General features: G+C 47.6%; 8 protein-coding genes, 2 long non-coding RNA genes and 1 other non-coding gene across 24 annotated transcripts; 8 read left to right on the forward strand and 3 right to left on the reverse strand.

Annotated features, from left to right (window-relative positions):
• The first annotated feature begins 28,317 nt into the window (after nt 1-28,317).
• BLM (BLM RecQ like helicase) lies at nt 28,318-111,087 on the forward strand. Of its 3 annotated transcripts, XM_045561654.1 has the most exons (22): nt 28,318-28,399; nt 51,502-51,603; nt 52,679-53,379; nt 55,252-55,414; nt 59,025-59,152; nt 62,475-62,607; nt 62,918-63,579; nt 65,249-65,440; nt 68,062-68,180; nt 69,082-69,195; nt 70,233-70,331; nt 70,544-70,692; nt 80,994-81,100; nt 82,730-82,890; nt 89,419-89,614; nt 92,275-92,465; nt 95,738-95,885; nt 100,674-100,873; nt 101,300-101,492; nt 104,585-104,707; nt 107,198-107,399; nt 110,726-111,087. In XM_045561654.1, the coding sequence occupies exons 2-22, from the start codon at nt 51,506-51,508 to the stop codon at nt 110,901-110,903; spliced, it is 4,257 nt and encodes a 1,418-aa protein (XP_045417610.1). In that variant the 5' UTR covers nt 28,318-28,399; nt 51,502-51,505; the 3' UTR covers nt 110,904-111,087. The 3 variants fall into 3 exon arrangements, with proteins under 3 accessions (XP_045417610.1, XP_045417611.1, XP_045417612.1); XM_045561655.1 differs by lacking the exons at nt 104,585-104,707; nt 107,198-107,399; nt 110,726-111,087 and having other exon boundaries at nt 101,304-101,424; XM_045561656.1 differs by lacking the exons at nt 28,318-28,399; nt 51,502-51,603; nt 52,679-53,379; nt 55,252-55,414 and having other exon boundaries at nt 59,101-59,152; nt 62,479-62,607.
• LOC123645297 lies at nt 53,744-53,850 on the forward strand. The gene has a single exon (XR_006737490.1). It is a non-coding gene; the product is annotated as a U6 spliceosomal RNA (small nuclear RNA).
• Nucleotides 111,088-113,137: 2,050 nt separating the features above from the next.
• Nucleotides 113,138-119,957, reverse strand: LOC123644368. Its single transcript, XM_045560453.1, has 3 exons — nt 119,865-119,957; nt 119,066-119,319; nt 113,138-113,533 (listed from the first exon to the last, which is right to left on the reverse strand). The coding sequence occupies exons 1-3, from the start codon at nt 119,955-119,957 to the stop codon at nt 113,242-113,244; spliced, it is 639 nt and encodes a 212-aa protein (XP_045416409.1). The 3' UTR covers nt 113,138-113,241.
• A 7,951-nt stretch (nt 119,958-127,908) lies between these two features.
• Nucleotides 127,909-140,629, forward strand: LOC123645108. Of its 2 annotated transcripts, none has more exons than XR_006737409.1 (3): nt 127,909-127,986; nt 128,194-128,346; nt 140,271-140,629. It is a non-coding gene; the product is annotated as an uncharacterized LOC123645108 (long non-coding RNA). The 2 variants fall into 2 exon arrangements; XR_006737410.1 differs by having other exon boundaries at nt 127,923-127,986; nt 128,212-128,346.
• A 4,431-nt stretch (nt 140,630-145,060) lies between these two features.
• Nucleotides 145,061-148,499, reverse strand: LOC123645110. Its single transcript, XR_006737411.1, has 2 exons — nt 148,404-148,499; nt 145,061-145,798 (listed from the first exon to the last, which is right to left on the reverse strand). It is a non-coding gene; the product is annotated as an uncharacterized LOC123645110 (long non-coding RNA).
• A 225-nt stretch (nt 148,500-148,724) lies between these two features.
• FURIN (furin, paired basic amino acid cleaving enzyme) lies at nt 148,725-160,066 on the forward strand. 2 transcript variants are annotated; one of them, XM_045561657.1, is made up of 16 exons: nt 148,725-148,929; nt 152,454-152,789; nt 153,194-153,292; nt 153,388-153,483; nt 153,775-153,903; nt 154,013-154,089; nt 154,373-154,461; nt 154,931-155,103; nt 155,511-155,723; nt 156,153-156,253; nt 156,374-156,477; nt 156,568-156,685; nt 156,765-156,944; nt 157,319-157,443; nt 157,557-157,667; nt 157,901-160,066. In XM_045561657.1, exons 2-16 carry the CDS (start codon nt 152,613-152,615, stop codon nt 158,491-158,493), a joined length of 2,385 nt encoding a protein of 794 aa, XP_045417613.1. In that variant the 5' UTR covers nt 148,725-148,929; nt 152,454-152,612; the 3' UTR covers nt 158,494-160,066. The 2 variants fall into 2 exon arrangements, with proteins under 2 accessions (XP_045417613.1, XP_045417614.1); XM_045561658.1 differs by lacking the exon at nt 148,725-148,929 and adding an exon at nt 149,571-150,381.
• Nucleotides 160,067-161,010: 944 nt separating this feature from the next.
• On the forward strand, nt 161,011-170,684 carry FES (FES proto-oncogene, tyrosine kinase). 3 transcript variants are annotated; one of them, XM_045561659.1, is made up of 19 exons: nt 161,011-161,142; nt 161,621-161,839; nt 161,995-162,168; nt 163,482-163,578; nt 163,666-163,849; nt 165,258-165,395; nt 165,469-165,588; nt 165,762-165,884; nt 165,992-166,178; nt 166,300-166,383; nt 166,946-167,155; nt 167,513-167,635; nt 168,009-168,062; nt 168,645-168,763; nt 169,041-169,135; nt 169,222-169,345; nt 169,565-169,722; nt 169,820-169,942; nt 170,339-170,684. In XM_045561659.1, exons 2-19 carry the CDS (start codon nt 161,630-161,632, stop codon nt 170,479-170,481), a joined length of 2,466 nt encoding a protein of 821 aa, XP_045417615.1. In that variant the 5' UTR covers nt 161,011-161,142; nt 161,621-161,629; the 3' UTR covers nt 170,482-170,684. The 3 variants fall into 3 exon arrangements, with proteins under 3 accessions (XP_045417615.1, XP_045417618.1, XP_045417616.1); XM_045561660.1 differs by having other exon boundaries at nt 161,030-161,138; XM_045561662.1 differs by lacking the exon at nt 166,946-167,155.
• Nucleotides 170,685-182,071: 11,387 nt separating this feature from the next.
• On the forward strand, nt 182,072-198,377 carry MAN2A2 (mannosidase alpha class 2A member 2). Of its 3 annotated transcripts, none has more exons than XM_045561665.1 (24): nt 182,072-182,158; nt 182,429-182,625; nt 183,452-183,601; nt 184,129-184,386; nt 184,457-184,601; nt 184,725-184,896; nt 185,318-185,445; nt 185,623-185,796; nt 186,212-186,398; nt 188,488-188,665; nt 188,932-189,134; nt 189,333-189,515; nt 189,646-189,760; nt 189,971-190,038; nt 190,204-190,369; nt 191,272-191,508; nt 191,738-191,860; nt 192,110-192,224; nt 192,521-192,654; nt 192,860-193,001; nt 194,535-194,668; nt 195,662-195,856; nt 195,979-196,089; nt 196,731-198,377. In XM_045561665.1, exons 3-24 carry the CDS (start codon nt 183,470-183,472, stop codon nt 196,881-196,883), a joined length of 3,453 nt encoding a protein of 1,150 aa, XP_045417621.1. In that variant the 5' UTR covers nt 182,072-182,158; nt 182,429-182,625; nt 183,452-183,469; the 3' UTR covers nt 196,884-198,377. The 3 variants fall into 3 exon arrangements, with proteins under 3 accessions (XP_045417621.1, XP_045417619.1, XP_045417620.1); XM_045561663.1 differs by having other exon boundaries at nt 195,979-196,084; XM_045561664.1 differs by lacking the exon at nt 182,429-182,625 and having other exon boundaries at nt 195,979-196,084.
• Nucleotides 198,378-200,625: 2,248 nt separating this feature from the next.
• Nucleotides 200,626-202,274, reverse strand: HDDC3 (HD domain containing 3). 2 transcript variants are annotated; one of them, XM_045561667.1, is made up of 4 exons: nt 202,099-202,268; nt 201,740-201,795; nt 201,390-201,630; nt 200,626-201,088 (listed from the first exon to the last, which is right to left on the reverse strand). In XM_045561667.1, exons 1-4 carry the CDS (start codon nt 202,238-202,240, stop codon nt 200,958-200,960), a joined length of 570 nt encoding a protein of 189 aa, XP_045417623.1. In that variant the 5' UTR covers nt 202,241-202,268; the 3' UTR covers nt 200,626-200,957. The 2 variants fall into 2 exon arrangements, with proteins under 2 accessions (XP_045417623.1, XP_045417622.1); XM_045561666.1 differs by having other exon boundaries at nt 200,995-201,244; nt 202,099-202,274.
• A 2,549-nt stretch (nt 202,275-204,823) lies between these two features.
• UNC45A (unc-45 myosin chaperone A) lies at nt 204,824-217,712 on the forward strand. 3 transcript variants are annotated; one of them, XM_045561669.1, is made up of 20 exons: nt 204,824-204,896; nt 205,106-205,267; nt 205,510-205,546; nt 205,843-206,018; nt 208,228-208,320; nt 208,801-208,968; nt 210,211-210,379; nt 210,666-210,836; nt 211,567-211,738; nt 212,371-212,671; nt 213,402-213,496; nt 213,765-213,906; nt 214,235-214,375; nt 214,584-214,711; nt 214,926-214,992; nt 215,396-215,509; nt 215,747-215,862; nt 216,538-216,655; nt 216,765-216,920; nt 217,075-217,712. In XM_045561669.1, exons 1-20 carry the CDS (start codon nt 204,891-204,893, stop codon nt 217,330-217,332), a joined length of 2,790 nt encoding a protein of 929 aa, XP_045417625.1. In that variant the 5' UTR covers nt 204,824-204,890; the 3' UTR covers nt 217,333-217,712. The 3 variants fall into 3 exon arrangements, with proteins under 3 accessions (XP_045417625.1, XP_045417624.1, XP_045417627.1); XM_045561668.1 differs by having other exon boundaries at nt 204,841-204,941; XM_045561671.1 differs by lacking the exons at nt 216,765-216,920; nt 217,075-217,712 and having other exon boundaries at nt 204,856-204,941; nt 216,435-216,561.
• Nucleotides 217,713-218,250: 538 nt separating this feature from the next.
• On the forward strand, nt 218,251-225,300 carry RCCD1 (RCC1 domain containing 1). Of its 3 annotated transcripts, XM_045561673.1 has the most exons (9): nt 218,251-218,557; nt 219,876-220,075; nt 220,309-220,705; nt 220,780-220,901; nt 222,106-222,204; nt 222,578-222,742; nt 223,270-223,299; nt 223,865-224,029; nt 224,120-225,300. In XM_045561673.1, the coding sequence occupies exons 2-8, from the start codon at nt 219,910-219,912 to the stop codon at nt 224,014-224,016; spliced, it is 1,131 nt and encodes a 376-aa protein (XP_045417629.1). In that variant the 5' UTR covers nt 218,251-218,557; nt 219,876-219,909; the 3' UTR covers nt 224,017-224,029; nt 224,120-225,300. The 3 variants fall into 3 exon arrangements, with proteins under 3 accessions (XP_045417629.1, XP_045417628.1, XP_045417630.1); XM_045561672.1 differs by having other exon boundaries at nt 223,865-225,299; XM_045561674.1 differs by having other exon boundaries at nt 222,578-222,619; nt 223,865-225,299.
• Nucleotides 225,301-236,476: the final 11,176 nt, after the last annotated feature.

Raw genomic sequence — 236,476 nt, forward strand, 5'->3', positions numbered from 1 at the left:
TGGCTTCCTTACATAGTCCAACATTTCTTGTAGGCTTTGTTCCTTCCTCTTATTTCTCTGTTCTTTCTGTTCAATTGACTTGTTTAGCTCAAAAGTATTATCTTCAAGCTCTGAGATTCTTTCTGAATCTGCCTCATCTAGCCTATTCTTAAGGCTTTCCACTGCGTTTTGTAAATCCTTGAATGAATTTTTCATTTCCAGAAGTTCTGTTTGGTTTTTCTTTAATAATTTGATTTCTTTGGAGAATTTTTCATTCACTTCCTGCATTGTTTTTGTGACTTCTTTGTGTTGGGTTTCAATTTTCTCTTGTATACATTGAGCTTCCCTACAATCCATATTCAAAATTCTTCAGCTGTCATTTTAATCTTTTTGTTTAGGTTGGTATCCATTGGTAAGGAGTTATTGTTTTCTTTTCGGGGTATCCTTTTGCTTTGATTTTTCGTATTTCTGGAGTTCTTTCACTCGTTCCTTCTCATCAGGCCTTTCAATCAAGAGCTGAGGGTGCTAGGGTTGACTTATGGACCTGTCCGCAAGTCCCCGAAGATTGGTCCTTGGCCATGCCAGGGAGAGGAGTGCTGGTCCTGGAGTTGCCTTTAGGGTATCTTAGCTGGTTTGATGAGTCTCTCAGGTTACACCGCTGCACTGCGGTGGCTCCTGGCTCCACTCTCAGTGGCAGGCTCGGTTGGGCACGTGCCCCCACCGCTGAGAAACAGGCTTCCCTGCACTAAGCTCTCTCCCAGTTACTATGGAGAAGAGGGGTGGCAGGCTCCCTGCACTGCTCTCGTGTCCTGGGGGCACTGGGTCCTGCCCCCCATCCAAGCTGCCAGTGGGCAATCCTGTTAAATGCCACTGCAGTGGCTCTGCTCTCAGTGGCCGGCTTGGCCGGGTATGTGTCCCCACTGCAAAGCAACAGGCTTTACGGCACAGGGCACTCTTGTGGTTGCTATGGCGGGGGGTGATCCATGGTTACAGGCTGGCTTGAGCCAAAAATTACTTTCTGTGGTGTCAGGAGTGGAAGAGGTGCAGAGCAGGAGGCATCTAGGTGTAAGAATGCTGGCTCTCTGGTCTCTCATGGTACTTCCCCGGGGGTGAGTGCTTTATGTCGTGCTGTTTGCTGGAGTCACCCACATTGGGGGAAGGAGAACCCTCTTAGCCTTTCATTGTGCTCCAGGCCTCTCTGGATATGGTCCACACTGCTGTCCTCTCTTCTCTCTTCCTCTTTCTCAGCTTCTCAGCCCTTCTCGGTGGGGTCCCCTGACACCTCTGCTGTCTCTCCCTGTGATCCACACCCGAGCCACAATTGTTCTCCACTCTTCTCAGTCCAGCCTTCTACCCTTCAGCCAGGACTGTCTGACAAGCCATGTCTCTAGTTAGCCATCTCGGCTCACTGTCCTCTCTTGTTTTCCAATATAAACATTCAGTGCTGTGAGAACACCGGACCCTGACAGCATTCCTGACCTCGGGTCAAGCCTCAGCTGAGGCCAGCATGAATCCAGATCACGGGTTCTCAACACTGGCTGCACATTAGAACCACCTGGCGAGCTTCTAAAAATAGCCGTGCTTTGGCCCCATGCTAGGCCAATGAACCAAAGACTTCTGGGAGTGAGCCCCCACACTGGGAGTTGTTAAAGCTTACCAGGTGATTCTGCTGAGTGGCCAGGGGAGAGAGTCTAGGCCAGTGTTTTTCAAACTGTATGTGATAACAGCAGTTTTATTTTTCATTTCCAGTTTTTTTTGTCCTGTTATTTTATTGACTGATACTTTTGTAACATACAATAAAAATGAATCGTATGGCTCCTAGAGGTTTCCCTTACAAAAAGCAGCACTATTGCCCCCTACTCCCAGGTGTTCTCATCATTCTCTAGCATTATCAACAACGGAGGAAAGGAATTTTGTAGAAACACAATCATGCACGTGAACATTTCAACGATGTAGTTACCTCATTATGGACCAATGAGAAACCAGTTTGTGGACTGCTGTAGTCCAAGGACCGTGCTTACAGAAAAACTATCTAGACTTCTTGACTATACGAGTCAATAACTTCTTTCTATTGTTTGAATTAATTTGAGTTGGGTTTTCAGTTATAAGAGGAAGATTCCGGTTGAGGCACCCTATCATAGACATACCCTTCTGTGCTGCAGTCGTCTATTCACATGATCTCTCTTTCTCACTCTCTTTCCCACACGAGATCTGCCACCGTCCCAGAGTCCGTGTTCAGTCATGGTTTGAGTGTGAGGTGACTGTGAGGCGCACCCTCATTCTGGCTCCTGTTCCAGAGCAGCGTTAATGTAGGCGCTCAGCTGAGGTGATACAAGCTTCCCTTCCTCCATCGTTGATAACACAGAAGAAAATGAGAGCATCTAGGTTTAAGAGCCAATTTTTTTTTTTTTTTTTTTTAAGACAGAGTCTCACTCTGTTGTCTGGGCTAGAGTGCCATGGCATCAGCCTAGCTCACAGCAACCTCAAACTCCTGGGCTCAAGCGACCCTCTTACCTCAGCCTCCTGAGTATCTGGGACTACAGGCATGAACCACCACACCCGGCTAATTTTTTTTCTAATTTTATGAGAGTCGGGGTCTTGCTCTTCCTGAGGCTGGTCTTGACCTCCTGACCTCAAGTGATCCTCCTACCTCAGCCTCCCAGAGTGCTAGGATTACAGGCGTGAGCCACCACGCCTGGCCTAAGAGGCAATTTAAGCACTTTTTTTTTTCCATAAAGGAAACATGTAGAAGCCACATGATTTGGAGGTAGCTTTTCATCGTTTGATCACAAGCTCCTCTTTTAACTTGAAGATATGGATTTTAACATATTTGCATTATTCTTTTTGCTACTCAAACCATCCCATATTTAGCCAGAGAGAGCCCCTTCACGTTGGCTCCTGTATCCTTTTAATCAGACCCTGTAGTCTCTGATACCTTCCTTGTTTGGCTGTCCCAGGCTTAGCCTGGCCATTTCTCAGGAGCCCTGGTTCCTTTTAGTGAAGAATGTTATTTAGAGACCAAGAGCTAGGCAAGATATATACTCTTTTTAAACACAGAAATTACATAATTTTCCAGACAATCTGTTTCACCATATCTAGAGGCCTTGTCATTAAGTCAGTTAGTGGCCTGACAACCATCACATCACTTGGGATTTGGAGTCAGTTTGGACTAGGATTTCTCAAACTTGGCACTGCTGCCATGTGGGCTGGATGATCCTGTCACGGGGTCTGGTCTGAGCGCTGCAGGGTGCTCAGCAGCAGCCCTGCCCTCTACACAACACAAGGTGCCAGCAGCACCTCCCAGTTGTGGCAAGCAGAAGTGTCTCCAGACGTTGCCCAATACCTCTTTGGGTGGCAAAATCATCCCCCATTAAGAACCACTGAATGTCCTCTGGGATTCTATGGAAAACTTCCTGGAACAAAGCGGAGAAAATATGACTTGTGATGTAACAACCATGACAGCTTCCTGCCTCTGTTTGCCGATTTGTCTAATTGGGCTTGTGGCTACAAGATAAAACCACACATTGTAGGAAGCAATTTACCTGCAAGGAGTCGCCAGGGTGAAAGTGAGGTGCAGACATCACGTCATGAGCAGCCCAGCCCTGCAGCCACTTGTCACTTTGCTAACTTTGCTGAGACAGTCCAGCATCCGATAGAACTGACTCAAGGCCTGGAGATTGCTCAAACTCTTGTATTCCCACCAGGCCTCTTTTTAATGTTATCCTTGTTTAAGATCTTTCATTTTACTGTCACCAAGAGAAAGTCCCATTTAATTCATACCAGATGCTGAGTGAGTCGCCATGAATCAATACAACATCATCCAAAACCACCAACATGAATCATAAGGACAAACAGGATTTTTTTTTTCTCCCTGCAAAACAGTGACTAAAATAGAGCCTTGCCCTTTTAGGGGAAAAAAAAAAAAAAAAGTATCAGGTTAAGAAGAGGCTTAGGCCCCTATTTGTGTAATCCATGTGTCCCTGAGCATGGTTTAACTGCTGGTCACAGGGAGACGGCGAATGAGGCCTGCAGCGGAGCCAGGAAGACACTGGCTAGAGATGTCCTGGAGAAGGGACGTGAGACTGAGGGTCTGGCCACCCCTGAAACTGTTACACAATCCTCTGTCTCCATCGGAGTCCCAAAGCTGTCTGAGTCTCCTCCACCGCGGAGGAAGAGGCTCCTGGGAAGTGTGGAGGGTCTTCGGGGGGAGAGTCCGGGAAGCCCCCTCCTGCGGGTGCGGGGGGGGCGATGTGTGAACCTCGCGTACATTTGTGTTCTCCGTCCTGCCTCTTTGCCTGGATTCTGGGAATGCCACTCTGATTATGGTGGGAGTCAGAAATGGCGTCTGTCCTCCCAGGGGCAGGGGGCGGGGGGTGGGGCGGCAGTGGGCCCACCTGGGCGCTGGGACTTTGACCCTTGAATGGAGGGAAGCAAAGCGTGGGGCTGACATACCTTCATCGTGTGGCCAGATGAGACTCAGTCGCTCCTGCTTCTAGGTGCTGAGGGCCTCGCGGTGCCTGTCCCCCAGACTCACAGACTTGTGCCCGGGTAGTCGGGACCATGCGGAGCTAGAACCATGCTCCATGACACCTGTGAGTGCCAGTCGGAAGGGCCCCTCCAGAAAGGCAGAAGTGGAGCAACGGAGGCTGAGAGCTCCCCACAGCCACTGCCATCACCAACAAAGGAGCCGATTCGCCTCGTGTGGGCCAGTGAGGAATGACCAGGTGGGACCTGTGACCGCCAAGACCCACAGCAACAAATAAGATGGAGCTGTTACTGGAGAGGCCTCAGTGCCCCTCCAGCCATCTGCCGAGGGTCTGAGCGATGGTGCACAGGCTCGGAGCTGCCCTGCCCGCAGCTGCCTCCAGGAATCTGTCCTGGCTCCTCTGGGCCCCTCTGTTCTCTCACATGTTGTCTGTGGCCATCTCTATGTTTGGCAACCCCACTATGTGTCCCCTAGCTCCCCCACGTCTAGAATGAATGCTTCGATTCTTCATTCTCTTAAACCTCTGAGCCCCCTTCCCATCCCCCTCACTCCAGCAGAAGATGAGCTTCTTATTCCACAGAAAAACTACAGACCTCCACACAGGAACGCCTTCAAGGTCCCCATACAAAACCCACACCCTCCTCCCCTCTGAGCCGCCCCATCCTGTGCTCTGTAGGCTGTTTAGCAGCATCCCTGGCCTCTGTCCATCAGTGGTCCCTGACGTTTTTGGCACCAGAGACCGGTTTCATGGAAGACAGTGTTTCCAGGGGTGGCGGGGAGTTGGGAGAAGGGCAGAGCTCAGGTATGATGCACGCGATGGGGAGTGGCTGCAAATGCAGACGAAGCTTTGCTCGCTCGCCAGCACCCTCACCTCCTGCTGTACGCCACCCCCCCATTCCTAAGTCTCATGTTTGCCACGGAGCGGGGCGGTGGTCGGCGGAGTTCTGCGGCCCGACCCCTGACAGGCCATGGACCAGTACCGGTCTGTGGCCCTGGGGTTGGGGACCGCAGCACTAGATGACACCTGCTAGGAGTACCCCTTAGTTGTGAAAATCAAAAATGTCTCCAGATATTGCCAAAGGTCCCGTTGGGTGTAAAACTGCCCTAGGTGAGAACCGCTGCTCTAGACCCACGGCCAGCCGCGCTGTCACACGTGTGACCCACATCCACTCCGCGGGAAGTGCATGCACGTGACCGACCTTCCCCTAGCTCAGATACGGCCCTTTCTCAAAGCCCAGTGGCCGACAGGCGGCCGCACCACACCTCCCTATGGATGGCTGGGTGTGAGTCAGAACGCCTGTGTCCCCCTGGCTCCAGGTGCCACCCTTCCTGTTCTCCAGGTGGCCCCTCCATCGATCGGAGGAAAGTAGGAGCGCCTCTCCCGGAGAACTCTGCCCCCTGATCGCTGGCTGCCCTTGCCTGGCCCGTCCAACCTCTTTGTACTCTGGGTGGTCAGTATAGTGACTCAGAACTGCTAGTTCTCAGCTCCCTGCCTGCCCCTGCACGGGTCTAGCATCCTCATGGGAACCGAGGAGGGGCTGCCCCACTGCCGGGCCGCAGCCAGATCTGAGGTGGGAGAGCCTCGGGGTAACCGGGTGCCCTTTAGAGCCACCCCCTCTCCTCCTCTGAGGATTCTTACTCTCTCCTGTTTATTCCACCTCTCCCTCCAGACTGGAACCTTCCCACTGACATTCAAACATGTTTAAATCTCTCCTGAAATTAAAAAACAAAAAAAACCCCAAAAACTGCTTTGACCCCAAATCTCCTTGCACTACCTCTGAATTCTCTCCTCCCCTTCACAGCCAAACTTGTGAAAAAGCTGTCTGCATCCCCGATCTCCCTTTCCTCACCTCCCACTCATTCCAGCCTGGCTTCCGCCCTCACCCATCCCCAGCAGCAGCTCTCCCTGAGGCGGTCAGCGGTGCCCAGAGAGCAGAGCTGAGGCTGGGCGCAGGGGGCTGGCCTGGCCCGAGCAGGACCCTGGCGTGGCTGCTGTTAGGCGGGGTTGTCAGCGGCAACTGCAGACGATAAAATGAAACTTCTGAGCAGTGCCAGAAGGAATATCCGGCCTCAAGTCCTGGGAATGTGCCAACATCTCCTTGCCTGCATTCATTCACTTCATTCATTCACTCAGCTTTTACTGAGCACAACTTGGACCAGACAGTGAGGCAGGCACCTGACATACATTTTATTTTTGTGAGACAGAGTTTCACTCTGTCACCCTGGGTAGAGTGCAGTGGCGTCACTGTAGCTCACTGCAGCCTCAAACTCCTGGGCTCAAGTGATCCTCCTGCCTCAGCCTCCCAAGTAGCTGGGACTACAGGCGCCATGACACCTGGCTAATTTTTCTGTTTTTAGTAGAGGCGGGGTCTCACTCTTGCTCAGGCTGGTCTTGAACTCCTGAGCTCAAGAAATCCTCCCACCTCGGCCTCCAGAGTGCTAGGATTATGGGCGTGAACCACTGTGCCCAGCCTACCTGACATACACTTTTGACAGACACAGACGTGGTCTCTGCCCTCATGGAGCTAATCTTCTAGGCATTAGTCAAAGAGTCATGGAAATACACAATGACAACCGAGACATCTGATGGAGAAATACAGTGTATAACAGGGGGATCTGATCTCGCCTGGAAAGTCAGAGAAGAGATTTTTAGGCTGAGATCTGACCAATGAGTAGGAATTAGCTAGTCCAGGAGGAGTGGAGAGGAAGGAGGTGAAAGAGGCTTGGGGGAAAGGATTTTCTTGGTCCCCAAGAGACCAGGGGTTCCAGGATTGGAAAGAACCAGCAGGGGGCAAGTGGGGAGGGGGAGGAGAGCTGAACAGAAACTGGAATTTTATCTCTGCTGCCATCTTTGTGCCAAGCCTCTCTCCTGCTTCATCCCGAGGGACTTCAGCACCCACTGTCCCTCTGTATGGCTGTGGGAAGCCCAGGACTCTGGCCTTCATGCCTCTCCCCCCATAACCTGCATGTGGTGTTTCACAGAGTTCTACCCAGGCCTCACTCTCCTTCCTCACTCTTCCTCAACATCATCTCCTACTTTTATGAACCATCGCTTCTGGCTCATCTCCAGCTCCCGAATTCTCCCCTGAGATCCAGGTATAGAAACCTGTCTGCCCAGCGATCATCTGCACGTAGAGATCCGGTTCACCATCACAAACACAGCAGGTTGTAGAGTTCCAAAATGTAAGACTCTGTTTTGTTGGAAAAAAAAATGTGGAAAATAATATAAAGCCTCTCTCTGTTTTCTTTTTTTTTTTTGAACCTTGATTAAAAATGAATCAATTAAGACAAAGAATCTTGAACAGAGCCTGAAGCCTTCCACCTGAACCTACCTCTAAACTTGGTGTAGATTGGGAGCTACGAATAGTCTTTATGCCGATAAGGAAACCAAAATTAAACAAAGAGCTTTGATTAGCTGATTAGTCAAGTTGAAGCAATGTCCCAGTAAAGCTAAATTTAACTGTGCCCTGCTCTAGATCCCAAACTGCAGACTTCCTTTTTTATGATTTTTTCCAACTCAGTGTAATTGTATTGTTGAGTCTGCGTGGTGGGTATGTGAAGGGTTCATTACACTATTCCTTTGTGCGCATTTGAAATTTTTAATAATAAAATTAATCAAAAAAGGAAACAAATGTCTCTCTTTTTCTTTTCTTCCCCCTTCCCACCCCCAGTGGCTAGCCTGTCTCGATTAGTCGATCAGCGCTTATCTGCAATGTAATCCTTAACTTCCTGCTTTGAGAGAATTGCCTGGACCCATGAAACATGCTTTTTGCGAGAAATTGGGTGATATGAGACACATATCTGTGCCCTGAAGTAGCAAATGACATCATCAATGAATTATTTTTCTTTTTGCTGCTTTTCTTTGTTCTTCTAACCATATGTGTATGTAAATGTGTGCGTGTGTGTATACTCTGAGAATTTCTGAGCAGGGAGGAAGTGGTTCAATCTGCTTGCCTCTGAGCAGCCGTTGGCTCTTAGAATAAAAAAGTGACTCTGCCTTGTTTCTGATTCAAACGCACCATGAGGCTTGCTTTCATCCACCACGTCTAAATTTAAACGCCTGTCTTCTCCCCCTGTAAAACTTAATCCTCTTTCCCCATAACATTGTAGAAAAAAACTTGGCTTTGCATGGTGTTTAGGTTAAATCTGCAAGAGGAGCTTAAGTATTGAGTAGAGGAAACATCAAGGAGAGAACACAAGCTGGCTTGGAAACCTGCTGCAGCTCAGAAAACTGTATGACAAAGATACCGTACAGCTAGTGTAGGCATCCCGGCCAGAAGAGCAGTGCACAGGAGCCTAATCAGTCAAGGCCATCGTCATGGTACGTCTAAGGACTCAGCGCTCCCATTCCTTCAACCACAACTTTTATTCCTTCCCACACTGCTGTCTTCATGTTAGCAGAAAAAGACAATCTCTCTTGACCAAAATATGAGGCCTACAATAGTATCATTTTGCACATTTCACCCACCTTGTTTAAATTTTTGTTTTGATATACAGTTGTCTCTGGATATCCGTAGTGGATTGGTTCCAGGCCCTCCCTCGGATACCAAAACTCTCGGCTGCTCAAGTCCCTGATGTAAAATGTAGTAGTATTTGCATATAACCTACGCACATCTTCCCATATACAGAACTGCAAATCATCCCTAGATTACTTACAATACTTAATGCAGTGTAGATGCCATCAAAATAGTTGTTCTCCTGTATTATTTAGGGAATAATGATGTGAAATAAAAAGTCTGCAGTACAGATGCAATTTTTTTTTAATATTTGTGATCTGAAGTTGATTGAACCACAATGTGGAACCCATGGATACGGAGGGCTGACTAACTTCAAACATACAGAAATCCTACAAGAACAGTATGCGGAACCACTACATAGATAGCCTTTACTCTGGCCCCACTTTTATTTTCTCTCCTCTTTCTTTCTAAGTCTTACTGGGGTTTATCAATTTCATTAATCTTTTCAAAAAATCAAATTTTGATTTTCTCTATTTTTGTTGGTTTCCCATGTCATTGATTTCAACTCTTGTTTTTATTATTTTCTTTCTTCCTATCATTTTGGATTTAATTTGTTCTTCTTTTTCTTGCTACTTAAGATGAAAAGTTAGATCATTGATATAAAACTTTTCTTCCTTTTAATACAAGTATTTAAAGCTATAGATTTCCTTCCACTGAGTGTGTGTGTGTAAAAAAATAATAAAGTTATAAATTTCACTCAAAACATAGCTTTACTTATACCCCATAAATTTTAATATATGTTATTATCTTTCAGTTAAGATATTTCAAAATTTTCCTTATGATTTCTTGTTTGACCCATGAGTTATTTAGTAGAGTGTTGTTTAATTTCAATTATTTGGGGCTTTTTTAGATTTTATTGTTTCTAATATAATTCCATTGCATCCAGAAAAACATACTCTATGTCGATCCTTTCATATTTATTGACTTCTTATGATCCAGCATATTATTTGTTGTGGGGAATATTTCATGTGCCCTGGAAAAAAAAGTGTATTCTGTAGTTATTGGACATAGTGTTTTATAAATGTCAATTAGGCCAGGTTGGCTAATTGTATCATTCGCATCTTCTATATCCTTACCGATTTTGGTTTTCTTGGTCTATCAGTTACTGACAGAGAAACATTAAAATCTCCATCCATGACTGTGGATTTTTCTAGTTATCACTTTAGTTCTGTTAGTTTTTGCCTCATGTATTTTGAAGCTCCATTTCTGTTGTGGACTGAATTGTGTTCTCCCCCAAAATTCATATGTTGAAGCCTCAATCTGAGTTCCTCAGAATGTTACTGAAATTAGAGATAGAACCTTTACAGACATAAGTTAAAATGAAGTAATTAGAGTGGGCCCTAATCCAATATGACTAGTGTCCTTATAAGACGAAGAAATTTAGACACAGACACAGACAGAGGAGAGATAATGTGAAGACACAGGGAGAAGACGGCCTTTGGAAGGAACCAACCTGCCAACACTATGGTCTTGGACATATAACCTCCAGAACTATGAGAAAATAAATTTTGGTTGTTGAAGCCATCAGTCTGTGGTGCGTACTTACAGCAGCCCTGAGCAAACTAATAACAGTTACTCAGTGTACCACATTTAGGATTAAGTCTTCTTGATGAATTGACCCTTTTATAAGTATGAAATTTCTCTCCTTATAACCTGTTTATCGTGAAGCCTACTTTGTCTGATACTAATATAACCATATCAGCTTTCTTGTTCTTATTTTTATTTGTATTTTTTCTTATTAGCTGTATTATATCTGCATATTATATATTTACCCATCCTTTTACTTTCACTTTCTTTTTCTCTATATATTTAAAGTGTGTTTCTTCTTTTCTTTTTTTCTTTTTTTTTGAGACACAGTCTCACTCTATTGCCCTGGCTAGAGTGCTGTGGCATCAGCCTAGCTCACAGCAACCTCAAACTCCTGGGCTCATGCGATTCTTCTGCCTCAGCCTCCCGAGTAGCTGGAACTACAGGCATACACCACCATGCCTGGATAATTTTTTCTATATATATTTTTAGTTGTCCAGCTAATTGCTTTCTATTTTTAGTAGAGAAGGGGTCTCGCTCTTGCTGAGGCTGGTCTCGACCTCCTGACCTCAAGCGATCCTCCTGCCTTGGCCTCCCAGAGTGCTAGTATTACAGGCATGAACCACCGTGCCCGGCCTAAAGTATGTTTCTTAAGACAGCATAGATTTGGGTCACTTTTCTCCAGTTTGATAATCTCTGCCTTTTAATTGAAGTCTTAGTCCATTTACATTTAGTGATTGATATGATTGAGTTTAAATCTACCATCTTGCTAACAAAGTCTTGTTCCACCTGTTTTGTTCTTCTGTTCCCCCTTGCCTACATTCAACTAATCAAATATTTTTAATAGTCCACATCATTTATTCTATTGGTTTTTTAGCTCTACCTTCTTATATAATATTATGAGTTTAGTTCTAGGTGATTACAATATGCATCCTTAATTTATCACATGCTGCTTAAAATTAATTTATACCAATTCCATAAAATTTATAACCTAAAAAGAGAATAATTCCATTTACTCTCCCTATCTTTATTCTATTATTGTCATATGTTTTACTTTGACATGTTTTAAACCCTATAATAAATGATTGTTGTTTTTTTGCTTGAAGTAGTCAGTTGTCTTCTAAAGGAATCATAAGAAAAAAACAAAAAATATAGTCTTTTATATTAACCCACATGCGACACTTTTCATTCCTTCCTGTAGATCAAAGTTTTTATCTGATATCCTTGCCCTTCAGCCTAATGAACAACCTTTAGCATTTGTTGTAGTGCAGGTCTGCTGAGGATGAATTCTCTCAGTTTTTGCTTTTCTGAAATTTTCTATATTTCATGTCATGGCTTCCAGTAACTGTGGGTTCCATGTGAGCATTGCCGACAAGAAAAGACGCACAAGTTCTCAGCATGTTGGTGTGTCAAAGAAAAGCACTATTTCCTTTTGCTGGTAGGGTGATGAGTGAGAAAATTATAGTTGTAGCCAAGTGAGTGCCCAATACTTCAGGAGGCAGTGGGTTTTACAAACTCGTTTGGATGGCAACGTATCTTTGTTTTGGGGTTGCCAACCCTCTTTAGCTGAATAGGAAGTTAAAACAGAGATCCAGGGCCATCCAATAGCAATCAGGAAGATCAAAATCACAACCAGCAGCCCCTGGTGACTGCTCCTCATGAAGCACAAATGACTGCGTTGGCTGTTTCCCTGGCAGCTCCTGTTTTGTCAAGGACAAAGCCGTAAGCACCGTTGCTCTGCCTCTGCATTCCCCTCCCTACCGACATTGTAGTAAGTCTTTTTGTAGTTGTGGACTCAAGGCCAAAATCCCTTTCAGCAAACTTTCAGGGACGATGTTTTTCTGGTGAACTTTCACAAGTTTAGGCTGTACGTGGCAGCATGGTTTGTCTGGGATGGTTGGCTTCTTAGGTTGGGTTCCCAAGAGCAAGTACTGAGACAGGAGCCATGTGCAGATGATTTATTAAGGAAGTACTCCCAGGAGAAACTAAAAGGGATGGGAAAAGAAGTAATGGAAGGAGACAAAGCCAAGCAAGAGTATGATATTGGCCAGGTCCCAACCTCAGTCTGATGCAGAGGTGAGTTCTGAAGGGCAAACTACTCTGATTCAGAGTTTGTCCCGCCTCAAGCAGGGGAGCTGGGCTTTCATCTTCCTGCACCAGTCGGTGGCTGTGGACACAGGGAAGAAGGGCACATGCACTCTCAAGCAGTTCTGGCTCCCTTTGTGTGCCGGTGTGCAAAGCAGCCCCACTAGACCAAGGGTGCTCCTCCCAACAAAGTCACAGGCACAAGCCATTGGAAACAAAGGTCACAGAAGATAAACGGTAAAAGGGACCCAATGATATAGGTGAAGTGCCCACAGTAGCTGCTATAGTAGGACTTGTGGACAGAAGGCCTTGACATACTTTTTAAAAAATACATTGTACTAATTTAGTAGGATGTATTTAACATATGATTTCTTTAAAGTGGGTTCCCCTGGGATTATAGTGGAAGTTTCACGGGCCAACCCATTCATATTTCAAGATGAGAAAGTCTTGCCTCTTTGATAGCTATGTGTCTTATGCTTGCAAGAACTCTGGGCAGGGTCTAGGCCATTTGAATCAGGTTTTGTAAATGGCAATAGAAATATCACCATATACAAAATATATTATCATCATCAAAGAGTTGTTAAAAGTTTGACTAATTTAGTTTTTGAAATCCTATTTTGTCATTTTACATCCCCTCTCCCCCTGTTGATTCTATAGTGGAAGCCAATACTGAAAACCTTATTGCATCTGAAAGTCTTCATAGACTTCCTTTACTGTTTGACCTATAAAGTGTATGTCCCATTATATTATATTAAAGGACAAGGATATTTCAAATCTGAGTATGGAAACTTTTAACTACTCTTTGATGATGATATTTCTATACATCTGTGAACATACATTTCTATTTATGTGATTAATAATTTCTCATCTGGATGAAATTAACCGGAATAATACTGTTGTGGATTGTGCCCTTGCTGTTATATGCTTAAAAAATGGCAGACATGACAGTACTGTGGTCCACGATGGAACACAGTGGAACACATCAGTAGCATCTAAGGACTTTTATCAAAAGTCCTTTATCCTACTATCCCTTTTACTCACGTGAGCCATTCCAGGAAATCATGTGAGCAAGGCAAAGAAGAAGACTCTTGGACGCCATCAAGTGGCCATCTGGAGAATACCTACAGTGATCTGGGTGTAAGAGGATCCGCCTCTACATTAATTTCCGCCTTAAATTTGGGGCCTGGTTTTGGAGCAGAGAAACAATAAAGGAAATTGTCAGAGGAGCATAAGTGGTGGTTAAAGATGAAACCAAATCCTTGGCCCTAGATGGGAGAAAATGGCTGCAGTAGCCAAACATTTTTTTTAAGACTTTATTTTTTGAGAATAGGTTTTTCCCCCCAATAAGCCCTTTGCACTCCTAATGAGAGCAGTTTTATGTTCACAACAGACAACATTATAGTATCCTACAGAGTATTTTCACTGCCCTAAAAATCCTCTGTTCTCTGCCTATTTATCCTTACTTCCCCCTCAACCCCTGGCAACTACTGATCTTTTTGCTGTCTCTATAGTTTTGCCTTTTCCAGAAGGTCATATGGTTGCAATCATATAGTATGTGGCCTTTTCAGATTGGCTTCTTTCACTTAGCAATATGCATTTAAGTTTTCTCCATGTCTTTTCCTGGCTTGGTAGCTCATTTCTTTTTAGTGCTGAATAATATTCCATTGTCTGGACGTATTGCAGTTTGTTTATCCATTCACCTATGGAAGAACATCTTTGTTGCTTCCAAGTTTTGGCAGTGATGAATAAAGCTGCTATAAGCATCTGTGTGCAGGTTTTTGTGTGGACATAAGTTTTCAACTTCTTTGGTTAAAAATCAAGGAGTGCCATCACTGGATCATATGATAAGAGTATGTTTAGTTTTGTAAGAAATTGCCAACTCTCTTTCAAAGTGGCTGTACCACTTTGTATTTCCATCAACAATGGATGAGAGTTCCTGTTGCTTCATCTCCTCACCAGCATTTGGTGTTGTCAGCGTTCTGGATTTGGCCATTCTGATAGATGTGTAGTGGCATCTCACGGTTGTATTAATTTGCATCTCCTGATGACAATATGATGTGGAGCATCTGCTCATATGCTTATTTGCCATCTGTGTATCTGCTTTGGTGAGGTGTCTACGAGGTCTTTGGCCCATGTTTTAATCAGGTTGTTTGTTTTCTTATTGTTAAATTTTAAGAATTCTTTGTATATTTTAGACAATAGTTCATTACCAGATACGTCTTTTGCAAACATTTTCTCCTAGTCTATGGCTTGTCTTTTCATTCTCTTGACAGTGTATTTTGCAGAGCAGAAAACTTTAATTTTAACGAAGTCCGGCTTATTCTTTCTATCATGGATCATGTCTTTGGTGTCACATCTAGAAAGTCATCACCAAATCCTAACCAAAGCATTTACAGCTAGAATATCTCATAAAGCTTCTTTAGAGGATACTCTTAAGGCATGTAAAAAGTCATTTTTCTGAAGACATTTTGAGACTTATTTCTCCTCATTGTTTTCTCATAAATATGAACAACCCAAAAGTTATAGCTGGAATTGATAAAAATATTGACAGATTTATTTAAAGGGTACATGTTTTGATGAAAACAATTCATCACCTGTTAAAATGTCAGATAAAAATCAAATAGGAACACAGAAAAACATCTAGTACGCCCAACTTCAATTTGGCTTTAAAAAGTTAGAGCATTTCATTATCTAATTAAACTAAATTTCCTGCAGCCGGGCAGCTCCACAGTTGGTGTATTCTGTGATGTCCTAGAGGACCCAGAGTCCTCTGCCTTTCTCGTCTTCCCTCTCCAGGCTAGATTCCATCCTGGTCGCAAGAAGGCTGCTATAGCTCCAGATGACACATTCAGGCCCAATAAGGACCAGCAAGAGAGAATGACTCTTCCTGGTCGTCTTTTTTTAAGGAAAAAGGAAACTTTTCTTGGAAGCCTCCCCACCAGATTTCTTCTCTGTCTCAATCACCAGAACTGTACCACATGTCTATGTTGGACCAAGCCCATCCAGGGACAAGGTGCCTGACTAATTAAGATTTGCCCCTGAGCTGGGGATAGAGTTGGTTAGGGGAGGTGAGCAGAGATTCAAGATTCTGTTAACAGACGAAGGGAGAAAGGTTGTGTGAAGGCAGGGATGCATGAGAAAAACTGCAAGACATTTATGAGGATTTGAGTATGCTGGAGTTAGAATAAACTAACTAAACTGCTGGGTTGATTGGAGGGTAATGCATGAGGGTATGATGTCCAGCACAGAGGAATAAAATGAAACATTCACATACTTGGACAGCAGATAGGAGTCACATTTTGGGTTTTAGGAGGAGAGCCATACCTGAGGAGGTAGAGCAGCCCCATTTGGACGGGAGCCAAGATGCAAATAAAAGTCTCCACCAAGACAGATGTTCTGGCCACAGAACACAGGTGAGGCATATCAGGTGCTACCGACTGCAGGGGGACATCTAAGAGGTAATAGGGCGTTGGCTCCATTAGTCTGTGTTTGTAGAACCAAGGTCAGTTTTTTTTAATGGTAGAGAAGAGTGAAGTGCTTACTGTAATCAGAGATGCCCAATGTTGCCTGGGACTGACAGGACTTGTTTAGGGGAAGAAAAAGCCTTTTAGGCTTTAAGAGCAAGGTAATCACGTAACATTGTTGACCTGAGTTAAACATGGTAGAGGTTTTGTATTTGAAGCATATTTGAATATTTACTGTCGGCAAAAGCCGACACGTCCAAGAAGATATGCATTTGTGAAACTGTGGTGAGCCCAGGTCCCTTGAGGATAGCTACTTCATTAGGAAAAAACGAGTGTCTCTCTTTTACTGACTTATCCTCTCCAAGTAATGGGCTCAGGACAGGCTTAATTATAAATTATTTTAGCAGCTTTGTGGCCCTTTAGGACACAAGAAGAAAGGGAGATTAAGAAATCTCTTTTGAGGCCTTTTAATGAGGGGGAGGCCAACAGAAGGCTGCTAACATATTGGATAAGAACACATCTCCCAGGAAATGTTATGTTATTTAAATCCCTCTTAAGAATTAGGGAGTACAGGAGCTCTGGGCTGAAACTGCAGATTAAACATGCACATCTAGATTCATTCCCTCCAAACACCTTCTAAACTATAGAGAAGTGATGATTTTTTTTTTAAACTACAATAAATCTACAAGGATGAGGAGAACAGAAGAGACAACAGCAATAAATTTTTGGAAGCTAGAAAGCAGAAGAGTGGCGACTGTCTTAGCAGATCCAAGAAGGGACAATTCTTGGGCCAGTGGCGGGCAGGGTTCTCCAGAGAATGAGATAAAATAAGGTGTGGTGTCTGTGTGTATGCGGGGAGAGAAAGAGAGAGAGAGAGAGAGAGAGAATAAGGAATCGGTTCACACAATTATTAGGCTGGTAAGTCCAGAATCTGTAGGGTGGCTGGTGGTGCAGGAGCCCCAGGGAGAGCCAATGTTCTAGTTCTGAGGCCATCAGGCAGGAAGAGGCAACGTGGCAGATGGAGTCCCACCCAGCCTGCTGTAAAATCCCTCTTGCTGGGGGTAAGGTCAGCCTTTTGTTCTGTTCAGGCCTCCAACTGATTGGATGAGGACCACTCACACCATGGAGGCTGCCATGAACTGACCATTTATGTCCTCCCACAGATCATGTGTTGAAGCCCTAACCCCAAGTACGATGGAAATAATTGTCACGAGGGAGCCCTCACCAGGGGGTTTGTGCCCTGTAAGAGACACAAGAGCTCTCTCTCCCACCATGTTGGGACACACAGAGAAAACAGCCATCTGCAAACCAGGAAGAGGGTCCTCACCAGGAACCTAATTATCTAGCACCTTGATCTTAGACCTTCCAGCCTCTAACACTAAGGAAAGTAAATTTCTGTTGTTGTAGCTACCCACTCTATGGTATTTTGTTTCTTTTTTTCTTTTTCTTTTCCTTCTTTTTTTCAGAGACAGGGTATCACTCTATTGTCCCCGCTGGAGTGCAGTGGTGCTCCCTTGAACTCCTGGGTTCAAGGAATCCTCCTGCCTCAGCCTCCCGAGGGGCTAGGACTGCATGCTCGAGCCACCGAGATATGGCTGGTACTTTGTTACAGCAGGCTGAGCAGACAAAGACAGAGGCAGTCTGCTTTACTCAAGTCTGCTGGTTTAAATGCTAATTTCATCCACAAACACCCTCACAGAAACTCCCAGAATAATGTTTGGCCAAATATCTGAGTACATGGCTCAGTCAAGCTGGCACATAAAATTAACCATCACAGTGTCCTAAAATGCACAGGAACTGACAGAATCAGGTAGCTCTGGGATTCGGAGTGAAGGGGATCAGAAACAAAGAGTTGGGGGAAAGCAGTCTGAGAAGCAGTGGGACCCCCAGATCCCTTCACCCGGGATACCTTTGAGCAGCTGCCCCTCTCTTTCCTCCAAGATGAGGCTTTAGTGCCTGGAGATTAAAATAGGAGGTCTGTGGACTGAGGACACCAGGCAGGTGTTGAGGTGTGAGTAGTGCCCCAAAAATAAGGGCTTAAGTGACTATCGTTACTGAGTGTCAGATGCTGAGACCACCCAGCCCTCTTCTCCCACTGGGCTCCCTGAAGGTGGCAGCCCCTTTACCAGGAGACTGGGACACTAGGAGAGTCTTCTCTGGGGAATCTGGGCAGCCCGACAGGAAAGACCTAAATAAACTGACCCTGGAGCTATCCCAACACACGGCCCACCCGGGCACACTGCAGTGATGCTCCAAGTTCTTAAGCGCCACCACCCCTTCCAATCAGCTTTCAGTTCCCCTCTTCAGAGGATGAGAAGACAAGCAAACAGATCCAGATATCTGATATCATCCCACAGATCCCGAGGCTTGGCTTATTTTTCCTCAGTTCTTTTTCTCTGTGCTTTTCAGATTGGATCATTTTTGTTGATGTGTCTTTAAGTTGACTATTTTTTTCTTCTGTCTTCTTTACAGGAAGTCAAGTCCATCTTGCACATCCTTCATTTCAGTTATTAAACTTCTCAGTTCTAGAATTTTGCTATGGTACTTCTGTATAATTGACACTTGTCTGCTTGGTTTTCTATTCGTTCTCTCATCAAGACTATATTTTCCTTTAATTCTTTCAACATATTTTCCTTTAGATTTTTGAACATATTTATAATACTTTCCCTAAAGCCTTTGCTAAATCCAACATCTGGACCATCTTGGGGTTAGTGTCTGTCAATTTTTTGTTGTTATTTTGAGTGTGGGTCGTATTTTCCTGTTTCCTCATATGTTTAGGAATTTTAGACTGTTTAATGGACACTGTGCATGATAAGTTGTAGAGGATCTGGATTCTGTTATCTGCTTGACCACTAGTATCTGTTTTGCTCTCAACTCTGTAGCAGCCTCTCTCCCTAAGCCCTCAGGCAGCCTTCCCCTCCACATGTGTATCCCAGTCCTCAGCCTACAACTCATGGGAAACCTCTTGCATGGATTTCTGCCTCCCACATATGCAGCTCCATCCTCTCTCCTACCATGACTTGTGAATTGCAGCTGCTTCCGCAGCCCTAAACTCTGATCTCTGACTCCTTAACACAGCAGGGCATCCCTGCCCTGCTAGGAGTCCAGCATGCTATGCTGTTATTGGAAAACTGTCCCTGGGCAGAGAGACAGAACATCTCATGAGTTGTTCTTCTCTCAGGGATCACTGTCATGCGCTGCCTGTTATCCATTGCCTGAAAATAGTTGTTCATATCTTTTGTCCAGTTTTATGGGTGTTTATGGTAGGAAGGCTAATCTGATACCAGCGTAGTTGGAACCAGAACCCTGATAGATTTTTATTTCCTGTTACTATCCTCCCTTCCCCTCCTCATCCATTTAAGCAACTTCCACACCTACTGGCACAGATGAGAAATTAAGCAGCAACAAAAGTGGAAAACAATAGTTTCCAAAAACTAAATCTATAAATAAGGTAGGGCTCCCTAGGAGACTGGATAAAAAGCCCCCACCCAGTAAGCAGGGGGAGAGGAAGTAAAGACTGGACGTGCGAGAACAGTGATGAGGTGGGTCCACGAAAGAACGGCCTGGGGCCCTGATTCCTGGGCAGCATCCCAGGGAACAGCGTGACCCCAGAGATGGCACTATGGTCTAGAGTGTGTGGGGCTGGCAGTGCCACAGGCAGCCTCTACAAGATGTCCATGCCTTTGTTTGGCGCTGATGCAACAGAAAGGCTCCCATGGCTCCCAGGCTGTGAACAGAAGGTGAGGGGAGATGCCCAGACCTTTCTTTTTTTTTTTTTTTTGAGACAGAATCTCGATCTGTTGCCCAGGCTAGCGTGAGTGCTGTGGCATCAGCCTAGCTCACAGCAACCTCAAACTCCTGGGCTCAAGCAATCCTCCTACCCTAGACTCCCGAGTAGCTGGGACTACAGGCATGCACCACCATGCCCGGCTAGTTTTTTCTATATATATTTTTAGTTGTCCAGCTAATTTCTTTCAATTTTTTTAGTAGAGATGGGATCTCGCTCTTGCTCAGGCTGGTCTCCAACTCCTGAGCTCAAATGATCCGCCCGCCTCGGCCTCCCAGAGTGCTAGGATTACAGGCGTGAGCCACCAGGCCTGGCCTCCCAGACCTGAAGAAGGCACATGCACAGGAACAGCACACTTCTTTGTGACCCACGAGGAAAGATGATTAAGGACCCACTGCCCTCCAACCTACACCTTGGCATAATGGGAGCTCCTAGGATTTATACACCGCCAGCAGAAAGGAAGGAAAACCTGACATTTCTGGGATAAATTTGCTGTTTCCCTGGCAGATTGGGAACTCAAAACACAAATGAAGTTGTTATATAAAATAAAGAAAACACTGTTTATTGCACACCTCAATTGGTGGACTGAGATGATGTCATGATAATAATAAAGGTCGCCATTTGTAAGGACTGTAGTGAGAGCTCTGCCTCCATTCTCTCATTGAATCTCATTTAAGGGGCGTCCACTTCCTCACACCCCCTTTGGAGAGTCCTATAACATGGCAGATATACATGCTTGAGGAGAAATTAATAAAAAATGTATACTTACCCTGTACTAGGCATTATGCTAAGACCTTATGTCACTTAATCTTCATACTAAACCTATGAGACATGTACTAGTATCTCTATTTTACAAATGTGGAAACAAATTCAGAATTGTAAAATAAGTGTAGTATTTATATTCAAATCTGGTGTAAGCTTTACTTTATGTTACTTGCAATCTGTGAGGAGGAAACTTGATCCAGGAGTCCAGCATGAGCTTCTATAATATGGTGTACAAAGTGAGTTTGTTTACAATTTAAATAAACAACAGATATTCTAAGAGTAAATAAATAATCGTCTTGGCTAAATATTGTATTCTAGGGAGACACTGAACAAGAACTTTGTAGTTAACATTGTTCTTTCTACTTTATCTTTCTGTAGTTTAGTTTGGATATTTTCTACTGGCCTGTCCTAGTTTGTTAACCTCTTGCCTCTGCTGTGTTCAGTCTGCTGCTCTGCCCGTCTGATTCTTTATTTCAGGTATTATATCTGTCAGTTCTAGAACGTATGTTACAATAATCCAGTTCGCTGTTGAAATGCCCCACATTTTCAGCACTTTTTCCATCGTCCCCATTCTTTTCTATGACATATTGAAACTTAAATTCCTTGACATCAGAGCAGATGTATGTCTGCTTCTATTGTGTTTTCCTCTTGTTTATCTGTCACACTGCCCTGCTGTATTAGTTTCCTATTATTGCTGTAACAAATTACCACAAATTCAGTGGCCTTTGACAACATACATTTATTATCTTACAGTTCTGGAGGTCAGAAGCGCAAATTCTGGGCTGGCTAAAGTCAAGGTGTTGGCAAGGCTGGTTCCTTTTGCAGGCTCTAGGGGAGACGCTGTTCTTGTCGTTGTCAGCTTCTAGATGCCACCTGCATTCCTTGTCTTGTGAACCCTTCCTCACATCTCCTGCCCGTGTCCTCACATGTCCTACTGCTCATCCCCATCCACCTGCCTTCCTTTCGTAAGGACCCTGCAATGATGCTGGGCTGCCCGGACAAACCAGGACGATCTCCCCATCTCAAGGCCCTTAATTCAATCACATCTCCAAAGCCCCCTTTACCACAGAAGGTAACACATTTACATGTGCCAGGGATTAGACAGTGGTCCCCAACCCTTCTGGCACCAGCGACCATTTTCATGGAAGACAATTTTTCTGGGGACAGGAGGTGGGGAAGGCGATTGTTTCAGGATGATTCAAGAGCATTACATTTGTTGTGTACTTTATTTATATTATTATTACATTATAATATATAATGAAATAATTATACAGCTCGCCATAGGTTCGGGACTCACGGATTAGAATGGAATGTATTTTAGGGAAGGAGGCCTTATTCAGCCTACTATACCTGCCTTTTTCTATGACTCGTAATTTTTTTATTATATGCCAAATATTGTGTATAAAAGACATTGAAGTTAATCATATTTTCCCCCAGGGAGTTTATCCTAGTCTCTGTTAGACAATGTAGCTTAAAGGGGTGATACATCAATCCAATCAGGAAATGAGCTAAGTCTGCGTGAGTGGCAGCCTTAGTTAGAGTCTGTCCACCTGTTTTAATTATCTTGAGAGTGAGACCTGCCTTGTGTTTGTTGCAGGCCCCTTCCTCCAGCGGACTTCACCTTCCAAATACCAAGAGATTGCAGGCAATCTTACTCTGCCTTTCCAGCCCAGGCCCCAGGCTCAGCCCTCACCCCCAGTCTAGCCGAGCACTCAGCAAATATCCCACGGGAAAAGAGCCTCACATCTAGGGCTCCTTTAGATTTTAGTCTGTAACGATAGCCTGAGTGACCATCAAAAACTCAGTGTAGGCCAGATACGGTGGCTCATGCCTGTAATCCCAGCACTTTGGGAGGCCAAGGAGGGAGGAGTTTGATACTACTTCAGGCCAGGAGTTTGACACCAACCTGGACAACATAGTGAGACCCCATCTCTGCAAACAAATTTACAAATTAGCCAGGTGTGGTGGTGCACGCCTGTAGTCCTAGCTGCTTGGGAGGCTGAGGTGGGACAATTTCTTGAACCCAGGAGTTCAAGCTTACAGTGAGCTATGATTGTGCCACTGTACTCCTGCCTGGGCAACACAGTGATACCCTGACTATAATAAAAAAAAATTCAGTATAAGCCAACCCAACCTTCAGTCTATGCCGACTTCACCAATGTACCCAGAGGAAAAAATGACCAACAATCCTAGCTCACCTAGAAGGAGCTCTTCTCTGCTTCCATTGCTCTCTGATGTCTTTAAAAATATGTTTTATAGGCCAGGCGTGGTAGCTCACACCTGTAATCCTAGCACTCTGGGAGGCAGAGGCGGGAGGATTGCTCGAGGTCAGGAGTTTGAGACCAGCCTGAGCAAGAGCGAGACCCTGTCTCTACTAAAAATAGAAAGAAATTATATAGACAGCTAAAAATATATATAGAAAAACTAGTCAGGCATGGTGGTGCATACCTGTAGTCCCAGGTACTCGGGAGGCTGAGGCAGGAGGATTGCTTAAGCCCAGGAGTTTGAGGTTGCTGTGAGCTAGGCTGATACCACGGCACTCTAGCCAGGGCAAAAGAGTGAGACTCTGTCTCCAAATATATATATATATATATATGATTTATATAATTTATCCTTTTTTTGTGTTTTTGTTTTTCTGGTTGTTGCAGCAAGAATGATGAGCTACTAATAGCCTACTACGTCCTACATGGAAGAAATTTCTTTTGAATAACATTGTATATTAAGGGAAGAACTTTGTAGTTACCACTGAATATCCCAGAAAACTTCTCTATCTTCTTAGCAAACATAACAAAAGACAGACTATGCATAACTTTAATTAAGATCTTTTTCCATCTACCTGGTCCCTTAACAGTGTTCATTTCCTTTGCTCCTGAGTGGTTAGGAATGTAAATATCTTACTAGCACAATACTTTGAAAATTCAATATATTAATATTTGATATAATAGGATGTTTTCCCCAAGGCTTGTAAAATGATTGCAACCATTAGTTTTTTCTATTTCTAAAAGTCTGTATTTCATATTATGAATAGGCAACATTCTCACATGTTTAAATGTCAAAAAAAGAGTACACGGTGAAGAAGCCTTCCTATGACTCTTTCCCCATCTACCCAGTTCCCACCTCCAACAGGTATCCAGGATTAATAGTTTCTTATTTATCGGAAAAGCTTAAATGCATAGGCAAGCTGATACATATCAGCATTATTTTTCCCCTTCTTTTCTACACAAATAGTAGCATACCGTGCCTATTGTTTTGCATATTGCTTTCTTTTTTAATATGAAAGAGAATTAATTAGCTCATGAAACTAAAAAGTCCAGGGCATAGCTGAGAGCATGCAGGATCCAGGGCCTCAGACAGCCGTATCAGAACCCAGTTTCTTTCCCCCTCTGGCCTGCACTCTCCTCTACGGCGGCCTTATTCAGGCAGGCGCCCCTCCCAGTCCCAGCTCCAGGATGACATCCTAACAGTTTGGCAACCCCACCAGAAGGGGCACATCCATTATTATACCACATTCCCAGTAAATTCTAGCAAAAGTCCTGGGGAGGGCTCTCATCGGACTGGCTGGAGTCACAGGCTCAACCCTGAACCAATCAATCACCAAGGCCAAGCTGGTGGGATATGCTGAGCAGCCAGGCTCAAGTCACATGACCACCTCTGGACTCCTAGGCTTGAGCAGTCAGTCCCACACTGCCATGAGGTTCATGGGCTGAGAGTAGGGAGGGTAGCTCTCCAAAGGGATAGCAGGGTGCTGTGAGCAGAAGATCCCAGGCAGACAAAAATGACAGCTATATACTACAAAAGGTGGTGTTTTATTTTCTTCATTTTTGGGGCTCGTTCATGCCTAAAAGCTGCTATTTTATGCCAAACACGTGTGGATGAAGCCACACATGGCCCCTGGAAATGGATGCTTGGAAGATACCCCAGGGTGGAGAGGGGCTGTTCTGTGTTTTCTTAGATTCTTTGTCTATTTGGCACTGACTAATCATAGAGCCAAACTAACAGCCAAAGTTGTTTACATCTCCCCTGCAAGCCCGCTTTTGAGAACACCTGAAAATCATATTACAAATCCCCCAACCAGTCCTGAGTTCATACTCCCCACCACCTCCTTTTTCTCACTCACACACCAAGCCAATAGTTCCCCTGCCTGAAATCAACCCAGGGCCAGGTACCAGACAACTAGAGACAGACCCTAGCCCGAAAGCCCACCAGAATTATTCAAACTAGCCAGTCCTAAACTCTTTCCCTGCCCTGTCTTGCCTTTCCTGCTGAAACCCCAGTAAAAGCTCTGGCTTAGGCATGCCCCTTGCTCCTTCTGCCTCCTGACCAAACCTCGTGCTTCTCCACGTGGCCCTGCCTAGTATGGTGTGCCCCCTCCTCTCCAGAAACACAGGTAATAAATTCTCCTTTCAGTGGTATTCGTCTCTCTGTCATCAGTCACCTCCACAAATTAAAATTCCCCACATCCAATTGAAACAGTAGCTGTACCACTGAGTTCTCAGTTCTGGAACACCAGACCTGGTTTTTTTTTGTTTGTTTTTGGTGGCAAAGTATATCTAACATAAAATTTATCATTTTAAGTGGCATTAAGTGGATTCACACCATTGTGAAACCATCACCACTATCCATCTCCAGAAATTTTTCATCATCCCAAATTGAAACACTCTACCTAGTAAACAATAACTCCCCATTACTCCCTCACCCCCAATCCCTGTAACCACTATTCTACTTTCTATGAATTCTAGGTACCTCATATCAATAGAACCATACAATATTTGTCCTTTTGTTACTGGCTTATTTCACTTAACATGTCTTCAAGGTTCATCCATGTTGGTTGAAGCATGTATCAAAATTTCTTTCACTTTCAGGCTGAATAATATTCAATTGTACACATATACCCCATTTTGTTTATCCATTCATCCATACCAATGGACATTTGGTTGTTTCTACCTTTTGGCTATTGTGAATAATGCTGCTACAAACTTTGGTGTATAAATATTCAATAACAGCCAGAAAAGAGCTTTCTAAAACATAAATCTGTTCAAGTTATTAATAATTCCCCCCTGAAAACCTATGGTAAATTAAAACCAAAATAAGATACCATTAAACACCCTAAAAAATAGCTAAAATGGAAAAGACTGACAATTCCAAGTGTTGGCAAGAATGCAGAAATGTGACTCTCCTACAGTGTTGGTGGGAGTGTAAAATGATACAGCCACTTTGGAAACACAACAGTTGCTATACTGTTAAATATACACTTACCCTATGACCCAGAAATCCCATTCCTAGATATTTACCCAAGAAAAATGAATGCACTTGTTCACAAAAAAGACTTATTATAGCAGTTTTATTCATAATAGCCAAAGAGAAACTCAAATGTCCATCAATAGATGAATGGATAAGTTGTGGTTTATTCACAAAACAGTATACTACTGTTAAAGAACAATTTTTAATACCAAATATAATCATGACTCTTATACAGATATAACAGATATAATATAAACACGTGTCAAACATTTTATTTAACTCATTAATTAATGAGATCCAGAAAGATTACAACTGATTGAAAGGAGAATTCAAAGTACCACACATACATGGTCAAATGAGGAATAATGAAGTAACTTTACAAACATGCAAAACTAGCAGAACTGATCACATTCACGATGCAATAACCAATTACATTCCACTGAACACACTATAACACAATTTGTTTTTCTATATACAAGAATCAATCTTGTAAAAACTTAGAGCTGTTCCATAGCTCAAAGACAAAAAAAGGTGTAAAGCCCTCTTACCCTCATAGAATCAGGTATGCTAGAAGGATATAGGAGGGTATGCTAGAAACCTTTTTTTTTTTCCCCAGAGACAGGGCCTTGCTCTGTCACCCAGGCTGAAGGGCAGTAGGTCAATCAAAGCTCACTACAACCTCAAACTCCTGGGGTCAAGCAATCCTCCCACCTCAGCCTCTCAAGTACACATAATCTTAAGGCCATTCCAAAGTTTTTCACAGTTTTTCACTGTATTACGCAGTAATAAAGAATGAACTACTGGTATACACAATATAGATGAAGCTCACAGATACTATGCTAAGCAAAAAGGGCAGACAAGAGTATATACTGTATGATATCAGGTTCCCTATGGAGGCAGAGACAGACTGAGAAGCTCAGCAAGGGAATCTTTTGGGGTGCTGGAAATTATATATATATGTGTGTTATATATATTTATATATAAAATCATTGAGGCATATATTTAAGATTAAGATTAGTACACAAGCCTCTCACCACCCCATCTTCACACCCACAAAATCCTTCCAACATTTACCTTCAGGGTGAAGTCCAAACTCTGATCTGGTCCCTCTTTCCTCTCATGTGTCATCTCTCCCTAATCCCCATTTCCCAGACATTTCCTCAAAGGTCCCTTAGAGTTTCCAATTTCATGGCCTTTGCCTCCAAATTATACCTTCTATTCATCTCTCAGATCTTGGGATACATTCTCTGGAAAGCCTTACCTGATCCTCCAAATCGTCATACATATCTCTCCCAGATGCTTTCATAACATTAGTCAGCATTATCATTGCTTGTACTGAAATTATTAGCTCACGTCTTCCTCCTCCATAGAATATGCCCTCCAAAAGGGAACTCTCCAGGCCTAGCACAATGGTTGGTCCTACAAAAGGGCACCGGATTAAAAAACAGTGAAACAAAAGCAATAGAAGAATTAAGGCAGTGAGACACAGGCAATTTCAGCTGAATGTCACTCTTACTGAGTTGTGAGTATCCCACTTAGCACTTTGGTTGATATCATTCAAACCCAATTGTTTGCGGTGTTATTCTTTTGGCAGATTGTTCATATCTTTTCGTTTCTATCCTGCCTCTTGCTTGACCATTTTGCTATTAAAAATCTGCTTAATTTACTCTGTTTTTGCTTTTTCCTGTGAAGAAAAGTAGCCTGGGGATTATTTTAACAACGATGTGTTTTGTTTGGCTGCAGCATTTTGTTTTTGCGACATTTAGAAATCACTGGATTTCACATACAAAATGATCTCCAAACAGAACAGAAACATATTTTCAGTTTTTCCTAAAAGAGAGGAAAGAAGGAAGAAAGGGAGGGAGAAGAATAAAGACAGAATGAGAAGAAAGATCTGGCATCGCAAGGCCCACATTCCTGAGTGGCAAACATCGGCTGGACCCGACGTATGGTTCTCACCCAGGCACTGCATTGTTTCCTTGCCCCCGTCCATGACAATCTGCAGTGGCTCGTGTACAGCAGTGCGGGTGGGACAGAGGCTGCCGTTATTAAAGGCGGAAAGGAGACCGGCAAAGCCTCACGGAGACAGGCGGTCCGAGCCAGGAGACAGGCGCAGAGGCCTGGCCTGGCCTGTGAAAACTGGCAAATCTCAGCTCCTCGCAAACTCCCGGGTTTTTCAATCCCGCCGCAGTCCGGATTCCAGCTGCCTATTAATGTAAAGCCTTCACCTACACGAACAAACACACCCAAAACAAAGAACCAACGAGCGCCGGAAGCCCGAGGTTTTACCGTGGTCACCTGACCCTCCGTTCCGGACTCTGGGCTCGGGGAGTACGCGCCCCGCCCCGCGCCGTACGGCGACCCCGCCCCAGCACCCGCCGGCGAGGACGGACGTCAGGGGCCGATGCTATTGGCCGGCTTCCTCAGGACGCAGCCAATCGGAATCTTCCGGATTCCGGCGCGAAGGGAACTGGCGCTGGGCGCGGGAGTCGCGGCTGTGGCGCGGGGACTTTGGATGCAGGTTGGGCCCGTCGGGAGTGCGTGAGAGGTGAGTGCAGCGCGCGTGGAACTACCGGTCGATCCGCCCTGGCTGGGAGCCGGAAGCCTCGCCAGTTCCTCTGTTGCCCGCTCCGGTCCGCCTCGGCCCGCTGAGTCCTCCGGTCTGGCGAGCAGCCTGGGAGGAGAGCAGGGACACAAATCCGTCCCCACCCGGGGAACAGAGCCCCGGGGGCGGGGTCGCCTGGGGCGCCAGTGGCAGAGCGGGCCCGCGGACCCCTTATGCTCTTGCCCACGTAGTCCGGTGCCTGACATGATGCCTGGCACAGAGTAGCCACTGGGCGATCAACAGCCCAGACCGCTGGCGCTACCTCCACTTGCTTCCCGAGGGGAGACCGAGACACTTCGTGCGTCCCCAGCGGCCGTCCCTAACGCTGAGGCGGCTACTGTGTGCGCCGCGTGGCGTGGGACCCGCGCCCGTTGTCCTACGATTACAGCTTCCCAGCGTTCCAGCAGGGCGAAATGGTCGAGAACACAGACGGCCTCATTGCCTGGGTCCGAATCCTGGCTGTTTCCAGTATTAGCTCTGTGATTATCCACACGTTAAACACTAAGTGTTTTGGTTTTCGTCTGTTCTTATGGGAGAAATGATCTATTTCCTGGAGTTTTTGTTAGGATTAAACGGTTTGATATATGCAATAAATGCTTCGAAGATTACCTGGAACGTTGTAAAGGTTCTGTTGTCGTTACCCTGAGAAGTGAGTAAAATTGTTCCCATTTTAGACATGGAGAATGTGAAGCACAAAGAGGTAGGAAGGGCATCTAGTGACTAAGTATTAGAGATAGGATTTGAACTAAGAGCTTCCTGACTCCAAAGCATCCCCCACATCAGGCTTTCTCCGGTACCCCTCATGTGCCCTTAGGTCACACAGAACTTTAGACACTTAATGGTGTGAGGGGGATCAGGCACCTGACAGCTCCCGGTGCCACCAATGTAAATAAATAGCCTGTGTGTGACACTGTCAAGATTAAGGGGCAGGAATGGGAGAGACTGGGTGAGAGATTAGAAGGTGGAGAATGGGGGGAAGCAGAAGTATTCTGTTTGGGGAATAGTAAATAGATTTAAATTGCATCAACATGTTGTTAGCTGGGCTGCTATACTGTCAGAAAGTAGCTTATAGTTTATTAGGAAGAAATGAAATTTCGGGGTCTTATGTCACTTTCAATCCAGTTACCATGATAGGCACCTTATACATATAATTTACAATCCTAGCAATAACCTGGAGAGGTTGCTATTGCCTTTATTCTACTGACGAGGAAACCAAGATTTAAAAAATTAGACAAAGACCAGTTTTTGTAGTAAAAGAATAATATTCAGGGAAATTCTAAACTTCCACTTTAGGATAGTTGGTATTACCTATGAGAGGGGAGAGAAGGGAAAGAGATAAGGGAGATGAGTGGCATTTTAAATATATCTGAAATGTGGCCAGGTGTGGTGGCTCATAGCTGTAATCCTAGCACTTTGGAAAGTCTAGGTGGGCGGATCACTTGATGCCAGGAGTTCAAGACCAGCCTGGGCAACATAGCTGGCTCTACAAAAATAGAAAAATTAGCCAGGTGTGGTGTTACGTATCTGTAGTCCCAGATACTTGGGAGGCTGAGGCAGGAGGATCGCTCAAGCCCAGGAGTTTGAGGTTGCAGTGAGCTATGGTGACATCACTGTACTCTAGTCCAGATAACAGAGCAAGACCCTGTCTCATATAAATAAATCTAAAATGTTTTATGCATTTGAAAGAGAGAGCAAAATAGGAACAAATTCAACTTCTTGAACTTGGATGGTGAGTACACGGATATCATTCTGTTTTCTGTACCTTTCTATATGTTTGAAATATTTTAAATTAAAAGATATATATATATAATTTATGTTTATATGTATTTCTTTTAAAGGAAGAAAAGATAGAACAAAGAGGTACAAGGTAATTGCAAAACAATCCTGGGAATTTAGTGCTGAAAGCTCCCAAGGGTCTCCATTACCTGTAGGATAAAATCTAAACTCCTTAGCATGATACCTGAGACTTTTGAGCAGTCTGTTTCTCTAACCACATACTATTCTACCTCAGCCTTTGTACAAATAGTGCATATACCACTCTTCTTTACAGCCTCAGTCCCATCTGAAAGGATCCACTTGTTCTTCAGGATCCAATTCAGTGTTCTTTGAAAAGCTCTATGATTTTCCTTTTTTCTCTTCATATGGAAAGCTATAGGCTCTTAAGAAAAGACTTTATTGTCAGACTTATTGCATTGTAATTGTTTGTTGACATGTCCATTTCCCACTAGTCTAGAAGCTTCTTGAAGATGGTAATTATGCCTTGCTCATCTCTGCACTTCTTTGCCTACCATAATGCCTGGCACAGAATAATCACTGGGTAAATATTAGCTGAATGAAAAATACAAGTTGAAGTCAGAGCAGAAGTTCTGGAGTTATGACATGGACTTTGTTCTCTAAAATGGCAAGAAACTATTGAGTTTACTTTGTTTAAAAATTCCTACATTGGGGCGGGGCGCGGTGGCTCACGCCTGTAATCCTAGCCCTCTGGGAGGCCGAGGTGGGTGGATCGCTCGAGGTCAGGAGTTCGAGACCAGCCTGAGTGAGACCCTGTCTCTACTAAAAATAGAAATAAAAATTATCTGGACAACTAAAAATATATATAGAAAAAATTAGCCGGGCGTGGTGGCGCATGCCTGTAGTCCCAGCTACTCAGGAGGCTGAGGCAGGAGGATTGCTCAAGCCCAGGAGTTTGAGGTTGCTGTGAGCTAGGCTGATGCCATGGCACTCACTCTAGCCCGGGCAACAAAGTGAGACTCTGTCTCAAAAAAAAAAAAAAAAAAAAATCCTACATTGGGCCGGGCGTGGTGGCTCACACCTGTAATCCTAGCACTCTGGGAGGCCGAGGCAGGAGAATTGCTTGAGGTCAGGAGTTTGAGACCAGCCTGAGCAAGAGCAAGACCCATCTCTACTAAAAATAGAAAAACTAGCTGGGCATAGTGGTGCCCTCCTCTAATCCCAGCTACTCAGAAGGCTGAAGCAGGAGAATGGCCTGAGGCCAAGCATTTGAGGTTGCTGTGAGCTAGGCTGACACCAAGGTACTCTGGCCCAGGTGACAGAGCGAGACTCCGCCTCAAAAAAAAAATTCCTACATTGCTGAGCACCTGTAGTCCCAGCTACTTGGGAGGCTGAGACAGGAGGATCACTTGAGCTCAGGCAACATAGTGGGACCTTGGCTCTTGAAACAAAAAAAATTCCTGTATCTTATTGAAACATATTCTCAATGTCAAGAAAATATTGCAGTCATGATCCTGTCTTTCAGTTACTTCAGCTATTTTTATTTTTCATGAGTCCTTTCCAAATTTTAGCTACAAAATTAGCAATACAGATTTAGTTATACAAATTTCATAGGTAGCTATAATCATAATATATTCATAACTTAGTGTTTTGCTTTATTCAATATTAAATTATTTCTTGTAGCTATTCAGTCTTCATGGGTGTCATTTATCTTGTAAGTTTTTACAATATTCCTCTCTCCTTAGTTTAATAGGTATGAAATGGTGTTCCGTGCTATTAATTATTAGAAAAGTTGGACAATTTTTTAAAAAAAACTGAGACAGAGTTTCGCTCTGTCACCCTAGGTAGAGTGTCATCATCACAGTTCACTGCAACCTCAAACTCCTGGGTGCCAGGAATCCTCTTGCCTCAGCCTCCCGAGTAGCTGGAACTACATGTGTACATCACAAGCCCCAGTTAATTTTTCTATTTTTAGTAGATATGGGGGTCTCATTCTTACTCAGGCTGGTCACAAGTTGGACAATTTTTCCATAAGTTTATGTAGTGTACATTCTGTTGAACTGTTTGTTTATACTCCTGAATGTTTGTTCATGGGAACTTGGATGTTCTTTTTATGTTTTTATTAATAATATTAATCCTTTATATGTTATTTGTTGCTAATTTTTCTTTAAAAATTCTTTATTGTGAGAAACAAAGTACATTTTTAAAATGTAAAAGTGCATTTTATATATATAAAGATAGTTATAAAGAAATTATAAAGTTTAATTGCACATTAAAATTATATTTTGTATATTGTAAATGTAAAGATTAATTATAAAATTATAATTACACATAACCATCATGGAGATTAAGGAATATAATAGAACATTACCAGTACCCCAGAAGTATACCTTCCTCATCATACCTTCTCCCCACACTAGAGAGAACTATTCTCCTGATTTTTACGATAATAATTTTGTCTTCCTGGTTTACCCCATCTGTGCTTCTATAGTTAATATTCAGTTCAGTTTTGTCTGGTTTTGAACTCTATAAATAGGTGATGCTATATGTATTCTACTGTGTCTTTATTCTTTATTGTTTGGCTCAACATTATTTTTGTGAGATTCATCCATATTGCAGATACAGGGTTTTTGATTTTTATAATTTTAAATTTTTTGGTTTTTATTATTTAAAATAATTTTTAATAAATGTATTGAGTGTTGTCTGTTATTGCAAGATTTCTTTCTTTTTAAAAGCTGAATAGTATTCCATCGTATCTGTACACACTGTTGTAAAGGAAATCTCATTTCCTTTCTACTCTATACCCATACGATACTTGTGTCACCAATTATGTGTGATTTTTTTTTCCCCCACAATAATTCAAATTCAGTTCTCTAGCAGATACCAATTGGGTGTCCTACAATTTAATTCAATTCTGACACTAACTGCCTGGAGTTAGTGCAGATCCGGTATGTCAAGGGCTCAGTCCTACAGGACTGCCCCCGACCTTCAGTCTCCAGTCACAAGTGGTGGATCCCCCCCATGTTACCCAAACCTGTCCAACTTGGCTACAAATCGGAGGTTCCCCTCCTTGGGTTTGATAATTTGCTAGAAGGAACCACAGAACTCAAGGAAAAGTTTACTTACTAGATTACTGGTTTATAATAAAAGGATACAACTCAAGAACAGCTAGATAGAAGAGATACATAGGGCAAGGTACGTGGGAAGGGACATGGAGCTCTGTGCCCTCTCCAGCCACAACACCCTCCCAGCATCTCCACGTGTTCTGGACCTGTTCTTTTGGGTTTTTATGTGGACCTCCTTACCTAGGTGTGATTGATGAAATGTTTGGCCACTAGTGATTTAGTCAGTCTCTAGCCCCTTTCCCCTCCCCAGAGGAAGTTTTTATTTAACTGTAATAAATACAACCTGTTGGGTCAAAGAATGTGTGTATGTTTTACTTTACTATATAATGCCAAATTGTTTTTAAAAGTGGTTGCACTCCCACCAATGTATTAGACTTTGCATTGTGTTCCATATCCTTGCTAATACTTGATATTATATTTTTAATTTTTTGCCAATCTGGCTGATATATGTATAGTAGTATTTCCTTCTGACTTTAGTTAGCCCAATTATTAATGAAGTTGAGTGCCTTGATGTGTTTATGGGCTGTTTCATCTTTTGAAAAGTGCTGGTTCAACTTTTCTGTCTTTCCTATTGAGTTGTCTTTATATTATACACACACACACATACATATAGCAAGTATCTTCTACTTTGGCTTTTTTAAATGGATTTAACATATTTTGGTCAGCTATTTTTTATTGTGAAATATTGTATGTTATATTTCATAAATATAACTTGTACAGGAATGAATTAACATAGTAAGCCTGAGACTGTTACATTTAGAAAGGCTTGCTTGGGAGACTGGCCCCTGTCTGGCATCTGGGAACTTGGCTTTTGAAATCTTTCTTATGCAGATAAGGTTGTTTTGTCCACATTGACCACTAACCCCTGTTTTCCTTCTGGGCGTCTGAAATTTTGGTAGCCAGAAGGTGCCTGTGTAACCAGCCCCCAGTAAAAGCCTCAAATTCTGAGTCTCTGACAGGCTTCCTTGGGCAGAAACAATGCACACATGCAGCCGCATTTTCACTGAGAGAGAGAGTGTGCTCTCTCAGGAGGTAGGAAGCACAGGAAGCCTGTACACAGATTCCACCTGATGTGTCTTTTTCCCTTACTGACCTGGCTGTGTATCCTTACAGTGTTGCTGTAACAAATCTTAGCTGTGAGTACAGCTATATGATGAGTCTCATGAGCAAATTGTTGAATTCAGCTATTATGTTCTTCCAGGAAAAAAAAAAAGCAGAATTTTGATTGCAATTGCATCAAGTTATAGATCAATTTGGGTAGAATTGGCATCTTGACAATACTGTCTTCCAGTGTGAATATGATTTAAATGATTATTTGTTTATTTCCTCCAATTAAGGAAATTAATCTCTTAGTGATTTACAATTTTCTGAATAGATATCATGGAGATAGTTTGTTAGGTTTATTTTTGGGTATTTAAATTTTTGATGTCATTGTAATTAAGTTTTCTGAAATTTTATTTTTGGTTTATTGGTGATATATAAAAATAGAATTTTTGTATCTTGACCTCATAACCAGTCATCTTCTTAAACTTACTGTATTAATTTTCAGTGCTGCTATACCAAATTACCACAAACTTAGTGACTTAACACAGATTTATTGTCTTATAATTCTATAGTTCAGAAGTCTGAATGGGTCTCACTGGGCTAAAATCAAGGTGTTGGCAGGGCTGAGTCCCTTTATGGAAGCTCTAGGGAAGAATCCATTCCCTTCCGTTTTCCACTTGTAAAGGCTATTCACTCAAATTCCTTGGCTCCTGGCGTTCATCCTCCATCATCAAAGCCAGCAACTTTGAGTCTTTCTCAAGTTGCCATCTCTCTGGTTCTGTCATCTTATTCTCTCTTCCACTTAAAAGGACACTAGTGATTACACTGGGCCCACCTGGATAGTCCAGGATAATCTTCCTATTTTAAGGTTAACGGCCTTAATTTTATCTGCAACAGTAATTTACCTTTGTCATGTAACCAAACATATTCACAGCTTCTAAGGATTAGGATGTAGACTGACATCTTTGGATGGGGGTAGGATAGGAGTATGGGGTGGCATTACTTTACCTACCACACTCACTTAAGAATTTTAATAATTTAATCTGAAGATTCTTTTAGATGTTCTGCATACACAGTCATGTTATTTGTGAATATTAATGATTTTGCTTCTTTTCAGTTACCATACCTTTTATTTGTTCTTGCTTTACTGCTCTGGTGTGGACTTTAGTGCACGTCATATAGAAGTAGTAATAGTGGGCATTCTTATATTGTTCCTGATCTAAAAGGAAAGGCCACCTAAATTTCACCTTATTGTAGGTTTGTTTATTTTTTTAAATGTGTATGCCCTTTGTCAGATTATGGAAGTTATCTTCTATTCCTTGTTTGATAAGAGTTTTCATCATAAATGGATTTCATTGTAAATGAATGTTTGATTTTACCATATGCTTTTTCTGCAGCTGTTGAGACATTATGATTTTTCAGCTTTAATATTGTAGTGAGTTATGTTAATTGATTTTCTAATGTTGGACCAATCTTGCATTCCTGAGACAATACAACTTGGTCACAGTATATTTTATACATGGCTAGATTTGGTTTGCTAACATTCGTTTGGGATTTTTGCATCTACATTTATGAATAAGAATTAGCCTGGAATTTTTCACTGTTGAGCTGTGGGATTCACTGTATTAGGCTAGAGTGAGTTGGGAAGTTGCTTCTTTCTACACTTTGGAATAGTTTGTGTAAAATTGGAATATTTTATTGCCATAAATGCTCAGAAGAATTCACCTGTAATACTTTCTGGTCTTGATGATGTCTTTATGGGGTTTTTTGTTTGTTTTTGAGACTAGGTCTTGATATGTTGCCCAGGTTGTGTCAAGCTCCTGGGATCAACCGATCCTCCCACCTTAGCCTCCCAAGTATCTGGGACTACAGGTGCTACCACTGTTCTTGGCTTTGTGGGTAGATTTTTTTTTTTTTACCTCAGATATTACTTCTTTAATGGTTATAAGGTTATTAGGTTTTCAGTTTCTTTTGAGTGAGTTTTGATGAATTAATTTTTAAAGAAGTTTGCTTTATTTAAATTTTAAAATTTATTGGCATGAAGTTGTTCATAACAGCCTATTATCTTTTAATGTCTGTAGCATATGTAGTTAAGTCTCTTCTTTCAATCCCGAAGTTGGTTATTTGTGCCTTTTCTCTTGCTTTTAATGAGTCTTTTTCACAGAACAAACTTTTAGTTTGTTGATCCTATTATATGTTTATTATTTTTTTATTCTTTATAACTTCCTTCTTTGTATTTTCATCATGCTTATTTTTTCATTTTCTAACTTCAATAGATGGATACTTTCAGCTTATTAGTTTTAACCCTTCTTTTCTAATAATTACGGTTGTATGTTTCCCTGTAACTACTTCTTTAGTTGCACATCACAAGTTTTTATGTATAGATTTCATTATTGTTCAGCTCAAAAGATATTGTAATACTTACAATGATATCTTATTTGATGGACCATTGTTTATTTACAAGTATATTTATTTCCTAACATATGAGGATTTTCTAGATCTCATCTTATTTACTTTGAAAAATTTAAAACCTACAGAAAAGTTGAAGGATTTGTACAGTGATAATGTATCTTCCCAAGTGAACAATTTACATTCATAAAAATAGTTCATATATTAGGTCATAAAAAACAATTTCATAAAGTAGAAATATTATAAATAATTATGATTACCATGCAACAAAGCTAGAAATTAAAAATGAAATTTTTTTTAAAAAAAGCAAAAAGGCCCTTTGATCTGGAAAATTAACAACCTTCTTTTAAACAACTATTGGATGTAAGGAAAATAGAAACTGAAATAACAGATTCCTGAAAATTATTAAAATTAATGAAATTAAGTGCAACCTATTAGATTCTACAAAAAAATATAAAGCACTGATTAGGGGAAAATTTATAATCTTCAATACATATTATAAATGAAGGAAGGAAAATAATGATGTGAATTCCAAACTTAGAAAGTTAGAAAAAGAAAAACAAACCAAAAGAAAGCACAAAAGAATGAATAATAAAGATAAAAACAGAAATTAATGAGATAGAGAATAGGAAAACATCTGATTAAAAATTTAAGATCTTACGTCTTACTCTGGGAGGCCGAGGTGGGGGGATTGCTCAAGGTCAGGAGTTCGAGACCAGCCTGAGCAAGAGTGAGACCCTGTCTCTACTAAAAATAGAAAGAAGTTATATGGACAGCTAAAAATATATATAGAAAAAAATTAGCCGGCCATGGTGGCGCATGCCTGTAGTCCCAGCTACTCGGGAGGCTGAGGCAGAAGGATCGCTTAAGCCCAGGAGTTTGAGGTTGCTGTGAGCTAGGCTGGTGCCATGGCACTCTAGCCTGGGCAACAGAGTGAGACTCTGTCTCAAAAAAAAAAAAAGATCTATGTCTTGAATTATTTAAGGAAGCAAACCAACTTAAGAGGGAGAAATCACGGTATACAAAATAACAAATGACAAGTGGTAAACAACACAGAGGATAGTTTTTATGACATCAGATTAATTTGCATACCTGTATGTAAACATTTTGAAAGCTCAAATGAAATGGATAATTATCTAGGAAAATACAATTAGGAATTGACCCTAATAGAGATTAAAAGATTTAAATAGCTCAATTTCCATAGAATACATTTTAAAAGTTATGAAAGAACTGTCATACTGAAAAATAAAAAACATGAGATCCAAATAGTTTTGCAGGGAAATTCTATCATACTTTTAGAGCCCAAATAATCCCAATACTAAATATATTGTTTCAGAACATAGAAATGAAGGAAAACTTCCAAATTCTTTTTTTCTTAATGACTTGTGTTGTAATTGCTGGTTTAGTCATCTCTCTCTAATTGTTGAAGGGCTAAGGTGAAATAAAATTTTTCAAACACTTTTTATCTTTTAAATGCTATTTTTAAAAGCAGTTTTATTGGTATAATTGACCTACAATAAACTGCACATATTTAAAGTATACAGTTTGCTCAGTTTGACATACACACACTTCAAAACCACAATCAAGTTAATGAACATATCCATCACTCCTGAAAGTTTCTTCATGCCCCTTTGTAATTTTGTCTTCTTGCTGCCTTTCCCCCAGTCAACCAGTTATCTGGTTTCTGTCACTATAGGTTAATTAGCATATTCTAGAGTTTTTAATTAGTGAAGCAATAGAGTATGTATTCTTTTTTTATCTCATTTCTTTTATGCCACATAATTATTTTTAGATCAGTTTTTATGGAGTAAGTATAACAAATATTTGATATACAAATTAGATAAAGGTAGCACAAGAAAAGGAAATTACAGAATGAATACTATTTGTAAATGTCCATGCAAAAGTTCTAAATAAAATACTACCAAACAGAATAGTGCATAATGTTACAAAAATATTAGCTCAAGACCAATATTTATTCTAGGAATGTAAGGATGGTTCAATATTAGTATCATTAATATCATTCACCATATTAATAAATCTAAGAAGAACACTCACATATTTGCCTTTATATATGTTGAAAAAGCCTTTGGCAAGATTTAACATCAATTCAAGTAAAAACAGTAAAGAAATTAAGTTATAATCAATACTTCCTAACCATGATGTCTCTCTCTCTCTCTCTGTCTCACACACAGAGAGAACTTAGTCCTAAAGCCAGCATTTTATTTGATAGAAAAACACTAGGGATATTTTCACTAAGATCAAGAAAAAGGCAAAGATACCCATCAACTCCACTCATTTTTTTCCCCACTCATATTTAACATTGTATTGGATGCTTAGCCAATGCAATTAGATAAGAGAAATCAATGAAGAGGTACAAGATTTGGAAAATAAAAAGTAATTCTGTCCTTATTTGGAGATGATACGGTAGATATGTTAGTGTATCTGGAATGCTGCAGAAAATCAATAATGAAATTAAACAAAAAGAATTTAGTAAGATAACAATATGTAATTAACATGCTAATATCAATAGTCTTCATATACACACATAACCAGTTTGAATATATAATGGCAGGAAAAATCCCATTTATACTAAAAACAAAAAGAGAGAAAATATTTAGGAATTTAAAAACATGCAAAACCCAAATGAAGAAATCTTTAAAACGTTCTGAATGACAAAAAGTAGCTTTGAACAAATGAAAAGAAATTCTTTGTTCTAGGACAGGACAATTCAACATCATAAAAGTATCCTTTCTGCCTAAATTAATTTATAAATTTGATGCAATCTCACTAAATATATCTACAAGGCTTTTTTCTGGTGCTAGACAAGTTGATTCTAAAGTTTATGTAGAAAAATAAACATGTAAGTATAGCTAGGAAAACACTGAGAAAGAAGAGCTACAGAGAAAGGCTACACCTCCAGATACTGAAACATATTACAAAGCCTCTGTTGTGAAAATATTGTGGTGCAGACGGGTGGAATAGAATAGAAAGTCAAGAAATAGTCTCCCAAGTACATATGGAAATTTAGCATATGATAAAGGTGGTGTCTCAAATTACTGGGGCACTGTTCTTAATAAATGATGTTGGGACAAGTCGGTATCCATTTGAAAAAAACAATTATATCTATACCTAATGTCACACATAGTAATAAACTCCAAATGAATGAGAGATATAAATTTTTTAAAAACTGACTACTAGAAGAACACATAGATGAATTTTCTATAACCTGGATGTGGACAAAGTCAATAAAAGAGAGAAAAATTTTGACTACATTAGAAAACAAATTTTTTATTACAGAAATGAAAGATATCATTAACAAATTAAAAGGATGAGAAACTAGGAGAAAATATTTGCAACATACATCTTAAAGACCTGCTATCCTCAATCTAAATTGAGATAAAACATACCAAAATTAGATAGAAAAGGGGCAGAATACATGAACAGATATAATTTTTTTAAAAGATTTTAAAATTATCCTTAAATATATGAAAAAATGTTCAGTTTTACTTAAAATAGGAAATGTAAATGAAAAACTGCACTGAAATACCATTTCTCACCCATCAGATTGGCAATAGTTAGAAAGCTTCCCAAGAAGCTCTATTGGTGAGGCTGTGAGGAATGTAAACTTGTAAAACCCCCTTTGAGAGGGGGAATTTGGCAATATCTAACAAACTACATATGCATTTGACCTTTGATCAAACAATCCCACTTGCAAGAATATTCCCTAAAGATACATTTTCAACACTAGGAAAATATGAATGCACAAGGTTATTTGTTGGAACATTATTTGTAATTGTAAAATATTAGAGAATACTTTAGTGTCCAAACAGGAAATTTGTTGACTAAACATCTACACAATGGAGTACTGTACAGCTGCAAAGAAGAATGAGGAAAATCTTTATAAGTGAGTGTGTAATGATTTCCAATACATGTTATAAGTAGAAAGAGTATATGCAGTATGCTACCTTTTACATAAGAAAGAAGGGGAAATAAGAGACTCTGTGTCTGCTCATTTTTGCAAAAAAAAATGCAGGAAGATAAATGAGAAATTAATGAAACTGATAACCCACAGGAGGTACATGGCAAGGGACAGTGTGGGAAGGACACTTCTCTGGGGGGGGGGGGAGTCTATTTAGATACTTTTGATTTTTGGAACTATATAAATATTTTGTATATCAAAAAATCAGATTAATTCCACAAGAATGATGCAAACACAAATTAATAAATCTATTTCAAATGATTAATCACACCGAAGGTAAGGTGGTGGGGACTAATCAAGTAACTGTTGAGTACAATACTTTGACTATAACTCTTAATCTAAAGAAAGAAATGCAATCGAATTTTGAACTCTTCTTAGTAGGTGTGTCTTTTACAGTCATAAGAATGTAGCAATTCCAAAACAACTGCCTGTAGTTTGGGATTGAGCAAATGAGTAAATATATGGTAGTTTTTCTATGAGTTTTAAGATAGATGGGTGGATCAATAGATGAATCGATGTAGATGTAGAAATAGATAGATGTGTTTATATTTTCTAGATCTTTCCACTGAAAGGGCCTAGGTCCACTGAAAGGGCCTAAGTCACAAGCAGCAATGACCATACCTCATGGCCAGATCTTAAAGAGCTTAAATACCTTTCCTCATTAAAAGAAACCAAGGCATTTTGGGGAAATACTTAATTCTATAGCTGAGGCAGTGAAAGTACACAAAGACCATGAACATCTTGTGCCAGAAAAAAAGGAAAGTGACCAGTAAATAATGGGAACATGTCAAAGGACAGAGGAACCAATGAGTCAAAGAAGAAATCACAAGGGAAATTAGAAAATATCTGAGACAAATGAAAATGAAAACACAACGTATGATATAGAGGAAAAGCAGTGCTAGGAAGGAAAAGTATAGCTATAAATGCTTATATTAGAAAAGAAGAAAGATCCGAAATCAACAACCTTACTTTATACTTAAAGGAACTAGAAAAAGAAGAACCAAAGAAACCCAAAGCTAGCAGAAGGAAGGAAATAATAGTGGTTCAAGCAGAGATAAACAAAATAGAGAATAGAAAAACAAAAGAGAAAATAAATGAAACTAAGAGTTGGTTTTTTGAAAAGATCAAAAAAATTGACAAACCTTTAGCTAGATAGACTAAGAAAAAAAGAGAAGATTCAAATAACTAAAATCAGAAGTGAAAGAGGGACAATAGAACTGATTTTATAGAAATAAAAAGATTTATAAGAGAAAATTAGAAGCAATTGTATGCCAACAAATTTGATAACATAGATAAAATGAATAAGTTCCTAGAAACACATAACCACCAAGACTGAATCATGAAGAAATAGAAAATCTGAACAGACCTGTAACTAGTAAGGAGATTGGATCAGTAATTAGGAACCTCCCAAAAAAGAAAAGCTCAGAACCAGATGGCTTCACTGGTGATTTCTTACAAACATTTAAAGAAGAATTAACCCCAGTTCTCCTCAAACTCTTCCAACAAATCACATATCTGATAAGGAGTTAATACCCAGAATATATAAAGAATATATATATGAGAATACAGCTCAACACATAAAAAGCAAATAACCAGATTAGAAAATGGAGAAAGGACTTGAACAGACATTTTTACCAAAGAAGACATACAAATGACCAATAAACACGTGAAAAGATGCTCATTATCACTAATCATAGAATTGCAAATCAAAACCAAGAGGTAGAACCTCACACCCTTTAGAATGGCTATTATAAAACAAAACAAAAGAATAACTGGAAAATAACAAATGTTGCTGAAGATGTGGAGAAATCGGGAGCCTTGTGGACTATTGGTAGCAATGTAAGATGGTGCAGCCACTGTGGAAAACAGTATGGTATTTTCTCAAAAAATTAAAAATAAAATTACCATATGATTCAGCAATTCTACTTCTGGATACATGCCTAGAATTGAAAAAGAATTGAAAGCAGAGTCTCAGATATTTATACACCCATGTTCATAACAGCATTGTTCACAATAGCTAAAAGGTGGAAGCAACCCAAATGTCCTTGTATGGATGAAAAGATGAACAAAATGTGGTATATACATACAATGAATATTAGTCAGCATTAAAAAGGAAGGAAATTCTGACACATGCTACTATATGCATAACCCTTGAGGACATTGTGCTAAGTGAAATAAGCCAGTCACAAAAAGACAACTACTGTACGATTCCACTTACAGGAGGAATCTAGAGAAGTCAAACCAGAAAGTAGAATGATGGTTGCTGGGGACTGCAGGGAAGGGGAAATGAGAAACTGTTGCTTAATTGGTGTATAGAGTTTCAGTGTTGCAAAATGAAAAAATCGTGGAGATAAGTTGTGCAACGATGTCAGTATACTTAACCCTACTGAAGTGAAGACTTAAAAATGATCATGGTGGCAAATTGTATGTTATGTATATTATACTATACTTAAAAATAAATAAGAACACAGGAGCCAACTTGAGGAAACTTCCCTCCCACTGGCCAAACATGAAACAATTTGAACATCAGAATAAAGGATGGTAATGGTTTACAACTCACTGAATAAATTAAACATCCTCACATAAAAACAACAAAAGCAAGTAAAGAAGAAAAGTTATTTACACTAGAATGCCATCTACTAAATGAGAAAGGATGGTGGGGTTAGAAAAACAATTTTACAATCATACTTTTATTTATTCAGGCATGAATCGTCAGTGTATACTAAAAGTTATTTTTTTCTAGTTATATTTATTATTGACTTCTGACACAATTATATTTGGTTAGAGAACATACTATTGAGATTTCAGTCCTTTGAAATTTGTTGAGACTCACTTTATGGCCCCTTCCCTGGCCAGCTTTGGTAAGTATCTGTTCTTGACAAGAATATGTACATTCTTTTCAGTTGTTTGTGCAGAGTTCTGTATATTAATATATCCATTAGGTCAAGTTTGTGTTGTTCAAATCTATTTTTTTAGTTACTTCCTCTATAAATTACTAAGAGAAGTATTTTAAAATCTAAATTACAGTTTTTTTCTCTTGTAATTCTATTAGTTTTGCTTCATGTATTTTGCAGCTATTTTATGGACCACATAATTTAAAGTTGTTATAATTTCCTGATAAATTGAAATCTCATTATACAGTGACCCTCTTCAGTAAGGCTAGGATTTCTGTCTTAAAATCTATTTTCTCTGATATTTACATAGCTATTGTAGCTTTTCTTTGGTAAGTTTTTGCATATTTTTCCCCATCGTCTTTTAACCTTTCTATATACCTAGTGTTTTAGATGTGTTTTTAATAAACAGCAAATGTAAAAGTTAGGTATCATTTTTTTCCACTTAGATCAATAACCTTTTTTAGCCAAGGGAATTAGTTCATTTACATTTATTGTAACTCATAAATATTTGGATTTAAATCTACTGCCTTTTTTTTTTTTTTTTTTTTTTTTTTTGAGACAGAGTCTCGCTTTGTTGCCCGGGCTAGAGTGAGTGCCGTGGCGTCAGCCTAGCTCACAGCAACCTCAAACTCCTGGGCTTAAGCGATCCTCCTGCCTCAGCCTCCTGAGTAGCTGGGACTACAGGCATGCGCCACCATGCCCGGCTAATTTTTTCTATATATATATTTTAGTTGGCCAAATAATTTCTCTCTATTTTTAGTAGAGACGGGGGTCTCGCTCTTGCTCAGGCTGGTCTCGAACTCCTGAGCTCAAATAATCCACCCGCCTCGGCCTCCCAGACTGCTAGGATTACAGGCATGAGCCACTGCGCCCAGCCCTAAATCTACTACCTTATTTTGTGCTTTATATTCTATTTTTTCTTTTCTTTCATTCTTTTGTATAGGTTTCTTTTAGGTGAGGGTGTTTCTTTTTTTTTTTTTTTTTTTTTGAGACAGACTCTCACTCTGTTGCGTGGGCTAGAGTGCTATGGCATCAACCTAGCTCACAGCAACCTCAAACTCCTGGGCTTAAGCAATCCTTCTGCCTCAGCCTCCCGAGTAGCTGGGACTACAGGCATGCGCCACCATGCCTGACTAATTTTTTGTATATATTTTTGGTTGTACAGCTAACTTCTTTCTTTTTTTTTTTTTTTTTTAGTAGAGACGGGGGTCTCACTCTTGCTCAGGCTGGTCTTGAACGCCTGACTTTGAGGGATCCTCCCGCCTCAGCCTCCCAGAGTGCTAGAATTACAGGCGTGAGCCACCACACCCGGCCTTTTTTTTAATCATTTTATTTTCCCCTTCTAACTAGATTTTAAGTTACATACTGTTTTTATTCTTTAGTAGTTGTTCTAGAATGTACAACATGAATTATTTGTTTTTTTCAAAGTCTAAAGTTAATCAGTACCTTTACACTCCTCCCAAGCAATGCAAAGGCCTTGGAATACATGAACTCTCTTTACCTCCCTCTTCACTTTTAAGTTACTATTGTTGGGTATTTTAACTATTTTTTAACCCCACAAGACATTTTTTTTAATACAGTCAAGGTTTGCACAGATTTAACCACATATTTACCACTTACTTTTTGCTTCAATCTGAGATCTTCCATCCAGGCTCACTTCTCTACCTTAAAGTACATGCTTTAGTAGTTCATTTAATAAGAATGTGCTGATGGCAAACTATTGGTTTTCTGACAACCTGAAAATATCTTTATTTCTCATTGCTTTTTAAATGACAGCTTATTGAGATATATTTCACATATTTTAAATTTACCCACTTAAACAGTATAATTCAATGGCTTTTAATATATTCGCAGGATTGTGCAAATATCACCACAACCAATGTCAGAGCATTTTCATCAGCCCAAAGAGAGACCTCTTACCCCTTGTTTGCCATCATCCTCAAATCCTCTCATCCCTCCCAACCCTAGGCAATCACTAATCTACTCTCTGTCTCTATAGGTTTGCCTATTCTTGTACATTTCATATAAATGGAATTGTATAATATATGATTCTTTGTGACTGGTTTCTTTCACTTAAAATAACATTTTCAAGATTCATCATTATTGTAGCATTTATCAGTACTACATTCCATTGTATGGCTGAATAATATTCAATTGAATGGGTATACACATTTTATTTATCCATTCTTTAGTTCATGGACATTTGGGTTCTTTCTACTTTTTGGCTATTATGAATACTCCTGTGAACATTTGTGTACAAGTATTTGTTTTGAATACCTATTTTCCATTCTTTTGAGTATATAACTAAAAGTGAAATTGCTAGGTTACATAGTACTGCCCAACGGTTTTCCAAAGTGGCTGCACCATTTCCAGTCCCACCAGCAGTGTATGAGGGTTCTAATTTCTCCACATCCTTGCCAGCATTTGCTATCTGTTGCTTTTATGATAGCCACTTAAAAAAAATAACAGCTTTATAGAGATATAATTCATATACCATGATATTTATCTTTTAAAATTTAGTGTACAATTCAGCATCCTTGGTTTTTGAAGGGTATTTTTGCTGGGAAAAGAATTCTAGGTTATTTGCATCAACACATTGAAGATATTACACTGTCTTCTGATTTCCATTTTTGCTGAAGAGAAATCAGTTTTTTGTCCAAGTGTTATACAGTGATATATTTTTGTGTGGATTTCTTTTTATCTCTCTGCATGGAATTTGTTGGCTTTCTTGAATCTGAGGATTAGTGTCTTTAATTACTTCTGGAAAAGCCCCAGCTGTCATCTTTTCAAATTCTGCCCTATTTTCTCTTCTTTCTGGAATTCTGGCTAGATTTATATTAGACTTTCATACTCTGTCTTCCATGTCTCTTAACTTCTCATATTTTCCATCTGTTTTCTTTATATCTCTGTGTATGTGTATATTAAATTAAACTATGATGGGTCTGAGATTTTACCCTACTTGTAAGCTATATTTATCTTTTAACCACTTTTCTGACGTTTTAATTATCTATTATTATGACTGATTTTCTTTGGATTGTGTTGGCATATAATAAAGTTGTCTGCACATAATGATAATCTCATCTAGTATTTTCTGTTTTGAATATTTTTGCATTGGCAAGAATGTTCCAATATGAGAGTAAAAGTGAGAGAACAGTCTTGTCATTGTTTTTAATGGAGTCACCCTTGGTGTAAAATACATTGTATTGGTTCTTGATTTTAAATACTTCTAATTTTGTGTTTTAATTTGTTTGTTAGAAGTGGTTTGAGTTTTATCAGATGCCTTTTCAAAAATGCATTGATAATACATACGTATTATTCTATATACATGAATTAAGAAGTTCAAGAATAGCAAAAAGCCGAGCGTGGTGGCTCACGCCTGTAATCCTAGCACTTTGGGAGGCTGAGGCGGGTGGATTGTTTGAGCTCAGGAGTTCGAGACCAGCCTGAGCAAGAGCGAGACCCCGCCTCTATTAAAAATAGAAAGAAATTATATGGGCAGCTAAAATATATGTAGAAAAATTAGCCAGGCATGGTGACACATGCCTATAGTCCCAGCTACGTGGGAGGCTGAGGCAGGAGGATCACTTGAGCCCAGGAGTTTGAGGTTGCTGTGAGCTAGGCTGACGCCACTGCAGTTTAGCCTGGGCAACAGAGTGAGACTCTGTCTCAAAAATAAAAAAAGAATAGCAAAACTATTAATAATCTTACTGGAAAGGGGCACAAAGAAGTATACTGTGGCTCTGTGAATGTTCTATACCTTGAGTTATTAATGCACTTTACTGCATGTATTTTATATCTCAATGGAAACATGTTTTTTAAATCTATTGATCTGATCATATTGGTTTTTATTAATTAAACTATTGAGATGATATATTAGTAGTTTCACTTAATGTTGTAACTATTCCAACTGTTACTGATACTCATTAATTAATACAGTTCTCTTTCTTATGGGAAATAATGGATTACAAATTTTGACAGCTCTATTTTTAAGTCACACACAGTTACATGCTGCTTCCCAGAAGATAAATTATACATATATAAAAAACAATGAAAGAAGAGAATATGACATTTATGAAATTCCTGTCAAAAATCTCTCTTTGTGTAGACATTGTGTATGTTTGATGTTTAATTTGATCAGAGAACAGCAAGTTGCTTGCCCCGAGTGCCCCAGTTGAGGTGAATTGAGGTTCATAAGGTTGTGATTGTTTTAGGTCAGGCTCACCCCTTTAGCCCCAGGGAAGGTGGTAACGTTTCCCCTTTGAACAGTCACCTAGGGAGGCTTATAGAGCTTGGCTGTGTTTTTCAGGCACTAAAAACCTTGGAAGACTGAAAACAGAAACATCTTTTTTTTTTTTTTTCTTTTAAAGACAGGGTCTCACTCTATTGCCTAGGCTAGAGTGCAGTGGCATCATCATAGCTCACAGCAACTTCAAACTCCTGAGCTCAAGCGATCCTTCTGCCTCAGCCTCCTGAGTAGTGGGACTACAGGTATGCGCCACCATGCCTGGCTATTTTTTTTCTATATTTAGAAAATATAGATCCTCCCACCTTGGCCTCTCAAGGTGCTAGGATTACAGGTGTGAGCCACCTTGCCCAGCTTGAAGCTTACATTTTCTGTGACTTCAAAATTCCATAAAGATATTTCTCTTTTTGTCATATGTGAATGAAAGTTGCCTGCGTCTTTTATCCTGAAAAATCTTATAAACGTTGTTCTCTGCTTCTCTTAGAAGTAGTCAGGGCCGGGTGCGGTGGCTCACATCTGTAATCCTAGCACTCTGGGAGGCCGAGATGGGCAGATCGTTTGAGCTCAGGAGTTTGAGACCAGACTGAGCAAGAGTGAGACCCCGTCTCTCCTAAAAATAGAAAGAAATTATATGGACAACTAAAAATATATATAGAAAAATTTAGCCAGGCGTGGTGGCACATGCCTGTAGTTCCAGCTACTCGGGAGGCTGATGCAGGAGGATTGCTTGAGCCCAGGAGTTTGAGGTTGCTGTGAGCTAGGCTGCACCACAGCACTCTAGCCTGGCCAACAGAGTGAGACTCTGTCTCAAAAAAAAAAAAAAAAAAAAAAGTAGTCAGAAGTAATTCTTATTTATTACTGTAAATGTGACATTTTTCTTGCTTAGTTACTTGTAGTATTCTAATTTTTCTTTTAGTTTAATTTCATAAGACTACTTTTCAATATCATAATCTGGTTGTTAAATATAGGTACTCTCAATTTCTGGTCTCAATTCTTTTTATTAGTTCAAGGCACTAATGTTCAGGTAGGATTCCTTTAATCATTCATTCTTTGCCATTGGTTTCTTTTACTATTTCAAGAAGTCTACTTTGCTGCATATATTCTTTGTATTCTAGCTCTAGATTGTCATTCTTTCATACCATCTTTTCACTGATTTATGTATTCTTTCTATGTATAGATATGGCTTTCTAGTTTATTTTTTTACTCATTATATTGTGTTGAATCAGCTTTTTGCTTATTTATATTCTTTTACAATAGCATAATAACTTCTTTCATATGTGTAAGAGAAAATTTCAATTGTTTTCCAAATTGAACTTGTGATTCTTGTGGTGATTCTAATTCAGAGGTTTATTTTTTTAGTTTCTGGGCTCTCATCGCCTTGTTTCCTTTTTTCTGTGTTGTGAAACTTCACTAGTCTCAATTTATTTATTTTCAGTTAATTTATTTCCTTTAATTTCATCACTGATCTTTGCTATTTTGGTGAACATTTTTTTTTTATATAGGGTGTTGTCTATAATGTTGCACAGTGGTTATTCACAGGCGTGACCATAGCACACAACAGCCTTGAACTCTCGGACTACAGGCACACTGGTGAACAATTTTTTGTGTATGTCAAGCAATTTTATTGATATTTAAATGGAATACATACAGAGGAGATACCCGTTTGCTTCTCAGTACTCACCAACTTCTTAAAAGCATTCCCACTGAAGGGTTTTGAGTAGGAGAATTGTGTACTTACTCACTACTGTGCTTCAGAATATGACTGGCTGGAGGGTGCTACCCTGAGAGGAATAACCAAAGAGTATGAGAAAGTCAACCTCAGAGTTAAGGTTGACTACATGCTAGCTATGAATCTATAATGTATCACTGCAGTTATGAAATAATCAAACAGTTGCACTGCCAGGATGGGTAAATATACGTATAAAATCATGTTGTGGATAACATGGGAAATCTCTGTTATTAGAATACCATAGCTGGTTTTGATCCAAAAATAAATGAGATGTGGAGGTAATGTGGGAAAAGGGTAAGTAAAGATGCCATGGACCATTTTGTTAGTGTCTTAAAACTGAAGGTCTGTGTACCTCTGCCTCCTTGTCAACAGTGTACATGCTTGAGGTTGAAATTCTGAGAGTGCAGTTAGTCTGACTTCACTCTTTATGAATTTTACTGGAAACGACTTCCACTTTGGATAGGACCTTGGAGAGAGCACACTTCAGTAAAAGGCCATTACTGTTTTGTTTTGTTTTGTTTTTTGAGACAGAGTCTCACTCTGTTGCCAGGGCTAGAGTGCTGTGGCATCAGCCTAGCTCACAGTAACCTCAAACTCCTGGGCTCAAGTGATCCTCCTGCTTCAGCCTCCCAAGTAGCTGGGACTATAGGCATGCGCCACCATGCCCAGTTAATTTTTTCTATATATATTTTTAGTTGTCCAGCTAATTTCTTTCTATTTTTAGTAGAGACGAGGTCTCACTCCTGCTCAGGCTAGTCTCAAACTCCTGACCTCGAGCAATCCTCCTGCCTTGGCCTCCCAGAGTGCTGGGATTACAGGCGTGAGCCACCGCGCCTGGCCTTACCTAAAGCATTTTAAAGAGGAAGAAGCAGCAGAAATAATTCTTTTTTTGGAGAAGATGGGATAAAAATTTATATCGTCATCATCCTTAAAATTTATAAAAATTTCTCTATTGAATATAATTCAGTTTCTTCCAAATTTTTCTTCTTTTCAGTATTATCTGAAGTAAAATAGTTGATAAATGTAAGTTATTTTAATAATTAATGAGTGTTACACGATTTATGTAAAACTTACTATTTCCACAAATATCATCTAATGTTGTTAACCTTCCTAAGATATATGGTATAAAATAAAAGTAGATGTCTGATAGATTAGGAAAGGTTATAATTATCAGCCAAAATGAGTTTTTTTGGGGGTTTTTTTTTTTTTTTTTTTTTTTTTTTGGCTATGCATAAATTACAGCTATCCTGTCTTCCTTTAGCCCCTGTAATTTTAAGGTGGCTTAAGCTATATGTTATTCTGGACAATAGCTCAGCAATACCACAGTTTGTTATACAGGGATAAAAATGTGCTTGGTAAAAGTATTCTTTTAGGTTGAAATTAGGTGATTATGAAGCATGGTATCTTTGCTCTCATTGGTGATGCTGTTCCTTCTTTCCTTGGTTTTGCCCTTGGACAGAGAATTTGGTTATTCATTTGTTCTTTGGGTTTTCAGTATGCTTTGATCATTTCCTCACACGTCACTCCCCGTCCAGCTTTCATTTATCCTTCAAGCCTAGGTCAGGTCCCATTTTTCTCCAAATCCTTTCCTAATAATCCTTCCCTAATGTCTTTTGTGCTTATTTGAGCATGTGTGGAAGAAGAGAGGGGAAACCAGGTCATTTTGTTATTCAAGAGAGCCTTTAGTTAGTTAAAGATTATATTTCAAATGTCACCAGTTGTAAATGTCAAAACAATCTATTGACCAAAAAAAAAAAAAAAAGAGTCTCATTACTCTGGGTACAGTTGGAACAATGCCTGTTTGAATCAAGTCCTTCCCCTGTCAGTAAGTATTGAGATTAATTCAAAGTATCTAACTCCACTATTTTTTTTTCCCCTCACTTTTTAGGATTATGGCTGCTGTTCCTCAAAACAATCTACAGGAGCAACTGGAGCGTCACTCAGCCAGAAAACTTAATAATAAATTAAGTCTTTCAAAACCAAAATCTTCGTAAGTATTTTGGTTGGTTTGCTGTCCTATAGGCACTAACTTATTGTATCGTACAAATGAGCTATCTTCTCTTTCAACTCTTCCGTTGTACAGATGAGGAAATTAGGCTGAGAGATTCAATAGTTTTCCCACTTTGCAAATTAATGGTTGAACATGTTTTAGTAGCACCTTTGCATGATTCCTGGCACATAATTAATATTTGTTCAATAAAGATTTGTTGAATAAATTGAATGATGAATATACATATAAATTTGGGCAAATAAATATTTTTAGAGCATTTTAATATAATTTTATATCCTTTCCAAAAACAGTTTTACAGCTCTCCAGTTCTGCCCTCTCCTCCAAGCTATATTTCAGACTCCTGATGATATCTAATAATAATTCATATTATGCGTGGTGCCCCTACTAGATTGCAGACGTGGTTATGGGTATTTGACTTTGAAGTCATCACTGACTTTCTTTGTTTTTTCTTTTTCATGATTTTTTATTTTATTTTATTTCAGCATATTACGGGGGTACAAATATTTAGGTTATGTATATTGCCTTTGACCCAACCGAGTCAGAACTTCAAGCGTGTCCATCCCCTAGACGGTGCACACTGCACCCATTAGGTGTGTACCACTGACTTTCATGTCATTAAATTCAGCAGATAGCCAGGGCTCATGCCTCCTTTACTTGTCCTTCAGATTTTAGCATAGCTAGCAGTTTTTAACTTTTTCCCCACTTAAAATTTTTATCAGAGTAGCAAAAAGTAGCCACATTTGAGTCTCTATGCTGTCACCTCCCTCTGGAGGTGCTATTAATTAAGGACTACCAGCCTGAGAAATAAAGTAGTCTGAATGGTCTATCAAAACCAAGTAATTAGTCTCTCAATGGGAAGGATCAGAGGCTATAAAATACAATTTAAGTTACCTGATAGATTTTAAATTCAGAGAGGTAGATGAATTCTTTGCTCATTTGTGATGCAATTAATGTAACTTGTATGAATTAATAAAAAAAAATCAGGGTTTTGTTTTGTAGTTGGTGGGTTTATTAAAATGAATTCATCTAATTGAATTTGTCTATTATTTTTCAGAGGTTTCACTTTTAAAAAGAAAACATCTTCAGATAGCAATGTTTCTGTAACTAACGTGTCAGTAGCCAAAACGCCTGTGTTAAGTAATAAAGATGTGAATGTTACTGAGGCCTTTTCCTTCAGTGAACCTCTATCCCACACCACAAATCAGCAGACAAGGATCAATGACTTTAAAAATGCTCCAGCAGGACAGCAGACCCAGAGAGCTGGATCAAAACCATTCTTGCCAGATTTGTTGCAGATTCCAAAGAAAGTTTTATGCACTACCCCAAACACGCCAATTATAGAGAAACCCCGTGATACTGCTTTCAAGAAGTTAGACTTTAGTTCTTCATCAGATTCTTTTATTACCATCAATGATTGGGATGATATGGATGACTTTGATACTTCCGGGACTTCAGAAGCATTTGTTACACCACCCAAAAATCACTTCATAAGAGTAAGCACTGCTCAGAAATCAAAAAGGGCTAAGAGAAACTTTTTAAAAGAACAGCTTTATAAAACAAATACAGTAAAGGCTGATTTGACTGCTTCCTCCTCTGAAAGCAAGCAAGTAGATTTGACTAAGGGTCAGAAGGATGACTCAGAATGGTTAAGTAGCGATGTGATTTGCATCGATGATGACCCTGTTTCTGAAGTACCTATAAATGAAGATACTCGGGAAAATCACTCTTCGAAAACACATTTGGGAGATGAAAGAGGTAAAAATTATGTTATCTTCATTTCAGTATGTTGACTGTATTATTTTATGCAAAGCTAGGCATTGGGAATAATAGTGAATATGATACAGCTTTTGTCCTTAAGGATCTCAGAATCTATAGCAGGACTTTTTGACTAATCTGATGGCCACATTTTTAAGGCAGGGCATATTGATGAAATGGAAGGTTTCCTAATTATCCTAATTTCAAAGATAGCTCTGTGATTTTATACATGAAGAAAATGCAGTAGTTCCCCACTTAGCCACAGTTTCAAGTTCTGAGGTTTCAGTTACCCACAGCTAACTGAGGTCTGAAAATATGACATCACTACTCTTGTGCTTTGGGACCATTATTAAGAAAAATAAAGGTGCTCGCTTCGGCAGCACGTATACTAAAATTGGAACGATACAGAGAAGATTAGCATGGCCCCTGCACAAGGATGACACGCAAATTCATGAAGCGTTCCATAAAAAAAAAAAAAAGGAAAGAAAAAGAAGGGTTACTTGAACACAAGCACTGCAGTATCGAGACAGTCGATCTGATAACTGAGACCATTACTAAGTGACTAACGGCAAATCTGGTGGACAAAGCCAGTTGGTGTGAGATTTTTATCATACTACTCAAAACAACGTGAAATTTAAAACTTAGGAATTATTTATTTCTGGAATTTTCCATTTATATCACAATGCTTACATTACGCACCTCACTTCATTTCATCATTTAGACATTTTATCATCTCACATCTTCACAAGAAGGATGAGTACAGTACAATAACATATTTTACGCAAGAGAGATATTACATTCACATAACTTTCATTACAGTGTATTGTTACAATTTGTTCTATTTTATTATTAGTTAATATCTTACTATGCCTAATTTATAAATTAAACTTTATCATAGGTATGTATAGATAGGAAAAAATATTCAGTACTGTCTGTGGTTTCAGATACTGACTAGAGGTGTTGGAGTGTCTTCCCCTTGGCTTAGGGGGGACTGCCATAAGAGCCATAAAGGTTAAAATGGCTGTTAGTGGTAGAATTGGAAAGCGGAACTAAGCCTTTCTACTGTAATTCCTTTAGGGCTTGTTGCCATCTAATGATGTATAATGTAGCCTAATTGTGCTATTAAAGTATTATACATTACATTCAGAATTTTTCCTGGATAGATCTTGTAGTTATTAAACATCCAAAACTTAATAACTGAGATTAGCCACTTGTGGAGGTAACCCATATGGTTAATGAACCCTTATGAAATAGTTGTGAACATGAGACTAAAATTTTTAAACATCTGAATCCTGTCAAGGTTACCATAGAGTGAGAGAGGACTGAAAAGTGATTGTTAATAAGCAAAACTATAGTTTAATCAGTGGTTTTGCTGTTTCTGAAGAGAAATTTTGTTGAAAGGTAAACTAGAGAGCAACAATTTGGCATTGTGTTTTTGCACATAGTCCAAAAGAGAGACTTAAACAACTAGGAAGCCTTTGTGGTAGAGATGGTTTTTCTGTATAAGCATCAGTGTTTGTGCTATTATCAAAATTATTTGTTGCACTTTACCCTTATTTAAATATGAGTGAAAAATTTTAAAATGACAATGTCGGTGTCAAGTATGGGTTTCATAATTTAACTGGAGATAGGCATGAAAACCCCTAAGCAAGTCTTTGGCCTCAATTCAGTATTCATTGGACTTACATCAGTTGACTTAATAATCATTTATGAAGAAATAAGCCAATATTAACATGCAAAAGGAGAGAACTGGTATACAAAGTGTTATGATTGTTTATGACTTGTCAGAAACACTCTCCCTTCAGTGCTCTTGCCCTGTTCTGTCTCGTTAATTATTAAAATAACCTATGTTTATCAACTGTTTTACTTTAGATAATAGTGAAAAGAAGAAAAATTTGGAAGAAGCTGAATTACATTCAACTGAGAAAGTTCCATGTATTGAATTTGAACATGATGATTACGATATAGATTTTGTTCCACCTTCTCCAGAAGAAGAAATTATTTCTGCTGCTTCTTCCTCTCTAAAATGCTTTAGGTAAAATAGCTAATTAATTAGTAAACATTATTTTTCTGGGATGCTTTAAATTTATTTAGTTACATAGTGTCATTTCTATATAAATGTATTTTGTACTTCTGCACAGTTTATTTTACATCCAAATGAAAGCCTCAAAAAATCCCTATTTATACATTTAATTTAATTGGTAGTATTCTAAAGATGTAAAGTCCCATTATGATTAATTACATGGAAACTGCAATTTTATGTAGTTGATTTTAACAGAAGGAATATATCTCTAAAAATATTATATTTCTAAATTCCTAGACTTGAACTGACACAAAACTACCCCATTATTTGGGAACTAAATTAGTACATAATATGTCCTTTTTTTTTTTTCTTTAATCCTACAGGATAGAATTGGCCATTGTATTTGTCATTCACTCAATTTTAGCAAATTAGTGACATGCTTATTGTTAATTGGTAGTATTATGAGAAAAATAGATATTCCACATGGCTCATCAGTAGCTTAAATTGCTAATTGTCATTGTTACCTCTGTCCTCACCCAGTCTAAATCTCAGTCCAGTGGAGTGGTAGAGTATATACTATGCTATTTAACTGGTATCTTGATGAGAAACATCCCTGCAGTATATCACCTTAATTAGGGAGGAAAGGAAGGCAGGGGAGGGGTAGGGGAAGGGTTTGTATGCATAACTAGTTTAGTTTCTTTTGGTTTGTGTTTTAATGGTGTGTTGGGATGTTTGAAAAGGTGGGAAAGGTTGCAGTATGATTACTATTTGTTAAGGAAATTAAAGAAATATAAGAGCTCCCTTTTTTTCCTTCTGATAGAAATTTAGCCAGAACTATAGAAAGTGAAAAACTGTGCAAGTTTCCATAGAGTCTAGATTCTAAATCATCATTCTCATTTAACAAGGGAAACAACTGAGGCCCAGGAAGGAGCAGGGAATTGCCAAGGATGATGTAATTAATGGCAAATGGACTAAGATCCAGTGTAGTACTTTCTCTTGTGTCATAGTGATTCCTTATTAAATACCTGGGTTTTGGGCCAGGCGCGGTGGCTCATGCCTGTAATCCTAGTATAGTACTCTGGGAGGCCGAGGCGGGAGGATCATTTGAGCTCAGGAGTTTGAGACCAGCCTGAGCAAGAGCGAGACCCTGTCTTTACTAAAAATAGACTAAAAATAGAAAGAAGTTAACTGGACGACTAACAATATGTACAAAAAATTAGCCGGGCATGGTGGCACATGCCTGTAGTCCCAGCTACTCAGGAGACTGAGGCAGAAGGATTGCTTAAGCCCAGGAGTTTGAGGTTGCTGTGAACTAGGCTGATACCACGGCACTCTAGCCCTGGCAACAGAGTGAGACTCTGTCTCAAAAAAAAATACCTGGGCACAGTGGCTCATGCCTGTAATGCTGGCACTCTGGGAGACTGAGGCGGGAGAATTGCTTGAGCTCAGGAATTTGAGACCAGTGTCAGCAAGAGCGAGACCCCGTCTCTACTAAAAATAGAAAAATTAGCCGGGCTTCCTGGTGTGCGCCTATAGTCCCAGCTACTTGGGAGACTGAAGCAGGAGGATCACTTGAGCCCAGGAGTTTGAGGTTGCTGTGAGCTATGAGTTTGAGTTTGAAGTTGATGTGAGCTATGAACACACCGCTGCATTGTAGCCGGGGCGACAGGGTGAGACTGTCTCAAAACAACAGTAAACCTGGGTTTTTTTCTTTGCTTATTAAAAAACGTGCATTGCACAAATAACATTGTAGTCATTTTAACAAGGATTCTAAATAAGAGAGAAGGATTTCTGCTGGGTGTGGTGGCATATGCCTGTAGTCTCAGCTACTCAGGAGGCTGAGACAGGAGGATTGCTTGAGGTCAGGAGTTTGAGGCTGCAGTACACTATGGTTGCACCTATGAATGGCCACTGTACTCCTGCCTAGGCAACATAGCAAGATTCCATCTCTAAAAAAAATAAAAATAAAAAAAGAGAAGGAATACTAGTAGTCCCACAATTCCAACATTTTCTTTATTCATGTTTGGTTTTGATCCTTCTCTACATGTGTGTTTGATTTTTGCGTTGTTGTAATCAACATGTAACTGATTTTATATTCTGCTTCTTTTAACATTGTTTCTAAAATGTTTTCCAATTGCTACCTATTTTTATTCCCTTTAAAGTCTACATAATTTATTGCATTGTCACACCATAAATAACTTTACCCAGATTTTTACAAATTGGAAAATGGTTACTTACAATGTTACTTCCAAGGTAGATTCTCTCTGTATATTTTCCATTGCAGCTTGGTATATATACTTATTTGTATAAAAAAAGTTGTATTCCATGGAACTGGCCCCTGGTGCCAGAAAGGCTGGGGACTGCTGGTTTAAGGTATCTGGTTCTGGAGCCAGAATGTGTTACAAAACTGAAATAGAATATTCACAAATCCCTTATGTGTGGTACACACAAATTTCATGCTACATTTATTTCATTTTTTATTAAATTCTGATTGTACCTTCTGAATTTCAGAGGTCAAATGGTCAGACACTGCATAACAGGAAAGAAAGACATGTTTTTGATTGCCTCTCTTCCAAAACCTTAGCTGGCCCTCAAAATTCTTTATCTTCAGGCCCCAACTTACCTTTTTCAGCTTTTTCTTCAATTTTGCCCTTGCAATAACCCTAGGCTCCAATGAGTCTAATGAGTCAAACCAACAATCTCGAAAGCATTATTAAAAATATGACCATTTTCTTTAATTATAACATGCTATTGTTTAAAAGACAATATAAAAATAGTTACTCATCACTGTTTTGATTTAGTTAGAAAATTGCATTCCAGAATTCTACTTTAGGAAAATATGGTTGATTCTTAGATATCAAGGAAATTGAATAAATAGTCTTTTCTTAAATCTTTCCTTCATAGTCTGTCACTTTCCCCATACCTGTCATTCAAGGTTTGCTCAGATCCCACCTCCTTGGTGAAGCCATCTTAAGTTCCAGAAAGCGTTATCTTTCTTGGATTTCCACAGTACCTTCTCTTTAACACACATTTAGTACTAATTTTGTTACTTTTTAAGTATTTTTTCTATCCAGTCAGACTAATCATGTTTATATGTTAATATATTTTTTGTGTAATCTGTATGAGTTAGTTATATATACAGATATACATATAGGCATAATAAGAGAAGTCCAGATAAAGTGCTTTGGAATCTCAGAAGAAAGAGATATTAATAGTCACTGGCTGGAGAACTAACTCTTGGGCTGGGCTTAGAAGAATAGGTGTGATTGGAGTAAAAAGAGATTGGCAGGTTTTCCAATTGAGAGAAGATCAGAGGCAAAATCCCTAAAATAGACAATACAGGGCTCATATGAAGAATGAGGGTGATGTGGTGTGATTGGAGCCTGGTGTTACTGAAAGAGCATGATTGGAGATAAGGTTGAAAAGGTCTCTTGGGACCAGAAGATGGAAGACTTTGAGGGTCACCTAAAGAGGTTTTGTAATAGAGGAGATATGCAAACCTGTTTATCCTTTCTGTTATGTATTATGTCTGACAAGTTGTAGAAAAATATTAGGGGGGAAATTATACATTTATTTGATCTAGTTTATAGTATGATTGGTTTAATGTTTTTTTTATTTGCAGTGTGTTAAAGGACCTTGACACCTCTGACAAAGAGAAGGATGGTCTTAGCACAACAAAAGATATTTTGTCAAAACCTGAGAAAATTACTGCACAGGAGCCTAATCTGGAAACCAGCACAGACTGTGACGGTACTAAAGTATTTTAGACATATCACATGTTTCAACGACTTACTTTTGAAAACAAAATAAGACTGTGTATTCAACCTATGGCTCTATATTATAAAATGGCAAACTTATAGTCCCTTTTCTTCTGATGTCATAGAATCATCCCTGTTCATGGTTTAGCCAGCATTCGCTTGAACGACTCATGGTCTCACAGGTAGTTCTTTCTCTATCTTGAAAACACTGCTTGTAACAAAATTATTTCTCATATTGAGCCAAAATTTACCTCCCTGTAACTTTAACACTTGTGAGGTAAATATAAAGCTCCTAGGAGTTTATTTTTCTCCCAGGCTAAATATTACTAAGTCTTTGAACTCTTCTTTGTAGAAATAGCTTTCTAGGCCTTTTATCCTCCTGGTTCTCCCTTGTATATACTCTGGGCCTGGGTCTTAATGTCCATTTAAAGTTTAATACTTTTTGCTGTATTTGTTGTATTTGTTTCTAATTCATTTTTTAATTTTCTACTAAATATATAGTATAAATAATCTGACAGCACTGGAAGACTTTGAAACAGCAGTCCCCTTTCCCAGCCTTGACTTCTGCTTTCAGTCACTTTCAGTCTAGAAATTGTGTTCTTTCTGGAAATTTTTCTGGTATTATTTTTTTTTTCTCTCTTGTTTTTCATTTTTCCTGGAACTTCCATTATTTGGATGTTAGACCTCCATTAATTATCTTTTCTATTTTCTATTTCTTGCTTTTGTGTTTTTTAGGATATTTCCCCAATTTTATCTTTAACTCTTCTGTGGAGTTTTGTATTTTTATCAAAGCAATTTCCAAGAGCTCTTTTTTGTTTTCTGAATATTTCTGTAATGCATTCTATTCTTATTTGGTAGAAGCCATACTTTTTTATGGTGTATGTGTGCGTGTGCCTGCATGTATGTAATGTTCTCTGTGTGTTGTTTTGTTTTCTATGAATTTTTTCTGTTTGTTTATTTTGACTCTGAAATTATTGTTAGAGACATTCCAAAAAATATCTGATGTGCTAGGTATTCTTCTAAGTGCCTTACAGTATTAACCAACTTAATCCTCACAGCAGACGTTTAAGGGAGTTTTTATTATCTCCATTTTACAAATAAGGAAACTGAGGTGCAGGAATATTAAATAATTACATGATCATAGAGTTAGACAGCAGCAGAGCTAGGATTTGAACCCAGCAGACTTGAGGTGCTTGAGTTTATATTGATACCAACTGTACTATACCGTCTCTGTTTCATTAAGTTTCACTGATAATATAGGTAGCTAAGACAAGGGCAAGGACAGAGTGCTACAGAATGTCATTAGAGGCCTCCCTCTCAACTGACATCAGTCCATTCATCACTTCTTATTCAACTAGTTACAAATCTACAGGCCATGTTTGCCTCCCTTAACCATGGGGATGCAAAAGTCTCAGTCACGTGACTAAAAAGTTCAAGGTCTGTTGCAGCAAGAGGGAATGGATGGGGCATTGGCTCTAGAGTGATGCAGACCTATGATAGAAACCTGTTTCCTCCTACTCCTGGCTGTATGACTACGGCAAACTTCTCTGGACCTCAGTTTTTTCTTCTATAAAATGAGGAGACTAATATCTACTTTGCTGGATAGTTGTCAGGATTTAAGATAAAGTACTTAGTACACTGTAGGCCTTTAATAAATGTAGCTATTGTTATCTGCCAGTCTAGTAATCCTTTCAAAGAAGGAAATACATTAAGATGACTGGTTTGTTTGTATGAACTCTTGCTAACTCTATAATTATTTCCTCTCCTTAGAGTCTGCAAAGAAGACATTTGATAACATGTTCTAGAATTTTGCCTTGAATTGACATCAAGATCACTAGCCTGTAGCTTTTGGCAATCACTTTCAAATTCTTTTGAAAATTAGAACATTATTTGTCTTCACTTTTCATCAACTCTCTTATTTACTAGGTGCCTCGCGTGTCAGCGACAGGGGCTCTAAGATCTTGTTTCCAGGTTTCCTTTGTATTCTAAGGTATAATCTGTCTAGACAAGGAGACTTAAGTTCGTTTCCAATAGCTAGGTACTCTTGTATCTCTCTCTGAGCCTGTCTTGGCTTTCATTTCCTTCAGACCATTGTGTGTCCTCTTTACAGTCTCATGCCTTGTTCTCCTTACAAAGGAAACAGAAGTGAAATAGAATTTAGCAGTTCCACTTTTACCATCCCATACCTCACGTCCCTGTTTCCTTCAGTCACCAATAGAAGTCCAGATTTCCCCGGTCATTCCCATGCAGATGCTTATCCCCACACTGCTCTGTACACCCTCCGTTCTGTCCTCTCTTCCTCTCCTTCCTGCCCTTTAAACCCTTCAACTGACTATTGTCAGTCAGCAGCGTCCCTGTAGCCTCATTCTCTTGTCTGCACGTTTTCTTCCCTTTGTTTCTCTCATTGTCTCCTAAGAATACTATTTCCCCTGCAGCCCACCTAAACCGGCTTTTTCTCCCTCACGCTTAAGGCCTTAGAGGTAGAACAGGCATCTGCCTTACTTCAGGTTGCCACCCTAAGCCATTTTTTTCTTTCCTTCATCTAAAACCTAAACTCCTTTGAGGTTCTGTTGATTAGTTGTATGGCTTAATAGAAAAAAAGTGGGAGCGGGCCGGCAGGACTCAGATGTCCCAACATTGTCATCAGGAATTTTTCTCACACTTCCCTTCTCTCTCCTCTCTTCCATCCATCTCAAACCCTCATTTCTTTTATCTGTTTTCTGCTTCCCCCTGTGTTGGTCTTGTTCACAAGCTGTCTTTGCTTGTGTGGTGGCAGAGAGCAGAGATGGCCACCAGCAGCGTGTCAAGTTTGGGAAGAGAGGTCCTCTCCCAGTCAGTCTAAAAACTGGGAAATTCTCACTGGGCTGCCTTATGCCAGATGCCCACTGAGGGAATGGGGGAGGGGAGGTCTCCAAAAAGACTATCTAGGTGCTATGCTGTTACCATTAAAGGGAAGCCTGGATTCCAGGCAGGCCGTAACAACAGGTGGGGCTGTTGCCTGTTTGACCTTTAACAATACCTCGTTTGTGTTGGTAAGGCGAGATTTACACATGAAGTTAGTAAAATGTCATAGTAAACCTTTGTGCTTTGGTTACTGCAAGAGAAATATTATTATCATGAAATTAAATGAAAACAGTTATGAGCTCTCATAACATACAACCTGATTCCAGGTTAATTCACAGGTAGATGATAGGACAATGTAAAGTTGTTTATGATCTTGTTTTTGTACTGCTTCACATTTTACATGCGTGACTTTGAAAATCTTGTCTTTTTTGTTTTCAAAGAAACATATTAACAACATAATTACCTTATAGCTAGACAGATAAATTTACAACAGCAGCTTATTCATGTGATGGACCACATCTGCAAATTAATTGATACTATTCCTGTTGAAAAACTGAAAGCTCTGGATTGTGGGAATGAACTACTTGAGCAGCGGAACATAAGGTATCTTGGTTTTTCTTCTTCTGGGACATATGTGATTGCATTTCTACTACTCTGAATCAAAAATGAACAGGGCAGATTGTCCAGGCTTTTTGGCCTGGAAATTGCAGGAGGATGATTGTTATGTCACTGTGTTTTAAGTCGATTTACTTTTCAAACTGTTCTTTAATATTTGTATTCAAATCTTTGAGATTGGGAAAAAGGACATATTTTGCTACAATTCCTGTTTGAGATGAAAACTGAAGATAGCCTTTCGTGGCCCACCAGAGTAAACTACTTAGATTTAATCTGTTGTTCTCCTTTCTCTCTTCAGAAGGAAACTCCTAGCTGAAGCAGATTTTAATAGAATTGATGCCAGTCTTCTTGGCTCAACGTGGAGATGCAGGCCTGATTCTCTTGGTAGTCCTATGGAGGGTGATTCTCCTGGGGAGAATTTTATGAAGGAGTTAAATTTTCCACACCTTCCCTCAAATTCAGTTTTCCCTGGCGAATGTTTACTGACTACCACCCCAGGAAAGACAGGATTCTCAGCCACTACAAAGAATCACTTTGAAAGGCCGTTATTCAATTCCCATTTACAGAAGTCCTTTGTAAGTAGCAACTGGGCTGAAACCCCAAAGCTAGAAAAAAGAAATGAAAGCTCTTATTTCCCAGGAAATGTTCTCACAAGCACTGCTGTGAAAGATCAGAATAAACACACTGCTTCAATAAATGACTTAGAAAGAGAAATGCAGGCTTCCTATGATATTGGTAATTTTGGCATAGATGACTTTGATGATGATGATGATGACTGGGAAAATATAATGCAAAATTTAGTAGCCAGCAAATCTTCCACAGCTGCCTATCAACCTATCAAGGAAGGTCGGCCAATTAAATCAGTATCAGAAGGAATTTCTTCAGCCAAGACAAACTGTCTTCCAGTGGCATCTACTGCTCAAAATATAAACTTCTCAGAGTCAATTCAGAATCACACTGGTAAGTTTAAAATAAATTGAATGCTTATACATTATATGAAAACAAAACTGTCCAAAATAGGAATTGTATGAGAAGAACCATAGCAAATTATCATTGCTTGAAAACCACATTGTTTCTGTGCAAATTTCTACTGATGATATGAATTACAAATCACAATTTCAAAAGCAAGTTGCTCTTTTGTCTCTGTAGCAGCTGTAGTTTTATAAAATGTGTAATTATAACCTATTGTAGAAAGGTTCTAAAGTCATTATAAATGTGCTTTGCCTTTAAATTAACATGTTTTAGTCCCTAAAACAATAAGGCTCATGAAGGCCAAGTTTTTAAAGGATTTGGGGATGGGCAAAAGCAAAGATGAATTTATATACTAAAAATGTGTGTGTTTGTAGAATTCTGGATTGATGAGAATTAATTTATAAAGAAGAAAAACATGTTTTATGTCTTAAAATATTAAAATGATAGGGCAGTCTAAGGATATAAAATGAGAAGTTTCTTAAATCAATCAAATTCGTTCTTTGGGCCTGCTGTTCACCATGTGCCATGTAGTGTGCTGTGTTCTGGTAACTTGAAGATGAATAACACAGTTTCTGCCGTCTTGGAGCTCACAGTTTAATGAGAGAGTTTTTGGAAGAGTGACATTAGCCACTGTAAAGGCTACAGAGAAAAGCCAAAAGTAATTTGAAAACCTTACATCAACCCTATAAAGTTATCAAAAGTATTTTTTAACTGAAATAAGTTTCTATGTGCAAGGTTTTGTAAGGTACAGCCCTCCCTATTTTTGCCATTGATGACTTAATACCACAGAGGTCGTTCTTACAGTTCACTGTTGACCTTTAAAATAACCATTAATGGATTTATTTTTGTATCATGTTAGAATGTGTCATACTTGATGTTTGCAATTATCTTGAGACAGTTGAGTGTTGGGGTTAGAGTGACTGCCAGAGCTGGCATGAGTACCTCTTGTTCTCTGTGCTGAACCGGAGTTGCGACAGCCAGGCTGCAGAGCAGGGGGCGAATGTGAGAGACGTTATGAAAGAAGAATCTGAGAAAGCTCCCAGACGTGGTGACTGGGAAAATTGTGACACCGTTAACAGAAATAGGGGAGTCAGAAGGCAGATTCGTATTTGGAGAAAACCTGAGGAGGGCTATTTTAAGACTTGTTACTTAAAGTGTTGGTAAGTCATTCAGGTAGAAATGTCTTGTAGACAATGGAGGTACATGCAGGACTGGAACTTAGGAGGGTGTCAGTCAGGTCTTAAAAGAAATCAAGGCACTCTCTGCACATAGGTGATGTTTAAGATGACAGGACCAGGAAAATTCCAAAAAAGAATGTATAAAGAGCCCAGTCCCAAATATCTAAAAGATTCCCAAATTTAAAGGACAGGTAAAAAACTGGAGGAAGGATTTACAGTGATTGTCCTGGAGGTCAAGGGAGGAGAGGAAGGAGGGAATAAATAGTAGAGGTGGATGCTGCAGAAAAAAGAAACACTTGATTTGGGCCCTTGAGAAGTCTGGTGGCTTTGAGACGTCGGAAGAAAACATGGTAAATGGTTAAAGAGGTGTGCTCTAGGGAAACATGTTCCTGTGATTCTGCAGGGTGAAGGGAAATGCTAAAGCTGTACTTTGAGTACATTCATGCACTGATTATTCTTAATGTTGATTATTTTCTTAGACAAGTCGGAACAAAATTTAGCACCCAGAAATCTGAAACATGAGCATTTCCAAAGTCTTAGTTTTCCTCATACAAAAGAAATGATGAAGATTTTTCATAAAAAATTTGGCCTGCATAATTTTAGAACTAATCAGCTAGAGGCGATCAATGCTGCACTGCTTGGTGAAGACTGTTTTATCCTTATGCCGACTGGTATGTATTTTTAGATATAAATTGGCAGGAATCCATTGGCAGATGTTGAATGAAAGCCCTTCTAATAGAAATAAAAAGACCTCTACACAGTATTTCTATCATTTAGGGACCTCTTAAACCTCCCATACCATAGTAAAAAAGTATATTACTTCATAACCTCTGTTCTAGTTGTTGACATGATAAAGTTTATAGCTTTAAGATTTTCAACTCAAAGTTCTTTGTATTAAACTCATCTAGAATTTTTCTTTTTTCTAGTCTAAATAAGTCTGGAAAGTAAACAGGAAAATCATTGTCAAGGACTATGACCATTTCTGGCAGTTTGCTTGATACACTGTAGTGTTGCATGGTGGTAAAAATCATCAGCTATAGCCCAAAGTCCTGGGATTAAAGCACAGCTCAGCTACTCACAAGCAGTGTGGCCATGAGTAAGGCGCTTCACGCCCCGGGCCTGTGTTCTCCTGTGTGCAGTGGGGATGATAAAGTACCTGCCTCACAGAGCTGCATGAGGATTAAATGAAAAACATTTAGCATAGTTCCTTCTTAGCCTCAGTTTTGAAGATTCTAGGACTTTTCATTGTGCTATTAAATCTTGTGCTAGCTGTTCAATGATTTATAGTCATCATGTAAGAATATTAAATAAACCGAACAGGAAGCATGGAGAATTTGCAATTTCAATACTTATGTGTAGTCTTCCCTCTGCATTTTACTTGACTTGTGACCTTTAGCAAGTTCATGCTGTCATTATTAGACAGTGTTGTCTGGGCATCTGAATTTTTTCAAACTGATTTTAAAATTTAAACAATGTTGGCTTAATAATCAACATTTTAAGTTTTATTAATTTGTTAATCATTCTGTGCCTTCCTTTGAACCCTAATTTGATACTCCAAAACTCTAACACTGGAAAGGACTATGGCAATGATCTAATCCAGTGATTTTCAGGACTTTCCATGGTCCTTTAGGGTTTCTAGGGGCATTTTTAAGGTCCCTTATGCCCCAATGTCAACCTCTTGATTTATATATATATGTAGAGAGAGAGAGATTCCAGATAAGGTTTCTGTTAGACAAAAAATTTTTAAACCACTGATCTAGTACATTTTGCAAGTGATGAAATTGAGGTATAATAAGGTTAAATGACATTTCTAAGTTAACATAGCTAATTAAGTGGTAGAGCAGAAAGTAGAACTCCGGTCTCTTTGTTCTCAGTGTCCTGCTCTTTCCTTAACATTACCACATATATACAACACAAAATTTACTTACTACACATGTGAAAAAGAAGGAATGTGATATACAGTTTAAAAAAACAAAGTTCTAAGAACACTAGCCATCAGCTTCTACCATTAGTAGATGGGTGAAATTGAAAATTAGGGAGTAATCACTTTAGTCATCATGAAATGTGTGCTGATTGTCTTGCCATTTTGAAATGGAGTTATGCAGAGAGGCTGAGCATGGTGGCTCACGACTGTAATAGGATTACATTCTGGGAGGCTGAGGCAGGAGGATCGCTTGAGCTCAGGAGTTCCGGTGCAGCCTGAACAAGAACGAGACCCTGTCTCCACTGAAAAGAGAAAAATTAGCCGGGTGCAGTTATGTGCACCTGTAGTCCCAGCTACTCGGGAAGCTGAGGCAAGAGGATGGCTTGAGCCCAGGAGTTTGAGGTTGCAGTGAGCTACAATGACACCACTGTATTCTACCTGGGGTGACAGAGTGAGACTCTGTCTAAAAAAAAAAAGTTACGCAGAGAGAATTTTTTGGTCTTTCACATTTCTTTCTCTTCATCTACTATTAGTACACACAAATGTAGTTCCACCCTTTTATTTCAAAGAAAGATTGGGAATTGGGAATATTACTTACCTTACTGAGAAGAGTACTGGCAGTTAAAGCTCTGATATTCAATGTCAAGAGACTCATACTACTAATTTAAAAAAACTGAGATCCTAAAAGTACCTTCTGGATCATCAAAGAAATAGCAAACCATTTTCTCTGTGGTTTTTAGTGTTATATTTTTTATTACATTCTAACTCTTAAAAAAAATAAATATTATCTAGAAAGTAATTATTTTAATCCAAGTATCATGCTTTTTAGAGACCCTTTGTACTAGCAGAAATAAAAAGTTTACTGTGGGGGTCCCCGTCTTCTCCACCACCCTCCCTCTCCCGAAAGGGAGTGGCGTGGGGGGGGCGGTCCCAGCCCCCGAAGAAATAAAAAAATATGTTAAACAAAAAGAAAAAGGAAAAAAAAGTTTACTGTATTTGGATTTCCCGGGTAGACTTAAGTCCCAGCTACTAGGGAAGCTGAGGCAGGAGGATTGCTTGAGCCCAAGAGTATGAGGTTGCAGTGAGCTATGATAATGCCAGTGCACTCTAGCCTGGGCAACAGAGTGAGACCTTGTCTCAAAAAGAAAAAGAAAAAAAAAAGATGTCCTAAAAGATCAATTTTACACATTGTTTAAATTGACTTAATAGTTGGGTAATTTGAGTATGGCAAATTGTTAGCACCATGGGCAGTATCCCTTGGTGTTCTATTATTAATTATTTTAAATATTATATGTGATTTCTTTTGTAATTTTTACCTTCATGCTCTCAATATAGAACCTGAATATATTTTCACCATTTGTCTTTCAGGAGGTGGTAAAAGTTTGTGTTACCAGCTACCCGCCTGTGTTTCTCCTGGGGTCACTATTGTCATTTCTCCCTTGAGATCACTAATTGTAGATCAAGTCCAAAAGCTGACTTCTTTGGATGTAAGTTATAACATAAAAATACTAATAGAAATATGCCTTAGAAATAATTATATTTCAGTGCTCTAGATAATTTTTTTATTAAATAGTTCATGAATTATAAAAATAAAGCATAGGGGTTTAATTAATAGAGTTAATGCAAGTCTTTGAAAATTCTGATATAGATAACCTCCTGTAGTTCAATCTGATTTTATTCTACAGGAATATATTTTAGTAAGAACTTGTAACCTATGCTATGTTTGCTGATGTAAATTTTTGTTACTAATAGAAAAGGATTTCTTTTTTACTACTTCCAGATCAGCATACACATTCTTTCCCTTATGTCGTAAAATGCATACACATTTCATGGGCCTGCACACATGTTATTTTCCACATGGCTGAATTTAAGGAAGTAGATTAATACGTTCTACAGAATTCTTCACATTGAGATGAAAACAGAACTATTTTCAGGATTATTAGTCACCACCCCTCAACAAGACCACTAGTTTGCTTTTCTTTTCCAAAGAATGTCTTAGTACAGTGATGGTAGCCGTTGTTGAACCGTTCATGATGTTAGGCTCTTTGTTTGTTGTTATGCATTAAAACCCTGAAGATCCATTTACCTAAAAAAATGTAGCCATACATTAGGACTGGAATCACTTGGATACTAAATTCGTATTTATCATATTTAGAAATATGAAAAGTAAAGCAAATAAAGAAAAGAAAGTAAACAGTGGGAAGACTATTTTGAGTTACGATTAATAAGGGTTTTTTCAGAAATATGTACTGATTATTATATTGAGAAATATATTTCCCTTGATAGGGTTGATATGTGACTTAAAATATTTATGAAACCTAAGGATAGATGTAATCTTAAGTCAGATTAATGTATAAAATTTAAATTATTTTCTACTTTTATGCTTAGATTCCAGCTACATATCTGACAGGTGATAAGACTGACTCAGAAGCTACAAGTATTTACCTCCAATTATCAAAGAAAGACCCAATTATAAAACTTCTGTATGTTACTCCAGAGAAGGTTTGTATTTAAATCATTATTTTAAAATATGATACACATATCCACTGGAATATGTATATTTAAATTTTTTTTCATAATTTTTAATGTACAGTATAGTGCAAAAAATTCCTGTACAACTTTCACCCAGAAACCCCAAATGGTAACATTTTACTATAATTGCTTTATCGTTCTCTCTACATATTTTTTCCTGAAACATTTGATTGAGAATATGTTGCGGACAGATATCCTTTAACCCTAAATATTCCACTGTGCATTTCCTAGAAACAAGGAATTCTGGCCGGGCGTGATGGCTCACACCTGTAATCCTAGCGCTCTGGGAGGCCATGGTACAAAGATTGCCTGAGCTCAGGAGTTCAAGACTGGCCTGAGCAACAGAGCAACACCCTGTCTGTACTCAAAATAGAATATGGCATTTTTACCATAAGGAAGAGTTTTCCCTTTTATCCCACATATTTATTGATACTAGTATGAATCTTGGATTCTTAATTTATTCAGTGGATTACAATCAGTTGTCATTATGTGTTTTGATATTCTAATTGTCCTGTATTTGACCAGTGGGAAAGCTCCATAAAGCTGGCTTCTGTGTCCTTTTGACGTGTCCCCGTCAAGATGTTAGTGCTAGATGTGCTGGATGCCACTGGGATGTCATTACTTCTAGGCCCTGTTACGAACAGAGCTATGAAATACATATATGTGTTATTTTCCCCCAAACAACATTCATGCACATAACACAGATCTGCAGCCCTATTACCAGTGAAAATGTGTGGTGGCCCCTCAGATGTACTGAGGCAGAAAAAAGTTTTAGAACCATTGACCTAATAAATAAGCTGCTTGCTGAATGTGGGTGAACATTCTAAAATATCTGATTTGCAATATTCTATTACTTCTAAATTAAAATAACCGATTTTACATAGATTTTTTTTTTTTTACATAGAAGTTTTAATATAGCTTAAGTTGTAATGGAACTCAAAGACAACAAAATCAATACAGTGATGTGTTTAAATGATTTTTAAATGTCTAACATATTTCTGGTCTAGGTCTGTGCAAGTAACAGACTGATTTCTACTCTGGAGAATCTGTATGAGAGGAAGCTCCTGGCACGTTTTGTTATTGATGAAGCACATTGTGTCAGTCAGGTAAATAGTGTTTTTTATGTCTTGAAATATCAATAAATATGTATTACCAACAGTATATGTATTTTCAGAAGTGAAGAAAAATCCACATTTGGTAAACTAGTCTGCTATTTTACTAAAGAGTAAGGTGGTTCTTAATATATTAACCAGTGTTGGCTTTTTCTAGAAGGAAGATCCAAATAGTCTGACAAACGGTATTTTTTTTTTCCAACTAGTGGGGACATGATTTTCGTCAAGACTACAAAAGAATGAATATGCTTCGTCAGAAGTTTCCTTCTGTCCCAATGATGGCTCTTACTGCCACAGCTAATCCCAGGGTGCAGAAAGACATCCTCACTCAGCTGAAGATCCCCAGACCTCAGGTGTAAGTTGTTGAAAGGCGTGTATTTAAGAAACCTAGGACAGTGGTTTCCAGGGTTGCTGGACGTTAGAATCACCTGTGGAGCTAAAAAATCCCAATGCCCAAGTTGTACCTGATGCCCGCTAAATTGGAATGTTTGGGGCTGAGAGCCAGTATGTTTTTTAAAAATGCCTGAGTTGTTCCAATGTACAGCAAAGTTTGGAAACTAAGGTTTTTGTTTACTTACTGAAATTAAAACTCTACGTCACCATCTACTTTGGAAGTAGGGAATAAATTGCATGCTGTTCCTATCGACCCTGGTATACTTGTGGTAATAAAGTAACTTCTATTTATCTCATTTTGGCTTCCATATATCCCAGAGTATACTATACTTCATGAAACAAACAGATTACCCTGCTTTGTCATTTTCCTATAAAGTCCCAGTTATATCCAGGATGTTGGGAACAGTCCAGAAACTATGTAGAGCAGCTTTTTTACTTTGTTTTCATCTCAACAACAAAATGCTGCTTGTTGCCACCTAATCCATAATTATTCAGTCACAAAAACTACCATAAAATTATCTCTACAGATATATCTAAGTTTTACTGGATTACTTCATACATCTACCTGAGTTTGTAGACACAGACGCATTTTTTGTTAGGTTCATTCACTCAGGAAATATTTATTTAAAGTCTGTTGTGTTCCACAGTTAAATTTTTTTTTTTTTTGAGACAGAGTCTTGCCTTGTCACCCTGGCTAGAGTGCCGTGGCGTCAGCCTAGCTCACAACAACCTCTAACTCTCGGGCTCAAGTGATCCTCCTGCCTCGGCCTCCCGAGTAGCTGGGCCTATAGGCTCATGCCACCACACCCGGCTAATTTTTTTCTATTTTTGGTAGAGACGGGGTCTCGCTCTTGCTCAGCCTAGTCTTGAACTCCTGACCTCCAGCCATCCTCCCGCCTCGGCCTCCAGAGTGCTAGTATTACAAACATAAGCCACCGCAACCAGCTGAAAAAAATATTTTTTCCTTCCGATTTATCAGTATGTGCTTTAAGTTTGAGGCATAAACATTAATTTGAGCAGGGTGCAGTGTCAACTCCTATAGTCCAAACTACTGGGGAGGCTGAGGCAGGAAGATTGCTTGAGCCCCTGAGTTCCAGACCAGCCTGGGAGATATAGTGAGACCCTGTCTCAAAAATAAATAAATACATACATACATTTATACAAACAATTAATGTGGAATGCCTGAAGGAGTAATGACTGGACAGGATATTGGGGTGAATTTTTAAAACACAGTTTTTGTTCATTTGAAAGTAAAGACAAGCTGGCTCTATAAATATTGTAAGCAGTGAAAACAGTAACATTATCTCTCAGGGTTATCAGAAGAACAGAAATTTCCATATGAAGGATATGAAGGGGACATGAGATTAAGATAGCTACAAAGACCTTTACAGATTAAGCTGGCAGCTTCTAAATTATCTGATCTAAAACAAGGAATTTAAGTACTTTGGGTTTCTTTCAGCCTTTAAGTTGTTTGGTTCAAGCCTAAAATATTTTGTTGCTAATAGCACTTTTATATAGCACTAATGATCACACTCAAGTGCAAGAATATTTAAAGTCCTCAGAATTTTGTGTGTGTAATCACAAAATTTGGTATGGAATATTTTAATTTAATCTCACAGAGGAGGAGTGTTTGTATAAAATTTGGGGAAAAAAGAAACTTAGCTTCCATAATTGAGATGCATTATAAGACTGTATTTAAGATGCCATATTATACTTTAGGTTCTAAGAAATAACCTATATGCAGAAATTTGCTTATACAAATACTACAGTGATCTACAAATTTTTTTTTTTCTAATAGGCACTGTTTTTAGCTTTCTTCCTTTAGCTTATGCCAGATGCAATCTACATTTCTTTTAGTTCGGTTATATGCTTTGGCAAATGCCCATAGCTAAATGATACAAGTTTTCTTCACCTTTTGAATGACTTTTTTATGAAAGTATAAGATTTGTGATCTATGTTTGAGTAAACAGTGCATATAGTTATTTAGAGGCTGACACCTTTAATCTCTTTCTAGTTCTGTAGGGAGGAGATCTGTGTGGGAAAGCAAGATTGTAGATTTTTAGACTCTAGCACATGGTGCCTTGTGCATAATTGGCATTCAGTAAGAATGAATAAATGAAACACATGGAGGAATTTTGGTAAATGTGCGTAAAATGTGAAAATTTGGGCAAGTCTATTGACTCCTTAATATATTTGGTACTTCTCTGCATTTGGAAGGGTGTAAATCCCTTAGTAAAGTAGAAGATTTTAAAGAATTATTTCTGGTACACTATTTTCTGATCTTTTCTACTAACAGGCTCCTGTTTGGATTAAATTTGCCCAATTGTTGCTGTGTCATAGCCCTGGTAAAGTCAGGTGTCCCTAGGGTTAGAGCCATGACCCCTGTTCTCCTCTCCTCCTGCCAGTCTGTGATAATGTTCTTTAGGAAATACAAGGATGGATAATAAAACATGGCTTTATTCCTTCCCTTAGGGCCCTAAAATACGAACTGGAAGACAGCAAGGAGACAGACATACACAGTTAACTATAACACAATGATAATAATAGCCGAAACTTACATATTTAGCCTATACAGTGTGCCAGGTACTATTGGTATTTTAAATGTATTAACTTACTTATCCACACAAAAGTCTTATGAAGTAGGTACTCCTATTTTCCCCATTCTACAGATGAGGAAACTGAGGCACAAAGAGATTAAGTAACTTGAACAAGGGCATACACCTAATAAAGGTTAGAGTAAGGACTTAAACCACAGATATCTGGTTTCAGAATCCTTTAAATACTACATCAAATAACACAAAGAAGAAAGTAGTGATTAGAAATTAAATTATGGCAGCAGGAACTCAGGAAGGCAAGATTCACTGGAAGTAATGAGGAGGGATCAGATGGAGTTTTATAAAGGAACTGGACATTATAGCATGAGTGGTTTTTAAAAATTTAAACAGCTGTATTGAGATGTAATTTACATACTATAAAATTCACCTATTTAAAGTATACATTTCTATGGGGTTATTTTTTAGTTTGTTTATAGGATTCTGTAGCCATCACCACTATCTAATTTTAGAACATTTTTGTCTCCCTTAAAAGAGATACTATACCAATTAGCAGTTAATTCCCACCTCCTCCCATCCTCCAGCCCTAGGTAACCACTCATCTACTTTCTGTCTCCATATATTTTTGCTTATTCTGGACATTTCATGTAAATAGAATCATACAGTATGTGGCCTTTTGTAACTGACTTCTTTCAATGAGCATAATGTTTTCAGGGTTTAGCCGTGTTGTAGCATGTATCAGTACTTCATTCCTGTTTATTTTTATTGTATAGATACTATTCTAATTTTATTTATCCATTCATCATTTGGTGGATATTTGAGCTGTTTCCTTTTTTTTTACTATTATGAATAATGCTGCTGTGAGCATTTGTGTATAAGTTGTCACGGTGGATGTATGTTTTTATTTCTCTTGGGTATATACCTAGGGGTGGAATTGCTGGGTTATGTGGTAACTGTATAACCTTTTGAAGAACTGCTAAACTGTTTTCCACAGTGCTTGCATCGTTTTGTATTACCTTCAGCAGTGTGTGAGGGTTGCAGATTTTCCACACTTGTTGCTGCCTGTTTGATTACAGCCATGCAAAGTGGTGGGTGAATGGCATCTTAACAGGCAAAGAGTAAGAATTCAGGGTTGAAGTTTCTGGCATAGATGTACAGGTCAGGCCCAAGGAATGGTCAGTAATCCACTGGGTAAGTGGAAAAACATAGAGAAAGGATGACCCTGGCAAGATGGCTTGAGGACAGATCCTGGAGGGTCTTGCATATGATGATGGTGAAGTGTTTGGACTTTATTCCATAGGCACTTTGACCTAGGAAGTGGCTTGATCTGAACTGTATGGTTGATTGATAACTCTGGCAAGGGAATAGAAGATGAAGTGAGGGAACAAGAGATTAGAGGCAGGGCAGCCCTTTAGAAACCTATTGGCCATAATCCAGGAGAGAGAAGATGGTGGTGGTAACAGCAGGAGGGGAAGGAGGAGAGGGAGTCAAGAGAGAGGGCATCATTGAATCAACAGGACTTGCAGCTGATTGGGATGAGAAAGGTGGATGCAGTTGAAGTTTATACTAGTTTCTGGGGCAGGTGACTAATACTATTAACCATAACTGGAAATGGAGGAGGGGAGAAGGTTGGGAGGAAGAATGGGTAATGAATTTGATTTTAGATGTGTGGTGTTGGGGATATTTAAGGGTTGAGTGGAGATGACCAAGACAGTGATCTACATACTTTCTTTGGTCATATGTACCTCCTAAAAAAGCTTGGAAAACTATGTACCACTTGTACATTTTTAACTTGACACCTAAAATTTTTCAATATCAGTTTAAATAAAGAGAATGTGGTCCCTTGTAAGTATCAACATTTTAAAACAAAGTTGTTACCTTTTTAAAATGTATCCAGTGGAATATAAATACAATAGCAATTTTGTGCCCACTATTATCCATTTACAAGACACATTAAAAAACTTAAAACTCTTTAATAGTTTACCTTTTCTGTTTTTTCTTTGAACTCATATTTTCCTTTTATTTCCTCCCACAGAATTTTATCCTAAGGTAATTTTTTATGCATTAAATCTTGTTGCTTACTATATCATACTTATCTGTAAGAAAAATATGTATGTAAATTAAAATTTGTTTTTTAATTTTCTATACCAAAATTCTCTGTATAGATGCTCCTTTTTTTTTGTTTGTTTGTTTTTTTGAGACAGAGTCTCGCTCTACCCGGGCTAGAGTGCCATGGCGTCAGCCTAGCTCACAGCAACCTCAAACTCCTGGGCTTAAGCGATCCTACTGCCTCAGCCTCCCGAGTAGCTGGGACTACAGGCATGCACCACCATGCCCAGCTAATTTTTTCTATATATATTTTTAGTTGGCCAGATAATTTCTTTCTATTTTTAGTAGACACGGGGGTCTCGCTCTTGCTCAGGCTGGTCTCGAACTCCTGACCTCGAGCGATCCTCCCGCCTCGGCCTCCCAGAGTGCTAGAATTACAGGTGTGAGCCATCGCACCCAGCCTGTATAGATGCTCCTTGACTATGGGGTTATGTCGCAATAAACTCATTGTAAGTTGAAAGTATCAGGTCAAAATTCATTTAATACGCCTAACCTACTGAGCATCATAGCTTAGCCTAGCCCACTTTAAACGTGCTCAGAACACTGGCATTAGCCTATAGTTGGGCAAAAATCATCCAACACAAAGCCTATTTTATAATACATTGTTGAATAGCTTATGTAATTTATGGAATACCGTACTGTGAAAGTGAAAAAACAGAATGGTTGTATGGGTACTCAAAGTACTATTTCTACTAAATGTACCATTCTAAAAACAAAAAATCATTAACTCAAACCATTGTACGTGGGGCATTGTCTATATTGAATTATTGCAATCATTAGTATTAATAGTACATAATTGATTTGAACAGCTTAAAAATATTTTGAAAATAATTCTTAAACATAAATTTTGATTGAGAATGTATCTTTTAATGAGATAGAACTTTTTGTTTTTAAGTTAGTTCACATATCTACGGACAAATTGAGTTAGCTCATATTTGTTATTTGTATAGTTGTAAACACTAAGAACGTTGCTCACATAAACAAATACATGGAAATGGAAGGCATTTTATATAGCAGTAACACTCAATTATTTGAATTTCTTCTGACATGTATGCCAAAATGACATAATGATCTGTCATCAAAAATTACTTTTAATGATCTGTTAACTGACAGCTCAATTAGGTCCTTCAAATTTAGTGGTAAATAAAGAATTGGAAACTTTCTGACTGGCAAAATAAGCAAGATCAATGGTTATTCACTTTATTTTTTCTGGAAAATATACCCTAAGCTTTGCAAGACTTATCTGGTGACTATTGAGTATTCTTATTATTCTTTCAACAAGAACCCAGCACGCTGTATCTAATATATTTGGTAGAGTTAGGGAAATCAAAATATTGTTAGTTTCAGTACACCTTTCCTAATACGGTGTTTTTTTCTTTCCTTTTTTTTTTTTTTTTTTTTTTTTTTTGAGACAGTCTCACTCTGTAGCCCAGGCTAGAGTGCCGTGGCATCAGCCTAGCTCACAGCAACCTCAAACTCCTGGGCTTAAGCAATCCTCCTGCCTCAGCCTCCCAAGTAGTTGGAACTACAGGCATGCGCCACCATGGCCAGCTAATTTTTTGTATATATATTTTTAGTTGTCCATGTAATTTCTTTGTATTTTTAGCAGAGACGGGGTCTCGCTCTTGCTCAGGCTGGTCTTAACTCCTGAGCTCAAGTGATCCGCCCGCCTCGGCTTCCCAGAGTGCTAGGATTATAGGCGTGAGCCACCGCCCCTGGCCCTAATACAATGTTTTTGAGAAAATGTTTTTATTGTGGGATATGGTTTTAAATATAGTTTTGTCAAAACTTTGTGGCTGCAGACTAGCTCTTTCCAATAATGGGAAATGACTACTATATAATCTAATTGACATAGCCAGTCTTTATTGCCAAATCAATCAGCCAAATTAGATTTCTTTTCTTTCCTTCTTTTTTTTTTTTAATAGAGGCAGGGTCTCACTCTGTCACCCACACTGGATTACAGTGGTATAATCATAGTTCTATGCAGCCTCCAACTCCTGGGCTCAAGCGATCCTCCCACTTCAGTCTCCGGAATAGCTGGGACTACAGGTGTGCACCACCACACCTGGCTAATTTTTAAATTTTTTATAGTGATGGGGTCTCACAGGTTGCCCAGGCTGGTCTTGAACTCCTGGGCTTAAGTGATCCCACCTTAGCTCCCAAGTAGCTGAGACTACAGGCACATGCCACTGAACCCTGCTGACTTCATTTTTCAATTCACATAAACAATTTAGTACACATCCCCATGACAACTATCTCAGTTGTGAAAACAACAAGAGCTGAGCACAAGTTGTCTCTGTTTCCTCACACAACACTTGCAAGTGACATGAATTTGACACCCAGGACCTGATAATATTTACCATCCAGTACAATATTTAACATTCAGTACACTCTTAGTTAAGAAACAGTAGAATCCAGTGTTGTGTTTTTTTCATATTTATTGAGATATGATTCCCACATCATAAAATCCATCTGTTTACAGGATATAATTCAGTAGGGCTTTTTGTATTTTCACAGAATTGTGCAACCATCCCCAATATCTAAGTTTAGAATTTACAGTTTTCCTCACCCCAATAAGAAACCTGACCCGTTAGCAATTGCTCCCCATACTCCCCCTCTTGTTTGTGCATGGCGTCCTTCACTGAGCGTAATGTTTTCAAGGGTCATCTGTGTTGTAGCCTTGGTCCATGTACTTCATTCATTTTTATGGCTGAGTAATATTCTACCTCTTATTTATCCATTCATCAATTGATGGGAACTGTCTCTAACTAGGTATTTGTTAATACCAAACATCCTATTTTCGTACAGACAGAGTAAGATTTGTTACATGTAATAAAAATCTAAGGGTCTATTAAATTTTTCATTATAACAAATTGTATGAATATTGCTTTTAGTTAAGCCGCAGTCCTTTTTCGGTAGAGATATTGTCTTGGTTTTAATTGGATTTGTGATTTACAACTTTATGTTCTAATCTCTTGTCATTTTGTTATTTGTAGTAAAAGTAATGTCAACAAACAGTTCCAAGTTTTTTTCAATTATGTCACAAATCAAAAATTTTAAATTATGTGCCAGGTGTTTTTAATAACAGCTTTGTTGGGATATAATCCACATACCATACAATTCACATTGTACAATTCAATGTTTTTAGTATATTCAGAGTTGTACAACCATCACCACAGTTTACAACATTTCATCACTCTCCAAAAACACCCATGTCCATTAGCAGTCCAGTCTCATTTTCCCTCACATCCCTCCTACCAGCCCTAGGCAACCATTAGACTAATTTCTGTATATAGATTCACCTAATCTGGATATCTCACAGTAATAGAATTGCCCCATATGCCATCTCTTGTGACTGGCTACTTTTGCTCAGCATGTTTTCAAGGTTTATTGGTGGATAATATTCCATTGTTACGTGTACCCCATTTTCTTTATCCATTCGTCAGTTGATGGATATTGGAGTTTCTATTTTTTGACTACTATGAGTAATGCTGCTAGAGATGATTTAAAGCATATGGGAGTGCATGGGTTATATGCAGACACTACACCATTTTACATCAGGGACTTGAGTGTTCTTGGATTTAGGTACCCAAGGGTGTCCTGGAACCAATCCCCTACAGATACCAAGGGACAACTATGCATGTAAAAATTGAGGATCTAGATTCCTTTAAAATTATGTTTGCTCATATACCCTTAGAACATCTTTGTGAACCCCCTAGGGGTATGCACACCCTGATTTTAGACCAGCGAAATATGGTTTGGAACTCTGAAAAGAGGTCTAACCTGAGGACAAAATTTGAGACTTACGGGAATGAAATATGGGTGCTGTTCAAAGCAATGAGAGTGCTGAAGGAGATAGAATATAGAAGAGGAGAGCCAGGTATTGGGGGGGACAGTAATTCTCAAGGAGTAAACAAAGGGAGAAGAGAAGGAGATGGAGAAATCAGAGACATAAGTGGAGAAGAGCCCACAGGAATATGAAGTTGCAAGAGCTGATAGAAGGTTTTGAGTAAGGATAACCAGCAGTGTGGAGTGTGGAGAGGTAGAGAGGATGAGGTCTGAGAGATCAGCCACTGCGCAGACCAAATGCAGGGGGAAGATTACTGCTGCCTATCGCATGGACCATCTAGCTTGGGTTTAGATACGAAAACAGAAAGCCACTGATTTTATTCCCCACCTTTTCTCTCTCTGATCCGTGCCCCTGTATACAGGCACCCACCCTACCATAGGTTATTGCAGTTTATGGTCTTTGTTTTTATCTATCACCCAAACATGGAGATGTCTTTGTGCTCTACTTTAACTTGTTCCACAGTGTTATCTCTCCTCCTGTGGATTGGATATAGTTGAAACTTGGAGCAGTGGAGGGTCCCTGGAGGGCAGAGACCCTGTAAAAATTTCCTACCCTTTCTTTAGTTTTAAAAGCTTTGAAAAAAATAATTGTGGTAAAATGGTAGTGACAAAAGTCAGAACAGAAGTGATAAGAATTGAAATTGGGTGTGTGGTTAGTTGGTTGGGGACATAAGTATTCTATATTTTGAGAAACTTGCCATTGGAGAGAAAGAGAGAAGTGGAGAGAAGATAGGGTCAAGAGAAGCTTTTGTTGTTTTTGGAATAAGTGTCCTAGAACATATTCAGAGACAGAAGGAAAGAATTCACAGAAGAGGCTGAAAATATGAGAGAGGAGATATTGCAGAGAACATGTCCCTAAGGAAATGGGAGGGAGGAAATGGGATGCCAAGAGCACTAGACCAGAGGAGGAGGAGGAGCACATCTGTCTCAGAGTCAGCCACATTCCCTTTAGGGAACAGAGCAAAAATAAAGTGATCCATGATCTGTAGGGCTTTCACTCCTTTTGCTGCCCTGCAATCAGCTTTTTATGTGCACAGTCAAAATTTGGGGATGTTTTTGGCCTAAAAATATGCATATATTTCCTTTGTGATTTTCTTAATCTTTTAAACAACGTTCTAGCCACCTCTGCTTTTAATCAGCCTCATGTTGGAGACTTACCTTGTCTTTCCTACATTTCTCTTCTGCAGTCCTAATTTTTTGTCATCTAGTCTCACAGACATTCTGTCTTTATCACCATTCTTTTCTTTAACCCTAACTTCCATTTCAGTGTAAGCTGCCAATGACAATGTTCAACTGAAGTCAACTTGATAATTAGGTTTGCACTCTGGAAAAATCAGTGCTTAATTTTCAAGATGGCTGTCTCAGTCAGTTTGGGCTGCTGTAACAGAACCCCATAGACAAGGTGCTTAAAATTTATTTCTCATGGTTCTGGAGGCTGGGAAGTCCAAGATTAAGGGTGCTGGTAGATCTCATTTCTAGTGAGATCCCTCTTCCTGGTTTGCAGATGGCAGTATTCACTTTGTAGCCTCACATATGGGAGAAGAGGAATCCAGCAAAATCTCTACTTATAAGAGTGCCAGTTTCATACATGACTCCACCCTCATGACCTAATTACCACCCACAGGCCCCAACTCCTAATATTATACCATTACATTGGGGGTTAGGATTTTAGGGGGATACATTTAGTCCATAACAATGGCTAACGCTGTATTTTCTCATGATGACTAAATTTTATGTTTGGGACCTCTTTTAGGTTTAGCATGAGCTTTAACAGACATAATCTGAAATACTATGTATTACCGAAAAAGCCTAAAAAGGTGGCATTTGATTGCTTAGAATGGATCAGAAAGCATCATCCACGTGAGTACAGCCATGTAATGAATTATGTCTAGAAGTAATAGATAAATGTCTTTTTATTACCACAACGGGATATGTAAAATTGCATATTAAACATGTCTTTTTGCATTATAACAGCACTAACTTGCTATTTATAGAGAATATTACGATTCTCTCACTTCTGGAAATTATAAAATCTCATTTGGTTTGATAACAATAAACCCTAACAAAAAATATATTAAGTACTCCCTCCTACATACTTATAATTCTTGAATTCAGTGTCTTTCCTCTGGCTTCTATAAGTATATGAATTATACAGCCTTTTGTTTTAGTGCCTTCTCCCAAGTGTGTCTACCTTTGAGTTATGTTAACTAAAATGAGATTCTGAAATTCATAGCAGTTTTCCACTTTTCTACTTTTCCATGCAGATTTTTTTTTGGTAAACTCTTCTATTAATATTTTATTTTTAAAAAATTAGTATACATGTTTGTGTGAACAAATCAAACAATACTGAGATATACCAAGAAAAAGCCAATGATCTCCGTTCTCAAGCCCACCTCCCCCAGGCAACTAATATAAATAGCTTAATGTATATTTCATGTCTTTTATTTTCTGGTTTTAAATATAACATACACAAAAAAATAAATATTATACATGCTCATTAAAGAAAATTTAGAAAGCAAAAAAAGAAGAAACAAAGGACAAACTTCACTCAATGAGCTAAGTTACTATTGTCATGTTGGCTTTTTAACTTCTAATATTTTTGTATGCATTTTTCTTTTCATTAGTTTACCATGTACACAGTGTTTCCACCCTTAACCTGCTTTACATCTTGAGCATTTTCCCATGTCTTTTAAAAAGTTAGAAAACACTATTGATAGTTACAGTATATTTTATTTCACAATTTCCTTTCTTAATTATTTCCCTAATGTTGCCCATTAAAATCTTTCTACTTTTTAAATTTAGAAACAGAACTTTTCGCTTAAGTTCTTGTAAGGCTGACAAGGGGTGCCTGCCTGCTTTCTAGCCAGCATGAAATAGAGCCCAGGGTTTGTCCAGGTCTATCTCACGAGTCATTATTAGAAGGAACAGGATTAAAGCCACATCTCATTTCCAGCGTATGTGGATTCCTTGCTTGAATTATTCTGCCTGTGTGATCTTTTAACACCGTAAGAACACTATGGAGATCTATTTATGGGTCATACGTTTCTAAGAACATAATGTAAATTGTGTTGTTATTTATGTTAAAAGTTCTCATTTCTCGGCCGGGCGTGGTGGCTCACGCCTGTAATCCCCTAGCACTCTGGGAGGCCGAGGCAGGTGGATCGCTTGAGCTCAGGAGTTCGAGACCAGCCTGAGCAAGAGCGAGACCCCATCTCTACTAAAAATGGAAAGAAATTATCTGGCCAACTAAAATATATATATAGAAAAAATTAGCCGGGCATGGTAGCGCATGCCTGTAGTCCCAGCTACTTGGGAGGCTGAGGCAGTAGGATCGTTTAAGCCCAGGAGTTTGAGGTTGCTGTGAGCTAGGCTGATGCCACGGCACTCACTCTAGCCCGGGCAACAAAGCAAGACTCTGTCTCAAAAAAAAAAAAATTAAAAAAAAAAAAAAAGTCCTCATTTCTCAATATTGTTTTGGTTTCTTGACAGATGACTCAGGGATAATTTACTGCCTCTCCAGGCGAGAATGTGACACAATGGCTGGTACATTACAGAAAGATGGTCTTGCTGCTCTGGCTTACCACGCCGGCCTCAGTGACTCTGACCGTGATGAGGTGCAGCACAAGTGGATTAATCAGGATGGCTGCCAGGTAACATTTTTTAAAATAAACAAATAATAGGCCAGGCGTGGTGGCTCACGCCTGTAATCCTAGCACTCTGGGAGGCCGAGGTGGGAGGATCTCTTGAGGTCAGGAGTTCGAGACCAGCCTGAGCAAGAGCGCCCTGTCCCTACTAAAAAATAGAAAGAAATTATCTGGACAACCAAATATATATAGAAAAAATTAGCCGGGCATGGTGGCGCATGCCTATGGTCCCAGCTACTCGGGAGGCTGAGGCAGTAGGATTGCTTAAGCCCAGGAGTTTGAGGTTGCTGTGAGCTAGGCTGACGCCACAGCACTCTAGCCAGGGCAAAAGAGCGAGACTCTGTCTCCAAAAAATATATATAAATAAATAAACAAATAATAGAGATAGTCATCTATGGTATATAAGCAAACATGTACACTTAGAATGCAAATTGTTTTTACCTTAATGGTAGTAAACATCAAAATTAAAGTTAAAAAAATTTTTTATTGAGATGTAATTCACATGCCATAAAATTTACTCTTTCAAAGTATACAAGTTAGTGGTTTTTAGTATATTTGCAAGATTATATAACCATCACCACTACTAATTCCAGAACATTTCAATACCCCAAAAAGAAACCTCACACCAGGTCACTTCCCTCAAATCCCAGTCCCTGACAACCACTAATCTACTAAGCACTATTAATCTGTCTCTATAGATTTTCCTATTGTATACATTTCATATAAATGAAATCATATAGATATATGGTCTTTGTGACTGTTTTCTTTTGCTTGGCATAATTTTTCAAGGTTTATCTATATTTTAAAATATATCAGTATTTCGTACCTTTTTATGGTCAAATAATATTACATTATATGGATATACTACAGTTTGTTTATCCACTCATCAACTGGTTAGGCATTTGAGTTGTTTCTACTTTTTGGCTACTATGAATAATGGTTCTGTGAACATTCATCCATAAGTTTTTGTGTGGACATAGGTTTTCAGTTCTCTTGGGTAGATACCTAGAAATGGAATTGCTGGGTCAAATGATAATTCTCTATTTAACTTTCTGAGGAACTGCCAAACTGTTTTCCAAAGTGGCTACATAGTTTTACATTTTCACTACCAGTAACGTATGAGCTTCCAATGTCTCCACTTCCTCACCAATACTTGTTATTTTCCATCTTTTTAAATATACCACCCACCTAGTGGATGAAAAGTGTTACATCTTTGTGATTTTAATTGCATTTCCCTAATAACTAATGATGTTGGGTGTCTCTTTTCAAGATGGCTGATTTGCCTGTACCGTGGTGGATCAGGAGGGAAGCTGAGATTGTACTTGAGACTGACTTTGTTAAAAAATATATATATAATTTGGCTGGGCGCGATGGCTCACACCTGTAATCCTAGCACTCTGGGAGGCCGAGGTGGGAGGATCGTTTGAGGTCAGGAGTTCGAGACCACCCTGAGCAAGAGCAAGACCCCATCTCTACTAAAAATAAAAAGAAATTATATGGACAGCTAAAAATATATATATAGGAAAATTAGCTGGGCATGGTGGTGCATGCCTGTAGTCCCAGCTACTCGGGAGGCTGAGGCAGAAGGATTGCTTAAGCCCAGGAGCTTGAGGTTGCTGTGAGCTAGGCTGATGCCGTGGCACTCTAGCCCGGGCGACAGAGCGAGACTCTGTCTCAAAAAATAAAATTAAATAAATAAATAAAATATATATATATATATATATAATAAAAAGAGGAAGAAGAAAGAAAAAGTGGAGGGAAACTGAGAACACTCTAGGCATCTGATATTGTAGCAGATGCCAGCCTTGGATAGATAAATGCAAGGATGAATTTGAGCAAACAACCAATAATTATTTGGAGCCTATGAAAGTTTTCAACTCAGCAAAAAAAACCCTATTTACCCTGAAGATTCAGAGGAAAAATATTTCTCAAAATTATTTTCTACTGGGAAAACAGAAGAAAAGTTTAGAGGTTATCAGCCTATTGTCCTCACAAAGATGGAAAAAGACTTGATTTATATGAATTAGAAACAATTTTCCATAAGATGGCAGGCTGAGATAAAGGGAAAAATGAAAATGCAGTTTATCCAAATAAGAAAAACAGAACTAATAGCAGAATTATATATGAAGACACAGATAGGATGACTCAGTACAGACAGTGAAATCAGTGCTGTAGTGAATAATCTGAGACTGTGAGGGGGGAAAAAATGGAAATGATATTTGTTGGCAACAAGAAGTAAGAATTGAGCCTAAAAATAGTACCTGTACCCAAGGAAGAACACAGGATAGTTGAAACAGGTAACAGTAGTCAAATGTATTATAAATAAATACATAACAAATATATAACAAAAATAGGAGAGGGCTGTCATCAGACAAGGGAAGACTGACATGGAAGAATTTCATAACCAGCTCATTTGTCATTTATATTGAAAACAACAGGCATTTTCAGATATGCAAAAAGTTCACAAAATATGTCACTGATTTATATTCACTGAAATAATTACAAATTTTAATCTTCCCATATTAGTTTATGTATTTAAACTAATCAAGATTGTAGTGTTTTTTTTTTTTCTTTGATAAACTTTTTCTAAAGTTTACTGGAAGAATAGTCAAGTGAAAATGAAGAATCAGGCAAAATCATAATAACATATGAACCCTAGTTTGCAGTATGTTATGGAACAGAACTCCAGAAATACACTGGAAAGCATATAAAAGCAATATATGATAAGGGAGGCATTAAAAATTAATGAAGAGGGAGCTGGGCATGATGACACATGGCCCTAGCTGCATGGGAGGTTGAGGCAGGAAGATTGCTCGAGCCCAGGAGTTCGAGGTTACAGTAAGCTGTGATGGTGCCACTGCACTCTAGCCTGGGCAAAACAGTGGAGACCCTGTCTCTAAACAAACGAACAAAAAAAAATTAGTGAGGAAGGGAAGATTATTCAGCTATTGTTAACCAGTTACCTGATGAGAGGAATTTTAGATTCTCACATCAAAATAAATTACAGATAAAGAAAAGTATTGATATTTTATGACGTATGAACTCTGAGTAGAGGAGAATCTAAGCTTGAAAATAGCCCAAAAGGAAGTAATTCCTAGAAATTATTTTAAAACTAAACATATCTACATTGATAAACAAAATTAAAAGGCAGACAACAAAATAGGAAATATATCTTCAGCAAATAAATCATAAAAGCTTGAAAAATTTGGTAAGAAAAACATGAGTCTCAAATAGTAAATGAGCCCAGGATAATAGACTATTGGAAAGGAGGAAATACAAGTGTTTTTTAAAAGCTCAACTTTCCTAACCGTAGGAATTCAAATTTTAAAACAATAAGAGACCATTTTTCACCTTTAATTAGCAAATTTTTATTTGATCGTTGGTAACAATGCTTTAAGAGGCACTTTTATGCAGTCCTCTGAGAACCTTTCTGGGAAACAATATGGCTGGCTACGTCAAGAGCCCCAGATCTGAAATGTGGGCATGGTATTCACATCAGTGTTTTTTATAATAATAAATAGCCTAATATTTAGTACTAAATAGCCTAATGGAAATAGCTTAAATGTCCTGAGAGAAAGATTGGGTACACTGTGGTACATTCCTGTATTAAAACTGGTTTATCGGCCAGGCGCGGTGGCTCACACCTATAATCCTAGCATTCTGGGAGTCCGAGGCGGGGCAGATCATTTGAGCTCAGGAGTTTGAGACCAGCCTGAGCAAGAGCGAGACCCCGTCTCTACTAAAAAAAAAAATAGAAAGAAATCAGCTGGACAACTAAAAATATATAGAAAAAATTAGCCAGGCATGGTGGCGCATGCCTGTAGTCCCAGCTACCCGGGAGGCTGAGGCAGTAGGATTGCTTGAACCCAGGAGTTTGAGGTTGCTGTGAGCTATGGTGATGCCACTGCACTCTAGCCCAGGCAACAGAAATGTATGAAGATGTTCAAATGCTAATGTTGGAGAAAGTAGGGGAAAATGGTATTCAAAAGTACATAATCTCGGCCGGGTGAAGTGGCCCACACCTGTAATCCTGGCACTTTGGGAGACCAAAATGAAAGGATGCCTTCAGCTCAGGGGTTTGAGACCAGCCTGAGCAAGAGTGAGACCCCGTCTCTACAACAAAATAGGAAAATTAGATGGGCATGGTGGCATGTGCCTGTAGTCCCAGCTACTCAGAAGGCTGAGGCAGGAGGCTTGCTTGAGCCCAGGAGCTTGAGATTGCAGTGAGCTTTGATGATGCCACTGCACTCTAGCCCAGGCAACAGAGCAAGACCTTGTCTTTAAAAAAAAAAAGAAGTATATAATCTCAACCATATAAAAAGAAAATTGGATACAAAAAGCAATAAGAACAAAAGAAGATAAACCTGGAAGGAAATAGTCCAGAATTTAAGAGTGATGACTTCTAATCATTTAACTAAGAGTGATTACTTTCCAAGTTCTTTAAATCTTTATATGTAGCATAATCGACAATGAAGATATATGTAGATATATATAGTAATTTGATCAAAAATGTGGTTTAAAATGTAGTGAGTTTTTTTTTTTTAATCTAATTGTTTCTGCTCTCAGACTTGCTAATCCTTGCAGTCAAGCGGTACGTTATCCTACACCAGCTGGACAGCCTTGATCTTCTTAGAGTTGTGAGACAGAATAAAACTTGGTTGTTTTTCTTCACAAAGAATGATTGTAGCCTGAAGTTTTAAAAACAACACAGAAGTAAAGAAGGAAGTTACAATTAAACAAAGCCAGTTTTCCTAGTTATACAAAATAAGAGCTTCCAGAAGGAGTTGGCATCCTTGTGGTGTCGGTCTGTGCTTGCAGACTGTGCCTCGCAGGCACATGCCCACCCCACTGCTGGGAGGTGCACCTGGGTCCATGAAGCCCTGCAGGCCTTGCTTGGGGACCTGGAGGCTGGCACGTCTCGCCTCACAGCCTTTCTGCTCCCCATCACCAGAGGCTGCAATAGACTTCCCCCTTCCAGGGAGACTTGCTTTTGATCAAAGCGCCATAAATTTAGATGGATGACTAACCTAGAGTGCAGTCGCTGCCATTCCCAGTGTTGATAAGTGTACTCCTTTGCTGTCCACATACTCCACAGCTTGCAGTTCCTTTCTTTGATACTCACAGTTACTGAAATCATGTCATTAGCCTCAGTCTGGCTGCCAGATATTTTGGTTGCTTTTGAAATACCATTCTTGCAGTAGCAATTCATTTTTTTAAGTGCTGCAAAAAGACTTGCAGCTTTATTTGTATAATGTAATTTTGCCTGGAGATATAACATTTTGGTCTGGGTTAAATAGGTCCTAAATTTGCAACTGAAATGGATATTCTTGAAAACTTATTTATCAGGCTCCTGAAAGTTAACTATTATATCAAATTGCTCCCACTAATTTGTATGGGCCAAAATCTACAGTCCTTTTTTTTTTTTAAGTGTAAGCAGCTCTCAGACTTTTACCCACATGTGTTTCCATTAAAATTTCACAAGCTTTGACTTTGAATCAGCTGATAAATAAAAGGAGTTGATGTGTGATCATCTGGTTCCACTGGGAAAACTGATGGTAAGCAGTGGGGCAGGTAAGAATGCCATTGTTCCTGAGTCATTGCAGGAGCTAATAGCAATTACCTCTGAGAGCTGGAGCCTAGGGAACACCCCAGAGCTCCTGAGCAACACGTTGCTTATGATTGCTGACCTGGATATCATGGCTGTGTGAGCAAAATCCCCCTACACATCAACATCAAAAAACAGAGAGGCAGGATATGGTGCCTCGTGTCTGTAATCCTAGCACTCTGGGAGGCCAAGGCAGGAAGATCGCTTGAGCTCAGGAGTTTGAGGTTGCAGTGAGCTATGATGATGCCACTGCACTCTAGCCGGGTTGACAGAGTAAGATTCTGTCTCCAAAAAAACACAGCAAACAGTGGGAACACATCATGGGCTGGCTGCAGTTGATTCTGCCTCCCTTATGTGGTAATACCGAATCATACAAGGAAGTGTCTGCTACCCTCAGCTTCTCTTTACCTTCACCTTCTCTCTCTCTCTTTTTTTTTTTAGGCAGAGTCTCACTCTGTTCCCTAAGCTAAAGTGCCGTGGCATCAGTGTAAGTCACAGCATCCTTAAACTCCTGTGCTCAAGTGATCCTCCTGCCTCAGCCTCCCCAGTAGCTGGGACCACAGGCACTTGACACCACGCCCAGCTCATTTTTTCTATTTTTAGTAGAGACGGGGTCTCACTCTCGCTCAGGCTGGTCTCGAACTCCTGAGCTCAAGCAATCCTCCTGCCTCGGCCTCCCAGAGTACTAGGATTACAGGCATGAGCCACCATACCCAGCCCCTCTTTACCTTCTTGGGTCTTAATAGAACTGCACATTATCAACATGAAAATCTCAGTTATGCTAAATAGTGGGACCAAGTTAAGATACTGAGTTGTTGTATAAAGTACCTTTTAAAGCAAAATAAGGAATAGAGCTTTTAAAGGCATCTTTTATTAAAATGTTCCTGTAAGTGCATTATGAGTCTAATAGGCTTTTGCTTCTACATCAGGTCATCTGTGCAACAATTGCGTTTGGAATGGGGATTGACAAACCTGACGTGCGATTTGTGATTCACGCATCTCTCCCTAAGTCCATGGAGGGTTATTACCAAGAATCTGGTAGAGCTGGAAGAGATGGGGAAACTTCTCACTGCCTGCTTTTCTATACCTATCATGATGTGACCAGACTGAAAAGACTTATACTGAGTAAGCCGAGCTCCATTGTAGAGACAGCCTATCATCTTCAGTCTCATGATAGTAATCTACTCCTGCTATTGTGGTACTTTTGGTACACTTTTCCTTAAATAGTCATAGAATAGTAGAGGTATTTTATAGATTGGAGATTTTATTTTAGTTCTTTATTGTTATAAAAGTGGTATGTACTTGTTATGTAAAACTCAAATGGTAAAGACATGTACAAGGCAGAAAATTTACAAACCATTCCTTGTAGTTTTATCCTGAGAAATAACTCCACTTACTGGTTTCCTCTGTATCCTTTCAGATCTGATTTCTACATGTATTCTTGCACATCACCCATGCTTCAAACATGCAGAATGATAAAAATGAGAAAATAATGAACTCTCATGTACCACCTTCCAGATTAAGAAATAAAACAACCAAGAGAGCTGAAACTCCCTGTTTATATCCCTCTCCTGTCTCATCCCTGTTCTCCCCGATTAGAGGCAGGCAATATCTTGTATTTGGTATTTACCTTTCCTAAATGGATATGTTTTAAAACATAACTAGTATTATATTACACATACTCTTTCATATGTATAGTGACCTGATTTTTTTAGTGAGCTCTAGGATGTAATTGTCACTTCATTTAATATGCATAGTTTGACTATATAGATTTCCATAATATTATCGTTCCATGTTTATTAAACTAATCCTCTCTTAATAGATCGTTAGATTGTTTATCTTCTTTCATTGTTGTCAACAATGCTGTTTGTTTTTTTTTTTTTTTTTTTTTGAGACAGAGTCTCATTCTGTTGCCCAGACTAGAGTGCCGTGGCGTCAGCCTAGCTCACAGCAACCTCAAACTCCTGGGCTCAAGCAATCCTCCTGCCTCAACCTCCCAAGTAGCTGGGACTACAGGCATGTACCACCATGCCCGGCTAATTTTTCTACATATATATTTTTTAGTTATCCATATAATTTCTTTCTATTTTTAGTAGAGATGGGGTCTCGCTCTTACTCAGGCTGGTTTTGAACTCCTGAGCTCAAACAATCCGCCTGCCTCGGCCTCCCAGAGTGCTAGGATTACAGGCGTGAGCCACCGCGCCCGGCCTAACAATGCTGTATTGAACATCTTTATATAGGTATCTTCGGGCATTTGGACAATTATTTATATAGGGTAAATTTCTAGACTTAAACTTGCTGCGTCAAAGTGAATACATATTTTAGAATTTTATTATATCCTTTGCCCATTTTTCTACAAAGTTGTGACAGTTAAATATATTTACTAAATGCATTTATTTATTTTGAGACCACTTTTGAATTAACTCTGGCAGAGATACTGAGCATGAGGAATGGCCCTTAGTAAGCATTATGGCAAACACTGCATATATCACCTTATTACCTTATTTGCTCAGAACAACTAGCTTTTAAGGTAGAACTACTCCAGTGAGGAAAGTGAGCTTCATAAAGGTTTTGTAACTTGTCCCCAAGATCACTGGTATTACAGCAACAGGAGCAGTAGGAATAGTGGTAGTAACACTGTAATAGTAATTATTATAGATAGAACAGCATATACTAAGTGCTAAAGAAAAACTAAATGCTTTACATACATCAACTTATTTCATCTTCACAGCAACCCTGAAAGATAGGACTGTTGCTTTCCTCCACTCAGAGAAGGAAAATGAGATACAGAACTAGTAAGTGGCAGAGCCCTGATGGAACCCAAGTTCATCTGACTCCAAAATCCATGTTCCTTGTACTATACCGAAATGGTTCTCAGTGAAAAAAAATGAAATTTTTACACTTTATTTGCCCATTTACAAAACCTACATCATGTTAGGTCCAAACAATTTAATAAGTATTTAAGTCCTAATAACTTTCAACCATTTGGGAAAAATAATACTCGTAAACTGGAAGAAAACTAATAATTTTGTTTTACTCTTAAGTAACCACAATTGCTTACTAATGGGAAATATGCACCTGTTGTTCTCAAAACATGGAATCAAATTGGATACTGCCACCCTCATTTCCTGTTTCACATTGATTTTCTTGATATACTTGTCTTTATCATAGCAGCTGCCAAAAATCCAGCTTTGCAAAGATATGATACTCCTGAAAGGAATGTAGCACAATCTGATGTTAAGACCATGAACTACCTCGGACTAGTAGTTTGTATGGTGTTCAACAGATGTCAAGTATTGCTGTGTTTCCCTTAAATTTAAAATATCCTGCCCCTGTGAGTTCACTACAGCACCCCAGGGCTTATTGGCGCAGTGTTGGAACCACTGGCATAACTACTTCGACCTCAGATACTCAGGGAGGTGTGCAGCCCACTCCACAATCCCATGCTCTGCTTACTTTGGATTTTCAGTTCACTACATGATTGTCTGCTAAATATAAGTCAAACCTTCATCATTGGGGAAAATGAAGATTTGAAAAATATTTTTTCAATTTGAAAAAAAAAATCTAACATTTATTCCTGTAAAACTAAAATCTTGAGGGATGAACATAAATTCCCAGTTAACTGTAATATAGGATGATACCGTATTGACATAATGCTGTTGATAGTAATTTTCTTATTTAATGTTTAAAGTTATATGAATCTATTCTAAATATTTCTCTGATATTCTGATATTCCCTATTTTTCTCTGACATAAGTATGTTTTACTATATTCTTTCTCTCGTAGTGGAAAAAGATGGAAATCATCATACAAGAGAGACTCACTTCAATAATTTGTATAGCATGGTACATTACTGTGAAAATATAACCGAATGCCGGAGAATACAGCTTTTGGCTTACTTTGGTGAAAATGGATTTAATTCTAATTTTTGCAAGAAATACCCAGATGTTTCTTGTGATAATTGCTGTAAAACAAAGGTAAAATAAGAAATTTTAAAATTCTTTATAATTAAGGGAATTGCCAAGATATTTTTTTCTTTTAAGTTAGAAATGTAGATACAAGTTAGATTACAATAGGCGGTTGTCCCCAAGGGACTAAACCAGGGAAAGATGGCTTCCTCCCTGTAGTAATTTGGAGTAGAAACATTTTTAAAAGGAATTTTATGGAATATCTTTTCTTTATAATTAGAAGCCTGCAGAAAAATATATATACTGGACATCCACATGTCCAAAATATTGAGGTTATTATGTGTACCGATAATTATAGGATATTTTAGAAATATCATTAATATGTATATAATATCCAAAAAGATCTAACATGGGCAGGTAGAATATTTTAAATTCAGCTGTAACCTATATTTAAATATCTCATTCTCAAAAGAGTAACAATAACTAGTGTACTGTGTGTTTGAATTCAAATCAATTAAATTACTCCATTGGTTTTTTTGTTTGCTTTTCAAACTATAAAGAATAATGGCAATGGCTTCTGGATGAATTCATTATCATCCTCATATAATCTTGGGAGGTTATTGAAGTTAATCATTAGGTACTTTTTGTACCTATCATGATAATTCTACATTTTAATGTCTACTGTACTTTACTAAGCATTTTCACATTTGGTGCATTATTTAAAATATCTTTGCAAGGTGCTAGAGACTGACAAGCGAACAAAGTATGGACCAGTTAATTCATGGACCAGAGGTGGGGCACACATATATGCGTTCATCTATTATAAGTTTAAACTGTCTGATACATATAGTTGCAGAGTTATGCTGCACTAGCCAGAACACAGGTGTAAATTCTGCAAATTTGTGGCCATCTCCTCCCTGTAAACATTGCTAATCAGTTCACTCATTCAACAGATATTTGTTGAGCTCTTTAACAGGCACTAACCTAGAAATTTGGAATGCATTGTTTAACAAAATAAATAAAAATCCCTGCCCTTGTAGAGTTTTCATTCTAGCAGAGGAAGGCCAATTACAAACAGTACACACAATAAGTATATGTTAAGGATAAGGACTGTTGTGAAAAATACAACAGAGTAAGGAGACACGAGTAATGGGTGTGATGCAAGATGCAGTATTAGATAAGGTGGCCCATAGAGGTCTTACTGAGAAGATGAGATCTGAGCAAACACTTGAAGGGATTGGCTGAGCAGTTCTGTGGATATGAGCATTCTTGGCAGAAGCATTTGCCAAAAAAAAAGGTCCTACTATGGGGAATGCCTGGTGTGTTTAAGGAACAGGAAGGAAGCCCATGTGCCTGAGTAGTAGGGTTAAGAGCCAGGGAGGGAGGAGAGAGGAAATGGAGGGGTAGAGTCCTGGAGTAACTGGAGGCCTGAGTAACTGGAAGAATGGAGTTATCCTTAGCCGAGATGTAGAAGGCTATTTGGCAGGGAAGATCAGAAGCTTGATTTGGGGCATATTGAGTTATGTAGGTCTATTAGATCAAGAACTCTGAAAAGAGGCTGTTGGTACATAGAAATTTGGGAGTGATTGGTACATAGATAATATTTAAAGCCATGAGATCAGATGAAATCTTCAGGGGCGTAAGTGGACATAAAAAAGTAGGAAAGAAGACCAAGAAAGAGAACTAGTAAGATAAGAGGAATACCAAGGAAACTAAGTACAGAAAGTGTTTCCAGGAGAAGGGAGTGCTAGATATATCACATGCTGCTGCTAAATGAAGTATGGTTAAGAGCTGAGAATTCACTATTGGATTTAGCACTGCAGAAATCATGGTGACCTTGACCATTTTCAGTAGAGTGGGGTAAAAAACAACCAATTTTTCATTAAATTAGAAAGGATCATTTGTTTTTGAAGCTTCTAATGAAAAATTGGTTGTTTTTTATTGTTTCTTATGCGTGAGTTATATGCAATTAAATTGTCAATATTAATTGTAACAATAAGAACATCAACAAGTAATTTTCATGAACCAACTAACTGCAGGGTTTTGCCCAGTGAGCTACCCATCACGTAACATGTATGCTACAGCATAGCAGAGTAAAGTTGCCTGTGCACCACTTGACTCCCAAGGTAAAGAGACATGTGAGTTACATATATGTCACAAGGCTCTGGGCTCAAAACTAGTATCCGCTAAATACAAGCCACATGGCAGTTAATGTATTAAGCTGAATTAAGAGTTCATCTGAGGTTGAGGATCAATGGATTGGCTGTCCCAGTGGATTGTTGGAGTCAGAATACTAGATGGCATGAATTAGAAAGGTGGGATCAGGTGATCTGAGAATGAAGGGGTTGCCGTTATTAGTAAGCCTAAGATGGGAAGTGTGACTGGGTGACGTATGTGGAGGATCGTTGGAGCAGAGGAGATGAAGACACCAAAGGGCAGAGTATTGGAAGATTATCTATATATACTCAAGTCGCCAAGAATTAAGTCAGGAATGAGTTGGAGTGACAGGGTACTCTTTCTTGATGATTCTAGATGGGGCCTCAAAATCACTACCAGTTGTTAGAATGAGACCAGAAGCCTGTTCATTTTCAGGTTGTTGGATTGGGGCAAATGAACAGGATTAGAAAGGTGGGGAGAACAGCATATACAGAGGCACAGAAGCATGATACAGCTTTTTAGAACTGCAAATGGAATTAGCCAGGTGTGTTGACGAGCACCTGTAGTCCCAGCTACTCGGGAGGCTGAGGCAGGAGGATTGCTTGAGCCCGGGAGTTTGAGGTTGCTGTGAGCTAGGCCTATGCCATGGCACTCACTCTAGCCCGGGCAACAGAGCCAGACTCAGTCTCAAAAAAAAAAAAAAGTGGGCACAGTTTGGGGACACTGAGGGACACAAGAAAGGGAACTGACAGGAAATAACAAAAAAGAATTGACTGTGGCACCAAAGAAGATTAGAACTCGTGAATTTGCATGGCAGAACAGTATTTTTCATCCAGAGGTCATCATTGCCATCCAGTAAGTGACAGAGCACAGAACACTGTTCTAGGAAGCATAAAAGATTTTGTTAAAAATACATGCACATACACTCGTATCCAGAGAGTGCTGCTATTAGGTAGTTGAAAAACGAGATGTATGACTATGAGACAGTAATAACACAGGTATAGCAGAGTGCTAATTGTTCTAGAACTTAGACAAGAATGAACATTTGAAACTTCCTTAGTTTTTAGTCTTGGTTTTGGTCTAGAAATGGGTTATGATGAATCTACCACAGTTAATATTAAGCCCTAGTAATGTAAGTATCATTTATCTTATGATAGTAGAAGGTAATCTCTTTTTATTCATAGGATTATAAAACAAAAGATGTGACTGATGATGTAAAAAATATTATAAGATTTGTTCAAGAACATAGCTCATCACAAGGAATGAGAAACATAAAACATTTTGGTCCTTCTGGAAGATTGACTATGAACATGCTGGTCGACATTTTCTTGGGTGAGTCATCTGTTTTGAGTTACATCAGTTGAAATTGAACATCTAAACAATTCATTATAAGTCTGTTGAAAAAAATAATTTCTGTCTTCTTTGTTACAAAACTTAAGAGTTTCTGAATAAACCCTTTGAGTAACAAATGAAAATCAGTTTTTATGAATTATGCCAATTATTTTATAGAATTTATGTAAGTCGCTAAAATGAGGTAGTTTCACGTACAAAAAAGAAAGTAATAAAACTTATGCAAGTTCATCTGAGAGAGCAGAATGTCCCTTGCTTAGAGAACTGCCAGGTCAAGATGGCAGCCTGAGCATAAGTACCGTCTTCTTTTTTGCTTTAGACTTTATTAAAATGATAGTAAGGAAATAAAATAGGGATTAAATCCATAACAGCATGGAGAACAGGAGAGAGACCATCATCAGATTAGAGGTTTTAAAAATCTTTTAGGAAATGGATGGAATCATGTTGACAAGTAGAACAAAATACAATAAAACCACAATCCAAAATATTAAATAAATGTAGGGAAGAGGCCAGGCACAGTGGCTCATGCCTGTAATTCTAGAACTCTGGGAGGCCGAGGCAGGATTGCTGGAGGTTAGGAGTTCGAGACTAGTCTGAGCAAGAGCAAGACCCCATCTCTACTAAAAATGGAAAGAAATTATATGGACAACTAAAAATATATATAGAAAAAATTAGCTGGGCATGGTGGCTCCTGCCTGTAGTCCCAGCTACTCGGGAGACTGAGGCAGAAGGATTGCTTGAGCCCGGGAATTTGAGGTTGCTGTGAGCTAGGCTGATGCCACAGCACTCTAGCCCGGGCAATAGAGCAAGACTCTGTCTCAAAAAATAAAAAATAAAAAAAAATAAAATAAAATCTGACAAATAAAAATGTTGGAAATAGAAAATAAAGGGAATTATCAAACAAATGATATAAGAAAATTTCTCAGAGTGGAAGAGATAAAAGCTTTTAGATTTAAAATGTCCACTGAATGCCAAGTAAGATGCCTGTAAAAGAGAGAGAGAGAGAAAGAGAGAGAGACATAGATAGTCCTGAGATTTGAGAATACGAAGAGTCAAGTCTTGTCAGAAAGGAAAAACTTTTCCTCTACCCTCTTATGTTCAGTGATGGGGCCTGTTAATTAAACTGACAAAAGACAGATTAGCAAGAGAAAAGGCAGATTTAGTTACAGATAAGAGTTCACACAGAAATGTGAATCAAAGGGGCAGTTAGAATTTGGGCCTTATTTACCATCTTAATAGGGGAAAGGTAGGGGCAAAAGGGCACTTATGGGAAAACAAATGACTTTAGGAAAGATAAATGGGCCCTTGGGAGACTGGAAGGGAGACACAGAGTTTTTATGACAATGTCTAAGTGTGCTGTGGAGACTTATCTGTGCTTAAGTCAACCTTCCCTAGTTTTTCCCGGGGAGGGAATTTATGACAACTGAGTTCTTTTGGGAGGCTCTGCTTTTTGGCAGATAAAAGATTAAAGGAACTCAAATGCCTTCTGTTCAAAATTTTTATGCCACAGTAGCATATTCTGGACCCCTTCAGAGACAGTCTTGAAAGCTTTGAAAAGAAAAAACAGGAACCAAAACCAGACTGACATCAGATTAATATCAGCAGTCCTGGAGACTAGAAGGCAAAGAAAGTGAGTTGTGCATAATGATACAGTAAACAGTGGAACTGACCGCTGGGCCCAGTGAGAAAAATCCCATAATCACAGCTGCGCAGCAAGGCCAGTAAACAAGCAGTACAGATTGTAGCAGAAAGGGAGAGAGGCACTTAGAAACTCCAGGGGAAAGATTATACAAGAGAGCCAAGATCAAACGTAAAACAAAGGAAGTTATAATATAACATGACTTTGAGTAATTGATCAAATGTACCAAAAAAAATAATCCCATTGACATGCATGCAGTAAACATTCTCCTCTGGGTTAACATAAACAACAATTCAGATCAACATGTAGACTTAAGCATGGTTACAAAACAGGATAGGATATAAGCGTCAATCTTGATGATGTAAAAGTACAATAAATAAAAATAAAAGAAGGGGTGTACAGGGAAGGCTGGGGTACTAATAACCTTGTATAGTAGGGAGGGATAGTGGTCAGATTTTTATCTAGAGTTACAAATATAATTGATAGATGAGCCAATAGTATCATATAACTAGCAAAATATGAGGAAGGGTAAAGTAAAAGGGATGGTATAAACGAGATAAAGCCTCATCTTTGACAGTGGGAAGGCAATAGATAAATGTCAGGCTAGTGGAAGGACTGCAAGATTCCAAGTTCTATGTGAAGGTAACCACCACAAGAACTGAAAACAAAAACTGTTTAAAAAGTGATTGCACTGGGGAAGAGAGTGAGACTCCAGAAGGAAAGGATGGGGCAGAGGAATGTTGTTTTTAATTATAAGCCTTTCTATACTATATTTTCTTTTTTCTCCATGTACATATATTATTCTAATTTAAAATACATAAAGCAATTTGAGGTGGGAGGATCGCTTGCGCTCAGGAGTTCAAGACCAGCCTGAGCAAGAGTGAGACCCCATCTCTACTAAAAATAGAAAAAAAATTAGCTGGACAACTAAAAATAGAAAAAAATTAGCCAGATGTGGTGGTGCACACCTGTAGTCCCAAGCACTCAGAAGGCTGAGGCAGGAGGATCGCTTGAGCCCAGGAGTTTGAGGTTGCTGTGAGCTAGGCTGAGACCACAGTATTCTAGCCTGGGCAACAAAGCGAGACTCCGTCTCAAAAAACAAACAAAAACAAACAAACAAACAAACAAACAAAAAATATATATATATATATAGCAATTAATAAGTTCATTCATTTAAAAAAATAGCCTGGATTGGAGTAGGAAGATGGTTTTCTCAGTTTCTACATGATCACTCTTCATGGCAGTGTGGGCTGCGCACAGTGGTGCCCAGAGCTCTGAGAGGCTGAGGCAGGAGGATCACGTGATCCCAGCAGTTGGAGGCTGCAGAGAGCTATGATCACCCCACTGCACTACAGCCTGGGTGACAGAGTGAGGCCCTATCCCAGATAGATAGGTAGGTAGATAAGTAGGTAGGTAGGTAGGTAGGTAGATAGATAGATAGATAGATAGGGTGACAGAGTGAGACAGGAAGGAAGGGAGGGAGGGAGGAAGGAAAGAGCAAATAACTCCAGAAAAGATTACTAATATTTTAATGTGTTTCCTCACAATCACATATTTATCATATTGTATATATATTTTTATATAGAAAGATACAAGCATGTTCTTAATTTTTAATTCTTCTAAAGCACAATTTTAATATATACTTTATCATATTGATGAAATAAATGTATTTAAACAGTTTTATTTTAGGACATATTTTTCTATTATAAATACTGCTGTGATAAATAATAGCCTTTTAAATGAACCTTTGACTACATCTTTGGTTCTACTTTTCATATAGATCCCAAGAAAGATTACTAGATGAAACAGTTTTCTGACACATTCTTCAGTTTCTCATTAGCTCTTACATGTTTTTGCAAAGACTATTTGTGTATCATCCTGCTTTCTTAGTTGTTCTCAGCAATAGGATTCGTCCACACCACCCAGCCCTGATTCTGTAATGTGGCCTTTCTGGGATACAAATCACTTAAAGAAAAATTTGAATAATTCAGCATATATGGCCAGAAGCCATTTGCAATTTATAATAATGTATTTATTTGGAGCTCTAAAATAGAGCTAAACCTTTACATAATAACCATTAGTTGTGATTATCATAAATGTCACAAGGCTTCTTAAGTGAATTGTTATAATAAAATTGTGTTTATGATGAAGACATTAGTAATTGCAACAGCTTGGATATGAAACAAAGGATCCAGCCCACTGTGGCTCTCTCAGCTAGCAGGAGAAAGAAGGAAGTGTACATACATATTCCTGTCTTCACTTCTCTCCTTGAGCATCTTGTAGGGTATTGTGCTTTTGTTTTGGAATTTGTATAAGCTTTATTAGTAAGGATGACAAGAAGTCTAGACTTAAATACCTAGATTATATATTAGTGTAGCAGTTTTGATAATCAGGACCAGAGACAGTATTTATAAAACTGATTGTCAAAAATTTTTTGTGACTAGATATATAATATACAATTATCCTAATACACTGCACAGTAATATGGAGTTATTATAGTTTATGTAAACTTTCTTTGATTTCCTTGCTCTAATGTAATTTTGTAAGCTATAAATGCAACATTTTAAAATGATAAACTGGCCAGGCACGGTGGCTCAGGCTTGTAATCCTAGCACTCTGGGAGGCTGAGGCGGGAGGATCACTTGAGGTCAGGAGTTTGAGACCAGCCTGAGCAAGAGCAACACCTCCTCTCTACTAAAAATAGAGAAAATTAGCCCGGTGTGGTGGCGTGGTACATCTGTAGTCCCAGCTACTCAGGAGGCCAAGGCAGGAGGATCACTTCATTCCAGGAGTTTGAGGTCACAGTGAGCTATGATGACACCTCTGCACTCTAGCTGGGGCAACAGAGCGAGACTCTGTCTCAAAAAAAAAAAAAGATAATTTTGCTGCTGTTTTTGGTCAGCATGTGTTATAAAAGGATGAGGAAAAGAGGATACAATCATAAAAATTTTAGAGTTGTATTCAGATATTCTCATGTTACAGAAATGAGTATCTATTTGTGGCATACATTTTCCTGTGGGATAGGTGATCTGTTCCATCTGTCCAGACATGTCCATAAATGACTTTAGCCTCTTCTATTTGAGGGTGATGATGCACCTACGTTTACTCATCTTCTTGTACCTTCTTATCAGGGAGCAAGAGTGCAAAAATTCAGTCAGGTATATTTGGAAAGGGATCTGCTTATTCACGACACAATGCAGAAAGACTTTTTAAAAAGCTGATACTTGACAAGATTTTGGATGAAGACTTATATATCAATGCCAATGACCAAGCAATTGCTTATGTAATGCCTGGAGAAAAAGCCCAAACTGTACTAAATGGGCATTTAAAGGTATGGTGTTTTAAATGTTTATTTTATTATCTTACAATGAGTGGACCAAAATATATTACTGCAAAGTATAGTGTCTTTTCCAAAGCTTACAGATACTGAATTTATATATACTGTCCTATATGAACATATTTTATTCTTCTTAATTTGGAAAGACATCTTAAAATTCAGCCCAAGTAATATTAATGGCTTATCAGGTTGCTAAATCTTCATATATTCATTAAAAAAACATTTATCAAGAGGCTTTTCTGTGCTAGACACTGGATGTATAAAGATGGAGAGTGCACAGCCCCTGTTCTCAAGGGGCTCACTATCTACTTAGCAGAACAGAAATACCAAAAAGAAACCAAAATTAAGCATTAAATAAAGCCCCTACTTGGGTACAAGTGTGCATATACCTACTCTATGATTTATTTCTCTCTCACAAAGGTAGACTTTATGGAAACAGAAAATTCCAGCAATGTGAAGAAACAAAAAGCTTCAGTAGCAAAAGTATCTCAGAGGGAAGAGATGGTTAAGAAATGTCTTGGAGAACTTACAGAAGTCTGCAAGTCTCTGGGGAAAGCTTTTGGTGTCCATTACTTCAATATTTTTAATACTGTCACTCTCAAGAAGCTTGCAGGTAAGTACATGTGCATCTTGTGACATGGCCCAAATTAATAGGCCAAAAGTTTATCTTGCTTGGGAACTTTTAAGTGATAAATATATCAGTTGTTTTTGTTATTTTTATTTGATCTCTGGATTGAAAGCTCAGAGAAACAATTTAAACTCATTCTTGAGATAAAATATAATTCTTTAAGATATATATAGTACTTTGTTATTCAGATATATGGTATAATTTTAATTTTATACTTCTCTCTAAAGCTGGATATTAGGATATGGATAATCATAATCTCTAAAACCAGATGTCACTTAATTGTTTGTGCTGATTATTTGCCTGCCTTACAGTGTTTAGCTATGTTATGTACAGATATCTTTGCAATGAAGAGCTAAGTTTCTTATTAAAAGAGATTTTTTTATGCTTCTTTGAATCCAGATCCAGCACACTGCTATGTCTTTAGTTAATAAATACTTGCTGATCTGAGTTATTTCCATGGACAGATAACTCAACCCAGAATTGCAGTAGTAGAGTCTCTGGAAAATAAGTTACTCGCATAGTTGACTGACATGTGTACATTACGTTCCATGTTCTTCCTTCATAAAATCTCATAATCATCACCTTCTCTCTTTCCAATTCTCACTCCTACCACAATAGGTCATTACAATATTTCATTGACTCTAAGATGCCATCTATTTTAAGATGCTGTCATTTTATGGACTATTAAGAAAGGAGATATTCTGTTACCCGTGACACAGTGCTTTTATTGAAAGGATAGTTTTTGACTTATTTAAACACAGATTTATATCCTATACAACTCTGTGCATATATGAAAAATACATATAATAAAAGTAAATTAATTTAGATACTTGTAAAAGTTCACATTCAAAGCCTGACTTTCTGAATCATTTTTTGACTCAGTTGTCTTTGTGTTTCCTGGTGTTATCACTAACATTCTCATTAGTCATACAGCATTTTTAGAGTGTTCCTCTATTTTCCCCAGGATATTAATTGAAACCCCTGTCACCAGTTCTGTTTTGGTGATGGTGCTTTCTTGATAATACCAGTAGGTGTCAACAAGAGGTTGCACATCTCTCAGTAACACAAATGTACCGTTTCATCTACTTTGGGCATCTTTTTTTTAGATCATATAAAGCACTTGGTTGTTGTTTGCAAGAAACTATGGAATTGTGGTCATTCCCTCAAAGACAGATCATGCTTTCTTAATGCCAAATCTATTTCCCATTACTCTGTTTCAGAGCTTTTCTGCATTCACAGTCACTTTTTTAATGCTAATCACAGTATAGTCCTTTTGAAGACAGGACATGCAGTAGACTCAATATGGGAGGTACCCACAATGCAGTGACTTTGTTGACACGCTGACAGTACTAATAGCCGTGACTAAGTTCTCACATGCACTGGCAGTAACAACCACAGGGCAACTGCCTTTGGCTACAAGTGGTTGTAAGATACATCTTAACTTCAAGAATGGTAAAATGTGAAAATGTGTCTTAGAATCAGTGAAATACAATATTTTATTTCTAGGCTATTAGTATAGTTTCCTGACTGGTCTCCTTGCCTCCAGTTGTGAACATGATATGCTTTTATGTGTGTGTGTGTGTGTGGAGATGGTGTCACCTCACTGCATTGCCCAGGCTGGTCTCGAATTCCTGGTCTCAAATGATCCTCCCATCGTGGTCTCCCATGGTGCTGGGATTATAGGCGTAAGCCACCGCGCCTAGCCTTTTTGTTAGAGACAGGGTCGTCTCTCTCTCTCTGTCGCCCAGGCTCAAATACAGTGGCATAATCATAGGTCAAAGTAACCTCGAACTCCTGGCTCAAGCAATCATCCCACCTCAGCCTCCTGAGTAGTTGGGAGTACAGGAGTGCACCACCATGCCCACACCCAGCTTTCTTTCTTTTTTAGAGAGGGTCTTGCTCTGTTGCCCAGGCTGGTTTCAAACTCCTGGCCTCAAGCCATCCTCCCACCTTGGCCTCCCAAAGTGCTGGGATTACAGGCGAGAGCCACAGCATCCAGCCTGATGTACACTTTAGTCTTTCAAAAACTATTGAAACTACAACAGCTCTCAGATAAAGTATAAGTTTTTTTTTTTTTTTTTCAAGTTTCCACACAAAGCATTGAAACAAACCACAAATTCTATCAAGGGTCTACATGTCTTCTTGCCTCTCCCACTTTATCTTTTACTAATCCCCTTCATAAACCTTCTGTTCTGTCCCACAGTCTGTTGCTTTTCCTCTAAACATGGGAAGGCTGTGAAAATCACAGATTGGAAAGGATTTGAAATCCACCCTTTGCTCAAGTCAAGTGCATAGGTGTGATTATTCCCTCACTCCCTGTAGCCAATGCATCAGTAAGTCCTACAGACCCAACATCCAAAACCCTCTTCTCTCTTCTCCACTCCTACATTCTAGTTCACTCCATCCTCTCCTGCTCCTGCAGTGGCTTCCACCAGGCTCCTGGTTTCCACTCTTTACCGTACGGTCCATTTTTCATAGAGTAGCCAGAGGGACCTTTAAATGATAGGCTTGTCCAGCTACAAAATGTACCATCTCTATGCAGAGGACTCTGAGCTGCCTGCTTGTTGCTTCATCCCACATGGGGAAAGACTGGAGGAAGAAACGTTGGGGCTGGAGGAAGTAACAATTTGGTTATGCCTTCTTGGGTGGGGTGTACAAGTCTGGAGTGCACAGAAAAGGTCGGAACTGGAAATAGAAATGCAGGTGTTCTCGGCAAAGCGGGCACATCAGTCTTGCAGCTAGGCAAGTCTTGGTAGTGGGAACAGTGGGCAAGAGTGGGACCCGCTTACACTCTGAGCACTTTGGACAGGTCTGGCCGTGGCTTCCCCCAGGCCGTGGTTATCTCCTGCTCTCTCCCCTGGCTTTGTGCCTTTGCTGCTGGAATTGAGTGATGGGTTCCTGCCCTCTGGGCTCGTCTGCCATTTCTAAGGTGCTAACTTTGCCTTTTAGAAAATTGGCCCGTGTGCCCAGTGCTCTGCAGTTAGTTGGCACTTAACAGACATGTGCTGAATGAGTATGAATTCAGTGGGTTTTCTATGGGTGGTAATTTAAATTCCTAATTTTATGCCTACGCACAGAGTCTTTATCTTCCGATCCTGAGGTTTTGCTTCAAATTGATGGTGTTACTGAAGACAAACTGGAAAAATATGGTGCAGAAGTGATTGCAGTATTACAGAAATACTCTGAGTGGACATTGCAAGGTCGGTATACAGCCAAATGTGTGTTCTCTAAAAGCCTTTTTCAATGTTAAGCAATGCGTCTCACTGGATTAGAATGGTGTGGTTTCCAGGTTGGGTTAATGCTTCTGATACCCTGTCACACTGAAGTCCAAGTCCTCGGAGCAGCCTCCAGTGGTGTGCCAGGCACCTCTGAGAGAACACACTAGTGCTTGGAGCCCTGGGAGACGCCAGTTATTGAGCCTACTAGTAGGATCCAAAGGGGGACCTTTGGGCCAAGGGGTTGCTGGCTCTGATGAGGCAAATTCCTGAGGAATTCTGAGGAATCAGAGCCCTGGGTGCCAATCCCAGATCTGCCACCATCTCAGTCTGTGTGAGCCTTGGCAGGCCACCAATAACCTCTTTGTGCTTCAGTTTTCTTAGCTGAGGAAGGAACGTGTTATCTGACAAGCATGTTTAAAGATAAAATTTAAGAGTAGAGGTTTAAATGTTTTGGAAAAAACATGTAACGGGAATGCTATTGTTATTAGTCATTGAAAGAACCTGCCCAAGTGGGTGCATCATTATCAGACATTGCCAGAGGCCACATTAGGCCTGTCTTGTGGTACCTCTAATAAAGAGCCTCATTGTTAGGAGAGGTGCGGAAGTCGTGGACTCAGGGAAAATTGAGAACAAAGAAATATTTTGTTGGAGGAGACACTAGGAGTGCAGAAGTCTTCTGCCCTCTGCTAACAATAGCACCGTGCAGTAAAACACAATGGACAAGGCAAGTTCAATGTTCTTCCTGTCTCTGTAACAGGCCGGGGTAGGGGTTTCTTCTCAAGGCGAATGAAAGTGCCGAGCAGGGTAAGAAATAAGTGGGCATGTATTTCAAGTTCTTTCTCTCACAGTCGGCTTTTTCCCCATTAACAAAATGCCGGAAAGTGGGGTTTTATAAATTCTTTTATATGGTAATGATTCCATTAAAAGTCTTGCTATGAATACATTTAACAGTTTCTTGGTAGGAACTTAGTATTTTGTTTAGTATAGTAACTTGTTTGGAAGGGGCTTTTGCTGACGTGAGGTAAGTCCACTCTGCAGAAACAGCCCAACCATGTGGTAACCATCACTCCCACCTACTGAGGGTTTGGTGCACAGACACTGCCAGGAGCTTTGCCTGCTTTATATCATGCGGTCCGCATAACACCCATTTTGCAGATGAAGAAAGGGAGACCTGTTCATCTCCCCCAAGTCACACAGCTGGGTAGTGGGGCTCTTCACCCCTGAGCTGCACTCTCTGCCTGTGTGAGCTGGGGTTGGGCCAGCCAGGGTGCAATCTCGTGCCATCCATGCCACTCCTGCCAGGCAGCAGGGTGGCCTGTAGGGCGAACCAGATGAGCCAGGAAATGCAGACCACCAACAGGGAGGTTTCATGCTTTTTGGGTGTCTTGGGATGCAAATACCTACGGAGATTACCATCTTCTTTGCAAATGCGTACTTTCCTACAGACCCACTTCCTGCTCAGCATGTCAGATGTTCATGGCAGTTATGCAAAGATTTGGTTTTTTTTCCCTACGAAGAGTAAAATATGGTCTAGAATTTTCTTATGCTCATTTACTAAAAAACTATTGTTCAAAGATAAGGTATAGAATATTGTTTATTTCCCCTATGTCGGACTTATTTTTTCAACATGTTTAAAATGGTAAGTAAAATTACCTAACACCTATATAGCACTTTATACTTTTTAAATTGCGTACCAGGATTTACTCCCCAATCAATAGCAGGGACACTGGCCATGTGCAACAGGGTATGAGCTAAACCTGATGTCTCTGGATAAGTTAAAAGACTATCACAAGGCCAGGCGCGGTAGCTCAGGCCTATAATCCTAGCACTCCGGAAGGCCGAGGCGGGTGGATCGTTTGAGCTCAGGAGTTCGAGACCAGCCTGAGCAAGAGCGAGACCCCGTCTCTACTAAAAATAGAAAGAAATTATATGGACAGCTAAAAATATATATAGAAGAAATTAGCCAGGCACGGTGGCGCATGCCTGTAGTCCCAGCTACTCGGGAGGCTGAGGCAGGAGGATCACTTGAGCCCAGGAGTTTGAGGTTGCTATGAGCTAGGCTGACGCCACGACACTCACTCTAGCCCGGGCAACAGAGTGAGACTCTGTCTCAAAAAAAAAAAAAAAAAAATATTGTTCATTCTATTTTACTATATTTTTGCACCCATTAACCATCCCCACTTTATGCCCCCCTCCCTGCTACCCTTCCCAGCAGACTATCATAAATTTTCTAAATGAATTTTGTTTCCTTTTTGTTGAAAATGAATTGCCATTGAGCACTTTGGGGCTTTGTAAAATAAAAAAGAAATGTTTGGTACTTGCTGAATTATTGAATCCATATGGCAGGAAGACACCAGGAAAGCAACCAGGTATCTGCTGAACTGGGCCCCTGTGGTGTGTATCTTTGTATAGGCTGAAAACACTTGGACCAGCTTGGTATCGCCAGTAAACATCTGCGTTTTCCATTTGTAGCTGAGGACAGTTCCCCAGGGATGGGCCTGTCCAGCAACAGAGGCACCAGAAGAAATACCCATGAAGAGCTCGATGAGCAAACACCCATATCTTCTCACTACTTTGCAAATAAGACCAGAAATGAAAGAAAGAGGAGAAGTATGCCAGCCTCCCACAGACCTAAGAGGAGAAAAACTGCTTACAGTGGTTCCAAGATGAAGGGGTATGTTCCGTAACGTCTTTTGCAATGTAGGGTTCAAGGGAGAAAAGGACAAAAATATAACTGCTCTGGTTTGCTCTGAAGCACTTATTAAAATAAACCATTATTAAAATATTGCCTCTCTAGTTAATGGAGTGATGATTAAGGTTTGATCCAAAACAAAAACGTTTGCATCAGATTTTTAAAATATCTACTCCTTTGGGAGGCTGAGGTGGGAGGATTGCTTAAGGCCAGGAGTTCAAGACTAGCCTGGGCAACATAGAAAGACCCCCATCTCTACAAAAAACTTTGTTAAAAACATCAGCCAGGTATGGTGGCGCATGCCTGTAGTCCCAGCTACTGAGGAGGCTGAGACAGGAGGATTGCTTGAGCCCAGGAGTTCAGGGCTGCAGTAAGCTATGATCACACCACTTCCACTCCATCTTTGGCAGCACATCAAGACTCTGTCTCTAAAAAAATGAAATCAAATAGCTACCTTTAACTAAGTTGATTATGAATAAAGTTTTCTGGTTTGCAAAAACTACTGCAGTTTTAACCTTACCTTAGAAACTTGTTTGTTTTGGATAATTGCTCTTCTTAAGAGACTTTTCCACCTAAAATACTGTAAATCATACACTAGCTGAACAAATAACAGAGGGTTTCGTGTCCTCATGGCTTTTGTGATTCTGTCAGTACTTGCTGCACTGCTTTTACAGCTGCAGAATTCTGTGAGCCTCCACCTTGAGGCACATGCACACTCCCTGCTTGGGTAATGCCTGGGAGACTCAGCCTTCCAGCCTTTGCAGGGGAAACAGAAAAACCAAAAGGTCAGTCAAGCCAGGCCTCTTTAGGAGCTGCATAAATGGCTTCTGTCTTGCCTTCCCCACATTTGCTAGGCCCTCTGGGCTGGGGCATGTCTGCTCTGGGGCGTGCTCTGCACACCAAGGGAAGAACAAAGATAGCATCATCTTATCTGTATAATGATCTTGGCAGTGTTCTTATTTCTTCATAACTGCATTGTTTTTGACAGCGGCACCCCCCCCCCCTTTTTTTGTCTCCTGCCATGGCGCCCTCTGCCTTCTTCCTGGTAGGTAAGGCCTGGCAGGAAGGAGACCATCCCATCAGTCTTGAGAATATGGCCCAAAGTAATTGCATATTGTAACAGAATTGCTAATGGAAGAAGGAAACAAGTCCACAGTCAACTTCTGCAAGCTGTTTTGTTTTTTGCAGGTTTTCTACCTCTTTTCCTTCTGGGTAATAAAAAAAAAAAAAAATGAGTGGGGGAAGAGAAAGGAAGACAAACATTACCAAATTGTCATTTTCTTGTTAGGTCCATAAACAAACATCTCGTATGTGCTAATCCTTCTGCCAGAGTACAGAAATTAAAGGCATTAGTAAATGTTAGTTTAATTTTGTGGGTTTTCTTAGTGCGTAAGTGATGGGTAGATGTTCCTCAGTGCGGACATTTTCTCATTTTCTCCATTTATTCCTCCGCTTTGGGAAATACTCATTTCCTCAATAATTCACACAGAGCAGGAGACCTTAGAAGGCATCTGGTCCAACTTCTCCGGTTTGTGAGGAGGAAGCTGAGGCCTGGCCTGCAGAGGGCTTTCTGAGGCCGTCCCAGCCTGGTCTCAGTTTCAGAGGTAGGACTGGACACTGGCCTGCCCACACCTGCCCAGAGCACTTCATTTCTGCACGTCGTCTGTGGAGATTGCTCAAGAATGTGCATGATCTCCTCTCATTTTTACTCCTTAGAAGAAAGTAGACTATATTTTAATGTTCACTGCTATTGGCTCCCTTATTTAATTTTCACACTTTAGTTTTATAAGAGTAAAGCACTTTGCTGTATCACCTAAGACTGACACTTGTCCAGAAGCCAGTACCAATTTCAATGCTAGTTTTTAGTTAGCCTGTGTGTTTAGGATGCAATTCTTTTTTAATCCTCACTGGCTGAAGCCAGTAAGTTGTGTAACTTTGTTTTTCCCGCACAGCAGCCCCTTGTATCTGTGAGCCATCCTCCTTATTTCCACAACCCAGCCTGCTGCCCTGGTTGAGAGTCCCCGTGCAGTGAAAGAATAAATGTGGGTCTTTGCCAGAGCTCACCTCTCCACTCTATCCTCAGAACAACACACAATGAACCAGTTGTGCTCTGGGCTCTCTGAGTGGGAGTAAATGGATGGCCCAGGTGAAATGGAGGCTGCTGTTGGCAGGTTCATTCTGTAAATCAACATAAACAGCAGGTTTTTGCTGGGGGCTTAATTTCTCAGCAGGAAATCAGCATAGTATGGAAACTTCAGGCTGAGTCTCTGCTGGGTTAGCAGATCTTTGCCAGTTCTGCAGGAAAATTGCCCTGGAGCCACAGTTTAAAAAATGTCGAAAAACCACTTGTCACCCAGCTCCACCAGAATGTCATTACTCACAGGCTGTAGCCAGGATACCCTGGACCCCAGGAGGCTACTTGCATGCCCTGGTGCTCTGGAACTGATATTGGGCCTGGTTACAAAGCAGCAGGAAATGCTTCTGTAGGGGACGCTGCCTGCAGTCATCACTGTAAACATGCTGGCCTGTGGTTTTCTTGTTTGTTTTTTGTTTCATTTGGGGATGGGAGGGGAGCTATTATCTTCAGGTCTGCAAGGAAAGTGAGATGCTGGAAGGACTTCATAAGAGGTTATGGCAGGGGCTTCTTCTCTGGCTTTAAAAGGCAGTGAGTGGGAGGGGAGAGCTGGCAGATGCTCGGGTGTGGGCGGGTGAGCTGGCCACGGTGGAGAGGTGCACTGGCCAGTGGATGAGGCAATGCGGGCCCTCCCCAGGGAGCCACATCTGCCCTGGTCCTGGGGCTGGCCAGGAAGAGGCTCTGCCCCACCTCCGCTCACCCTCGAAGCTGCCTTGCTCTAGACTGTGCAAGTCCAATAATTCCAAGGTGTCTGCCAGCCGGGGATTTGGGGCTTACAGCAAAGTGTTTTCACTTCCTTTATTTGGTTAGGATAGACGGGGGCATGCGGATCTCAGTTCCCTTGTCTGCAGGGAGGGGCTCTGGTTGTAGGCTTTGGACGGTGTGGGTGGAAAGAGAAGCGGTGGATTGGTCACAAGTCACAGAATTAGCAACAATCCTTGACATTTTAGAAAGACAAATTCAGGACAAATTTGTGTGAAGAGCAGCAGTCTTTTATTCCTTGAGTAGTAAAGAAAACTTACCTTGCCCAGGGGTTTATAGATAGAAAATACACAAAGACACATGAGACCGAGGAAAATTATGGATTTTATCTCCATGTAAGTTGAGAGAAAGAAAGTCGTTCACTTTTGTTTTTATTTAACGTTTTAATATTCTTTTCTTTGTCACATTTTAGGGGATCCACCACATACAGAAAAGTATCTTCTAAAACTAAATCCTCCAGCGCAATTGGATCCAGTTCAGCCTTGCATGGTTCTCAAACAACATCAGGAGCCAGTAGAAAACTGGGGATTATGGCTCCACCAAAGCCTATAAATAGACCGTTTCTTAAGCCTTCATATGCATTTTCCTAACAACCAAATCTCCACGTACATAGATCTTCTTTCTTGTTTGTCAGCATCCGACCATCTGTGAACACAAAGCTGTTATTCTTGTAATGAATGCCATTTGAAATTTTTACTCGTATCTATTAATATTTAAATAAATGCTTGGGGGTAATAGTTCTTATTTTTAAAATAAACATTTTCTTTTGAATAAGCATGTTTTGCTGCCACTGCAAGTGTCGTAGCCGTTGTTTCCCAGAACATCTGAGGCAGCAGCTGAATCATCTCGGTGAAAGAAATTCTGAGCATAACAAGAAACCCAGGAGCCAAAGGAAAGACACACGTGGGACTTTGTGAAACTGTAAAACTTTTTGTATAAGACAACATAAACAAAATTAAAAGACAAATGACAGAGAAAATAGAAAGTATATTACAAAGGATGGATATCCATAATGTACAGGGCACCTATGAATCATTAAGGAAAAGTCAGCCCAGTAGACAAATGAACAAAGGATGTGAACAGGCCATTCTCAGAAGAAGAAATACAAATGGCCACAACTATTTGAAAAATGGTCACGCTCCCTAATTAAAAATATAAATTAAAACCATGAGATACCATTTTTTTGCCTAACAAATTGTCAACCCTGGGTAATATCCCAATATCTGGGGTCAACAAGAGGATGGCGGGACGGATGGTTTTGGTGAGACATTGAACGCTGCTGTCGTCCTTCAGCATCAGGACTGTTTCTCAAGATCCTCCAGAATAGGCTGATGGGCCACAAAGTCTTCAGGTGGGATTTTGGCACCTCTTGCTGGAACGCTGGTGACCTCGTTTTTGGAGACGTCCCGTTTCGTAGCCGTGAGTAACCTTTGGTGTCCCACACCGCTAGGAAGTGGTGATGAGGGGATAACACGTGGCTTGGCTCGCCCTTTGGTGTCTCGCCTCTTGCTGTCACTCTGGAGAGGAGAGCTGGGGAGGCCCCGCCTGGGCCAAAGGTGTTGGGGAAGGGGGTTGGTTGGAAGCCGTGTGGCCTTCATGTGGGGACTTGGCCCCAAGAGGGGCTCTGCACCCGCCCTGAGGAGCCCCGCTTTGGCCGAACATCTGCTTCCTGCCTCAGCTGCTGCCTGTGAACTTTCAGCTCCACGTCTAATGGAGGGGACTGGCCAGAAGAGTTTGCTGAGGGCTGAGCATTATTACTCAAGATGCCTTCATTTTCAGAGACATCTTTCTGGCCATAAGAACTTTCTCTGGGGCTGAGGGGAGGGAATGGAGGACAAAGTAGCCAGTAGTTGAGGCCCCTGGGATAATGTCCCCAGCACGCAGTCATCTTGGAGCAGTGCTGATCCAACAAAGGTAGCTGGCAGAGGGCATCACTGTGCCACCTGCAGCAGCAGCTGTGGCCTTGGGGCGTGGGGGTCACTGCCTGGCTCTGACTTCATTCTTTCATTTTCTGAGCGCCTCTGCACCAGGCACTGGAGGTGTAGCTAGTCCCCTCAGGAGAGCACGCTCTGCCTCCAGGGGCTCCCAGGGCTGGGTGGAGGCAGACGAAGGTAGCACGCATGGGGCCCCACGGGTGGCTGTCACTCCCCATGGCCCTCCAGTACCCTGAGAAGGAGGACAGGGCGGCTCATCTCCACCTCCCAGCAGGAACCTGGGGCCAGGAAAACTTTGACTTGCCCAAGGTCAAATGACCTCAAGTGGCAAAGCCAGGCCCCACACCCAGCTCTTTTTTTTATTTTTTTTCTTTTTCATAGTTTCTGGCTTAATTGCAGCTTTTGTTCAAAATACATTTTAACATCACTTGTGACTCATGAAATCACTATCTTCCTATCAGACTAAAGAAACAAGAAATAGGACAGTGATTAGACTTTTAAGTATTAGGGAGGCCAGGCGCGGTGGCTCACGCCCGTAATCCTAGCACTCTAGGAGGCTGATGCGGGCAGATCATTTGAGCTCAGGAGTTCGAGACCAGCCTGAGCAAGAGTGAGACCCCGCCTCTACTAAAAAAAAAGAGAAATTAGCTGCACAACTAAAAATATATATATATAAAAAATTAGCCGGACATGGTGGCACACGCCTGTAGTCCCAGCTACTCGGGAGACTGAGGCAGGAGGATCGCTTGAGCCCAGGAGTGTGGTTGCTGTGAGCTAGGCTGACGCCACGGCACTGTAGCCCTGGCAACAGAGTGAGACTCTGTCTCAAAAAAAAAAAAAAAAAAAGTATTAGGGAGTTTAGAGGCCCAGGTATTCAATATGCAGCCCAGTATGCTCAAGTTTTTTTTAATAAGACTGGTCCAAAGGCTTACATTTTTATAGGAGCTAGTTTTTCAGTTCCAGGACCAGGTAAAGTCAGGGCAGCCCTGTTGATCTATAAAATCAAGAGGTGATAGCTCAGGGTTAGGACCGTTCCTTGGTGACACTGAGATGGTTGAGCTGGTCCACAACAAATGTGAGGTGGGGGGGGGGACTTGGAAGTGGTGGCTGCCTTGATGGCCTCGAAGGCTTCTGCCCTTCGCACCGCGGCGTGGCCGTGCTCAGCGGTCAGGTGGGGCATGCCCAGCCAGTAGCGGTTCTCCACCTCGACCTCCAGGCACCGGATCATGTTCTGCTTCCCTTGCAACGACACGGCTGGCAGCGGCTGGTGCTTCCTGATCCACCACCTGCCAGGAACGTTGTTGCAGTGGAGGAGGGCGGTCAGGAACGTGGCACCAGCGCATTCTGCGGGAGTCTGCATCCCCCAGGCCGCGGGCTGATGCTCCACACCCAGCCCTTGAAAACATTCTAGGTTGGGACAAGCTCTGCTCAGTTTCTCAGGACCCAGGAGCAGGCACAGAAAAGGCACGCAGCGGCCTTCCTCCAGTTCAGCCTCCAGCCTTCCCGGACGCCCCTGGGCACGTGCTACATCCTGGTGACCCCAGGAGCGCAGAAGCCGGCAAACTTTCCCTGAACCAAAGCCGGTGTCTGGCAGCAAAAGACAAACCGTGACAGTGAAGCTGCTCCTGGCTGGGCCCTGATGTGGGCCCTCCATGGCACAGAAATCACCACCACCTGGGGTGGGAGAGGAAACAAGCCCGCTGGGGAGTTCCAGCCTAGGCCCATCCCTGGCCCACCTCCCCTAGGTACAGGAGGGCCTGACTCTCCCACCCTCAGCCTCACCCCTCCGGAGGGCACCGGAAGGATGGGATCTGACTCTCCAGCTGCATACACACCTTCCTGAGGCCGCTGCGCTCCGGAGAGCTGAACGGTGGCTCCATGCTCACCTCAAGGGACAGGGAGCTCACTACCTTACAGAGGAAGAGAACAAGCATCGAGAGCCCACTCTTTACCAAGGCTCTTCCAGAAACTCTCACGGAACTTAATTCACTCCCTTAATCCCTCCGACATCCCAGGAAGGCAGACATGATGTGAGCCTTTTTTGTGCAGAAACCAGAATTCAGAGAGGTTATGTAACTTGCCCAAATCCACACAGCTAGGAGGTGGTAATAAGTAGGCTAACATGCATCTCAGTTTGCCCTGAGGAGTCCCAGTTTACATCTCTTGTCCTGGTGTCATAATTAACACAGCTCGATTTCATTCTCAAAAGTGCTCCAATTTGGACAGTAAATTATATGGAATCCAGGTCTGTGCTTGCAAGAATCTGAGCTCTTCCCTTGAACAATCCAACCTCCTCTCCTAACCCCATTTTTCCATCCAAAGCCTCTGGGGCCACCTGCTATCGTCTGCTCAAAACTGCCAGCCCCCGCTGCAGGCTCAAGGGGCAGAGGCTGCAGAATTATCAACCAGCACAGATGAGCTGGGGTTTTTCTCCAGAAAAGGAAGTGGAAGCTGTGGTCCAGGCCTCCTTGCTCTTGAGAAACTGCTTCTCCCCCTCCTGCAGCACTCAGGGCCCCAGAGGCCCGCCCTGACCTTGGAAGGCTCCTGGAGTCCCAGCCCCGGCTCGCCGGCTCAGAGCAGGTACGTGGGCAGAGGAGTCGGCAGCAGCCGGGGACGCACCAGCTCTCAGTACTGCCTCCCAGGCGCTCTGTGGACTCAAGTTCCAGCTTTGCCCACCCTTTTGTCCAGCAGCCAGGACTTGAGCCCACAGAGCCCCTGGGCGGGTCAGGCATCCCCAGAGCAGGGCCTGAGGCTGGGTCCCTGCAGCTGGCCAGGTATGAAGGATGGAGTTTTTGTGTCATCACAACTCAGCTGCATGGTTCCTCAACCCCACAGAGGAGTCACTGACCACTGGGAAGGTGCCAGGACAGCACTCCGATGGCCGCTAGACTCGGGTCTGCTCAGGGTGTGGGAGTTCTCTCCAGGGGGTCTCTGTCCCCATGTGTCCCACCCACAGGGCCTGCCACGCGCACAGGCCACAGGCATCTGCCTGTCCTGGCCCCATCTACTTAGTCCCTGCCAGGAGCCGTGATGCCCCACAAAGGTCAGGCCCTGGCCCTTTGCCCAGCCGGGGACGGAGCAGAGTGCACGGATCCCTGCCTCCTACAGGGAAGACCCCCTCAGTGGAGTAGACCCAGAGCAGTGACCATTGGTGTGGGAGGTGAGGGTGGTGCCCTGGGAACTCCTGACCCAGAGGAATGGCCTGAAGAGCCTCCATTAACAGACTCCAAAATCCTAGCCTGGAGGGAAGGACATAAAACACACCAAGACCTCTGGCCAGGGTGCCGCTCAGACCCAGTGCCCTTGGGCCTCCTCCCCCGTGGGGGCCTGGAGCCTGCCGTGACCCGGGGAGGCAGCACCCCACTAACCTCGGAGATGAGCTCAACATCTGCGGCGGCCGTGGTGAGCGGCCAAGCCTACTAGCACCAGAGAGAAGTGTGCCCACGTGAGCCCGCTGCAGACACGCCTGCGTGGCTGGATGTGCACCGCAAGGACGGGGACCCATGCGTCTGTCATCACCACCAGGTCCCGTGCACCCAACTGAAAGCCAGTACCAAGTGGGCACAACCCTGTCCCTTCCTCAGCTCTGAAGTGGCCTTGGCAAGCTCTGTGGCCCAGAAGGGCCCCAGTGTCTCATCTGCACAATAAACATGACAGCCGATCCCTGCCTCCAGGGCTGTTGTGGCATCCTTTTGGCCAGATGTTCCACAAACATTTGTTGGCCAGAGCACAGGCACGGCTCTGGCCCTCGGCAAGGTCACAGGCAGTGAGGGCAACACCCTGGGAGAAGTGGCAGGGCGGGCGTGGAGTATGGGGGGGGAACGGCGATGCCCCCAGGGCCAGCCCAGGCCAGACCCAGCAAGGCTGCAGGCATGGGGGTGCCCGCCCGGGAGGCTGGAGCAGCCTATCCCAGTGTCCGGCCATCCCCACTGGGGCCACCTGTGCCCTCCCCCGTCCTCCCCTCCTCACCTTCTAGGAAGAGCAGAAGGGATGTGGAGCCCACGGCCTCGACCCCCTTCCTCGGCAGAAAGCAACCCTTGCCAGCCTGGCCACCGTCCTCACCTTGAAAGGATCAGCACCCTGGACTTGGTCACCTACCTAGGTGACCATGGGGGCAGCACAGCAGGAACTCCAGCCCAGGGAGGGGACACTCCTGGGGGGACTCCTGCCACCCTGCAAGGACCCCTACCCCACAGGTCCCACTACTGCCTCCACAGCCCTCAGCTTAGATCTGCACCTTTGTCCCCAGACCTGGGGACTGGGCACACAGCAGGTACCTAACAACAATTGTTGGATGGGTGGGTGAAGGGGGCAGCAGCGAAGGCATCTGCCCAGACTGCCCCCGTGGGAAGGTGAGATGGGAGGGTGGGACGGGGCTGGGGCCGCTGGGCCCTGCAATCCTGCAGCCCAACTGGCCGCGCCAGGCCCGTGGGCCGGCGGTGCAGGTTCCTCCCTCTCCGCTCTGCCTGCTCCGCCAAGACCGGCGAAACTTGCCTTCCAGTTGGCCTCAGTACTCACTTAGATTTTCTTTTGGGTGTTTGTTGATGCTTTTGGTTAACTGGTGTCTTTTTTGTTCTCAAATAGCCAATTGCCCTATTTTTTTATTTGGAGCTGTGTCGTTACACCATCATGTTAAGATTTTTACATTCGCCAGTGTCTGGCGCCAGGAGTTTTCTCGTGTGGGCGGAGGCTTTCGTGAGGGCCGAGGTGCAGGGAGGAGCTGGGAGTTTAAACCGTGTCTTTGGGTCCTACCTGTGCAGCTCCAATCTCAGCGGAGAAGCAGGGCCCAGGGCAGTGGCTCTTGCACTTGCTTTAGCGCCAGCCACCCCGAGGCCTCATGAAAACACACTTTCCACTTCAGCGAGTCTGGGGTGAGGCTCAAGGGTCTGCATTTCTACCAAGCTTCCTGGTGGTGCTGACACACTTGGAGAACCACTGGCCTTCTGTAGCAGAAAGGGAAGCCGGGGTCACCCCTCAGCTTCGGGGAACTTCAGCTTTGCAGCCCTGGGTAAGGCATTCTCCCCACCTTCATCCTTGGCTTCCATCTGCAAAAATGAGGGCGTCGGGCCCCACGGGGGCCAAGCTACCTCCATCCTCAGTGTGGGACAAGGTGGGCTGGGAACCCCGGGGAGGGTATTGAGCCCTGTGCCAGTGGAACAGCCGAGCGGCCTGGCACAGAAGGAGCCATTTTCAGGAAGGGGACTCGGCTCAGGAGAAAGCCGGGGTTCCAAGGCTCTCCAGCACGGAGATCCGTCTTAGAGAGACTCAGCGACGGGGAAGCAAGAGGCCGAATCACCATTCCCAGCAGGCATCTTGCAGGGTGCTGGGCAAGGGAAACCTCCTTAAACACTGTGGAAATGAGCGTGAGCTGACCTTTCCCAGGCCTTGCAGCCTGCAGGGTCAAATGAGGTCATGTTACTACCCACATTCGCCCTGGCGGGCCAGGCAAATGCCACTTCGTGATACAGTCTGTTGAGGACTCCTAGACAGGGGCCTTAGGTGCCAATGTGTGACAGAGGCTTTCTAGAAAAACATGATTGCAGCGTTTGCTTGAGGCCCGCTCTCTTTGCCTAGGCCCCAACAGGATCCAACTGCCTGAGGTGGGAGCAGACTGGAGTCTCAGAACAGGATGGGGGCCAGCCTCACCCACCAATTTCAGAGGAGAAAACCGTCAAATGGCAGTGGAGTCAGATTGCCTGGGGTCAAAGGCCAACTTTGCCACTTACTGTGTGACCTTGAGGAAGTTACTTTATGTCTCTGTGCCTCAGAGAGAGCATAACAGCATAACCCTGTAGGATGGACTGTTCTGAGTACTAACAAGCGAATGTGGGCTTAGCGCGTACTGCAGCACCGGGCACGCACTGAACATCAGCTGTTGTTCTTACAGCACAGTATAGAGACCTGCCCTGTATATATTTGTTGTTTATATTTGTAGAGAAGTTGACTGATGAATAAACTGGACATAGTTTTCACTCAGTGGGCTCAGCCATTCTCTACATAACCCTTTTATGAAATCGCTGTCTCAAAATAAGAAGCCTCCTTCAGGCATGGCCACACTCTGCTACCCAACCATCATAAGCACCCAGATCCTGGAGCTCTGGAGATGGGCAGAACAAGTAGCACCCAGCACCCCGTAACATGTGAGGTCTCAGGCCAGACTCTAGGAACCCCTGGAAGATGCAGGCATGGATGTGAGAGGGTGTCTGAACCCCTCAACTGCATATATAATCCTATTCTTGTGTGTCTCTGCAGACTTCTGGGAGGGAGCCGTGACTTTCCTCACATTGTCAAACGGGCCGGCACCCCCCAAAAGTTACGAGATCCTGCCTCGGAGAAGCTGAAGAAGGCCTCAGCAGGTGCCCTGACAGTACGGCCACTCCCAGGGACACGCGGGGCCTCCTGAGAGCAGGACGCTGAGACAAGACGAGCAGCTCAGCTCTGCATCTGCTTCCCTGATGAGCCAGGTGCCCTTCAAAGTGAGGAGCAGCCCAACAAAATAAAAAGGCCAGAGCAAATTAGGAGGTGTGGACCCCCAGGCAAAATGCATTACCTCCATTAGTAGCAAGTCGCCTGTGACGGTATCCAGGGAGATGAGCCCCCCGCAACACCAAGCGGACCTGCGCCGCGTCCTCACACACGGAGCCACAGGAGTGCTCAGCAGGCGGCCCGGCCAGTGGGGGAGCCGGGGACATGTGCTTGGTCCACGGTGCATCAGAGACAAAATGGCCCAAGGAGTCGCTGCAGGGGGCTGAGTCCCGGCTCCGGCGCTCACCAGCTGCCTGAGCCTCGGCCTCTCTGAGCTTCCTTCCCTTCCTCACCTGAGAAGTGGGATTCCAAGGGACAGTGGCCACCGGCCTGGCTTCCTGCCCCGTGGCTGCACTGAAGAGCCCCGAAGCCTGAGAATGAGGGTGATGCGTCCAAAGTCTGTCAGCTGCCTGAGCCCGGTGCTCCCGTGTCTCAAGGGGTCATGACATTCGCTGCCGCAGGGTTGCAACAGTCTGCAACGTACTGACTGTGCACTCCCAGGAGCCCGGCACGCGCTGCGCAAGCGGTGGCCCTTGTGAGTCACATGCTTCCCCAGGACACACTTGGGAGGCCACCGTCAGCTCCCCGTCTTGGTAAGGGCTGTGCCAACACCGGGCTGGGTGGGGCTGAACAGTGCAGGGGACTCTGGGGATGGGCAGGGGTGGGAGAGGACAGGGCGGAAATTTAGCAATGAAAGATCAGAAATGTCCCAGAGAAGAATTAAGTTGCAGCTTTGTGGTAAACAGTGAGGTTCCTTTTCCCCATCTCCTCACCAGAAACTCCAATAAAATATTTGTTACCTTGTGGGACGGATGTATTTTGAGCTCAATGGCGCTGTTATTGCGCTCCTGTGCGGGGTGTGTGCCAGCTCTGTCCCCAGCTCTGATACGAGTGGATCCTCAGGACGACCGTGTGGTGAGGGGTCCTGTCATTTCCCCTTTTTACAGCAGAGGCCGCTGAACCCAGGGCCAGGAAACAAGTAAGGAAAGGGTGGACTCTTGATTCCACTCGGGCTGCCGGGGGCACCAGGCTGGCCCTGCCAGGTCACGTCAGGGTGGGCCAGGAGGGGACCAGAGCCAGGGCTGACCGTACCCAGAAGCCCCGGAGCAGGACACTGTGGCCCACCGTCCTTGAGGGTCCCGGCCCAGGACCCCGGTCAGGGGTGAGGCTTTGCTGCCCGGTCATGGCCCCAACTGCCCTGTGGCTCCTCCCTGGGCAGACGTGGAACTGTCCCAGGCCCTTTCCAGGCCAGTCCCAGCTTTCCCAGCTTTTCTCAAGCTGCTTCCTCACCCGGCTGCGCGGCCCCAGCTCACAGGCCCTGCTGCCCGGCAGAGGGTCAGTGGGCTGGGCCAGCGACGAGGGGAAGGGTCACTGCTCCTGGGCAGGCTGGGACTGGCAGTGGGCCTCGTGGTCTGGCCACCCACCCTCAGTGAAGCTCGTGACCAGAGATCCCCTGGGGGTGGCCACAACCGTTGCTTCTGGGAGGCTGGGAAGTGGGAAGGGGGCTCCTCCCACGGTGGACGCGGACCTTGCTGCCGAGGTGGGCCACCCTGATCCCACATGCCAGGTCTGGAGCCGGCATTTCCAATTCTTCAAACCTGCCTGTCTGACTTGCTGTGTGACCTTGGGCAAGTCACTTCCCCTCTCTGGGCCTCAGAGGCCTCACCAATAGAGTGGAGGCCGATGATCAAAGTTGCCCACCCACTTGGACATTCCAAGGCTGTTCAATGTTCGGCGCCACGTGGATATGGACTTACATTAGGCAGAGCTGCATTCCTTTAATTTGACTAAAATGCAAATTGACTCAGCAGTTCTCAACCCCAGGCCTGCACAGGCACAGTCACCTCGGGTGCGGAGGGAGCGGTCCCGCCCAGACCCACAGAATGCCACTCTGGGGTGGGCAGGCCCTGGAGACTTGCATTTTGCAGAGACTGCTGAGTAGAGTTCAGACTTTAGGCAGAACAAGGGGAGAACACAAACTTTCCCCACCCCGATACCTGACAAAATGAGTAACAATAACAATTTTTTTTTCTTTTCAGAAATGGGGTCTTGCTGTGTCGCTCAGGCTGGAGTCCAGTGGTGCAATCGTAGTTCAGTGTAACCTCAAACTCCTGGACTTACACCCTCCTCCAGCCTCAGCCTCCCATGTAGCTGGGTGCACTCCACCAGTCCCAGCTAATTTTTTAATTTTTTGTAGAGACAGGGTCTCGCTATGTTGCCCAGGTTGGTCTCAAACTCCTGGCCTCAAGTGATTCTCCCATCTCGATCCCCCAAAGTGCTGGGATTACAGGTGTGAGCCACCATGCCTAGCAACAATGACAAACTATCAGTAAAAAGAATGAGCCAACAAACCAAGAAGCCAGACAACCTCCAAGGAAATGGCCGCCAGGGCCGCCTGAGTTCAGCTGCTGGGGCGGAGGGATAGGACACAGTGCCGGCAGGGCAGACGGGGGTTGGGGTTACAGGGTGTTTAAGGGATCGCAGGAAAGAGAAGTTCCCCAGCAAGGGTGGCCTCAGTCGGGGCTCTTCCCACCCACCTCTGTACACTCAGGCTGCAAAAAGCAGACTGAAAATGACACAGCCCTCAAAACTGCCCTTCGGAGGGGAAGACAGGCTGGTTCCTGTATTAGAACAGGCAGAATGTCTGGAGAAGCTGCTCGAGTTAGCTCACAGAGCAAGATGAAAGGAGCGCGCAAGGCAGCCCTACACCCACTGGCCAGGAAAGGGAAGGAAATCACGTGAGGGCACGAGGGAAGGGAGCAGGGGCTGAGGACCAAGGGCAGCTTTCTTGAACTAGTAGCTTTGTGCTAGAGAAAAGGGAATATGAACTGGACATAAAGAGCACAAAGGAGAGATGGCACACGATGACAGGAGACGCAAAGCTAGTTTGCAGAGGGGAGGAAGCACACTGAGGCCCAAATCAGCACCATCGCCTGAAAACTGACGTCCGAAAACTGACTTCCAACATAGGACACACACCTGAAAAGCAAGTGAATAGCGTGAGACAGAAACTTGAAATAATCGTAATGAATTCAGAGAAAAAGGACAAATAATTTAAATCTACTGGACTGGACTCCCTGAAGTAGATTATCCAACAGCCAAAACAAAGGACCAACTCTACAATGGAAGGGACACAAATACACCAGGGAAACAGGTTCAGCATGATCAACCTCAGGACATCCAGCTAAGCTACTGAACTTTAAGGATAAGTAAAAACTCTTTGGGCACCCAGGAGAGAAAATCATGTCACCAACAAGGGGAGAAAAAAATCGATCTGGCCTTAGATCTTTCCACAGCAACATTCAGAGCCAGAAGACAAGAGAACTGAGTCTTCAAAGTTGTGTGGAAAAGGGAAATCCAAGAATACTACACCCAGTGAAGTTGTTCACATTTATAGAGAACATGGAAAAGGTCAGAGAAAATAGCCCCCATGAGCCCTTTTTGGGAAAAAGACCAAAACTGTTCAGCAATGAAATCTAGCTAACCGTTTAAAAGGGTACATTTTTTTTTAAAGGCAAAATCACGACTCTCATAGAAATATAAAATGAACATGCATCAAAAATTTTATTCAACTCATTAAATAGTTAGGGAATAAGTAATATGTTACAACGGGCTCAAAGGAAAATTAGAACAACACATACATATACTATATAGGCAAATAAGGAATGCTGAGATGCAATCACACAGACATGCAAAACTGAGCAACAGCCACGGGGCAGATGTCAGTTGCGCCCAGGGACACGGTCCCTCGGCCTTCCTGTGGACAGGCACCGGCAGCGTTGCCGTTGCTGCAGCGCGGGTGTGCGCCAGGCGGCGAAACACACAGGTACCCCGCGGGGTTGGATAAGCCTGCTCCAAGTGCTGCAGGACGGTCCAGTCATGTTTTGGAGTGGGGTCCCTTTCAAAGTGTTTTACAATTTTTTCTGATACAATCATTAGATGACTCAAAATGGAAAACTCAAGGACAAAATGTGGTTAAAAGCCAGAACGGAAAAAAAAAAAAAAAACCCAGAAGAGAATCTATTTAAAAACAGGACTAAGACTAAATACTGGAAGGATGGTTGCAAAACAGAGTACAGGTGTTATAAACTTTGACAAAGTAAAAATATTAACATGAAAATCAGGAGCTGGGGTGGGTGAGAGGAAGTGGTCACCTGTCATTCCAAGAAATTATTGATCCTGCTCCAAGTGAAACATTTGTTTTTTTTTTTTTTCCCCAAGACACCAGTCTCTTAATGAGCTTCATTATCTTTTTTCTTAAGCTTAGAGAAATCCATTTATGAACTAATATCTCTTGTGGAAAGTAAATATTTATCTAAGATTCAGCCATTTTTCTTTTTGTATTAAACTCAAGTAAAATTAAATACTTTTAGTTTGAAATAGAACACATATGGTACAATCCTATCTTTTAAAATTATCCAGGGCCAGGCACGATGGCTCCCACTAGTAATCCCACTGCTTTGGGAGGCTGAAGCGGGATGATTGCTTGAGGCCATAAGTTCGAGACCAGCCTGGGCAACATAAAATTATTTGGACCCATTTCCCTTTTCTGAACTGTAGGGGCAGAAATGGGGTGATCCCTTTCCTCCCCATAGTAAAGGGTCATGGCCGGCACCCCCATAACAAAAACCAGGTTGACGAGTGAAAAGCACAACAGGTTTATTATGTGCACACACGTGCACGGGAGTCGTACAAAAGATGGACTCCAAGAGGGGTTGTTTCCCTCTTCACTGGGGAGGGGGGTAAACAGGCCCAAGGCTCAGACAGTGGTTAGTGCGTGGTTCTCTTGTGGGCGCTGGACCGGCCGGTTTCGGGAAGGTGAGGGGCAGAGCTGCTGGGGAACAAACCTGGTCTTATTAAGCAGCTGAAGTCCCCCAGGTAATCTTGGAGCTGCTTCAGAAGAATAGGTGGAAAGTCTGTCTGGGCCAACACCCACTCTCTTTTCTGGGTGGTTGATCTTCCCCGGTTATTTGGTGAGATTCCTAGGGAGGGGATCTGAAGTCATTGTGTGGTTTTTTTTTTTTTTTCTTCCCACGAAGAAGCTTTCTTAGTCAGATAAGGAAATTCCAGAGAGAGTCCCTCCCTTTACTTGGGGGTAGGGAGGGAACAAGACAAGGCTAAAGGGGTGGGGCGTGGTGGCTCACGCCTGTAAACTTAGCACTCTGGGAGGCCAAGGTGGGAGGATCCCTTGAGGTCAGGAGTTTCAGACCCTGTCTCTACTAAAAATAGAAAGAAATTAGCTGGCAACTAAAAATAGAAAAAAAAAAAAAAAGCCAGGCGTGGTGGCACACGCCTGTAGTCCCAGCTACTCAGGAGGCTGAGGCAGGAGGATCACTTGAATCCAGGAGTTTGAGGTTGCTGTGAGCTAGGCTGGCGCCACAGCACGCTAGCCCAGGCAACAGAGTGAGACTCCGTCTCAAAAAAAAGAAAAAAAGCTAAAGGACCTTTATTCTGAGGCAGCTTCTAAGGCCTCTCAGCACATCTAAGTGCCAGTCTTTGGGGTATGGCTTTCTGAGCCCCAACACCACCTAACTCTCTTCATCTCCCCAAACTTCTTTGTGTACATAGCACATTCGCCGAATGTTAACACAGGAGAGTGGGCTTTATTAAACGTCTACTCTGCCAGGAAGTTCTAGGTGCTGGGAATACAGCAGTGAGCAGAGCAGATAGAATCCTGCCTTAGGCCAGGCACAGTGGCTCACGTCTGTAATCCCAGCACTTTGGGAGGTTGAGGTGAGACTAGCCTGGGCAACATAGCAAGACCCCATCTCTACAAAAAATTTTAAAAAATTAGCCAGGCGTGGTGGTGCACACCTGTAGTCCCAGATGCTTGGGAGGCTGAGGGAGGAGGATCAGAAGAGTTGGAGGCTGCAGTGAGCTGTGATCTCACCACTGCTCTACAGCCTGGGCAGCAGAGCTCGACTGTATCTCCAAGAAAAAAAATTCTGCCTTCATGAAGCTAGCCTAATGCGAGGAATCTGTTACTTTTTGTTACTTCCTTCTTTGTACTTTGCTATATTGCTTGTTGTTTTGTTTGAGCATGAGCATTGTATCATTTTTATAAAAACAATGGCCATCACCTTCACACACACACACCCCTCAGATGATTATTCTGAGCAGCCAGAGTGGAGAAGCTGCATTTTAAGCTGCGTGAGTTGCTGACACTTGAATATATGTAAGGTTTTCAGGAAGACGGTTGGAGGACCCGGAGTCTCCGGAGGTCCCAGCTAGAGATAAGATTCCCTGTCCGAGCAGCCGAATCCTGGGAGCAGCTGGGAAAGGGAAGCCGAGTGCTGGTCCGCGGGGTGGTCGGCCCCCGCTGGAAGGAAGAACCACGGAGCTTGTCACCTGAGCCCCCTTCCCAGAGCTGCCCGTCCCAGTCGTGGGATCCTGAGCCCGAGGCAGGTGCCACCCTAGCCGGCACTCGAGCTCCCTGAGGCCCACCTGCCTTCCTCACCCTCATCACCCAGCCACCTCCCAGCGCCCGACGCCTGCCCTGTCCATCCCAGACTCGCTGCGGCCACACAGGCCCAAGTGCCCTTCCCGCCCCCTGGCCTGGCCTCGGCACGTGCCTTTTCCTCCCCCAGAATCCCCTTCGACCCTCCTTCCTCACCCCCAGGTTCCCACCCCCTGCTCTGGAACCCTCCCCACATCCCTCCCACCCACGGGCGGCCCCTCCCGCCCCGTGAGCCCCTGAGCGCCTGGCTCCGTCCCTTCCCTCGTCCCTAAGCCGCCCGGCCTCGCGGGCCCCTCGCCCCGCGTGCCTGTCTCCTCGGCCGTACAGCAGGGACACGGTAAGCTCCGTGACGGGACTCTCGGAGATAATGTGCCAACTGTTAGCTATTTTTAGTGTAAGGTTCGTTGGAAAGAATGACGAGGAAGGGCTTGGAGGAGGAGGAGAGACATGAAAGGGGGAAATCAAGTCCGTCGGGGAAGAAAGTGATAAAACTGCAACAGGAAATAGAAAGCCCACCTTTCCCAGGACAGAGGCCCCTGTGGAGCCAGCTGAGGGTCTAGGGGGCCACAGGGGGCACTGCCGGACACCATGGAAGATTCCAGACAGCCCTGGGCCCCGGCCTCAAGGCCCAGTGGGACCCCTCCCAGCCCCGCTCCATCTCTTCCAGCTCAGTCCCCCACATGCCCGCAAATCCTTGGAAAACGTCACCCACACCACCTCTACCCCCCCACAAACTTCCCCCAAATAACACCCTCTAAACACCACACCCAGCGAGGCTGCTAAGCAGACAGCTTCGGGGCAAGCCCCCAGCACAACCCCACAACCCACCCAGCCGGCCGGGAATCTCAGGGCAGGTGCGGGGGTGCGGGCGGGCGCTGTCACCGCTGTGTTGCCTGACGTGCCCTCCTCCCCGTCTCAGGAGACAGTGGCGTGAACTCTTCCCTCCCGGCTGGCTGCCAGGGCGGCTCAGCGCCCCCAACACACACGGAGCAGGTGACAGGCAGGGCCTGAGCACTGGAGCCACTGTTCCTCCCTGCAGAGGGATCGGGGACATCTCCTGGAGCCTGCCCCTGCCTCTGGTCTGCACACTGCCCCCCCTGCGGTTGCCACTGGGAAACATTTCGGTCGCAGTCACCTGTACTGCACACCTGCTCTGCGGACCAGGTGCGCGTCTCCCCTGCAAGGCAGGTAAATTGTCCCCACTTTGTAGGTGAGGCAAAGAGTGCAGAGTGGGTCACTGAGGGCCACACAGCTGGGATCGGCAGACCCTTCGGGCCCTGAAACTTTCTTCCGTCTTACTCCTCTGCCCCACCGCCGGGCGAGGGCTGCAGCCGCGCAGAGCCGGGGGGCTGCTCTCTGAGGCCCCTGCGGCAGCTTCTAAGCGCACGAAATAGGCAGAGGGCCCACACAGGGGCTCAGGAGCTGTCCCCCCTCATGTGAGCACACTCCAGGGACTCTCATTCTTTTTAAGAGCTCCCAGCACGCTACTGCATGGACGCCGGAATTACCAGTCCCCTCCTGGTGGACACTCAGGTTATTTCTAGTCCTTTGCTGAGACGAGCAGTTGTGACGACCACCCTGCCTCCCTGCCCGCGCACGTGGGTGTGTGCAGGGGAAATTCCCTGGGGACCGGGCTCCAGTAGGCTCCACGGACAGGACTCTGGGCCTTACGCCTGGAGGGGGCTGTTTCAAAGGGGGCTCCTCACCTGGGACTGACACATGCTCACACCAGAGCCAGCAGGTCCCCGAGAGCTGATTCTCCGTAAAGATTGTCCAGGAGCCACCCGCGGGCTTGCTTGTTCTGAGAGCTTAATTGGGCAGAGGGCAGAGCCGGCTCCAGCCCTGGGTGCAGAAGGTACAAAGCTGGTCTGGGCAGATTGTTGTGCAGGTCGAAAGAGGAAGCAGAGCTGGGGAGCAGAGGGGTTCCTGCTGGGCTCCGTGCCAGGGTAGAAGCCGAGGTAGGAGCCCCCACCCTGCCCTGCAGGAGGCCTGCGTGTTCAGGGACAGCCCACTCGCCCCCTAGTCCCAGGGAAATGGGTCCAGTTCTCGTGTCTGCCCCTCAGCTCCGCCCTGCCCCCTGCCTTCTTAGGCATCCTCTGGAGTATCTGCTGTGATGGGACTGCCTTTTCCTTCCCCTTTCTCGCCCCTCAGCTGCAGGGACGTCCCCTGGGGCTTCCCCTTGGGCGCCTTGTCCCAGCCCTGACTCCCAGTTACCCAGGAGCTCCGTGAGACAGAGTGTGTCGGGGTCACCGCTGTCTCCCCAGCGCCCAGCACAGTGCCTGGCACATCACATGTGCCCAGAGCTCGTGCACCGATGAACACCCCTGGCAGCACCACACCCACGGGGAGCCGGGACCTCAAGGGACAAAGTGGTGCCTGGCTGAGGGACCCCCAAGCAGGGCCTGTCCCTGGAGATGACAAGAAAGCGGGTTAGCGCTCTGCTGGAGCCCCCAGCAGCAAATGGACAAGAAGGAAGAGGAAGAGAAGTGAGATCGTTCCCACCAGAGCGTGAGGCTAAGCCAGGCCACTCGGCCCAGGCTGGGCTGCCGGCGCCCAGAGCCAGGCTCCTTCCATTCCGAGTGGCTTGCACAGCATTCTTAGACGGAGAGGCCAGTTTCTTTTGCTTTTTTTTTTTTTTTAAGCATTTCAGGAATTCTTTACCTAATTGATTTAAGTGTTCTTGTGCCTAGGACTAGCAATTCTAATAAGCGTTTGTGGACACATGGCTGTGAATGTCTCCACTCACTTCTGTTCTTGGTGAGTTGTGCTTGTGTTTGTGAGCAGGGTTAACTCATTAAAAACAGTGGCGGGTGCCCCAGTGCCCGGCTCGCTGACGGGTGGGGAGGGACCACTTCGAATGCATGTTGGAAGATACATTTAGCTCCACTGCAAACATTCCAGTCAGGTGACACCTAGTCCTGCAATCCCGGATTGTGCCCACACCTGGCCATTGATCGCCAACAGGTTTTCAATTTCCTCCAGCTGCCTCCACGCTCCCTGCGTGGCGCTGAAGAGTCAGCCCGTTTCAGCAGCTCCCCGCAGTCCGCTCCACTGAGGATCCGCGTCGGGCTACTCGTGCTCAGTGGCCGTGCTGGGAACACGCATGCCCGCTGCCTGGTGAGTCTCGCTAGCCTCCTTTTAAAAAATACTTTTCAAACAGAGGCAAAATCATGGCTGTCTTCTGTTTGGTTTCTTTAAAAAAAAATCATGACTGTCATGCATGGATTAAAAAAAAAATGTGTTAAAGATTTTATTCTACTCTTAAATCAATTTAAGGGAAACAGGTAAATGTTACAGCTGGTTCAGATGAAATCTGAGAACAGACGTACTCACTGGTCAGGACTGCGGCACGAACGGAGGCGAAGCTGGGAGGGCGGGCACCGGGTCTTCCACGGGAGTTTGGGATCCACAGGTCTGCAGACAGGAATGACGTTGCAGGGCTACCAGCTACCTGCAGTCACGGAGTTGTACGTGGCCTTCATGGAATGGTATCAGGAAATCCAAGGGGTGTCCTAGAGCTTAGCCAATGCATAGTTTCCCACAGACATGCGAATATGTCCTATAATCCTGACCACCCAAAGCCCTTCACCTGAGCGGCTTAGCCCACACCTCATCTAGAAAGCCTCCTGACTCCGGACTGGGTTGAGTGCCATCCACGGGGCTCCCCTTGTCCCTCGAACTCCTGATCACACTGTTCTGTCTCCCTGCTCAGACCTGTGAGATTCTTTTTCTTTTTTTTCTTTTTTTTTTTGCCATTCTAATTTATTAAAAGAGAATGCATTCCTATATCATTTGACACATTTTTATGATAAGAGAAAAGGCTGGAAAAGTATGCCTTAATGTTTATGCAACATGGTGGTTTGTTGTTTTCATCTTGGGATTTTTCTATATTTTTGCAATTTCTCCCCCAAACAATTAAATTTGGGTTACAAGTAAATCTATATACTGTCATCTCATACATTTTTTTATTTCAGCATATTATGGGGGTACAAATGTTTAGGTTACGTATGTTGCCCTTGCCCCACCCGAGTCAGGGCTTCAAGCGTGTCCATCCCCCAGACAGTGCACACCGCACCCATTACGTGTGTATATACCCATCCCCTCCCCCCCTCCACCTGCCCGACACCCAGTGAATGTTACTACTACATGTGCACTTAAGTGTTGATCAGCTAATACCAATTTGATGGTGAGTGCACGTGGTGCTTGACCTATGAGATTCTTAAAATAGAAGCTGTGTCTTACCCTCCTCTCAGTGTGCCTTAGAGAGATCGAGGGACATTTGTTTGAAAGAAAGAGAGAATGAATGAATGAAAGAACAAAGGAACAATACAGGGTCCTAAAACCGAGGAAGGGCATGCGGCCCCCACAGGACAGTAAAAGGCCCTCGTGAGCCTACACATTCCGGCTCCGCCTTGCTAGGGCTCCTCAGAGCTGCGGCTCAGCCTGCGAAATGCGTTAAACACAAACAGGTGGGTTTTGCTTTTTTTCCTTTTAAACACAAGGCTCCTGAGAGTCTTTAATATAACAAAGCACCCTAGGAATCTCCCAGAAGGAGACTGCAATGTTCTAGTGTTTTCCATGCTTATCTGACTATGAAAAAAATTTTTTTTAATGGACCAGAGACGAGAATGTGGGGAATTCATACTGAGAGACACCAATTTAATCCAACCTGCCTGATTTAGTTAATAATACATAAATTATTATTGCCTGGATCAGAATTCTGGTTCCACCGGTACTGTTCCCGTGGCCCCGGGCAAGTTGCTTAATGTCTTCGTCCATGAAGTACTTTAAGTATCGACAATTCCTTGGTCTATGAAATGGGACTAAAGAGAGAAATCGCTGCAAAGTTGCTGAGAGGATTAGATGAATTACTGGGAGGAGACTCAGTTGCTGGGAGAAAAATATTTAGTGCAGCGTCGGGAACAGCATAGGCTCGATGCTAACCACCTTGGTATTTACCAGAACACAAGCAGCCATTGGTTACGTGCCTTTGCCTGCATCATTTTGCTTGGCCCCCATGACAGCCACCGTAAGGCCAGATGAGGAAGATGAGGCAGACGAGGGTATAACATTTAGGAGGTGACGTCGCTAACCCAACACCTCGTAGCTGGCAAATGGCCAGGACGGTTGGACCAGGCTGAAGCCCCTAAGAGAACTAGCTGAGGGTTGGCATGACGTGGTGACTTAAGAAAGATGGGTTTCTTCTACCCCTCCCTCCCCCCTCCTTCCCCTGCAGCCAAGAGTTGTGCTGGGCCCAGGCTGAAGGTCACCTCTGGCCAAGGTGAGGCAGGCTGGAGAGGCTTCAGGCCAGGGACTCCCAGGTGGATGCCCCGCAGCGCCAGGCTGCGCTCCCTCCTCCCTCCCAGCCCCTCCCCTGGCCCTCTGCACACCCCTTCGGTTACGTGGGGGCCTGAGACCCCACGGGTCCCTCCCTCTGTCTTCTCCTCAGCCATCCTGGTGCCCGGGCTTGGCTGTCACCCACAGAAGGGGCTTAAAAATAGTTCCTGAGTCAATGAGTGACTGAAAGAAGCCGTCCTCCCCAGGCCTGAGTGGCCTGCCAGGCCACCTGGGGCTGCCCACAGGGTAAACACCGACCGGCAGAGAGCCCCGCCCTGGGCCCGGCCAAGGCCTGCTCGGAGGGATGACTCAGCCTGCCGGCAGATGCAGCTTCCACGTTTTATGGACTAAAGGTGTTTTCACAACAGCTGGAGACAGTGAGCCGAAGGCGGGCTGTGGACACAGCCGCTGCGGCTGAGCCTCTCCACAGGGGAGCCTCCCTCTCGCCAGTGAGGCCCAGGGCCCCTCGCTGCGAGCTGGCAAATAGCACACCCCCAAAGGACATGGAGGCTCACCCAGGCCACCTCCTTAACCGAGGCGGGGACGGTGACAGAGCCAGACCTGCAGCCTAGGGGCCTGGCACCCCCTTCCCTGGATCCTGGGGGACCAGAGGCCTTTCATGAGCCTGTGGCTTGGGACCAAGGACCTGGGGGGCCCAGTGATGCACCTGGCTGGGGGTGGGACAGTATTGCCACATAGACAGGGAAGATGCCCCCCAGCAATGACAGTCCTGCTGGGGGACATGGCACAGACCCACTGAAACAACTAACCGTGCAAAACAAGGAGGGTCGTGCTTAATCCTCCCTGAAGACTCGGACATAAGGGCCACAGGAGGTGGGCGGCCCCCAACCCCCCCTCATTCAGACCCTCGGACCAGCCATCGGGCACTGGGTGCACGGCTCTCAGGCCTTCCCATCGCAGCAAACGGCCCCGCCAGCCTCCAGCTACGTTGGCAGGAGTCATTCTTGGCTCCATGTCCGACCCTCAGCCAGGCCTGTGTGCTGTAGCCCAGCCCCGGCCTCCCGGGCCAGGGGCCGCTTCCCGCCTGGACCCCTGACCCTTCAGCCGTGGCTCTGCAACCCCTTCGCCTCCGTCACGGTGACCCCATCCCAGCATCATCCCAACCATTTCTCGTCTTAAAGGCCCCCAGCGGGTCCTACCGGACGTTAAAACTATTTAAAGAAATTAAGACAGAATGGCTTTGTCATCAGGCTGAAAAGAAAAGAAATGGACGGGACAGGAGCCCAGAGACAGACCATGCATAGGGGAGACTTTGCTGTGAGGCAGAGAGGCATCGCGGACCAGAGGGGGGACGAGACTCTCTTCTAAACGGTGCGGAGACAAGTGGCGATCCAGATGGCGCAAGTAAAATTAGATCCCCACCGAGCACCGCGCGCAGCTCCAGGTGCACTCAGGGCTTCTGTGCAAATAACACAATTTTAACACATTTAAAAGAAAATCTAGAAGAGTATTTTTATGACCTCAGGGTAAGGAACAATTTCTAAGTAAACTTCTTGTTTAACATGCATAAAGGAAAGTATACAAGTCATAAATGTGCAGGTTGATAAAATTTCACAAAGGGAACCCAGCTGTGTACCCAGCGTCTAGCTGAACGCCACCCCACCCTGACCCACGCTCTCGTCTGACCTCGGGAGCTAAGCAGGGTGGGGCCTGGTTAGTGCTTGGATGGGAGAAAGTGCTATAAGTGAGATTAAAAGATATGCCACAATATGGGGGAAATGTTGGCAATACATACAACCAGCAGAAAATTAGTATGTGTAAAGGACTTCACAAACCAAGAAGAAAGACAACCAAACCAACAGAAAATGTGGCAAAAGTTATGAACAAGCATCTCATAGGAAAAAAAAAAACCCAATATGGCTAATAATCATACGAAAAAGAGGCCCTACCTCACTGGTATCAGGGAAATGTAAACTGAAACAACAAAGGCACAGTGTGTCTCACCCATCAGATTATTAAAAACTGAAGACAAACTATGCTGATATTACCAAATGTAGACCCAGATGGGACCCCTTAACCACTGCCTCTGGAGAAGATTGGTGAGGCCACTTGGAAGGAGCCCAAGGTGGCGGCTTGTCAGGTCAAAGGTGACCTGGCTCTTCCTGCCCCAGGTGGAGAAGTGACAGAAGCTCTCATACCTGTGCACCAGGAGGGAGGAACTGGCAACATGATCAAGGAGATACACGTGTGTGATACAGTTGTATGACGGAAATGGCCTGGCAAGTAAAATAAAAGTGAATTATCAACAAGATACACCAAGCAGGACATGGGTGCAAAGAGGCTCTGCTTAAGGGGTGGGAGCAAGATTGGAGCCTTTGGGAGGAGAGAGAGCCCCTTCCCCAAAGGGGCTGACCTGGGGAAGTAGGGCAGGCTGGGCCTTAACCACTGGGAGAATGTATGCAGGAAGAAAACTTTTTGTTTTTGGTCTCCCTCATTTTATGGGTAAAAATGGTAAGCTCCAACAGGAAGATGACTTGCCAAGTTGGGGACCAAGGTGAGATGATAACAGGATAATTGGGCCATTCTGTGCCCTTTCTCTTGTGCCCTCTCCCCCCACCCCATCCCTTCCTCGCTGCCCTAAGGCCCCTCCTCACAGGGCCTGGGCTGGGGCAGTAGCCTCCTCCTTGGCCTCCCTGCCTTTTGTTCCTCCACTCTGCAAAGGGACTCAGAGGCCAGCGCCCCAGACACACGGCTCCCCTAGTCAAAGGCGTCCCGCAGCTCCTCACAGCTCCCAACTCAAAGTCCAAACTCTTAGTAGCCTCCTATTCCAGGGAGTGAAACAACTGTTTGCAGATTCTATGGGTCAAGAATTTAGACAGGACCCAGAGTGAGGCCTCAGCGGGAATCCTGGAGGCCCCTCCCTCGCATGGCTGGATGCTGGTGACGGGCAGCAGAGGTCTTAGGCTTCGGCAGGAAGGTCTACATGTGGCCCTGCTGTGTGGCCTGGGCTTCCTCCCAACGTGGTGGATGGTGCAGTGGTCAACCATCCCAAGAGACAGAGAGAGAGTCCTCATCACCTTTGAAGACCTGGACTTGGAAGCCAAACAGCACCAGTTCTGCCCCCTTTTATTCACCAGGGCAGCCGCAAAGGCCGCCCAACTGCAAGGAAAGGGGAAATAGACTCTCTGTCTCCTGTAGGGGAGTGGGAAGGTTCTAGAAGAACATGTGAGACTGGAAATATTTCTGTGGCCCTTTTTAGACAGTAGACATAGGAAAAATTAGTACTTCAACCTGGAGTGGGTCAGAGTGTAGACTGTCTGGGTGTCAATCCTGGCTTCACTTATTTCCAGGGAAGGGACCTCAGGCAAGTGACTTGACCTCTCTGTGGTGGCTGGGAATACATTTGGCTGCAGGTAGCTGCCAACCGTCAGCAAAATGGCAGCTCCGTTAATCCCATCTTGAAAAGCCCAGATGTATATGGCTGCTGGTGTTGGTTCAGGGACTCAGAGAGGACCCATCCGCCTTGTCTCTTCTCTCAGAAAGTCTGTTGCCCCGAGTTGCCCCCTCAGTCTCACGTGCCTCTCCGGAGCGGGCCATGTGGCTGGGCTGCCCTGAGGCGGGACGGAGCATTAGCTCAGTGGGTCTCACCCAGGGGCGACTCGCAGCTCCAGAGACATTTGGAAATGTGTGATGTCATTGTGAGTTGTCACGTGATTTGGTGGGCGGGGCTGCTGCAATGCAAGGAACGGTGCTACAGGAGGAATTGTCCTGCCCAGAATGCCAAGGGCGTCTCGTCTGTGCCCCTGAAAAACTCCAAAGCTCTTCCAGCCTCTATAAACGGAGGCCACGAATAAGGAAGGGCCTGGGTGGGGGTCTGGCACCAGCCCTCGGCTCCCGCCACATCCCCTCCCAGGGCGGCTGCCAGAGAGATGGGGGAGGGCTCGGGTCAGGGCCGGCTCGAGCACACGTTGGCGCCCTGGAGGGTGCCCTGCGGGCCCTCCGAGACCAGAGCATCCGTGGGCCAGAGAACCGTGGCAGGGTCTGAGAGGAGACCACAAACAATGACCCACAGTTCCAAGGGTGGACACAGGTGTGGACACACAACATCCCTGCTGCTGCTCTGTTCTCTGCTTCCTGCCTCTCTTCAAAGCCTGCCTGGCCCCTGCGGGCTGCCCAGCGACCCACACCGCAACCCGCTGTCACTCCCCAAGGGGGATCCTGACTCAGCAGCGCACGCTGTGGGGCAGGTGAAAGGATGTGGGGAAAACGTCACCATGGCTGCCTGGCCCAGTTCCCAGCAAGGAGTCAGTGCCTGGTGGGCGTGTGCCTAGGTCACAGCTCCTCCGTGGGCCAGCCAGGCGGCTCACGGGGCCTCTGTCCAGGGGGACAGGAGAGGTCTGGACCTGACCCCCAGGCAAGCGAGAGGAGGTGTCCCCAGCCTGAGGGACAGAGACCCAGATCTCACCCTTCCTGAGAGGTGGACCTGGCCCAGCCCAGCTGCAGGGTCACCACCATGGCAGGCAAACCATAGGTTTCCTTTGCCCTGTGTGAACGTGTTTGTCACTGCTGCTATTCTGACAATGAAGCAGCATGTTTGTCGTTGCTGCTGTTCTGACAATGACAGCAAATCGTGTTCACTAGCGAAGTTCGAAAGGTACAAAGAAGAAAATGAAGGTGCAGCCTAAGCCTCCCACCTCGCAACCACCAGTCTCCGTCCGGGCTGTTTCCAGCCAGTCTTTCCTTCAGCGCGTGTAGAAACCCCATTTAACACACCATTTTATAACCAGATGCTGCTTTAATTCTACATTATGGGCCGTTTTGTTGTTTTAAAATACTAGTAACCAAGCAAACCTGCTCTTCCTCCTCCCACTCAGTGCCCCTCTGTCCTCTTACCAGTGTCACCTGTGTGATGTGGGGTGGCACCGGGGGCCTGAGACTCAGAGAACTGCCCCCAGGAAGCCAGAACCAGGCAGGTACCCGTTTCTTCTGTTTCCAAGCAGGAGATTCCCTGATCTACCCACCATGGTCCCCAACCGCACTGGGAATCCTCTGTCTGTCTGTCTGTCTGTCTGTCTCTCTCTCTCTCTCTCTCTCTCTCTCACACACACACACACACACACACACACACACACACACTAACATGCATGCAGCAGAACATGAGCACCAGTGGGCAGCTGTCTGGCAATTTCTGGGCTGCTTCTCAGAAAAAGAGAGCACCTCATCTCTCTTGCCCTTCTCCTCCAAATTCAGCAGAAACCAAATTTCTAACCTTCTGAGCTTGCCCAAGGCATCTCAGTTCTTTTTTCCCTTTCTTTCTTTTCTCTTTTCAGAGATGGGGTCTTGCTCTGTCATCCAGGCTGGAGTATAGTGCAGTGGCATCATCACAGCTCACTGCAGCCTCAAACTCCTGGGCTCAAGTGATCCTCCTGCCTCAGCCTCCTGAGTAGCTGGGACTACAAGTATGCACCACCATGCCTTGCTAATTTTTTTATTTTTTGTAGAGATAGGATCTTGCTATGTTGCCCAGGCTGCTCTCGAACTCCTGGCCTCAAGCAATCCTCCTGTCTCGGCCTCCCAAAGTGCTGGGTGAGCCACCGCACCTGCCCTAAGGTATCTCAGTCTTGAAAACAACAAAGTTGGCATAGGGTGGACAGTTCCCACAGGAAGGTTGGCATGGGATGGACAGTTCCCACGGGAAGGTTTGGGTCACAGGCTGGGCTCTAAGAGCTGGAAAAGTCCCCAGGCCAGGTCAGAATCCCAGCTGTCCTCCCTGAGCACCTGCTGTGTGCAGGGCACCATGCCAAGCATTTTATAGACTTAGTTCATCCCATTCTTGTGACATCTCAGCAGGGGAGGTATGATTATCCCCATTTAATGGATGAAGAAACCGAGGCTCTGCAAAGTTAAGCCACACGTCAACTTCCTTATTGATGGTTGAGGCATCTGAGGCCGAGAGAGTAGAGATGACCTGTCCGGAGTGGGGCCCATCCTAAGGCAAGGCTTGTCCTCCTGGGCCAGGCCCAGCTGCCTCTGTCTCAGGGCACTGCAGAGTTTGCCCTGGATATGGGCCGGGGGCAACGGCTCAAATGGACAAATCCGATCAGCAGCCACGTCCCAGGCACGGGGCCTCCCCAACATCTGCCCACAGCTTCCCAGCTGACTCATGGAGCCCAGAAAGTCTAAATTTTATAAAGTCATCCCAAGCACCCTGGGACCTCATGCTCTATACTTGTTGACATGTGGGGCTAGAATGCCTTCTTTCACTGGGCATGTGGGCATGGGGACACAGACGTGTGCTCTGTCTCTTGGACCAACTGTCCAGTCACAGGTGACCGTGCCAGACTGTCTTCTGGATCAGAAGTGGGATGACCAGAGCTCCAGACCTGCCTTCCCCCACTAATGCCCTGTGTGACCTTGGCCAGGTCTCCTTCCCTCCCTGAGTTTCAGTCAGTCTTCTCTTCCGTGAAATCCTAACCCTGTGATTCCTGAAGGGCAAGGATGGTGAAGACACACTGCTTTTGCCCCACCCTCAGGGATGGCTCTTGCACCAGCAACAGCATGAGGTTCACCTCGTGTGCAAATTCTGATAGATTAGCAGTGACTGTTTGGAACGCTGTGGGGAGAAGGGCTCAGCAGCTGTGTGGGGATGGATTACCAATGTCTGCCATGGGCGAGGGCAAAGCAGTGGTGGCTCATGTGCGGTGTGTTTCCCATAACTGTGAACCCCCAAGTGAACCCTCAAGGAGTTCCCCAAATGCTACCCATAGGTGACGTGTCCTAATAACCCATTTCTGTGAAGACTGAGCCCTTGGAGAAAGAATGTAGCTGCTAAGAGACGATTTTGCATTGGTTCTTCCTTCTCGTAGCCACTTCCTGCCCCAGATACCTGGCCCCGGTGCCTGCACAGGGGTTCGTGCCTGAGGTCACAACTGTCTTCCTGAGGCCTTCAATTCTGGGTACTCCAGTCGTGGAGGACAGCGGTCTCGGTCTGCCTTCGTTCCCGGCAGCAGTCCTGGAAATGCCCCATTACCAAAACGCAGTCAGGGATGACATGCAAATTCTGATCTGGTTCATGTGGCTGCAATGATGAATCACCTGACCCAACAAAGAGAGCATTTTCTCCATCCTGGGTGACAGAGCAAGATCTTTTCTCTAAAAAAATAAAAAAGAGTGCATCTTAAAAGCAGGAACTGACGTCCCTGTAATGGTGGCATTCCAGATATTGTGGCAGGTGGATGGGACACATTTGAGGATATGGGGACTGCCTGACATTCCTCAGGTCAGCCCGGGCCAGTGAGCGTCCAGACTGGCTTCACCCCACCTCGGCACTGTTTGCTAACCCTGAGCAGGTCTCAGCTGTATTTTCTCCTGGAGGGTCTTGTGTGGCGCCTGTAGGTGACTGCACCCCACCCTGTGTCCCAAGCCTCCTGGGCTGGAGGGCTCCCGACCCAGCGCTGGAAAGAGTCAGTCAGGGGTTCCTAAAGTCTGGGGGAGCAGAAAGGAAGTATTTTGCAGGATCCTGAATTTCCCTGAGAGCAGGAAAATTGGAGGCCCCGTAATCCTCCCTCCACCCAGTGCACATGTCCCTTCTACAACCCTTCCGCAAATGGCGGCTCAGCTTCCACTTGAATGCCTCCAGAGACAGGGAGCTCAGTTGAAGGGATAGAGGTTCTAGGCGTCTTTTATTTCTTTTTTGTGTTTTTATGTATATTCAAGTTTTCTATATTGAAATCATTCATTCAACAAATATCGACGGAGCACCTATTGGGCGCCAGGCACTTTTCTAGCCATTGGAGACACAGCAGCGAGCGAAACAGACAGAGATCCCTGCCCACCCGCACAGCGCTGACATTCGGGGGGGAGGAGGGCAAACGAGCGAGAATGCAGAGTGTGTCCAACGGCGAAAAGTGCTGCGGTGAAAAATGAAGCAAGGAAGCGGGTGGAAGTGTGGTTTGCATTTTAACATCTCGTAGTCAGCAAAGGTGACATTCAAGAACAGTCCCCAAAAGGCAAGTGGGTGTCATGGCAGAGAGGTCCGGGCTGTGACGGCCGTGCCAGGCCCCTGTGGAGGGAGCGCAGTGAGGGTGAGGGATGGAGGGACACAGGGAGGCCAGCGTGGCCGAGCAGATGAGCCGGGTGACGGATTATGGGAGGAGATGAGGCCGGCCCAGGGGTGGGGCTGGTGGAGCTTACATACGTGTGTCTTTTGTGATGCAAGAAACCACATTTTTTAAATAGGAAATGGTTGGATTCTCGCAGACACTCAAACCCAGATGAAAGATTGGGAATACCCAAGTCCCACCACGTGAGCCAAGTGAAGGCCGTCCTGGGAACTGCACGATGGAACGCATAGCTGGGCCCGGGTAGCACCTGGCACAGCCCCTGGAACCAAAGGGATGGGGTGTTAGCTTTCACAACCAGCTGTACTGATCTAGGAAAATGGAAGCCAGATTACCGTGTGGGACCAGGGGCTTAACAGCAAGGGCTGGGCTGCCTGGGGCCGGGTGGGGAGGCGGGAAAGGTGTCGCTGTTCCCAGGCCTGGATCTGAGGAAGGGGCAGGGACGGAATGGGGCCACCCCCGGAATGGGGCCACCCCCGCCGCTGGCTTAGGACTGTGTGTGCCTCCTCACCACGGGAAGGGCTGCGGGAGCCCTGCGAGTACCCAGGCATGGGAGAGGGCCCAGGCATTTGTCACATAAACCTCAGTGTGAGTTGGTCCCCGGGAGCCTGGTTGGCCTCGACTGTCCTGATGCTTGAAGGCTAACCCCCCGTCCTGGGGCAGCTGTTAAGGAGGGTGGCAGCCAGCTCCCACAGGACACCACCAGGTCCTCATCTTCGGCCTGGAAGTATGTGAAGCTCAGATGTGCTCCGTGACGTGGCAACTAAACGTGAGCTGAGGCCTCCTGCTCCAGGCCTGCCTGACCACCTGTCTCTCTCCTGGACTTGGAGCTACAGGTTCAGGCTCCAGCAAGGAATAAAGACAGGCCCAGGACAGGGAAGGATGTGGCAGGGCAGGAGGGAGCAAGGTGGAAGGCCGCAGGGAGACAAGGGCCACAAGTTAGTTCTTCATCTTGAGCACTGCCCAGCCCCAGTCCAGCGTGGCCAGCCAGGGCCAGGAACATACAGAACTCTTCGTTGTTTGCCAGGACCTGACAGAGTGTCATTGTTACAGTCACGGACATAGATCACTATCTTCCAAATGGTATTTTTGGCCTGTGTGTGTTTATTCACTTTGATATTGGGCGAGAGCAGTCAGGGTCACCTGGCCAGGCTTGGCGCACTCTTGCCCACAGCTCCAGGGAGAGGGTCCCTCGGTCCCCAACAGGGACTGTGACCACCACATTCCCCTTCTACTCTCTGCCTGAGGCCCCATGTATCCTGCCCAGCCCAGCCCAGCAGGACCTGGCCAAGGTGAGCAGTTACGGCCACAAACTGATGGCAAGAGCATAGTAATGTCCCTTCCCCCACCAGCAACTCCTGGTGGTCCCTGAGGTCAGATAGACATGGGTTCAAATTCTGACTCCTCCTCCTATACATGTGACCTCGAGCACGTTATTGAATCCCTCTAAGACTAAATGTGCTTACCTGTAACATGGATTTTATAGGGTCGTTGGGAAGATTAAATAAGGCCTTGCACATAAAGCATTTAGCTTGGTGCTAGTGCATAGCAAGTTGGCCATGACAATCATTTTCATTGTCATTACTCTCAGCTTGACCACCTTACGATTTATTGTTGACACAGGTTTCACTGCCCAAGTTTGCATTTGTGTTATGATTGTGTTGGCATCAAGCAGTCCTCTTTAATTGCTGCTGGCTAACAAGAAAAGAACAGAGGCGGATTTAATGCGTAAATGATGCGTTGAAGCCGAGTGAAGGCCAAATGATGTAACAGCCCACTGTGCAAACAAAAGTACTGCAGCAATTCCAACAGAGAAAAGAGGGGGAGAATTGAGTCATTCCCCTGCACACGGCAGCACCGTACGCAGGTCGAACTCGAACGGAGATCCGATCCCACTGGTCAGTCCCAGGGTGCTAAAAGCAGCAGTTTGGTTCCAGCCAAACAACATCATCCTTCCCATTAAACTGATATGTTACTTTGAATTTTACTGGGCTTGTAGTTTTGTGTATATTTATTATTACAGTTTTCTGATGTAGATGTATTGCTAAGTGAAAAAAAATTTAATGTGTTACCTTTTGATAAAGGCAGTATAAAAATAGAGAAAAATGTCTGTGTGTGTGTGTGTGTGTGTGTGTGTGTGTGTGTGTTTGTGTATATTTGCAAAAAGAAACACTGGAAGGATAAATCAGATCCGATAAAAACTGGTACTTGGATGTGGAGGGAGACTGCATAGAAGGGGCAGATGTGGATGCGAGATCGCTCTATGTGTATTTTTCTATGTAGTTTTCACCTTTTACTCATGCGTTACCTGTTCATCTTGGATTGATTGCATAGGCCCAATAAGAAGGACTGTATACCTAACAACACAAAAATAATTCACATCAGCGTTGGGGTGGGGGCTGCAGAGTCTCTTTCCTGTAAAAGGAATGTATGTGGCTCAAATCAGAAGCCCACTGTCACACGAGACACAGCCCCGTTGCTTCCCAGGAGAACAACCTTCCTAGAATACTCTCTGGAAATTATTCCTTCCCTCTAAAAACGAGAAGTTCCCAAAGATCGGCTGTGCCAGGACCCAGTGAGGACAGAACTCAGCAAGCACAATGAGGTGACCTTTGGAGGGAGGCAGTACAGCCACCTGTCCCCCACATGGCTCGGCCACCAGGGGCCCCTTAGAGAGCACCGCCCACTCGCATGCCTGAAATGGGTTCTAGATCCCCTCGGCCCAAGCAGGTACCAGGGCCCAGGGTGGCTGCGGCCGGCAAGGCCTGGCCAGGCTCATCAGCCTGCCCCGGAGGCTGCCGGCACTTGGTGTGTCATGATGTGAACAAGTCAGAAGTCCCACCTCAGAGAACTGTTTGCTGACCTCTGACCTCAGGGGAAAGAGGTCACAGGAGCAGGCAGGTTGCAAAATGGGCACAAGGCCACACCAAAGGCTGCACTGAGTGTGGACAGCCATGCACGGGGACTGGCAGCTCTCCTGCCCGGGAAAAATCACCTAACAGCACCAAAGGAAGAGCTGCAGTTAGAGCGGACACTCAGCCATGAAATGAGCCCAGCGAGAAGGGTCAGAGAGCCTTGTGGGCCAGCCAGCTGGAGGGCGTTCCTGCCTCAGGGGAAGGAGGGTGTTGCCGGCGCTGTGCTGAGCACGCTGCAGCTATCACCCGACGCGCCGGGCGCTGTTCTTGCTCCGTGTCACAGATGAGGCCCTGGGAGATTAAGGAATTTTCCCAGCAGCGTTCAAGAGCCTTTCAGAGCTGGATCTGAATCTAGGCCTGGGTCGGTCCCCAGCCCTGTGCTGCGCCCTGACACGTTTGTGTGGGGGAGGGCAGTTCAGTGCTTCAGTGGCACGAACGTTCTAGAAAAACTCAGCAGGTACCACTGTGAGAACACAGGTGAACAAGCCTCGTGCAAGACAGAGTCAGATGTGAATCACAGTCAAGCCACCCACGTGCCTGAGTGAGTCGGCACCTGGTTCGGTCCAGCCCTCTTACAGAGGCAGAAAGCAGGGTGGGTTAAGCGAGTAGGCTTTCTACTCTCACGCCTGTTTCAAACTCGGGGTCGTCTTCTCCTGACTGACTTTGAGCAAGCTCTCCAGGCCTCAGTTCCCTAATCTGTGAAATGGGGATAATAACAGTACCTGCCTCAAGAGTTGTCGTGAGCAATAAACGAGGCGACCATTGGAAGGCATAGCGTCTGACCCTGTGAGGCCAATGAGAGTTCTGGAAGTTTTAGCTATTAATTCAGAGCATCCTTTTGCTGCCACCCCCCTGCTAAAGATGCCCATGGGGGTGTGGTTTAGGGACAAGCACCTGAACCCACCTAAGCGGTTGGGCTGTGGGATCCCAGGCCCGGCTGCACCCCGGCTCTTGTCCTGCGGGGACACGCACTTCCCAGGCCTCCGCAGGAGCCCACAGACCTGCCTCCTGGCTTAGGAAAGTCACTTGACTCGCTCGAGCCAGTCCCCCAACACGTGCCACCAGGAGGGTCACCGGTGGTGCCTCCTGTGTAGGGCTGTGGTGGGTTCCCACACTTACCCCTACATCTCTTGTCCCCACGGTAGTCAGGACCTTTGGAAAGGGTAAATCAGTAAACTCTCCAAAAACTGCCCGTTGCACTGAGACTCGAACTCAAGCTCCAGGCCCAGCCTACCAAACGCTCCCTGATCTCGCCCTGACCCCCGTGTCATCTCATCTCCCCCAGCCTCCCCCCCACCCCGTGCTCCCAGAGCAGCCCCCTCCTCAGTGCACGAGCTGACGCCCCAGGCCCACATCCTTGCTGTTCCTTCTGCCTGCGACACTCTTCCTCCAGATCCTTACACTTTTGCCTCTTTCTTGAGCCTCGGCTCAAACGTCTCCCCCCAGAGGCCTTCCCTGGCCCAGGGTGGTACCCTGTCCTTCCCCAGGCACTCCCTCCTCACCCTCTGTGTCGTGTTTTTCCCGCCTACTTATGATGATCTGAACTTCTCTTACAAACTGGCTTATTCGCCTGAGTACTGTCTGCCTCCCTCACTGTGACCAGAGCGTTGGGGGAGGCCCTGCTCCCGTCGGTGCTCACTCAGTATCTGAGGAATGAATGAGTGAAACGCTTGGGCACAGTCGACCTCCACCAAAGAGGTTTTTCTTTTCACGTATGACTTATCCCTGTCGCAACCTCTCTCCGCGCTCGCCCACCTCGCTCAGGAGCTCCTAACCCCGACGGGGGTCTCCACCGCACCGCGGAGGGCCGCACACAGCTCTCCCTCCAGGTGCAGCCCTGGGGCATGAGCCTGCAACCTACGGCCCTGGCGTCCGGCTCTTGTCGCGGCTCTCTGCTCCCAGGCGGACCGTGTGTCCTTGAGGGACAGCACTACCCTTCCTCCGGGTCGTAACTGACTTTTTCCCCAGCAATGTTTGTTTTAGGGATTAAAGGTAGTGAAGGGGACTATATATAATTCCCAGAATCATCTGTTCCTTTCCTGGCAGCCAGCACGACATTTGTTATTTTATTTTCCCCAGCCCCTGATGATACCGTTCCAGACAGGTTGGTTTGATGGCATCATCCAACTGAAAGGCTCTCTTGTGCCTGTCCTAGGCCGGAGGACAGGCTCTCCCGGGCTCACAGACCCAAGGCCTGAGCCCACCGTTCTCACCGTTCCTTTACCTCCTTTCTTAGGTCAGCCTTGTGGCCCACAAGCGTTTTCTCCTCGTTTTCTGTTTTCTTTTCTCTTTTTCTTTTTTTGTTCTCACTTTAAGGACTATAGTGACTCCCTATTTATCTAGCACAGTCAAGAGATGGGCTACTCAGCAGGGCGCGGTGGCTCACGCCTGTAATCCTAGCACTCTGGGAGGTGGAGGGAGGAGGATCGCTTGAGGCCAGGAGTTCCCGACTAGCAAGAGTGAGACCCCTTCTCTACTAAAAATAGAAACCTTAGTGGGGCGTGGTGGCGTGCACCTGCAGTGCCAGCCGCTAAGGAGGCTGAGGCAGGAGGATCCATCCTTTGAGCCCAGGAGTTTGAGGTTGCAGAGAGCTATGATGTGCCACCGCACTCTACCTGGGGTGACAAAGTAAGACTCTATCTCAAAAGAAAAAAAAAAAAAAAGAAAGAAAAAAACGGGCTACTGCATGTTAGGGAATTTTCAAAATAATGTCCTTCAAGCACTAAAACCCTAAACAAATATATTTTTAAAGTAGCTTTATTAAGGTATAATTGCCACACTATAAACTGCATGGATTTAGAGTATACAACGTGATATGTTTTGACGTACACACACACCCATGAAACCATCACCACGAACCAGATAATGAACACATCCATCACCTCCAAAATTTCCTCCCACCCCTCCCTCCCCCTTCCCCCAGGCACGTGCTGATTTGCTCTCTAAATACACCTCCAATGCTGCTGTGGCTCACGCACCTCCCAGCCTTAGAAAACGGACATGACTGACCCCGCCCTTGATTCAGCATTATTATTAACATTTCTGAAAGAGACCTCCTCGGATGTCGTGACGATGCAGAAGATTCTTGGCCCTGAATGCTAAGTGGCCCCACGGTTGCACGGCCGTGCTGGGCGGTTTTGGGTTTGGGAGTTTTCTCTCTCACTGCCAGCTGTCTCCGCACAGTTCCCGGCAGGCAACTCTGCCACCTCGCACATCAGCCACCGCTCCGTGACACTCCTCACCCTGCATCAGTGGTTCTCAATTAGGAGTGATTTTGTCCCCCAGGGACATTTGGCAATGTCTGGAGATCTTTCTGGTTGTCATCATGGGAGTGAGGGTGCTACTGGCATCTAGTGTTTAGAGCCTGGGGATGTGGCTGAACGTCCCACAATACACAGGATGGTCCCCACAACAGAGAATTATCTGTCCCAAGCTGTCAATAGTGCTGAGGTTGAGAAACCTTGTTCTGGATGACAAACGGACTGAAAAACTCCAAAGTTATGATGATTGACTGTTTTTACTTTTCTGGATCAAAAGGAGAAGGAAGGGCAGCAGTTTCTTGGAGCTGCAAGGCCACGGAGGTCACAAACTTAGGAACATCCTGGTGGGTTTCAAGTATTAATACCTCCTTGCAGCTCTACCAGAGGTGTCTCTGGCTTCCTGCAGACGAGCTCTAAGGGACCCATCTTCCAGGAGCTGCTCAATGACTGTCTGCCAGCCTAGACTGCACCCAGAGCATTTATTAGGTGCCTAATTGTGGGTAGCACCGGCTGGGCATGGAAGGCAAGGCAGAAGACACAGAGCTGGAGCTTGCAGAAGGAGGCCATTAAGCCAAGTGACTGGGATGTGGCAAAGCCCGGCGGTAAAAGGTAAATGCACACCCACCCCAATAAATGGGGAAGATGAGAAAGGCTGGCCATGCTGGGAGCTAGTCCCAGCGTGACCAGATATGTCACCACCAAATCACTTCCAGCTCCTCCCCCCACCCACAGACACCCTGTTTGCCCATCATATAAAGAAGGTTTTTCCAAAGTGGTTTAGCCAGAACTGGAAGGGCCCTGCCCCGTGATGGGATAGGAGCCCGACTGTCGCACCGGCGCCGACAGGGGAAGCTGCAGCGGTCAGGATGGACCCCAGATGCTCCGGAGCTGGACGGTGAAGTATGGGCGTGCTTTCTTTGATTCTGCTTGACTTACAGGTTGAATTATTTCATTACAAGAGTTATTGTAGACATTCCTGGAAAATGCAGGTAAGCAAAAAAAAAAAAAAAAAGGAAACAAATAGCTTTCAAATCTGACCCTTTCAGAGAAAAACACCAATTAAATTCTGTTGTGCACCTTTCTGTGCAAGTATGAATGTCGTGCAGACACTTTGATTAAAACCAGGTGTGGGTGCTGCCGCTGAAGGCTTTGAGATGCCTGAGGTGGCGGAACAGCTCTGAGACGTCCGGGGCACCCCAGGGGATGATAACACAAGCACCTGGAGTCGGGGTGACTCCAAGGACTATGGCTATTCGCAGGAGCCTTCTGGATTAGCCTCCCATCCAAGGGTAAAGAGAAGCCTGGACGGCTGGACCCTCCTCCCGGAGACCTGCTGGGCAGGTGGGACCCCCTTCCCAGGCCCTCTCCTCCCATCCACTGCCGGGCTCCTGTGACATGCCCAAGTCCAACCAACTACTGCACCAAGTGATAAAGCGGGACTGCAGAGGACACTGGGCTCCAGAGGCCCCAAGTCCTGAGGCCTGGGCTCTGGGGACAGCTTAGCGGTTGGGAGTATAACAATACCTGCCACAGGACTCACTGCAATGAGATAAAGGAAGACGTCACTAGCTGTGGCAAAATGGGATTCTCTCCACAGGGCTCTCGTGGAGAGTGCCTTTCAAATTCTTTTTAGCAGAATTGTTACAAAATACAATCTTATATGAAACCCCACACATGAGAGGGACACAAGTTGAGAAGCGCTGGGTGAAGCAAGGGCAGGAGCTCACCTGCCCAAGCCCTTCTCATCCCTCCCTGTCAGTGATGCGCCTCTGAGCGGCTCGGCTCGGCGTCTGCCTCGGGCCGAAGGCAGGGCTGGAGGGGCAAAGCCGCTCCGAAGGAAGAAACAGGGAAGTTCCTCTGGGTCTGGCTGGGTGACAGCTGTCTGGGCGGGCTCGCCCCTCCCCCACCAAGGCCACTGCGGCTCCCCTGGGGCCAGCCTCCAGGATGGGTGGGGCCCCCAGGCGGCTCTGTTGCTTTTTTCTGGGCTGACCTTTCTTTTAGGCCAGAGGACATGTGGGAATGGCACTGGGGGCCAGCCCTGTCCCTGTTTCCCCTCAATGGGGTTCTCTTGCTCACAGCCTGAGGAAGAGCCGTGACTCACTTCCTGCCTCACTCTGACTTACAGGAGTGTCATTTCCAACGTGGCCGGCACTGGTCGGGGCTGCCCCACAGTGGACCCTACAATCTTAGCTCCCCCTAGGGGCAAGTCCCCTCTCAAGGAGGGGGCCAACCAGACTTATCTCCCAGCTCAACTCTAAGGACCCCACATTCTTCCTCAAGTTGCCAGTTTTCGCCATGTTTGCAAGGGTGCCCAATGGTACCCGAGCCCATCAACTGAATATTATCTCCATTTCACGGAAGGGTTAACTGAGGCTCTGAGAAATTAAATAACTTGTTTAAGGTGGCATAGTACAAATTATTGCCACAGGGATTTGAGCCTGTTTGCTGATTGACTTTTCACATGAGTTACCTTAGGAATATTATTTAACCTCCCTGGGCCTCAGTTTCCTCCTCTGTAAGTTGTAGAGTGGTGCATAAAAGGCACCTGAAGGAAAGGGTACTGAAACCCGCCAAGGGGCTTGTGGTGAGGACGAAACGAGCTAACGCATGGAAAGAGCTTAGAACGGTGCCTGGCTTATAAAAAGCCCTCAGTGGTGTTTATGTTTTCATTATCCGGGAACCTGTGTGTGACGGAGGCCACAGACTCTGCCACAAGGTAACCCTGTGCTGCCAGGTCCTCTCTCAGGTGGTGAGCCCTGAGCAGAGGTTGCTCTGCGACCTTGGAATAACCCAGCCTGGGAAGCCCTTGGTCACATTTTCCCTCTTCTCTTTCCCAGCTGAAGCAGGGTCGGCCTCAGCCAAGGAGTGCAGACATTTTCTAGGGCCCAGGGAGGGGCGGCTCCCGCTGATACACTGCAAGTAGCTTGGATTCAGGCTCTACCAAAACCCAGCCTCGGAGCTCCAGGCTGAGGCCTGCTAGCTGTGGGACTTTGGGCGAATTATTTAAACTTTGTGTGCCTCAGTTTCCTTATCTGCAAAATGGGATTAATAACGTCAGCCTGAAGGGATTATGTGGATTAAATAATGTACATAGGAGTAGATAATGTAAACTGGCCAGGTGCCTGGCACGAGGTTGGTGTAAGAAAGCTGCAAAAATTTAAAGGAGGTAGGCTACTTCTGCTTATATATCCATCTATATAGATGCAAATTCAGTCGTGACTCCTCCAACTGTAGGCCACGAGGAGGCTCGCCCTGCGCTGTGAAGTCCTTCCTCGACCCAGGAGTGGAGCACCCCAGGCCCGCCGTCCCAGGGCACTTGACCGGGTCACGCTCAAACTCATGGCTCCGGCGTGGGGAAGCGGGGAAGGAGAGGGCCAGTCCCCTAGGCTCTGGCCGAGGCTGGGCTCAGACCGACTCCCCCAGCCCTTCCGTCCCACCGGTGCCCGGTTTGGGTCTCCGCGGCCGTCTGCCCAGGGAGCTCGCGGCGCGAAGAGCCGAGCCGGGGCGGGAGCGCGGACACAGGGGCCTGGGGGACGCGCCGGCGGCCGGAGGGCTTTGGGATCGCCGGCCCCACTTCCTACCTGCCCCTAGCAGGAGCCGGAGGCAGCGGGCGCCCCAGAAGGCCGCGGAGCCGCTCGGGGCCGGGCGCGCTGGTGCGCGCGGCGCTCGCGCTCCGAACGCGGGCCCGGGCCGGCGGCATGGGCGGCGCGGCGGGCCGGGGCCGCGGGCAGGCGGCGGCGGTAGCGGCGACGGTCGGGGGAGCGCGGAGGTGGCGCCGCGAGGGGGAGGGGCGCGGCGGCGGAGGAGGAGGAGCCCGGCTGCCGCCGCCGCCGCTGACAGCGGCCCGAGTAAACAAGCCGCGCCGCCGCGGCCCGGCCGCTGCCCCCGCCTGCGCCGGAGCCGGACCGGAGGCCGAGCCCTGCCCTGGTCGCCGGCCCGGCCGAGGCCGCGCCGCCGCGCCTCGCCGCCTCCGCGCCGTGACGCCGGTGCCGGGCACGGGGACCGCGCCGAGCCCAGGCCCCGCCGCCGGGCTCTCCGCTCGGCCGAGGGGCGCTGGAGCCGCCGCGGCGCTCGCCCGGAAAAGTTTCGCCGCCCGGGCTCCCCAGGGTAAGCGTCGAGGGCGCGGGGCCTGGGGCCGGCGGCGCGCCGGGGCCGGGCCGAGGGGACCGCCGGGCCTCCGCCGGGGGAGCGGGCGCCGCGGCCCGAGCGCCCGGCCGCGAGTCGGGGGCGCTGGCGCCGGGACAGCCCTGACCCGGGTCCCGAGGGTCCGGCCGCCCGGCCGGCTTTGGGAACTGGCTCCCGGGCCGGGCCCGAGGGTGGAGCCGCGGGGAGCAGGAAGGGCGCCCCGCAGCCCACCTGAGCGCGCCGGGCCCGCTTCGGCCCCGGCCCCTGCCCGTGCCGGTACTTTTCCGCTTGGGGCCGGGGCGAGCCCTCTGACCTCAGGAAGCGCCCGCGGAGCCCTGCTGGGCGGGATGGGCGAGAATTCCGGGGCGCCGGGTGCTCCCGCCTCCCCGCCGTCCCCGGGGCCGCGGGCACTCGCCCACTCGCGGCCGGGAGGGCCTCGCTCCGCCGGGCGGGGGAGGAGCGGCTGCGGGGGCTGGTGGGGGGTTATTCCTGGCCGGGTCTCTCCCCCGCCCGCACACCTGTGCGACAGAGGACTCAGGTGCGGGGCCGCAGGCTCTGGCGGGCCGGCCCAGGTAGGTTCCGCGGTGGCCTTCTGCCTAGGCCTGGCCGAGGCCCCCGTGGGGTGGCCGGAGCTAGGGGCGGCCTGCTTGCCAGACAGGTCTGACGGCAGTTGCCTGTCTGTCAGAACCTGCTTTCCCATCATCCCAGCGCGCTTGCCCCTGGGGGTGCAGACCCCCGTCTACCGGAGAGTGTTGGGGTTTGGAGAGTGTTGGGGTTCTCTTTCTGCGGGGGAGCCCAGGCGATGTGGCCTAGTTGAGCGCTGGGCAGCTGCTGGCCAGGTGTCGACACCGCAAAAGAAAGTAGCCTGGCCCCATCTCACCAAGAACAGCCCTAGTTTTAGTATTTCCTATATTGGGCTTCCACGGAATATTTGGTTTTTAAAAAAGAATTTTGTGGCTTAAAAAAAAAGTTTGAAAACCGCTGGTCTAGCAGTTTTTACCATCAAGGAAACTGAGGCTCCTCGAGAGGAAGTGACTTGCGTAAGATCACGCACCAAACAGTATATGAATAGGGACTGGAAGTCTTCATTTCACCAGAGCCTCCCAGTGCGTGTAACAGGACCCGGCTTGGTGTCTCTGCTAGACACCGTGTCCGAGCACCCCTCCAGTGGCTTGCTCTGTGGCCCTGTCTGAGCCAGACTTCTAGTGCCTGGGAAACAGCAGTCGGTCCTGGGGGTAGGTGCAGTTGGGGTGCCCCGGCGTGGCTCTGTGTCAGGAGGTTCTGGAGCTAGAGAAAAGGGCTTTGCCCAAGAACACAGCCAGGAAGAGCACCCACAGCTCTCTGTGGCCGCAGGCTGGAGCTGAGTCCCATGTGAAACAGGATCACAAGAAACAGAGCAAGCCTGTGGGTTTGAGACAAACTGGGACTCCGAGGGTGAGTCAGAGTCTGGAGTGGGGGTGGGAAGAAGCCCATTCATTCATTGTTCTCGGTGCTTACTTTTTTGGGAGGGGTCCTCCCTCTATCCTGGATGCTGAGGCAGAGCTGTCAGGGGCTTTCAAGGTTCTGAAAGCCATATCCACCCTTCACCATGGGTGGGGACATTGGGCAGAGGGAGGCTGGCCCTGTTTCTTGGGGGACTGTTGGGTTGTGCCTGAAGCCTGCTTGCTTTCTGGGTGCTGCAAGGTAATTAAATAGTTGGTTTATCACGTTTAACACCAGGCAGCTGTGGCTCCATCCACTGTGTGCGGGAATCTGGGCTAGACCCAGATGAACCGAGCCTTGCCTTGGGGGCCCCAGCAGGGCTCATAGCACTGTAGTCAGGGTTTGTGCATGACATCTGGACCCAAGAGGCAGCTGTTGTGGCAAGAAAGGGAGAAGAGGCCCTGTTCTTATGCGGCTTTGCCCCCTGGGCCCCACATCCTCTGTTGAATGAGGGGCTTGGTGTCTCTTCACCCCCTAGGGCTAGGGCATGTGGCTGTCCAGTCATTGCTCAAGCCAGCTTTCTGGAACCAGTCACCCAGGGTGTCATGAGACTGTGGTTCCCAGGCCTGTCCTGGTACCCTGTGGATCTGCCCCTCAGGGTGTGGAGGAGCTGCATTGTAGATGTTTCTTGCCGTCAGCTGTCAGGTTATTTTGGTCTAAACTGAAAATACTCCAGGAATTGTGTGTGGAGTCCCCCCAGCCTGCAGGGTGGGATTGTAGGCAGCCAGGGACGCCAGTCGTGGCTGAGGGCTGCCCCTGGAGAGGTGACGAGTTCCAGGTGGCAAGCCTGCCTGTCCAGCTCCCCAGGGTCTGCGTGAGCTGAGGTGCCTACGTTTTGCCATCCGGCAAAGTGTGGCCTCAGCCGCAGGAGTGGTAGGGGCATCTGGGGCCCCGTGGACGCCGCTCAAGGAGCTTGGCGCTGAGACGGGTACCCCCAGCGGCACCCCTGGGACCTCTCCCAGCTTCCCCCCACCCAGGGGCTTGGCTTCTGGCTAGTCAGAGGCCCTATGTGGGGACAGTTATGTGGCCCTGGGCAGAGAGGTCCCACTGTCTGTTTGCTGAAGGAGGAAAAACAACACGAGGACTATTGATTCAGCCTCACCTTGGCGCTCCTGGCTCAGCAGCCAGTGTTTGCCCTGGCTGCCCGGCTCGGATTACGCAAGGGTGGGTGTGGAGGGAGCCAGGGGGCTGCTGGGGGGCCTCCAGGCCCGGTGGGCAGGGCGGGGCAGTGCAGCCCCAACGTTCCCCAGGAGGCTGTAGACAGGAGCCTGGGCCCTCCCTTCACTGATAGCCGCCATCTCAGCCCTGGAGGGGGTGCAGCCTCTGTGATCCCCCTGCCGGAGCATGGCCTGCAAAGCCCGTCCCACCGAGCATTGCCCGTCCTGCCAGGGCTGGGGGGCTTTGCAGATAACTCCCTGTGTCTGAATCTGCTTTGCTGAACCAGGAAACCCTAGCGAGTTGTGTAGACACCATTCATTTAAAAACTTTAAAAAGCCAGTGCTTTATTCTTATGTAAAATATACCTAGGTAATTTGGAGAATATACAATGACACAAAGAAGAAAATAACAATGACTCGTAATTCTCACCATCTTGAGAGAACCACTGTTAACATTTTAGCGTGTGTCCTTCCAGATTTTGTTTTGAGTTATGTATAAATATACATGTATAAATAGTTTTTAAAAAACAAAAAATGGGATTTTGTGTACACACTGCCTCGTAGCGTATCTTTTTACTTTCATCACGGTGAATATTTATTCATTTGTTTTTTCTGATTTTGAGTGACTTAAGCCTTAATACTCTTCCTCCCACATCTTGTGTCACACTTGTATTCTCTGTGGAGAAAGGCCTGGCGGGGTCCGGGGGACCCATTGCATCCAGCAGACCTTGGGGCCTGGATTTCTTCTTTCCTGTCTTCCAGAGCCCCTTTCAGGCCTAGATGAGCCCTGGGGAGGGAGGGCAGCTCTACTGCGTGGCCGGGGGGAGGTGCTGACTCTGTCCCCTCTTCCCTTCTTCTTCCCCTCAGAGCCACCAGCCCTCACCCTCCCGAGCCCTGCCAGTCTCGGCCTCATGCCCCCGCCAGTTAATCCCGGGCCACAGGCAGTGAGCAGGCACGTGGAAGCCGAGGCCCTGTGACCAGGCCAAGGAGTCGAGAGCTCCGGGGTCCCGGCCACCTGCCCCCTCCATGGAGCTGAGGCCCTGGTTGCTATGGGTGGTAGCAGCAGCAGGAACCTTGGTCCTGCTGGCAGCTGATGCCCGGGGCCAGAAGGTCTTCACCAACACATGGGCTGTGCACATTCCTGGAGGCCCGGCAGTGGCGGACAGCGTGGCACGAAAGCATGGGTTCCTCAACCTGGGTCAGGTACGTGTTCTTACCTGGCCTGCTGGGCTAGACACAGGACATTGCCAGCAGGTGGGGCCCGGAAAAGACAGGGGCTCTGGCACCAGGGAGCAAGAACTTTTGGGCTTGTTCTCTCAGGTGCCTCTGTGTAGAAGGCATGTGCTGGGAGGCCGGTGGAATGGGTGCAGTGGCTGGTCCTGCCCCTGGGCTTTTAGCATAGGTGGCTCAGACGACCAGCGTGCCCCAGTAGGGGTGAGCCCTCTCAGTGCCCTGCGTGTTCTTTGTGGGTCCTGGGCAGGGAGCAGATGCCCCGCCCCACCCCTGCCATTGTAAGTCTCCCGTGCAGCCGTTGTCCACCCCCGTCCCCCGCCTCCCTGGGGACCGACAGATGGAAAGCCCAGCTCAGACGTCCTGCTCTATTGCAGATCTTCGGCGACTATTACCACTTCTGGCATCGAGCAGTGACAAAGCGGTCCCTGTCGCCTCACCGCCCGCGGCACAGCCGGCTGCAGAAGGAGCCTCAAGTGAGTGTGGCCCTGGCCCCCTGCTGCCACCCACCTCTCTGCTCTCAGGAGCCCCTCTCCCGCCCACACACCATCTTTCCCTCACTCCCTCACAGGTGCAGTGGCTGGAGCAGCAGGTGGCAAAGCGACGGACCAAACGGGATGTGTACCAGGAGCCCACAGACCCCAAGTTTCCCCAGCAGTGGTACCTGGTACGCGCCTCCTCACCCGCCACCCCCTGGGGACTCCCATGGGTGCGTGAGGCTGCCTCTGTGGCCTCCTCTGATTCTCTTCCTTCCCTTCTGCTGGCCGGTGTCCCCAGCCCAGCCCGCTAAGCCTGGGATGGCCCTCCCCGAGCTCCTCACATTGCCAGGCAGGCACAACCAACGGCGGCACTTCAGGGAGGGTGGAGAAGGTGGTGGGGGGTGGCGAGGGGGTCCGGGCATCCCTAACTTCACACAGCCTCCGCATCTCCTAAGTGACGGGGGTGGGTGTCTGCACAGGCGGGCGTCACTCAGCGGGACCTGAATGTGAAGGAGGCCTGGGCCCAGGGCTACACGGGGCGCGGCATCGTGGTCTCCATCCTGGACGATGGCATTGAGAAGAACCACCCGGACTTGGCAGGCAATTATGTGAGGAGGCGGGGGAGGCGGCAGCAGTCCCTGGCGAGGGGTGGCTAGGGGCTGTCCTGTTAGGACAGTGAGGTCCAGCTGCTCCTGACAGTGGCCACATCCTTTCCAGGACCCTGGGGCCAGTTTTGATGTCAACGACCAAGACCCTGACCCCCAGCCTCGGTATACACAGATGAATGACAACAGGTAAGAAATGGCAGGTCCCTGGCCTCTGCCTCCCTCCTCCCTTGCACCAGGGAAACAGGGCTGAGCCCAGCAGGATGTGCCCCGCTCAGCAGCCTGAAGCTTTCTCCACGGGCCTGGTGCAGCTGGGGCTCCCAGGGAGGGTTTGGTCGGAGTGGAGCTGGCACCGCCGAGGGCAGTGGTGGTGGGGGGCTGAGCATGGGGGCACACAGATCCTTCCTGCTCCTCAGGCCACGTCTGCTGCACCCTGTCCACCCTACTCATGCTATGCTCTTGGCCCTGGCAGGCATGGCACACGGTGTGCAGGCGAAGTGGCCGCAGTGGCCAACAATGGCGTCTGCGGTGTAGGCGTGGCCTATAACGCCCGCATTGGAGGTGGGTGTGGGCCTTGGCCATTCCGTCTTTGGGAGGGCCCTTCAGTGGGACTTTTCTCTGCCCGCTGCTCAGTGCCTGCCACTTTCCCACTGTGGATCCTTTGACCTGATAGACATTCCATAGAGGGTTCTCAGTGACTCAAGTAGCTGGACCCCCAGTGCCGGTGGCCCTGTGGGGTGGGGTGGGTGTTTCTCAGCAGGAGTCTCCCCAAATCCTCACAACCCGTCCTCAGTGCTCACATGGCAGGCCCTGGTCACCATGCTCCTTTGAAGCCCAGAGTCTCTCCCTAGTGCAGATGCGTGGTTGGGGGCAGGAGGTCGCCTCTCTTCCCTCTCCGGCCTTGCCTGTGAGGGGCAGAGGCAGACAGGTGGATGGGGCTCGGGCTTCCCCAGCTCCCCCTGGGGGCAGGGCCGGGTGTGCTCGGGGAGGGGCCTGGCGGCTGGACCCACACGGCATCCTTCGTGGTCAGGGGTGCGCATGCTGGACGGAGAGGTCACCGACGCGGTGGAGGCACGCTCGCTGGGCCTGAACCCCAACCACATCCACATCTACAGCGCCAGCTGGGGCCCCGAGGACGACGGCAAGACGGTGGACGGGCCGGCGCGCCTGGCCGAGGAGGCCTTCTTCCGGGGCGTGAGCCAGGTGAGGCGGGGCCTGGTCCGGCCTCCGGGGCAGGCCAGCGCTGTCCTCTCTGCAGCTCTCGCCCTTGTATCTTTTGTTTTGTTTCATTCCTGTGTTTTTTAATTTTATACGAAGCATGTTTAATAAAACATTAACGGACAGAAAAAAGAGTGAAGAAAATACAAATAGCCCCTAGCCCCACTCCCTGGAGACCGCCACCCTGAGCACTGGGTGCTGGCCCTGGTCTAGTTTTTTGTGCACAGCGGTATTTGCAAACATACCTGATCCACCAGGGATCTCACAGGGCACCTGGGAAGTAGACAGGTCCCCAGAGAATGAGGCCCAGCCTGCCCAGTCTCCGGGAGCATCTTCCCTCCAGGCCTCCCCGAGTCCCGATCCCGAGTGACCCCAGCCCGCTCTGTCCACAGGGCCGAGGGGGGCTGGGCTCCATCTTTGTCTGGGCCTCAGGGAACGGGGGCCGGGAACATGACAGCTGCAACTGCGACGGCTACACCAATAGTATCTACACGCTGTCCATTAGCAGCGCCACGCAGTTCGGCAACGTGCCCTGGTACAGCGAGGCCTGCTCGTCCACACTGGCCACGACCTACAGCAGCGGCAACCAGAATGAGAAGCAGATCGTGAGTCCTGCCCCGGGTGGGGGCTGGGGAAGAGGGGCTGCCTGCTGGCTCTGCCCAGGGCCCCCTCGTGGACCCCGTGGGCCTCCCTTCCCCCGGGGGCTGGGTGGTAGAGGCTCAGGCGTGGTGCATTGTGAGCTTCGGCTCTCTGAGGCTCTCGGGGGCCATGGAGCCATCTGTGAAGTCTTCAAGACGTGTGGGCTCTCCCTAAAACACGCGTTGCTCTCCACGGTCCCCAGCCTCTGGTCGAGCCCACTCATTGCTTGGGGAACTGTCCCCATTGCCTTGGCCTGTCCCCAGCGGGTTAGCAAGGCAGCCACTGGGACCAAGACATCTGTGGTGCCCAGGGCCTGTGGGCAGGGGGAGGGCAGCCGGGTGGTCCCCCGGCCCCCTCCACCTGTCACAGGCCCTAATACCATTGTGCCCCGGCAGGTGACCACTGACTTGCGGCAGAAGTGCACTGAGTCTCACACAGGCACTTCTGCCTCTGCCCCCTTGGCGGCTGGCATCATTGCTCTCACTCTGGAGGCCAAGTAAGTGGGTGGGGGCCGAGGGACAACCCTGGCCCTACTGGCACCGTCTGCAGGACAGCCCATCCCCTCCAGCTGCTCCCGAAAGGATTGAGCCTCGGCCTCTCCCTTCCTCCTTTGCAGTAAGAACCTCACCTGGCGGGACATGCAGCACCTGGTGGTACAGACCTCAAAGCCAGCCCACCTTAATGCTAACGACTGGGCCACCAATGGTGTCGGCCGGAAAGGTGAGGACAGGGTGCCCAGTGGGCTGAGCGTGGAGGTAGGTGGGGGGCACTCTATGCCTCCCAGCTGACCCCGCCTCCCCGTCCCCACAGTGAGTCACTCGTATGGCTACGGGCTGTTGGATGCAGGTGCCATGGTGGCCCTGGCCCAGAACTGGACAACGGTGGCCCCCCAGCGGAAGTGCATCATCGACATCCTCACTGAGCCGAAGTGAGGGCTGGACCCAGGCTGGGAGGGGGCCCGCTGGTCCCTCCGGGCCAGGCTGACCCTCCCGCTGCTCTCTGCACAGGGACATCGGGAAACGGCTAGAGGTGCGGAAGACGGTCACCGCGTGCCTGGGCGGGCCCAACCATATCACGCGGCTGGAGCACGCTCAGGCGCGGCTCACCCTGTCCTACAATCGCCGTGGCGACCTGGCCATCCACCTGGTCAGCCCCATGGGCACCCGTTCCACCCTGCTGGCCGCCAGGTGCTTGCCCTGTCCCCTGCCTGCCCTGCCCAGTGCCTCCTGTCCCTGGCAGCCCACGTGCACGCCTTCAGTCACCCGTACCCCAGCGGCTGTCCGGCGCTACTCCATGGGAGCACCACCGGCATTTTGGGAGGGACAGCTGTGTCCTGTGGGACTGTTGCGTAGTGTAGAAATCCTTGGCTTCTACCTGTGTGATGCCGTGGTGTGCGTCCCCTTGCGTAGCGCCCTTAGACCTTTCTGGAATCCCCTGGTTGAGAGCATCTGGCCCACCGGGCAGTGGCCAGGCCAGCAGGCGTTGCCAGCCCCGTGGGCGTGGTGTGCCCTGGCCTGGGGTCCCCAGAGGCCTCACCTGGCTGTGTGCAACCCCTACCCAGGCCACACGACTACTCCGCAGACGGGTTTAACGACTGGGCCTTCATGACAACCCATTCCTGGGATGAGGACCCCTCTGGCGAGTGGGCCCTGGAGATGGAAAACACCAGCGAAGCCAACAACTATGGTACTGGGGGCGCGTGGGGGGCCGTGGGGGACGAGGAGGAGAGCTGGCAGGCTCTGGGATGCTGGGCACGGTGCCGCGCCCTCACTCTTGCCTCCTCCCCTGCTCGGGAATAGGGACGCTGACCAAGTTCACCCTCGTGCTCTATGGCACAGCCCCCGAGGGGCTGCCAACACCTCCCGAGAGCAGCGGCTGCAAGACTCTCACGTCCAGCCAGGCCTGCGTGGGTCAGTAGTGGGTGCCGGGGGGTGTGGGCCTGAGGCCGGGGGACGGGGGCCGCCTGTCCTGCAGCCCAGCTCTAGGAGGAAAAGAGGGATGAGCCTGGGGTGACCACAGTTCTGGGGCAGGGGCTCCTAGGGACTGGGGACTCTGCTTGGGGCTGCCATGGTCCTGGGGCGGAGGGCTCACGTGGCCCCGTGGCCGTGGCCCGCCCAGCTGACACCCCTCCCCATGCCGACAGTATGCGAGGAGGGCTTCTCCCTGCACCAGAAGAGCTGTGTCCAGCACTGCCCGCCAGGCTCCGCTCCCCAAGTCCTCGACACACACTACAGCACTGAGAATGATGTGGAGACCATCCGGGCCAGTGTCTGTGCCCCCTGCCACGCCTCATGTGCCACATGCCAGGGGCCGGCCCCCACGGACTGCCTCAGCTGCCCCAGCCACGCCTCCCTGGACCCTGTGGAGCAGACTTGCTCCCGGCAAAGCCAGAGCAGCCGGGAGTCCCCGCCACAGCAGCAGCCGCCCCGGCCACCACTGGAGGTGGGGACGGAGCCGCGGCTGCGGGCAGGGCAGCTGCCCTCACACCTGCCCGAGGTGGTGGCCGGCCTCGGCTGCGCCTTCATCGTGCTGGTCTTCGTCACTGTCTTCCTGGTCCTGCAGCTGCGCTCAGGCTTCAGCTTCCGGGGCGTGAAGGTGTACACCATGGACCGCGGCCTCATCTCCTACAAGGGGCTGCCGCCCGAAGCCTGGCAGGAGGAGTGCCCGTCCGACTCGGACGAGGACGAGGGCCGGGGCGAGAGGACCGCCTTTATCAAAGACCAGAGCGCCCTTTGACGAGCCCACTGCCCGCCCCTCACGCCGATTCCCTCCTTGGGCACTTTTTAATTCACCAAAGTATTTTTTTATCTTGGGACTGGGTTTGGACCCCAGTTGGGAGGCAAGAGGGGCAGACACTGCTTCCCACCCTACCTTGGGCCCACCTGGCTGCCCGAGGTAGGGCCCCAGGACCAGCTAGGGGGTGGGAGGTCCTCACCTCCCCCCGTCCACGTGGAGAAAGGAGTGAAACCTTTAGGGCAGCTTCCAAGGCCCAGTCCCCCGCCAGAGTTCCTGCGGATGGAGAGGGGCAGCCCTTCCTTTCCGGGATTCCTGACCCAGGCTGCAGCTCTTGCCCCTTCCCTGTCCCTCTAAAGCAATAATGGTCCCATCCAGGCAGCAGGGAGGCTGGCCTAGGAGGTATTTGAAGGAAGAGGCCACCTCTCCAAGGGCTTTTGCGTCCCTGACCCTGACCCCCACTTCTGGTGAGCCTCGGCGGAAGCAGTGATCATAGGAAGGGACCAAGGCAAGGCAGGTGCCTCCAGGTGTGCACGCCTGTGCGTGTCCCCTTGCCTGCCGCTGCGCTCCGTGCCTCCACCGTGGCTGGCTGCCAGGCCGAGCTCGGCCGGTACGGCCAAGGCTGAAGCTCTGGCTGAGCCCATGCTGGCGTCCTGACCACCCACCCCTCTCGTGCACCCTTCCCTCCCGCCAGGGCCCAAGTCCCTGTTTTCTGAGCCCGGGGCTGCCTGGGCTGTTGGCACTCACAGTCCTGGAGCCCCTGGGTGGGTGGTGGGGAGGGACGGTGGCCCAGCCGGGCTCTCCCGCCTCCCACCCGATGCTGCTTTCCCCTGTGGGGATCTCAGGGGCTGTTTGAGGATATATTTTCACTTTGTGATTATTTCACTTTAGATGCTGATGATTTTGTGTTTTTTTTTGTATTTTTAATGGGGGTAGCAGCTGGACCACCCACCTTCTCACACCCACCATCCACCCTGCTCCTCCCTGGCTGCCCTGGCCCGAGGTGTAGGGGCTGCAGCGTGTTGCTGAGGAGTGAGGGGTGGCTGAGCCCCAAGTCCTGAAGAGGCGGCCAGACGGGCGGGCTCGAGGAAAGAGGGGTCATGGTGGGAGGGGCAGAGTGACGTCTGTGTTTCATGTGGGGCTCATCATGCCAAGGGCTCATGGTCACTGGCTCTCCAAGTGCCAGGGGTGGGCAGGGGGTGGCACTGAGCCCCTTCCAACACTGTGCCCTGGTGGAGAAAGCACTGACCTGTCACGCCCCCCACAAATGCCCTCTTCTGACGTGCCTTTTGCACCCCTCCCGTTAGGACAATCAGTCCCCTCCCACCTGGGAGTCCCCTTTTCTTTCTCTTCCCTAGCTGTCCTGGTATCTAGCCGCCTGCCCAGGGGTGCCCCCTCCTCCCCGTGCCCCCACCCTCGTGGCCAGCCCAGCTGGTTTTGTAAGATACTGGGTTGGTGCACGATGATTTTTTTTCTTGTAATTTAAACAGGCCCAGTATTGTTGGTTCTATTTAATGGACACGAGATAATGTTAGAGGTTTTAAAAGTGATTAAACGTGCAGACTATGCAAACCAAGTCTGGTTTCCAGTGTGGTGACATTGTTCTTCCCGGCTGGGAGTGGCGGCCAGTTGGGCCTGCGTGGTGTCCTGCCTGCCTGCATGTGGGCCCCTCAGGAGTCTGAAGTCTCTCCGAGGGACTCTAGGGTCTCCTGCAGGGAGGAGGTGCCAGCCCCTTGCGGAAGGAGACGAGTCCCAGGGCGTGGAGCCAGTGACCCCCTGGGCCTCAGGAGCTGTGCGCTTCCACTCCCAACGTCCTGCTTTCCAGCGGGTGGGGAGTAACTGGGCCCGTGTCCTGGTTACTCAGTCTTCCTGGGCTAAAGTGACCTGGCCACCTTAGGGCTGAGACCGAAGCTGGGGCCTGACTTGTGCCAGGGGAGCCGGAGTCCTACGTGGGGAAAGCCCACACCTGCCCACTCCCCGGCCTCTGCCCCTTGACTGCCCCATGTCTCCTTGGGGACAGGAAGCCCCTGACTGGGGATAAGGGGTGGGGACTGTGCCACCAGGACCTATGCCTGAGAAACAAGCCTCTCTTCTTTGGGATATTTACTTGGAATTTTATTCAAGTGGAGGCTGGCGCCTGAGCTGCCTTGGGGAATCCAGTGAAGTGGGGAGGACCCGGCTAGGCTTCCCCCTTCCTCTTCTGGGGCAGCCTGGCCTGGTGCTGGGATTGCCCCAGGCCCCCTGACGCCCCGAGCTCCCCCTGGCTCGACACCTGCCTGGGGGCTCACCCTGCGCCCACCCTCAGCCCCAGCTGGGGCCCCCTCCCCATGTTTCCGGGGCGCCACCGGGCCCTGGGGAGTGCAGGGCACAGGCTGCTCCCCGCGGGGCCATTCTTTCTCCGCGCCCTCCTCCCTTCCGTTTCCGTGGCCGCGTAGAGGCCGGAGGCTGTGGCCCAGCGCTGAGCAGGGGGGCCGGCAGGCGTCAGGGCGCCAGGCCGCTGCCGCCCGCCCCTTCCCCTCCGCAGGCCCGCCCCGGGGCCAGGGCCAACTGAAACCAACTGCTGGAAGAGGAAGAGCGGAATCAGGAACTGGCCGGGGGTCAGCACAGCGCCTGAGTGGGTCCAGGACACCCCAGCAGCCGCTGCCGGCGTGGGTAACTCCAGCCTCGAGGCCCAAGAGGCAGAGGGAGCTGAGGGACGGGTGGCGGGCAGGAGCTGGCCAGGGGCTCCTAGAACCAGGGGCCCAACCTGGGGGCAGGGGCCGTGGAAGGGCGGAAGGGGCCACAGTGGCTGGCCTCTGGCAGTGGCCGCCTGGGCCTCCAGCTGGGGCAGGATTGGCCCCGTCAAGGACCTGGGCACGCAGCCCTGTAAGGGGTGCTGGGTGGGAGGGCCTAGGCAGGGAGGCTCCAGGTTGGTTCCTGTTCCAGGACTGGGAAGAGGACCCCTGGCCCTAGGGAAGGGCCAGTGTCAGGCCAGGCGGCGGCTGTGGACCCATGGCTGCATTTCAGCGGAGCACCCCCCGCATGCCTGTCTGCAGCTCCTCCTTATCCTGCAGCCCCCAGCCTCCGTGTCCCACCCCTCCATCTCCAGCTGCTGCCTTGCCCCCACGGACGGCATCTTCTCTGTCCCTAGGACGGCACCATGGGCTTCTCTTCAGAGCTGTGCAGCCCCCAGGGCCATGGGGCGGTGCAACAGATGCAGGAGGCCGAGCTTCGCCTGCTGGAGGGCATGAGGAAGTGGATGGCCCAGCGAGTCAAGAGTGACAGGGAGTATGCAGGACTGCTGCACCACATGTCCCTGCAGGACAGCGGGGGCCAGGGTCGGGGCACCCCCGACAGCCCCATCAGCCAGGTGAGCTTCTGTGGGGTTCCTGCGGGTGCCAGTTACACCTGCCCTCCCTCTCCCTCCCTCTCTCCCTCTCTCCCTCTCCCAAAGCCCTGGAGAGGGGTTGGAGATTTGGCAGGCCCCAGCGTGGGAGCCATCGTCCCCTGCTCCCTGCGCTGCAGTCCTGGGCCGAGATCACCAGCCAGACGGAGGGCCTGAGCAGGCTGCTGCGGCAGCACGCGGAGGATCTGAACGCGGGGCCCCTGAGCAAGCTGAGCCTGCTGATCCGGGAGCGGCAGCAGCTGCGCAAGACCTACAGCGAGCAGTGGCAGCAGCTGCAGCAGGAGCTCACCAAGGTGGGTGGGCAGCGCTGGCGCTTCAGTCATTTCTCTAAATGTGGAGCCGAAAAAGGATGGTTTTGCACAAGAGCCCCTGGATTCACTGGGGAAGTGAAAGTCCCTGACCGCAGGCCTGGCCCCAGGAGGACCTGCTCCAACCTTGCCGCAGCTTCCTCCCTTCCTCTCCCCACTCCGGCTGGGCTGCAGTGGGCCGTCGTCACTGTGCCGTCTGGCTGCGGGTCTGAGGGACGGTGAGAGGACCGAGGGCCGGTCCATTTGCCCTCGGCCTAGGCAGGCTCCTCCCAGGGCCCCAGAGACAGGGGAGCAGCGTGGACCCCATGGCCAAGGATGCAGGCTGTGAAGTCGGCCTGTCCAGGTTTGACTCCCACCCAGCTCCCCAGTCTGGAGGCCGTGGGATTTGGAGCCGGCTGTTTGTCTGGGCGCCTCGTCCCCCATGCAGTGTGGTCAGCCTCCCTGCACCACACCCCTTCCCCCAGCGCAGCCCGCCTTGCTGTGGGCCCACAGCGGCCCCTGGTGGCCAGGGCCCCCACTCCTCTCTCCCCAGGAGACCGTCGGCTGCTAGGGTCTGCTCATCTGTGTCGAGTTTTGCTGGAGCTCAGCCAGGCCCTTGTTTTCATAACGTCTGTGGCCACAGTGGCAGAGGTGAATAATTGCAAAAGAGACCCTGTGGTCTACAAGCCTAAAATGTTTATTTATCATCTGACCCTTTAAGAAAAAGACTGATCTAGCTGATACCTTTAGCTCAATTACAGATGGGGAAACTGAGGTTCAGAGGAGAGGGGTGGAGCTTGCCCAGCGTACCCCAGCACAGAAATACTGGGATGACAACTCTGGTCTCAGGCTGCCACCTGCCGTTCCTGCAGCCGGGAACACAATTTGCAGGACCCAGTGCAAATGAACACGTGGGATCCCTTGGCAAAAGATTATTAGAATTTCAAGACGGCAACAGCAGAGCGGGAAGCCGAGCGTAGGGCCCTTCTATGTGTGGAGCCCCGTGGAACTACGCAGGCTGCACACGCCCGGAGCCGGCCCTCCCTGCCACCGGGATACCACTCTCAGGCCAAGAAGGGACAGGTGCAGACTGCCCAGGCCACCTTTTTTCTTTGCTTCCCCCAGGGGCCTGTCTCTAACCAACTCCTCTGACCCGAACCTCAGCGTCAGCTTCCCCGCAGGCGTCCGGGCCTTTCCCGGAGAATGGACTTGGGCGCGCTGCCTGCCTGCCCGGCAGGGCCTGGCCAGGCTTCACCTCGGGCAGGAATCTCCCGTCCTGGGGGACTGCCGCCCCACACTGGCCTATCCTCTCTCCCCAGACCCACAGCCAGGACATCGAGAAGCTGAAGAGCCAGTACCGAGCCCTGGCACGGGACAGCGCCCAGGCCAGGCGCAAGTACCAGGAGGCCAGCAAAGGTCTGCGGCTTCCCTTGCTGGCCCAGGGAGTGGGGGCTGCCCAGGCCTCCGTGCTGTCACCCACACCCCTTGCCTCCCACCTGACAGACAAGGACCGTGACAAGGCGAAGGACAAGTACGTGCGCAGCCTGTGGAAGCTCTTTGCGCACCACAACCGCTACGTGCTGGGCGTGCGGGCCGCGCAGCTGCACCACCGGCACCACCACCAGCTGCTGCTGCCCGGCCTGCTGCAGTCGCTGCAGGAGCTGCACGAGGAGATGGCGTGCATCCTGTAAGCCCGCCTCCCGGCCTCCCCACCCCTGCAGCAGCCCTAAGCCCTGCCGCCAGGCCCAGAAAAGTCAGTGCTATAAAATGCCGGCCACGCAATCACACGCGCACGGGAGCCGGGCGGGGACCGGAGCTGGGCAGCGTACGTCGAGCACTGTCCTAGGCTCTGGGCTACAGCACAGCACGACAGAGACAAACTGTCCTCAGGGATCTTTCACGTTGGTGGGGAAAGGAGAGAAAGTCAGTGAGTGAAACAGGGAACACAGCAGAAGGGTAATTGCTATGGGGAAAAATCCAGTTAGAGAAGGAGATCGGGAGTGCTGAGGGCAGGGGGGAGGTGACAGTTGTACACAGTGGTCTGGGACAGCCTCTGTGAGGTGGGGATGTTCGCAGAGCTTCCTGAGAAACGTACAAGAGTGAGCCAGAGGGTATCTGGAGAAAGACCGTTCCAGAAAGAACAGTAGGTGCATAGGTCCTGAACTGGGAGGGTGTCGGGGAACAGCCAGGAGCTGATGGCACTGCTGCGGAGTGGGGGGTGTGTCACACGTGAGGCTGGAGGAGGCAGGGTCAGGCCACTGGGCAATGGAGAGTCCAACAGGTGCCACGAGGACCGTGGCTCTGGGTGAGCAGGAGGAGTGACAAGATCTGACCTCTGTTTTAATGAGGTCGCTCTGCCGCTGTGCGGAGAATAGGCTTCAGGGGCAAGGACAGAGGTGGGGGGCAGACAGCGGGTTCTGCACTCTTCCAGACCAGAGATCGTGGCCGCCCAGGCCAGGGAGGTAGCGAGGGAGTTGAGATGTGATCAGGTCCTGGGCATGTTTCGAAGGCGGAGCCGGTGGGGTTTCCTTATGGGCTGGAAAGGGAGCATGAGATCGAGGAGTCGGGGAGGACTCCAGGGGTTGGCGTGGACCACCTGGAAGATGGGGTTGCCGTTAGCTCGTGCGGAGAAGGCTGTGGGAAGAAGAGTTTTTGGAGACGAGAGTTCATTTTCAGCCAGCAGACTTGGCGTGTCTGAGAGGTGTTCACCGGGACATTTTGAGCAGGTGAATGAATGCAAGAGATGAGCTCAGGGGAGGTGCTGGACTGGGAGGTGTAGACAGCGACATGGCACGTCAGTGGCTCCTGTGGCAGGGCCAGAGCCCCAGCTGCTGGGCTGGCTGCCGGGGCAGGACGGTTGTAGCTCACGTTACTGAGAGCACCTCCCGTACACCAGACACGGCACGCAGGACCCCACCGGGTCCTCACTGCAGCTCCCGGCATCCCCGTCCTACATGTCAGGGCTCTAATTTGCCTAAAGTCGCATGGCCGGCACGGTCAGCCCCAGCACTGACTCCAAACCCAGTGTCCCCGGCCCAAACTGCCAGCCTTGGCCAGCCTGAGGCCCCCCTGACTGGGGTCCTGCCTGGGGGCAGGAAGGAGATCCTGCAGGAGTACCTGGAGCTCAGCAGCCTGGTGCAGGACGAGGTGGTGGCCATTCACCGCGAGATGGCTGCGGCGGCCGCCCGCATCCAGCCCGAGGCCGAGTACCAAGGCTTCCTGCGACAGTACGGGTAAGCCTGTCCTTGCTCCTGCGGGGCTCCAGGGCCGCTGGCCTGTTCACTGACGGGGCACTACCGCCCACAGGTCCACACCTGACGTGCCACCCTGCGTCACCTTCGACGAGTCTCTGCTTGAGGAAGGTGAACCGCTGGAGCCCGGGGAGCTGCAGCTGAACGAGCTGACAGTGGAGAGCGTGCAGCACACGTGTGTGGGGCGCGGCGGGGACCGGCTCCCGGCAGAGCTCGGGGGCTCCCGTGGGAAGGGCTGGGCAGGGGACACCTCCGCACAGAGCCGCGGCCAGGCGGCTGGGCCTGCTTGTCTCTGCAGGGATGCATCTGGGGTGCTGGGCTCTAACCTTGTCCTTCCCTTGGGTACAGGCTGACCTCAGTGACAGATGAACTGGCTGTGGCCTCTGAGTCGGTGCTCAGCCGGCAGGAGGTGGTCACTCAGCTGCAGCGCGAGCTCCAGAACGAGGAGCAGAGCACCCACCCGCGGGGGCGGTGAGTGGGCCCCCCGCAGCAGCGTCCTGGCCGTCCTCCCTGCTGCTGGCTGCCCACTGCAGACTGAGCCCGTCCCTCACCCTCCTCCCGCCTGACCCTGCCCACAGGGTGCAGCTGTTGGGCAAGAGGCAGGCACTGCTGGAGGCGCTGCAGGGGCTGCAGGTGGCACTGTGCAGCCAGGCCAAGCTGCAGGCCCAGCACGAGCTGCTGCAGGCCAAGCTGGAGCAGCTGGGGCCCGGCGAGCCCCCGCCCGTGCTGCTGCTGCAGGACGACCGCCACTCCACATCGTCCTCGGTGAGCTGCCCACCCGCCGCCACTGCCTGCAAGCCAGGCCTGCCAGCCGGGGCTGTGCTCCTCATTTTCGCCCTCCCCCTCCCAAGCCTGGTCACCCGCTGACGTCTGTCCCTGGCCTCAGGAGCAAGAGCGAGACGGGGGAAGGACGCCCACACTGGAGATCCTTAGGAGCCACATCTCTGGAATCTTCCGCCCCAAGTTCTCGGTGAGTGGTGCCCAGCTAGGGCCTGCACCTCTGCCCATCCGTAAGGAGTGGGCCAGGCCAGGGGTCTCAGAGATGCTCCCCTGGACTCCCCACCGTGGTGTTTGGGTTTAGCCACTGGGGATGCCCCGGAGAGGAGGCTCTGCCCAGGCCGCTTTTATGGGGCAGTCCCTCTCTTCCCTGGCATTCCAGGCTGCAGACATCCCCAGACCCTGCCACCCGTGGGCCCCCTCCCTCGCTGCCAGCATTGTGTGCTGCAGGGACCAGCAGCCTTGGTCTCCCATGGCTCTCCCTGCTCTGGGAGTGGTCAGGGGCCTGTGGCCTGGAGGACGGGGCACCAGCTTGTTTGGGGTCTGCCAGCCTGGGCTTCCCATCCCAGCTCTGGACGGCGTGATCCTGGGCCAGTCCACTACCCCTCCAGGGGCCTGTGGATGGCTGTACGTGCACCTCGGTGGCTGTGAGGACTAAGGGTGTATGGGGGCGGGCGAGAGACCCCGGCTGGCCCAGTGCCTCCCCTGACAACTGGCTGAGTGATCCCTCCTCGGGCCTCCCCTGGCCCTCCCAGCTCCCCCCACCGCTGCAGCTCGTTCCTGAGGTGCAGAAGCCCCTGCACGAGCAGCTATGGTACCACGGGGCCATCCCGCGGGCGGAGGTGGCTGAGCTGCTGACTCACTCTGGGGACTTCCTGGTGAGGGAGAGCCAGGGCAAGCAGGAGTACGTGCTGTCGGTGCTGTGGGATGGTCTGCCCCGGCACTTCATCATCCAGTCCTCCGACGTGAGTGGGGCCGCGCCCCGAGCCTTCCAGGCCCCGCTGCCCCGTCCTTGCCCTCCCCAGGGGGAATGACCTTGCCAGGGTAGGGAGTAGCTGCTGCCCCTTCCATGCCTCCCTAGCGGGGCTGGAAGGGGCCACAGAGACCACCCAGTCCCTGCACCAAAATAGGGGCTTAGGTGTATGTCCTCCCCTGAGAAGGAGGCAGCAGGATGTCATGCGCCATCAGATGGTGCCTTTTCTAGAGGTCTTTCTGCCCCTGGTCCTGGCCAGGCCCTCTCTCCCCGGCTGGTCTCCCTGTCCTCTCTCCCAGGGCTCAGGCCCCTCAGACGGGCCACTGACCCCGGGTCCCCCTGCCCGCAGAACCTGTACCGGCTGGAAGGGGACGGCTTCCCCAGCATTCCCTTGCTCATCGACCACCTGCTGTGCTCCCAGCAGCCCCTCACCAAGAAGAGTGGCGTTGTCCTGCACAGGGCTGTGCCCAAGGTGAGCTGGGCCCAGCCCGGCCTGCGCACCTGTGGCAGGGCTTAAGCGGGGTGCATGGGCCGGGCCCCCCCAGGATCAAAGCGGGAAGGGCTTTCCGGTCCCCAGTCCACAGGCAGGGGAAGAAGTGAGCCCTCACTCCCCAGGTGGCCGGCCGCCTCAAGGTGCGGTCTGTGAGGTCCACAGGCTGGGCTAGTGCTCAGGGCACCCTGCCAGGTCCCCAAAGCCATCTGAGTGTGCTCCTGATACAGTCCAGCCCCACGGGACAGACCAACACACCGAAGCTGTGGGACACGAAGGACCTCGCAACCAGTGGGAGAGACGTTCAGCCCCTCTCTTCACTGGCTTCTGACCCCTCACTCCTCCTCTCCCCCAGGACAAGTGGGCACTGAACCACGAGGACCTGGTGTTGGGCGAGCAGATCGGGCGGGTGAGTGTGCCCCACCCAGCCTTGGCTCTGCCAGCCCCTCACCACCACGCCTCCCTCCCCGCCCCTTCCTTCCAGCCCACACCCCGAATCACACCCGAGACCCCTCCGCAGACCTGTTCGGCCTCCCTGCCTCATCTGATTCCGTACCCCCAACACGCTGCCCAGCCGCCACCATGCGCTGTCCTGCAGGAGTGGGACAGTACCCACCCTGCCAACCCCCCCGGCCTGCCCCTCAGGGGGCTCCTGTGTGTGTGTAGGGAAACACGGTGAATGCGAGTGATAAAATACCTGCTTAGGAAAGAAGTCACTTTCCTAAAACTCAGAATGCTTTTCAAGGCCAGAGGAAAGTGATTTTTGCATTTTCCATGTCACTTTTGTCAGTGAAGGTGGCACGTCGGAGGTGACTCTCCCTGCGTCCCCACGTGCAGTCAGTTCCCCAATGTGGGGGAAAATGCTGGAGAGCCAGGGGGCAAGTGTGCACGGGGGGCTGGGGGAAGGGCAGGTGGGGACAGGGCAGGCTGTCCCCTGGAGCAAAGGAGAGATCGGTGGGGAAGCTTTGGTAGGAGCCCCGGACCGTTTCAGGGGAATTTCGGCGAGGTGTTCAGCGGACGCCTGCGGGCCGACAACACCCTGGTGGCGGTGAAGTCTTGTCGAGAGACGCTCCCCCCCGAACTCAAGGCCAAGTTTCTGCAGGAAGCAAGGTGGGTGATAGAATACTGATCACCACGGGGCTTCCTCTGTCGCGGCACAGTGTAAGGTGCCTGGCTTCTTCGGTGGTCTCGTTTAATCCCGAGGCCACCAGCGGGTAGCACCACAGTGCTAGGGGGCCTAGCACCCCAGTGCCCCGCCTGAGGTCACACGTCCAGGTCTGCCGGCCGCAGAGACCAAACTCTTCTCGGTGGTGGCCCTTCTCCCGTGCTCCGGGGGCCCCTGGCGGGAGGCGGGCAGCAGGCTGGGCTGAGTTGCAGCACCCCCCAGGATCCTGAAGCAGTACAGTCACCCCAACATCGTGCGTCTCATTGGCGTCTGCACCCAGAAGCAGCCCATCTACATCGTCATGGAGCTCGTGCAGGGTGAGCAGAGCCTGCTGACCTCCAGGGCTGGGGGCTCAGCCTGGCCCCCGCCGGGAGGCTCAGTGAGGCTCCTCCGCCACCTCCAGGGGGCGACTTCCTGACCTTCCTTCGGACGGAGGGAGCCCGCCTCCGCGTGAAGACCCTGCTGCAGATGGTGGGGGACGCGGCTGCCGGCATGGAGTACCTGGAGAGCAAGTGCTGCATCCACCGGTGAGCTGGCAGCTGACACCTGCCCTGCCCGAGTGGAGGTGCCGTCACCCAGGCCCCCTGACCGTCGGGCGCCAGCTCCAGGGGTAGGGTTGGCCTCTCCCGACAGGCTGGGCATGCCTGGGGCGCGGAGCCGCCTTTCTTGGTGGCTTCGTCTAGAGGCTTAGCCCAGGCTGGGCAGGCAACTTTGGCCAAATGAGCTCCCTGCCCTGCCTCACCCAGGGACCTGGCTGCTCGGAACTGCCTGGTGACAGAGAAGAATGTCCTGAAGATCAGTGACTTTGGCATGTCCCGGGAGGAAGCTGATGGGGTCTATGCTGCCTCAGGGGGCCTCAGACAAGTCCCCGTGAAGTGGACGGCACCCGAGGCCCTGAACTACGGTACCTGGTCTCCGTCCCCCCGGGGCTGCGGGGCCAGAGGCTGGCGCGGGTCGTGCCACCCACTCACGTGCCCCTGCGTGCCCCACCCGCTCTCCAGGCCGCTACTCCTCCGAGAGCGATGTGTGGAGCTTCGGCATCTTGCTCTGGGAGACCTTCAGCCTGGGGGCCTCCCCCTACCCCAACCTCAGCAACCAGCAAACGCGGGAGTTCGTGGAAAAGGGTGAGCCCCTGTGCACGACAGCAGCCTCGGCCGCACTCACCCCGCTGCGACAGCCGGGCTCCCCTCCCGTAAGCCCCGCCTTGCCGCCAGGGCAGAGTAAGAGGATTCCGTAGCTACCACCGAGGGAGCGCCTGTTACGTGCTGGGCCTTCACTCCTAAACGTGTGACGTGGGGATTAACGTGCCCCTTTTACAGATGGAAAAGCTGAGGCTTGCAGAGGTCACACAACTAGCACACGGTGGGACGGGGGTTAGAAGCCAGGCCTCTGTGTCCCTGCGTCCCTGTGAGGAAGAGCGCGTCTTAACCAGCTCTCATTGCTCATAGTCCGCACCCAGGGGCTCCCAGGGGCCCTCACCCGCACTCCTCATCCCCGGTGTGCTGTGCCTGTCCTCGCAGGGGGCCGCCTGCCCTGCCCAGAGCTGTGCCCGGACGCCGTGTTCAGGCTCATGGAGCAGTGCTGGGCCTATGAGCCTGGGCAGCGGCCCAACTTCAGCACCATCTGCCAGGAGCTGTATAGCATCCGAAAGCGGCATCGGTGAGGCCGGGACCCCTTTCTCAAGCCGCTGGCCTCCGCGGGCCAGAGTGTACCTCCTCTGCAGCTCCAGTTCACACGCGGACAGCCTGCACTTGCAGTCCTGGACTCCAGCTGCCAGCAGGGGGCAGCTCCGCGCCCGCCTGCACCCTGCCCTGCCAGGGCTTCCTCCTCCGGGCAGAAATAATAAAACCACTTGTGTCCATTGAATGCTCTCAGCATGTGCGCTCCTCTGGAGGGCAGGACGTAGGAGGCAGGCGTGGCCAGGACAGCGGCCGTGGGGAAGGAGGACAGGCAGCGTTCACGGGGCAGAGCTGACATGACTTGGTAGCAGTTGGATGTGAGACGTGGGGAAGGAGGGAGAGAGATCAGATGAGACACAGGCATGACCAGATGGCTGTGTCATTCCCTGAAATAGGATTACAGGAAGAGGATCAGAGCTGCGGGGAGGATGGTGAGTTTGGAGATGTTGCACTTGAGGGGCCCACGGGGACAAAAATGTGGGTGAATAGTCTGGAAGCCCAGATGGAGGTAAAGGCTGGTGACAGAGGTGTGAAAGTCAAAGGCTTACGAATGTTAGAGAGTAGCTGACACTGGCTGTGTACAATAGTCACAGAGAATTCAGGAGGAGACGAGAAGGGAGGGAAAGTTAGAGTTCCCCTTGCAGGAGACCGACAAGGCTGACGAGGAAGAAGAGGCTTCCCGGGAGTTCGTCTGTCAAGGTGGGTGTACTGGGCACCAGGGTGGCAGATCGGGGGGCCCTCACCCCTCCCTGGGTCCCCGTGGGACCTATAAGCATTTGAAACATTAACAGCAGCAACAGCAAAGGTCAAGAAGACAAGGAAATATGAACAAACCAAAAACAGAAACTGGGAAGGATTTATGATACAAAAGGACAAAGCGGTAAGAACCTTGCGGTAAAATGGCCACCCCTCAAGAAAAGTCAGGAAGTAGTTGGCATCTATTTTCAAAGAGATAAAAGAGAGCCCTATCACTTGTTTAAACAAGGGGAAGTCAAGTCGGAGTGTGATTAATACAAATACTAAGAAGCGAAACGTGTGTCCGTGGAGGTGGTAGGAAATAGATTGCAGAACTTCTGCTTCTGGGTGGGGTGTGGGCGGTCTCTGCAGGCGACCACTGCCATTGCGACAGCTAGGAAAAAACCGTTAAGATGAAAATCATCTTATTTTTAAAGACAATGGAAAGTGGTAGAAGAAATAAAGACCAGATGAACTAAAATTTCAAGGAGGAAAGAGCCCTTCCGAGTTGCACTAGTGACACGGGGCTACTGTCTTCCCCGTGGCATCTGCTGAGTTGGGACATTGCTGAAATTCAGACTTGGCCCAAGCAGAAAGACTGTTGGGGAAAAGAGAAATGAACAGTTTTTAGTGGTTGCAAGGACTGTGCCATGGATTGAGAACTAAAGAAGCCCAAAACGCAGAGCAAGTTTTCCCCATGGAACATTGCTGAGTTCTAAGGCAGTGTGGAGGCTGGGAAGGGGCCGGCCCGGGAGGCCAAGTCCCCTGCCTTGCAGTGTAGGGAGGCCTGGAACAAACAAACAGCTGGTGTCCCCCCGCCAAGATATGATTAATAATATTTGCCAGATTTTGAACCTGTGCAGGTTGGGAGGCTAAAGAACTCCCTTTAAATCTTTGAAGAACAGGCCAGGCGTGGTGGCTCACGCCTGTGATCCTAGCACTCTGGGAGGCCGAGGCGGGCGGATTGTTTGAGCTCAGGAGTTTGAGACCAGCCTGAGCAAGAGTGAGACCCCGTCTCTACTAAAAATAGAAAGAAATTATATGGACAGCTAAAAAATATATATATATAGAAAAAATTAGCCGGACATGGTGGCGCATGCCTGTAGTCCCAGCTACTCGGGAGGCTGAGGCAGAAGGATCGCTTGAGTCCGGGAGTTTGAGGTTGCTGTGAGCTAGGATGATGCCACGGCACTCACTCTAGCCTGGGCAACAGAGTGAGACTCTGTCTCAAAAAAATAATATATATATATATATATATATATATATATATATATATATATATATATAAATCTTTGAAGAACAGAACTTTAAAAGCTAAAAGAGAGACTGGCCAGGCTTTCAATCCAAAATCCAAGAGGGCCATTCCTAAGGGACAGGGACAATCAGGGCAGGACTCAGTTTTACCAGATTGTAACTCTGCCCCTACGCAGCTCAATACTTAATTCCACCAAAGTGACTGGCTCCTCTGGGAACCCTCTCTGGTGGGTGGGATGGGGGGATAACACAATCTGAAGCCCCTACCCTTCTTTTGTATCCAGTGTGTGGCACACAAAAATTAAAAATCATAAAGCATGCAAAAAATGGAGAAAACGGGGCCAATACACACGAGAAAAAAATAAACAATAGAAGCAGACCTGCAGATGACCCAGATATTGGAGGTGGCAGACAAGGCCTTTAAAATAACTGATTAATATGTTAAATAGAGGCAAATATAGAGAATTTCAACAGAGTTGGAATCTATTAATGAAGCATATTGAACTGAAAAAAATGTCTCTGAAATTTCAAACTCATTGAATGGGTTTCATAAAAATTGATAGAAGTAGAGGATAAAGTCACAACCATAGTTAGAGACTAGACATGTCTGCTGGATTAGTGGACTTGGATTAGTGGACTTGGAGATGGGTTAATAAGAGGTATCTAAACGGAAGTACGGAGAAAAAAAAGAATGGAAAGAATGGAGTCTAAGAAACATGTGGGACTCTAATATATGAGTAATTGAAGTTACAGAGGGAGAGGAAAGAGAAGTTAGGGCCAGAACAAACTGGAAATGGCCCAAATGTCTACCCAGCAATAAAAAAAAAAAAAAAAAGGAAAAAGAACAAGCCGTTGATACATGCACCAGCATCTCTGAATCTCAAAGACTTGTTATATAGGCCGGGTGCGGTGGCTCACGCCTGTAATCCTAGCACTCTGGGAGGCCGAGGCGGGCGGATTGTTTGAGCTCAGGAGTTCGAGACCAGCCTGAGCAAGAGCGAGACCCCGTCTCTACTAAAAATAGAAAGAAATTAGCCAAACAACTAAAATATATATACAAAAAAAAAATTAGCCGGGCATGGTGGCGCATGTCTGTAGTCCCAGCTACTCGGGAGGCTGAGGCAGAAGGATCACCTGAGCCCAGGAATTTGAGATTGCTGTGAGCTAGGCTGATGCCACGGCACTCTAGCCTGGGCAACAGAGCGAGACTCTGTCTCAAAAAAAAAAAAAAAAAAAGTCAGACATGAAAGAGTGCTTGCTTATGATTCCATTTTTATGAAGTTCAAGATCAGGAAAAACTAAGCTATAGTCAAGGCAGTGGAAGTCTCCCCTTAGAGTCAGCTGCCGGCCATAAAACTGCTTGGCTATAATTTAGAGTTGGCTCCTTAGCTGCAGAGTGACCTGCTACCATGCCTCCTGTCACCTGGTCCCTCCAGTCCAGGGTCATCCAGTGGAACTGGGGTGCAAGAAGCTGCTAGTGACACCATAGAAGCATGGCTCATCCAACTAGCAGACCAGGCTGGTCTTGCTTTTGCTCTCTGTAAGTAATAAGCTGTCTGGATCCATCTGGGCTACCCGTCCCCTTACCACCTGAGGCTGTGAAAGTGTGGCAGGCCACGTAGTGGCTGCAGTAGAGATCCTGTGGCTCTGTTAGCCACCAAGCTGTGTTTAGGGACAGCTTAGCCACTTAACCAATTTGTCAGTGTGGGGCTGATAAGGTCACAATCCCTTTTTAGAGAAGAGACAGGACCCTGTGGGCTGTCTGGCCAAGTATGGGATAGAACTCTGGCAGGCAGGAGTGGCCTTAGTGTCTACTGAGTGTCCACTTAGTGCTGAGCTATTTGGTGACAGCAACGAGTGGTCTTTGACCACTGTCCCTGATCCCCAGTGAGCTCCGTTAGTGTTTAGAGTTAGCAATCAAAGAGGGAGGGTCTTGCAGGACTAAAGGAAGCTTCTGTGGCTACTGCTCACCTACTGTGACTGCCAATAGAACACTATTTTGTGACTAATGGCAATTAGTCTCTCAGAAATTTTGTGAGATCCACTCTTGCTTCTTTGCAAGCAAGAAAGGAGGGAAACGAGAGAGAGATGTGGGCAAAAGTCCAGTGACACCATAGAGGCACGGCTCATCTAACTGGCAACTGAGCGTGTGGTGCGAGTTCCGCTGGCCGAGAAGGAGTGGAGATAGCTCAGCTGTTTGATGACTGACCCCACGCCCCAGCCACTTTGGCTACACCCACTCTCACCAAGGACGTGGATATAGAGGAGGAAAGAACAAAGATAAACCAGGGCAGTTCAGGCATCACGCATCATACACATGTATCAAAGTATCACATGTACTCATAAATATAAGCAATTATTATGTGCCTGTGAAAACAAAAATAAATCAGGACTTGTTGCAATGGGCATCACAGCTGTAATGAAACAGTGGCTTACCTGAGATGAATTCCTGTCACCCGACAAGCACCTTGCACAGCACTGGAAGACACTATCACTTACTTTTAGTCTACTGTGACCTCGGCCTGGATTCATAGCGGAGCTCATGAGTCCCCAGAGGATGAAATGGTCCCCCAAAGTTAGACTGCACATTTGGTCAACGTACCAGGCTGCGGAGCGAAAGTGAATCTTCTCTGCTGCTCTGGGGAGAGTTTCTGGGAGACTCCTCAGTGGCTGGGCAGTAGGTTTCCCAGGACGGAAGCCTCAGCAAGGCCCCGAGAGCTCACTCTCTACGGGCCAGCATAGAGGGAGAAACCAGCCGACAGGCCGTGTGGACCTGGCCACTGTGCCAGCAAGTCCCCAAAGAGGACAGTGATGGTCTGCCCATGAAGGAAAATTCTCTCTTGTTACAGGACTCTGGGAGGGTTATGGGACTTAAGTATTTGGGTTATAACTGGGCCAACTTTGGCCTTTCCTGTGGGCAGTTAGGAGGGATACCAAGAGAGCCTCGACTTCCCGGCTGAGGTTCATGCTGTTGGGACCACTGTTTGACCCAGCACTTTGAGCACTGTCCCTTATCCCCTTCACAGGGAGACAGGACTAGGGTGGAGGCTTAGGTCCTTCTATCTGCAGGGAAGACCAGAGGCCCCCTGCAGGGGCCAAGATGTGTGGGGAACTGGCAGCAGCCACGGTTGCCAAACCTCGGCAAAGGCCGCTGTGACGCGGAGACGTGCCCACAGGCACGGCTAAAAGCTTACTCTGCCTAGATTAGCAGATAACTCTGAAATTGGACAATGGATGGATATAGTTTTGGGGTGGGCCCGTTTGAGCCAATACACACCCAAGTGGTTGTAACTAACACTGCTGAATGCATTGTGGGAGGAGGTGTTTTAGGTATGTGTAATACTCCTCTCCATTGTATGGGATGTTCCCAATGGGGAAATGTCTGAATTAGGATAGTGACAATTAGGATAGGGACAAATGGTCACCTCTCCAGACCTAGCTAAGTGGTTACTGTGAAGCGGTACGGGCCGGCGGCTGGGAGAGGAAACTGCTGTCTTGGTCAAGGAGCCACTGGAGGCGGGAGCTGAAGGAAACAGTATGTCCTATGACAGCCCTGAGTGGCCAGTAACACAAGGCCAATGGCCTGTGGCACCTCATAGATTGTCACAAATCACGAAGCTCACTGCACAGACACCTTCAGGCAGCTGGTGTGTGTGCAGTGGTGGGCTTTGCTGATGCCTTTGTTATCATTCTACTATGACCAGAGGATGAAAATAATGTTTGCCTTCATTGGCTTGGGTTATAGAGCTGCCACAGGGCACCTGAACTCCCCTGTGATTTGCCAAGACAGAGAAGCCTGGCATGCCATCACCAGTGTCTTGGTATTATTATATTGATATCATCCAATTAGAAAAGCTAACTAGTACAGACTGTCCCAGCTGGGATAGTTCAAAACCTACCCAAGGCTGCCAAATTGACCCTGACACGATACAGAGGCCACCTAAGCAAAGGTCTTAGGAGCTGTGTGGCTGATGCCCAGAGGGCAGTTCCTGAGCCTGTCAAAGTGCCAGCAAAGCAAAAGGCGGCAAGACATCTGACAGGCGTGTTTGAGCATTAGAGACAGTTCGTATTAACACTGCACCAGAATCTTCTCCTCAGCCCGCTGAATAAGGTCACTGGAAAGGCAGCCACACGTGAGTGGGGCCCTGAACAACAACAGACCGCAGGAACTGCCCTCTCCCTCAGGCCCGTTAGTCTGTGGAGCGTTTTGAGTGGAAAGTGTTAGGGACGGACGGCTGCACAGACTGGAGCCTGTGCAGGTGGGACATTGCCCTGAGCAAAGGGCACCCCTGGGTTTGAAAACACACAGCACTTGCCTGACAACTTCGACCTTGTTTGAGTGGCAATTAATGACTTGTTACTGAGTGCTGGTCACTGAGAGATGAGGATGTTTTTATACCCCGACATCCTCATTTGGGGATGGGGTGGGAGTGAAAATGCCCGTGAAGTGGGCACTGCCCAACAAGCATCGTCATTAGAGAGAAATCACTCCAAGAAAGGAGCAAGCCGGGCATCGTTGGAATGGCTTACCTGCAGGAGGAGGTGGCCAGGCACCAGGTGTGGCTAACCCAGAGGCAGAGTCTATGCCAGCACCTTGGGTTTCTTGGCGTCCTCAGCACACTGAGGCCCCTGGGGTCTGGACCTGGTTGAAGGACGGATCCGCTGATTTGATGGCCCGTGGGGTGCACTGAGAGCTGTGACTGTGTAGCCATGAGAACACTCTTTAAAATGGTGCACAGAAAAGGGAACCCCACCCACTGGGCAGGATCGCAGGCTGTGGTGCTTGGCCTGGAAAACACCTCTCCCAACGCACGTTGCTGCATTTCCTCTGACCCACAAGCAGTAGCCAATGTGCTGGCAGTCCCAGGCCCAGCAGCAGGACAACTGGGTAATCAACCCCAATGCCTATTGCATTATGGCAATAGATTGAGTGGGACACATATCCAACAGGGATGCCCATGAAAGAGGACTCTGACCATGACCATGAGTGAAACCAGCAACCTGGTCAGAACTACACTGCCCAGGTGAAAACCACCGCCACCTGGATACACTAACACACAGCACACGGCAGGTCTAACTCCAGGGCACCAAACCTGGCTGGTCCTGATGAATAGACTATATGGGCCTCCTATTTTCTTCTTGAAGGCACCACTGAATGTTGACAGCAATTGACAGCTTTTTCCGTGTATGGCACAGCAATTCCCATCTGCACAGTGTGTGGGCCATACTATTCAAGGACTCCTAAGTGGACTATGTTGCGTATTTGGGTTCTCCAAACACATCCAATGGGGCAAGGATGATGCCTTTGTAACCAAGAGTAACTAGCTGGAGCAGTCACTGCACTGCTCTGTACCACCAACAGGTGGTAGTGTCAACAAAAGATGGAACAGACTCCTGCAGGAGAAACTAAAAAAGGTAAGTGGACAGCCAAAGCTCAGCTCCCAAAGGAGCACGCACACAGCTTGAATTCTAAATGTGGCTGTTCCCAGGAAGGAGAGTTCTCGTTTGGATAGAATGTTTCACTATAAGGTCAGGATGGGGAGAAGAGGCCCCACTGACTGCCAGAGACCGGAACCATTTGTTTAATCCTTCCCACTCTTCCCTTTTCCCTCCCATGCCTTCCTCCAGGAAGTTAGGCTACTGGAAACTATAGTGGTGTAGACGAGCTGGGGGTTGGAGATTCTAACCTGGTGTTTTCTCTTACTGCCCCGCCAAACACAAACCAGTGTAGACTCTGCAGCGTTGAGTGGAGATTGACAGTCGTACTGCCCTGGGCTTCATGTTGGCCAGTCAAGGCAGTGTATGTGTGATTGCCAGCACCTCTTGCTGCACTTGAATTAATGAATCGGGAAAGAGGAGCAGTCTCTCTCTTCATTTGGAGAGAAAGCAGGGTGGTGCTTGTTATGGTCTAAGACGCGAGAAATGACCACCTAAAGACCGAATTGAGCCAAATTAGGAGTCTTTATTAGCTGACCAGCGACTACCCTGTGCACCGCCAAAGGCAGCGGCACAGAGAGTAGCGCTCAACCGGAAAAGAGGAAGCGTTTTTATACTGTTCTACATCGGGGTCTTATGTGACTCTGAGTACACAAGGTGGAATCAGTTTTGCAATAAATTCCATTACCAGGGGGCCTGGGACCAGCCCCAGACCAACTGGTTTGATTACACTCTATACGCAAGCGAGTTCACAGAAGCAGGTAGCATCAGTTAAGTCAAGGAACCTTTCTCAAGCATAGTAAAATTTAACCTGTATACAGCTGGAGGATTTTAAACAATCAGTTACAAGTTAATTACTTGGTTTTTCATTTTACAAGGTGTATTTCCTTTCTGTACATAGGTCATGCAGCCATGAGTCATCTACGGCCACAGCCCAAATGGCTGAACTGTAGCTAACTGGCCAGCTATGCGCCCTGGATTTGCTGTATAGGCCGTTACAATGCTAAGGTCAATTCCCAGTGGCATTTGGGACATAGCTGGCTTGGTTCCCACAGGGAACCTGGCTGTGGCCTGTCTTCCAAGTGGGCCCGCACATCCTGCTGGAGTCATGGTTGTGGTCACTCTCATCTAATGTTCTTTAAGACAAATAGAAAGGATTTGATCCAAGCTCCCATTAGTACAATTAATTGGGCTATCTGATAGGGTGGCCTAGGATCCTGAAAATCGTTCTTAGCTGCACATACGAAAGGTTTGGGTGGCAGGAGGTGGTGGAGTTGTAGGGGACAGCTATGATACAGCACTGTGACGACCTTGCACAGCTCCCTGTGGACCACACAGGCAAGGCTGGACTATAGTCTGACCCTAGTCTTGGCAGAATGCACTATGATTCCTCCTGGAGCAAGGGGAGATTGGCCGCCTAGAAAGGAGCCTCTACCTCGTGGGACATTGTTGCAGGGCCGTTTCCCAGCCCTCTCCCCTCTGTCAGTTGAGTGCAGGGCTTTCCACCTGGCCCCCTGACCCCCTTAGAGTCAGCTGCTGGCCATAAAACTGCTTGGCTATAATTTAGAGTTGGCTCCTTAGCTGCAGAGTGACCTACTACCATGCCTCCTGTAACCTGGTCCCTCCAGTTCAGTGTCATCCTGTGGAACTGGGATGCAAGAAGCTGACCCCATGCTGGTCTTGCTTTTGCTGTGTAAGTAATAAGGTATGTGGATCCATTTCGGCTTGCTGTCTCCTGATTGGCTGAATCCATAGAAGTATGGCAGGCCCACCTAGTGACTACAGTAGCGATCCTTGTGGCCCTGTGCTTAGGGACTGCTAGGCCACTTGACAAAGAGGAACCTTCTGGGTAGATGGGAATGTCCTATGTTTTCATCTTGGTGATGATTATACTTGTGTATATGTTTGTCAAAACTCATCAAGCTGTACACTTAAGATTTGTGGGCTGGGCACGGTGGCTCACGCCTGTAATCCTAGCACTCTGGGAGGCCAAGGAGGGAGGATCACTCGAGGTCAGGAGTTGGAGACCAGCCTGAGCAAGAGTGAGATCCTGTCTCTACTCTCTACTAAAAAAACTAGAAAGAAATGATCTGGACAGCTAAAAATATATATAGAAAAAAATTAGCTGGGCATGGTGGCACATGCCTGTAGTCCCAGCTACTTGGGAGGCTGAGGCAGGAGGATTGCTTGAGCCTAGGAGTCTGAGGTTGCTGTGAGCTAAGCTGATGCCACGGCACACTAGCCCGGGCAACAGAGCAAGACTCTGTCTCAAAAAAAAAAAAAAAAAAAAAAAAGATTTGTGCCACATACTGTAAGTTATACCTCCTGTTTTAAAAAAGAACCACCAGAGAACAAACAAGAGATTTTGGAAATTAAGATTGTCACCCAAATTATCAATAAACTTTCAATAGAAGGATTGGAAAATAAATCTCCCAGAACACAGGCAATACATGAAAAGATGGAGAGGATGATGAACTCAGTCTAGGTCCAACACCTTCATAACTGGCATCTGTCAGTATACAAAGCTGGAAAGCTGTTCCTGCTGGTGATAAAAGAAATGGGGGTTAAATAATCAGATGGCATTTTGTATCTGGCTAATCAACAGAAAAATTGTTTAAGCAATATTCAATGGTTTGTTATTGATGGTGCAAACTGGTGCAATCTTGGGGGGAGCAATAGAATGTCAAGTGTTATCAGCCATATCAGTCCTCTTTTGCCCAGGGAACCTCACTGCTGCAAATTCATCCCAAAATAATGTCTTAATCTGTTTGGGCAATTATAGCAAAATACCAGAAAGTGGGTAGTTTATCAACAACAGAAATTTATTTCTCACAGGTCTGGAGGCCGGGAAGTCCAAGATCCAGGCACTCGCAGACTCAGTGTCTGGTGAGGAACTGCTCTCTGGTTCATAGATAGCACCTTCCAGCTGCGTTCCCACGCGGTGGAAGGGGCTGACTGTGGTTATTTTTGAGGGCACTAATCCCATTCATGAGGGCTCTGCCCTTCTAATCCAATCACTTCCCAAAGGCACACCACCTAATATCACTTGAGAAGTCAATGAATTTTGGGGGTACACATTCAGACCGCATCAGGTAACGATTGCAAAAGAAGACAAATGGGGAGTTCATGGAGATGTCCAATGCAGCATCGTTTGTTTGCCGCAAGATTATAAACAACCTAGATGCCCAGTAAAAGGAGAACCACCAAGAAAAGTGTAGTCTTATTCCCTGGGTGGCCGGAAACAGAGCAGAGTGAGGGCTCATCCTTTGCAGAGACGCGTTAACTGCACACAGCTACGCCGGGCGAGGCTTCGACCCCGCTGTGGGGCTGGTGTAGAGGCCGAGGAACGTACCCGACGCTGGGTTGGTTTGTTTGTTTGTTTTTTGAGACAGAGTCTCGTTCTGTTGCCCGGGCTAGAGTGAGTGCCGTGGCGTCAGCCTAGCTCTCAGCAACCTCAAACTCCTGGGCTCAAGCGATCCTCCTGCCTCAGCCTCCCGAGTAGCTGGGACTACAGGCACGCACCACCATGCCCGGCTAATTTTTTTCTATATAGATTTTTAGTTGTCCATGTAATTTCTTTCTATTTTTAGTAGAGACGGGGTCTCGCTCTTGCTCAGGCTGGTCTCGAACTCCTGACCTCGAGCGATCCTCCCGGCTCGGCCTCCGAGCGTGCAAGGGTGACATGCGAGAGCCGCTGCGCCGGCGACCGGCCGCTGTTTGATGACGCGCTCGCTCCAGCGGACTCGGAAGAAATCAAGTTGCGCGCCCCTCCCGGAGGCCCCGCAGCGCGCCAGGGCCCGGCCCGCGGCTGCGCCCTGCGGCCCAACTGCCGGCTCCGGGGTCTGCGGCCCGGCCGCGCGGGCGGGGGCCGGAGCGGGCGCGGGGAGGCCCGGCCGGGCGGGCCGCGGCGGCCCAGCTCTCGCCATCTCCGCGGGCGCTCGCAGGCGGCGGCGGGGCCCGGCGGCGCGGGGGCGCGGCGCGGCTGTCTCCGCCCCGCACGCTGCTCGGCCGGGCGGCCGGGAGAGGCCGGAGGAGCGCGCGGGGCGGGCGCAGTGGAGCGCGCCGGCTGGCTGGCCCGGCGAGAGCGCGGCGGCGGCGCGCGGAGCCGGGGGCGACGGGTGGGCGGGCGCCCGCTGTCGCCTGCGTCGCGACCTGCGCGCGGGCCGTCGCCCCCGGGCATGCGAGACGGCAGCTCGGCCGGCGGGCCCGGAGCGGCGCTGAGGCCGGCCGCTCACGGTAACGGACCTGGCGGGCGCTGGGGAGGGCTCCGGCTGCCCGGCCCGGGTCGGGCTTGGGCGGCAGGAGCGCGAGCGGCGCTGCGGGTCAGAGGGGGCCTTGGGTGGGGGGCGCTGGAGGGGGCCGGCGGCTGGGACCGGCCGCCGTAGTTACCGTCCCCAGGGCCGGCGGAGTCGGGGGAGCGGGGATGGGGGTTGGGCCGGCGGACAGGCGGCCGAAGACCCGGCGCAGGTGCCTACCCTCCCGTGAGGTCCAACTCTCTCTCCCCAGCTCTCCCCACTTTGGCCTGGACCCAATCTCCAAGGGCTAAAAATATTGCCCGGAGGCTCCTGGGCCGAATCAGATCGCGCTAAGTAGGGCACAGCGCAGAGGCGACAAAGCTTCGGGGCCCCAGGGCCGGAGGAGCAGACTCCGGAGCGCGGTCCTGCCCTCGGGCGCATCGGCTAGCGCTGGTCCCCTGCCGGCAGGTGAGCGGGGCCCGCGGGCGCCGGTCTTCTGAAGTTGCCCCACGACCGAGCAGCTGTGCCCTGCCTCTCCCTGCCCGGGGGACCTTCAGTGTCACCGCAGGCTTCTCAGGGATCCCTCAATGCACTACAAACCGCAGCTGGAAGTTTCCGCTGCGGGAATCAGTGTACTAACAGGGAGAGAATGTAGGACTCGCTTTATGTTAGAAACATAGTATCTTTTTTCTTCTTGTTATAAAAAGGAAATTCATTCTGTGTTTCTTACTGAAAGAGAATCTGTGCCAGGCACTGTTTTATGTGAGCACCAGTCTGACCCAACAGGGCAGGGAGAAAGGCTTTCTTGTCAGTCTCTTTCGCCTCTGCCTGTACCTTTAAATCAAACAAAATAGCGGCCTTTGATTTATCTGAAAGACACACAGAGCCAAGGAGCCTGAACAGGCACTTCCTGTAGGCAGGGAGCTGCTCCTAGTCAGGAGGTTGTGTTGGTGAACTCTGGAGTCAGAGGTGGGGCTCTGTTATCCCCAGCCCCACTTTTTTGGGGGGGGTAGCATCAGTTAAGGGGGAGCATCATCTCTACCCTAGGGGCAGAGCTGCTACCAGGACCAGGCAAAGACCTAGCCATGAGTCTTGGCCAAGACAATAAAATCAAGGTTGGGTCAGGAGCCACAGCTAATATTGGGATTTGATGCTTAGAAGTTTGCTTTTTATTGGAGTCAGGCAAATAGGTCTTCCTTGGGAGCAGCCCTCAGGAACGCACTGGGGCATTTGGTGGAAAGACCGCCAAAGGGATCTTGCATGCTGGAGCTACAGATGCTGTCCTTCCTTCCAGGTGTGTGTGGAGGCCAGTATGAAGCTGAAAAAGCAAGTGACCGTATGTGGGGCTGCCATCTTCTGTGTGGCAGTCTTCTCACTCTACCTTATGCTGGACCGAGTGCAGCATGATCCCACCCGACACCAGAATGGTGGGAACTTCCCCCGGGTGAGTCATGCCTGGTTGCTAATTTCCTGTATCTGGGCTCAGGTTATAACCCCGGCTGGAGAGTCCTGTCAGCGCAGGATAGGAACAATCCTTCCCAATTGGCAGGTTTTATGGAAACCCAAAGCTAAAAACAGTGAGGGCAAGAAGGAAGGAAAAATGGCAATGTGTATCGCTGCTCTGTCCTCCTGAGTTCTTGGCAGACATTGCTAATTGATTGCAGCATTCTTTCCCATTATGCCCTGATGCAATCCTCAGCACAGTGCTCCAGGCAGGCAAGCTCGGTGGTTGAGAGTAGGTATGTGAGATGAAATCTTTGCCATCCATGAGCCAGAGAGCGGATTACCGTCCTCAGTGGTGATGTGCACATCTCCCCTTACCTGCCCAGCACCGTTTGTGCCTGTAGACTCATGATCTGCCTTCGACTGAGGAGGGAATGATCATAGTCAGGCCTAGGTGGGGGACCCTAAACAGAGACCCTCCCTGTGGCATAAGGAGCTGTGGGTGACAGCTTTCTGGTTTTTTGGCAGAGCCAAATTTCTGTGCTGCAGAACCGCATTGAGCAGCTGGAGCAGCTGTTGGAGGAGAACCATGAGATTATCAGCCACATCAAAGACTCTGTGCTGGAGCTGACAGCTAACGCAGAGGGCCCACCTGCCCTGCTGCCCTACTACATGGTAAATGGCTCCTGGGTCGTGCCACCAGAGCCCCGGCCTAGCTTCTTCTCCATCTCCCCTCAGGACTGCCAGTTTGCTTTGGGGGGCCGCGGCCAGAAGCCAGAGCTGCAGGTAAGAGTCAGAGCTGGCAGGGACCTACGCGGCTGTAGATGGGGCGCTGAGCTGCATTCCTGCCTGGCAGATGCTCACCGTGTCAGAGGAGTTGCCGTTTGACAATGTGGATGGCGGCGTGTGGAGGCAAGGCTTTGACATCTCCTATGGCCCACACGACTGGGATGCCGAAGACCTGCAGGTGTTTGTGGTACCCCACTCTCACAATGACCCAGGTGAGGGTCCTGTAGACCCCCTGGGAGCTGGGGTGTGGAGTGGGCTTTCTGATGGCCAGCATAAGGGAGGGACCGTTGAAGAAAATGGTGGTATCCTCAGGGGACCCTACGTTGGCTCCCCAGGCTGGATCAAGACCTTTGATAAGTACTACACAGAGCAGACCCAGCACATCCTCAACAGCATGGTGTCCAAGCTGCAGGAGGACCCGCGGCGGCGCTTCCTCTGGGCAGAAGTCTCCTTCTTCGCCAAGTGGTGGGACAACATCAATGCCCAAAAGAGAGCAGCAGTCCGAAGGCCAGTGTCAGTCGGGGAGGCATGGGAGGGCTGTCGTCTGAGCCTGAGGCTGTGTGGGCAGGTCCTGCCTCAAGCAGTGGGTGCCAGGGTGGCAGGAAGAGGCACAGGGAACCACGGCAGAGATGAGGAGTGACGGCGGAGGGGGAGAAGGCAAGAACTGATTTGAAGGTTGCAGGAGTTAGGAGAAATCACAGTTGTATGAGCGTAAGCAAAGAGAAGGCATGGGGCCTCCCCCCTAGAGGCACAGGTGGAGGGCCCAAGACAGCAGGGCCGGGAGAGGAGGGCGATGTGTGTTTTCTCGGTCCTGGGTTCGGGTGGACTGGCTCAGTGAGGCCAGTGCACACTGGCCCTGACATCTTCTGGTGGTCAGGACTGGGGAAAGAGTTCCTGCCCCATGCTGAGTGTGAGTCCTTAACCACAGGCTGGTGGGAAACGGGCAGCTGGAGATTGCGACAGGAGGCTGGGTGATGCCAGATGAGGCCAACTCCCACTACTTTGCATTGATTGACCAGCTCATCGAAGGACACCAGTGGTTGGAGAGAAATCTTGGTAAGTGCAGGCCCCGGTGTAGGCCCGGAGTGCCATGGCAGGATGCTGTAAGGCACAGGGACTGGCAGGGAGTGGTTGTTTTCTAGGCTAAGCAACCAGTGTGGGGCTGGTGTGGCAGCATCTGTCCACGGCCTGCTGAAGCGTTCAGGGCCTCTCTGGTTCCTGTGCCCTGCCCAGGTGCAACCCCACGTTCTGGCTGGGCAGTGGACCCCTTTGGATACAGCTCCACCATGCCTTACCTGCTCCGTCGTGCCAACTTGACCAGCATGCTGATTCAGAGGGTGCACTATGCCATCAAGAAGCACTTTGCTGCCACCCACAGCCTGGAGTTCATGTGGAGGCAGACATGGGGTAAGGCCAGGTAGGGTAGCGGGGTCACAGCAGTGTAGTCTTCCCTGGGGAAGAGCAGGGATATCAGAAACAGGACCCTCACTGTCCTTCAGAGCAGGCCCACGAGCGCTGGCGCGGACTGCCAGGAGTGGTCTCGCCCTCAGGTTAGGGGAGGATCACATTGACCTCTGGCATTGGAGGGCCTGCTGTCTGTGCTGGGGGCCTCAGCGTGGTCTGTGTGCACCCCCCTGAAGCAGCTGTGGGCTCCAGAGCCCCCTGTATGCTGCCCCTGGGCTGCACGTCCTCTTCAGCCTTGAGTCCAGCCACAGCCTCGCCACCCATCAGGGCTGCCTTGGCCCGAGCAGGTCTTGATGTCCCCATGCCCAGCTCCAGGGGCTGCCTGCTGGAGGCTGACCATGTGGTGTGTCTTCTGCAGACCCGGACTCCAGCACAGACATCTTCTGCCACATGATGCCCTTCTACAGCTATGACGTCCCTCACACCTGTGGTCCAGATCCCAAGATCTGCTGCCAGTTTGATTTCAAACGCCTGCCTGGTGGGCGCATCAACTGCCCTTGGAAGGTGCCCCCCCGGGCCATCACAGAGGCCAACGTGGCAGAGAGGTAGCTGCTGCCAGCCTGGGCTGGACGTGGTGTTGCGATCTTGCTCCACAGAGGGCCTGGCCTCTGGTCTGGGCCTGCCACGTGGAGGCTGCGTGATGCAGGCCACGTTTGGCAAATGGAGGGTGGGCTCAGGTGGTGAGTTCAGGCCTGTAGCAGCTGCAATGGTGGCTCCTTACTAAGTCTCCTTGAAAACCTGGAATGACTCTAAGCAACCACCATTCCCTGAATGCTTTTATTTTCCCAAATGAGTATGTTTTCCGATGCCCTGACAGATTGCCAGGGCCAGTTGACTAACTCAGAAGCGAATGATTCTCAGATTAGGAATAGTTTCTTGCAAATGTGAGACTGAATGTGCCTTCACTTAGCTCAGGTGTTCTGACCTGGCTGTAAGTCGGCCGGAATCCTTGGCGTCCAGTGGGCCTGGAACCCCATTCAGATCCACCTTTGGTCCCACCAGACAGCCTCCAGCCTCTGAGAGAATCGTCAGGGACTCCTAAAGATGTCACTCTTGCTGAAATCTGCCCCCGGGAAAGTGCTGGGTAGGAGTAAATAGCAGTTGAGCCAGAGCCTCAGACAGAACAAGTTGAACTGGTTTTCGGTTGCCATGCTCTGATTTCCATGATGTCCAAGAGGTGAAACATGTGACCAAAAGGGAAAGAAAGTGGTCTTTTGTTTCCAGAAATCTAAATGCTGATTCCAGGCAAGAATCTAGGCTATTCAGGCATGATTGTTCTGAAAGCAGCAGCTGTGATGAGTGAGGCTAGCCTAGGCTTACGGAGAACAGGCCATGACAAATAAGTTTATTTTCTCTTTTGAAAGGCTTACGAGACAGGCGAATTAGGGAAAGTGGTATTGAATTAGGGAAAGAGTCCTCTCCTGAGAACACAGCAGAAAAGTATAAGCTGGGCCAGTGCAGTTAAGAAGATTAGTGACTGCCCTGTGGTGATCGTCACATGCCGATTAATGGGTTGGTCTAAAGACAGGAAGGGGCTTCTAATGACATGCCATGGTGCTCTGTTTTTCTGTTGATTTTGCCAATAATTTGAATGAAAAAGAAAATAGCTTATGTTTATATACATATAGTTCCCATTATGTGCCAGGCACTATTCTAAGTGCTTGACAAATATTCGTTCATTTCATTTTAATTCTAATAACATTATATGGGCACATACTGATGCCATCCTCATTCTACCAGAAGCTGAGCTCAGAAAGGTTAAGTTACATGCCCAAGGCCACCGAGCTAGTACATGCAGAGCTGGTGCTGGCGTCACGTGGCTCTGGAGTCCAGGCTCTTCGGCGCTGTGCAGCGCCAGTAACTGGTGGGCAAAATGACGCTGGAGTGTCAGAACCACGATCCCAGAAGATCCCGATGGGTTGGGATGTGGATCAAATCTAACCACGTGAGATTTCTTAGATATAAATGCAGGCTTCTTCCCTTAGCTTCAGAAAACCGAGTATGAAAGTTCAGGGTAATAGAAGACACCTTGCTGAGCCACATGCTCAGAAAACAGGGCGAGTGGCAGATACACCGTGGAGTGACAGCGGGGCTGCCACAGGTGTCTGTGCACATGCACACTGCTCCCATGGCGGTGCCGGCCCCCCAAGGGGATGCAGTTCTGTCTTCCCTCTTGGGGGGTTGGCCTGCCCTGGACCCCCCTGTATCTAGTGCTGGGCCCCTGACTGAAGGACACTGACCACAGAACCGCCGGCGAGCAGATTCTAAATTGTCATGTAGGGACCAAATAGATGGAGGAGGAGAAAGCACAGGGGAACAAGAGCACATCCTTGATGTGTCTAAGGATGATCATGGGGAAGAGGACTGGTTTGTTCCGTGTGTCAAAGAGCAGAAGCGGGGTCAGGGAATGGAAGCTATTGGTCACAGCCTAGCATAAGGAAGAACTCTGGTTGTCAGCACTGTGTAGAGAATGCTGGGTTCTTCTGGGGCCAGGTTTCCTATCGCGGGAGGCTCCCCTGCAGGCTGAACAACTCCTCAATACGGGGGTTTCAGGGGTTGACTCTTGGAGTGGTAGGGCTTGGTGACCTTTTATCACTGGGACTTCATGGTGGCCCGTGTCTTTTCCTGCCCCAGGGCAGCCCTGCTCCTGGACCAGTACCGGAAGAAGTCCCGGCTGTTCCGAAGCAATGTCCTCCTGGTGCCGCTTGGCGATGACTTCCGGTATGACAAGCCCCAGGAGTGGGATGCCCAGTTCTTCAACTACCAGCGGCTCTTTGACTTCTTCAACAGCAGGCCTGACCTCCACGTGCAGGTGTGAGGGGCTCCTGCCGGGGCCTCCACGGTGCTGCAGCCCAGCCCATCCTGCTCTTGTTCCCAGCTCCAAAGCAGAGCTTCCTTCCAGCTCTTGGACAAGACTCCCTGTCGTGTCAGAATTCATTCCCGGGCTCCCCCGCTTCTCCGCTAGGTCCAGAAGGGTGGGATGTACAGTGCCCGCCCCTGCCCCAGCTGCAGCACCAGTGGCCAGGATCTCCAGAAGGTTCTGGAACTGATGGGAGTGGGTTGTTGGGGTTCCCACAGGCCCAGTTTGGCACCCTGTCTGACTATTTTGACGCTCTGTACAAGAGGACGGGGGTGGAGCCAGGGGCCCGGCCTCCAGGGTTTCCTGTGCTGAACGGGGATTTCTTCTCCTACGCGGACCGGGAGGATCATTACTGGACGGGCTACTACACTTCCCGGCCTTTCTACAAGAGCTTAGACCGAGTCCTGGAAGCCCACCTGCGGTGAGATCCCACCCGCCTTCCAGCAGAGGGGGCAGAGTCAGCCTCTGGGGTTTAAGGGGGCTGGACTGGCTCAAAGGGGAGCAGATGGCAGGGAGGCCAAGGCGGCCAGAGCCGTGGTGGGAAGGAGAGTGGCACTTGCAGAACATGGCTGGGCCCTGGGGAGCGGCGGGGCAGGAGCTGACTGCTCTCTCCGGGCAGGGGGGCAGAGGTTCTGTATAGCCTGGCTGTGGCTCACGCCCGCCGCGCTGGACTGGCCGGGCAGTACCCGCTGTCTGACTTCACCCTCCTGACGGAAGCTCGGCGCACCCTGGGGCTCTTCCAGCACCATGACGCCATCACTGGCACCGCCAAGGAGGCCGTGGTGATGGACTACGGGGTCAGGTGGGGGCCTCCTCTCCCCATCAGCTCCACAGCCCCCTACTGCCCAAAGAAAGGACGTGGCGGGTGGTCAGCGGGCAGGCCTGTGGCAGGCCCCCGTGCTCATCTCCCCCGTCCTCCCTGCCCCACTCAGGCTTCTGCGCTCACTTGTCAGCCTGAAGCAGGTCATCATTAATGCAGCTCACTACCTGGTGCTGGGGGACAAGGAAGCCTACCACTTTGATCCCGAGGCGCCCTTCCTCCAAACGGTGAGGCCCCCGGCCCTGCCTAGGGGGACCCCCTGGCATGTGCAGGTCCCATCCCAACAGCCGTAGAATGAGGGTGCTGCTCCTCGCACCCCCTGCACCCGGGGTGAGTCCTGTGCCCAGGGCAGCTGATGGCCACGTCCAGGACAGGTGGGGGTGGGGAGAAGGCTGAGCCCCATGGTGACTCTTCCCTTCCTGCCCACTTGATTCCAGGATGACACCCGCTTAAGTCACGATGCCCTGCCGGAGCGCACGGTGATCCAGCTGGATTCCTCACCCAGGTGAGCCGGGCCAGGCCTGGCGCAGAGAGGCAAAGCACTCCCTGGCTTTTAGCCCCTCCTGCCCCCACTTGCTGGAACATGGCAGGACTCGTGCCCTGGCTGCTGTACCTGCTTCCCCCGCCCCGGAGCAGCGGCCTCCTGGGTCAGCCCAGCTTCTATGCATAGGTTTGTGGTGCTATTCAACCCGCTGGAACAGGAGCGGCTCAGCGTGGTGTCCCTGCTGGTCAACTCACCCCGCGTGCGTGTCCTTTCGGAGGACGGTCAGCCTTTGGCTGTGCAGATCAGTGCACACTGGAGCTCTGCCACCGATGTGGTCCCCGATGTCTACCAGGTGAGGCGAAGGCTCGGCGGGTGGGCCTGGCCTTGGCCCTCTGTGCCCATCTTTGGCCCCAGGACTTCACTTTGCCCTCCCAGCCCAGCTTCCCACCCTCCTGCCTGTGGCCCTGCTCACTCCCCAGGCGAGGGCGGGTGTCTTGGGGAGAGGGGGTGCCCAGAGGACAGTCACTCTTGGGATTTGAGTATGTCCTTGAGAGCAAGGGGAAGGTTGGTCTGGTAATGATAGTAGGAAAAATAGCAGTTATGATGCCTTGTCGTTCATTCATTCATCATTTATTGAAAGCTTTATGTGTGGTTACCACTTCGTAGTTTTTCTTTTTTTTTCTTTTTTTTAATGAAAGGTGGGGGGAGTAACGTTTCATTTCCTTTTCTTTTCTTTTCTTTGTTTTTTTTTTTTGAGACAGACTCTCACTCTGTCACCCTGGGTAGAGTGCAGTGGCATCATCGTAGCTCACTGCAGCCTCAAACTCCTGGGCTCAAGTGATCCTCCTGCCTCAGCCTCCCAAGTATCTGGGACTACAGGCACACATCACCACATCCAGCTAATTTTTCTATTTTTTAGTAGAGACGGGGTCTCTCTCTTGCTCGGGCTGGTCTCGAACTCCTGAGCTCGAACGATCCTCCCGCCTTGGCCTCCAGAGTGCTAGGGTTGCAGGCGTGAGCCACTGTGCCCGGCCAGTTTTTCAAATATCATTTGAGACTCACAAGTCTGATGAGGACGAAGGGGCAAGTAATCCCACCCCCACTGTCAGGAGGGGACAGAGGCCCCAGGGGCTGCAGGGACTTGCTCAGGCCCTATGTCAGTAAGTGAGTGCCCCAGCACCAGAATCCCAGGCCTGCATCTGGAACTGAAGCCCACGCATGCCACCTGCCTCCTCACCCCTCCTGTGCCCGCAGGTGTCTGTGCCCATCCGCCTGCCGGCCCTGGGCCTGGGTGTGCTGCAGCTGCACCTGGGCCTGGATGGGCCCCGCACGCTGCCCTCGTCCGTGCGCATCTATCTGCACGGCCGGCGGCTGTCTGTCAGCAGGCACGAAGCATTTCCTCTCCGCGTCATTGACTCTGGCACCAGCGACTTCGCCCTCAGCAACCGATACATGCAGGTCTGGTTCTCAGGCCTTACTGGGCTCCTCAAGGTAAAGGCCAGGGGCCAGAGCAGGGGTGTGTCGGTGGGGTGGGGCAGAGCTGCCTCCCCGCTGTGAGCGTGCTGCCACCTGACTGACCGGGTGTGGGCCATCTGGGCTCGAAACTGACGGCATGGGGAAGCCGGGCGTGGCTCCTTGGGGAAGTTAGTCCGCGCCCTCCCAGGAGGCAGGCCTGACATGCTGGTATGGGGCCAGGGGTCAGGGCTGTGTTTCTTGGCAGAGCATCCGAAGGGTGGACGAGGAGCAGGAGCAGCGGGTGGACATGGAGTTCCTCGTCTATGGTACCCGCACATCCAAAGACAAGAGTGGAGCCTACCTCTTCCTGCCTGATGGCGAGGCCAAGGTACCCTAAAGGCACCTTGGAAGACCCGGAAGGCCCTGGGAGGTCTCACCACAGAGAAGGCGAGGGAGGGAGCATGGGCCTTTGTCCAGCTGCCTGCCTGCCTCGGCGGCCTCTGGAAGGGGCTGGGCCCCTGCCCTGGGGCCAGAGCTTGCTGGGAATGAGAACTTCTCTTGCTCAAGCCTGGGCTGGCACCTCTGTGCGTGGCTCTGTTGCCGTGGGTTCAGCAGCAGCCACCTACTCTTTCCCCAGCCCTACGTCCCCAAGGAGCCCCCCGTGCTGCGTGTCACTGAAGGCCCTTTCTTCTCGGAGGTCGTTGCGTACTACGAGCACGTTCACCAGGTGGTCCGGCTTTATAACCTGCCAGGTGAGCCCTGCGGATGAGGAGGGGTCCGACAGGAGGTGTGGGCTCCACAGGCTGTGACACATTCTTCCTTTGCCCCCCTTCTCTGTGTGTGTACGTCTGTTCTCAGCACGTGTGTCATTTCAGACAGGGAGGCTTAATTATCCTGGAGAAAGGGTCGTGCAAAAATGCCCTGGGAGATGCCCAGGAGGGTGGGCGAAGCCTCCCCTCAGCCCGGCTCCGAGTTCTCCCGCCCGGTCCCTCCGGCTGTGGCTTGTTTTCACACCTCACTGTGCCCCCTGCTTTGTCCCTGTGCCCAGGGGTGGAGGGGCTGTCTCTGGACATGTCATCCCTGGTGGACATCCGGGACTATGTCAACAAGGAGCTGGCCTTGCGCATCTACACAGACATCGACAGCCAGGGCACCTTCTTCACAGACCTCAATGGCTTTCAGGTGATCCCTGGGGCCGGGGCCCTGGAGACCCCACAGAGCAGAACTCGGGCTATGTTGTTTGCCTCCGCCAAGGGCACTGGGGTGGTCTGCCCTGACGAAAAAGAGGAATCGGAGGCAAGAGCGATCAGGGACTCCTTCAGGAGGGGGACCCCTTGGCGCCCAAGTGGCACCCACGTGCCCTTGACCTGCTGGCCTTGCCCCCCAGGTGCAGCCCCGGCGGTATCTGAAGAAGCTGCCCCTGCAAGCCAACTTCTACCCCATGCCAGCCATGGCCTACATCCAGGACACACGGAGGCGCCTCACGCTGCACACTGCCCAGGCCCTGGGCGTCTCCAGCCTCAGAGACGGTGAGTGGAGAGCAGCTCTGCCGAGAGGGTGTGAGGCAGGGAGAGAAGCCTGCCCCACCCCTGCCTCTGTCCTGCCTGCGTCGTCCCCACACTGGGAGAAGGGGCAAGCCATTGCCGGCTCCCTCGGTCACACGGGCACAGCAGGAGGTGGCAGCCGCTGCCATCCTGGCCCCAGTGGAGGCAGCTGGGTGGTGAGTGTCCTGGCGGATCCTCTCAGGAAGCATCAGGGTGCTGAATGCTGATTCTCAGCTAAGGTGTGCGACCCCCTCGCCTGGCAGGGATGAGAGTAGGGACAGTTTGAAAGTACACTCAATGTTATAATGACATATTTAGGAATGCAGAAAAATTTATATGGTTTTCCTAATAATGGTCATTAAAAGAGAGGGTGACAAAACAAGGGCGTAAGGAGCACTGGCCTGGGGTCGGACCTGGCCAGCGGGGCAGCCCCAGGTGGCTTCCATATCCTCAGGACAGAATGAGCCTTGTGGGCTTGGTGGCCTCTGAGGCTTGAGATCCTCTGTCCGTGGGACACAGCCTTTGTGAAGAGCTGAGCTGACAGAGTCTGGTCAAGGCTGTGCGTGTGGCCTGGTGGCTGGTGTGGGGGCCTGACTCGCTGCAGAGACAGGAGGGTGTGGCCCTGCCAGGAGCAGCCCGTCCACCTTGTGACCCTGGAGCCAGGGATCCATGTTAGGGTTTGGGATATCTTCCTGTGGTTGCTCAGGGTAAAAATACAGCCACTGCAGAAGTCAGAGTGAGGGCTGGGGAAGGGAAAGGGAGAGTAGGGCATCCGGCGTGTGGCCCCCGGAGAGCCTGCAGAAAAGGTGCTGGGAAAATCCTTATCCCAACATCTGCCAGCTGTGCAGCCGGCCCCGCCCCCCCCACAGTCTCAACAAGAAAGCAGAGGCGGTCATCTGCCACGTCTTTTCCCCAGGGCGAGCCCAGATGCCACCTAACGGGTGTCTGCCTGCCTTGCCACCTGGCAACAGGTGTCCTCGCCGCAGCCCTGCTCTGCAGAGACGAGGCAGCCGGAGCTGCAGTCTGGCCTGCTGGGGTGCTCTGGCTGCCCCGTGAGAACAGGGAGAGCATGTGTTTGCATCGTGGTAAAATAACCGGTGGAAACCTGCCTCTGATTAGGGAGTCCGCAGCAACACCGATGGCTGCTGATTTCGGTGTTTCGTTTGCTCGTTCATTTAGTTTTCCATAGTCAGTGTCGGTACAGTTTCCTGCCTGGGCACCTGGGCCCGGTCCCCACTCCCGAGCGCCAGAGCGTGGGTGGTGAACTGCCAGGGTCGGCCTGCCCCTCTGGGCCTCTCCTTTCCTCATTTGTATCATAAGGGCGCGGGGCCACCCTTCACGCAGCAACTTTCCAGCTCTGGGATCCTGTGACGTCTTTCCTTTCCCACCCCAGTGACTCAGCTTCTTGCCCATCTCTCTGGGCTTGTCCCTCAGGGCCTGGTTGGGCTTCTCCTTCCAAAGGTCAGTGCCTGCTGGGGGCTGGGGTGGCAGGCCGGGGCTCACGGTGCACCTCTTCAGGCCAGCTGGAGGTGATCTTGGACCGGCGACTGATGCAGGATGACAACCGGGGCCTTGGCCAAGGGCTCAAGGACAACAAGAGGACCTGCAACCGTTTCCGCCTGCTGCTGGAACGGCGAGCCGTGGGCAGCGAGGTAGGTTCTAGGCCCGATGTCCAGGGAGCCAGGTCACGCTAGTCCCTGTGAGTGTCCCTGGGGGTTCCAGCCTAAGACTTGAGCGTGGCTGGAGGTGAGCAAGGGATGGAGAGAGCAGGGCTTAGTTTGGGGATGGGCGACAGTGTGGCGTTTGCAGACCCATCTCCTGCAGCCTGGCGCCTCCCTCCCCCAGCAGCACCCTGTCACCTGTGCCCCTCCTGTTCATCCCCCACCTTCCTCCGTGCTGCCCTCCTCCGCCTGCCTCTGGCCCGGGCATTTTCTAACCCTCCAGTCCAACCCCGCTCATCTTGTGACTTTTTCTCCAAACTGGCAGCCACGTGTAGGGGCTTGATCTTTTCCAGCAGCAAGAGCAGTAACTCAGAGGTGAGGGTCAGCAGTGGGAGTGGTGACTAGCGTGAGCTAGCTGTCACTGCCCTCGGAGCCTGTGATGGTAGCCTGCTGCTCTCCTGGGTCTGTGGCTCAGTCACTCGTTCCTCAAATAGATAGTGGGGGCTGAGAGGGATGTGAGGATCGCCCGCAGCCGGCAGAGCCACAGCACCGCTGGGCCTAAGAGCCAGGCTGGCACTGGGGCTGCGGTGTCATGCTTGAAACCACAGGATGGCTCGGGGCACTTTCTCCATCAGAGGCAGTGCCCCGTGGTGAAGCCCACGTCTGTCTGCCGTCCTCCCTGCACGGTGACCCCTCCCTGTGGTGGGAGGCGAGGCTGGTGGGAGTGTGTTGCTTGTGATAGCGTTATGCAAGCAGAAAAACAAAAAATAGAGAAGAAATGGCTTAGTGAAATAGCCCCTTTTTGAGTTGGGCAAGGTGGGAAGGGTTGGGGGAACAGTGCCTGGAGCCAGGCACCCCCTTGTGTCCAGACACCCCAGGAAAACTCTTTGCAAAGGAACCGGCCTGATGTGCTTCTGTCCCGCCTCACCCTCACCCCCCAGGCCGGCCCGGCTCCCTCACCGACACCTTGGGCCACTCTTGCAGGTCCAAGACGGCCGCTCCGTCAGCTACCCGTCCCTCCTCAGCCACCTGACCTCCGTGCACCTGAACACCCCGGCGCTGGCCCTGCCCGTAGCCAGGCAGCAGCCCCCAGGCCCCAGCCTGCGCTCCTTTCATCCTCTGGCGTCCTCGCTGCCCTGTGACTTCCACCTGCTCAACCTGCGCTCGCTCCAGGCCGAGGTGAGTGCTCGCCTCAGCTCTGCCTCGGGCACGCTCCGCCCTGTCCCCACACTGCTCTGAGCTCTGAGGGGCTCCAGCCCTCCACTGCCCTTTGCACTGATGTCCTGGTGTCTGTCATCCAGGATGACACCTTGCCCTCGGCAGAGACCGCACTCATCTTGCACCGCAAGGGTTTCGACTGCGGCCTCGAGGCCAAGAACTTGGGCTTCAACTGCACCACGAGCCAAGGCAAGGTGAGCAGGCCCAAGCACGGGGCCCCATGAGAGGGGCGAGAGCTTGGCGAGCCTGGCCTGCGCTTGGGCAACAGGAGGGAGAAGGAAGTGTCCCTCCCAGGCTTTCTGGGGAGAAAGGGAGGAGGCTGTTGACATGTGTTTTCAAAGATGCTGAGCCCCAGTAGGGGGAAGTTCCAGACAAAGCGTGGCACAGCTTGAGAACTTTCGTTCCCTGAATAGGGACCCATATCAAGCAAAGTAGGAAATAGCAGAAAGAAAAAACTGAAAATCTTCACGCCAGTACTCCGTAGGCTGCGTGCGGCATTCCAGCGACACTGACAAACGCTGTCGCGTGCCAGACCTGGTGCTGGGCTCCCGTGGTTCCAAGGTGAACCAAGACGTGGTCCTTGTTCGCAAAGAGCTCGCAGCTCATTGACACGGGTCCTAGTCTGGGATCCGTGGACAGGCTTTTTGGGGTTGAGCAGAGCTCAGTAGGCCGAGACTAGACACAAATGCAGAGGGGTGAGACGGCGTGTCGCTGCTGAGAGGGCCGAGGCTTCTGTCGGGTCCTTAAAGAGGTGACAACTTGCGTAGATGAAGAGCTGCATTTTACTTTGTGTCTCAGCACCCAGTACAACTTGCACCCTCTCTCCTCTCCACAGGTGGCCCTGGGGAGCCTTTTCCATGGCCTGGACGTGGCGTTCCTGCAGCCCACCTCCCTGACGTTACTGTACCCGCTGGCCTCGCCCTCCAACGGCACCGATGTCTACGTGGGGCCCATGGAGATCGCCACCTTTCGCCTCCGCTTGGGCTAGGGCTTCTCATGGCCTGACAAGAAAGTTCATGCACAGAGACCGCCGCTCACCGTTACGATGGGGTTGGACGATCCGCACGGGGTATCCTGTCCTGATCTGCCTCCCAGAACTGTGACAGACTGGGCTGTGCCCTCATCTTCTGTTCATTGCTGCTTCTGTGTTTGGGGCAACCCACAAGCCCAGTGGCGGGTAAATGGGGCAGTGAGGTCAGGGAGGGAAGGCCCTTGGTCAGAGCAGGCGGTGCCAGGCTCAGCTGCCGGTTGTAAGTGGCCGCCAGTGGGGCACAGGCTCAAGCACCCGTCCTTTTCCCAAAGGGGACGCAGGAGACGCCGAGGCTCACAAAGAGGTGAGGGAGGCTAAGCACGTAACCGCCCAGCACAGGGTCAGTGTGGTGAGAGCTGGCTCTAGGGGAATCCTATGTTATGTGGAGACCACGTGTCTGGTGTGACCAGGACCAGAGTGACTCTGGGGAGAGAGGGAGGGGGACCCAGAGTTAGCAGTGGGTGGAGGAGTTGAAGAATCCATGCTTCTCCGAGTAGTCTGAAGGCCTTGCTGCTCTCTGTGATGGCTCCACTGTAAGTGCCACCTGGCCTACGTGCCCTGGCTTGGGGCTGCAGGGTGGCAGGAAGGACTCACTAGACACCGTCAAGGCCAGAGGTCATAGGACACTTCAGGTATCAAAACCTCTATGGCAAGCTGGGCATGTGGCCTATGTGTTGACTTGCAGGAGGGTGGCAGGGGCGTTGGGGTCCTTCGCCCTACCTGACCCCTCTCTGGCCCCTTACTCCATACACCACCCTTCCCAAGAGCTCCTGCCCGTCACGGGGCTTGGTCCTAGTCCCTCCACCCAGAAAGAAAGTGAATCGTCTGAGACCCACGTGCTCGGGCAGCTGGAGAAGGCTTTCAGCACCACGCCTGGCAGCCAGGCCCTTGGTCCGTCCCTCCACAGAAACCCTCGATTCCTGGCCGGGGCGCAGGGATGTGAGACTACGTCAGGAGGCAGCGTGGCTGCCCATGGCCCTCACTGCAGCTTCGAATAACAGAGAAACATTCACGGTAGTCTCTACAGGCGCGGGAAAGACACTTGGTAAAACTTAAAATCCATCCCTTATTAAAACTCTAAGTAAGTTAAGATTAGAAAGAAACATCCTAATCTAGATAAAGGTGTCTCTCAGAAATGAAGGTATTGGCATTCTGAAGAGTCAGACACCACAGGCGTTCCCCTTAAAGCCAGAAAGCAGCCAAGGGCAGCTGTTACTTAGCAGCGTCCTGGCCCTACTAAGCCCTCGATGAGGTAGATGAGGGAGACCAGGAAGAATTAGCATTGTCGCCGTTTGTAGACAATAAAACCACCTACCTTGAAACTCTAAGAGAATCAAGTGAAGACCTATTCAGAGTATTCTGGAAGTTCACCCAGTGATACTACACATCACGTCTGTGTAAGGATTTTGGTTCTCCCCAAATTGGCCGATAAATTCAATGTAATTCCAGTGAGATTGGCTACTGTTTGGAATTTGCCAGGTTCTGAAGTTCCTTTGGAAGAGTGAATGTGTGAGGATACTAGGACAGCTCTGAATGACAGGTGGGTGGTGCTGCAGTGGGGCAGAGGCACTCGTGTGACCTGGCGTGGGTCAGACAGTGGGACAAATGGAGAGTCCAGAAACAGACCCAGGGACACAGGTGTTTAGTATGTGGTAGGAGGAATATTTTAAATGGGGAAACAGATGGATTATTTAGTTAATAGTACTTTGAGACTACTAGCTAGCTATTAAAGTAAGTTAGATCTCTACCTCACAGTTGCTGCAAAAATTAGTTACGGAGGGAAAAAAACAAAAAATAAAACTACGCAATTACTCAAGAAAATATATATTTATACCACTGGTATGGGAAGGTCTTTTCTAAACAACATGAAAGCTAAAAGATAATAAGGGAAAAGATAAACATTTTACCACAAAAGTGTTGAGGCCAGGTGTTGTGGCTCACCCCTGTAATCCCAGCACTTTGGGAGGCTGAGGAGGGAGAACTGCTTAAGGCCAGGAGTTCAAGACCAGCCTGGGCAACATGGCAAGACCCTGTCTCTATAAAAAATTGTAAAAATTAGCCAGGTGTGATGGTTTGTGCCCATAGTCCTGGCTACTTGCACTGATGCAGGAGGATCACTTGAGCCTGGAAGTTTGAGGCTGCAGTTAGCTATGATCACGCCACTGCACTCCAGCCTGGGTGACAGAGCAAGATCCTATTTCAAAAAAAGAGAAAGTTTCATGGCACTGGATTTGGCAATGATTTCTTGCATATGACACTAAAAGCACAGGCAACAAAAAATATATAAAGTAGACTACAACAAAATCATCTTTTGTGCATCCCAGGACACAACAGAGTGAAAAAGCAACTCATGAAATGGGGGAAAATACATACAAATCATATATCTGATAAAGGGTTAAAAACAATATATGAAGAACTCCTTTGATTCAATAACAACAAAAATCCCAATGCAATTAGAAAATGGGCAGGACAGACATTTCTCCCAAGAAGATATACAAATAGTAACCACATGAAAAGATGCTCAACATCACTACTCATTAGGGAAAGGCAAATCAAAACTACGAGACTCCAATTCAAGTTAAAGGAGAGCTATGATGAAAAAAAAAATTACAGGCAGTGGCTCATGCTTATAATCCTAGCACTTTGGGAGGCTGAGGCCAGAGGGTCGCTTGACCCCAGGAGTTTGAGGTTCCAGTGAGCTATGATGACACCACTGCACTCTAGCCCTGGCGACAGAGCAAGACCAAGTGGCTCGTTGGCGTGGCATCTTTCCACTAGTGGCTAGTCTCATTGTTTATACGGTTGCTTACACACAACATCACTTTTGTCTTAACTTTTTTATTTGATTTTGAGAGTCTGTGTTTCCCCTTATGACCACGCCTCCAAAGCAAAAATCCACTGCACGTCCAGGTGAGCCTGCAGTGAAGAGAAAGGTCATTACAATGGAAATGAAAGTAAAAGTGATTAAGCGGTCAGAGAAAGGCCAGACGCTACCATTCACTGGGAAAGCATTAGACTTCGGTCGCTCAGCTATCGGAACAATTATAAAGGATAACGTGAAAATAATGGAACGTGAAAGCCCCAGATGATCGTTTTTCAAGGCGGTTTAAGAAGCCTCAGCTTCTCAAGAGCGACTAAAAAACCACTACCCGGGAACCCTCGGGCGGACGCGGAGCAAAGTCCAGCAGCCGGCCCAGTCTCCGCCTACCGCCTGGCTCCCAGGGCAGGACCGCCCCAGGGCCACTTCCGGGAAGTTCCAGTCGCTTAGCAACCGGAGGACTGCGCAATGTGGTAGGGCAGAGCAGGGATTGCGAGAATCAGTTTCTGCTGTGGTTAGGGAAATGGGGGACAGCGGTCCCACACCGGGCCAGTCATGTTGCTGCTGAGGGCTCTCGCATGCCCAGCAAGGGTTGCCAGTAAGCAGGTGGCACTCTTGCAACGCACCTGACATCGCAACTTTCTTGACTTTCTCGAGCACCTGTATGTCAGGCTCTATCAGGCACATCGCATAATCTGACCCTGATAATTGCGCAACCCATCTCACTGATAAGGGAACCAGGCTCGGAGGGATTGAGTCTCTCAACCTGAGGGAGGTGACTCAAGGACACACAATTGGAACCCTGCTCTGCTGAAAGATAAGCGTGCAGTCTACTGGTCCCCCATTCAGGAGGCCAGAGAAGGAGCAGCAGCGACTTAAACCTTTACCCAAAATTCTTTTATTTTCTATAATGATTCAGAAACTAGTATTAATACAAACCCAAGTCCCTGAGGGGCCAGAGATCCAATCATGCAAAACAGCAAACAGACCCAAGACTGGGGAAAGGCAGTGAATGCAATAGAAATGGATGGGGTACATCTGATTCCCACATTTGGGGCTCATCTTAGTTGGCAGGTGGTCTTCTGAGAAAACACCAGTGTTTTGGGCCTCTGATATCTGGGTTAAGGGAAAAAGGGAGAGAGCTCCGAAGGCACAGAAAATCCTGTCCTGCCTGGGCAAGGCTGGAGTGATGCCACCCATGGCTCCAAGCACTCTCAGAGTGCTAGCCCTCGTTCCTTGAACAGATGCTTTAGAGCCTCTTCCAGTTGCCGGTTTGTTCCCTGAAGCCCCTTCACTACCTGCGCTGCCCACTCGAAGTATTCCTGGACTCGATGTTCTGACCATCCTGCATAGGAGTGAACAGAAACCTACTCGTGTGATGTCAAGGACAGCACTGCCTTTTGCCCACTTCCTGGGGGCTTGGTGCAGGGCCATGAGATGAGTTCCTGATGGAATGATCCGTGCCGAAAACTTCCCCTTGGTCCAGCTATTGTATTTTTACCTTATGAAAGAAGGTCAAAGAATGGTCTAGTAGGATTAATTTGGGGAATTAACAAGAACGCCCAGGCTTTTTCAGAACTGACCAACCTGTGTCTTCAGAAGGGGACACCCCTCCCCTTTCCCTCAGAGCCGGTGGGAGAGCATACCCTCAGGGGTGCAGCGATTCAGGTCCCTCAGATTGTACAGCTTGTCTGCCAGCTTCACCAGTTTAGCCCCCGGGCTGCTGTGAGGCGCCTGTTCCACTTGCAGCCGCTTTCTCTCCATCTTGGGCAGAGTCTTGTCATCTGTCACCTCCTCCACCAGGCGCCGTACTTGGGCCCCAAAGTGCAGCTCCACCTCATCCAGAGTGGTGTCTGTGTCCTCCACCGTGTCATGGAGCAGGGCCGCCTGGGGACAGGCTGCCACTCAGCCCTGAGATGCCAGCCAAAGGGTGCCTACTGCTGAACGAGGCCCCTGATCCCCGCCCCAGCCTCCTGGCAGAGAAGGGGGAAGTTACCTGCAACACCGCAATGTCAGTGATTCCCGCCTCGTGGGTCAGGATGCGAGCCACACCTGAAGGGGGCAAAGCAGGAAGTCAGATGGGAGGGGGCCCCAAGGAGGCGTGTTGTGGGTTTTGGAGAGACAAAAGTGGCCCCTCGCTAGCTGGGTGACCTTGGGCAAGTCCTTTACCCTCTTTAGGTGTCAACCGTACAAAGGGAACAATCATGCCTACTGCCCGGAGTAGTTGTGAGGCTTAGACGGAATGTCGCACAAAGCTAGTACAAAGCAGGTGCTAAGGTGCAAGCCCTCCACGATTCCGTCCCGGTCCCCATCCCCCAAGCGCCGCGGCGGTTGCTCTCCGGCAGGCGCGCCCACCGATGGGGTGGTTGATGTAGGGGGTCCTTTCGGGGTCCTTCCGCCGCTGCTGCCGGTGCTTGCGAGCCGCGAAGTCGGCAGCCTCCAGCAGCTGCGCCGCCTCGGAGCCCATCGCTCGGGTGGGGCGGGCAACCGCGGCCATCGGAGCCGGAACGGAGTGTCTGTAGCGCCCCCTGGCGCCGGGGAGGCCCGGGTTATGGAGACTCTCACTCAACTGGCTGCACTTGGGCTGACGTCCTGGGCACAGAGAGCAACAGGTGTGGGGAGCTGCCTTCAGCATCGCAGCTCCTGGTTCAGTGTACTCTGCTGGGGGCACGAGAACGTAGCCCGGCTCTCTGGGATCCCACGTCTGTGGAAAGGGGGCAGACAGACAAGAAATAAGGCAGTGGCCTCACAGTGTGCTGAGTCCAGGGTGGGAAGGCACAGGGGACTATGGGTCCGTGGAGAAAGTGTAATTCACCTAGCCTCAGAGTCAGAGACAGCTTCTCCCAGAAGAGGCCTCTCTGCCCATGTAAAGACAATCTTCAACCTGTCCATGCTATGAAAATTCTCAAAGGGCTCTAAAAATAGTTCTCCCTGCAGGGATGGACCGGGTTGCTGTGGGCAGAGGAGCCTCACTTTTGGGTCCAGGAGACCCTAGAGCCTGACCTTCTGAAAAATTGGAGCCTACCCTGGGAGTCCTCCCTAATTGCTTCCTGATTTAGGCATCCTGGCTGCCACGATGTTTCTGCACGAACTGCCTTTGTTCTCAATGCTGAAATTAAATTTGCATTGTTTTCTTGTGCCATAAGGTCTCCTGCTTCAGTTGCCAGGCACCTACTGTGTGCCCCTGGGGTGATGAATGTTGTCACTGCCATTCTGGGAGCATGATGTTGTCAGGCCTGGGTAAGCACTAGATAATTCTGCTGGCTGGTGGCCTTGGGCCTTCTGGAGAAATTCCCTGTCTTAGGGAGGAAGCTATGAGGTGTAAGGGGTAAGAGAGACCTGGAGTCCCCCACCCCCTGAAGAGTTTCCCTGGGAGATAGGGTTGGCTGTTTGCTAAATACACTCCAATCAGACAGGGAGCTTTTGTGTTCTGGCTGATAGCTGGGGCAGATGAAGCTCAGGGGAAAAGTTAATGAAAGGTAGAGAGAAGCGTATCTGGCTCTAAATGCTTGTCCTTCAGGCCAGTGGCTCCACTTGTCTCTCATCCCTCATTCTGTCATCTGTAGTTCTCTGAGCCTTTTCCCCTTAAGCTCAGAAAACCTTAGGCAGTTTGGAGCCACAGGCCCTACATTTTCCAATAGGAGATAGAAACTCAGTCACTTTCATCTCTCTCTGGAAGCCCATGACAAAGAAGCTTCAGGTTTGTATTGATGGTGCGTAAGGGCCTTGTGGCTTTGCCTTCCATTTCCTTACTGTCTGCAGTCATGGCTTAGAAACAGAGACGTTGGAGTTCCTAGAACCAGGGCTGAAGTGGAGTTGACAGCTCATGGGCTCCCAGAGAAGGCTGGCCCTGGCTGACAGACTTGCTGCTGCTCTTCAGCTGCAGGACCCTTGCCCAGCCGACCTTTCTCAGGTACAGCACTACCCCCTGCGGGGGGAGGGGCACTCCCTGTGGCAAGAGCTATTACTAGGAGCTGGTGGGGACAGGAGAAAGGGGGCCTGCACTTCTGGTAGGGGTTGATCCCTCTTACTCTCCAGAAGGGGTGAGTGGGCAGTGGCAGACCCTTACTGCTTGTCTCCAGCCCCCTTGCCTCTCTCTTCAGCATGGCCCACCACCCTCACTTGTGCCAGACCACCCGGGATGCCCGTGGCTGCCAATACCCTTGGTTTCTTCTGTCCTCGGATGACACTCCGCAGGAAGCCTACTGCTGCCACCTGCAGGCTCCACTGGGATCTTGCTGCGCCAGGCTGAATTTAAGGCCCTGTACCAAGTCAACCTGTCCACTCTGCCGCCTCCGCCCATCCTCAGGTGAGAACTCCAGACTGAGACATTGACAGGGTTTTCCAGTATCTGGGGCTGTGTTCCTAAATTCTGGAGTGGGAGGCCTGTAGTTTACACACTAGTGGAGGGACAGACAAGAGACAGAAAATCACGTAAATCATGATTGTAAACAATTACAAAGGAAAAGTTCAGGAAGCTGTGAAAGCGGGTAACAGGAAGCCATTGTGTATGTTGGGAGGGGAAGAGGGGGTAAGGGGAGATGTCACGATTGAGAAGATCTTGTACTCCGTCGATAATACACTTTATCATAGGGGCTTTTAATTCTGAATCCCTCCTTGGGTAGCTTCAGGGTACCTGTGAGCCCCTGAATTTGTATGCAAATGTGCGTGTATGCATGCCTGCATACATCTGGGGAGTGGGTCCTGGGCTTTCTCCGGACTCTCTGGGGCTCTGTACCCCGCAGACTCGAGCAGCGAGAGATCGAATGGGGCCGGCATCCCGACACTCTCCCCTCTCCCACAGGGGCCCAGGCCCGCTCCTAGCGCTGGGCCTCTACAGCCTGCTGCTCGTGGCCCTGATGAGCGCAGAGCTCTGGCACTCAGCGATCCGGGCCAGCGCTGGGGCCCTCCGGCCCGCGCTCCGGGCTCGGCTGGAACAGACAAGGCGCGCCGGGGGCTTCTCTGCGCCTGCGCACTGGGGCCGAGCGCCCAGCTCCTGCGCGGGCGCGCGCTCTCCTTGGCCCCGCCCCTCTCTGTCGTAGCCTCTGACGCAAGACGGCGCGGGGCAGCCCTCGGTAGTCTCCGGAGCCCAGACCCGCCCCGCCCCAGAGACTGCGCCTGCGCGGGCACGGGACGTCTGCTCCACGATGACTGTGAGTGGTCCCGGATCCCCCGAGCCCCGGCCCGCCACCCCCGGGGTGCGTACCCATCCCCCCGCGCCGTCACACCTTCGCACCTGCCCCGGCCACTCCCAGCCTCCTCCTCCCGCATTCTTGGTTCCCGACCCCGACTCTCCTCTCGCCCTAGCTCCCCGCCTCTGCCCTGAGCCCACCCGCCGTTCCCACCCCCTTTCTGTCCACAGGCCAGCTCCGTGGAGCAGCTGCGGAAGGAGGGCAACGAGCTGTTCAAATGTGGAGACTACGAGGGCGCCCTGACGGCCTACACCCAGGCCCTGGGTCTGGGCGCGACGCCCCAGGACCAGGCCATTCTGCACCGGAACCGGGCCGCCTGCCACCTCAAGCTGGTGAGGGAGCCAGCGGCTCTTCCCCTTGCCTGCCCGGGCCTGCTTGGCTCATCTCAGCTGCTGCTTGTCCCTGACTGGGCATTCACTTTCCCAGGTCACCCCCACTTGTCAGATGTCGTTTGGGCCTCAGGGTGGAAGGTGGGGAACGGGCGACCATGGAGAACAAGAGTGCCCCTGCTGCTCGGTTAGTGCCCCGAAAGGGAGACGATCACGCTCTCAGACTCCTGTTCTTTCTCTTACAGGAAGATTACAACAAAGCAGAAACCGAGGCATCCAAAGGTAGGGGTATGTGGGCCCTTGTGTGGAGCTGTGGGGCTTCTATGGTGGGCAAGGACTGTGGGACCATTGTACCATCACATTCTCCTCCTCTGGCCCTGGAAACACAGCTGCCTTCTGTCTTTCCCACTTCCTCGGGTATTTCCTTTTCTGCAGCTACCCTCACCTTTTCTGAGGCTGAAGTACCGAGCCCCACATTCATCCCCCCACCTTCCTCTGGCCCTCGAGATCTTTCCCTACTGCTCTTGCCTGGAGACGGTGGCCTCATGGGTGCTGACAGAGCCCCTGTTTGTGCTCAGCCATTGAAAAGGACGGTGGGGATGTCAAAGCACTTTACCGGCGGAGCCAAGCCCTAGAGAAGCTGGGCCGCCTCGACCAGGCTGTCCTTGACCTGCAGAGATGTGTGAGTCTGGAGCCCAAGAACAAAGTTTTCCAGGAGGCCCTGCGGAACATTGGGGGCCAGATTCAGGAGAAGGTATGTGAGTGACTGAGAGAGATGGAGGGATTGTCTGGTGGTAAAGGGATCTGGGTCAAGGGTGTAGACACATTTCTCCAGAGAGGAGATACTCATAGCAAATGAGCAAATAGAATGATGCTCAGCCTTGTCTTTGGTTAGGAGAAAAGGAAACTAAAATGACGTCATGGTACTGTTTTTTTGGTGGTCTGTTTGGCAAACATTTAAAAGTTGTACACTTTGCGAGGAAAGAGGCAGATACTTCAGAGGTGAGGTTGGGGGGACACGGGCTCTCTCACGACTGCTGGAGGGAGTATATAAATCGGTACAGCTCCTTCAAGAGTACTTTAGTATATCTTTTAAATTTTAGGGCAAGTTACAATGGCTCATGCCTGTAATCCTAGCGCTCCTGGAGGCTGAGGTGGAAGGGTTGCTTGAGGCCAGGAGTTTGAGGTTGCAATGAGCTATGATGAGGCTACTTCACTCCATCCTGGGTGACAGAGTGAGACCCTGTCTCAAAAAAAATTTTTTAAATGTGCATATCCTGTTATCCTGTATGTTTCCTTTTTGCTGTTTCCCCTAGAGAAACTTTGCCCATGTGCACAGGTAGGCATATATGTGTTTATTTCAGTCTTACTTGTAGTAAGGAAAACTTGGAACTTGCCTAAATGCCCAGCCATAGGGGAATGGCTAAATAAACTGGGTGATATCTTTACTGCAGACTCTTATGTTGTAGTTACTGAGAATAGGTAGAGCCACATGTGTTGACATGAAAAGCTCTCTGACACATGTTGAGTGGAAAAAGCAAAATATGCAAATAACATATATAGTATGATACCATTCATGTTAAAATAATCTTCTACATAGCAAAACAATGGTATGTTTTTTCCTGTGGATATAATTTGGTACGTAAATAGAAAGAAAATTATTTTAAAAGACAGCCAGCAAAATGATAATACTGTTACCCCTGGGGAAAGGAATGGGATTGAGGGGGCTTTTCAAAGAGACTGGTTATCTGTTAATATTTTTGTTAACAAAGAGATAATACATACATTTTTAAATTAATTTAGGAGAGAAGAATCTAAAGACCATCATGAGCTGTAACCAAGCTTGCATTAACCAGATAATTAGGTGTTAAAATGCTGATGCAGGCCAGGAGCCCGGGTGGCTCACGCCTGTAATCCTAGCACTCTAGGAAGCTGAGGCGGGTGAGACCTGAGCAAGAGCAAGCCCACGTCTCTACTAAAAATAGAAAGAAATTATATGGACAACTAAAAAAATATGTATATAAAGTTAGCCGGGCATGGTGGCGCATGCCTGTAGTCCCAGCTATTCAGGAGGCTGAGGCAGGAGGATTGCTTGAGCCTAGGAGTTTGAGGTTGCTGTGAGCTAGGCTGACGCCACAGCACTCTAGCCCGGGCAACAGAGTGAGACTCTGTCTCACAATAAAAAAAAATGCTGATGCAGTAGAAGCAAATACTATGATGGCAACCACCTTACTGAAAGGTTGAAACCTGAGAAAGCAAATAATTTTCCTTGAGGTGCCAACTTCGTTTGATTGGTGGTGGTTGCCGAGAGTCCTGTGTTGAGGAGGATTCAGAAGCAGATTGCCTGGGCTTAGCAGGGGAACATGCCATGACTGATTAGTCTTGTCTTCCATGGATACAAGAGGGAACAGGGAAGTGGTATGCATGCTAGGCTTGTGTCACCATCTATGGTCAGGACCCTGGGGGATGGGAGAATAGGCCTAGGATGATCTTGCCCATTCAAATTATTTATACAGACTGTCAAGAAGAGAATTTTGGAGCTAAAGGGAGTGTTGGTAACTACCTCACAACCTGCCAGCTCCCTTGCGGGAGGTATAAATGCTGAGTTCAGTGCACCTACATGCTGCCATGACACAGATGGCACCACTGGAATAGGTTGCCTCATGGCTAACAGGATGCCTCCCCTTCTGAAAGGCACTGCCTTCACCATCATTGCTGTCCCTGCTGCCCAATCAGGAAGTAGCTCAGAGAGGAAAACAGATGCAGGAAATTTAGGAGGAGCTGCCAGGTGAGTCTCTTCCTGCCCAAGGTAGCTTGGTGCTAGCCCTGAGCCTAAGACCTCTTCACGGTGCCTCCCAGAGACAGGAGCCAGGCCCCAGGAGGAGCCAGAGAAAACAAGTAGGGAATGTGATGTCTCTGGCTAAGAGAAGTGATTTTTTCCATGCTTTGATGGTTTGCCATAGGTGCGATACATGTCCTCGACGGATGCTAAAGTGGAACAGATGTTTCAGATACTCTTGGACCCAGAAGAGAAGGGCACTGAGAAAAAGCAAAAGGTATAGGCCCTGGACTGAGCCAGTGGCGGCTGAACTCCCAGCAGAGCTGCCCGTCCATCGCACTCTCTCTGTTCACCTGTGTTGGCCCTAGAAGCCCCTGCTTCCCTGGTCTGCTGCATGTTACTCCTCCAGTTGTGCAGCTGGGCTCATGGGGCCTGGAAGGGAGCTCTAAGGGCTTGGGGTCTTAGTGTGAACCAAGGAAAGGGAACCAGTGTTCACATAGTGCCTTGTTGGCAGACCCTGTGCCAGGAGCTGGGTGTATAGAGGTGACCAAGGCACTGTCCCTGCCCCTCAGGATCTGCTGGGGACTCGTTTATTCTATCAATCAATCCTGAGAGCAGGCTCTTCCCTCTACTTACAGAGGAGGAAGCTGAAGTTCAGAGAGATTAAATTTTTGGCCAGGGTCACAGGTCCAGAGCTTGGGGCCTCTGCCTATGCTGTGTGCAGTGTCAACATTATAATGCACTTCCTTTGACACAGGCTTCTCAGAATCTGGTGGTGCTGGCCCGAGAAGATGCTGGGGCTGAGAAGATCTTCAGGAGCAATGGGGTTCAGCTCTTGCAACGCCTGCTGGACACAGGAGAGACTGACCTCATGCTGGCGGCTCTGCGCACGCTGGTTGGCATTTGCTCTGAGCACCAGTCACGGGTAGGTGGGGTGGAGAGCCTAGTTATTGCCTCAGTCTGTCTGTCCATCCATCCGTTTATCTTTCCATCCATTCACCCTTCCATCCACCCTCTACCTCTCATCTTATTTCAAAAAGAACTTAAGGCAGAGGAGACATGTAACAAGAGAGGAAAAATAAAGATGGCACAAAAAAGACCAATGTGAATTAGGATGAAGTAGGGCCAGGAAGAGCAAAAACAGCCCTCAAGCACCCTGCACTTGCTTTGGGTGGTTTCCTGCAGCCAGCTCACACAGTGACACCCGGTCACTAATTTGCTCAGTGTCCATATGGTACAAGCAAGCTTGTTACCCAGAAAAGGGCATTTGTCCTTGCTCTAAAGATCACACTGGCATTTCCTCTGGAGGGTGGTCCTCACAGTGAGTGATGTGGTCAGTGATGTCATGACATCTTAACCATCAAGACCTGGTACATAGGGCTTGACCCTGACATGATTCTCAGCGTGGACTGTGGTGGCCCAGTGCACACAGTTCAGCAAGAACAGTCCTGTTCCTAGGCCGGTGTGGTGAAAGCCACACCCCCAAGTCTTAGCTGGCTTGCTCTAGGGGACAGGGGCTTGACACTGATTGCTTTTAGAGGAGCCTACAACTCCTAGATCAGGGGTGGAACTGTGAAATATTCAATGAAATCTCTTTAGGCCAAGCTTGGGCTATATTTTTGGGCCTCCCAGGGCTAAGAATGGTAAAACCCTATGAATTGTCAACTCCTTCAGCCATCCCGGTGTGAACTAGGATAGACCTAAGTGGTCGTTCTGGGGTTCTCCAGCTTAGAAATGGGGTGGAAAGGTCTTGCAGGCCCATTCCATGCATGTCCACATCCCTAGGGTGTGGCCAGAACTTGAGGGTTTGGCCTGGGGAGGAGCTAGGCTACTAGGTCTGGTGGCAGGTAGCTTTGTCCGGGTTTATGTTTCTCCTTCTCAGGGAGACACAAGCTAAAGCAGCTGAATTCTGTGTCTTCTCTGGAGCCAAGGAGAGGTGGTGGGACACTGCTCTGGAATGTCTTCTTTAGGAAGCCTTTCCAACAGAATTACCCTGGTGTTACCCAGGGTCACACCCTCAGACACATCTGTTTTGTTTTCACTTGGAGCTGGTCCTTCCACCCAAATGTTTTCTCACCTTCTGGTCACACTCTGTAACTCATAGTTAGGGATCTCTGTGGCTGCTCTTCGCCAACCGGAGGCTCTGTCCACTTCTCTCCCACCCCAGACAGTGGCAACCCTCAGCGTACTGGGAACTCGGCGAGTGGTCTCCATCCTGGGTGTGGAAAACCAGGCTGTGTCCCTAGCTGCCTGCCACCTGCTGCAGGTTATGTTTGATGCCCTCAAGGAAGGCATCAAGAAAGGCTTCCGAGGCAAAGAAGGTGCCATCATTGTGGGTGAGTGGTCCTTTGGATGTTGCTGTGGTGGAGGGGATGGGGCTGAACCTGCCAGGCCAGTTCTTTTGGGACCACACTTGCAGCTGCAGGTTATTCAGGAATATGGCTTGGTGACAGTATTTTACTCTAGATTCTCAGCAGCTGAGGTACTTGGAAGGCTGGAGCTCAGTGCAAAACCCAGAATGTAGATTCCTGCTTCCCTGTGTCTCCCTGGCTCATTGGGGAAGTTCAAAGGTCAAACAAGGCTGGGCCGCCATGGAGCCCACTGATGTCTTCTTGTGGCCAGATCCTGCCCGGGAGCTGAAGGTCCTCATCGGCAACCTCTTAGAGCTACTGACTGAGGTGGGGGTCTGTGGCCAAGGCCGTGACAATGCCCTGACCCTTCTGATTAAAGTGGTGCCTCGGAAGTCTCCTAAGGACCCCAATAACAGCCTCACCCTCTGGGTCATTGATCAAGGTAGGTGACATAGTTTATAAAAACTTGCTTGGGTGGCTGAGGCCTGCTTGTCCTTAGGAGTGAAAAGAAAAGTAGCAGCTGTATCCAGCCATGTGTCTGTGTTGACGTGCGTCCTGTGGCCTGCACAGTACCCTTAGGGAGCTCCCTGTCAGGCCCCTCGGTCGTGTGTGTGCAAATGTGTGCCCACTGAGCAGTCCTGCAGTCAGGTTGACAGGGAGGCTGGACTAGCTTTCTGTATCTGAAGGGTTTTTTTAGTGAGCATGTATTACTTCTATACTCAGAGAAAAAAATAATTAAAGGTTAATATATCAACTTACATTTCTGTTTTCCCCTAAAAGATAAAGAAGAAAAACTTTGCAAAGGCCCTGCGTGGGCACATCTGCCGGGTCCTTTCACACAGCTCATCTTCTATTACCACAGCGATCCCATGAGGTGTGGGTGTTACTTTTCCCTTAGTTTTACCATGGAACCTCAAAGCCCCAGAGCGTTCAGCCCCATGGGCAGGGCTGGCATGCAGGCCTCACTGCTGAGGTCCTGCCCTGGCACCACAGCTGCCTCCCGTAGGTAGATGAGCCACGAGATCTCTGAGCTGCCCTTGACGCACAGTTGTCTGACTGTCTTGTTTCAGGGAGATGGTCCTGCTTTTCTGTGCATCTCCCAGGAAGCTTCTTTCCTTTACCTGTCGGGGTTGGAACTGATATTCTACTATCTAAATGGAGTGTCTTTTCAGGTCTGAAAAAGATTCTGGAGGTGGGGGGCTCTGTACAAGACCCTCCTGGGGAGCTCGCGGTGACAGCGAACAGCCGCATGAGTGCCTCCATTCTCCTCAGCAAGCTCTTCGATGATCTGAAATGTGATGCGGAGAGGGAGAATTTCCACCGCCTCTGTGAAAACTACATCAAGTAAGGGAGTCTGTCCCATCTCCCATTGCCAGGGGTTCCAACAAAAAACTATCTCCTTGAGGAGGGACAAAAATGAAAGGCTTTCAGCAGGGAGAGCACCTTGGGGAGGTCTAACGGACTAGACAAAGGGGTCCTGAGGCCCATTCCTTCTTCCCGAGTGACTTCACCAGGGAGGTTCTTTTTCAAATCAATTTTCCAATAAGGCAACAAATGTCATCAAGCATGTACTATGTTTACTGAGCACTCACTACATATCTGTTCTGACACAGAAGTGTGAAACGTGACAGTCCTTACCCTTCAGGAGCTTACAGCTGTGGGGGCGAAGACTGATGATAAATTATGAAAAAGCAGAACAATTTCATATCTTAATAAGTACAGGGAAGGAAATAAATGGTGGTGTGAGGGAGAGTAACCTATGTTAGATGGTATGTCATCAGGGAAGTCTCGAATGAAAGCATCGATAAAATCGGTGACGATTGTCCAGGTGGAAATGTCCTTGTCTTCCCACTGGCAGCTTTTCTTGCTCTTTGTGCCCAAGTAGTGCAGGCACCTGGCCGGTGAAGGGGAAAGGACGGAAGGAGAGTCCCTTTATACTGGCCTTGGCGTGACAGTTGTCACTCTGTGTCTCTCAGGAGCTGGTTTGAGGGCCACGGGCTGGCCGGGAAGCTACGGGCCATCCAGACGGTGTCCTGCCTTCTGCAGGGCCCATGTGATGCCGGCAACCGGGCCTTGGAGCTGAGCGGGGTCATGGAGAGTGTGATTGCTCTATGTGCCTCCGAGCGGGAGGAGGAGCAGCTGGTGGCCGTGGAGGCTCTGATCCATGCAGCCGGCAAGGCCAAGCGGGCCTCATTCATCACCGCCAACGGTGTCTCACTGCTGAAGGACCTGTACAAGCGCAGCGAGAAGGACAGCATCCGCATCCGGGCACTGGTGGTGAGAGGCAGGCCCGGGGTGGTAGGCAGGCAGCCAGGCAGTGTCTCGGGGGCAGCCCTAGCACACTCCAGGGGAAAATGAAGGATGCTCTCGGCCTTGTTGAGGCAAGAGGCGTGGGCCTGGTTCCTCCTACCACAGGGCTTATGGTCAAGTCAGAGAGATGAACCAGCTACAGAGAGGACACCTGGGAATGCAGGGTGGCACATGCTGTCCCTTTGCTGGTCAGAAGGGTTGTGTGGAAAGATTGGGCCAGCAGGGGTCATGCAGCATCACCAGGAGCTGGTGGTCTGGGGACTGTCCAGCAGACGCTGGTCGTCCTCCTTGGGGCACTCAGTCCTGGATTTTTCCATCCTATAGAATTTTGGCCTTGGTGGAAGCACCTGTCTTCTCCCCACACCTGTCTTAGCTCCACCTGCAAAGAGCTTTTTTGTAGGCCATGGAAAGGAACAGAGCAATTCTCAGTGTAGATGAGGAACGGTTGGGGCCCAGGACAGAACAGTGGGCCAGTGTGTCAGTCTCTATAGATGCTGTGTCATGTGGCCACCCAATGGCTCATTTTGTTGCCAAATGCTCTAGGTACTAGCCTTGTGGGGTAGGGTGCTGATCTGTGTGCGTGGCCTCCAGAGCGCTATGACAGTGCCAGGGAAGAAATCCAAGCCAGTTGTGGAGAAGCCCAACCCCTGCCTCCTTCCCCAGAGGCCAGGCAACTGGTCTTGCCCTCTTCCTCCAGGGACTCTGTAAGCTCGGCTCAGCTGGAGGGACTGACTTTAGCATGAAGCAGTTTGCTGAAGGCTCCACTCTCAAACTGGCCAAGCAGTGTCGAAAGTGAGTTGTTTGGCATTGCTGTGACTTCCCACCTGTTGGACATGTCTCAAGACAGGAGGGTCTGGGTGGAGCGTGGGCCTCCTCCCTGCCCTGCTCTCTGGCTCAGGCAGGGACTACTCTCCCCCAGCGAGACCGCACCGGGTCCTGGCACATGAGCTGCTTCTCAGTGCTGAGGGGATGCCCAAGCCCTAATTTTCCCTCTTGGCATTGGTGTGTCCCATCCCAATCCCCAGTTCTGATGGTTGTCTGCTACCCTGCATGTCCCCAGGTGGCTGTGCAATGACCAGATTGACGCAGGTACTCGGCGCTGGGCAGTGGAGGGCCTGGCTTACCTCACCTTTGATGCTGACGTGAAGGAAGAGTTTGTGGAGGATGAGTCTGCTCTGAAGGCTCTGTTCCAGCTCAGCAGGGTAGCTTGTGGGTTCTGCCATCAACCTGGGGACACTGTTAGGCTTAGTGCTTACCAGGGAGGCAGGGCTGGTAGCCTGAGGGTTTGCCCTGTGTGGTATGGGCATGCTCGCTTGCACCAGCAGTGTTAGGAAGGTCTCCTTAAAGGATTTGGGGAGGTCAAGTTTGTAAGCTCCCAAAGTCTGGGGCCTGGGAGAGGTTCCTGGATTCATCCTGGTGCCCAAGTGGTCCAGCTGAGGGTAGAACTGGGGGCCTGGGCCTGGGCAGCACTTTTCTAAGTGCTGCTCTGCCCCCGGGATAGCCACATGAATTCCCCTCTGTTCCTGGCAGTCTGAGGAGAGGTCAGTGCTCTTTGCAGTGGCCTCGGCACTAGTGAACTGCACCAACAGCTATGACTACGAGGAGCCCGATCCCAAGATGGTGGAGCTGGCCAAGTATGCCAAGCAGCATGTGCCCGAGCAGCACCCTAAGGTGAGGGGGCTGCTGGAAGGGGCTGAGGGTTTCCCCATCATTGGGACCAGTTAACGTGGGGCATCCGCAGCAGAAGAGCCTTCCATTTAAGCTGGTTTCTTTCCCTTTGTTCTGGCTGTTTGTTTCCCTGTTCATCAATGTCTGCTGTGAGAAGGGGCCCCCTGTCTAGTCAGCCAAGGCCCCTCTACTAAGCTGCCTCCTTCCCCAGGACAAACCGAGTTTTGTGCGGGCTCGGGTGAAGAAGCTGCTGGCAGCAGGTGTGGTGTCGGCCATGACGTGCATGGTGAAGACCGAGAGCCCCGTGCTGACTAATTCCTGCAGAGAGCTGCTCTCCAGGTGAGGCTGCCTCGGCGTGGAGCCAGGCTTTTCCCGACTCCTGAGCCTCCGGGCTATGGATGTGACTCCAGAGGGAGCAGGTCCTGGTGCTGTGGGCCTCTGGGAGCAAGGGGGGGCCACCTGCTTGGCCGCCTTCCTTTGCTGAGCCCAGGAGTGGAGTGTCTGCCTGCCAGAGCCCTAGACCCCACCTGCCCACCACCGCCTTCTCCCGCAGGGTCTTCCTGGCTTTGGTGGAAGAGGTAGAGGACCGAGGCACTGTGGTTGCTCAGGGAGGGGGCAAGGTAAGCCAGTTTGCAGACTCCTTCCTGACGGCTGTGCCATCAGCCTATAAAACATGACTCAGTAGCTGCCACGCCAGAGACTGGTGTTAGGTGTGGGATGGAAAAACATCAATGACCAGGGAAATGTCTTCCACTGACTGGGTGGTGCAGAAGTGGGCAGGCTCCCCAGAGTCCCTCGGCTCTTCCCTTGTCTCATTTGCCTCTGTGGCCCTAGTGCCCAGCACAGGCCCCGTGTAGCCTTTAATAGGTGTTGCAGGAAGTGTTTGCGTAGCTTAAGGAGAGACCTCAAAGAGGTGAAGAGGGTCTGTGCAGGGAGTCAAATCCTGGAGAGAAGGAGAAGGGTGAGGCCTTGGGGTCTGCACTCCCAAGCACATCCTGGGCACCGATGGGCTTGTTCCTACAGTCTCTGATCCCGCTGGCCCTGGAAGGCACCGACGTGGGGCAGACAAAGGCAGCCCAGGCTCTCGCCAAGCTCACCATCACCTCCAACCCAGAGATGACCTTTCCTGGCGAGAGGGTGTGTGTCTTCCTGCCCCAGCCCTGGCCTCTCCTTCACCTCCTCACTGGGCCTTGGTGGCCTCTGGCCTGGGCTGTAGCTCTTCCTTGGGACCAACAGGAAGTGGCAGCTTTGCTGAGCCCTGGGGTAGGGAGAGCGGCCTTTGACAGCAGCTCTCTCAGGGACTCCTTCCTGCGGGTCGGTGGGGTTGGTGGGGGCTGCAGCAAGTAGCCCTGACAGGTGGGTGCATCATCACAGATCTATGAGGTGGTCCGGCCCCTTGTCTCCCTGTTGCACCTCAACTGCTCAGGCCTGCAGAATTTCGAGGCACTCATGGCTCTAACGAACCTGGCGGGAATCAGCGAGAGGCTCCGGTAAGGTCCCTTGGGATGGGGGACCTGGGTCAGGCATCAGGATTTGGAATATCCCCAGTATAGCACTTTAAAGTTTGAAAAACACTCATTGGCTTATTTTAGCCTTTCGGTGACTCCTCTGCATCATACAGATGAGGAGATAGGCCAAGGACTCAGACTGCCTGGGTTCAAATCCTGGGTTCCCTATTTACAAATGTGTAACCTCAGGCAAGTTATTTAACTGTGCTGCCTCAGTTTCTCCCTCTGTGAAACGGGATGATTATAGCACCTACTTCATGGAATCGTGGTGAGAATTAATTGAGAAAATGTACATAAAAGTTCTTAGTACCTAGGTGCCTGGTCCCTAGCATGTGCCAAATCAAGATGTATTAGCTGTTATTACTAATTGGTGACCTTGAGCACTTTACTCACCACACCTGCACCCTCACCATAGGGTCATGGTGAGGATTACTGTAAGATAATCCTGGTCAGGGTAAGTACTCAATTGTAGGTGTTAGCATCACTATTACTACCACCCTGGTCTCCTACCTCCTTGTTTCAAGCATTTTCCACAATCCTGTGCTATTTCCTAGGCCTGGTTAGAAGGCTAGAAAGCACCGCAGTTCACACCTGGTGCATGGCAGGGTGGATGCAGAAGCTCTGAGAATGCTGCCCCTTCCACCCCTGGCCCTGCAGGCAGAAGATCCTCAAGGAGAAGGCTGTGCCCATGATCGAGGGCTACATGTTTGAGGAGCACGAGATGATCCGCCGGGCAGCCACAGAGTGCATGTGCAACTTGGCCATGAGCAAGGAGGTGAGGGTTGGTCCAGGTGTTCATGACAGGCATGAATGCAGAGGTACCTGGGCCCTGGCTGGGCTTTGCACCCTGCTGACTTCGGTCTACTCCCCCCACCTGGCCACAGGTGCAAGACCTCTTTGAAGCCCAGGGCAATGACCGGCTGAAGCTGCTGGTGCTGTACAGCGGAGAGGACGATGAGCTGCTACGGCGGGCGGCTGCGGGGGGTCTGGCCATGCTCACCTCCATGCGGCCCTCGCTCTGTAGCCGCATCCCCCAAGTGGTCAGTGCCTCTTGGTGGGGGAGGAGGGGTGGAGCAGGAACTCCCAGCATGATGGCAGCAGGTGGGGGTGGGGGAAGTCCTAGGATGTGTGGGTGTGTTCCTTGCCAAGGTTGAGCCTGTTGCTTGGGGGTCACACCTGCCTTATTTCCTGCAGACGACTCACTGGCTAGAGATCCTGCAGGCCCTGCTTCTGAGCCCCAGCCAGGAGTTGCAGCACCGGGGTGCTGTGGTGGTACTAAACATGGTGGAGGCCTCAAGGGAGATTGCCAGCACCCTGATGGAGAGTGAGGTGCTGGAGATCCTGTCAGTGCTGGCTAAGGGCCAGGAGAGCCCTGTCACAAGGGCTGCTGCAGCCTGCCTGGGGAAAGCCGTGGAATATAGGCTTATCCAGCCCAACCAGGATGGAGAGTGAGGGGCTGCCCCTGGGCTCACGCACACGCTATCTGCTGCAGCGCAGAGCCAAAACAGAAGCAGCTGTGGCTGGCGGGGGCTGGTGTACGGGACACTTGCCTCTCCTCCCTAGCTGCCGTTCGACGTCCTGTGCTCTGAGTCAGCGGCTACATTCAATCACACAGCCCTGCTCAGCCAGCACTGCCTCCAGCATCACTCAGCGGGGTCCTTTTTCTGTTCTACTATAGATGGCCGGGAATGGGGAAGGTGCGCCCTAGCTCAGGCTGTGCATTCTGGGGCATCGGGAAGGGCACGTCAGCAGCAGCAGCAGCAGCTGTGAGCATCACCTGAGCTTGCTAGCAGGCCTGCCCCTCCCCCTCCAATAAAAGTGTGTGGAACTCAGATGTGTGCCCTGTCCTTGGGCAGGGAGGGCTGCTGTGGGTGGGAGTATCTGGAGCAGGAGCAGGAGCTGGGCATGGGTGTGTGTAGCAGAGCTTTTCATCAGCAGCAGAGCCACCTCTGTGGAAGGAGGCCAGTGGACTCCCCGCACCGGGCCCAGATGAATTGCTGCTTAATCCTGTTGCAGCGACAAGGGATGAGCCTGGGAAGCTAATCAATAAAAACTATCCACTTCTGTAGAAATAAATGGTTTTAGGGTATGGACTTCTATGTGTTGGACCCTGAATACTTTTGCCTTTAATTGTGAGTTGTCCGTGACCCCACTCAGCGCTTGGGATATGGGGTCGGCGCGCCGCCCTGGCATTCGCTTCCTCCTCAGGAAAAAGCAGGGCCTCGAGTGGCCCGGCCTGGTTGAGGGCGGGCTCGGGAGCCTGTTTCCCCTCAGGGCTGAGCTCAGCTCGGCGCTCATTGGCTCAACAGAGGTAACTGACGGGTCCCGAGCCAATCAGTGCAAGGTAAGTGCTTCCTGTTTGGCCTTCAGACCTGCGCGTGTGCAGTGTTGAGCTGCTGCCGCTGGCCCAGACTGGATGGCGGGGTGCGAGCGTCTCGGGGGTCACTCCTCGCCAACCCTTCAGCCCAGGCCTTCATGAGTGTACCCTCAGTGGTTCTAATCCGAGCTCCGCGGCCCCGCGGGTGCCTGCAGCGGCAGGACCATCTGGTCCAACCTCTGCCTTGGTCCCACGCGCACTGGCGGTTTCGGGCCATTTCACGGACCTGGCCGCAGCGGCCCAGCGGAAGCCTGGGGACCGGTCCGATGGAGCTGGGACCAGAGAGGCAGCCGCGGCCAGGTGAGCGCTGCCCTGCGGCGCCGTGACGTCACCGCCCTCGCCGGCGATTGGCCCCGGGGAGGCTGCTGCAGCCAATGGCCGCCTTGCCCGGTGCGCGGCCCTTCCAATCTGGTCTCCCTGGCGGTCTCCTCTGGGCGCGCGACCTGTTCCGGAGGCGGCCACTCTGCGACCTGCCTGAGGGGGCAGGGGGCACAGGGTCAAGGTCAAGGTCAGAGGCCCCGTTGGGTTGGGAGTGGACACGGAAGGGATTAGGAGCCGGAGCTGGGGTTGCAGGAGAGACCCAAGCTCTGACTTCAGAGGCTTGAAAATTTCTGTGAAATTCTGACCAAGCCGAACGCACGTGCAGTGCGGGGAAGGTGGTGGTGTAGGAACCGCCAGATCGTGCGCCCGTCTCCCCACGTAATTGTCAGATCCTTGGGAGCAGGCAGCTGTCCTTGCTGGCCCAGAGTAAGAGCTCTCAATAAATGCTTGTGGGATGAACAAATGTCTAGATAAGGTCCAGTTGAAATTGTGTCTATATAGATTCTTGAAAACCAAAAGGATGTCCAGTGGTCATTTTTGGGGGTCAGTTCTAAGTACTGGATTTGATAGGCTGATACTGTGTGACCGTTATGGTATGTGCCCTCACCGAACCCTTTATTTGCATTTATTACAAACAACTGTGTGGGGTAGGGTCAAAAGCCCGCCTCACCCCTTTGTAAAACTGAAGAAATGGAATCGGACTCAGCTTGGCTAGGGACACGGGCACCGCTGGCTGCAGAGGCGAAGGAGCAGGACGCTGCCTCCCAGTGCCCTCCTACTGGCACTGTCTGGTGGGAAGACACTGCGGAGTCGGCGGGACTTGAGAGCAGCGCCCTGCCCCTCTCTGTATGACTCCGTAAGGGTTGCTTTCTCTGGGAAATCGCTGTGAAACGTGGCTCCCAAGTTTACATAGGATAAAGTGCCTGATGCTGGGAAGGTGGAGCTGGAGGAGCCCTCAGATCCGAGTCCAACGCGGGAAGGACAGGCCACTTAAATCCCTCGTGCCCACTTCGTGGCACACTGAGCTTGAGCGAAAAGGGAGGACAGGGAAGGTGCCCTACCCCAGATGGTTCAGCATCTTCATAAACCTGGTAGGACTTTAGCCAAGGCACCTGCTCGGAGTTTGTGGAGTGGACATCGTCTGCCTCCGTGTTAGGAGGATGGGATCTCCCCCGTTTTACAGATAAGGCAGTTGCAGCCCTTGGAAGGCCAGAGACTTCCAGTGTCCCGCCAGGGGTTATCTGCGAGGATCTACCCAGGTTCTAGCCCTAACCCTTGGCCCCACTGCCCACCCCAGCCAGGCGGCGGCCAACGGAGAGCACCCTCAGGACATGGCCGAGGAGCAGCCAGGGGCCTGGTTCGGCTTCGGCTTCTGCGGCTTCGGGCAGGCGCTGGGCTCCGGACGCGGGCGCCAAGTGCACAGCCCCGAGCCGCTGGGCGCGGGTGTGGACGTCTGCCGCGTGAGCGCGAGCTGGAGCTACACCGCCTTCGTGACCCGTGAGCGCCCCGCCCGCCTCCTCCCGCCGTTCTGCTCCCCCAGGGTAGCGCGCCCATTCTGGCTCCCAGTCCCATACTCTGGGGCGGGCCCCCATTCCTGCCCCTTCCCAGGAACACCCCTCACCCTCCATTCTGGCCACCGGGGCCCTGTCTAGAGACACGTCCCGATTCTAGTCCGCCGTCCTCGCCGCGTGTCCCATCCCCTCCCCAGCCGGCTCTTTCCGCCCGCACAGGTGGAGGCCACGTGGAGCTGTCGGGCTCTGCTAGCGGCGCAGCGGGCGACTGCCGGGACGCGTGGGCCTCGGAGGGGCTCCTCGTGGTGCTGCGCGCCGGGCCAGGGCCGGGGTCCGGGGCCTTACTGCAGGCCTGGACGCCCGGCTCGTTTCTCCGTGGGGAGCCCCTGTGGGCCCAGGACGTGGTGTCAGAGGCCGAGGGGGAAGACGAAGCTGGCTGTGGGGCCCAGACTGGGACGCTGCCCCTGCTGCCGGGCGCCCTCACCTACGTGAGCCCGCGGCCGCCCTTCTACCGGACTCTGGCCGCGGAGCTGCGAGCGCGCCGGCTGGAGCTGGGCGCTGAGCATGCCTTGCTGCTGGGCGGGGCCGGCCAGGTGTTCTCCTGGGGCGGGGGCAGGTGAGTTGGGGGGGTGGCCAGGTGAGCGCCCGCGGAGCCGGAGCCACCTGCTGACTAGGGTCTCCCTTGCTCAGACATGGACAGCTGGGCCACGGGACCCTGGAGGCAGAGCTGGAGCCAAGGATGTTGGAGGCCTTACAGGGCCTACCCGTGGCTGAGGTGGCCGCCGGTGGCTGGCATTCTGTGTGCGTGAGTGGTGAGTGACCTAGTGCTTCTCCAGACAAGCTCATGGTCTTGTCCAAACCTTCCTCCTCTTCCAGTTTTGGTGGGTAGCCTAGCCAGGCCTCCTTCCATACTCATTCCATGTCATTCCAGCCAGTCGTGACTCCTAAATGCCTCTCAAATTCGGCCCCTTGTGCCTCCACCATCACCCACTCACACCTGGATGGTTCCAGTTGTTTCCTGGGACTGTTCTCACTACCCCTCCTGTCCATCTGCCACCCCCCAGGGCTGTCTTTCTAAACTGCTCCCCAAGGGAGCATGAAGGGGTGGGGGTGGCTGAGCCAAGGACAACGGAGAAAGGCTGCAGTTGCCCAGGTGGCCATGATGTGTGCACAGAGCGGACACAGGGAGGCCACAGGGGGGTGGGGGGCTGACAGGGTGTGTGACCCTGTGGTGGTGCCACAGCTGGTGACCTAGGGCCAGAATGGGGAGTTTCACTGTGGATTGAGGCCACCACCCTGGCAGGTGCCCAGGGGCAGCTGCTTCCTGGGCCGATAGAGCCCGGGGAGGAGGGCAGGAAGGCGCCGCTGGGGATGATCTTTGTGTCCAGGGCTCTCAGTGTGGCTGCTACTTAGAGCAGCAGGGGGCTTAAACCACCACCAGTGTCTTCCCTCGCTCCCCACACGCTCATGTAATGGGCCTGGGCTGGCAGCCAGGCTGGAGCAACAGCCCTAAAACTAACAGGTCACTGACAACAGTAGCTGATCTTATAAAGTGCTAAATCTGTGCTGGTGTTTTATGTATTTCTCACCTTCCTTGTGGGAGGCAGGGAAGGTGAGAGCTTCAGTGAGAGGCCTGCAACAGGACCAGTGGTGGGCGGGTTGAAAAGGGGCACAGGCTGGCTCAGTGGTTTTTTAATTTTTTTGTAATTTTTAAATGTTTTTATTTTGCACCCTGGCTCAGTGGTTTTGAAAGGGACACAAATGGGGTACTATACATTTCTGAAATGTGGTGGGGGGTGGATTTAACAACAAAAGGAAAGAATGAAAATGGAAGGGTGACCTGAAGTCACGGAGGGGGAAGAGAACCTAAGAGGAGGAAGCCACAGGGCCTGAGGGCTGCACTCTGCCCGGGTGGGGCTGGCTGCAGTTGTCCCCAGCAGCCTGTGGAGGGTGGGGGAGTTTGGATGGATGGAGGCGTTTCACAGTCTGTTAATGTGTCCGCTCAATCTCTTTCAGAGACTGGAGATATCTATGTCTGGGGCTGGAATGAATCAGGACAGCTGGCCCTGCCCGCCAGGAGTTTGGCAGAGGACAGGAAGACAGCCACAGGGGAAGGTGCGTCAACTGTACTTCCTCAGCCTTCTCCCCAGGATGTGGCTGTCATTCCTGACTCCTGGCTGGATGCTGGCCTGAGAGCTACAGTGCTCAAAAGGAGTATGTGACATCTTGTCACCCCAGGATTCTGAGCTCCCTATAGGAGGGAGCATTGGAAAGGCTGATGCCAGTCTTGGCACTACACACCCCACAAGCCTGTCAGCTCCCAACACCTCTGTAGCACGCAGGGCTTGGGAGCGTGAGCTTTGGCCCTAGAGGACAGCACACTGCCTAGGGCCGTTGCAGTAGCGAGTGAATGTGTGAGTGCAGGTCGGCTCCATGCCCGGCCCGTCAGTGTCAGCCGCCACTGTTACAGTCATTGTCACGGCCACAGGACTGAAGGAAGATGGTGCTGAAGTGAAGAGAGCAACCGGAGGTGAGGAGGGAGCCCCTGCCCCCTTCATAGCCATCCAGCCCTTCCCGGCTCTGCTGGATCTGCCCCGGGGCTCAGATGCCGTCCAGGCCAGCTGCGGGTCCCGGCACACAGCTGTGGTGACACGTGAGTGGGGCCGGTGGGCTGGTTCAGGATGGAGCAGAAAGGCACTCCGCCCCTCCAGCTGTGGCCACAGAAGAGGGTGCGATCAACTTAGAAGCTATGTTTTGAGGTTTCTGTGCCGTACGCCGAGCAGCCGCCTCATTCGGTGAGCGAGCCCCACCCCCACGTGGCTCACCAGGGGCTCCCAGCCCGTCAGGCCCAGAAGATTCTTCCTTCTGGAGGGCGGCTGATGCTCTCCACCCTCTGTGCACAGGCACAGCCTCCTCCTCTGACGCCAGGGCCTGCCCGGTCCAGCGGCTGAGACTCCTGGACTCGGTAGCTGTGAGACACAGGCCAATCCGTTGACATACAGATAACCTTCTTTTTCAGTGCGGGTCCTTTGCCACCCCAAATGTGCTTAGACAGTTGTTAGAATATGTTGTTCTATGCCAAGCAAATCTCGTGGGGATTATATGGGTGGTGCCAAGCCAGGATAGCGAAGGCCTTGCCGAAGAGTGGTAGCGACAGCTAATACTGTCCTCTGCTTTCAGGAACGGGGGAGCTCTACACCTGGGGCTGGGGTAAGTAAAAGGATTGTTTTGTGACCCTTAAACGAAGGGGAGGAAAGACCAGAGAGTGCAGGGCGGGTGACAAAGCCACGAAGACTAATGGAAGCAGGAGCCTCCGCAGGTCACTGGGACTGAACAGCCACGTGCTCCCTCCCTGGGGTCGGAGAGATATAGGCACAGGCAGGAGAAGGTCCAAGACCAAACGGGAGAGATGTCGGGAGAGGGTGTTAGTACCACCCGTCTGTCTGTCTGAAAGAAGCACTTAGACAGCATTTACCAGCTGCTGCTACTCTGGCGCTGGGCAGAGGAAAAGATAAAATGGAAATCTCTGCTTTGAATGTCTTAGCTCAGGTAGCAGGGAGGCCTGGAAGAGCATCTTGCCTGGAGTGGCTGGTCGCTACTGGCCTCTTGGGGACCCGCAGGTTTGCCTAGCCCTGGAAGCTTTATGGCTCTGGGTCCCCTCGAGTCACAGAGCAGACACCAGTAGGGGGTGGGCAGGCATAGTGCCAGCACTTCACTTAACCGGCCAGGTTACTTCCTGGAGGGACCGGGCAGCAAGGGGCTTGTTTCACTCTAGGTAAATACGGACAGCTTGGCCACAAGGACGCTGCCAGCTTGGACCGGCCCTGCCTCGTGGAATACTTTGTAGATAAACAACTCCAAGTAAAGGCTGTCACCTGTGGGCCCTGGAACACCTACGTGTATGCTGTAGAGAAAGGGAAGCGCTAACTTGCTTGTACATGTATGTAAAACACCTGCCAACTCCCATGCAGGCCACGGAAAGCCACTGCCGGCTCCCCTCCCATCACAGTCCTCTCCCTTCACCTTACAGCAAGGTCCTTAACTGGTCTGCACTTCAGAAACGCCTGGAGACATGGAAAACTCTGATGCCCAGGGCCGGCATCTCAGACAATGAAATCAGACCCTCTGGGTGCCAGGCCTAGATACCTGTGGGTGTTAACGCGCCCCACCTCGCCTCAGGTGGTTTCCATGTGCAGCCAAGACTGGGAACCATTGTGCCTCTGTGTGCACCCTCACACAACGTAGTCTAGCCTGTTCTGCTTTTGAATGTTAGGTCAATGGAATCATTGTGTGTTCTTTTGCGTCATATTTTCCCTCAACATTGTATGATCTGTTGCGTCCTGGAGTTCATGCACTTTTGTGCTTAGGCTGTTCCACTGCGTGGTATACCTCAAGCTACATATTCTTTTGTTGATAGTTATTTTTATTGTTTCTAAATTTTGGTCATTACACATAACACTTTCATGAGCAAGTTGTGCACAAGTTCTGCAGACATTCAGAGTTGAATTGGTAAGTCAAGTCTACCTTTAACTTCGCTAGGTAACTATCATTCCTACTGGCAGTGCGGGGTTTAAGGTGGCTCAAGCATCAGGTGGATGTGTTAGGTAGATAGTTAGGTTCTCCAGCTCTTCTCGGGGCACAGGTGCCCTGCTTGGGTGCTGTCTCAAGCAATTGCTCCACCTGGGAAGGTAAGGACAGGCACTCGGTTTTGCTGTGGCCCCACCCTTAATCCTGTCCCAAGCAACTGCTACACCTGGGGAAGGAGGGCATGCTTTACCAATCTGAGAAGGCCCCAGCCCAGGCAGGATAGGATTTAGAAAGTGACCTGGAGTAACTAAGGGTCATTATTATGACATCAGCTTGAATCTGCATTGTGGTTCACCCCCCAAGGTGGGCTTTCAGAGAGGTAGCTTGTGTATATGTATATGCAGATGGAATTTTCAGGACACCTGGAATCATTTGGTAACATCCCACACCTCCCCAGAGCCTGCCCCCAGACTGGGCTAATAAAACAATTGAGAGCCCAGATAGCCTGGGTCGGTCAGTGAGTCGTTTTCTTGCTCTCCGTTTGTGGAGACAGCCCCGTTTTTTTCTACAATAAAGAGCTGCGTGAGTGAAACTGCTTCCTGCCTGGGGTTGCTCCGTCATACTGGCCCCGCTGGTGATTTTTCTGGACTTGACACTTTGGTGTGTCTGGTCCTTCACCTGCCAAGAGCACACCAAGAACCGAGGGCGAACTCCCACCTGACGTTCTCCGTGCCGGGACTCGGCTGCTCTGTTTAGGTAAGCCAGCTCGCCTTTTCCGTGAATACGCTGACTGGGATAACCCTGTCTAGGAGGTGCCTTCCTCATGGCCAGCCACCCAATCGCAGGTGACACTACTGCTACAAATGACGAGGTTGTTAGACCAACAGATATTGTCCTTATGCTCAAAAGAAACAAAATCTAGAGGCTTTAAGGTTTGAGGGGTCGTGCACAACCCCTCTTCCTACAAATCAGAGAGGGGATGTCCAGACTGGTACTTCAGCCACATGGCCCAGGTCGTTACCTGGGGACGCCCAGCTCTAACAGACCCCAGCTGGCAAGGTTTCCTCCCCCCGCCCTTTTGTCCCCCTCTTTTCCTTCTAGATAGGTGCACAAGGACCAAAAATCCCTTCTAACACCCTTTGGGGCACAATTCTTTCAAATTGGGATGAGTTTGATCCAGATACTCTGAAGATAAAATGTCCGATCTCCTGCGTGACCGCCTGGCCACAGTGCAGGCTGGATAGCGGAGGACAGTGGCCGCCACACGGGACTCTGTGTCAACCCACTGTCTTACAATTGCACCTTTTTTGCAAAAGCAAAGGGAAATGGGCTGAAATCCCGTATGTACAGGCTTTCCTCCTCGGTGGTGCGAGGGATGTTTGCAGTTAAGTAAGACGATGGTGTTGAGAGACCCTCCCCAGGTTCCCAGCTGTTCCCAGCTGCCCCCGTACTCAGGGAGGCCTGGGGGACCCACAGAGGGCGAGGCGGTGCTGTCTCTACCTCCACCAGGGGGAAGGCGGCTCCTACCCTTGGTGGAAGCAGTGGGGGAGTTTGGACCAGCCCTGGTCCACAAGCCCTTTAGTCTAGTAGAGTTAAATAAAACAGGATCTGGGGAGCTACACTGATCACCAGGGTAAATACGTAGGGACATGCCAGCATTTGTGTCTAGCCTGTGACTTGGCTTGGAAAGATGTCCATGTTATTCTAGCCAGACTTTAACTGAGAAATCCAGTTAAATCCAGAAATCCAGTGTCCTCTGTGTTAACAGAGACACAAAAGTTTGCCACTGGATTGATTACACCTTTCTGATCCTAGACATCCAGTGGGTGAAATGGTGTCCATGACTGACCCCGGGTGGAGTACTAGTTCCTCAGAAGAGAGGTGGGGGAGAGAACATTTTTTAGTATGTGTCCAGGTTGGCCGTAAGGCCACCAGGCAAAAGGCGGTCGGTTATTCCAAGGCCTCTGCCGTATCCCAGGGGCCCAAGGGAAAGCCACAGCCTTCCTGGCCTGGCTCCGGGAGGCAACAGAGAAGCACACCGCTCTCGGTCTGAAGTCCTATGATGGATGGGTGATAAGAAAAGTTCTTGACCCACGCAGCACCAGATATTAGGAGAAAGCCCTAGAAGCTTGCCCAGGACCCTGCCACCTCCCTGGACGACATGGTGGCTGCCGATAATTCTGTTTTCTATAACAAAACTTTTTTTTTTTATTGAGACAAAGTCTCACTCTGTTGCCCTGAGTAGAGTGCCATGGCATCAGCCTCGCTTACGGCAACCTCCAACTCCTGGGCTCAAGCGATCCTCCTGCCTCAGCCTCCCAAGTAGCTGGGACTACAGGCGTGCACCACAACACCCAGCTAATTTTTCTACTTTTAGTAGAGACGGGGTCTCACTCAGGCTGGTCTCGAACTCCTGACCTCAAGCAATCCTCCTGCCTTGGCCTCCCAGAGTGCTAGGATTATAGGTGTGAGCCACCATGACTAGTCTATAAGTGTTTGTTTTTCGGAGTGGGGTCAAACCACTTTATTGAGAGGAATTGGGGACAGGGAACAAAAAAGTGTATAGGACAATGAGATCCAACGTCTTTGGCCCAACCAGGACCTCCTAGACTTTGCAGGCGCAGAAAAGTTCTTAATGTAGTCAATTTTATCAATATTTTTCTTTATGGTTAGTTTATGTTTGTGTGTCTGATTTAGGAATTTTTTTCCCAACCTTAGGGCCTTTAAGTTACTCTTTTTTTTTTTTCTATCTTTTTTATTGTGGTAAAATATATTGAACATTTACCATTTTAACCATTTTTATGTAGTTCAGTGACATATATGTTCATACTGTTGTGCAATTGTCATCACTGTGTGTCTCTAGAACTTTTTCATAATTCCATACAGAAATTCTGTACACATTAAGCACTGAACTTGCCATTCCCCACGCCCCCAGCCACTGGTGATACCGTTCTACCTTCCGTCGCTCTGAATTTGACTACTCTGTGTACCTCATATAAGTGGAATCCTATAGTACTTGTCTTTTTATTACTGGCTTATTTCACTTAGCATAGTGTCACCAAGTTTCCACTATGATGTAGCATGCATCGGGATTTCCTTCCTTTTAAAGGCTGAATGATATTCCACTGCATGTACGTACCACACTGTTTATCCATCCATTGATGGACATGTGGGCTGTTCACGCCTTTTAGCTTTGTGAATAATGCTGCTAGGAACCGTTGGTGTATAGATATTTTTTTTGATTCCCTGCTTTGAGTTCTTCTGGGCATATACCCAGAGTGGCACTGCCCAATCATGAGGAAATTCTATTTTTAAATTTTGAGGAGCTGCCGTACTGTTTTCTATGGACTATCTTACCTTCCCAGCAGCCGTGCACAAGGGTTCCTGTTTCTTCACATCCACGGCAACACTTGTTTTGTTTTTTGATAACAGCTATCCTAGGGAGGTGAAGTGGTACTTCTTGTGGTTTTAATTTGCATTTCCCTAATGAATAGTGCTGTTGAGCATCTTTTCATGTGCTTTTTGGTCATTTATATATCATCGTTGGAGAAGTGTCTATTAAAGTCCTTTGCCCATTTTTTTTCACATTTATGTTTTTATTCAGGATAAGTGGTATTTCTGACCTAATAAGCTTAAATCTTAGCTTTAATTTACAAAAAGATGGCAGATTAAATTCCTGATGCCATATCGTGAACTCAACAGAGGCTAACTAACATACAACACAAAAAACAAACTTCAACTATTCCTACCCTAATCTTGAAAAATCATTTAAGATTAAAAGAAAAAACAAAAGACACCTACCCCCCCCACCCCCCCCCACCCCCCCCCCCCCCCCGCCAACAAAGTATATAGGAATAGTTTCCTAGGCCTGGCGCGGTGGCTCACGCCTGTAATCCTAGCACTCTGGAAGGCTGAGGTGGAAGGATCACTTGAGGTCAGGAGTGTGAGACCCCGTCTCTACTAAAACTAGAAAAAATTAGCCGGGCATGGTGGTGCATGCCTATAGTCCCAGCTACTCGGGAGGCTGAGGCAGGAGGGTCGCGCTTGAGCCCAGGAGTTTGAGGTTGCTGTGAGCTAGGCTGCTGCCATGGCACTCTAGTCCATGCGACAGAGTGAGACTCTGTTTTTAACAGTGCTGCTTTCAGAGTCACTTAACTGAAACACTGCAGAATAATTCAAACTGGATCTCTTACATTTAAATCTGACCTTCTTACTGAAAATCAAAGTCCTAAACTAACGTGAAAAAAAGATGTTAAGAAAAATTCTCAAACTGAAAAAAATAAAAGCTCTCAATTTTTAAATCTTTGACTTTTTTTGTTGTTGTTGAGACAGTCTCACCTGGGTTTGAGTGATCCTCCCTGCCTTTGTTGAAAAGACTGTTCTTTTCTCACTGAACGGTCTGGACACCCTTGTTGAAAATCATCTGATCATTGGCTGAGTGTGGTGGCTAAGGCCTGTAATCCTAGCACTTTGGGAGGCTGAGGCAGGAGGATCACTTGAGCCCAGGAGTTTGAGGTTGCTGTGAGTTATGAAGACACCACTGTGCTCTAGCTGGGGCAACAGAGCAAGACCCTGTCTCAAAAAAATAATAATCTGATCATACATGTGAATGTTTACTGTTTATTTCTGGGCTCTCTGTTCTATCCCATTGGTCTATATTCTAGAATCACACTGTTTTGATTACCGTAGATTTGTAGTCAATTTTGAAATCAGGAAGTGTGAGTCCTGCAACATTGCTGTTTTTTTCCCCCAAGATTGTTTTTGTTATTTGGGATCCTTTGAGATTCCATATGAATTTTAGGATGAGTTTTTATATTTCTGTGAAAAGGTATCATTAGGATTTTGTAGGGCTTACACTGAATCTGTAGATCGCTTTGGGTAGTATTGACTCTTCCCCCGCCACCCCGCCCTTCCCCCTGTATTAATTCTGAGCATTATTAAGTCTTTTAACCCATGAGCATAGGATATCTTCCATTTATTCATGTGTTCTCCAATTTATTCAGCAATGTTTTGTAGTTTTCAGCGCACAAATATTTCATCTCGGTTAATTCCTAGGTATTGTATTCACTTAGATGCTATTATAAATGGAGTCGTGTTCCTAATTTCCTTTTAAGATTGCTCATTGTTTTTGAAGAGAAACAAACCTGATTTCTGTGTGTTGACTTTTGTATCCTGTTACTTTGCTGAATTCAATTATTCTAATATTCTTTGGGGGGTTTTTTGGGCAGAATCTTAGGGTTTTTACATATCAGATCATGTTATCTTCAAATAAAGATAATTTTAGTTCTTCCTTTCCAATTTGAAAGTTTTCTATTTCTTCTTGCTTGATTGATTAGGCTAGAACATTAAAACTACAGTAAATAGAAGTGTTAAAATCAGACATTCTGCAGAAAGGGGAACACCTTGTGCACACTGTTGGTGGGAATGGAAAGTAGCACAGCCAGTGTGGAAAACAGTGTGGAGGTTCCTCAAAAAACTAAAAATAGAACCACCTTATGATCCAGCAATCCCACTGCTGGGTTTATATCCAAAAGCAAGGAAATCAGTATATCAAAAGAGATATCTGCCCTCCCATGTTTATTGAAGCACTATTCACAACAGCCAAGGTATGGAATCAACCTAAGTGTTCATCAATGGATGGATGGACAAAGAAAGTGTGGTATAAATATACAATGAAATGTTATTCAGCCATAAAAAATGAATTATTGTCACTTGTAGCAACATGGATGGAACTGGAGGTCATTATATGAAGTGTGAAATAAGCCAGGCACAGAAAGACTAACATGGTATGTTCTCACTCATATGTGGGAGCTAAAAATAAGTGGATCTCATGGAGGCAGAGGGTTAGAATGGTGGTTACCAGAGCCTGGGAATGGAAGGGGGAGGTGGTGATGAAAAGAAATTGGTTAATGGGTACAAAAATAGTTAAATAGAAGGAATAAGTTCTAGTATTCAGTGGTATGGTAGGGAAATTGTCAAAAATAATTTAGTGTATATTTCAAAATAGCCAGAAAAGAAATGTTCCCAACACAAAAGATAAATGTTTGAGGTTATGGATATCTCAATTACCTACATTTAATCATTAACACATTGTGTAAATGTATCAAAATGTCACAGGTACAACTATGATATATCAATTAAAAAAAAAGAAAGGCATCTTTGCCTTCCTCCAGATATTAGAGAAAAAGCTTTCAGTTTTCTTTTGTTTTGTTTTGTTTTTTTGAGACATAGGCTTGCTCTGTTGCCCGGGCTAGAGTGCCGTGGCGTCAACCTCACAGCAACCTCAAACTCCTGGGCTTAAGCGATCCTTCTGCCTCAGCCTCCCGAGTAGCTGGGACTACAGGCATGCGCCACCATGCCTGCCTAATTTTTTTCTATATATATTTTTAGCTATCCAGATCATTTCTTTCTATTTTTAGTAGAGACGGGGCTCTTGCTCTTGCTCAGGCTGGTCTCAACTCCTGACCTCGAGCGATCCTCCCGCCTCGGCCTCCCAGAGTGCTAGGATTACAGGTGTGAGCCACCGCACCTGGCCTTTTTTTTTTTTTTTTAATTTAAAATTCTATTTTTTAAAAAAGAAATTACTTTTCCTTTTTTTAAATTTTTTTCTTTTACTTTTAATTTTTTAAACAAATATTTTATTTCTTTTTTTCCCTCCTCCAATCTGAAGGAAGCTTTCAGTCTTTTATCATGATGATGTTTGCTGTGGATTTTTAGTATATGATGTTATTATGTTGAGGTAGTTTCCTTCTGTTCCTAGCTTGTTGAACGTTTTTTTCCTCAAGTGTTCCTCAATTTTGTCAAATGCTTTTTCACTATCGATTGAGATGATATGTTTTTTTCTTCATTCTATTAATGTGGCATATAATTTTGATTGATTTTTGTTGAATCATCTTTCCATTCTAGGAACATATCCCACTTGGTCATGGTATATATAATCTTTTTAATATGATGCTGAATTTGGTTTGCTGGTATTTTGTTGAAGATTTTGGGTCAGTGTTCCTAAGGGCTATTGGTCTGTAGTTTTCTTGTAGTGTCTTTGTCTGGCTTTGTTATTAGAGTAATGCTGGCTTCATAGAACGAGTTAGGAAGTGTTCCCTATTCAATATTTCGGAAGAACTTGAGAAGAATTGCTTTTAGTTTTTCATTAAATATTGGTAGAATTTACCATTGAGCCATCAGGTTCGGTTTCTTTGTCAGGAGATTTAAAAAAAAACATCTTTATTAAGGTGTATTGATATCCAAAAAACTGCATGTATTTAATGGATACAATTTGATGAGTGTCAGGAGATATTTGATTACTTATTCAATATCCTTACTGATTCTAGGTCTATTCAGATTTTGTATTTCCTCATGATTCAGTATGGTAGGTTTTGTGTTTCTAGAAATTTGTTCATTTTATCTACATTATTGGCATATTGTTATTTATAATCTCTCTCTCTCTTTTTTTTTTTTTTTTGAGGCAGAGTCCTGCTCTGTCACCCTGGCTAGAGTGCCGTGGCATCAGCCTAGCTCACAGCAACCTCAAACTCCTGGGCTCAAGCGATGCTCCTGCCTCAGCCTCCCACGTAGCTGAGACTACAGGCATACGCCACCATGCCCAGCTAATTTATATATATATATTTTATTTTTTAGCTGTCTATATAATTTCTTTCTATTTTTAGAAGAGACAGATATAATATTCCTTTTATTTCTATCAAATCAATAGTAATTTCCTCACTTTCATTTCTGATTTTAATGATTTTTCTCTCATTTTTCTTGTGTAGCTAAAGGTTTGTCAATTTTGTTACTTTTTGAAGAACCAACTTTTGGTTTTATTGATTTTTTTCTCTATTGTCTGGTTTTCCCTTATGTATCTCTGCTCTAATCTTTATTATTTCCTTCCTTTCACTAGCTTTGGGTTTAGTTTGTTTTTTTCTAGGTCCTTTAGTTGTGAAGTTAGGATGTTGATTTGAGATCTTTCTTCTTTAGTGTGTTTACAGCTATAAATGTATCCCTAAATATTGCTTTAGCTACATCACATAAGGTTTGGCATGGTGTTCCCGTTTTTATTTATTTGTAAGTATCTTCTAATTACCCTTATGATTTATTCATTGATCCACTGGTTGTTTAAGAGCCTGTTGTTTAATTTTCACAAATTTGCGGATTGTATGATTTTCCTTCTGTTATTGATTTCTAACCTTATGCCACTGTATTCAGAGAATACACTTGGAATAACATCTATCTTTTAAAATCTATTGAGGCCAGGTGTGGTGGCTCATGTTTGTAATCCCAGCACTCTGGGAGGCCAAGGTGGGAGGATCACTTGAGTTCAGGAGTTCAAGACCAGCCTGAGCAACAGCCAGACCCTGTCTCTACTGAAAATAGAAAAAATTAGCCAGGCATGGTGGTGCACACCTGTAGTCTCAGCTACTCAGGAGGCTGAGGCAGGAGGATCACTTGAGCCCAGGAGTTTGAGGTTGTGAGGATCACTTGAGCCCAGGAGTTTGAGGTTGCTGTGAGCTAGGCTGACACCATGACACTCTAGCCCGGGTAACAGAGCAAGACTTTGTCTCAAAAAAGAAAAAAAAAATCGATTGAGATTTGTGTCTAAACATATGGTCTATCCTGGAGAATGTCCCATGTGTACTTGAGAAGAAATTGTATTTGATTGTTGTTGGGTAGACTGTTCTGTGTATGTCTATTAGACATATGTAGGTTTATTGTGTTTTTCAAGTCCTCTATTTCCATACTTCTTCTGTCTGGTTATTTTATCTATTATTGAGAATAGGGTATCAAAGTCTCCAACTATTATTATCATAGAACTGTTTCTCCCTTCAATTCTGTCGATTTTTGTTTTGTATATTTTGATGGTCTGTTATTAGGTATATAATTCTTGTATCTGTTATTGTTATATCTTGTTTTATTGAACTTTTTATAAATGTTATCCTTTCTCTTGTAATCTTCTTTGATTTAGGCTATTTTGTCTGATATTAGCATAGCCACCCTTGCTCTCTTTTATTATTTGTACGGAATACCTTTTTTCATCCTTTCACTATCAATCTATTTGTGTCTTTGGATTGAAAGTGAGTCTCTTAGATACCATATGGTTGGATTGTTTTAAAAAATCCATGCTGCCAATCTTGTCTTTTGATTGAAGAATTTAATGCATTTATATTTAAACTAATTACTGATAAGGAGAGATTTTTGCCATTTTGTAGTTTTTTTCTATATGCCTTATAGATTTTTTTATCCCTCATCCCCTGTATTACTGTATTCTTCTGTGTTCAGTTGATTTTTTGTAGTGAAATACTTTAATTCTCTTTTCGTCTCCTTTTATATACTATAGCTACTTTGTGGTGACCAATGGGATTACATTTAACATCCTAAAGTTACAATACTCTGATTTTAATTTATACCAGCAGTTTAACTTCAATAGCATACAAAAACTTTGTTCTTTATTTTTATTTTTTGAGAGTCTTGCTCCATTGCACATGCTAGAGTGCCGTGGCGTCAGCCTAGCTCACAGCAACCTCAAACTCCTGGGCTCAAGCGATCCTCCTACCCCAGACTCCCAAGTCGCTGGGACTACAGGCCTATGCCGCCACTCCCGGCTAATTTTTTTTTTCCTATTTTTAGTTGCCTGGCCAATTTTTCTATTTTTAGTAGAGACAGGGTCTTGCTGAGTCTGGTCTCTATCTCCTGACCTCAAGCAATCCTCCTGCCTCTTGCCTCCCAGAGTGCTAGGATTATAGGCATAAGCCACGACACCCGGCCCAAAAACTTTGCTTTTGTAAAGTTCCATCCCCCCACCGTTTCAGTTACTGAGGTCACAAATTACATCTTTCTACGTTGTGTGCCCAAACGCAGTCTAATAATTGTTTTTTAACGTATTTGTCTGTAAATCATGTAGACAATGGAGTTCCAAACCGAAGTTACAGTAATACTAGCTTGTCTAATTGTCCACGTGTTTACTTTTACCTGAGATTTTTATTTCTTCATATTGCCTCAAGCCACTGTCTAGCATCCTTTCATTGCAACCTGAAGGATTCCTTTGGGTATTTCTTGCAGGCCCGGTCTAGTGGTAATGAACTCCTTCAGCTTTTGTTTATCTGGGGATATCTTAATTTCTCCCTCATTTTTCATGTAGTTTTGCCAGGTATGAGATTCTTGGTGGCCAGTTTTCTTACAGTACTTTGAGTATATCCACCAGTTTTTGGTCTGCAATGTTTCTGATGAGAAATCCACCAGTAATACTATTGATAATCCTATTGATGATCGCTTGTATGGGACGAATCACTTCTCTCTTGCTGCTTTAAAGATTTCCTTGTCTTTGGCCTTCAATAATTTGATTGTAATATGTGGGACTCTGAGTCTACTTTGAGTTCATTGAATTTCTTGAATGTTTGTATTCATTTCTTTCATCAAATCAATCTCTCTGCCCCTTTCTCTCTTCTCCTGGAACTCCAGCTTTTTAAAATCGTTGTTGGCTAGGCGTGGTAGCTCATGCCTATAATCCTAGCACTCTGGGAGGCCGAGGCGGGTGGATTGTTTGAGCTCAGGAGTTGGAGACCAGCCTGAGCAAGAGCGAGATCCTGTCTCTACTAAAAAAAAAAAAAAAAAAAAAAATAGAAATTAGCTGGACAACTAAAAATATACGTAGAAAAAATTAGCCAGGCATGGTGGTATGTTCCTGTAGTCCCAGCTACTCAGGAGACTGAGGCAGAAGGATCCCTTGAGCCCAGGAGTTTGAGGTTGCTGTGAGCTGGGCTGATGCCACAGCACTCTAGCCGGGGCAACAGAGTGAGACTCTGTCTCACAATAAAAAAAATGCTGTCTCAAAAACAAAATAAAATAAAACTATTGTTGTTGTAGGGTGTCTATGTGGGGAATCAGCTTGAGGTATAAACTTCAGGTCTCTTGTTTTTTTGTTTTTTTTTTTTTCCCTAAGCTGGTGCCTTTCCCTGTGCATGTACAGTAACATTCTAAATTCAACTGTATATGCATTTGCTTGTAAATGTCCTACTCTTTCAATGGCTGGCTTGCAGGAAGGGAAAAAGGCCAAGGGGGGGGGGGAACAATACAAAACCAGGCAGTAGCCCTTTAAACCCACATAAGCTGCTTCAGCCAGCGCAGCAGGGTTACTCCATGGTTGGGTGGAGCGCAGTAGGAGGGCACGACTCTCTGTCTACACCTCTGTCAGAAGCAACAACCAGTGATCGGAACAGAGACCTGATGCTCAGAGGACAAGGCCTTTACTGCCTGCCCTGCCTCCTGGAAGACCTGTGCGAGCTGTTCCAGGAATGCTTGCATGGCGGCCTGCCTCAGGGCGTGAGGTGGGGTGTGAGCAGCCCCTATGCATGAAGGGTTGAAATTGACCAAAATTAATTGTAATTTACCAGCTGAGCTTCCCCCTGGAAGCTGCAAGCCTTTGAATAGACTTTAGAGTCCAAAATAGTTGCAACAGACAGATTCTGCCGGTATAGTTATTGTCTAGGTGGGGAGATGGATTCCTGGTTGGTTCTATAGATGTTTGGGGACTTTATTTGTGATTTACGTTGGAAATATTTCCTCCTGGTTTGTCAGTTGTCGTTTGACTTTATGTTTTTCTATGCAAAATATTTTTTTAAAAAATTTGTCCAAATTTATCAGTCTTTTATTTCATGTAGATTTTGAGTTATAGTTAGGTCTTTCACTATACCACAGTATAGAGGAATTAAACCATGTTTTCTTCTGCTACTTGTGTCATTTCATTTTTCACATTTAAATCCCTGATACATTTGGAGCTTATTCTATATATGGTTTTACATATAAGTATCATTTGTATTTTTCTGAGTGACTAACCAGTATTCCCAGAACCCAGTGATTTGAGATGCTACTG

The sequence above is a fragment of the Lemur catta genome, chromosome 9 (assembly GCF_020740605.2).
Source record: "Lemur catta isolate mLemCat1 chromosome 9, mLemCat1.pri, whole genome shotgun sequence".
NCBI classification, from domain to species: Eukaryota; Metazoa; Chordata; class Mammalia; order Primates; family Lemuridae; genus Lemur; species Lemur catta.

What these genes read in the sequence shown, in the direction of transcription:
- BLM (XM_045561654.1), top strand. Translation starts at nt 51,506, where the DNA reads ATGGCTGCTGTTCCTCAAAACAATCTACAGGAGCAACTGGAGCGTCAC. An exon ending in CTTGAGCAGCGGAACATAAG is followed by an intron (nt 62,608 to 62,917) that starts GTATCTTGGTTT and finishes TTCTCTCTTCAG; the next exon opens with AAGGAAACTCCTAGCTGAAG. An exon ending in ACTGAAAAGACTTATACTGA is followed by an intron (nt 89,615 to 92,274) that starts GTAAGCCGAGCT and finishes TTTCTCTCGTAG; the next exon opens with TGGAAAAAGATGGAAATCAT.
- LOC123644368 (XM_045560453.1), bottom strand. Translation starts at nt 119,957, where the DNA reads ATGACCGGGCAGCAAAGCCTCACCCCTGACCGGGGTCCTGGGCCGGGA. An exon ending in TCCTGCTCCGGGGCTTCTGG is followed by an intron (nt 119,320 to 119,864) that starts GTACGGTCAGCC and finishes GTCCTGGGGAAG; the next exon opens with CATGTGACTCACAAGGGCCA. An exon ending in CTTGGAATCCCACTTCTCAG is followed by an intron (nt 113,534 to 119,065) that starts GTGAGGAAGGGA and finishes CGTTCCTGGCAG; the next exon opens with GTGGTGGATCAGGAAGCACC.
- FURIN (XM_045561657.1), top strand. Translation starts at nt 152,613, where the DNA reads ATGGAGCTGAGGCCCTGGTTGCTATGGGTGGTAGCAGCAGCAGGAACC. An exon ending in CAGCGAAGCCAACAACTATG is followed by an intron (nt 157,444 to 157,556) that starts GTACTGGGGGCG and finishes GCTCGGGAATAG; the next exon opens with GGACGCTGACCAAGTTCACC. An exon ending in GTCCAGCCAGGCCTGCGTGG is followed by an intron (nt 157,668 to 157,900) that starts GTCAGTAGTGGG and finishes CCATGCCGACAG; the next exon opens with TATGCGAGGAGGGCTTCTCC.
- FES (XM_045561659.1), top strand. Translation starts at nt 161,630, where the DNA reads ATGGGCTTCTCTTCAGAGCTGTGCAGCCCCCAGGGCCATGGGGCGGTG. An exon ending in GAGGAGATGGCGTGCATCCT is followed by an intron (nt 163,850 to 165,257) that starts GTAAGCCCGCCT and finishes GCCTGGGGGCAG; the next exon opens with GAAGGAGATCCTGCAGGAGT. An exon ending in TCATCATCCAGTCCTCCGAC is followed by an intron (nt 167,156 to 167,512) that starts GTGAGTGGGGCC and finishes CCCTGCCCGCAG; the next exon opens with AACCTGTACCGGCTGGAAGG.
- MAN2A2 (XM_045561663.1), top strand. Translation starts at nt 183,470, where the DNA reads ATGAAGCTGAAAAAGCAAGTGACCGTATGTGGGGCTGCCATCTTCTGT. An exon ending in GTCCTGGAAGCCCACCTGCG is followed by an intron (nt 189,135 to 189,332) that starts GTGAGATCCCAC and finishes CTCTCCGGGCAG; the next exon opens with GGGGGCAGAGGTTCTGTATA. An exon ending in CGTCTCCAGCCTCAGAGACG is followed by an intron (nt 193,002 to 194,534) that starts GTGAGTGGAGAG and finishes GCACCTCTTCAG; the next exon opens with GCCAGCTGGAGGTGATCTTG.
- HDDC3 (XM_045561666.1), bottom strand. Translation starts at nt 202,240, where the DNA reads ATGGCCGCGGTTGCCCGCCCCACCCGAGCGATGGGCTCCGAGGCGGCG. An exon ending in CTACATCAACCACCCCATCG is followed by an intron (nt 201,796 to 202,098) that starts GTGGGCGCGCCT and finishes TGCCCCCTTCAG; the next exon opens with GTGTGGCTCGCATCCTGACC. An exon ending in CTGACATTGCGGTGTTGCAG is followed by an intron (nt 201,631 to 201,739) that starts GTAACTTCCCCC and finishes GCCTGTCCCCAG; the next exon opens with GCGGCCCTGCTCCATGACAC.
- UNC45A (XM_045561668.1), top strand. Translation starts at nt 204,891, where the DNA reads ATGACTGTGAGTGGTCCCGGATCCCCCGAGCCCCGGCCCGCCACCCCC. An exon ending in CTCTGTTCCAGCTCAGCAGG is followed by an intron (nt 213,907 to 214,234) that starts GTAGCTTGTGGG and finishes TGTTCCTGGCAG; the next exon opens with TCTGAGGAGAGGTCAGTGCT. An exon ending in TTGCTCAGGGAGGGGGCAAG is followed by an intron (nt 214,993 to 215,395) that starts GTAAGCCAGTTT and finishes TTGTTCCTACAG; the next exon opens with TCTCTGATCCCGCTGGCCCT.
- RCCD1 (XM_045561673.1), top strand. Translation starts at nt 219,910, where the DNA reads ATGGCCGAGGAGCAGCCAGGGGCCTGGTTCGGCTTCGGCTTCTGCGGC. An exon ending in CTACACCGCCTTCGTGACCC is followed by an intron (nt 220,076 to 220,308) that starts GTGAGCGCCCCG and finishes CCGCCCGCACAG; the next exon opens with GTGGAGGCCACGTGGAGCTG. An exon ending in GCTCTACACCTGGGGCTGGG is followed by an intron (nt 223,300 to 223,864) that starts GTAAGTAAAAGG and finishes GTTTCACTCTAG; the next exon opens with GTAAATACGGACAGCTTGGC.